Here is a 243,793-nt window from a genome sequence, read left to right as displayed (position 1 = left end):
GTGGTCAGAGAACCTGAAAGCAATGCAAGACTAATGAGTGAAAACATTGTGCATAGAGTGCCAGGAACCTCAGCAGATAAACCTCAGGAACACAGAAAACCAAGCGCAGAGAAAGGAAAAGGAAGGAGGAAGAATGCCCCAGATGAGCTATTGGTTTGTTTTTCTGTCCCACTAACAGCCCTCAAGGAAAGGTGAGAAGTTCTTCATATAAAAGTGAAGAGAATTAGTTCCTTTGTTTTAATTGTGGTGCAGAATCAGCTCCCTTGTTGGTCACTTGTGCTGCCTGTGAGTTCATGTCCTCCACAGTTCATTCACTGACTTTAAATCTTCCACGTCACTTTAAATCACTTGTGAACAGAAAGGTTCCTTACTTACTTGTCACCACCAGACATGGGAGGGACTCTAGCAAAAACCACCATGATGCCACTGTTTCTGCTCATCTGCACTGATCTAGTGCTTTCAAATGGTTAATTATTTATGGTGACAATTTTAGGCCTAGTGTAAAATACGTTGTTCTTTTTGAAAAATCAAGCCACACTATATTAAGCGTTAATTTTAAGGAATTTTTTATATTGTTAGCTCTTGATACATACTAGGAAATGCACTTTGCAACAGTCCTTGCAATCTTTAGTGTCAATTTTTTATTAATGCTTTCCCTGTAATTCTGCATTTGTTTCTAATGTAGGTTGGGAATAAAATGGGAGCTCTCCAGTGACTAATATAACATTTTTGAAGTTTCATGGCTGTTAACTAAAGACAGTGAATAAAAGTCACTTACTAAATTATAAATGACACTAAGATAATATCCCATGTAGATGTTTTAAAATTAAAAAATATTTACTAAAAGATTGTGATTTTCTGTAAGATGGTATTTAAAAAAAACTTTTAGCAGTCCATGAATCAAAATGGCTAGTGCATGATCAGCTGCCATTCTGCTATTTGATTTGCTCTAAATCTCTGTGCTTTGGCAGTGCTGACAAACTCTTGTCACGGGGCCCTTGGTGTGTGGCATTCAGCTTTCTGTCTCCTCAGAGGCATTCACTAAGGGACATTCGAAAGTCCCAGCTGCAGGGCTTGGGGTGCACATTGATGAGAGGTCCTTCCTCTTGTCCACCAGATGCCTTGCAATAACTGGGCTTCTAGGAATGCAAGTGTCCTGGGCAAAAGAATGAGTAAAGACAGCACAGCTCAGCTCTAGGCTATGGCACTCAGCTGGGAGGAGAGATGGCTTTTTAAAATCAGACTAAAAAGAAGCATAGGGAAAAGGAAAAGGTGGGGATGGGACCAGAAATGTGCAGGAGGTAATGGCTGTGCACTTACTTCCTGGGCAAGTAAAGAAGGAAACAGAGAAGGGTCTTGCATTCCAGTCTTCTCCATCCCACAAGAGCACTGAGACATGCCACTGCAACACAGCTCAGCTGTGTACAGCTTCTATTTAGGTGAGTAATTCTAGATCATCCCAAGGAGCCCTTGAAATCAAACATTCCCTTGATTCATTACTGCTGTTACTGCTCTCTGAAAATTTACAGTGTTGAAGCAAACATTTCAGAAAAAATTCTCTAGTTCTATTCATTTCTTCAGGCTAAACATTTTCTGATATATACCTTACAAATTCAGGTCATGATAAATGGAGTTCTTTAAAGACAGGCTTTGGTTTGACATATTATGTCATTGTCCTATATCAAAAACATTGCCAGTTCTAACAACACACATCATCCAGTGAGCTTATGTATTTATTTTCTTTAAATACATTGAAAAAAACATTTGCTGCTTTAATGAGGTACATATGTGAAATTATAGCATAGGCCTAGTAGGAAAGCAATATAGATTTGAGGAATTACTACTGTACTGTAGAGATAAACATGCAAGTGATTAAGAAGAAGAAATAGTATTCAGAGTTCAAAAGAAGTTTTGCCCCAGAATAAATGTAAATGAGCTTTTTGCTGTTTCAGGGTTTTGGGTTTTTTCTGGGTTTGAAGTTATTATTCTGACCATAAAGGAGGGAAATTGTATGCAACCGTACAAATAGGATCAAAAATTTATTCCATTTGAACTTCGGCCTGTGAACTAAATAGGATGTGAATTAACTCAGGCCACATAACTAAGCAGAGGTAGGAAATGTCAGCTATATTAATGAGCAAGCAGACATTTATCAGGGAACCACTGTGAAAGTAATCTTCTTGCTAAGCCACTGAAGATAAGCCAACAGGTTGCATCTGTAACTAGGGGTCCCAAGGCACACAACTGGACCAACTGCACCCTCGCTTTTCACAGCCGGGGTGTTCCAGTCACTTGTCTGCAAGTCCTTCTTGTTCCTCGAGTAATTTTTTGCATCGCTGGCCCTAATTGTGCACTCTTTGAAAAGCTGCCCCACGTCAAATGGATCCTTTCCTTTGGGACACTTCAAGAGACACAGACAGCGCCTTCCTGACATTACCAACCCAAGTTTCCTCTTGGAAATCAGAATATATTTAAGACACATTTGACTTACTTTCTTTTTGCCTCAGTCAAACAAAATAGGCCAGATTTATTTCTAGTTGTCATAATTTTCAGGTTTATATATATTTATAGCCTCTTTGAACTTCATCCCGATGGAGAAGGTGATGGAAGGCCACATCTGCACTGTGCCAGATATGATGTGTAAGTGCTCCAACCATACTGAAAACCATGGGTTGATAGCACGTTGTAATGCTAGGTTTAGTTTAGCAGGCTGCAGCTTTCCTGAGAGCTCAGCGGGGCTGCTTAGGGCAGTGCAACCATGGTCACACTGCCGTAGTCCATTTCAGATGGCCCCACGATTTTGCTCTGGTCAGCTATCAGCCTTACAACACAGTGATGGCGAAGGAGGTGAGAAGGGTCTCTCCATAAGGGTTTCAGAGGACTTCAATCTCACAGCTTGTCCTTGTGACCCCCAGAAGCAGAGAGACCTCGTGATTCAGGCACAGGGGGTTTTGTCAGATTGCAGGGGCAGTACCTGGGCAGAGTTGGGGTACAGGAATCAATAGGGAGAGCCTGAGGGAGTGGCCAGGGATAGGGCAAGGGCGGGGCGGGGGATAGGAAAAAGCAATGGGTAAACGGATCGCCACAATAGCACTCTTTCATTTAGCATGTGAATAAATATTTCAGGGCCTGAGTCTGTGAGAGACTGAATGTCTTCCACCAGAGGACTGCACGTGATCCACAAGGTTGCAAAAGACAGTGTAAATCTAACCCCCTGTGGGGGAGGTACCTGGATGTTCCCACATACACCTGAATGGATATTAACCCATTGAACTCCATGTTTCATGGGACTCCCACCACCAAGAAGACCAGAGACCAGAGAGAACCAACAGGACACCTAGTGCATCTACAGGTGGTGATATCTTCCTACTTAATCTGTCTCTGTCACTGTCCTTCTCCCCACCCCCTGCTTTTTTCCTATTTCTTTCTATCTCCACCTCACACTTACTATTAAATAAAATCCTTATTATAGACTTCAGCATATGGTCTGTTTCCACCTTAATTTGGGCAGAGGTGCCTCTCTAATAAACAAAATAATCAGATCTTAACACAGGTCCTAAGATGAGGGAAAATCTCCACAGACTTCTCTGGGTCTTGGATCGACTCCCTGGTGTCTGTTTGGTGTCCCCTTGGCCAGAGGCCACTGCCCCTCAAGACAGCAAACTACCAGTTGCCAGCATCTGTGCCAACTCTCCTTTTGCTGCCCAGTCTCCATGGCAGGAGGCTCCTGTCAGAACTACATGCTTTTGACCCAAACCAATACAAAGGATGTGGCTACACAACCAGGAGCAATGACCACCTCCTGAAGACCTAGAGCCATAGTGCAGGAGATGTGGTGTGCCTGCCCCATACCCACTGTAAGGAGGCCTGCAGAGCAGTCAGCTGTGCCTGGACAAAGAAGGGACAGCAGCATCCCTAAACTGGTCCTGCACCTGACCACGTGTTCAGGTACCTTTAATCAGTTGTGCAACATGTCTAAAGCTCAGCACCAGGAGTTTTTCAGTCAAAGACACTTTTTTACCCTGAGAAAGTTTTTTAACCCCTGACCAATACCTGCACTATTCAGTCAGTGCCATCTCAAGATTTTCTGGTGTAGACTAGTACAGCACTCAGTAAATACACTATAAATTCACCTCTGTGTTTTTCCCTGATCTTGCTCTCAAACTCCAGCAAAAAATTTATTACCTAATTCACTTGAAACCATTCCATATATTTATTTTTGAACATGAAAAGTATTCTGGTGACAGTGAAATCTCTGCTTCTCTATTTTCTTACAAATGTCCACGTGTCTTAAGTTTTGATTCACAGCAGGCAGGCAATGGCTGCAATTGACCTTGTACTGATTGATTGTTCAGAATCCAGGTTTATACTTACAAAGTAGATTAATGCAAACCTGCTGGAACACAGCTGAAGAACACTATAAAACACAGAAACCATTTCAAATGCTAGATCAAACACAGTTTTGCCTTCACTATTATGTGTGTTGGGCCAAATTAATCTCTCTGTGGCATTTTCTTTTGCTGACCAGGTGTATATACTTCAGGAATAGCTTCTGTATATGAACCTTAAATTCTAATAGCTAAAAAAATTCAAGTTCAACAGCTGAGAAGCTTTATGTGCAAAAGGATATTACCCACAAGAAACAATTCAAATACCTGAAGCTTGCAAAAATCACTTGAAAGCTACACAAATGAAAAAAACTTGCTATATAAGAAACAAAAAGATCACTTAAATGGGCCATATAAATGTCTGATTATCTATAGCTTCCCTATCTATATCTATAGGGAAGTGATGAAGCATTTTAAATTTTGGTATAAGATGATTCAAGAAATTAGACCTGTGATTGTGAGGGTGCAAACTGGCCTTCTGGGCTGCAGATTTTGGAAGCTGCTTCTATTAAAAAAACCCAGAAGTGGATTCTTGGTTTGTTTTAATCCTCATTCAAAAAGAAAACAAAGTTAATTATAATTTCAGCAACCACTTACTCAGTTTGGTTCAATTTCCAGAGCAATAGAAAACACAGATGAATCTGAAGTGTGAAAACCAGGACTAAAGTAAGAATTTGACTCCAATATTTATCCGAATTCAATGACCTTAATTATACAGTGTATTAGGAACATATAAAATGCACAGTAGGAATCTATATACTTTAGTTTTTGTAAAGAGATGGTTAACACTGGCTAAAACCTCCAAACCAACATGAGCAATCCCTAGCCCAAGGAGTGATAAATTCCATGTAAGAAAGTTTGAAAATGTGGGAGAATAAAATCACGTGTTTTGAGAACCATGCTGAGAGAGGCCAATGCTGAAAGTGATCTGCCAGGTACTGATACTGGCCGCCACAGAGGTGATGAGGGTGGGAACAGCACATCATTTCCATTATTGTGACACGGATATTAAAAGAAAGTGCTCCTGCTTCTGCGGCTGGAGGCTGCCCAGAGCTGGCAGTCAGCGTCGCTCACACTGGTCAGTGTGCAATGTGTGTTTCTGCTGAGTTGTGGTGGGGTCACTGGCTCTGTGGGTTGCATTTCTCTTTCCTTTGAAGGTAACAGCAGCTGAACAGCCTCTCAAGTTAACCAAGTGAGGGAAGAATAATTTCTTCCTCACCTGCTGTGTTCTTCAAAGGAGCATCAGGGCCCATCAAAGGTAATTCTTACCCAATGGAAATTTAAAATTAAAAAAGAGACTAATTTTTAAAAGATCATTTAGGTAATGTCAGTATTACCCCCTCAGCTTGTCACAAGCAGTGTCTGCAAGGCCAAATTTTAACTCCGTTAACTGGAATTTGACATCCATCTGTCTTCAGCCTGACCCATCTGGGCAGGAGAAGAGGAGCTGCCCAGTCCAGGCCATGCAAGCACCAGCTGCAAAGCTGCATCCACAGGCATGTCCCCAAAGAGGTCCTGTGGAGGGGAAGCTGCCCATGGCATGGGGCTAAAGCCCTCAATGGACTGGGGTAACTCCTGCGGAGCTGTATGATCATTAAACAGCAAAGCAGTGAGCAGCCTGCACTTTGAGGCGTGTTTGTGAGCACTCACACAGTTTGCCCAGCGTGAATGAGGTGAACACAAGCTTTTTGCCTGGGAAAGCAACTACAGGGCCTGGTTTCTTGCCAGACACCAAGGACTTTTTCTTCCTGACCCGAAGGCAGTCCTTACCTTTCCTGCGCTGTGGGTTGCTTATGTTGGGGTGACGCAGGAGCTCTTGGGACAGCACCAATCCCACCCCTGCATCTCTTTACACTGACAAAACATGTGACTTGCAAAATCCACATATGGCAGCCAAAAGGGGAGGCTTTGCCTTGCAATGTTAAAGGGGAACCCATTTGAGCTGGGTCATTCTGGTCACAACCCAACTACAGGAGCCACCCAACAAGGAGCACCCAACTACACATAGCTGATAAAAATAGCAGAATTGCACACAGAGACACCTTTAGGTAGGGTGGTGCTCCCCCCACCCTGGCTGACTGGTGCCTACAGCTAGCTTGGGGCAGGATGCTCCAGCTGTGATACAGTGCTGCTTCAAAGGGGGCCAGACACATCCTGAGTTGGCCTTCTGAGGCATTTTTCACGTTTCTACCAAAGGCACGAAGAAAATAAACAGGAAAAGGCTGTGGTTCAGTCAGTCAGATGAAATATTCAAAAGCATCATCAGCTACGGAGCTTCTTGTAAAAACGAAGGTAACCATGCAAAAGGCTGCACCCCTCTTCTTGTTCAGACAAGCAGTCATTAAAAGAGGACAGAACCAAGTTAACATCAGTGGGATAGTTTTTTTTGTTCTGTTCCCCTCTCTCCTCCATGAAATTTCCCTCCCCACCACAAAATCGCACTGGAGTCTACTTTGTTTCTGTTGATCAATATACTTAGATGGATGCTCTCTACCTGTAGTGATGCAATTCTAGTTATTTTGGTTTTCAGATATATGACTCAGTCCTAAAATAAGCCCTTAAACAATCCTAATTCCATGCTATACTGCTGATACATAAATGACATACTGAGAGTTACATTTGAAGTCTTAAATGGTAACATGAGATTACTGAAAAAACAAATTTTAAGATGAAGCATAGTTATTGAGTTTGGCTATCTTGCAGATGAAGTATTATGTGATCAATAGATTGTTATGGTCTGTAGTAGCTAAAGTTGGAAGTTATAGAAATAATCTATGAAAAGATTAGTAGGATATAGAGTTGCAAATCTCCTGCTATAGTAAACAATGCCTGCTTGGTATTTTACAGACAATAAGAAAATACTGATTAGTGCAGACCTAGATGAGTAATTGACTTCAACAGTTGATTTTTTATTTTTATCATTTTGCATTAGCATCTTACTGACAAAAAGAAAAAGAGTGAAATACATTGACAGGCTAGCAGCCATTCACAAGGCTGATAAACAGCCACAGAGAGATAGAAAACAGTTTTTAACAATGCCTTTTTCTTTTTAGGACGTCTCTAAAATGCTTCTCCTTACTCAAAATTCCATTGGTACAGTTTGTCTTTTCTCCCAGGACAGAGGTTTGGCCACTATGCTAAAGCAACAAGTTTTTAATTTTTAATTGAAGAACAGGAGACACAGCCAGGATTGTGACTTAGTGAATATGACTGTGACGTGGGTAGAAGACACAACTGCAGTGAGCTTTTAACCAGTGCACTGAAGAGACACAGGCCACCCACTCAGGAGCTGCCAGAGCTGCTCTAGCCTTCTTGCATGACTCTGAAACATTTTCTTTATAGGGTTGGCAAAAGCTAGCTAGTGACTTTTAGCTTAAATTATTAACTGCTTTGGGGACAAGTTAAACCGCATTTGCCTGTGAGTAAGTCACACTATTAAAAAATAACTAGCAGAGCCCTACTTTAAAGCTACTGCTATTTTTATCTGTGAAGCCAAAGGAGTTCCCTCCTGTTGAGAGAGCATGTGAGCTCAGCACTGCCATTTGCTGCACCACTTTGGAGAATCTGTGGAGGGGGGGATCCTACTCCATACACATCCTGCACTGGAAACCAGCTCAAATGTGGCTCAAGAGATTGTGCCTCTCTGAGGTGACCCAGGATGAACCTGCTGTAGGCAGTGGAGTTAATGGCAAGATCCTGGAAATGAAGGAGGGTGCTTTTACAGCCCTCCCTCCACTTTTACAGTGTAAACACACACTTTCAGGCATCCTATAAAAATGCAATGGCTAGTATTGCCCCCAGTAAACTCATGAGTACCAGAGATTCACAAGTGCACTGTTAGGTCCTTTTTCAATAGTCTTACAATGCTGCTACACCATAGCATTGAATTCAGCATTGTAACTGAAGACATCTCTGCCATTGTATCTGTAGATCTATTAACTTAGGGCAATTACTCTGCAGAGAGGTGACTATTCCTTTATGGAAATTATTGAATTTTTGTACTGCAAACACTGTGTCAATAACAAAATGCCAGTAAGAGAGCACAATGTACCTGCATCATTCAGAAGTGTATTTTTTTTTTATGACTATATTGTCTACCAGATAATTAAGGTTTGGAAATTAGACATCAATTTTTCATCATATTTAAATTTAGTCTTCAAGGAAAATTAAAAACACGAGCTAGTAATTACTGGCTGGGCTGAACAGGAGGGAGATGGGGAAGAGGAGGTGAAAAGGAATGTAAATGAGGGTCACCGATATGTCTTCTTGGAGTTTGCTGACCTTTAGAAGAACTCCCAACTGATTAGTAACCTTAAACATTGATAAATTAGACAATATTCACTGAACCCATTCTCATTTTTTATTTAGTAGAGACTTCCAGCTTTGTTCAGTAGTATGACTTCTGCTCTTTACATACACGTAACACTGAGTGTCTCTCCAAGGATCAGATTCAAGTTCTAGCTATTACCTTATGTCTCAATTTTTGGCTTTTTAGCCTGTTAGTGTACTGCATTGTGCTTCACAAACCTACAATAGTAGAAAGCTCCTCCAACACTCAGGTCAGGGTAGGCAACAAAAGAAAATGGATGTTTGTTTTTCATCTACGCACCATTTCAGTTTTGATTAAAAGCTGATATTAAACACCAGTATTACTCTATCAGAGAAAGGATTGAGAAAAAATTTTGGGCATCATTTTCGTTACAGTTCCTGTATTTGTCATAGCTCTGAAACAAAAGTCAGAGGATGTCCAGAACCTGATTAAGGACAGAGACACTTGCCTCACCTGCAACTTTTACATCCACTGCCAAAATAGGGATGGCTTACAATGTTACAATGCTCTGTAGATATCTGCTCTACCAGCTCCACTGGTTTTCTTCAGAGCTTTGTACAGCCTTTGCCACAGCTCAAGGATTCTGCCCTTGAAAAATGTTCATTCTTTACAAAAGAGAACTCTGGTCTTCCTGCATTTTCTATGTCTATCTTTTACCATTCTTGAAGGAAATTGAAGTGCAGTTCTTAGAGAGCACATAGCTTCTGCTAAACCTCTCAGAAACAGGCATGCAACTGCTCATGAAATCCACTGGAGATATGTCTCAGAGTCTGAGGGGAAAACATGACCTCCTGACAATTACTAGCAGGCAAGAAACCATTGCAGAGAAAGCAACTTGTTTTTTGGGGAGCTAACTCTCTCCTTTAAAAATGGTGACTACAGCTTGCCAGGAATAGGCCAAAACACACAAAAACCCCTTGAGTACCTATTATTTATGGACTAGATGAGGAAAAGTTTTCATTTGGTCTGAAAATCTTCATAACTTTAATGGTTCAATGTAAAATATCCATTTGAATCTCCTTTTTTCCAGATTTTTAGTTTCTTGGGCTTGTTGATACTATTAGCATTTGGCAGCCTAGCATCTCTTGTTATCCCCTAATCCAAAAACATCCAGTCCTCAGTAAACACTAGGGTTCAAGGGAATGCCTACTGGATACATGTGGTTGCATGAGTTTCCTTTGATCTCCTGCAGTATGTGAAACTGAAGTAGCACCTGTTTGCAGGAAATAATTCTGTTTCGTAAAACCCTGTACATGGACTTCCCTTGTAACTTCATATCACACAGGAGCAATAATAATGGAAGTTTGCCTGTCCAGGTTTCATAACAATCTACTGAACTTGTAAGAGAGATGCTGAAGAGCAGAAAGGCACTTTGGAAAGAATACGAGTACTAAAGCAGTATCTGAAGAATGCTGTCACCTTGGGCATCTTCCTCCTTGCCTGTTTTGCCTCCACTGCTCATGATGCATTCTTTACAAATTCAGCCTTTTCAGCCCACTATTTGTAAGCACTGCTTTAGTCTTTACTTCTCTTTGAGAATAACATAGCTTTGGTCATGTAGCCTCCTTCATTTATTGTCCCAACAGTAGTGGCAATAGGATTTGCATATTGAAGTAATCCCCATGCATTAAGATACTTCACACAAACAGCAAAAACAGCTGCAGAGCTTAAGGAAGACAAACCAACCCTTGGCAGCTGGAGAGAAGAGGAATTTGGAGAAGATCCCCTGTAAATCTGAACAGATCCAAGTCACACACAAATGATCTGTACTGACTCTGCATGACAACATCCCACTGGCACATAGGATCTGATATTTAAGCATGTGAATTTGCTGTTTAATCCACTGTAATGACAAATTACTTATGTGTATCTTAACAAAGACATGATAGGCATAACGCTGTGCTGGGCATAAGCTTCCACATGTAGAGGAGCTAGACAGGCAATACTTCACTGTATTGTCCAGATGCCCAGGAATGCTTGCAAAGAAGTAACAGCACACATAAAAATGACATCCTGGAAGAGGAAAGATGGCACAAACAGAAACTTAAGGTAAGAGAAATATTTATTTAAATTTGCACAATTACGAGCTTATACCGAACAAAGTCAATCAAGAAATAATAGTAAGTGCAGTAAAACAAGGAAATATTGATGACTTTTCCCATCAGAAAACATTAAGAAGCCATGCCTGTGCATCACGGGTTTTCTTTTTTGTTTGGTTTTTTTTTTTTTTTTGGTTTTTTCTTGTTTTGTTTTTTGTTTTTTACAATAACTTTATCTTTTTTTTTTTTTCAGCGCACATACTGTACATATCACATCTTAGCTGCTAGGTTCATTATTCCTGAAGGCTTCATCCTTTTACTCAAACATCTGCTAAGTTCTGCAGTAAGCAATCAAACACATTTGTGCAGTTCCAAATATGATTAGGTAAATCTGCTGCATCTGGTCAAGCGTTGGACTCTCAAAGCTTCGGAAGACCCTGTAAGAACTCCTAGTTGATTTTAGATCTTGACATCATTATGTACAGCATTACAATGTGTCACTTTACACTAACCTAAACATTCTGCACAAGGATGCCAGACAGACAAATAGCCAGAAGATTTGGACCTAACCTCATACAAAGGTTTACACATCTGAGCTTGTCTTGAGTCCCATAAATTTCACTCTGATTCAGGTAACTGAGTTCATCACATATCTGCACTTCAGATAGACAAAAACAACCTAATTTTAGTTTTAATTTTGAACAATTTTTGGTCTAAAGGTCTATTTCTGTGTAGGAAAATTCTTTATCCAGAAACTGCTTGTGAGAGATAGCTGTTGGTGTCACAGTTCCTGAAGGCACTGTGGATCCACTGAGCAACAGACATGGCCATTCTAAAGGATGAAAAAACAGAAAGAGGAATTGAAACAATTTGCATTTTGTACAAAACAAGTAAATTTAACAAGTTCAGCTGTTTGCAAATACCCATCAGATTTGAACGTACACACTTGTAAAACACAAAACATGTACAGACTTGGATCAGATTCATGACATTGTGCTCATGTCCTTATGTTGCCCAAAGGAACAGGCTATTATGATTCCTCTAATTGCTTGGCTTGTTGAGGTCTGTGTCCCAGAGCTACAACAGTCAAACTGAAAGAAACTGGGATCAGTGGAGGGAATGCTCCCAACATAAAGGTATCGGGCATCTGCTCAAATACATAAAGCTGTTGAACAAGACAGGGCACTAGGGAGTTTCATTCAGATCAGGCAGAAGGGACTCTGGGTTTTATTTAGCCCTGAAAGCTTCAACTTCATGCATCCTGGCTGTAACACCAGCAAACATTAATCCATGAACTTTTTCCAAATAGTCCAGACATTCTTATGAGGATACTAAGGGCACTTAAGGGAACAGATTGCCTATGGACATCATTAAAACACTGGAGAAATAATTTCTGCATCTCTACTACTTATTTTCTTAAGTCTGATTCTTACAATGCAAATAAAAACTGAGTATTATTTATAAATTAGTCCAAATACATTAAACTGACTAAACTGACAGGACTTATTAAAGACCAAGGTCTGAATAATTCAAGCATTTTCTTTCACTCCTTCTGTTACAGGAGGTTACGATCCTACTCTCCCCCTTCTTTACTTGTGATTAGAAATGCTTTTGTGGCTCAGTCTGCTTTAGCTGATACCCAGGTTTCTAAATTCTTTAAGGATTTGTGTAAACCTATTTTGCTATCGCTTGTTTAGAGAGGCTTAGACTAGAGTTTTGACCTTCCATGAGATGCTTTACAAGAGAAGAGAGGGGTGACACAGGATGAATGAGAAGGAGCACTATACAAACTGGGCACACCACTACCCTGATCCAGAGGGAGCGGGCTGCTTGCATGCAGAACTGCAATATTAAAATGCTGGCAATATGATCAGATAGCGTATTTCAAAATGAACACTGCTCTGTAAAGAGAATTGAGTAAGATTTGGCTTGCTTAGGGATGAAGTGGTACCTCTACTTTGCTAGGCAGAGTCACACCTGAGTCATTAAAATTATGGAGTTTGGCAGAGTATGTGTTTTAATCCTCACTATGTTCACAAGGCAGCAATGGATTTGGTTAGTCTGTGTACGTGTTTGCACTAAATACCAATTAGTCAACCCTTAAGGTTCAGTCTTTGCTTAACACAAAAGGCCAGATGGGAGCAGCACTTAGGTGGCCACGATCAGAACTGATACATGCCTTCTGCATTGCCACTGATTAGCAGTACAGCAAGAGCATATTTCCCACCACTGAGTCTCAAAGGTGCTTTAGGGAAGAACCACACAAAAAGATTGTTTTTACAGATGGGGAACCAGATGCATAAGAACTGTAGCAAAAAGTCACTTCTAGCATTGGAGCTGGTATATACCACCAGCTACAGACCCCAGAAGTACAGGTTTCTGCCTGTAAGCCTGCTTCAACATCCTCTGGGCAGCAGATGGCTTTCTAACCATTAGCTAGTCTGTCAGACTACAGCATTTTCTTCTAACCACTGACCCATTCTGACATCAAGACAAATGCTGACACTTACTTGGTGCATACCACTGCCCTTGAGAAAGGACTCTGCCTCGACAGCAGCACCTGTTGCACACAGTATTGCATCAGGCAAAGTGGAGGAAGGAAGTGATGCTTGACAGCTTCTGCTGCCTGATCACACAGAATTCTCACAGAAGGAGGTGCTGAAGATAGACTATTTTTTATGAGCACCTTTTCAAAGTAGTTAATTGTACCATGTATTGGAGTCTGGGAAGCATCTTGCTTGGGAAAAATATAGAATGAAGTCCAAAATCAACTGTGAATTTCAGTAATAATTAAAGAACTCTGCATGAATCCTGCTATCTCTCTCTCCTTGGCTACTGTGTTAACACATATTGTCACTCTTCAGTACCGGATGGCAGAAAACATAATTCACTTTATGGTCTTATTTTGAATAGAAACACTTACGTTAAGCCCTTTTTTCTTTTCATTCTCAAAAAGAGATGCCAGAGTTCACATATGCCCAGAGCTATTAATTTTTCTCCTCAGACAATAATTTCTTTGACTACAAAACCAGTAAATGTTCTAAACACGTTGATTAATTTTAAAGTACAAAAGCTATGTAACCATATAACTAGTCCTTTTATTCTGAAAACAATTACTATTCTCAAAAAGCAATTCAAGCAGTTCCACTAACACTATAGGATCACACTGAACAAATTTCTTGTGTGAAGGCTAGGCTTACATAGCCATATTTGCATGTTTCCAAGATAGCATGGAGCTTGGAGCTCCATGTTTAAACATGAATTCAGCTATCCTGGTGGAAAAGCGAAGTCCAGTACCGTGCCCACAGCACTCTGCAGCGTGGGCTGTTGTCCTGTTTCTGACCTGCTCGCACATCACACCATGCTTCTACCACATGCAAGAGTACAGTTAACTAAGCTGAACACTTTTACTGTCATCTCTGCTGCTTTAAAACAAGTGTAGACACCAACTGTTCACTGACTGGACTTAGTACATTAATATTTATGTGCCACAGAACAAGCTGGGAAGAAGCATCTCAGCTTCATCTTTATAACCTCTATTACCTTGCACTGGCAGAGGGTGCACTCTGTGCCATGCTTAATCCAAGAAGATCCAGTGAAGCGAATGACATCGGTTTCATCCAGACATGTTTTAGTGATGTCATTGCGAATGGTGTCTGCTTGGCAGGGGTCAGTGACACAGCGTGGGCAGCACTCATTCTCGGGGAGGACACTGAATTCACAGTCCACCTCTGGGCATGGCAAGGGCCAGCAGTCAACTTCTCCTTGCTGTTTTCAGAAAGAGCAAGATATTATTATTAGCTCTTATTTTGTTTCTCACCCATTCCTCTGAATCAGCACCATGTTTTCTAGCTGGCTATTTTTTCCCAACTGGTCCTGTTCAGAATTCAGCACAGAAAACACTGATATTCACTGACTGCGGGACACACAGCAGATCAGGTGTTTTTTTCTGCATGCCATTCAGGAAGTATATTAGATTTAACTTATATCAGTACACTCTCCATCAAGCTGCAGCTGAAAATTCTCCATAGAAGTTATGTAACACAGGATATAGGCCTGTCCTTGTGACACCCTACTTCTGCAAGTGACAGAAGTTGTAACATGACTCCACAAAAGTGTGCCAAAATCTTCAGTTTCACCCAGTTCTTACTCGCAATTTGAACTGTTGGCTTGCCATAGAAAGCCCTCAAATTTATCTTTGCCATGGTTACAAATGTATTGGCTGGATTAAGGATGTTGAGCTACCAGCAGCCCAATGTAACAGGGAATACCAGCACATTTGCAGTGAGAGGACCTCCAACCACTCACCATCCACTTAGGATATTATGCAGAATACCTGAAGTTCCAAACTTTATCACACCTTCTGCATGGTGGGTGTAGTACAGTCAGGGTAAGAAAAGGTCCGAGCAGAGATTTGTGTTAGGCCAGCATATCCTTAGGGGAAGTTACTGTATGCCTGAACACAAATCTCAAGATGTTTAATGAATCGTATCAGTTACTAGAAGCTGGAATCACCCTCCCTTCACTCTGGACAAGGGCCAATGTTGCAGATCTACTGGCCAAAGAAAAGACTTCACAGAAGTTATTAATGCACTTTTTTTTTTTTTTTTGGAGCAGCTCCATCTCTGATCCCCAATTTATTCAGCTAATTTGAGCACAGATTGAATAGTTTGGACTTAAGGGAGGGCAAAAAGCACAGCATTTGGTCCTAGGAAATCAGTTTACTCATGAAAAATGTACCTAAGACTTTGAGAATGAGGAGTTCACTATCTCCAGAGCAGAAGCTGAAAAAAAAATCACAGACACTTGTCATAGCTCCAAATTTCCTTCACTTGTTGCAGAAAGTATTGTGAAGTTAGTCTTTTAAAAAACTCTCATCTGGGTCAATTTTCTTCTTTTTGAATTGCAGGATGGTAAGAATTAAAGTAATCTTTTAACCCAGTCACTGATCTTGATACTTCAATCTATTTTTTGCATTGATGGACAGTACAAGGAGTAGACAATACTTTGTCACCCAAAAAAATCCATGACCACTGAAAGAAAGCAGGCTTTTGATACAGAAGTAGGATCTTGAAAAAAAAAAGAAACATCTATTGATGTGATCTCATGATCTTTTGAAATCTGAAGTTGTAGGTTGGGTTTTTTTCATTTTTAAGACATTTAATAAAGCACATGGTAATCTATTCCATTGGATTTTAGCACTGAAAGCACAGTCTACAGAAATGAGTTTCTGGCTGTTACTCATGATACACTGACAAGCCAAAGCTGCTACATGGACTAGCCTTTATATTTTGAGATAATCTGTGATAAAAGCTAGTTGTTTTATCTTGGGATTTTCTCCGTCACAGAAACTTCCTGAGCAGCATTATGCAGAATAGTTTTTGCTTAGACTCCGAAATACATGCCTAGGAAAAAGATGACAAGCGTTAACAGATGTGGGTTTTTTTCAAATCTCATTTCACTGTTTAGAAAAATGCACAAAGTCTTATTATTTTTCTGTTACTCAAAATGTCTGAATGAATAAATAAGTTTTAGTTTACCAGCATCCTTGAAATTATCAGCTGTGATAATAAATACATATTTAGAATTTCCCTATAGAGCTTCATCAGTCTCTGAATAAGTGAACACGAGTGTTGCTGTGTAGGTGCCATATCCAAATGACCTCCACTCTGCTGAAACCACCTTCATGATTAAATAATTTATATGATGTCTATTGCATCAAAACACATTTTTGACAGGAACTTGACAATACTGACAAAAATCCACGAAAACCCGATTTTGATTATACAGGTTCTTCAGGGGAAATTCGGTGGATGCTAATGCATGAAAATGAAACTATTCAGAGATCAGAATATCTCATACCGATTTTCCCTCCTGTCTCTGCTGCTGTAATCAGGAACCTTACCAGACAGCGGCACTGCTGACAGTTCTGTATCCAGGAATCACCACTGTTATAGGAAAGCTCCCCACTCTGATGTAAACATTGACTGCTGAGCCTCGGGTCACACTCAGGACAGCAAAAGAGGTCAACGGTGGGATTTTGGCAGTCACAGACCATTCGCCGGCACATCACATATCCATTCTATTTTTAGAAGAGAGACATACAGCAGTGGCAGAAATTTGCACAACTACAGCCATATTCCAGCCAAAATTTTATTTTTTACCATGATTCTAAGCCATTAGCAGCTCACAAGTTTTCCACTACACAGTATCTTTGTCAAAATACAATTCAAACCAAGCCAGAAACTCCAATACACACTCAGTAACTACCATAAAGTTCCCCTACTTCTACATCCTTCATTCAACCAATTTCCAGGCAGCTCTCCCCTGAGGTGGTGAAACCCAAAAGGTGTTCTTCCCAAGGGTTAGATTTTAATGGATTGCACTAAGTTTGTAATTCTCATATAGATGCTTGATGAATCTTGCTTTAAACTTCATTGAACATCCCAGTTTCATAGACTGGAGAGTGTCAAGGAAGACCATCCCCTCTGTTCTCTAATTATTCGCATAGGAAGATGATAGGTGATCTGAAACTAAACGAAGTACGCGACAGTCGAGCTGCTGAAATGTTCAGGATACCGTCAGCAGTGTTTTGGGCCTTCATTCCCCATCAGCATTTAGCTTGGGACCAAACTTCCCACAGCAAACATTTGAGAAAGTTAAACTGAATTATTCTGCAGACAGAGAAACTACTTCTATTTATAGCCATCTGCTAGAGATACTGGTCTCAGTCTCCAACCCCAATAGATGTCTAGACAGTTTATTTGCATGAAAATGCTGTTACTCCCACCCAGAGACCACAGGTGGCATCTCTGCTAACAAAACAGTACTATCATCCTTCTCCCAGTACCATATAATAAACTTCCAACGAATGTTCTGCTCATGCAGGTTGGAGAGAGAAGCTATCTCCAATGTAATATAATGTAATATCTCTCCCATGTAATATATGATTTTATTTCTGTAGTTCCACACATGCACCTGAGAAGGCAGCTAAACCAGGAATCTCACTTGAATCCTGACACTCTGCCCTTTATCCCTACCACCACCTTGCAGAAGCAGCTACTTCCATTTGTACTGACCTGGCAAGAGCAGACAGAGCATCGGTCATTCTCCAGCACCCAAATCTGACCATTGTGCTTGATTTTGCCTTCATGGATACAGTCTCCTGTGCAGTTCTTGCCATGGGGACATCGACAGTCATACCCACCATCCAAGTTAAAGCAAACAGTGTCATTGGCACAGCTATGCCTTCCAGTTCCACATTCATCAATGTCTGAAAAAACATGCCATGTAATGCTTTTAGACCACATTCAATTAACAAAAATCTTCTTGTGGCAGTCAATATAAATGATTCCTGGCCATTAAGGCCTTCAGCTGAAAATTAATTTGTACTTCACCAGCATGGGGAGAAATAACTCAAAAATTCACAAAAAATATTTTACAAATCACATCAGCTTTTTTAGGTCATGTTTTAACCTGATATTTTGAGATTTTCTATACATATTTCTAAGTGAATGCTTTTGAGTACGGTAGATAGAATGAAGAAACCACAAGAAACATGAGAGCAAGAATAATTCTCAGCTCCCCTAAAGAGCCTTAGTTTGCAACAACCATTCATGAGACATGTTCTGTGAAACAAGAGCAACTTCAGAATCTTGTTCTTAAAATATTTTGCTGACTCTGTCTAGCACATTTGAGTTCACTTGATGAGAATTTAATGAAAAAGGTGATGTCTGACCTGCAAGCTCATTTAAGCAAGCGCACCATGCTTTAAATTTCATCCTTTATTAGAATGTGAAAACTAGAATATTTTAAATATTGAAGTTGCAGTGTCAGCTATAGCCCTTGTGTCTAGAATAGAAAATAAAGAAAAAAAATTCACATCTCCATTGAATAAAAATAAATTACTTCAAAACAGTTATATCTCAAAGAATTAAAAAGTATTTTTAAGGCCTACCTCATCAAGGTACATACAATTATTTTGCAAAGGCAAGCTAGCAGCACACACTACCTTCTACCCAAATAGTCTTTATTTAGCTTTTTCAGCTGTTCAGATGGAGAAAAATTATCGTGGAAAGAAGCTTCAAAGGGGAATGAAGTAAATGGATATATGCAATAAAAAGCAGAAAACAGAGTAAAAACTAGAACTATGGTGATTGTAAATATCGATATATTGAGTTCAACTCTAAATACAATTTATCAACAGTACAGCCCAAGTTCTTGATTAAAGTTCATTAAAAAGTAATGTTGTTATAATTAAATGTCCACCAGAGGAGTGAGATAAAATAAGCAATATGGTCATGAATATATCTTTCACCACCAGCACAAAAACCTAATAAGTAAAACACTCAGCTTTGGGTTCAACAATGGAAATGAAACCTCCAATCCACCTCAAGCACATTCAGTTTAAAGCAAAATAATTCAATTATCATTTCAATTTCAAGTGTGGCTACGGTCAAAAACCCAAAAAAGTAAACAAGTTGCTAACATGAATATGAATTGGGATGAAAAAGAGCAGGGAAATGATTAGAATTCCATTGTACAAATCAGAAGCATTGTGTGTTTCCTTCAAATACTGTGTGCAATAACAGTGGCATCATCTTAATAAGAATTGCAAAATTACTAGAGCTTATGGGAAGATTGAGGGAAATATCATTTGAGAAGAAATGAAAAAAATGGATTCCTCATCCTAAAATAACATCAGCAAGAAGGGATATAACCAAAAAAATAATGAATACTCCAAATAAGACATGTTGAGAGCTTTTTTCTCCATATTGCCTAACACACAAGACAGGGGACAGTCAGTGGAACTGAAAGACAACAAATTCAAGCCTGATAAAAGGAAATAACTTTCCATACAATGCATAAACAAACTATGACACTCACTGCTGCAGAATCCTAAGAGGCAAAAAACAATCACATAGCCAAAAGCATATAAAGTTAGCAAGAATATTCAATTTGCAATGCTAACAGATTTTGGGAGAGAGATTACATTTCATGCATTAGGGCCCATGGTAGGCTTATTTACATATCAGATAATCCAGAACAGGAGAATCATCTCAGATCTCTACATCTTCTACCTCACTGCCTTCTGAAGCATCTGGAGGCAGTCACTGTTGTAACAGGGCAGAGGATAACTGGGACCATGAACCAAATTCAGTGTGGCTGTTTGCATGGACCTGAACAGCTGAAACATCACAGGCACATCAGACAGGGAAACCCACCCCAACAGTCAGGATACATAACCAGTGGAACAGATGGCTCTGCAGAGGCTGTCCAGACTCTAAACTTGAAGGTTTGTAGAGGAGTAGCTAACAGGAGTGGTTTGAGTGACTCCAGTTTGGGCAGAGCAGAGGGATGGAAGAGCTGCTCTCTCCTTCCTACATTTTCTCTTAAATCAAACCTGAAAGTAATAGAATCTGGCAATTTAAAATTAAGGTATAGCTGGTTTTAAGTTATGCAATAACAAGAACAGACACAAATCGTATTTAAATGTAATGATTTGGGTTAACAGCAGGATTCTCTTTATTAACAAAGTAATTTTTAATAAATTACTTTCTGAAACTTGTATTCATTTGTTTAGAACATTCTTTTGTACAAAACTTTTACACAGCTCTTATAAATTAATAATGTCACTTCTCAGCAACCTGGATACTTAAGAGAAGGCAGACATAATTAATGAGATAACTGGACAAAGTTCAGCTGTCATGTAAATAAGAAAGGTTTCCTTTAAACAACAAATGTTGATCCTATAAACATTGACTCTGCATTCGGCACATATATACAAGCCTATTTCACAATTTTCCCATGAGAAAGAGGCTTCTGAGGTTTATTTTTCAACACAGTCCCAGTAACTGAAAATAATGGAGGTTTCATCATTGACTCTGGTATTGAGCCGAGCTTATTTGGCATTAAAAACTTCTGGAAATTCCCAACCTTGTTTTTTTCAGTTGTTTGATTCATGAAAATAAATGTTCTGGATAGGGCAATTTAAATATTCCTAGTCACAGCAGGAACTATTTACATTTTGATTCTAACCTAATCAGAAACAGCAGTGTGTTTATGATGCAGCAAGAGAAACACCAGCTTTTCATGCATGGAACTCTCATCTGCATTATTCATCCACATCAAACTTCAGGCATTATCAGCAAAGAACTTGCACACCAATCATCCCTACCAAGCAAAACTTCGTCTGTTTTTTTTTTACTTTAGACTTTTAATCGATGGTGCATTATGTTACAGAAATTGTGTTTACAGCCATAACCAGCTATGGACAAGGGATACTGGGCCCTGCATCTTTTGTGTTTGAAAGGGAAGATGGTAGGATTACAGGTTGCATACTCCAGTACATACAGCCACAAAGCCATTTTATTACTGCTCCCATATAGTTAGCAAAACACACAAATAAACAACCCCCACACCCTCCCAAATAAAACAAAACAAAAAAACCCCAGAAGAGCCCCCCGCATACCATGCAAAAACAAATAGTTCACTTCAGGCTATTTACAACACACTGCTTAAGAACCAAGCAGCTTGAATATTATGACATTAGAACATTATTCCCAAAAGACTTGGAAGTTTGCCTCAATAAAAAAACCAGAAATGAAATGTAACTAGTTATCTAGTGCTAAACTGAGAATTAGCTCTTATTTATCTAACCTACATGAAAAATTACTGCAGCTTTGATCTGTCACATTTTTAAGGATTTTGCTTTTCTTACCATCATCTCTAGGTACAACTGAATGTTGCAATAACAAAGGAATACCATGGGAAAGAAGTAGTGATACATGTTACAGAAAACGAGGAGTTAATTTTATCTCAAATAATTTCCTGCCTACACTAGAAAAATACCCGACTAAAGCCATACAATAGGGTGACAGTAGTCAGAATTACTAAACTCCATTTGCAGTATTTGCAAGACTGCAGAGACAGAAAACTCCATAAAAATGGGAATTTCAATTGCTCCAGGTTGCGACCCAAAGTTGTATTTAAGAGATTTTGGAAGAGGTAGTCAAAGAAACCTAGAGGGACAAAGCACCATTTCACTTGGCCCTAAGCAGCAAGCAGCCTCTGATTCAGAATGTCTCTACAGAGCAACTACCCTGCATTGGTGACCAACAGCGACCACAAGTTCAATATCCTTGAAGGAATTTAAAAGGCTGCAAAAAAACCTCCTCTGTGGTAGTGCTTAGATTCAAAGAGGCTATTATGTTAAAATGATGGAGATTTAAATATGAACTAAAACTAGCAATCAAAAGGATAACATTTTCAGATAGAAAGAGGATTGTTTAAAGATACCATATCACAGATTCATATTCAAAGTATACTATACTAATAAAAAATATTTTTAAAAGGGATAGATTTCATATACTCTTAATACTTTTATTCATGACCTTCCTTGCTCAATACATGCTCTTACAAGAACTATGTGCCATGGAAGAAAAGTGGTCATTGACTCACAGATTAAAAAGAATTATATTCATTAATAAATAATTATTTATCCCTGTAATGAAAGGGATAAAAGGGGATAATTATTGTGAAATAAAGGGCAGTAAAAATGGTCAGGTTGTCACAATGGAGAGTTGTCCCATGGAAGTTCTGCAAGAATCTGTGCCAGAATGTGATCTGCCCAATAACTTAGTCACGTGGAGAAATGGATGAACAGTGTGATGATAAGGCTGTTGATAATAAAGTATAAAACCCAGATATTAAAAGTGAAATATAGAAGCACTCTGTGATGTTGACTGAGCAAACAATAATATGTCAGATGAGATTCATTTGAAAAGTGCGTGGGGAAGTAGCCATTGAAAAATCAAATCAGTCTTTTGGATGTATTCTGGAAAAAGATCTTGGAACTACTATGGATAGCTCTAAGAAAGAAAGCTGAATTGTACAGACAAAAACCTCACAAATAGCAGATGCAAAAAATCACAATGAACTCACAAGGAAAATAAACAAGGCACAATTAGAAAACAAAAGAATTGTGCACACCTTGCTAGGAAGTGACAAAAGGCTCAGAGACCCACTGATACAGCTGATGGAAAGTTGCAGCTATCTGTCCTCTGATGAACTATCCAGACTTACATGCAGGAGATTATCATAAAGCCCTAAAGGGTCTGCCTGAGACCAGAATCATTCTGATATTGGTTAGACTCTCATTTTTGTAAAGAAAAGATGAACATTTGTATCACTGAGAAATACTGGCAGAGATGGTTTGGGAGGGTAGACAGTTCCTTTGCTCTGAAGTTTCTCCCTTACCTTTGCTCTGAGGAATAGCATTAGCTCAGCAAGGTGAAAGTACCAGGATACCTGAGTACTTTTTGCTTAAGGCAAAAAATGAAGGAGTGCATTTGCTAGGGAGCCCAGGCTCATCTGAGCAGAAAGTTTTATTTCTGTTATTTTCTGTCCTGAGTAAATCTATTGACTGGTGTAACTATTCTTCAAAGAGCAAGTGAATTGTGACTAATTTATTTGTGAGTTCATGTAAGCCACCTGTGAGAGTGCTTACCAGATGTGGAAGATGAAGAGCTGAGACTTCAGATGTTGGTAACATCAGCTTGACAGAAATGTTGTCTCCCTATACAGTAAATGTGTTCAAATTGCTGTCTTATAAAATACAGTGGTCAAGTTTCTGTTTTATCAGTCCTTTTATAAAAGATGAGAAACTCTGAAAATTTTGTATTCTTGCCACACTTCAGAATATTTAAATATTAATGTGTCTCCATATCTGCCTTCTGTTTGGTGATGCTTAAGTTGGGTTCCCAAATTCAGTATTGAAGGCTTAATGCCTATAGCTCTACTTGGGACAGATAGAAGGAAAAAAGAAAGAAGTCACTTTATTTGCTGACCTTTAACGATCATGAATAAGAGCAAAAGGATTTTGATGGAGTTTTGTGAGTGCTACTAAGGTTTCCTGCTGAAGAGCAGTGATTTCGTATTTCCTGTTTCCCTTAAGTGCTATCAAAAACAAAGCTTCTGAGAAACCTAAGTGTAGGACTCCAAACTGACAGCGGTTTTTCAACTGCAAGAAATTTAATATACTAGTTAAAATACTGAACGTACTGTGAGATAAATTGAGATACCCTGACAGCCAGCAATTCCTCTACCTTCCAGACCCAGAGCAATGGATGCTGGAGTGACTGTTCTGGACTTTGCTCAGTCAGGAAGGCTGGGGAGCATATTGAGGCTTGTAATATGCCTCCATCCCTCACTATCCTGGATTGTTGAAAACAGTGCTCGAGTAGAGCTTCAGCCTCTGTGCTGTCAGGCAGGCTGCTCTGTCACACACAGAAGAAAGTGATTCTAATTCTGGAGGCAGGATGGCAGAAGAAAAATACAAAATACTTCAGAACAGAAAACCCAAATGGAAGTTCATATATGGATAAACCCTTACAACCAAAAACTATTCTTTTATGAATTGGGCATTCTGGATTGATCTATCCAAACCTTTCATTTGCATCTGTCTCATTTAAAGAATGTAGTACCTGCTGAGAGTGAAGATACATTGATCTCATATTCTATACTAACAACAGCTGGTACCTGACAGATTCTCTTGGTAAGTCCTAAGGGGCTGCCTTAATTAGGTGAGCTATTCTTTGAATGTGGATGTGTGCCAAATGTCCAACAAATGATGAGGTATAACCTGCACTGTTCTGGTATGAACCAATACAGCCTCCCTCTACCACTGATTATGGAAGCTTTTAGACTTTGCAAAGGACAAATTCAAAGGAATCAGGATGTTACACAGAACTGCAGGGCAAACATTAATGGGGCCTGAACTTTCTTATTTTAGGATTTTGCCCTCAGTTGTTCTAGTTTTTTTACTGCAGTGAAGCCTGAGGATGCAATATCTACTCCCTTAGCCCAGCTCGCTTTATGAAATGGTACGTAAGAGACAACCTTCAGCACCAATAAGACTGTTTAAAGAAACTATAAAGAAAAGCTGTCAGGGGGCAAAGAGGAAGATACCAGTTAATATACCATGCTGAATGCTATATTTACATATATAAAATTTAAGACTTCCCAAAGCCATACAATTCTCAAGGACTACATGGCTGATATTTCCCTTTTCTGGAAATACAATGAGGCAGAACATAATTCTACTTCCAAGGGAAAAACAGCAAGTGCTGCTAAGAGGTTGAAGCCCTACAGCTGCATTTCCCACAATTTCTGTCAGTAATTTTTATAGACACCACAGGTCTACCTAGGGGTATAATGTGAATCAAAACTATTAGCAAAGGAATCTCTAGGTCTTCCATTGCCTGTAGGTACAATAAAATGGGATTATGAATTTTTGCATTCAAGTACATTAGTCAAAATACTCAATAGTCTCAGTTGTGCCAAAGAAGCAGTAGTAGCCAAGGTCAATAGATGTGTAAAATAGGCAATTCAGTAACTATTATTTCATTATCAAGCACTGAAAAAGTCTGGTGCTACCAAGGAGCCCACCTCTAGCTAGGAATATTTAGTATTATGTCCTAAAGGGACTTTTCCTGCAAAAGGGGTAGGTGCAGTTTTGGAATTCTGTTGAAATAAGGTTTTTAAGGACATGCTCCTGTGCCTCTGTGATTTTAACAGAGGTGTTTCCACATGGATTTTTAAAATTGGAGGCTTTGCTGAAGGAAACAAAGAACTGATTACACTGATCACTGAAATGCTCTGTGTAGTACTATCAGCACATGTCCAGGGGACACAAACAGACCCAGATTTGAGGAAGACCAAGTAGAACAATCAAGAAAGAAAATTTAAATCCACACTTCCTTGTCTTTTACAGGTGTTTTCAACTGAAAGAAGGAACTTACTTCAAAGCAACTAAAACTTACAAAAGATGAGTCAAGTCAAGCCTATTATGTACTCTATATAAGACACTACTTTGAAGTAGTTTGCACTGTTCCTTCTACAGCTCTGCAAGCTGAAGCACTTGTACAAGCCAGAAAGTTTCAGAGGATAGAGTTGAAAGTGAGAATTGGAGAACTGTGATTTGAAATTTGAGATTAGTATAGCCTGGAAGCTGCTGCTCCATTAAAGTGACTGTCTAAAAGACCATCCACCAACAGCTCAATCTAATCACATCTAACCAGGGGTTACTGAAGAACTGTCACAAGCAATCCATTTTCTTTTGTCTTTAAACTCAGTAGGGAAATGTCTTACAGTGGAAAGGTCTGACAGCAGAGAAGATTGCTTCTGCAATCATCTTCTTGCTTCTGCACTACTGTATTGTGCTACTGCAAGTTCAACTTTCCACACTGCAATGGATTTTAGGTTGTCTCTCCACACCCTTTCTGGTTTTATTTTTATCTGAGACAACATGTCACAAGCTTCCATCCAATAAAAAGTGATGTAGTAAGACTAACCAAATACCTAGCCTTCCTCCCCATCCAGGCCAGGCTGGATGGGGTCCTGAGCAACCTCGTCTAGGGGGATGTGTCCCTGCCCAAGGGGGTTGGAACTACGTGATCTTTAAGGTATCTTCCAATCCAAGCCATTCTATGATTCTACGACCTCAGGTTGCTAAGGATTCCAAAGTTTGGAGCTGGAATCAATCAAACTGAAAGTGTTCCACTGTTAGTGACTAGGGCTATCAGCAGTGAAGATAGTTTCCCGGCACTTGTGATTTAATTCTAATTACTTGTTATCCTCTGAGTATGTTTAATAAAGAGCTGCTGGTTCTTTGCAGAAAAGGTCAAAACAGTCTAATAATTGCCACTTCTATATACATATAGCAATCCCCATATTTCTTTTCCCTTGGCTTTTCACTTGTTTAGAAATTGCTGCTTAATTGCTACTTGTTTCCACACATCTTAACACAGACACTTTTGTATCATGTATCTCTCTTGAGACAGCATGTGCCAAACCATGGTCTTCAACCCCGAGATAAGTGTTACACTGACACTGAAGATAAAACTTGGGATACTGAGAGTATTTCCATAAATGCCTGGCTGTAGTATTTATTACCCATGCCATGAGCGACAGAAGTGCAATGTTATAATCAGAGGGATCACGACTTATTCTTTGCACCTTCCTCTCCTAACTCCTGGCCAGCTAACACTGACATTCAGTCAGTTCTTGACAAAGAAAGCTCGACTTACGAAAGCAGGGTTGCCTCAAATTGCTGATTCCTCCTGGGAATACAGGCTTTCAGCTGTGATGAAAATGTGTTGAAATAAAGTATTGATGATGGGTATACCAGAAAGGTCATTCTCACTCCTGGAGAACTGTCTGTGTGTCTGCCTTAGAGAAATTAATTCAATTGCTTCCCTTTGGGACCGATGCAGCCCACCAAGGTGAGTTTAAACAGCAATAAGAAAGCTTACACTGTGAGCACTGAATATTTCAGCACTCAGAGAAAGAAGGGAGAACGGGTGATAATTTTGCCCTGAGAAGTCCATGGCAAAAAAAGACTGGGTTATTCTGTTATTTAAGAGCAGCAGCATGAAATACCATTAAGAGCTAAATAACATTCATTACTGAGAGATCTGCTTCAGAAAATAACTGTGTTCTTATTAATCTGCTGTTCTCTCTAACATCATTCATAAACACAGAAAACCTTTCCATCTCCTTGTCCCCCTTTTCACTCTCTTGTCCCCTACACCTTGCCGCAGCCCTACGTCCACTGAGCTTCCTAGTTTGTAATGTATGTCTGCAAACTACAGCCTTCTAGAAGCAATTAGCCATTATACAGGAGAAACACCACAGTATTAACCAAGGTAAAGGCAGGGGTCTCAGGGATGTATAATCATTTTTTTCAATGGGAAATATTTTTATCATGAACTATTTCAGTGTACGAGGAAAACCAAATGGAGGAAATGAGGTCTGGATTGAGGCCCATTTCTATATACAAAGAATCTGACATATAAACAGGTTACCCTGGAGTGACAGATTACTGTGCATGCTATCAGCCCATGGGAAATCACCTATGCAAGGGACAAGCACAGAAGCAGATGTAGGGCCAGAGAAACTGCATTTTAATCAACATGTCTGATTTTACATATTATGTTAGTGAAACACAGAAATGCTCCACTAATGCTCCACATTATAGGTATATTCGTACTTTATATTCTTCTGCCTTTGTTGATGATGCTTATTTAGACTACAATTCTTTTGGATCAAGGTTTAAATTTCACTGCAGTGTTCAAGACAATGCATGACCAGTACAATCTGAAACACTAGATATTTTCTAGACATTTTCATGTGAGCCATAACAATACCCCACCTTTTTTAGACACTGACCTTCACAGGACTCTCCACTTGGTGAAAACATCCCATTGTCATGGTAGCCATCTCTGCACTCGCAGTGGTACCAACCAGGCAGGTTAATGCAGTTAGCACGGCTGTCGCACTGAACAAAGCCATCTGAGCACTCATCAATGTCTGTTTATTTAGAACAACAAAATAGAAGAAAATTCACACAGAGGAAATTGCTATATTCATCCAATGAAAGAACAATGTCTCTGGTATTGCTGGGTTTCACAGAATTATTTGCATTACTGACACTTGAATTTGCAGAATTACTTGCAGTGAAGTTTTGAACTGTTTCCATGAAAGTACCTGGCTAATGATTTTAGGCCTAACAGCAGCAGAGGTTCTGCTAATCCCAATTCGCTGCCTACATAGTAACAACTCATTTTGTCACAATACATGACAGGTAATCTGACATCTGTGGTAGGCTGCCCGTAATATGAAGAAAAGAATTAGGTCCCAATTCATATAATAAGATGTTAACTCTTTGAGTAGTGCAGGCTGCCTGTTAAAACAAAGATTTTTTTTTTCTAGGGGTATATCAAAACATTAAATACGCACTCTGGACCTTGCTTATGCTCTTGGGGACACCAATTTTAGGTTAGAAGGGCTGCCCTATCCCGTGGAGTTCCTGTTGACTTATACCAGCACCTCTGACTCTCAATGGAACTGACTGCAGGCTCCTCTCTAACCAGCAAAGAAAACAACTGGGTTTCCAAACAAATGCTTAAATCACGAGGTAGAAACACAACACATGCTCCTTCTCTTGGAAATTCCTTTGGGAAGTGTGTCTCTTAAATGAACAACATGCACTGACTAAACTTTACAATAACAATGGATTTTTTTGACACACTCATTAGATCCAAAATCCACCAAAGCAGGTTCTAAAGAGACCTGAACTCAGGGACTTAGCAGAGATGCAGAGAACTTTGTGACATGTTCATTTCCAGTGCCTTCAGGTACACAGTAAGCTGTACTAAAGAATAGGTCCCAGAGTATGAGTGCTGTTAACAGTTAGGGAATACCAGGAGTATGGAGCTAAACAGGGGTAAAACTGAGCTCTTCCCTATCAGATTCACTGCCTTATCACGGTGTTTTACACCAGAAGTAGCATACATATCTGAGCATCAAGCTGACAGAGAGGTGCCTATAGAACCAGCACAAAGGGAGGCACAAAATGTGCAAACTGCCTTCAGACACAAAAAGCTCTAATCACCCTCCTCCATGGGTTTGAACAACTAATAAACTCTCAGTGTACTGGCCACTTCGGCCAAAGCAAGGATTTAACCTTTCTTTAAAGGTTGAATCTTCAAAACTAAGAACTGTAACAAATTAGGACTCAAACTCCTAAAGTACGTCAGCAGTTGATCTAGTATCCTCTGGGACGCAGATATGAAGAAGAGGTGTGATGTGACCACTGAGATACATGTGAAATATGTCAAAATTCTGCCCACAGTCCCTGTTACCTCCCATTTATGCCATTTGCTATTTTCATAGGAGAAAGTGTAAACTGGCTAAAAAAATAAATTGTGAGCTACAATAAGGTAACAAATCTCTTTTCTGAGAATAATGTGTGCCTAGATAGACATACTCTTATCTAGTATTTTGTAAAACCTATTCAAACACAAACTTTAAAAAACCTGAGACTTCCTCGTCCATTGAGAACACTTTGTTTTACATATGAAGTAATAAAAATATTAGTATGTGGGGAACACCTGCATAAACTACGAGGTATAGCACAGTCACCCACATTTGGTTTTGAGTTGTGTTTTTCTTATACATGAAAGGGGGATGTGCTCTGGGTATTTTATTTACATGACAAATAGATTTTTTTGTAATTTCTTTAGAATTACTGTACAACTGTATCATGAGTGTTTTGGTTTTTAAAAGCTTTACAGATTCTTGACAAAATCTCATTAGAAATTTTTACTATGATGCATCAGTCTGATTTTCTATCAACAGTCTCTCTAAACAGGCACACCTGATGTACATTACCAGTATTTACAATGATAAAAATTACCAATACTGGAGTATTGCAGCAAGCGTACATTTTGTGGCTTTGTGCACCACAAATTAAGTCGTAAGTCTCTATTGGTTTAAAACAGAATTTTCAACTCCACTGTGAATTCCAAGATAATCATCTCAGTAGTCATGCTGCAGGACTGAGAAATGCCAAACCTTTACAATCTTCCACTGCTCAGTGTGTTTCTTTCTAAATCAGTATAAACTCTGGCCTTTTTCTTGTGAGCAGCCAGGAGCCAGTGGGACCTCAGAGCTGTTTGAGAGATCAGAGGAAGATCAATGAAAATTATGTTACAGTAGTGAGAAAAGATTGGCTTGCAGTCCGTGTCTTATCTACTGCTATTCACTCAGAAAGTCACAGATTACTCAAGAAAAAGGAAAAGAAAAGAAGAAAGGACTGCAGGCTGGAAGTTCCCTAACCACTGGGGAATATGCTGCCTGGCAGCCAGCTCACCAGGCAGAAGTGACCGCACTAAGTGCTTGGGATCACCTGGTTAGTACTACATAACTTGTTGGGGTTGGCGAAAGCTACGTATCCCAGAGAACCAATAGTGCATGTAAACCCAGAGGCTGAGAGAGAAGAGCTGTTGTTAAGACTTGATATTAATCTTCATACTGGCTACTTAATAACATTGCATTAAGACACTGGATAGCACATACTTCTTTGGGAAAGGGGAATGTATTTATTGGTGATGAGCTGGAGAAATAAGTGTTATTTAGGTCAAAGTAACAGACATGAATTAAAGAAAGCCTGTGTTCCTCTCTCCAGAAAAAATTATTAGTTAATCTGTACGCCTTATAAGTGTAAGTGCAGTATCACAGGCACAAGTGGAATGCATTCAGATGAACTCATTGATTATTCAGGAAAAACAAGCCGTGAATGTCACATCAGTATTGGTAAAGTGACAACAAAAGCAGCCTCTCTCTATTTGTAAACTAGCTTATGAATCTATAACACAGAAAGTATTACTTGGGATGAAATGCTTTATCCAATGTTAATAAACAAAGAAATACATTCTTCTGGACAAGCATGTATGGAAGCATGCTGCAGGTCTTGAAGAATGTCCTACTCCCTACAGGTTGTTTGCCATTGCATTGGAACCATTGCTGCATCCATGCAGAATAACCAATCACTCCTTTCAGGATTTTGCAGCAAACAAAAGAAATCCAAAACAATTCTCCTCACCACTAACTTTTTAGATCAATGATATCTTAAGCGCATGCCAGTGGGTTTCAGAATATAGATGTTCTTTATGCACAGAATTTTGTTCTCATTCTCACAGCTAATGCTAATCAGTAATGCTAGTAATGTGCTCTGTAATGGGACAAAATATGACTGTCCCAACTCTGTTAAACAAGAAAATGCAGCAGAAATGTGTCTTACAGAGCAAAAACACTGATTTCATGGAAAAATTTCCTGACATTTGGATAAAAAGACTTCTGTTTTCAAAGAGGCATAGCATGGCTCAGGAAGGGCTGCAAAAGTATCTACAACTGAAATTATCTTATTAGTATGGGTAAAGAAGTCAGAAATAATTTTCCCCTGTCCTATGGTGAAACCTTCTCTGATGAATCATCTTGCAGCTGCTCAGTCAGAGGTGTGAGCTGACAAGAGAAGAAAAACTGATTGAAGTTTTGCTTGGCCAGTGGCTATGGTATATCAGTGGGCTATATGAAATACTACCAGTGATAATGAAGTCCTGTTTGATGGAAAAGCATGGAAAATGAAATATTACTCTATAGAAGAAAGTTAGCAAAGGGCTTTATATTTTCACTTACGAAAAAAATTTAAACAAAATGTTTAAGTACTAGATAAGGAAGGATGTCTATTTTCCAATAGCAAGTGATGACTTTTTTAAGCAGAACAGAAGAGACACCTTATTCTGACTCTTCAAGTTCTGGTCTTTAACTGGTTATAAAGAGGTGTGGAAGAGTGAAGGGAAAGAATTAAAAAATAAAGGCAACATCCCCAGCTTCCATAGGAGGTAAAACAGCATCCTATTCCATGTGTGATAGGCCAGAGGAAATGGTCTCATCCTGGTCCTGCCCTTACTTATGACAGGACTACCAGTGGCTACCACAGACGTAGCCTTCTCCCCTGTTTTTCCTTTTCAAATAAAGAGCACAATTGCACATATCAAATCTGCCATCCCACTGATGCAAGTCACCAGGTTTGAAACAGAAGTCATTGGAAGTAACCTTCATCCCAAACTGGAGACCAGCTACACAGTTGTACCACAGCACTTCATTACTACCTGCTCTGGCTGTGCTTCCACCCTATGACATTTTGCACAGCAGCAGATTTGTGATTCGGGCTTTTGAAACACTGCAGCTGGAGAAAACACACACACCTGTGAGACTGGTGAGCCCACAGAACACCACGAACACGTGAACTCTCTCTACCGTATGTAATTCATGCACACACTCCTGGCAATACTGCACATACCCGCTTGCCACAAAACAGGGTAACTGATTATTACATGATTACGTTGCACTTGATTTGGTTTTCAAATACTCAGGTTTTCTCCTGTGCATTTGTCTTAAACTCAAACCAGTCAGCCTTCTTATTTCCGTATTTTGTTACCCATTTTTCAACTCAATTTTTTTTCTTTTTTTTTTGCTGAGGCCTCACTCTAATAAAGTAGACACACAATCAGAGGCATTTTGAAAGTAAGAGCTGTGTACGCCTAGCTTCCCTTGACATGAAAAAACCACGCTCTCCCAAATACCTTCTTTATACCTCAGAATCCCTCATTTCCTTAACCGTGGCAACAATTTTAGCTATTATACCCCTTTCTCTCGGGAACATAGAGAAAACTCTTCTCCCTGAAGAGTAAAATAAGATCATTAACAAATTACCCACTGGTGCAAAAGAAAAAAAAGGAGAATTAGCTGTCTGATTCATATTATTAGAGAATTTCTGTATAATAAGAATTTTTGAAGACTGAAAGTGGTATAAAACTGCCCATTAGAAAGATAGCAGCTCTCTTTCATCCAGCAACAGGACCAAGCTCTCATGTAGTCAAGCTGCACTCAACAAAGAACCATAGTGTGGGGGAGGGGAGGGGGATTGCTACCACTTTATTATTCACTTCAAGACTTAAATTTTAATCACCAAATCCTCCTCTCAGAAAAGCCTGCATTCACAAATATACAGAGAGACTGAGCACAACACAGCCCGTAAGTATTTTCTGTCATAAACTGCTTTATCCAGGTCAATACAAACCAAAGCCCTTGCTTGTTAAGAAGTCAACACCACAGATTGGGAGCTGTGAATACTTAGAATTTAGTTATCTCCATACTGGAAGTTTTTCTGTGACAGAATAATACATGGCACATAGCTAAGACTGCCAATTAACAGAGACTCCCAATTGCAATAATCTGTCCCAGCGTTAATTGGGTTTTATCACTGGTTGGTTATAGATATATGGATATGGTTATAGAGATTAATGAGCAGCCAACACCTTCCATAGTGTTCAGTCACTACTGACTCAGGCTAAATTTGAGATCTCATTTCAATGGCAACAGCCTTTCCAGCCTAATGCTGACCTCCCGAGTCACCCACATCCCAGCCCCATATACAGTACAAATAAAGTACAAACTGAAAGAAAAATAATTTCAGCAACAGATCACTGAAGAATTGGTTTAGGAGATTTTGAAGCTGCTTAAACAGATAAAGCTTCCATGTTTGGTTTTTTTTCATGGGTACATTTGGAACAGTCAGACTCTGATATACCTTTGCATATGCCAATACAATATCAAGGATATTATGTCTGGCTTGTACATAGAAGATCACATTTCAACTATTCAGATTTATGCTCAGATAACAGAATATACAGTAGGATTAAGATGATGTCTGGGTTATCTAATTTTAGTAAATACGTACGGAAGGAGGAAAACGCCTTATTCAGTAGGACCAAATGGAAGTTCACTGTACTACATGAGGTATTTGCTATGGCTCAGTTTTCTGGAGTAGCCTTGGAAAGGGTTCATTATCTCTACTGCAAATTCTAGAGTCCCATCTCTTGCATTTAACAACCAAAAAGTGTGTGTGTTGGTTTTCATGTGACCATGTATTTCTAATATGATGATACTTGAGAAGACCCTCCTGTTCAACCAGACCTTTGATTTGAGATCTTATGCAAAAAACAGGTCCAGGCGGAGAAATGTAAGATCCTGAAAAGTAGTTCAGTATACCAGAGCTATATTACTGCTAAAACAAAAGATCAGCTTTTGGGATTTCCATCCCACTACATTCTCCTATACCACATGCATATAAATATAATAAAGAGGAATAAAACCCTCAAGAATATAGTGGCTAAGAATGCTGACATAATCCAGGAAGATATCAGTTATGCCAAAAAACCTAAATTGTTTGGAATGACTTTTAAATCTATTTTGCAAAGTTTAATCAGCTCCTTTTTTTCTAACACTGCACCTGACTCCAAAAAGAACTTTCTTCCTTTGTCAATCACAGCCCTAGAGCCTGATTTCATTTATAGTCTCACTCTGATTTGTCATCTTTAAGGAACTATTTAAAGATATAATATCATATATTGAGTACTAGGGCACTCTTTTCACTGTATGAGTTCTCACATCAAAGGTGTCATTAAACCATAGAATATTCTTGATTTTAATTACAATTTCATCCCAACATTTTATTCAGTTACAAGTTTGAACCATAAAGGGCAAGATTACAGATGGCCCATGGGACACAGCAAGGAGAGGAGTCACCCACAATTCTATCCTACCATAACACAGTTGCATGAGCAAAAGAACTTTCTCTACACATCACTAGAAACACCAGGTATCTCAGATACAGCCTTCAGAGAAGGGTGAAAACCATGGCCCTTCCTCTCCCTCCTCCCTGGATAATGAATTAGGCCCATCTTGGGGAAAAAAAAGCATTTGTAAGGTCTTTGGAGTTGCTGTTTCTATCTCAACACCTCCCTGAAGTAGTAGAATTTCTGGTTAAATCATCTTAAAATTGCTTTGACTGGTGGAGTCAGTGCTGCAGATGATATGTTCTTCACTCTAAAAATTTCCAACTGTCATGTTGCATGAAAAAATAGCTACTATTATAACAGGTCTTTTTTTTTTTTTTAATCCCAACAAGACCATGATTGCAGTTTATAAAGTACCCTGTCCATGGAAAACTAATTTAGTTACATTAATGAAAAGGAAGCAAAATGTGATTGAGAATGTAATACAGAATTATAGTTCATTAATTCTTCAAGTATGCAATTTTCCAGACTCCTGATCCCCCATTGATTTCTGCACACCCCCATAGGTCCTGCTAAATGCCAGCAAAAAGAAATTCAATCGTGTTGGTATTTCATGTGTGGCAGTGGTGGTGCTCCAAAATTAGATAGAAATGTTATCAAAAGGAATTTTCCACTGACTGCTTCACCATGTGGCCCTGTTAACAATTCTTTGTTGTGGAAAATTGATCAATCACAGATCACACCAATAACTGAAACTATGCCTCTCATTGCACACCCAATATAATCAAAGGAAGTCGTATTTGTAGCAACTGAAATTCAGAGCACCTAATTGGCCATGACGAACTAGGTGCATCCAGGAAACTGTAATATAAAAATAATATATTTTTCAGCTCTATTGTGTGCCACTGATTATGCCAATTCTCATTAGAAAGACTAATTAAGAGGAATTGGACCTCTATTTGTAGTTGTTGACAAAGAGGTGGTTTTGCTTTCACTTTGTTCATCATTCTCAGTACAGCATCTCATGTTAACTAACACATGCTTCTGTTTCCTCATTAGCCTTATCTTGAAAAAGAAAAGTACTTCTTTTCTCCCAGACAGCAAAAACACGTTTATACCTTGAAATACATTGACATACCTATTTTAGATACCTACTACCATCTGAAAGTTACACAGCTACATCATAACCATGAGATGTTTACACATATGAATGACTGATGCAACCAGCATTTTCTCAGCCTTGCAAAAGGTTTTTTCAGATCAGCTCTGTTCATAATTACACTAAATTTCCAAGTACTTAGTTCAGAGGCAATTTATGGAAAACAAACAAAAGAGGCCTCAAAGCAGCTCAACGTTTGAGGAACTAGGAATTATTTTGACACTGTGATTTGAACTTGGTCTCCTGCTGTAGTCCTCTACTCTTTGGTCAGGGTATTGCACATACTATATGTGTGCTAAAGTCTAAAACACTCTTACCTACATTTTCTTAGCAGTGGCTTCTTATCACAACTCTCAGTCCATAGACCAGTGACAACTAATTTGCATTGCTACTCCTGAACTCTCAAATCATGTAGAGATTGTATAAAATTGCTGAAGCACAAAAAAGGAAAAAAACCACACACATTTTCTTTCATGCTACAGTTGATAACAACTCACCAAGAAAACAATAAATATTCTCAATACAAACATGAAAAAGCTGTAGAAGCACCTTAAAACTAAATCACTCTTCCTTTGCTTGGGCTATAAACACATCATTGGCATGATATGTGCAGAGACTGCAGACGTCCTCATGCTGACAGCAAAAGGAAGAGCTCCATAGGGATATAGGACAATGATTGGCAGTGTTATAGATTTTAATTCCACTAATAGTCGAATGACTCATAATTCATGAGAGAGCTTACAGTGAGTGATGAAGGTCATCCCTATCTCTCTTATATAGCAGAAGGAAATTCTATTACAATGCTGCCCAGTTGCACTATTCACATTCTATTTATAGCCCACTGTATCTTAAGAATGTAGCTGAAATTTTAGTTTTCATGTTTAATAAAGGCCTTTTTTCCCCATAGCAAATAATAGATAAGTAGTGGATGCATTTTGATGTTTTTCACAAATAACAAGAAAATCCTGTCTCCTTAGAGCTCTTTTGTAGTTTTTTTTCTTCCCTGGTTTCTTTCTCCCCCTTTTTTTTTTCTCTTAAGCTGCTACATATAGGATTGTAGTGTTGCAACAAGCTAAAGAAAGACATAAATAGATAAGTACCAGTATGTGACCTTTCAGCAAAGAAAAAAATCTTTTGTGATTTAAAACTGGTGACTCTGACGGAGGAAAAGAAATTATATGCACCCAAGAAACTGTGTCAGGCAAGGAAAATGGAGAAAAAGATACAGAAGGATGAAGCAGCAAGGCATTTTAAGCTATAAAACTGAAAGGATGAGGTAAGTAGGGTTCATGCCTAAATCCAGAATGCACATTAAATTCAACCCAGGCATTTTTTGTTTAAAGTCTGTCAAAGATTTTCTTGGTGAACAATTTCAAGTAAAAATGTAAAGTAAAGCAAGTAAACATTCCAAGCTTCTGAAGTCACCAGCCCTTGTCTCACTGCTCATTTTGAGCTTACTTTTCTTATCTGAAAAAAAATCAGATGAGAACAGGGAGAGTGACCTCCCTTTCAAACACTGCAGCCAAGTAAAAAGCATCTGATCTGCAGAACCCGGGCTTTCCTCTTTGCTTGCTGCAGATCTCATTTGTTTACTCTCACAGACAACTTTTAAAGCTTTTTTTCCTTTATAATGAGATAGCCATTTTTGAATATGTCCTCCTTGAAGGTCAAAGGGTTTTTTTAGGTTTTACAAATTCACTGTACTTCCCACTCACAGACAATATGCTATAAATCCTACCATGTTTTCTCTCAGAGATTACCATATTTAACAGACGTGCAAGGGGAGGAGAAATGAGACGACCCACATCTTACTTGGACTTCTGCTACTGTATTCTTATGCAAACTTTGTCACCTACTCAAATTTCCTTGTGTGGTTTGATTCCAAATCTGTAAAATGGGGAGAAAGTGCTTCCACCATCTACCCCTTTCCCTTTCTCTCACACTTGCTTTATTTGGTAGTACAGATAGATCGCAGAGGTCACAAGGACACTTACTGATAGTGATGGTCCATATTGGGGCCATTGTTACTTAATATCTTCATTAATGACAGGGATGAAGGGATCAAGTGCACCCTCAGCAAGTTTGCAGATGACACCGAGCTGAGTGGTGCAGTTGACACACCTGATGGATGGGATGCCATCCAGAGGGACCTGGACAAGCTGGAGCAGTGGGCCCATGGGAATCTCATGTGGTTTGACAAGGCCAAGTGCAAGGTGCTGCACCTGGGTCAGGGCAACCCCTGGTATCAACACAGGCTGGGGATGAACAGATCAGAGCAGCCCTGCTGAGAAGGACTCGGGGGTGCTGGTGGAGGAGAGGCTGGACATGACCCAGAAAGCCAAAGCTGGACGTGGCCCAGAAAGCTAAACGTATCCTAGGCTGCATCAAAAGAGACATGATTAGACAGTCAAGGGAGCTGATTCAGCCTCTACTCTGCCCCTCTACTCCACTCTGGAGAGACCTCACCTGCAGTGCTGTATCCAGCTCTGGGGCCCCCAGCACATGGAGGACATTGACCTGCTGGAGCGAGTCCAGAGGAGGGTCACAAAGATGATCAGAGAGATGAAGCACCTCTCCTATGAGGAAAGGCTGAGAGAATTGGGATTGTTCAGCCAGGAAAAGAGAAGACTTCAGGATAATCTAATTGCAGCCTTCCAGTACCTGAAAGGAACTTACAGGAAAGACTGGACAAGACTATTTACAAGGGCATGTAGTGACAGGACAAAGGGGAAGGGCTTGAAAACTGAGAGTAGGTTTAGATTAGATGTTAGGAAGAAATTATATACTATGAGGGTGGTGAAGCTCTGGAAGAGGTTGCCCAGAGAAGTTGTGGATGCCCATTCCTGGAGGTGTTCAAGGCCAGGCTGGACACAGGCCTGAGCAATCTGGTCTAGGGAAAAGTGTCCCTGCCAATGGAAGGGGGGCTGGAACTGGATGGTCTTAAAGGTCCCTTCTTATCTAAATCATTCTATGTTTTTGTGATACTATGATTGAAGTCCTGCATTATTTGTTTCAGACAGGTCTCATAATGTAGACCACAAGTGTTTTTTGTAAAAGTATAGTTGTCCCTGTGCAGTTCTGCTGCCCTCTAGGATGTTTAATTTTTATGGATACTTGAAAGACTAGCTTGATATAGCACCAGCAGCAGTGCTATTAACTTCATATTATTATACATTTTCAGGGAAAATATTCAGAGAAAGGGAAGAGCAGGAAGTTGTTTTGTACACAAACATGATGAGTTTCAGAATCTCACAAACAGCTTATCTATATCATTTATGTCAAGTTTTCAACCCATCCATTGGCTGCACATGTTTATTTTTCCATAGCCTGAATTAACACTTGGAACATTGTTAACATAGAGCATTCCTTGTAGGAAAGGGACATTCTCCAGGGGTTAGCTGAACAGTTTCTGAGATTGCTAATCATGTTTTCTTTTTCTGTTTTGAACTTTCTCTTAATAGTAAATATAAAGACTTGGCTTTTACTGAAACATAATTTGCTAAAGTTTGCTGAAATTATTAATTATAATAACAACTGAAATGACAATAATTAATTATTTCTAGATTTTTATCATTATTGAGGAATAAGCAGTATTATTTCTCTTTTCAGCAACAGTCCTTTCTGAATCTATACCTGGACTGTAAACATTGCAGACTCAGGTTTCTATGCTTATTTCTGACTAAAACCCTTCAAATCTCTTAATTTTTTCCATGACCAAAAAACCTCATGCAGAGGTTCTTGGAGAAGGGTTTCAGCAAAAACTCTGTGCTGCAGTTTCTGGTGCTCTCTGTAAAAGATCTTCCAAATTCTTTTGAGCTGAAGAATAAACTTTAGCCACTTCATGCCCTTCACACTAATGAATGGAGAATGCTCAGGCAAGACAAAGGGAACACAGATGCTATGTTGGGTTTGCATGGGCAGGTTTTGTAGGCAGGGATGCTACAGCAGTGGCTGCTGTGAGAAGCTGCCAGAAGCTTCCCCCACGTCTGATAGAGCCAATGCCAGCCAGCTCCAAGACAGACCTGGCACTGGCCAAGCCCGAGCTGGGATAGTGTATGTAAGAAGGGGGAAAAGTGACTGCACAGTAACTAATGTATAGCTTGTCAACAGAACAGAAGCTATGAAGATGATGACTCCTAACCTCATGATTTGTGTAAGGCTTATCAAGAGGAGTACAGAAACAAAAATATAGGAATCAAAAGCCCTTTCTGCTCTAGAGCAGCCAAAGGAGATTTTTCAGAAACTTCCTAGGAATATCAGATTTGACAGTACAAATTAAGCCTGTCTGCCTAGAACAGTCACCCTCCATGAGTGAGGCTATTTCTCCCTATTAATCTCCAGTCAGGAACAGATACAATATACTGTGCCCTACACAGTACATCAGGAAACTACATTAACCAGAAACATGTAAGCAGTGCAGAAGTCCAAATTCCTAGAATTAGTGTTCTGAGAAACTATTTCTTTGTAACAGAGGTAAGTCAAAACAAAAAAAAATTTTTCCAAGTCCTGAATGGACTTGGTGACACCACCAAGGTATTGGATGAGACAGTTTATGGGATCACAGTTCAGTATTTGAGACACTGCTTTTATGCACAGACAAGGCCTAAACAGCTACTACCTACGGTAGCTCAGAAGGTAAAATTTAATAGTTTTCACCCTGGACAACACAAAAATTATAGTAAATCGACTGTGCAAATTACTGTGATAATTTTAGCCTACTCCTTACTAGTTTTTGTTTAAATTTCAAAAGTCACCTTATATTTTGAAAGCATTAAAAGTTTTGCAACCACAAGGAAAGCAGTTATGCTATCAATCAGATGACTGATACATTGGTATGGCTTTGTAAGGAAATACCTCATATAGTCATATCCTGCTAACCTCTCCTCAAGTCACCAAAAAAATTCTACCTGAGGATGAGTTTCACATTGTGTAACTATAGTTCAGTGATAGGACTGCAGAACACAAATTATATATTCAAAATTCCTTATTAGGGTTCTACTTACTGGAAATTTATCATAGGGACATATTAGTCTAAGTTAGAGCTAGTTGCTATGCTTAAAGAAGACACAGAAGTTGATGTTATAGGATTCTTCCAGTAAGTTTGCCCATGATTCTACTATCTGCTTTTCCTACAGGCAACACTAAACACACCAGTTAGATGTATTACCTCAGTAAACCAAGGCTAGCTCAAACACTGTCCTTACTTCTGAAATAAGCAGCTGACATGCAACATAGCATGTTGCATGTTCTCCCTTTGAGAGAGCTGCCTTCATGTTTATTCCACTTCTCTTTATTTGTTTATTTGCTGCCTTCATGTTTATTCCACTTCTCTTGCTCCCTTCTTTTGCTTCTTCCTTCACTAAACCCACCAGCAACCCCTTAAGGATTTCAGAGAAAGAAAATATTAACCCTAAAATCCTTTCTGCTCAGAGTTTTTTGTTACACTCATCTATCCCAGGTCACAACTGGCTTCCCCTCCTAGACTATGAAGGGCACACCTCTTACTCTAGCTTTGTGCAGGACCTTGTATACTTATACCACAAATTTGAGCCTTTTGGTATTACTGCTAGAAGTTCCAATCTGCTATCAGTAATTTAATTCTTTATTTTAACAATAAAACTGAGCAAATGGGAGATTCCTGAGTGTTGGAACCCTGAGTTCAGAGAATTTCAGTCTTTCAGTGCTGACAGGCAATGATCAAAAGCACACTGTGTTTGACCTGAGGCCTTGGGAAAGGCTTCCCAAACTGTGTGATAACACTGAGGTTGTTGCTGTGTAATTAAAGTTATATCACTGGGTGGAATATGTAGAGATGTAGAAAATTTAGGTTTCTGGGATATATGTAACGAGATGGAGGATTTGGGGTGTGGATTAGTTCTTCTTCTTTCCTCCTTCTTCTTCATAGATCTGGGTGTTCAGGTATTGTTCTGGTATTGGTTCAAAAAACCCACAGTGTGGATCATGAATAGTTAGTTATTGGATTATAAGTAAAAATAAATTAGTTGGCATTCCATAATTGGGTAGGCTGGACTTTAAAAGGCCTTGGAAGTTATAACTCGAAGCCATTTTCACCTTGTTAACTCAGAGGCACATTCTGTGAAGCTGTATAGATAAGAAATAATAAACATTTGAGTCTGAAGATAAACCCTGTGTCTCCTGCATTTCAATCCTAACTTGGAGTAAAAGAACTCACTAAACAGAGGCAAAGAAGAAAAGAAACAAAACAGAGAAAATGAATACCTGAGTTGCTCAGAAAGTTTTGACTGTGATACTCTCACATCTTACTGATAGTGTAGCCAAGAATTCTTAAGAATTCTGCCAAAAGTAATTTTGCTTCTTAAAGCCTTTATTCAACACTCTGTAGGCTTCAAATACCATTTGTGTCACAGCTTTACCTTCAGAGCCTACCTGGCCACAAGATGATTGTGGTTGTTTTAACTGAACACAAGGGATCAAGACCTTAAATGGATGCAGTTTTCTTGTCATGCTAAAAATACTAAAACACTTCATTTTTGCAAACTGCGCTAAGTTAACAAGCTTTCTGGTTACTTTGACAAAGTCTTCTTTTTCTATACCAATAAAATATTTTTTCTAATAACTGGGAAATCATAATGAGAAGACTTTTTCAAGCTTTCTTTGGAATAGGAATAACAATAGCCTTTAATAACCTGAAGTCTGCTATTATTATGGTCAGTGCACATGAACAAATTAATTTGGACTTGCTGAAATGAGCAATAGTCATTCATGCTAATTATTTAGCTTATATAGAAAGTAGCACAAAACTGACAAGATCTGATCTATAATAATTATTTAGCAAAATCATTTGTCTGAGTTGTATTTCAGTATTTTGAACTACAAATGTTGCAAGAATTTGATTAAGCAACATCCCGTGAGGGGAAGTTTACCATATGTGGAGAACAAAAAATTAAAAATGCAGAGAAGATCCAAATAATGTATTTTCCTTGGCACTGACTGTTTCTGATAAGAGCTCAGGTAAGACAGGGTCATCTCATCATCATCCATCACTCACCATTTTTTTCCATAAACTCAGTTAGATCTTTAATTAAGCCAAATGTTGGTAATAACGTATGGTTGAATTAATGGAGAATCTGTAAGCTAAAATTTTTTTCAGTTGTTGCTTTCAAAGGTACACAGCTTTGTCTGCCAGTTTATTTTCAGCAGTTTTAACATGGATTGTTTGGTAACAGGTGGACATGATTCCTGCAATAACCAAGGACAATTCATTAGCAGGAAATTCAAACAGCAGCAAACCATCCAAAAACTTGCAGCCAACCTGTTAACAAAAACTACATCAAAACACTACCAAGTAGCAAAACTCTACTTTTGGATCTAATGCATAATTAAAAGCTGTCCGAAATACTCAAAGCACAAATCAAGTGTGGAAACTCAGAAAAAGAAGCTGACAAGCCGCAAAAATGCAGTAATCTTGTATGCATACACTAGCAGATATGCATATATAGTAGGAGAAGAAATCCACTCTTAAAGCTCTGTTACTGAATTAAAGGAGAGTTGAAGTAACATCAAGAAAATCTAACAAAGCCATCCGGTTCTGAATTCTAAAATATAACATTCTTCAAATACAATTTAAGACAGCATTTAAAAATGCCAATTGAAGAATTCGTAATATTGCAATTAAACAAGACAGTATTAAGTCAAGTATTTTGAAAAAGTTTACCAGGCACAAATACTTTTAGATTTGCTTTGTAGTCTCATCTCTACACTGCAGAAAGCTGCTCTACTTGGTGAACGCTGGTGTGCCTTTTAAGACTTCAAAAATTTTTAATATATAAACCCCACCTCCCTAAGCCAATGAATGCATCCCCGCCATTAATAAGGTCTCGACCCATATCCTTTGGGAGGAGACATAGAAACTCTCCCACTCATTTTTGTGACTTGATGAGTTTTAGTCTAATTTTTATGGCTTCATACCAATTTTTTAAAAAGGTGGTGTAGGTCGATATATCTGCACATGATTCTTCCATCTGCTGCCACATTCCACTGGTCCATTTCCACATGGCACAGGCCATGATTAATCTAGAAGGCTCCCAACAGATCATTTGCAGGTGTTGTAACAGCTCTGGGCTTTGTTAACTGCAAGACACTCCACAGTAAATACATCACACTGAAACAGCCGACCAGCAATAACAGTTGATTCTTCCTCTTATGTTTCCAACAGAGATGTGGCTCCTAATGACACCCCACAAGCACCATTTTGGAAGCAAAAAATTTTATGAAACCATCATTACTTACACAGGACTTCTCTTTGCAAAAGCTGCACTGAGTTTAGGCTGCATAGGCAGGACCTAAGCATGGACAGCATCATCCCTCTCAGGCTTTGGGAGAAATATAGATACTGATTGAGTAAACAAAGATGGGTTTTGGAAAGGAAATTCAAAACAGTGAGGTACTCAATGCCTTCTTCACTTTGGTCTTTATAGGTAAGATTTCAGGTGTCCCACATCACCAAGACCAGTGGAAAATCTACCCATGGTGGAGAAGGATCAATATCTAAATAAATTGGAAAAAACCACAGGTCAATCAAACCTGATTGGATGCACCCAGGAATGTTGAGGAAACTGGCTGATGTCACTTGAGGCCAACCTCAATTGTCTTTGAAAGGTCATGGTGACTGAAAGAAGCTCCTCAGAAATTGAAGAAAGCAAATGTCCCTCCAATCTTCAGAAAAGGCAAGGATCCAGGGAACAACAGATTAGTCAGCCTCACCTCCACCCCTGGGAAGATGATGGTATCCTCCAAACAGATTAAGGACAAGAAAATAATTTGAAACAGTCAGCACCCATTTATGAAGAGGTAATCATGCCTGACCAACCTGATAGCCTTCTAAAGTAAGATGACTAGGTTTGGTGAATGGGAGAAGAGCAGTACACGTGTTGGTTATCTTAGTAAGGTTTTTGATACTCGCATAACATCCTGAGACAAGCTAAAATGTGCAGGGTAAATAAATGGGCCGTGAGATGGACTGAAAACCTTCTGAGTGCCTAGTGTCAGAGAGCTCTGATCAGCTGTATGACATCCATTTGGAGACTAGTCACTTATCAACACACACCTGGGTAAACATCAGGTACTGAGCCAGGACTGCTTAACATCTGGACAGTAAGGCAGAGACCACCCTCATCATGTTTTCAGATGACACGAAATTTGGAGAAGTTGCTACATAAGGCAGTTTTACTGACATTCAGTAGGACCTCAACAGGCTGGAGAAATGGGCCACTGGGAATATCACCAAGTTCAGAGGGAAATGCAACAACTATTAAGAATCCTACAACTATTAAGAAACAACCTCAGGCACCAGTAGGACAGTGGAAAAGTTACTTGACAGAAAACAACCTGGAGATGCTGGTGGACATGAGATGAACATGAGGCAGCATTATGCACTTGTAGCAAAGGTGGCCAACAGCCTCCCGAGTTGCAATAGGAAGAGTATTGCCAGCAGGTCAAGGGACATGATCCTGCCCCCCTATTCCATGCTGCTGGGATCCTATCTGGAGTGCTGGATCTTGTTCTGTATTCCCTAGTACATGGAGCAAATCCAGTGCAGTGCTGTGAAGATGATTAACAGAGCAGAGCATCTGTCATGCCAGGAGAGGCTAACAGAGCTGAGATGTTCAGCCTGGAAATGAAAAGGCTGAGGGGAAACTTATCAATGTGTATAAATACCTAACGGTGTTGAAGGAAGCTAGAAACTCCCAGTCATGTCCAGCAAAGGGACTAGGGGCATGGAAAATTTCATGTGAACATAATGAAAATAAATTTTTTTGTACTCTGAGGGTGATTGAACACTGGAATTGGCTGCCCTGAGAATTTGTGGAGCCTCCAACCCTGAAAACACTCCAAATCCAACTGGGCACAGTCCTGAGAAGCCAGCTGTATTTGACCCTGCTCTGAGCAGGGGGATTAGACAAGATGATCTCCAGAGGTCCCTTCCAACCTTGTCCTTTCTCTTCTATGATTCTGAGAAATTATTTAAACAGAACTCTTAAACCACCTTTGACAGAAGGAAACAGTAAGAACTGATAATTGCATTTTCTAGGTTATTGCTGGGGTGTGGATTCAATCTCCTGTAATTAATTCATAGGTTCAGCAGCTGCTTACAATGTCTACATAACCGTAGACATTTTATTTTAAATTAAAAATGCCAAGATTCTTCAATAAGCAGTTTTTAAATATGTGTAGCATAAACAGAAATAAGAAATGTGCAATTTTAAAATAGATTTGGCACCTTTACATCAATTGCCCTCCTTCTCTGTATGTGATAGCAACAGAAGATATCTGCCTAGAGAAGATTGCATCACCTTTGTAGATACAGAGACTGTTCAAAGGGAAGCTTCCAGCATAAATTATTTGTAGTACGAACATCTTGAAACATTTCAAGCCTAATGAGAAGCAAACTCTGCTGCATTCACTACAAGTGAATGTGTACTGTTTGAAGCTCCAGTTTTCTTTAATGGCTGTATACAGCACCATTTTTCTGACAGCGCAGTCTCAGAAAAAATCAGCTATTACTCTTTACCAACCAGATAGTTCTTCCATGTGCCACTCTGACAGTATTTCAGACTGTACGTTTCAAAGCCACGCAGAAGTAGATGACAATCCTTCTCTGCATATTAGTATCCACATGAGGTGACCAGACCTGTACTCCTGTGGCTGACCTCTAGCATTATTTATTTCTACAATAGGAAAAAAATATCATGTTCAACAGAAGTTAAACAGGACAGCTGGTCTTCCCCTCAGAAAACTGACCTATGAAATTGGTTTGGGGCTGGCACATTGGCTCCAAATCATAACACTATCACCAGCTATGTGTTATCAGGTCACCACCATGCTAACCTTATGTTAAACATTGAGATCAGGTATACAGAAAAGCGTAAGATGTAGTCCAAGGCTCTGCCTACCTCTCTATATGTTTCCTGAAGGGCAGGAAGGATGGGAAGTCAGAACAGCAGCTCAGACTCTTTTGAAGGACACTTGGGGCTGAATGCAGTTAATCTGACTTAAGTTATCTTAAGGTACTTGAATTTACTGGATTGGGGACTGAGTGTCCCTGGGTTGTCTGTCCTATAAAGAAGGGAGCACACACAGGACTTCCAGGATCAATTCTGAAAAGCCAGTAAGGTCTCTCTTTGATAGTGGCTATTAATATTGACTATAGGAGACTAAAGCAAATATGCTTCTAGTCTACACACTTCAGATAGGAGTGTAAAACTGCAAAAGACGATTACACACTTTAAAACTATCCATGTTATATTTAGTTGAGAACAGGAGAGTGGTTCGAGGAGCATATAAGACAACTGCTACTAAAATAAATTAACTGTTTTAATACTTGAGCATTATCTTAGCATACAATTTGTTCCAAGCAGTGTTACAAAGCAGAGACCTTGGTATCCTGTAGTATGGTATTTGCAGTCTGTGAAAGAGTGAGCAGTATTTGAAAACTTGCTCTTTTAACATTTTTTAAGAAATAGATGAGCAATTAGGATGCTGCTTTTCACACAGCATCCCTCATGGACTCTGTGGTAATACTTGCTCAAATACAGAAGAATGAAAACAACCACATTTCTCACCTCTCAAACAGACCAGATAATACAGAATTCAGACTGGTCTGTGTTTTTCATTAAACTGGATATGTTTACAAGTCAGATGAAAGCAATACTTGCTCAAATGACCTCCTTTCCACTCCTTGGAAGATTTATTGAAGGCAATATAGAACAGCAACAATAGTCAATCATAGGTGGCAGACTGCCCTTTTATTAGGCGTACAGAAGCCAATTAATCTAAGCGAGCTTTCTCCCTTTACCTCCTGGAGGCAAGTATGCTTAGAATGCATTTAAAAATTCTGCAGCAGTAACTAAAGGTGCTGAAGCTATTCATTTGAACTTTGAAAAATTATTTACAGGCACTTGAGATGCTAAGAATTAACGCTCTACATACTCTGCTGGGCAATATAATTTGATTAGATCCAAGACTTAAAAAATAAAGTTCTAAAACAAAGCCTTGTGGTACTGCCATCCTCAGGGGTAGTAGGGAGAGATAAAGGAATGCTTGAGAAAGGAGGTAAAAGCAGTAGGAACACTGAAACCTGCCCTAACACTGAGTTAAGTAAGCTGGGTTATTCACAGGTCTTCAAATAAGGTTGTAAATGAAGGTGGGTTACTGGACCAGGAACACATACACAGCACAGAAGTAATCAGTTACTTGAATTTATTTCCAGATGTCAGATTATCTGTTATTTATATGAGACACCAAAGGTCATTTGAGGTGAAAAGCAAGTCCATAATAATCTTATTAATTATGAAACATCAAAACCCAAGATGTCTTAATTCATGTTCTAATTTTTGCAGTCCATGTGCTTCTAATTAGAATTGCTGTAATATATTCTCTTGGGAAGCATATAAGAAAAGTGAGTAAGTTTTAGTGGCAGCTTCCTCTTTCAGGGCACAAACTTAAATACTTCTTTATTCTTGGATTACTTCAAACATCCTTCTTGGATTATTTTCATCGTAAATTAAGTTATAATCTTACCAGTCTCACAGCTGGGCCCAGTGAAGCCTTGTGGGCAGGCACACACATTGGAAGCAATACAGGCTCCTCCGTTCCTACACCCATCTTTGCAAAATGCTGCAAAATGCAAAATCACAATATATGGGTACAAGAATTACACTTGGCAATCCCGCAGATGGACGCAGTCCGCTAGCAGGCTGGCACAGAATGCCGTCCGTGCAGCACTGAGTGCAGAGACTGCCTTCTCCTAAGGATAGAGCTCACAAAGAGATGGTTTATGGCCCCCCTGCCTCACTGGCCAGATGGGCTGACAAGCTACAGAAGGAGATTAGAGTAAATCATCTGAAGACAACAGGTCCCATATGTGCTCCTTTGCATGCACTGGGAAGAAGTGAAAGACAACATTTTCCCTTGGAACAGAATCTTCCTAGGGCAGTGCTGGTCTGTTCTGCTTCCCAAAGGCCTGAGCATAACAGGCACAACTGAATATTAAACTGTCTGGCTACCTCAGCCCTTTATTAAGTAATTTAATAGAAACAATAAAAATACTAATTTTGTCTCAAGGGATCCTGAAGAACTTCAAAACTTTTAGCATTTACAACTTAAAGTCAGTCCTTGGGTTTGCTCTTTGGCACGCTGCAGTCTGAGAATCTGCGCTTACATATTTTGGTGCAGCCTTCTCCACGAGTGTACGCTTTAAAGAGCCATTTCTGTGGACCCAGAAATGCAACCAGCTCTGATTGAAAACCAGTAGCTGTTAGCTGCTCTAACTGCATCTGCAATATAGAATTGGAAATGCTCTGGCCAGAAGAAACTGTAGGTGAAACTAGGCAGATCGAAGTTATAACCAACACAAAGAGTTGTTTCAGGGCACTGGCCTAGCCCTGCACTTGTAACCAGCCAGAGATGCCAGGCTTTGGTTTGCAGCTGCTCTGTGTAACAGCAACACTGATGAGGTCTTATGGCTCATCTGAGAGAAAACTGTCACAGATTTGAGCTATCCAGCTCTCAGTTTTGAGACACCAGCCTTGTGGTGTGAGACCATTGTCACTGAGACATCCAAGTTTCCTGATCCAGGAGTACACGGTGCACAGGAGTGCAGCTGGCAGCGCAGTGCATGAAAAGCTGCCAAAGGCACAGGGGCAAGAGGCGTATCTAGCTGTCTTTGAAGGATACTGGCACCCAAGCCAGGACTGCAGAGAAGTGCATTTCTCAGATTTGAATACACAGGCTTAGAGCCTTCTCCTGCATACTGTCTTCTCAGTATTGAGGAGGGAGGGAGGGAGGGGATGCACTTTTCTTTCACAGTGGAGCCAGGTGCCCTCTGAAATGTCAGATCTGCAGTCAGAGCTCTTATTCAGAAGAGATGAACACAGTGCTGTAGGGTTATGCACCTTCTCTTTGACCCAAAGAAACCTCAATCACCTCTTTGTAGCTGACTCACCTCCAGTAGATGATTTTGGGACTACTCCCAAGCACAGAAAAGGACTGAGCTGTGCAGACAGAGCTCTCTTCTGACAGGAGATGCTTTGGGTTTGAACCTCATCAGGATAAGACTTTCTTCTCATTCCCCAGAGAAGAGAGCCCAACAAAAAAGGACATATTTGCTGACATGTCTCCCTCTACCTATGCGTTTGACTGGAAGAGAACCAGGCTGCCATGTTTTACAAAGAACTTGTCTTTGGAATACATAGAAAAATTGTATTGTTAATCAGGTGATGGAATAACTAGTGCTAAGACATTAATCGGACTTAGCAATTAAAGAAATTCTGTGTTACTTAGATTTGGCAACACACAGCAGCAGAAGGCATCTATGTGACATTATCAGTGTTAACTCTGGACCCTTAGATTCTGACATCTCAGAGATCAAGAGCACCGAGGCACAACTTCAAGAAAGATTGGGTATGATATTTCTGCATCTGTCCCACTTCTCACATCTGAGCTCATTCCCCCACAGCTACACTGCTTTTATTTTCAAGCACTCTCTAAATCCAGTGCTCAGAGCTTGAGAACTTCCAAGAATTTGGGCCCAACTACCAAGTATCATTTCTTTTGATGCGAAATGCAACAGAAATAAAAGCAGCATTGTACCTGTGGGAAAACATCTTTCTAAGACTAGAAATTTAAGTTCTAATGTTTAGCATTGAATCAGAGTATTAGAAAACATGACACCTCACTTGTGGTGAAAGTTTTGTGTGTCCATGTCTATTGCTTTTCTCACTCACGATAAAAAGACATACCAAACAATTTTTAGTTCAATCCAAGTAAAATAGCAGGTCATTGATCATGGACAACATAAATCTGACAATATTTTCACAGACATAACTTTGTTGGTAACTGTAAGCTTCCTTGAATGGTATAGCATATATAGAAACTGCTGACACAAAAACCAAAACATAACAACTGCGAATTTTAGAGCCTACTATCTATGTATGCATCATCCTCAAATTACTGCAAACTGCCAAATGTAAAGTCAGTGTATATATGCCTGTGCAGATCATATAGGTGCAGGACTCAAGTGTGTAGCCTGGCTTTTTGTCTGTCTTGTTCAAGGCACATGACCAGAATTGCATCAGCTGTGACAGAGCATCTCATTCAGGTTTCCAGCAGCTTACCTTTGCAGATGGTACCATTTCCCGTGTAACCCGGCTTGCAGACGCAGTTGTGCCCACCCACAGTGTTGAAACAGAGTGCATTTTCATCACAGTTGTGCTGGTTTGTTACACATTCGTCATGCTCTGAAAAGGGAAACAAGAATGGGATGGTCCTGAATTTTTAAAACCACAACAAAATAAGAGCTTCGCATAGGTTTCCATACTAAAAAGAGAGAAACACAGTAGTATTTACTGGCAATAGGGCTGGCTATGTGAACATGTAACCATGGGATAGCCAGGGTATCTATTTTTAGCACATACTAGTATGTGATAACTGCACTGCAGCATAATTCCACTTTCATTAACAGAGAGCCACCATCATTACACTTTCAATGTGGGCTACAGTGTTCTCATAAACATTTGCCAAAAAGCTGGCTAGCACGCTGAAAATCCATATGCTACTTCTACAGTATAATTTATTCATGCGGGTTTATTTTATGCGGGATTCTTAGAGTTTCCTTCGGAAAGCTGACTAATGGTGCGAGACGCACGCTCCAAACTGCAAAAGACAAGGTTAGCAGAAGGCAGGTCTTCAAAGTGCAGCCCGTGTTTTCCCTCCCTTCAGCCCATACAAAGCGCTTTATTTAGATGAAATAAATAACCTGAACACAGAGGTTTGCCTGCTTTTCAAGGGACTTTTTATCATGGCATTTCCTAGCACTGGAGTGTGATGGATGAGACTCCTCAGTCTGGTGACTAGGACATACTAGGAAATATCCCTTTTGGGAATAAATTAACAGTCTGCAAAATGTGATTTTGTGCTGACTTGAAATGCACTACTTAATCTGAAAAAAAAAAAAAGGCATTGCTTAAGTGTTTAGTCTACAGAACATTTTAATGTTTTAGTTTGTGATTTTTAAGAAATGGTAAATGAATCTTAAAATACGATGCCCTAAAGTATAATTTCAAAACACATGAAAAGCTCTATTATTTGCAAAATGCAATATCTTAGTCTGTAGGTGTCAAAATAAAATGCTTCCATCTTCTGGAAATATTCCTTGCATTTTTGTTAAATCAACAGTATTCGTCTATCCATATATAATTTCAGAGCCCTGAAATTTAAATTTCAGGAAAACCAGCTGTCTCGGGAACATAAAGACATTGAATTTTAATCAGCACACATGGACTAACCTGCATGTGAGGTTTTCACAGTTATCATTCTGCCCAGGTTTTAGCGAATTTTATTAGTGCAGCTTAGGTCAGTTCTGGCTATTTAGCACAAGTCTTAAATCTGGAATCAGATGCTCTTTCTTCCCCCATTTTGAGGGGAAAGACTGCTCTTTATAAATAATGTCTGCACATACCCCACAGAGTTGTCGAGAAAATTAATTTCTTAACATTTGCAAATCACTATGGAAATGTTCAACTTGCTGTTTCAATAGTGGCCATAAACTGTAGGAGTATAAACCTGGCAGAACGGCACATATCCAATCCATCAGTAGAGGTAAATTTTCCTCTAGTAATGGCAGGGACTTGTTTTAAATGGGGAAATATTCACCTCAATGTAGCTAATAAATTTTAAATGCTACACAATTTAGTTTTATTTTGGTGGGTTTGCTGTTTGTTCGGGATTTTAATAATATTAACCTCATATCCCTCTTCTAAACAAAGACTTATGTGTCTCTTGTATGACCAATCATGCTCTCCTCAACCCTCATTGGATGCAGTAGAGCACAGGCTGCAGGCCTCTGCCCTCCAGCATGAGATTTAATTACTTTGTTCTCAGCATGAATAACTAAAATTGTTATTGTTCACCAAATGATCCAGCCCCTCTAAAATCCATTTAATATTTGACTCTGACCTCCTAACATAGGGAAATCTCTTATGCTGGCTGAAACAATATTTATGTGAAACCACTCCATAATAGAAAAATAAAGACCATGCAAATTAGGTTAAAAAGTATAATCTGTATTGTAACAGTATCCTGGCTTTCTTATTTTGTGTTAATATTATGATACTAGTTAAATATGTTTTTTATTAAAATGTTAATTATATATTATCTTGTAATTTTTAAAAAACACACAAGAGGAAAATAACTATGGAAATGTGTGAAACATATTCAGCAGGCTAAAATATCTTGCAAAGCCGTTATCTTGGTTTCTCAGAAGGAAGGGTCCCTACAACAATACATCACACTGGTAAACTCAGCTTAAATAACTGAATTTGACAAATGAAGTATTATCCTCAAAGAGAAAGCATAGTCATCCATCCTATGCCCTAGGAATGCAGAAGCATCCCTGGCATGTACAGCAGCTCTTATCGAAGAAAAAGAATGTATTAGAGGACAGCAGGTGATCACAGACTGCCACAGCAAGAGGAAGGGCTCAGTGTGTGTGTCTGGAGCAGCTCTGAAAGCCCACTAAGGTTTGCAAGCCCAGAGCCTTGAAGACCATCTGCACAGATGTACGTCCTTTGTATAAAAAGATGACTGCCACACTTGAGTGTGCCTTCCTAACATTTACTTTTCTGGGGGTAAGAAAAACTACTGAGTCTTTCAAGATGGATTTTTTCTTAAAGCATGCAGTATCAGTAAAATTAACTTTCCATCAGCTAAATAACAGGACTTGGGTGCAAAGGCAATATGCCTGGTATTGCACTCTATGTAAGCTTTGGGGTTTCTTATCCTCCTGTAAGAAAGTTCATGGAGATGCTTCTCTAGAAACAGCCATCACTACTTCTTCTGTGGTTATATGCTCAAACTTTAGGTCTACTTTTATTGAAATCATGTATTAGTGACTCATGAAAAATTCATGGTCTCATAAATGATTCTTGAAGTTTACTTGTCGTTTTTAGGAGGAAAACGTTTCAGAGTTAGGAGGAAATTTGTGATTCAATTAAAGGAGAAGAGATTTTTAAATTATAGGAATGCAAAAAAAACCAGCAAAAAAATGGATCAGTGTGTTTTACAATCCATCTAGATTTGTTTCTCTGTATCATCTGATCTTAGCTTCAATAACACAATTAAAACCATTTAAACATAGTGTTTCTTCATATTGCTTCTTAGAGTGACACCTAACAGAGCAGACAGCTTACACTTCTTTCATGGACTGATTACATGGTAATCTACATGTGAAAAAATCCTGTACCTAAACCATGTCACTACATCTACTCTTTCAGCACTTGGCACACTATCCACACCAATTTAAAGAGACCATCAGAAACAGGTTTTTCACTAGTAATAACAAGATAGACTGTTCAGCTTTATTAAAACAGAAATACTTCTTATTAATAAAAAGGGTGGTGTTCTGTTCACAATTCTTCATTAACTCATGCTTATCATTTTGGTTTCTTTTTTTAATCAAACACTTGGAAAGTCACCTTAAAAGAAAATGGAGAAAATTGCAGAACCTGAGTTGATCAATCTTAAACAACAAATCAGAAACTGCAGAAGCAGACAGGACCATGCATTACAAAAAAGCAAAAAAGCAATTTATAAAAGAATCATTGAAAGAGAACCTGCAATATGGTTTTTAAGTTCAAAAACCAGTTTAGAAACATTATTTGCTAATGGCAAAACTTTATTTCTCAAGGCCATATATTTCAAATATCTTTAAAAATCATGTGACACATTTAATGGAAGTTCTATACTTATTTCACTGCACACCAAAATGAAGATGGGAACAGGCCAGGTACAATAGTATTACAGAGGCAAAGAAATAAAAATTATTTTTGCTTAGAAATTTTAATGATTAACCAACCTGAAATTGCATAAACATCTTGTAGAAAGACCAAATGCACTGGTTTCAATGATGACTTCTAAAGCTTTATTATCTGATATATCTAAATTCCATTTTGCACTGTTCAGGACTTATGCTCAACAGTGTTAAAATTCATAAAATCTGTGTTCTGGGAACCAAATTAAGTTTTAAATACTCTATTTATATTGACTAAACTATCTCTGGAATGAGATCTTTCTAGATAGAGAAAAAATTTTAACTCCAGAATTTGCTATTGCTCCATGGTAATAACAACAGTAACTGTAAGTGCATATGAATGTCTCGTTAAGTAGTTCTTTTGCCAGAGACAACGTAAAAAGGCAAAAATTACGTGATGATGCAACTGATTTACTTAAGCATGTTTGCGTGTGCAAATACATAATATAATACACACAAATATATATATATAAAAATATATATATACAAATACATACATACAAATATATATATAAATATATATATACAAATACATATATACATACATACCTATATATAGGCACATACAGTAAAGGTGAAGAACTTTATTTTATTTTGGTTAATTTTGAAATACTATAGAATATTCCATATTGCTTGCTGGGGAAAAACTTTACTTCAGGAGGGTACCTAGGGTGAAGTACTGCACCCTACGAGGTGAGACTGATGGCATAAACTGATCAGGACCCACTAGATGCTGTAATGTATCTCAATGCAATGACAGCTGGGGATCTGTCTTACTAAATTTGTTATCTGTGCAGAGATTCTTGCTGAACTTAGTAAAATTTAACATGCTGACCACAAGGTGTGGCAGCTGCCTCCTCATTAGCACTTTGCAACGTAAGTCCCTGTCCTTCCTACTGTCTATTCTGTGATTAAAAATAAATGTATCGCATTTCCCACATGCATACTGCAAGCTTTCCCAGTATTTTCCTTGTATATGCAAATTCTTCAAAGGTCTAAGAAAAAAAGTAAATAATCATAATCCAATCCAATAGCAAATAGGAATGATGACTGAGTTGCATCACTTACTTAGGGATAAAAATATTATGCTGGCAGTTTTCCTGAACCATCATTACCAACACTGGAAAATAAGAGCTGAGATCATGTTTAAGGTGCAGAAATGCATAAAACTTCCCAAAAATATAAATAAGATACATTCGTGCAATTGTAATCTTGTAACATGATGCAACAGCTATTCACTGCTGAGTGAAGAACTTGTGAACCAGGATGAAATTAAAATAATTTAAATAAAGAGAATGTATTACGTAATTTTCCCTTTTGATCCCTCTGCATTCAAGAATTGAAATTACTTTGGCCTTCTGTCTCCTTCCCATTGATTCGGTACAGAACTACAGAACCATGGTGACCAGCTGACCATCTGATGTGGCAGTGAAAACAAATACGAGTTACTTGAATTATCAATGCCAACATACTTAAATGCCCACTTACAGTTGATCTTGACTACAAGGGGTTTTTTCCCCCACCTACAGTTCATGTACGAGACAAAAATTAGTAGCAATTACATGTGTAATATGGAAGACTTATTCCATTAAGATCATTGAGAAATGACAGATGGTTAATTTCTTTAAGACTTCACATTAACTCATTTAAACTCTAATTGGCAGTTAATTTAAGTCTCAGTATATGCACACTATTTTTAAAGAGCAAATGCTGTAAATTTATTGAACTATTTGCTGGAAGGTGTCCAAAGAAGGGCATTGAAACTGCTGAAGGGACCAGAGAACAAGTCTTATGAGGAGTGTCTGAGGGAATTGGAATTGTTTAGCCTGGAGAAAAGGAGGCCTGGGGAGGACCTTCTCTACAATTACCTGACAGGAGGTTGTAGACAGGTGAGGCCTCAGTCTCATCTCCAAAGTAACAGGCAATAGGAGAAGAGAAACTGACCTCAAGTTGTACCATGGGAGGTTTAGATTAGATATTAGGAAAATATTCCTCACTGTAAGGGCTGTCAAGCACTGGAACAGGCTGCCCAGTGAAGTGTTTGAGTAACCATCCCTGGAGGTATTTAAAAGACATGCACGTATATGTGGCATGTAGGGACATAGTTCAGTGGTGGACTTGGCAGTGCTGGGTTGGACTTGATGATCTTAAAGGTCTTTTCCAACCTAAAGGAGTCTATGATTTTATATTTTCCATGTATTTATGTTAAAATTTTTGATTGATATTCCCGAATTTATTTTTTTCTATAGCTATTTCTTAATTTAAAAGCAAACAGAACCTGTGTTTTAATTACTCATAGAGTTACCATAACACTGTTTACTCTGAGTTAATGCTCAAGTCATTAATTATTAATGACCACCAGCATCTGTCTTCAGTTCAAAGCTGGGGACACCAAAAGCCAGGTCTACAAGAGTTTGTTCCCTGCTAGTCCTGTTACTTGATTAATTTTTATCTTCATCCACTCCCATATATCCATGCTGTTCTTGGTCCTCATTTTCTAATTCTTTCTTCAGTGCAGTCATAAATGACAATTTCTGTAAAGCAGCTGCTTGCTCCCTCCCCCAGCAGGATCAGGGAGAGAATCAGAAGGGCAAAAGCCCAAAACTCATGGTTTGAGATAAAGACAGTTTAATAGGGAAAGCAAAGGCTACACACACAAGCAGAGCAAAACAAAGAATTAATTCACTGCTTTGCAATGCCAAGCAGGTGTTCAGCCAGCTCCAGGAGAGCAGGGGCCCATTACATGTAGTGGCTACTGGAGAAGTCAAACTCCATCACTCCAAATGTCCCCCTCCCTCCTCCTTCCCCCACCGTATATACAGAGCATGATGTCACATGGTCTGGAATCTCCCTTTGGTCAGTTTGGGTCACCTGTCCAGGCTGTGGCTCCTCCCAACCTCCCAGGCACCCCCAGTCTCCTCCCCAGTGTGTCAGTAAGAAAGCAGGACGGCCATGGCTCTGTGTAAGCCCTGCTCAGCAAGAACAGAAACATCTCTGTATTATCAACCCTGTGTTCAGCACAAATCCAAAACACAGCCACTTACTAGCACTGTGAAGACAATTAACTCGGCCGCAGCCAAACCCAGCACACCTATGTTCAGAACTTTCCTACTTTTTTCTTTTAATTATGTAGAAAATAAAAATAGCTCTGGCATGTGCATATTCTATTCTCAAGGTCTGTTTTAGAGATCATCCTGCTTTCTGAGATGCTGTTTCTGTTGGCAATAGCTTAGTCCATTGTTGTTCTTCAGGGAGAACAGCTGCCATTAACTCATCCAGATCTCTTTTCTCTCTTCCAGCTATTAGCTTATATACTTATTCTGTATTTGGTCTTAATATAATAAAAAAGGAAAAATAATGCAACTGTAAGGAAACCTTAGGAAGAAAATCCACTTGGGGATACATCCAAAATCCAGTGTTCCTTTTCACATCCATATGAAAAAACAAAGCTCCAGAACTGCATCCTAGTTATACTACTAGGAAGACATAAAAGGGAATCTATATTACTGGTGATTACTGATGTAGGATTAAAAGTAACTGAAAAAACAAGCAGTCACTCTCCTCACATCTGCCTGTGAGGCCAGGAGGGTTCTGGAGAAAGCTCCAAGTTGGCTGCAGCTCTGACAAGACTCAAACAGATGCAGACTGAGCTGAACTTTTGGAACTGGTGTAATTTGTTTCACAAAAGAAACAAATCATGACACTGTATGTGAGGATGAAATCCATCCCTAAAATACCTCACATTTCCAATCATGACTTTTTTTTTTCTTTCTAGGAGAGCCAAAACTCTTAATGTGTGCATGCTCTTTACTAAGGCAGGTAACGCAAGAAAGATACTGGGACCAAAAGTATGTAGAGGAATACTGCATGTTTATATGCAAATATAACTTCCAAAAATATAAGACATTCTAATTCTAGTTAATGCTAGTTTTTCAAAAACTTACTCTAAAAAGATCTTCCTCTACAGCTCTTCATCAAATCATTTAAACTTTGTTAAACTAAGATTCATTATCCTCAAAATGTGTTTTATAATTTCTGATTTCATGGAATAATACATATTTTTACAAAATAACTCCTCTCATGGAGGCTTCTATTGCAACATTAACCAGTGTTAATTCATGCAACATCCTGTGAATTTTTATACTTTTCAACCAGTTAGGCAGAGTAAATATATTGAAGAATATTTTGCCTGACAGCTGAAGTTAAAAAAGCTTTCATTTATCTCCCCTTTCTGTCACGTCTGCCATTTTCTATACTCCCTCTTGAATAGAAAATTTTAAGGGAAGGATTTTCTAAACCATTTAGCAGAGACCTAACTGTTTTTCCTGAAGGAACATCTGTAACTCCCACCAATTTCAATGGCAGGACTGTAGCATAAATGCAAAATTACTTTGAAAATCCCACCTTAGATTTCAGTCTAGACCTTGACAAGGACTCATCACCCACTTATTTTTTGCCTTAATTCAAACTGATCTCTTAATATCTTTTACCAGGGACACTTTAAAATGAGGTTTCTTTCTTTTAAAAGGTATTTCATTGTGTACACTTTCTAGACTTTCTCCACAGAGTCATCTGGTTTTTTATCTCTTTTTTTTTTTTTTTTTAATCTAGCCAGATGCACTATTTATTCCTAGGTAAATCTTACTTAATTCCAACTTTTATTGTATACAAAGCCTCCCAGACACTTACGATAAACTGATGCTTTCAAAATCTTCTATTATGTTGTCAAAAGTGATAGTGATAGCAAATTCTGCATCTTTAGTGGTGCTCCCTACTTCACTGCTAGTAGAATAGCCAGACTAGAGCTGCAAATATGTTTTCCTCAGCCAACTGAAAAATGTTTATTTTAGTTCTTCTCCTAATTCCAACCCTTTTTATTTACCGTTTCCTTACTAAAAGGCTCCATGTTATAACAAGTCTGCCACCAGCAACAGATACCCATTGGGTGTTTGGCCTCCCTCCCATGCATATTTCTGTTACACAAATAAAAGCTGTGAAGTAACCTGACTGCTGTTGAGGCTGGTAACTTGCTGCCTGTTCTCATATTGCACTAGTAACAACTTAGAGATTACCCACATGACCAAAAGGCTCCCTAAAAACACCTCTGAAGACTTTCTCAGCACAAAGTTAACAGAAGGTGGATAAGCACAACATGATAGAAGAAAGATGTCTCAGCAACCAAAACTGCCAGAGAACAGTAATGTTCTCAAAGCTCTCTGGAAACAGCTGGTGCTGCTTCTGTTCTTTTTGGAATAGCATTGTGACCAGGGTTTGTCAACACATTTCAGGGGCTCCTGGAAAATCAGTTACAACCTTACAGCACCATTATCAAAGTCAGCACTTGTCTGGCAAAGAAAATGAGAGGCACCACAGTGGTGGATGAAATGCTGCTGTTGCTTTGATCCTGCTCTTGTCTGCAGGAATCTGGAGCAACTTACCTAACCATAAATGTTAGGAAACAAATGAGGTTTTTTTCCTGTTTTCTCATGCAGCAGAGAGATTTCTTAATGCATGAAGTAGTTCCTCTCATTTCCCTGGCAGTGCTGTGACTCAGACACTCAGATCACTCACTGTGTATTACGGACAGCACTATTTTTGACAAGACAAGATGCTTGAGCTCTCTAGGGGGAGGAGGCCTTCTTTAAGTGTTGCTCACCTGATTTCGAAGAGGGTTCTCTACTCGAAAACGGGGACAAAGTTATACTTCAGTGGTGGTAAGGCAAAGCAATATTGCTGCTTTTCCCTTTGGCCAGCCTTGGTGCCATCTCCAGTGACACACCCAATTTTCCCCAGCATTCATCCTCCCTGATAGTTTACAAAGGCACACCAAAACAGCACAGCAAGCATATCCTTCACGAACACTGCATGTCAGCTGCCTTCCTTGGACACAAAAGCACCTGGGGAGAATGGTACAGCCAGTCCTCACTGCTGTGCAGTATCAGGGAAGAGCTAACACACACAGCTGGCTTGGAAAGCCATGAAGTACTCCTGGCTTCTGCAGTTCAGATAGAGCCCTTGATGCCAGGAGATAACCTGCAGAGCTGTCTGAACTGATTCTAACAAAAAACTGCACAGCACAGTAAAGGAGGTGCAACAAAATGCGCTTCTACCTTCCTTCCCCCACCCCTGTAATGATATGAAACTTGACACTGGCTAACTTGTTGCATGGGTACATTTTCCAGACCACATCATGTTTTTGTTGCCACAGTTCAATTGCTAGTGTCTATCAAGCTTACAGATAATTATTTCTGTACTTACATATATCAAAGAATCATTAAGGTTGGAATACTTTTAAGATATTTATGTGTATTTTATATTGATAAATAAGTATTTGCATAAGCACACTTCAGCAAACTCTACATATCTGAAAAATTCTGCCATCAAATTTGCTGTGTTGTTTAAGAGCACCATGAATTGTTCTAAGAAGCAGAACCACAGATATGAAGTCTACAGTATTGTTCAGGTCTCAAAAACTCAAAATATGAATTTATAATCAATGAAGTTAAGAAGAAAGTAAACTTTGACCAGATATTCAATTTTGCTACTATTACTGTCAGCCCAGAATGACTTCACCTCTGTAATCTTACTTCCTTCACAAGTCTGCTCTTTGGAAAAGTTAGGATTTAAGCAGAAATGCTGTGAACAACTCCAGAGGACTTCAAACTAAGATGAAGCCCACCCTATGGACGGTGTACTAACATAAACCCAGGGTATTCAAAACAGACTGGAATATCTGTTCAGACTACCACCACCACCAAATTTTATTTACCTCTCAGGCATTAAAATGACGCAGACAGAATTTAAGTCCATCCAGTTTCACCTTCTGAAGGGTTAGGAACAAGGTGACAAATTTTTCTAAGTATTTTCACACTCCAAAATTTTAAAAACACTGAAACAAATGAAAACAGATACTCTTGATGAATCCTCCCCTTTCTAGAAATCAATCTTATCTTGAATAGGACCGGCCATTTATCTCTGCTTTGAACAGTGTGAAACCTTTAGCTTTGTTTCTTTAAATGCACTGTCATTAGAAGACTCTATTACAGGTTTCCAAATCCTAAACATCAAAGTTAATGCTGTGTGACAGCTGGTATGTTCCAAGCTCATCACATTTACTCATCTGTAACAGGGTAAATGACACAATTACCTGCTGTAATTACTGTTGCTGACAATATATTTTTCCTGGTGATTGGTCTGTGTGACTCAGAGCTGCTTATCTTTTGTCAGTCCAGTCCAAATCTCCATTTCCATGTGACTTGGACATTAAATTACAAAGTATTTACAAATTAGTTCCAATATCTGCCAAGACAGATATTTAGGATAGTATAAATTTATCTTTTATTGCATGATTAAGCAGTCTACCACTCTAATATTATTTTGCATTAGAAAATAACTATTCACGATTAAATTCTGTGCCCCATTCAAATTAAATGCACCTTTACTAGTATATTGGGAGACACACTCAAACAGGTGAATATAATGAAGGAATAAAATGCAAATAAATAAGGACATTGATATTTTAAAAAACTGCTCATTCCTAAAGCAAAACATGAATAATTAAAAAGAAAGGTTAAAACATTAAGATACTTAATTCTAATTGCCTTCATGTGACAATTGTAAAGAACAGCTACAGACAACAACAGTGACTTTTGATTCTGAGCAGTGTGAGTTACGGGCTAATCAAGCTAGCTCACTGCATGTGTTTTCCATGGAATACCTTTGACTTTTAAAATATGAAATAGATACGATTCCTTGCACCATTTCTCCAAAGAACACATTTCAGAGGATGCGAAAAGACTGCAGCATATAACGACAGAAAGAAGCAGATACAGTCTTTCTGAGATTATTTGGAAGCTTGTCAGAATGAAAAAATACTCCTACAAAAACTCCTACAAACCATTTAGTTAGAGCAGCTTCCCATTTTATTGCTAAGCTTGTTGACAGAGCTCTTGGTGCTTGATAGAAACATCAAGATTTTCAAAGGTTTTTTTGTTATTTGTTGCGGAGTGAAGGGGAACATCAATTTTTGCACAACTGACTATATGAACTGTAAAGGGGATGGTTTCAAGGTAGTAAATTGATTACCATTCCTGAAATAATTTAGATTTTCTGTTTTCTAGTTCAGTCTTGAAGATGCCACAAACCCACTAGCATTTTCTTATTAAAAAAAAAAAAAAAAAGACAAGACAGAACAGTTCTGTGAGTTCTGTATATTGAGAATGTCCTCGGGAAAAATATCCAGTATCTTTTATAGACACAGTACTTTCAAAAATATTACCTTACAAAATGCAACTTCACTAACAAAAGTGAAATTTCACCCAAACCCCTTAGGATTATATTGTACAGCAGCATGACCTAGACAGCAATGTTTCTCTTTGTATCAATGTGACTTTTCAAATTACTGATGATGATTTCACCAGTCTTCCTTGGGGCATTAGCAGATCACAACCCTAAGGATGGGTTCCAACATATTCTCTCAGTAGGTAGTATTTGTTCCTTCTCGTTGATCCACTGTCTTTGACTGCTGTTGAGAGGTCTTGCCAAAGACTCTGTCACCTTTATTCATTTAGATGAGCTGGCAAACACTGACAGAGCAAATTCAGGAACTGAAACTAGTTTTAGAAAAAATTAGAAGGGCAGCAGAAGTGAGAGTTTAACTTGCACGCTATGCATTCGTGCATGACCAGCCACAGCCTGACTGCAGAACCATCAGCACATTTCAGTGTGAATCAGAAGTTACATGCAAAACTAAAAATATAAGCCTTTATTTGGGACTGCACATAGGAACACAGACACTGGGTGAGTCAGTGAAGTGGATAAGTCCAATATGTTTACTTCGTGCATTTCAAGGTAGATTTCAGCATAATTCTATGTGCAAAGAAGGACTAGGAAGGATGCAACTCCTGCTGTGGTCAAGGGGTATGTATCACAAGAAAGCAGTTTGATATGGTGAAGTATAAGGTTTTGTAAGTCGATAATCATCAGTCCAAAAGACTGACAAAAGATAGCAATATTGATAGAGAGTTATTGCAGAGACAAACTGTCAAAGAAGATGACATACTAAATTATAATGACTGACAGTATAAAACATGAGTTAAGGAAACAGTCTTCCATTTAGCATAAAGCAGATTAATCTCTTATAAACATTTAATGAAAAAACAAAGGACACTTCTAAGTTGTTTCAGGAGTCAGTGATTGTAAGATATGCCATGTGGCATGCAGTAGGAATCCAATTGCAAAGAATTAAAGGTTTCCATGCCCACAGATTGTCTGAGCAGAAATAATTCAGAAATTCCTATCTATCCAAACAGGAATCTTCCATATTCATTCAAAGAAAAAACTTGCAACTATAATATTAATAGAAAAGGCTTCTGAAGCCCTGGACAATATTAAAAAATATTATGTCTCTCCTTACCAGTCGTGGAATTTAGCTTTCTTACCCTCTGTCTTTTCTTAAAACTGTGTTATCTTAGATTAGAAATGTTTTCCAACAGTAGAATGCCAAAAGACAGACATGATACCCATATACTGCCAGCAGTATCCACTACCCTTAAACCCCAGCTAATTGGTATCATGGCTACAGATATCTTATTTTACTGTGAACGTGTAGAAAACCACTGACTTCAATGCAGCATAATCACATAACCTTAAATAACTCCACTGTTCCTTTTTTTAAAAACTGTCTTGCTTCATACAGTAGCTCCAGTCTCTCACTGACCTTGGCTGGAGTCCCTCTGAGAACAGGCAACACTCTCCCAGCATGAGGCAATCACCAGCTGGCTCAGACATGATAGATCTGAGCCATCCAACTTCCCTCACTTCTGGCTCGCTCAGTGAGACAGCAGCAGATTCCCATCTCCTGAGCCAGAAAGATCCTTATGACTTCAAACAAACTGTCCTCAAGGCTGCCTACTGTGTTTCCTGATCTTTACAGGCTATCTGTCATAGCCTCTGATCATCCACAGAAGGACAGGCCAGGGGAGGTCCAGCTGTGAAGAGATGTCATGTTGCAACGAATCAATACCAGCCATCCCCTTGTTACCATCATCCTAATCCTTACAGACCACCCCTAACACTGCATTTCAGGATGAATAGATGAAGCTTCAACCAGACCACAGCCTATGTATTCTTCAGTCTCTTGGACTTAAACTCTTCGCAGAAAAAACAGCAGATCTTTGGTTGCTGGTAATCCTGGGTGCAGTGCAGCCCCAGATTTAAGTACCTAATATTTATGTGTGTGTTTCTGGGCAGGATTCCACAGCATAAACACATGCCTAGCTAACAGGTCACATCCAGCATGACACCTCATGGATATCCAAGACATCAGTAAAGGCTGTTAATGCAAGGCTCTACAGAAAGACTGTAATAGCAGTTGGAGTGCAAGTAAGACATATCACAGCATCTAAAAAGTTGCTAGAACTATAACTGGGCAACCAGATCTGGCTATAGACATCTAAGTTCCCCTTTTCAGACAGTGTTACCTAAAGAACTGAGGAAGTGCAAAATAGGTACCTAATATGGGATTGATCCGGCCACAGGCAACACAAACACTTGGAAAGAGCTAACTTACTCTGTATCCAGCAGAACTCAAAAAGCACAAGCCCTATAAACTCTTGAGTGGAATCTGCTAATCCTATCATGACGATTGCCTCGAACCTGTAAATAGACAACTCAGTTGGGTCCAGCTGAATCCTTGACCTCTGCTGATCACAACGTGGGCTTAGACAAAGAGATTGGGGTGTCTTAATTGCAAACTGAATTCCACCTCCTGTGCCAATGTCAGTAAAATTCTGACATACAAAGTCAATGTAATTACCTTAGGAATTAATAATTCATGTACAATTTGTTAGATTTTCTATTTTTACAATAAACTGTTAATTTTGCTATACCCCTACAATTCTGCTTTCCAATCGGATTGTACTGACACAGCACATAACTGCACTGTGGAAGCTGGCAGGGGATGCTGGCTGATTGAAAGCTGCAGAGGACTTCAGAACACCAAGAAACAGGAGGTACACTGGATGTCTGTCATAATGCTGCGATATAAATATCAAGCAATGTTAATGCTTGGAAATATTGCAATTTCAAATTTTTTACATAAAAAAAAAGGTTTCACTCTTTTCTGAGTTAGTTGTAAACTGAGTATATTCTCAAGTTGATATCTAGAACTCCATTAATATATTTAAAAATTCCTCATTGCACAAAAGAATGCAAAATATATTCCTTGTAGAACAAAATAATCAATTCTGATGTCTCCTTCCGCAGAAAGAAACATTTTAAACACAATACCAAAATTATAGAAATGCAAAATAGAGCCGGATAATACCTTTTACCAACCTTTGTTCCGAAGGCCAATAGCAAATCCAGTTCTATAATGCATTAATAGATATATAGATAAACACAAACAAGCACGCACACATATACCAAATATATATATATTTGGTTAAAGAATAATTTCCATTAAAAAATTAAGCATTTAATACTGAAAATCATACATTCACATCTTGATGTCAAGGGAACACATTTTCTGTTTAACAACTCAAATCATGTTCTACCAAGGACCCTTTAAAAATGCTTTGGATTTTGATCAGCTGAGAAATCCATCCTGCTATAATTGCATAGCCAGATGAACAGTTGTCATGAACTGGGTCAGTAACCAAGGAGAAAATGGGACCTAAAAGGTATCCTCTAAGAAAAAAAAAGTTCTCATTCCAAGCTGAAACAGACTCCAAACTAAGTTGCCAAGGATAACCTGACTGAATCCAAATAAAGCATAATTGAGTTCAGTTGTATAAGATACAGCAGTTATATAAAAATTACTTGTGTTGTTATCTTAGTAATGTGGTTGCATAGCAACAAGCTCAGTCTGAGCGATCATTCCTTTATTAGCTTTGTGAATTATCGTACAGCTAGAAAGTGGATATGGGAGAGAATTTATCCTGAAAGAAGATTGAGAGCTTCGTGTAGGCTGACGTACTATAAAGCAGAATAGAAACTGGGCCAAGTAATAGAAACCAGAATCAAACAGGCTTTGAGTTAAAAATCCTCCATGCACACAAGCCGACTTCTACAGTGCTTATTACTAATAGCAACCCTGGCAGGATAGCTGGACACCATCGCCCCTGCGGAGTTTGCACTGCTCTGTGGGATAATGCATGTACACGTTACTTCTAATGTAACTGGGGTAGGGGTGGGGGTGTAACCAAAATTGGAGATGGAGAGGCAGACAGTTCATCTTGCCCACATCATTATGTTCTCCAGTGAGACTGGAGAACTGTTTTGCTGACTAAAACATTTCCTTATTCAAGCTGTGGTATGTCACTACATACAGTGATGTGACAACCAGCCCCTGTCAGTACGCTTGTATATTGCTCTGTCCCTTGCACCATACTGAGCAATTATTCTGCTTTTATTTAAGCACAGCCAATGAACTCAGCTGCTCTATAAGCTGCAGAACTTGAGGAAAACTTGAATGTTGCTGAATTCATCAAAAGTAAGTCAAGGGAAATAAACAGGAAGAAATTAGGGTTTTTTATTGTTACCATGTCTCACATTATGGCATTTTCATGTAGCCAGGCTGGGACACTATAAGCCTATGACTCCCCTGAGGTCATATTCTATTTTTTTAACTTCTTTGCAGCAGTGGAGGGTAAAGGGCATACAGCAGCGCTGAATAAAGTTGCATCTTGAGGCCACATTTAGTCACTTATTAAAATGTGGCCTCATTTACCAATGTACTAAGCACTATCAGTTCTTATTACCTTCAGGACAACTTGTGGATACACTTGTGCATCTGAAAAAGCAGGCAAATTTTATACTTCAATTAACTGAGGACAAGCATGCAGCTTTAAACAGAAGATGGATGACTTCATTCAACTCTGGATTACATCACTCTTACAGTAGCTTTTGTCCATGGAAACTCAGATAACTACACTACTCTTAGAAGAGGTTAGTGTTGATGCTAAAACACAGCCCACATGCCTCACATGTAAGCTAGATTTTATTTATCCTTTTAAATACAGAAAGGTATTCTTCTTCAGTTCTCAGAACTCATTTGTGGGATCTGAAATGTTCAGTTGGAAAAAAAAAATAACTAGTAATACATGATACTGGAAAATACCCACACTGCACAGCTAGCTGAAATCCTACCAATGTACACTGTACAAAACCATTTGCCACCCCACATCAGAACCCAGAAATGTACTTTTCCTGAACATGTGAATTGGTCTGCGTTCTAGGGAATAAAGATGGATTTTACCTTCAGCATTCTCACAAGAAATTCAACAAAACTTTTTCTCAAATATCCCTGCCCTTAAATATTACTTCTACTGCACAGTATAGAAAAAAGTACGAGATTTCTCAGACTGTTGATGTCCCAAGCAATTGACAGATTTATAAGTCAAAAATAAACCAATGAAATCTGAACAGAAGCCGACAGGAAGATGCACTTTTATGAACTTGAGTTTCTAGATGCCAAGAGGAATCATTCATCCAAAGTGTGTCAGAGTACTATGTTAATAAAAAACCCCATGTGACAGGGACTGTAGTTCCCCTCAAAAATAAATGTAGCTTGCAAGAAACAGAGGATAACAACTGGGAAAAAAGCTAAAGTCTTGATAATCTGGGGATCTGAATTACAAATTGTATGAGCTGTAATTCCAACAAAATTACAGGTCCTTATAACTGGCATTTTAAAGTCCTTCCAGATACCAGACTGCTGGTTCCCAAAGTGGAGGCATCTGTGCTTGGGGGATACGGATGGGATGCACTTGCACTTTCTCGTAAGCATCCTCAGAGGATTTCTATTGTAAACAAAGCATTCATGAAGGAAAAGGAGACAAGACCTAAACTTTGGCTACACACTATATGAAAAAAAGGAGCAAAATGCTAAACCAAAAGGTATCCTTCTCAAGCAGGGACATGACTAGTGGCATTAGCTGAAATCCAAGCAGATATGTAGGTTGTTTATAAGTCACAGATAGGTAGAAGAATAGAGCCAAACAGGAGAGCTTAGGAAAGACACAGTTTTGACTGCTATGGGCAAAGCAAATGTAAAATAAATCCCAATGATGTAGCCAGTTGGAAAACATTAATGGCTGCATAGGAAAAAAAGGCACAAAGATGGACAAAAGAGTATCAGATGCATGAGGGCTGAATGGGCTAAGTGTGGCAATCAGTTCTCTATGCATTACATTGAGGTAAATTTTTTCAGTCATCCCACAATATCATTAGAGAGTAAAGAATATGGGTCAGACGTGAAAGACTTATGTCAAAAGGTATTGGCCATGCATCTGCAGGCTGGCACTTTCCCCTATATTTTCCTCTTACTATTGAAACCTCCCCAGTAATTATTAATTAGTATTACTGTTTCCATAATTCCTACTTTTTTGCACATTCATCATCATTATGCAACTAAATGTGTAGTTTTCTCCTTAAATCTTTTCCATATGTCAAATCAATCTCCCCAGACTCTTAATTGTTTTAATGTTGATACTGGAATTCCTTCCAATTTGCAACAGATTTGTGATTTAATTTGATTTGCAAAATATGCAGAGCTGCCAGTATTCCCAAAAATTAACATTTCAGGTGTCACTCAACTTGCTACCACCATGTTTCTTGGTAATTTATGTGAAAACTATTATTAGACTTCAGTTTACTGTGAGAGGCTATCACAGATAAAAATTAAATGATGCTGAATGCATTGACACCATATTCAGAAACATGTTGTTAGGAAAATCTCTGAGACTCACAAAGACACATAAGCTGAGGCAGAGGAGGAGGGAGGTCTAGCAAGGTCCAGATGGATACAGCTAGTTAATGCCTGGTGGATTCAACATATTCCTCATTGCTCTGAGTAAGTTTTTCCATATGGCCAAGTCAAAAAGACCAAAGCCGTGGGCTTTGAGCAACCTGATCTAGTGGAAAGTGTCCCTTCCCATGGCAGGGGGGTAGTCAGATGGTAGTCAAAGTCTCTTCCAACCCAAACCATTCTATGATTCCATGATTCTAAAGAACTACTTCATCCCTTCTGTCTATTTTGATTCTGAAGAACAAACCCTCCAAATGTTCCCAACATAGTGATGAGATATTACATAAAAATCCTTCACCATTTTCTTCAGAAGTCAGAAAATAAATCCTGGAGCACAAACGTGATGGTACTGGGCCATAAAGCCCAATAACATCCTCACAGATTTATAATCTCCACTTGGTTTGCCACCTCCTTTGGCTTCTAAGTTACTATTTTCTAAAAGCAGTAGCAAAAAATCAGCATGACTTGGCTAAAGTGAAAATGAAAATAAAAGACAAAATAATCTGGAATAGATTGATAAAAACAGTTATGAAAATATTACATGGTCTTCAGACACTTGAAACATGTATATGAGAGCCCAGTTCCACGTGTGGCAGTGGTCCCACACAGCTCAGATGGACATCGTTGCTAATGCAGCCAGAGCATGCTTGGAAGTAGTCAACAACTTGCAACGTGCCTGGTATGCTTTTAATAATTAATCAGTTAAGAATCCACATGTATTTTCTGCCCAAGTACAGCACAATTCACCAGTCTCACTGGTGTCCGGGTACAAAGTTGTAAATTACTCACTTCTCTCAAAAAACCCCAAAACCAAATCCTAATAAACCATAAAACACAAACAGAAAAAAACCCCAAGAAATATGTAATACATTACATTTCATAAACCCCAGGTGACAGCAGGTACAAACATTAATTCAAAGATTCTGGCTTATATACTAATACTTCATATGTCCTTCAGTCATTTATCATCTTGTGCCCAGAGCATAGGCACAGGGAGAGTCAACTGAATACACTGTCCTAGGGTACTCCTGGAGAGCACCAACACCTGCCTCACCAGTACCACTAAATGTGAAACATGAAACAGCCCCTGGGGAGGAAGTCTCTGGGACGGTAACATAAGCTGCTTTACCTCCCCTACATCATCTCAGTGACGCCAAACCACAGGAAAGGCAGGGCACACCACCAGCACTTCCATCAGAGCCACTTCCCCTTTTTATGCCAAATGGAAAGCAAAAAAATAAATAAAAGGTGGCCCGTGATTTTGCACAGAAACAGAGCCTTGAAAGTCATCTGGGGCTCAGAAAAAAAATGGCTTCTCCAGATAAAGGAATATACCTTCCTCTGCCTTAATACAATCTAAGGAGGATGCACTAAATCTCACAGGGTCTTGTATCTTTTGTTCCATTCTTGTTGGGTTACTCAGGTGAGTGGTCCCTGTGCAGAAAACTGAAGACAATTGTTGAGACTAAATACGATTAACCATTCACTGTGGCTAGTATGAGCTCTTTATTGTTAGAGCCAAGTGTGAAGAAGAGAGCTCTCATCTCTCATTTCCTAACTTCTCCCATAATAAATGGTGGAGGAAAAGACATCCACTATGGTGTTCAGAGAAATGCTACCAGCTGTGAATTACACAGCAGCCTGAAAGACTGGAGGTGACATTTGGTCCTTCCTTGTTTCCTGAAGGAAAACTTCCTTTTTTCCAGCCAAGAAAACAGCCTGTGCATTTCTGTAATCCCATGCAAAGTAAAGACACAAATGTTATTATGTCAGAAAATAACTTATTACCGCAGGCCTGGTTCCTACAGTATATCACCGTGTCCCGCAGCCATAGGGAGGAGGAGAGAAGATCCAGCAGGCAGGAATTGTGCAGCAAGATTGATTTATTTAATTATTTTACAAACTCTTTCATAGATTTTTTTTTTTTCATAGTCTAATTGGACAAAGGATCAGCCACCCCTTGGGGGTGATTGGCTAAAATCCTAAAACATCCATTGTCAAAATATTTTTCTACTATACCATAAACAAGACTTTTCAAGGTTGCAGGTGGCTTGGTTGTTTACATTCCCTGCTACCTCTTCTGCGTGAGAGAAAAGTCTCTCACGGATGTAGAAAATAGCAAGAAAATCCTTGCTAGCAGCATTTTTGTATGTACAATAACTAAACATTCCGATTTGATCCCAGCTAACAGTGATGGTGCAGCAGCATACTTCTGCACATATAAAACCACCTCAGCAGAGACTCATGCCATTTTCTACCTTCCTTCCCCCAGCACATCATCATTACACTCCAAGTTCTGGAAAGCAAAGTAGAAGGGGAATGAGACAACATCATTGAGAATATCAAAGTATGGTAGCCCAGGGCATATTTTTATGCCTTTAATTTGCAGTTTGTGCACCCATTTGGCATATGGGTGCAACTTAGAAGTCATCTCTCCTTCTCATAGCTATGATTGATTTCTGAACATAAAAATCAGTCATGAACAACAGATTTCTGTGTAAATATGGTTGTGACTAATGCAATCTAACCCTGAGAATCTTGGTTCCAATATGAATACAAATAACAGTATCTGAAATTGATGTCTTCATTACATCCTTTGTTGTGAAAATAAAAATGTAATTCAGATCTATTGTAAAACTTGCAATAAACATGCCAGGACAAAAGAAACTGGAGCTGTTTTGGAAGCAGCTATAGGCTGTCTAAATCAGTCTTTTGTGTGCACGACTCTGACAGAGATGGATAGCACAGATTTCTTTTCGAATGTCTTGTACAGGAGAAAAACTCTTCAATGTCACTGATTTTGTGTCTCTTTTCTATTTTGATCAATGACTGCTAAATTATATGTATGTTCATAGGATGGAACAATAAGGTATGTTAGTCTGCCAGCAAGTTGTGGACATCACTTACATCATAACCTGCCTAATCAAGGTTCACATATGATTTTTCAACATCTTCCTGGGCTTCAGCTATCCTGTGCAAACAATGACATATTTGTGCCAAGCTACAGTACATTTTTTTCCTGGTTAGTAATATTCCCAAGGATGTGCCCCCATAGCTGCTTCTCCAGTTTAGAGTGTCAGGTATTTTATGCACAACTACAGTTTCAAAACTGGATTCGATTACACAGCATTACAAGAAATTGTGACCTGAAATATATTTTAAAAATTTAACACTTAGTAACACAAAGGGTCAATTGTTGCTTGTTTGCCCCATTCTTGTTATTCCTGAACTGGATTAAAAAAACAGCCTCTTCTTCAGTTTCCTCGATATTTCAGCTGGCAAGTTAAACCCAGAATTGCCAACAAGGCAAACAGAAACTTGGTAAGAACTTTAAACTCTGCAGAGGGGAAGAGAGGGCTGAATGACTACATTTTTGCAGACATTGACAAAATTCAAAGTGCACTGGACTCTACATGAGCACTGAGAGATTTGGACAACTGCATACTATACAACCCCACCAACATAGTCCTGGATACATATTAACTTAATTAGCCAGTGCCTCCACTGGAGGTGCTCACACAATAGTTGTGGAAACAGAAAAATAACACATTTATTTGTGACATATATACTTAATGATGTTAGGTTGCCATTCATTGAAATTCTATCATCCAGCGGGGACTGTGTCCTCATGGTTGCCTGTCAGTATCCAAAATTCACTAAAATGTAACTCCAGAAAAACTCTGTATCTCATAACAGCATGCTTCAGCAAGTATGAATAATGCAATGTGTGGAATCTCAAGAACTACCTTTATTACATTTACAGGCATCCAATGCCCCTGCAAAGTTGGTGATGTTTTACCATTTGCAAAGTTCAATCAGAACAGCAAGTTAACGGAAGCCAAGTGGAAAAAGTATCACACGGATTTAGATACAGTCAGCCCTAAAATAATCCCAATATTCACACTCAGGAGGTAGTGAAACAATTTCTTTACTCAGCTGAGAGTGTGGAAAACGTAAGAGAATCATCAGAAACATAGTGGTTGCTTCAGAAAGGACCTGCTGTGGGCAGTCTTTGTAACTTGGGCCTTCAAGAAGTGGGCTCACTGCAGTAAAACAGTGCTTGCCAATGTATGAGAGGAATGACAAGTACAGATAAGACAAAGCATTCACAAAAATCACATGGTATGTGATTTGAAATCCATGTCCCTGAGTGTTGTGCATGTTTGGCCAAGGAAATCATCCAGTTTATGAAGCTGTTTCTGTACCAAGACATATCATTGATGCTAAAAATGCCAAGACACAATGGACAGAACAAAATTAGAAATGAACTTCACAGTGCTGCCTCCACATTCTGAATACTCTCATCCATTTATAGCCAATTTCTATTAGATAATTCAAGAAAGCTTTACTGAAAAAATATAGCCTTTTATAGAGAGAGCTAATTTGTTACCCTGTGCACACAAAATAGTGATACTGTTTTGTTCACTGAGAAAACATGCCACATCATTGATTCATTTTTTCTTTATCTATGTTGTAGGAAAACACACAGGAACACTTAAGAGTCAGCCTGGCTCTGACTCTGATACCAAAGGCTGTTTTAAATGTCCAGAGTTCATTCCATAACCCTAAATTACCTTGCAATAAAAGAAGAGCAGAAGACAGAAAGTCAGCATGAACCAAACACGTCCACTGGCAGTAGAGCAAAAAGGGAAGATACAGATATAAGACTGACCATCATGTTGTCCAGTGGTTCGAGGCAAGCAGAACTCCTGCCCTCTGAACTCAGTATTCACCTGGGAAACCTGACTGAGGATGGAGAGCTCCAAATGAGGACACAGCCACTTTTAATATGTAGCAAATTTAACTCCATCCAAAGTTTGCAGAAGAGTCACTATGCTCCAAGAGAAGCTGTACTGGTATGGAACATGGAAACCAAGTAAAACAACACTATTTCTGCTTGCTTATTTTCCTCTTCAGTCTCCTCTTTTTAATCAGCACCCAAGACCATGCATACCCATGAGACAACCCAGCCTACCTCACAATTTCAGGCAAACAGTATGACCTACATATACTCTGTAAAATGCATTAGCTTTTCTGCACTGGATTTTGGTGTTTATTCTGTTTAACATTTCATTTAGATGCCTTGTGACTCAAATAAAGATTAACTTTAGGAGAATCATATCAGTACTCCTATACACCACCATTCTGTTGTTTCACTCCAGAAATACAGAGCTCTTACCTGTACATGAATAATCATCAATGCGTATGTATCCTGTTTTGCAGACACACATAAAGGATCCTGGTGTATTTACACACATGGTGTTCTCACGACAGTAGTGCCGTCCTTCAGCACACTCATCAATATCTGTGAACAAGGCAAAGAGGAACACAAGTCAAATTCAGCAGTATTTTTTGTATCTCTCGCTACACTGCTGTTCACTTCCAGCAGTAGTGAGCCCGACTAAAGAGTTACACCGCATTTTGGAAAGCTTTTTGGCTTTCTGCTTTTAAAAAAAACTGCTTGAAATATTCAAACAAGAGAAGCACCCTGAGTTTCTGTGAACAGCTGTTAGTGGAGTTACAAAGAAGATTACATTGGCTTACATCTTTCCTTTTGAAGCGCCTCTAATGTTATTCCTATGATTTAAATAGGAAGAGGAAAAAAAAAAAAAAAACAGGGTCCCAAACAACTGAGCAATGGCCTCAGCACTGCAATGGCATCCATCACTGCACCCTGTGCAGTCCTCTCAGTCATCAGGACACAAACACACAGCTATATGCACACTATCTGCCTTTGATCTAACAGGAACTACTGTTTAGGAAGAAGCTTTAAGGAACATGGCAAGATCTGAAAGGACCCTGGAACTCAGTATAAATTTCTCTTAGAACTATCAAGTAGTCAATCAGATTTTTAATATATATATAAACACATATATCTATATCTGCAAATATCTACATACATATGTATATATACCCACTGTACCTGTAAGAATCTCATTCATATAAAGATCTGCTCTGACAGAAAAAAATACAACTTGCTAAAATACTTGTTGGGCCAGAACACCCTTTGCAGTGTAAAGTCTCAGAGCAAACTCCCAATATAAATGACTGTAGCCACAAAATTCACAACAAAATTTTAAAAATTGTTTTTTTACTCTCCTGGGCTTCAAAATTAGACATGTTTCTTTTAGCAGGTTATACTTCAATGGTAAGACAGAGAGAGCACTACAAATGACAAAAAAACCTTCTGCATAGTATTATTATACTGCAAAGAAGAAAAGCTATGCTTATTTAGAAGTGCTCAGTAGCACACTGTTCCTGTAATACTAATGATAAAGACATCATTACTGAGATGCTCAGTACACCTATTTATATTGTCATGCAATGTGTCACTGAACCTTGCTACCAAAGTATGCTCAAAATCAAAAAGGCGGATTGTTGACTTGGTTTTTTTCCTGCTCATCAGTTTTGACTTCCTCCTTGTTTTCAGTGATGTTTACAGCTGTCAGTGTTGAAAATAAAATCTCTGGATGGAAAACCATCTTGTTGCAGAGTCTAATGAGAGTTCAAGACAATAGACTGTATATATAAACTCAAACCAGGGTTGATTTCTTAATACTGCGATGCTAAATGTCAACGTTACTAACTCCTGTACTTTGCTCCTGCTTATCCCTCAATTCTTCTGATCTTCCCTGTGTCTTTAAATCAACAGGAATTTACCAACTGCACTCATTGACCGCTCTTTTTTTCCCCCCTTTTGCATTCTTAGAAGATAATTTGCCTTCCTGTACAAAACAGTGTGACACACTGAATATTAGTGATTCTGTAGTAAGTTTGGAAAAAAAAAATTTCCACAGTTCCTCTGCCCACTGGATTCTGCTGGAGAAGCTGGGCACAGTTGGCTACAAAACATGAAGGTGTCCACTGCAAAAGAATTTCATGACAGGTACTTTGGCTGGTTTATTTCCCTTTTCCTTGTAAAATCTGCAGGCATGAAAGAATCATAGGTCTATTAAGGCACTTGTTTGGAAAAGCTAATCTTGCAATTTTTATGTACATGCATACTTGCACAAATGAACGTGTATTTACAGTGAGCACATGAGCACACTAGGGTTCCAAACACATTTTGTGAACTTCATCTAAGAGCACCACAAAAAAAGTGAAGCTATCATAAGACTACCACAGCTGGTTTTGCACAGAGTGTGGAACAGGGCACAGATCTCCTGACTCACAGATGTTCTGCAGAAACACAAGTACGCAGTTCACAAAAGCAGCCAGCAGTTACAACATATGCCTTAGCCTCTACAACAAATGATGCAACTTGTGTTTTTCATAATTCCAGTTCACAACTCCATATTAAATTAATTGTGTTGATTTGTATTTAAGTAACAACATCAGTCCTCGAGTAATTAGAGGCCTTATGTTCTCAGCATCAACAGACTGCCTAGAAGCCAGTGCTGGCGCCCTCAGAAAATTCTACTTAAAAATCCAAAGCCTCTGAAGCATTAAATAGAACTTTCTGAAAACTATACTAATGATTGCTTTGGCAGGTAAATAGCCACAGGAGACCCAAAATGTCAACAGTTTTTATTCTGCAGGGAAAAACTTGAAGTCAAAGCTCCTTTGATTCAAACCTCCTAATTTAGAAATGTTCTGAATAAAAGCTTTCATTTTGCCAACATACCACATATTGAGATTTTGAAAAATGTTTTATTTATAATCGTCTTTTTTTCCCAAACCTTGCTTGTTCAACTGATACAAAAAAAAAAAAAAATTAAAAAAAGAAAACCCAGCCCGCAACTGTTCAGGTTAACTTTGTTCATTTGGACAAATCTAATGTATTGTTTTTTTCAAACTGATTTGCAGAGATATTATTCACATTCTTTAAATGATCACTGGAAATCAAAACTCCCACCCAACTCTCTGTTATTGCTACTATCACAAGATCTTGTTATATTGGCTCCTAAAGGCTCTCTACACCATGGACCCACAGCAGGTAAGAAGATGTTTTTACAAACAATTTGCAACTTTAATACTAAGTAAAGATAATTAATATAAAAAACGGTAAAGTAACAGTCAAATGACAACTAGTCACACAGAGATTGACCACACTAAAAGCCTGCAATTCCATTCCCATTTTGGCACTTCCCATGCAAACTTCAAATACATGAGGTTAAGGTATTACAGATCAAGGAGGACTGAACTAGGGCAGGTAATGAGCCCAACATCTGTTCTCTTTCAAAGGTACCAAAATAAAAGCCTTTTCATCCTTTTCACTGGTTGAAAACACTGGTGTAGCCTTTTGTTCACCTGTCATGGTATAAGCTCAGGTGGCAGCCAAGCCCCAGGCAGCCACTTGCTCACTCCCCAACCAGTGGGATCAGGGAAAGAATAAGAAGGATAAAAGGTAGAAAACTTGTGGATTGAAATAAAGACAGCTTAATAGGGAAAGCAAAGGCAGTAGACACAAGCAAAGCAAAACAAAGGACTGATTCACTGCTTTGCAATGCCAGGCAGGTGTTCAGCCAGCTCCAGGAGAGCAGGGGCCCATCACATGTAGTGGCTACTGGGGAAAACAAAACACCATCACTCCAAACATCCCTCCTTCATCCTTTTTCCCCCACTGTATCTACATGCACGATGTCACATGGTGTGGAATCTCCTTCTGGTCAGTTTGGGTCACCGGTCCAGGCTGTGGCTCCTCCCAACCTCCCAGGCACCTCCAGTCTCCTTGCAGAGTGCTAATACAAAAGGCAGGAAGGCCTTGGCTCTGTGTAAGCCCTGTTCAGCAATAACAAAAACATCTCTGTATTATCAACCCTCTGTTCAGCACAAATCCAAAACACAGGCCTGTACTAGCCACTGTGATAAAATTAACTCGACCCCAGCCAAAACAAGCATGTCACCTTTAGATATAAATGCACAACAGAAAACCTTATGCATTTCCATATCTAAGAAATCCTACAACATTTATCTTGATTTCCTCCTGCCAAAAAGCCTAGTTAGCATATTAATGCATATTCAGGTCTTACTGTTCAGCCAGTAAGATGCTGAAGTCAGTTCAATAGGATGAATGCACCACTCCAATGGCTCTACACATTCAACAATAAAGACTTGTGTGCTTGAAGTCTGATGTGATACTGAGCCACCAGCTGTGATGTACCAACAACAGTGTAGTCATGGAGATCATCAACCTGCTCTGTTCCCAGTGGAACAGATAAAAGAGGCACCTCTGGGAAAACTGGTTAGTGCAAAACTGTTCAGAATCTGCACTTCAGCGATTTATTTATACTTGCAAAAACATCAAAAGCAGAAAAAAAACCCAAACAAAATAAAAATACCCACATGCCTTTCTTTATTCCCCCAAGCACTCAAACAAAATTTATGCAAAATATATAACCGAAGAAAAGTTTCCCTGTATCCCTTCCTCCTGTACCCTAATGAGTTTGCTGCCCCAGAGTCAAATTCCCAGTTATGTTTTACAATCCAATTAATAAGAAGAGAACTTGACCTGAAATCTATAAATCATTGTTGACCAAAGCCTCACACTAACAAACAAAGCCTTTCCTTAGGCCTCCCTATATATCACTGCCTTTATCCACCACAAAAGCCTGCCAGAACAAATGAGTCTGGTACTAAGTCAGTAATTATGAACTGTTATGAGAAGAGGCTACTCCCAGAATTGAGGATCCTTTATGGATATTGTCCTGCCTCCAGCTACTTCCCTTAAAACTCAGTAGTGATTTCCCTGGCTACTGTATACCTCTCTACTTCCCTGTGACCAGGGAAGTGCTAAAACTCTTGCAGGATTTTTGCAACAAATAACATTAATTACCCAGGAAGAGAGGGAACAGGAACATGAAAAGCTTTATTTGTAAAAGAAATTATTTCATAAACACATTAAAAATCACCCTAAATACAAGAGCAGAGTAGACAGACCTACAACTTAAAACAAAACAAATAAAATCCCCCAAGGGTTTTATGTTAATAAAACAACATGTCTTCACAGCCTATAAATATCAAGCACCACATTTACCTGCTCAAGAGGCTAATGTTTTTCCACCTCTCACACACAACTTCATTAACACACCTCCATCCTGATCTGACGGCTCCGCTGTGAATCTTGGGCCTCACTGCTGAGAATCCCAAGGATGGATACCAGTAACAATGATCACAGCATACGGCTCTCAGGCCTTTAGCTTTATCACTACCAACCTGACTCATACAGAGAGACAAGCAGTGAAAGATTGAGACTCTCCTCTGGTCCCTGACCTAGAAAAAGGGCATCACAAAATCAGCAGATGCTACTCAGCAATTAAGGGACTGTGAAAATGAACAGTGACTGATCACAGCAATCAATACCATTAAAAAGGTAAATGAGGATTTAAAACCTTTAGAACAAATATAACCTGTTCTGCACCTGGAACAGGATCACAAAGAAAAGAAGTCCCTTTACTTTGTCATCCCTCCACCAACAAGTCCTATTTTTCTCACTTTCTACCTCTGACATGAAGCTTCTCTGCTGTTTTCCTCTTCCAATAACCTTCTACGTAACTTTAGTCCCATCTTCAGATCTAGCTCACTTTGTCTCTCCTCCTGTACTCAGCTCATCCCTTCACCCACCAGCAGCTCTTACTCCTTAAAAGGAAAAGAACAGAGCATAACTTTGAAGCAAGATCCCACCAGCTTACCCATCTGTGAAAGTATTGGGCTTTTTTATTTCCACCACCAAACACACTACCTTCCCAACTGCTCAAATGTTTAGTACACTAAAACTTCCTGGCTCAACTGCTCTAATAAAAATATTCCCAGTACGGTCTCTCACACTTCCTTGACTGTATTTCTAAGCTCCTATTCTCTTCAGCTTCCCTTCATTTTCACCTACAGTCTGGTTTCAATATCTTTTTTGTGTTTTGGTTTCCATAACACTATCTTCTATGTGTCTGTTCTTGTGTAAACCCTTTCTCACTTGCTGTCTAAGATGACAAAATATCCTGGGGCTCTGGCACAGCTCTTGATCCTCCTCCTCCCACTACTATTTCTAGACTCTCCATCACCTGTCAAACCTATGGTTTAACTACTGCTGTTACCTCCAGTCAGTCACAAAACCACCACTGCACTTTTGTTTTGCTTTGCTCTATCACATCCACTGCACCAATTTTTCCAACTGACATATTCCACAAAGGATCTAACCAGCAACTTCAATCAAAATTGTGTATTTTTTCACAGTGTTCCATATTATTTATTCCAGTTTACAACACCACCATAGTTGTTATCACTCCTACCCTCTACAGATAATTTTCAATTTTTTCTTCTCTTTACACCCTGTTCCTTTGGTGCTACCAACAGCCAGTAAAAAGTCTGTCTCTAACAGCAAAATTATCAAGAAGATGTATACAATCTACATCCAAATTAATTTGTGCTTTTGGGGGCTTTTATTACTTTTATTTTTGCCTACCTTTCTAGACCTGTGTGTCTCTCCTCTCCCAAAGAGAAAAGCACTACAACCTAAGGAATCACAATTAATCTAGCCCTGTGAATCAATTATAGGAACATACCCCACATACTGAGTTAAAGCATACAAAAATAACCTCAAGTACACACAAAGACCAAGAAGAGTAAAATAACCTTCCATTATCCCCACCATGCTGCTCCCAAAACAGAATCTGGTCATTAACAACTCCTGTAGCAATGCATAGGGAGTGTAAGAAGAATTGGGCAGTTACTAGTGTATATTGATTTTTACTGAATTATTAATAGAGTTGTAGAGAAACTGGGCGAGTTGGATTATAAGTGTTAGCACTGTTGCAATTAAACTAATAAGAGACTTATATTTTGACTAGACTGATAAAGCATCAATTAGACTAAAATTAAATTCTAACTATTGGTTCTTCACACAAAGGCATGTTCTTTCCTAGCCCATAACTAAACTGCACAGATAACACATATACATATTGTATACACCTTGGTGCTTTTCCCTTCATGCTATTTTAGATCTCTGATCTTTGCTTAAGTTCACGATTTCTCTGTGCATCTCCTGTGAGGAGACCATCAGGAAAAAAAATACTTTAAATAAAAGGACTCAAAGTCTAAATTCCTTGACAGAAGTTCTATATAGCTTTGCAATACAAAATATAACATTACAGCATTCAGAAATATCATTTTTAACAGTAAAAAGAGTTGTTTTTATTTCAACTTCCCCCAGTTTTTGGAAAGGAAGACAGACTGTTGAGATAAAACTGTCCTTGTTAAAACATGCAGTAGGAGATATTGCTCAACAGCTACTCGTGAATGTGAGATTCTTGGAAGAAATTAAAGCCTTCATCTCAGTCTTGTGAAAACATCACTGGACTCCACACACATCATGTAGTTTTAAAAATGAGTATCACAGGAATATTTTGAAAACAAATATTGTCCACCATCATGTAGTATTTTACTTGGCAAACTGCATCTTACTATTTAATATCTTATAATTAATTCATATAGTAGTGTATACGTGATGAAACAAGTAATTATACATAGTTATTTGTCAGACATGAAAGCATCCTGGGGGGCCTTTCCTTAGGCTCCAAGTAACTAGTCTGATACAGTTGCATACTGAGAATAAAAAGGATGTTGTACACGATTAATTAGAGAATTCCAAAAATCAGAACAACTTACTGACGCACCAGCTCATGATCCAACCCCCTTCCGCACTGCACTTAGTTAGAAATAGGTCTGTAAATCTGAATTGCAAAATAGTATTTTTCTTTTCTTATTTAAGTATGACAACTTCTCATCATTTTGAACTGTGAATGTCAAGAATTTCAAAATACTTGCCACTCTTCATGTTTTTGTTTCCCCCTATTTCAAAATGGTAATAAGGAACATCAATATTTTTATACAGAAATTACAAATATGTATCAGGTTCTTCTCAGGAAGACACAGCACAGATTGTATTGCACCAATGTATTTTAAAACTCCCTACTGGCAGACAGTAAAGACAGTACCTGTAAGCAGTGGTAAGGCCCCTGTGTGTGGGTTAGACTGTATTTGGGGTTTGGGTAGGGTCTAAATCATGCAGCATATTCTTGTCAGCTCCCTGGTAGATTACTGCCCGTGTTACAGAAAAGCGCCGATATCACAACTCAGCTGTCTCTCAAACTGTGCCAAACTAGTTATGAGTACCATAACAGATACAAATACTGTGGCTGCTATTGCTCTGCACTCTCCATGAAAGAATATCTATTTTAAATTCAGTTTGCCTTAATGCAAGGCATTTCTGTGTCTTTGTTAAAACCCTTGGGGATCCAGCCTTTATGTATTGTTAAGATGCGTCACACATTTAGACTGAGGTTTTAAGTTACAAAAGAAATCCAACCATTTGGCTGTGGGTACTTTTCACACACTGAAAGCACCTAATTTTTTCAGTAGTCCCAGCTAACAGTGAAAACTGGGCCAAAAGTAAAATAAGAACAAAACTAAGACTTTATTTTCTTCTCTCTTTTGCTTGGAGGTTGCAGGTCTACTTAATTTGTATGGAAACCTTCACCTTAATTTCTCATTTGAAGCCAAAATACATCATATTTTTTTATTGCTAGTGGAAAAGGGCTGCTCTAAGTACAATAAAACCTCTCCTTACCAGATACTAGTAGCAAGGTTTTAAAGTTTTCGAGAAGCTCCCTATATATGATTAGTTTCAGCTGTTTGGTTTTTTTAATTGTAGTAACGTCATTGTCAGTCCTGGCTATGGCTGGATGATAGAAAGATTCTGAACATAATTACTGCAGAAAGCAAATAAAATCAAATAACACAATCACATCCTGCAATTTGTACACATACAAACTATCCCACTGCTACAAGTGGTGGAGCTATCTGTAACTCAGAAGGCACCACACTTTATAAACTGGTGTCAGGGATACTGCTTGTGCACTTTAAGTTGGGAATAAGCTTTATTGTTTTCCTCAACTGAAGCAATGGCAGACAAAAAGGATTGGTCCCGCTCTGACACACTGACACATTAAAACTGCTTTTATAATTCTTCATATTAAGATTTCTCAGTAACATAATGATGGAAATAAGATGACAGTGCTTTTGATGAAAAAAATATTAATAATTAGTAACATATTAATAGTATTTAATATTAATGTTTCATTTTAATATTAATACCATTTAATTCCTTTTTAATAGAGATTTGGAAATAACATTCTGCCCTCCTGGAGTGAAAGGTTTTCCTTCTGCTTGACTGGTTTTCCAACCCAACTCCAAATGACTAGGTACTGACTCAAATACTGCCAGCTGATGGAGGTGGAAATCTTTATTTCTTAGCTATATGTGATACCATTGACACTTCTCACTTCCAAAAAATAATTTTTCTATGAAGAGGGCAGTGGGAGTAGCCTTCCCAGGTTCACAAAGCTGACAGTACTGTAGAGCTTTTAAGTAGGACTCTTACTGAAGAAAAATGGTGCATACCACAAAGACAGCAAAGCTAGCAAATAGCCCAATACTGTCTGTTAAAGACCCAGAGGACTTAACAGAATATATTCTAATAATCTGAGGTTTATCTCCATTATGGAAGTCTCTTACTTGCACTCTTCCCAATATTACACTTATTTTAAGAGAAAATATATTGTTGATAACTGTACTTGGCCAATACGATGCAACGGTGTATCCCACTGCAATTTGACTATAACTATTTATCCTTTACAAGATTTCTTCTATTCACTAAAACCTGTGAAATTCAGATTAATTTTGAAAATTTAATTTGTTTTTTTAAGATTAAACAAGAAGATAAACAACAGACTGTACTAATTAGGTAACTGAAGAAGTGCAAATTCATATTGTTGGGGAAGATGGTTAAATAATGCATAACTATTTTTAAGCATACACAGGCATAAATCAGTAAACCTTTCCAAACAGAATCATAACATACAACTTTGAGCTAGGGGACACCTGATAAGGTCTAACCAAGAGGCATTTCTGATGTGCTCCAGAAATCTCTGTAAAGAGACAATTTCTCCTCTAAGGCTGCTAACTTCCCTCCACTGAAAATGATTCGAATCAAGCCAGCTTATTCAAAAGCAGATTTCTCAACTGAAAACCTTCTCCCCTCGAGGGACAATCATCAGTGAAGCTGATGTAATTCTCAAATCTAGACAAAGTCATTCAGTCTTTGGTCTAATTTCATCTGCTACACTTGAAACTGGGACAAACATGACAAGAGCAGAGAAACTATAAGAGTTACTGAGGAAAAGGATAAATTAGAATATAAATGGAAAATTGTTTCACAAAAAATTGTTTAATAATTCTAAATTATGCCAGATTGTTAAGTTAGCTGTGTTGTGTACAGTGCAATTAGTCCAACTAAGTTTCCGAATATCAAAAAATAAACATTATGGTCCACACACCCATAATGTAAATTTGTGATGTGTAGAGGGCTGACCCTGGTCAGCAATTTAGTGCCCAGCTCCCTTCTTGCTCGACTCTTCAATGGGATGGAGGAATTAACGAAAAGAGCAAAAGTGAGAAAAAACTCATGAGCTGATATAAAGACCATTTAATAAGTGAAGGGGGACAGGAAAAAAAGTGACTCAAAGGTAACAACACTCTAGCTCCCACCAGCAGACTGATGTCCAACCAACCCCTGAAAAACAGCCACACTCTACGCCTGTTTTCACTACTGACAATGACATCATAAACCTAAACCACAGCACCAGCCACAGGCTGCTATGAAGAAATTTAACTCTATCACAGCCAAGATAGATATGTGACCTTAAACAGCCTCTGCATTACGCAAAATCCCCTTGATCAAGAAGTAAATAACCCAGTTCTCTCAAGTCATGTTCTGTCTTGGTCTCCACAAAAATTACTGTATTCCCCTGTCTTCTTTCTTGAGCTTCCTTTCTCTGTTTAATCAGCAATCCTTGGCAGCACTTCTGAACTGAAATCAGATTTTGCACAGAGATAGTTGAAATATGCTCCTCTACATGCATCAGATTATCTTCATAGCCAAGAGTCACAACCTTTATCCTGAAAAGCCTTTTCAGCATAACTCTACCATCATAAAGCAGCAGGTATTGAACACTATTTGAAATATATTCCAGAGGGTGATCTTGAATTTGAGAGTACTGCAGATGTTGCTTTGGGAAAAACTAATTACGCTTCACCAGAACACCTGTTTTAGTAAAATGTTGATGTTAGGCAGGATGCTGTATTTAAAAGCACCTATGCCTGGGCAGCACAGCATAATCCATAGACGGCCTGCCCACAAAGTATCTCAAACTGCATAATAGCCTCAGCCAGAAAATAGATTGAAAAGTATTTGTAATAAGGCTTACAGCATGTAAATGAAGAAATACCAATTCTTTAAATATTGCTTTACGCAGTACTCTGAGGGAAAGCTAAATGTGATGTAAATATTAACAAATATTATAAACCAGAAAGTTATAAAAGTATCCAGAAATCACACAGCTTTGGAAAAGCACTGGTTCATTCCAGGACAGAAGCCAAACTCTTCCATCATTCAGCTAAAATTTATGCAGCTTTTCCAGACCCACACTGAAACCAGCTTTGAGTGTTTTTATTTTTGTTCTTCTCCTTAAGGGGAAGTTTTGCCAGTGGGAGCATCACTATTTCTGTTTATTCTTTCAATTTTGACAGGGCTGGAGAACAAATCAGGATTGTATTTAGTGAAACGTGGCTCTAACACAGAACCAATGACATCCTATTTTGCAGTATATATGAAGTTTGTGCAGTGCAAACACAGAAACAGCTCTCATATCTATGGGCTCTAGCCATTACAAAAAGCCTTCTCTGAATGGCTTTGTGTTAACTCGACATTTCTATACCTGGCATTGCTTGCAATTAAAGACCAAATAATGGCAGAGTGAAGGAAGGGCATCCACTGAGAAAGGGAGGTTGGGACCATTTCAGCCTTTCAAGACGAGGCATAGGATTCTGAAAAGACTTGGTGTTACACTGTTGCTATTGTGCCATTTGCTGTTAGTTAGTTTAGTATATAAGGTAAGAGTCCCTTTCCAGAAATAAAGAAAACCTCTGCTCAAAGAGACATTTGAACTGGGAAAGGGCTACAGTAATAAAAGCACAACACTGGAGAAACATGGGTATTTCAGTCCCCTGCCCCTTATCTTCCACAAAAACAATCAAACTTTCAATTTGTAACCTTCCCTACCATCCTTCCAGCACATGGCCCTCGCAGTCAGTCAGGGATGGACAGTCAAGGACAGGTCTGGACCCATGTACCAACTGTGCATAGCTCAAGTGTGGTGCCAACACTGCAGCTGGGGCACGGAACCAGCAGCAAAGCCAGGCTGGTTTGCCTGTTGAGGCAGCTTCACTCCTGGCAAGGAGAACCTTTTGGGAAGTGACCCAGCCTCCTGAGCTTTGCTCATGTGGGCACATTTTCCTAGTGTAACTTATTCCCATTACCTTCAACGTGAACAAGTGTTCCTGGATCAAGAACATTTTTAAGTGACAATTTAATGCCTTCAAACATAATATGCAAAATTAGTACTTTTATGTAATGTGTCCCAATCTTTTATTCACTTATGCATGTTCTCTGAAAGCAGTTAAGCAGATTCATAATTACCACGCAGAACCAATGTCATTTGCCCATACAGGAACAATTGGGCCAAGAAATCTCAAAAAATCATCATATTGAAATCAGGTACCGCACAAACTGGTAAATCCTCTTATTATAAGAATGTATCAGCCTCACATATGATAATCTACTGTGTCCTCATCAAACATTTCACCCTCAATGCTGATAAAAGTTTCTTTTCTTTTTATTGCTTATGGCATGCTTGGCAAGTTCCACACAAAGCCACACACTCTAATGTGAGAGACTTGGAGATCACAAAGAAGGTGGAATTTGTTTTTTGCTTTCATTCAGCAGAGTGACAACAGAGCTGCAGGAAAAAAATCTCTTAAAACCCCTAACTTCACTGTAACTCCATTGCTCCAGTGACTCTCTCAAATAGGGAAAGGCTGATGAGTTCCTGGAAACACAGATCCATAGCCTAAGCCACAGGATAGTCTCCAGAGACTATGGGATAAAAAGTGGTTGATGCTACAAGTTACACAGCAGGTCCTGATGTCAGATGCCTCCTGGAACATGATGAGGGCAAGGGATTTGTTTCTGTATGATTTTTAGCTCTGCTTCTCAAAACTGGCTTACATCAGAAGGCTTACCATAAAATTAAGGAGAGATGTATATGAAGCTGAATTAATTACATGCTCTTTTCCTGAAAACAGCCACAAATTCTCAAACCTAAATCTACAGATGAGCATTTCCATTGACGTTAATGCAGCTACTAATTCAAGCAAGCTGCAGGCATTAACTTCGGCAGAGTTCAGCCAAAGGAACAGTCTTAAAAGGCCTTGATTTATCCCATATATTGTGCATCACCAGAGAATAATGCAGGTATTAGGAGGGACTGCAGAGCACCTTAAACTACATCTACTCACAGATGCTTGACTTTCAATTCAATCTGAACAGAACTACTTATTAGTCAAAGCCCATCCTGCTGCCAACACTTAAGCTTTTTGGTAAGAATGGCCTGACAGCACACTGGTATTACGTGTGTACAGACTCAGGGTTTTCATGAGGAACAGTAACAGTTAGCCCAAACACCGGAGACTGTGCAGAGGACTTTGGTTTCCACTGCTGGAGTGGTGATTGGTTCCTTTCACCTGATTATGCTACATTGTATAGATGATTCTCTTCTGATTAAGTAGATTGTTGCTCCCTGATACCAATAGAGACACTCAAACAATGACTCTTTACTCAGTATGATTAACAGTACCAGAATCTAGTCTATATCATTTCTTACTTCCTGGGGAGAGAGAAGAGGAACAGGCAGCAGTGAAAAGAGAAACTGAATGTTACACTGACTTGTTTTTCAAATGGTTGAATTTAGGCTGCCTAAGTATCTGAATACCAAGAAAAAAAAAAAATACAGGAAAATTTCCCTCTGGAAGCATGTTTCCAATTCAAGACCTCAGCCATATTAACTGGTCACCTCCATGCTGATCAGATTTTTAAATTTTTTTCTTTAATTACTTTATCAGAGAAATTATTTTAATTGATCAACATGCTGCACATCTAATTCATCGCACTGAATATGTCTATCCCTTTGACAACTTATGAAGCAATACATTCATCCCACAGTAATTTACACAACAGTGCTAAGCATGTGTACAAGGTATCACCTTCACAGTAGGCATTGTCCTCTCGAAGGGCTCGGAAGCCATCTCGGCAGCTACAGACAGCTCTGTCCTCTAGGTTTCGGCAGACAGAATGCTCCATACAGTTATGTCCTTCCGTGCAAAAGTCATGACCTGTACAGAAACAAGCATGACTGAGGGTTAAAAAGAATCCAGGGATTACAAAACATACCTGTCAAAGACAGTCCTATCTTCTTCTCAGTTAGGTCAAAGAATACCTTTCTATTGTCTGTGAGATACAGAAAAATAAATTGTACCAAGCATGAAATGGATGAGAGGAGTAGTAAAGGCCACGAGAACAGACTGTCTCTAGGTCTTCAATTCAATTTCAGGTTATAGCACTGATCTGAAGCAGCTGGATAGGAGGCTTGCTTAAATCCCCTTACTGTCTCCTTGTCATTGTTAATTACTTTTACAGGACATGTCTTAATTATATATTTCTTGTCACTTTCATTTTTTTATTTGTTTATTTGCACATATATAAAAGAGCTTAACAGCTTAGACACTCAGCATCTCATTTACCAGTGATATTACTTTTTTTTCTAGCACTTTTAGTTCCCAGGTGTATTTATAAAATCCTTCTGTATTTAACGGAAAGTCTTTGATAAACATTGACTTGTTTTGCTTTACTCTCCCCTTATCTCTTCCCTTCCTCCACTAACTGAATACTCTTTCCTTATTGCATCGTTCTTTCCATTACAGAGAATTTTATTTTCAAAATCTTACCTGTTAGCCACCCCTATTTCCTATTTTCCTATTTTCTCTTTTCCATTTTTCCTGAATGTGGCCATTTTACACTGCACCTTAACTACAAATTTTTAAGATTGTGAAGTTCTTTTTGAGGCTGGAAAATTTAGATTGAACCTTTCAACTCAGTAGGTTTCTTTTTAAATTTCTTCTGTTTGCTCTCATGAAATTTAATGATTTAATGTTGCTGAACAGCATTAAATCATCCTTTTTTATGCTGAAATCAAGCTGGTTCTAGAAACTGACTTGAAGCTTCTACAGTTTCCAGATCTGTATATAAAGGTGTGGAGCTTGTCTCCTTCCCTGTTTTCTCATTAATTTTATTTGTTTCAAGTTTCCTTCTTTCACTGAAGCATTAATTGATCAAGCAGCAGTACTGTTTTCCAATAATTACTTTCTTCTCTCAAAACCACAGGAGACCTTGGGAATGTGGATCAAGCTCAGGGGACCAGGACTGGTGTAACAGCAACAGCTCCAGAATGCAACCTGGCATCAGGCTGCAACACAAGCCTCTTGCAAAATAGCAAACTTATTTTTTGGCAGTAAAGATTATTACTTTTATCATTCCACCTGGTTTCTGCTTCATATTTTTCTGTGAAAGAGCTTCTAACCCCTAACCTCACAGAAGCTTAGCTAAACAAGGACCCCAAGCAGGACAGTGGCAGCAGAGATGCTTGGAGGTCAGGTCAAAGAAATCTTTTTGCACTTGGACAGCTCAGGAACCAGTGTGAAGCAGCAGGAATGAAGCAAAAGAAGAAAAGGAAGCAGAAGATCCCATAAAGGCAAAATGTTTTACTATTGAGACCCAGTGATGTGGTTATGACAGAAACATCACAGACCTCTTGTGAAATGAAAGGCTGATGTTTTTCTTTCTCCTTCTGTGGGCTGTCTCTCTAACCTAGAGGTATGCTTAGGTAATGTTACTTAAATATTATCATTCACCACAGCTACCACAGTGCTGGCATCTAACATAGGACATTAAGGAGCAAAATACTCTACACTTTCACTGTGCTAGAGGGTCTCCAATACTCCCTGACGACAACAGAAACATGTGCATCAAGAGCAACCTCTGGCCATGGCAACATCTACTCCTTGGCTTTTTGCTGCCCTCCTCACTGAATCCTGAGTTCATGGCAAAGCAAGAGTCTTATTTCTGGGTTTCCTTGCCTGTATTGGATTGTATCAGAATTTGACATTAACTAAGAAGACACATGTCATCCAGAAAGGATGAGGGCTTTCATACTGATTTATTATTATTATTATTAAGATTCTCAATACTTAAACAGCAGTTGTATTAATAAACAAAATACATGCTACTGAATAACAGCCTGCCACAGCTTCTTGTTTATCGAATAAGCTCTTCTCCCCATCAGAAGTCAAGCTAGCATAGTTCAGGAAGGCTTGAAAATATTCAGAAAGCACTCAACCAACATGCATAAAAATTTTTTAACTATAGAAAGGCACAAGAAACATAGAATCCTTTTCTCTCAGCTACTGCAGAGTTAATAAAAAATTATCATTAAAAAATCCTTTTTGACTGTGACAGACTTGAAGACCTGTCTTCTCTTAAGTTCTTTTCTTCTACTTTCTTATCCCTCTGCTTGATGCCATTAATCATATCACTCAAGTTTGTGCTGAGTAGCACAGAAACAGCTATAGCTGCACTCATCACTGAAGTATACCTAAAATCAGCCCAAGAGTCTAACACCTTCCTTCATGCCAGGTATCAATTTATCTTATTTAGCTATAGAAGAAACAGATGTAGCTACTTGAAGATGCAATTGCTCAAAGCTTTGAAGGCACTGGTGTTAGTCCAGATCAAAAGGGTGGGCCAAGGACTCAGAGCACTTGCTACACCTCTCTTCTTTGGTAGGGATCACACTGGGTGTAGCACACAAAGGTGCACAGCATACCAAAATATTCCCCAAAGTTTGTGCTCATAGATGCAGACAACAACCCCAGAGAGGTAAGCGAGTTACTCCAGGTACTTGAACAACTGCATAGCACAAACAGTTCTCTGAAAGAGATACCTCAAAGCACCTCAGAAAGATGCTGGCAAACGTGAGTATTTCTCCAATCTATTTAATTTGGACACTGGAGTGGGTGAAGGGGAGAAAAACTGCTAGTTATGTATATGATTTCTTAGACTTTCCACCCATTTTTGGCTGGAATAAAACACAAAAACATGTTTCAAAGAATTCACATTACTAAACATTTTACAAACAATTTTCAGATGTCACAGTGAAGTTCTTACCTATTCAGTTTCTCAAGACCTACAGTGACCATCATGCATAGGAGTGTCCTATTCAAAATTATCAGAAAAAAAGTCTATTTGTAATCTGTAAGAATGAAAAATTACACTGAGCTTATATATATCCTGCTATTGCCTTACCTTTACAGATTTTGCAGCAACTGTGAGATAAGGGGATCTGTTGAGATTCTGGGCAGTTCAAAACTGTACAGCTATCTTTCGGAATACGCTGCATTTTGTGGTCCTGTTAAATTGAGGTAATTGATTAATACTGTGAGACAGGAAATAAAGAAAGTTATAACTTTAGTGGAGTTTCAGCATTATAATGCACAAAAAAAACCAGCCCAGGCCAAACTCCAGGTACCTTCAAAAACCATTTGAGAGGACAAAATAGCACGATAAAAGCATCAGGAATTCCCCTATACTCAAACTTTTTCAAGCAAGCAAAGGTGATGCAACAACTCTCATGCTTCTCCTTTCTTAGCTGTCAAGTAACTTGCCTCAGAAGTTTCTCTTAGCATCACGCCTGAAAGAGTAACAATTATTTCTAAAAATCTGAAGCAGCAGATTCCAGAGACAAGGGTCCCCATAAAGAATACTCTAAAGAAGCTTCTTATTTATACAGCAAGTAAAATCAAACTTGAACATCTCTGATCTCACTGCTATGGCAGTAACACTGAAGGAAACTAGCACTGAGTCCCTATTAGGAAAGAGAGAGTTTCTCAGCTAAGTTTGGATCAGGCATCTGGAAGTGCAGAATGCCACAAGATGGTATCTAGTATCTTCAGGCACTCAGTGCAGGTCACATGAAATCACTGCAGTATGGCCACACAAAACGCTTGCCTTAGCAACCTGGCTACCATGGGTGTACCACCTTTAGGCTCCCTCAGGCCATAAATAATGTGTCTTACAATGCTCTAATCATGATAGGGCAAAGAAAGAAAACAAGGCAAACAACAACATGCTCCTCAGAGGCATCTGCCTTACAATAAGCAATGTGGTTAAAATAAGACTTCAATGTTCTCAAGACCCTGCATTTCTTCATGCAAGAAAAGCATCTAAAATAATGCATATGCCACTGTATGTATGTGTGTGCTATTATTATTATTATTGGTCTAGCATTTAATTTTAAATCCTCTTTAACTGTGAAATATAAAGATGAACATGAACACAATGGCCAATATCAAAATTACTGCTCAAACTTTACCTTAGACAATCTTGACAGAGAAGCCAACCCTAATCTGATAATACAGTTAAGCAAACCAGCCACAGATGTGCTGTACACCAGAACAAACAAAACCCGTCAATCCCATAAGATAAATTAACCTTTGATAGAAATAACATCAATCAGGGTAGTCTGGATTTCATTTAATTCCTTTGTAAATTCTAATCTGGAAGATAATTTTTCATTCACTTATTTATTCAAACAGAAATATTACTCAAACAGAAAAGTGCATGCCTACAGCACACACAACTTCAGCAGCCAATAAAAACAAAACATGATGGTTCTAATTGCATCCAGACAAAAAGAAAAAATTCCATACATTACCTTGATAACATCATTATAAGCCTTCAAGCTTGAAACCAGTACTTGTGCCAATCCTACTAATACCTCTTGACCTGAAGTCATTAATTATATCCTTTTATGAAAGCTCTGGTAGTAATAAAATAATGCCCATCTATGAATTCCTAAATGACCAACGAAGTTTACAGTACATGGATTTTCTGCTCTGAATTATCATTCACAAGGCTGTTCAGTCCTTGAAAAACCAACATTTCAATCAGCCAAAGCTGCTGCTTACTATTTCTACCGAGACAGTGAGACAACCTATGAGAAAACAAGTCTAATCAACAAAACACAGACTAGCCCAGCCAACAGAGGCATTTTTTTCATACAGTATCGCAACTGCCAGCTGCAAGAAACACAAGGCAATGTCACATCACTTTTGATGGTTCTTAATTATATCCATTGACTAATCATAGAATTCATGTCCTGGGTGTCATGTTGAAAATATGAGCTTCAGAGCCCTAAAAAGCCTACAGCTGAATCCAAAATTATTTCGGGTCAGCTTCTCCTTGCCGCTCTCAAAAGGGTTTCAAGCACCTACTGCAGGAATTAAGCTCATAAAGATTAAAATCAACAGTAGTTAGACAAGAGTTTCCAGTTCTTCTTTGTAAAATACACCTTTTAACAACTGTATGAAAATGTTTGTGATTCCAGAAACTGATCCGATGGACAGCTCCATGGCAAGAGGAGTTGCTTGCCTCTTTTTCTCTGCCCTAGAAATGTGCATTCAGGTTTTCAATTCCACCCCGCAGCATGCAGCTCTCTAACCAGACAGGATTCTTCCCCATCCTCCCCAGACAGACAACACAAGACTCACTGCAGCAGTTTGTGTAATTCTCAACCCACAACTGTCCCTGGGGTATATTTTGCCATTAAAGTGTACTTGTGCCCTGAAGAGCAGCTCTGTTCAGGCAGCAGGGCAAGACTCAGCATCAGGTATGTTCTGTTTACAAACAAAAACCCCACCCCTACTCCATTTCCATTGCTAGAAATACCAGATACCTGGTGTACCAGCTCTTTTTCTTCCTTTTCCTCTAGCTTTTCCTCTAATATTGATCCTGAATTCCAAACTATGCCCCCATCACATTCGTGTATCTCTTACACCTGAGCATATAATTTTGAACAATAACACTGCAAATGGAATCATAAGGTAGTCTGCTGCTGTTTTATTACTGATGATGGGGATGATACCTAGGGAAGAAAGAATGCTGTTTGACTGTCAAGCTGTATCATCAAAGTAAAGTAATGCAAAGTAAAGCTATGCAAAGTAAATTGATTTGCAAAAATTTGATGTGGAACTCAGACAAAATAAACACAGGACCTATTAGATGCCTTTTCTGTCACTTCCCAAGGTATATCTGTCTGTATTCCAAAAGTTTCTTTCAGTGGGACTTTGATATTTCTAACATGCAAGAATTTTTATTCCATCATCAAGCGTATTCTTACCTTGCACTCAAACAGAACACAGTCTCCTGAGCTTGAATACACAGTTTCTCTTTGCCCTTCAAAGTAGGTTCTGCCTTCAAATACACACACCGCTTCAGAGGAAAAAAACAAAACAAAACAAAACAACACAATGATTTTGTATAAATATGTTGGCACTCTGCTTATAGAACTGATACATTGTCTTAAAGATAACTGCATTTCAAAATGAAAAGACTGATTCAGCTGCAAGAATATTCTAAACCCATCTACAGGACTCTTGGATATCATAAGAAAAAAAATTAGAGGAGAAAAAAACCCCACGAACTACTCAGAAAAGCAGACGTAAGTAGAAAGGTGAAGGATGTTGAAGCAATAGGGAGTACAGATAGCTACTGAGACAGCAGAAGAGACGTGTCTCGGGTCACACCAAGGAAGGTGACTGCCTGCAACACAGCTCGGGTGCACACGAAACTGGAGCTGTGAGAGCAGTGCCAGTGGCATTAATACGTAATTAGTTTCTGGAAGAGGAATGTTGCATGATGAAGGGTGATCACTGAAGCCACATGTTTATTTGTTATCACAGTCCTTTGAAGTTTCATCAACCCACACGGTTATTTAAACATTATGGATTTGTATCTTGATTATCCCAGTTCTTTATCATTACTGCTGAGGCATATTACAGTATATGAATTTTATTGCACAGTAACTGACTTTTTGTGACTTTTTTTTATCCCCCAACAAAAAAAGGATCAAATCTCCAATGGTCAAATGACAGATGGATGTCACTAGGATTGGTGTTTGTTATACCATGGCCTGGTGCTGTTCCTGTGCCCTGGCACATACAACAGCATGCTGACACAGCTCATACTGGATTGCTCACCAAAATTCCTATTCAATATTTAAGACTTCCATAAAACATCCTCACAGCAAACAGTCTTGCTTTTTTGTTTTTTTAATGGGTCCATTACTGTAATTACATTATGCAAAATATAAAGGCTGAGTAACATAACTGCTAGGTACAGAAAATCAGATGTCTGTCTCTGTTGCTTAGGACACAGTCAAGGCTCATCAAGTAAGCATAATCATGAAATAACAGGAGTAGGTTACAACTTTTAAGTTCTAGATTACATGTTAGAGGTCTAATTTGCTAATCATTGATTTGGAGATGCAAATCAATTATACCTTCACAGAGAGATTTATCTATACTGTTTAAATAGACTGTGATTGGCAGACAAAAATATCTAAAAGTGCAAGACTTTTTATTGGTTTATTTATTCTTTTTAATTTTGAATATTTTTTTTAATTTTGAGTCACCTCTGGATTTACTTTTTTTACCTTTGAATTACAGCATTACTCCTGTTATTTTCTTTTCTACTTTATTTTTCTTTTTTAACTTGCAGCTCCTTCTTATTACTTTGTCAGCATGTAAAGTTTTGGAACTGATAATGAAAAAGAAGTGATGGGTACAGCAACAAAAATGGGTTTTTTGAAACTGAAAAATTTGAGTTATAATATCTTATAAAATATAAAGTATCTTGTGTGACTTAAGCATCCAAAACATTTTCAAGAATTGGTATCACAGCATGTTGCAACACTATAAATCCCATGAACTGCAGAATTTGCCATCAGACTTAAGAAAGTACGGAAAAGAGCCATAGGTCAGAGGGGTAACAGAAAGTTTGTACAACATCCACAAAGAAAGGTGTATTGCGTTTGCATGGCCAAGCTTTGGTAGCAGAAGTGCTACAGGGGTGGCTTCTGTGAGAACCTGCAGAAGCTTACTCCATATCCAGCAGAGCCAATCCCTGGTGGCTCCAAAAATGGACATGCTGCTGGCCAAGGCTGGGCCAGTCAGAAATGGTGGCAACGCCTCTATGATAACAGATTTAAGAGGAAGAAAACCAAAAAGTTATTACACAGTTGTAATTGTGGCCAGAGAAGAGGAGAGTGAGAATATGTGAAGGGAACAACTCTGCAGACACCAAGGCCAGTGAAGAAGGAGAGGGAGGAGGTGCTCCAGGTATCAGAGATGAATTTCCCCCACAGACCATGGTGCAGACCATGGTGAAGCAGCTGTACCCCTAACAGTCCATGGAGGTCCATGGGGGTGCAGAGATCTACCTGCAGCCTGTGGAGGAGCCCCAGCCCAGAGCAGGTGGATGCCTGAGAGGAGGCTGTGAGAGAGAAGCCCATACCAAAGCAGCCTGTCTTTGAAGAACTGCACCCTGTGGAAGAGTGACCATGATGGTGTTTGGTGAGCAATCTCTCCCAGTCCTTATCTCGACTCACTAATCCTTTGTTACATTTTCTCTCCTCTGTACAGCTGTGGAGGGGAGTGAGAGAGCAGCTTTTGGGGGGTGCCTGGAGTCCAGCCAGGGTCAACCCACTGCACACAAAGTGTGTGACTCACAAGAGTCATAAAAGCTCAATACTGTGTCTCATTCCTCTCCCCGAAACAAGCTCTTCTAGAAGGAAGTAGATGAAAAAATTCTATATAAATCTTTCCAGGGACTAGCAGATCTTGAATCCCAGAAAGACAAGACAATTGTCCAGTCATACTTATCACCTCCTATGCATTATAGGCCATGACGCTAAACTGAAGTAGTCAAATATTAAGCCCTTTCCCTTGACCCATACATTTCAAGTTTCTAAGAACAACTACATGTGACAGGAAAAAATACAGTACAGCAGTGCCTGAGGATCACACAATGGCAATGAACTGTTAACACGTCCTCATGTTCCCAACAGGCAGACTATGACTGTTCACAGAAAAGGCAAAAGACATCAAAATCACTGTCATTCTATCTTAGAAGAAAATATGCTCCTGAAGCCAAAATATTCTCAACATATGAGGGAGACTACCCAGGTATCTTTAAAAAAACAAAAAAAACAAAGCAACAAACTACCTCAAGCATAGTCCACTGAATCTAGTCTTCTTACTAATAGCAACAAACCTGATTCTTCAAAGAAAAATAGAAAATAATATACACAGAAGAACTATGAAAAGAACACATCCAGCCTAGTGTGAAATAATAAAGCTATTTTTTTATTTCACCAACAGGCTTTGGAAGTCTTCACATATGAAACCATTCTAACGTAGTAATGCAGTATCACAAACGCTTTCGGGAAGAAAATCAGGTCTTCTCCATAAAGTCTTGGAAACAAGAAAAACTTAGAAATTCTGGGTCTGTGAGAGATGGCTCTGCCCAGACAGCCCTTAACCCTTTCCCACATATCTTCATGCACCCAAAGATTGTTTCTCAAAGGTTAAAACATGGCAGCAGAGTGCATGTTTCAAGACATTTGCCTGTGTGGGTGCCAGAAATTTCAAGCAGAGCTCACGCACCCACCTCCACAACCACAACACTTGGCCGTCATGCAGCTAAGAAAGTTATATCTCACCCACTGAACTGCCCTAAATAAACCATCCAAGCATTTTGGTGTGGCTTTGTCAGCAAGGTTGAAGTCTCCAGGTATCAGGGACCTGTCTGTATAGAGTGACCAAACCATGCTTGAGAAAAGAGAGAAAACCCAACAAACAATAAATGCCAAATTAAAAAGAATTGTTGAAACTGAACTGAAAACCTGTTAAGCTGAATAATCTAAGCACAAGCTTAACCATGTCTTCTTACAGACTGCTGCTCTCACTGACAACGTTCAAAAGGGGTATTTCTTCTTAAAGGCATCAAAATCAACACAACCTGCTACTTCTTTCCTACTAGTGTTCTCTAAAACATGAATGATTCCATCATATTTGGGTAGTTCTTTCCATTAAAAAGCAGCAAGAACTAAGGTATGTGCTGAAGCTTTAATTTGGAGCACTATCACTTGTTTTTTTTCTTCTCAACCATGCCAAAAACACACAGGCACTTCATCTACACCAGTACCACTGGCTCCATGTTTATTTATCATGACAGACTCCAGTGGGTTTAGCAATGGTGTAAGTTTGCCAATGCACACTGTCTTTTCTTCTCCCAATACTGTCACAAATGCCTCTGTCTTTTTCCCGCTCTCTTGGCAGCCCACTCCTCTGCCACTGCCCACTGAGGAGGCATCCTGACAAACAGAAAATTTCCTGACAAACGGTAAAGGGCAGATTTGCATCAAGCTACCTGGAGGCTTCTAAAAACTTTTAAGATTGTCTGGTTAGGTGACTATTAAGCACACATGGAAAGATTTCTAGAAAGACAAATCTACTAACTTTTTTCTGCACCACTTTCATCCTAAGACATTGGCACCCATGTCCCAGGCAGGGTGGAACAGAATGTTCCTCCTGCCTCTTGACAGCAACTGTCACAGCCAGGAAACATCCCATGATGGTGGTATTTCCCGTCTTTATTTTCCTTCAGAAATAAAGATGGTTCAGCAACATGAGCATCAGGACTAGCACTAGTTGGAAAAGTCCAGTGAAGATTTAATTTCTGCTTGGCTAGATGCTTCCCAGGATTACTTTGATTAGTTAGTGATTTGTATCTCTCTGGGGAAGCATATCATCCTTCATCTTCCTTTCATTCAATAGACTGAGTCACAGTCAAGACATTACCTGATGGTTAGTTGTTCCAGATCTTGATAGTTATTGCCTACGTAGGACTTCAGCTACAGCTGAATTACATCAACCATTTCCTCTTGCCATCAAATTTCCATATTCCCCCAGTACCTAAAATAATATACATTATTCAAAGCACAGGTTTCTAGGAAGATGAAACAGGAAGCCTACAAAACCTGCTTAGAAGTTTGACTACTCTTGATCTATTTGTATGCAGAAAGTGATCAAATATTACATTGGTAAGCATCTGTGTACACGGTCTAAGAAATTATTAGCAAGGTCTCCTTATATTTATGCAGATATAGTAATAATACAACTATCCTTTAGTATTATTTAACACATGATAATGACATGGAATCTTCTCCATGTTCTTCTTTCAGGAGCCCACTTGCTGTTGGGTTTGTTGAATGAATTATCAACAGTTTGTTAAACCATCCCTTCTCTTCCACAACCCTTTCTTCTTCCCACTGGCCTCCAAATGACATTTTCCTTTTGCATTATTTTAAATGTCCATGCAAAATCCATGGCCCAGCAAACTCCTGCCTTCTGTTCACTGAGTTCTCAGGATGTCACATAGTACATTTTCTCATTTCTGCATTTATCACCTTCACTGTTTAGATTGTGTATGCCTTCCCCTGAGGAATGCATACACAATGGTGGTATCTCAGCTGGTTTGGATTCAGACTTACCACCAATGGAAAGCAGAAAGTTTAGCCCATTGGTCAACTCCTCAAACCACTTCAATTTCTTGTATTCACAACTGCCCAATGAGTGGCAGATGGGACTTGCAGTTTTGAGAAATCTGTTGGTAATTATAAACGGACAACTTAACTCTGGAAATTAAGTCTATGTTGCTTCAGTCTTTGAGCACTTTTGTTGGTTGGTTGGCAGGGAGGAAACTCACACAAAATTATCTCACAGAAAAGCCCCCAAACCTGTCTCATTCCCTTAATGTTCCAACCTCCTCCTTGGAATCTCTTTGATTACATTTTCCACTGCTCAGAGACGAAGGCTTAGGCATTGTGTAAGTCCCATTAATCCTACTTTGCAAGCTTACATAGCGCAAAACCACAGTGTGGCTTTATCCTTAGAAGTACACACAGACATAATCGTCACCTTTCCTGAATTTCTTTCTCTTGATAGCCACACCATTACTAGGCACGTCTCTCACCCCTTGCTCATTTATCTTTGCAGGGAGTTGGGCATTATTTCTTTTTTGTTCATTTTCTGGAAAGCACAAATTCCTCTGTTACTGCAGTCACTGAGGATGCAGACTTACTTTATTTCATACCATCTCCCTCAACAATTCAAAATTATTCCAAATTTCAAGCTGAAAAATATATTGTGAATTTTTCCAGTCAATCACTGCTGAAAAGCTGCATATATCTGCTTCTGCTTCCTTAGCTGAAAAATTTATTTGAAATTTTATCATGACAAGGAACCAATTACTATTCGTGTCTTATTTCTCATTAGCTGGAAAAGCTAAACGTTCCTATTACATTTAAAACACAAAGTCATTGTTCTACATTAGTCTTAGAACCACTGAAGAGTATCTATGGTGCGACACACCTCCAACAACACAAACAGGCTGTTTAGTCACATTGACACGGAGTCAATCTGAAAGCCTAAATCCCCTCCCCTACCTCTCATATTTCCTGTATTTCCATCAACTGCTACCAGGAAATTACATAATTCATCTGTTCTACGTGTTGCTGTTGAGAAGTCTTCTATAGAATTCATATGAATCCCAGAATGCAGCTCCTTGAGTCATCCTTAAAGACTAAAAAGTAATCTGAGCACTGAAAAAGCACATGAAAACACAACTAAAAACTCTATTGATAGAAGTTCAGCTGAGGAAAATAGACCTAACAGATGAGTAAAACTTCCAAAGTAGGCTGTCAGACAGGGAGTCTGGGAAAGAGGCTGCAGCCATTCAAAGCCAATGGACACTAATTGCACAAAGGGAGGTGTCTCTTGGTAAGCAAAGATCCAATCTGGACAATGTGTTTCATGTCAGCTTCTCTTAAAAAGGGCATTACTGCAATCCACATTGCAACTTTAGCTTGGTTAAACAGAGCAGCCAAAACAGTTCTACAGATAGACATGCAAAACTTGGGCTTTAGTGCAATGGACCATATTCTGCTTGTTAAAGAGAACTGGAGTATTTTGGACTATAAACATAGGATTTTAAAAACTTGAACATGACTAACGTGATCAAAATGCCCACCCATTTTATGGCAATTTCACTATGTTGACCATCCAATACTCAAGTAACTTTCACAGCAAAATGTCAAACTATAAAATCAAACACCAAGACAAAAGCCTTAGAGGGTGTCAGGAGAAGAAAAGCAATTGAGTTAATATTAATTAAATGACAACCGTATTACAATTATATTAAAGGTTTAAAAATAGCACAACAGTCTGACAGACCAAGAGAACTCCAGTGCAAATATTACAGGCCTACATAATCCCCATAAAGGTGGGATTAGACATTATCTGATAGATTCCTTATGTCAGCTATCCGCAACAGCCGTGACATAGCTGTATTAAGTGAAGGTGCAAACAGATATTTTATCAACTGCTGACAGCTACTAATAACAGAGAAATTTCTACTTTGTTCCACCTTCTCTCAGCTGGACTGCTGGGCTAGTTGTAAAAGATACTTTTCCAAAAACTTTGTTAAGAGAAAAATAGCGGAGTTTAGAAAACTAGACACCTCCCTAGAGCACTTTATACTTCAAGACATGCTTAAACTCACCCATACACCCATCAGAATGCCTCAAGTCACAGGCATCCATATGCAAGATGAAATTAACTGATTAGGACTGAGTATTGAGAATTTATGAAATTAATGAAAAACTGCTATAGACTTGAACACTTTTGAGTCAGTATTTTGAAATCTATGAGAGCTAAACAGATTATCACCAACCAGCATTACTTTACTACATAAAAAGAAGGTTGTGTTGTCCACTGCCATAAGTTAAAACCATCCATGGACATGACACGGGAAGATACACATTTGCTCCTGCAGCTGCTCTTACAGGGTGTTACTGGTAATCCACTCCACAGAGACTTCAAACAGATGGTGGAAGGGAAATAAAATAATACATTTTATTCATTAGGATATTTTGCTCAGATTTGCCACGAAAATAAAAGAGAGTGCACCAATTATGCATAATTTTAAAAGACACATTTTTGCATGTGACTACTGAGATGGTGACTTTCTGCAGCTTTGTGGACACAAATCAAGTGAACAATGTTCAGTAAAAGGCAAGCGCCTCTGAGCAGCAGCATTTTCCCAGATTTTGACAGTACTAAAAATGATCCTAAGCAAACTACAAAACTACAAGCTCCACCTCAATATAGTAAAACTGGCATTTATTAGGGTGAAAAAAACTTGGAAGTGATATTTCCACGCTCCCAAGTCAAAGGTTCTACACAGCTTCTGCTCCAAAAATTTATAGCTACTTCCAACAGTTATGTGGGTTTTTGGTCAACAGCTTGCTGTATTATTTAAGTACTCACAGGCTACACCCATATTTAAGCAACTATCAGGGACGCTACAGATGCTTCCATTCTCAGACTCTCCTTGGTCCAGAACAGTTTCCACAGATGTTTTAGCTAGAAATTCTGCACTGTGACTTTGCTGCACACACCTCCCTAGTGAAGGCACAGCATCGTGTGACCTGGCATCCATCTCACTGTATTTATTTTCCTCTCAGATCCAAGTGCTTTCACTTCTACAAACGGCAACCCCTGGTTAAGTTGGCTGTTACAGCAATACTCACGTTTGCCTTCTTGGCACAGGCCAGTCTAATGTACTTAGACATTCTCAGGAGTGGAGCACCACATCTATTGCTGTTGTTAAACCTCACTTCTTTCAAAGGACCTGCATCTAGCTCTGTACAATAACTGACAAAGTTTCATGCTCCCAACTCCTCTTCCATCCACTTCTGTTACCACATAAGGAATCTACCAATCCTTCCACCCCCTCCCTTCAGCCAGAACGACAGGATTAGTTGGCATAATCACAAACACTCCAGAGAACTGTATTTAACATTCTTAAGCTAAGTCCTTAGCACTAGTGCAGCAAAACGTTTTTAACACAGCAGTGTAAACACATTTTTGGAAATCGTGATTAAAACTGGTTATGTGAATTGGCTTTCTAAATTTTTTATATACTCAGTCTCAACATTCATTATCAAATAACATTTAACCAAAAACTAACATTAAAAAAAATCAGGTATTACCAATAGTTTTGGAAATTTTCAAAAGTCAACTTTAAAAAGAAACCTATGTACATCTAACATGCTGTTTCTCAAGGCTCCTAGAAGTTACTATTACCCATTGTGCATTCCCAAACGATACAATACTTCATGTCTAAAGTCAGTTCAGAATTTGAAATAATTAAAAATTTAAAAGTAGCTGGAGCAGATGTTCACAGATTCTGCTATGTCACAGCTAATTTCTCCCAAATGCATCTGTTCATACGCTGATGCATCATGGAAAAACCATAAGCTGGAGTTCATAGCAACTGTTAATGTAACTACTACTTTTTTTCTTTGGGAACTACATCAGTGAAAGAAAGCCTTACAGTCGCTAATAATTAAAAAAAAAATCATATTTGTTAATACTCCTATTGTCCTTAGGAGGACCTTTCCAGACACGCTTCACACCCAGTGCTACTAGGTACGTTTATCTATATGGAGCTTATTCAACTCCAACTGAGCTTTGGCTGCAGCAATTTTCTCCCAACAGTGGCAAACAGCATCTCTGTACTCCTCCCATGTCACCTGACCTTGCTTCCACTGGGCATATACCTTCCTTTTTTGCCTTAGCTCCAAAAGAAGATCCCTTTTCAGCCAAGCCAACCTTTTGCCTCATCATGCTTGACTTCCAACATTCTGGAATTGCTCCTGTGCTCTTAAAAGAGGGTGTTTAAAAAGTGACTAGCACTGATAGAACCAGTGATTCCCCAAGGATGAGATTCCTTTAGTGATTTATATGTCTATTTTAATTTTCTACTTCTAAAATGCATTCATGTCCTCCCATGTTTCTTCACAGCAACTCACCAACAGAATACTGCAAAATTAGTAAAATGAAAAATGGGTGGTTAGGCGCTTACGTCGTACTACCAACTCTATTCCTCCAGAGTCACAGAAGACAATGGACAACATTTAAGCATTCTGAAGTCATATGCTACTACTATTAAGAATTCTGTCTGAGAAATTCACAACAACCATATGCAAGACTTATCTCTTCTATGCTATACTCAGATTTGATTTCTCATTTAGCTGCCTTGAGGATCTACAAAGGTTTCTAGATAAAAGCATGATGAAAACATCTACAAAACAAAGTCCCCCTTTACATGCCTGTAAAATTTGCCGAGAGAGAAATAATGCACTTTAGTCAATATGAATATAACCTAAAGAAACATCTTAGGGAAATAATATCTGAATTTACATGTCTTTGTCGAAGTAATAACAACATAGGGAGAAGCATGCCTGTTCATCTTCCCTACCTTCAAAGGATTTGAAGTGCTCACTCACTAGAAAAAACAGATATGTGCTATTTTCCAGATGAGTAAAGCATATTTACTTGCTTTGATTTCAAGATGCGGGAAAAAAAAATCTTACAACTGAAACCAGGTGTTTTCTGTCCCACTTTACTGCATCAAACAATAATGTCACTGTAATTCTAACACTACTATATATGTATACACTAGACATCAGAAAAAAAGCAAGCCTAATAATATCTTCAAATTTTATTCATCTTTAAGAAAAAAATTTCTAGATGTAAAATAATGTTAAGAGATTTTAACCAAATGTCACAAGTTAAATGAAATCTGGGAAGACAGTCAAAATTATACTTGAAAATAATTTAAAACAAGAAGAGGAGGACCAGAATTTTCATCTGCAATCAGAAACTTACGCAAATAATTTCAGCAAGTAGAAGGTGAAAATACACTAGTCAGCTACCCTGTAGAGAAAGGCTTAGGATGGTCAACCACCCTTCCAAATAAATTACCAGGGCTTTCTTCTTTGTGGAAACTGGTACCAAATAAAAACCCCCCGAAACTGCAAAAATTAGTAAAAATTCTCTGTATCAGCAGAGAGGCGGAACAGAGATAAAGAAACACCACAGACACAGTCCTGTGACTGGTACAGTGACAAAAGCAAATTGCAGAAACTCTTCAAATAAAGAGGACTGCAATGATGTTTTTGAAGGCAACAGATGAGGAAAGCAGGATAAAGGTCTGTTACACCATATCTGCCAAGATTTTCATTTTAAAGTTGTGTCTCACATGGAACTAAGTGACCATTATTTGAAGCTGAACATATTTTATGAGCTGACAGATGTAGAAACAGTGATCAATAACAGCCTGGAGGTCTATACATCCCACTTCAGATAGCTGCAAGCAGTGGTTAAGAGAAGTAAACCAAGCAACAGATGGTTTAATTCCCTACATGTTTCCACTGAAAAAATGTCAAATTTCTGCAGTCCAAAAGACTGAAAGCCACTGGTTTAAATCATTATCTTCACAAAAAGACAAATAAAGGGTAACAGTATACATCATTTTATATTAATCTCACTGAATCAACTTCATTCATATTTTACCATCCCTTCCAGGGGAAATAAGATCACATTATTGACAGTTTTGTGGTGGGTTTTCTTCCAATAATTTATTTATTGAGTTCCAGCCTTCACAACCTTCCCATTTGTTGGGGTTTTAGTTTAGTCTGTTTTTTTCTCTGTTAAAGGAATTTTCTCCCATATGCATGTTGCTAGGGGACAAATAGCTGTACTTAAGAAAGACAAAAGGGGAGTGGGGCGGACCTGGCTACTCCTTTGTCTACACCTGGGTGTGAGTTCAGTTCGCTCTGAGCGTCCGGAGAGAGAAACTGCAGAGAAAGGAGCTGCTGCTTCTTTCTTTTTGGCCGTTCTTTCTTCCTGCTGGAAACAACGCCGGGACCCCAAAAGCCGCTTTCCCTGCCCTGCTGGAGACCGAGCTGTGGCTGCCCTGCTCCGCTGCTGCTTCGAGCTTTCGCTACGCTGTAGCCCTGCTCGCCCTGCCTGCCTGGGCCTCCGTGGGTTTTTCCCATCTGGATACATCTCGTCTGCCACCCGGGATTTGCGTTTGTCCCTGCCGTTTCCAGCCTGCTGTTCCTGAGAGCCCGGGATCAACTGCCCAGCGGTTTGTGAAGCCTTTGCTCCATCCCTTCCCGGGATCCCAGGGCACCGGTGCCGCGTGTGTCCCGAGCTCGCTCCGGAGCGCCCCCTGCAGCCGCGGGGGAACCATCGCACCTGCCCTGCTCACCGGGAGCCGCCAGCGCCCCTGCCGGCTGCGAGCGGAACTGCACCCGAGGGGAAATAGCCTGACAGCCGAGAAGGCTGGCACTGGGTTTGTGATTGCTGTTACTGCCATAGTTGTTGTTGTTTTGTTTGACTGGTTATATACATATATATATATATAGTAAAGAACTGTTATTCCTATTTCCCACATCTTCGCCTAAAGGCTCTTGATTTCAAAATATAATAACTTGGAGGGAAAAGGGGTTATATCTGCCACTTCAAGGGGGGCCTCTGCCTTCCTTAGCAGACACCTGTCTTTCAAAACCGAGACAGATCTTGGCGCCCAACGTGGGGCCTAAGGGCATTAAGAGATAGAGGTGAAAAAGGAATAACAGTTCCTGGATAACTTTATTTTGTGTGCTGGATATTGGAACCTTGTTAGGCAGCACTATGTGGTCTAGTTTACCCTGGTTCGGGTGGCATGTGGCCGTGGCTATATTCTTCCCCTTTGCAGCTCCTTACTTGAATATGGGTCCTCTGACTAAGGCTACCATTGCTGTTATCCAGCTTGCGTTATGGGTCGAGAAGGTGAGGAATTCATGGGTTTTTAACTTCCTCCGGAATGTGGGCACATGGATAAACAGCTATCACACACTGAGCACATGTTTTTGGGGTTATGTTAACAATGGTACCTTCTGTGAGGAAATGACACCAGGGGAAGTTTTCCCCCAACCCCTCAACCAGTTCTTTGGGCCCACCCCATCAATTTTCGAAGGGTTTAAATTCCCTCTGAATACTAACCATCTGCTGCTGATAGGCCTACTCTATTTAGCATTCAAGGATAAGTTGAGATTGGCTTGGATATCTACCCGGACACCAGCCCCAGAGACTAGAGATCCTACCCCAGAGCCTGATCCTGCCCCAGAACCTGACATGGCCCCAGAGAGTAGAGTTCCTACCCCAGAGCCTGATCCTGCCCCAGAGCCTGACACGGCCCCAGACACTAGAGATCCTACCCCAGAGCCAGAGCCTGCCACAGCCCCAGACACTAGAGATCCCGCCCCACAGACTGATACTGCCCAACAGTCCACCTCAGAAATGGACTACCCAAACTGGGTGGGGGTACTGGCAAAAGGGATGCAGGAGATGTGCCAAGAGATGGGTCAGGTGCGCCAGGGGATATGCCAGGAGATGGGCCAGGTGCGCAAGGAGATGTGCCAGGAGATGGGCCAGGTGCGCCAGGAGATATGCCAATTGCTAAGGGAATACACCTCCTCAGCTAGTGAAAAACCCTCTCCCTGCCCCAAAGAGGGTGAGTCCGATGGTGCAGCAGTGGAACCCACGGATGTTACAACCATCCAGGCTTCAGCTGAACCACAAGGACAACCACAGCCAGCAGCAGTCGCCCCTGTGCAAAGGAGGAAGTATAAGACCAAATCAGTACGACCAGTCAATGATGATGGGCAACCAGGGCCCTCACAACCAGCAGGAGAGCCAGAGCCAGAAGTCATCACTGAGTCCCTGTCGCACGACAGTCTCCGTGCTATGCGAAACGACATTGTGCGAAGGGGGCGTGAGCCTTATACCACCTGGCTGCTTCGGGTTTGGGACCTTATGGGCACAAGTGTGCAACTGGATAGTGGTGAGGCAAGGTATCTGGGATCGTTGACCCAGGACCCAGGTGTGGACCAGATATTTGTGAGGGAGCCAGGGCCTCTCTCTCTTTGGGAGCGGCTCTTAATGAGTGTGAGAGAAAGGTTCATTCACAAAGAAAGAATGCAGGAGTATCATCATAGAATGCAGTGGAAGACACTCGAGCAAGGGATCCAACAGCTAAGAGAGGTGGCAATATTAGAGGTACTCTTTGGGAAGGATGGACAGCATGATAATGACCCCGATAAGGTCAGGTGCACAGGACAGATGATGTGGAACCTGGCAAGGCTAGGGCCATCACAATACACCACCTTCATTGCAACGATTGATGCTGACAATACCCGAGAAACAGTGGGCTCTGTTGCCAACAGGCTCAGGCATTATGACAGCATGATCAATGGCCCGCTAAAAGCTCATGTCTCTGCTGTGGTCCAGGACCTCAAAGAGGAGATGAAGGAGATGAGGGAGGAGATGAGGGAGGAGATGAGGGAGGAGATGAGGAGGGTCAGCGTGGCACCAGTGCGAGTCACAGGCCCCCAAGTCAGAGCCCGTCGTCCCCCTGCGAGAGAGAGAGGGTACACCCCACGAGCTGAGCTGTGGTTTTTCCTGTGTGAGCATGGGGAAGACATGAGAAGGTGGGATGGGAAACCCACCTCTGCCCTGGCAGCGCGGGTGCGTGAACTCAAGGAGGGAGGCACTAACCGAGGGGGTTCCGCTAAGGTGAAAGTAGCCTCAGCCTCCCGTGACCGAGCTGCCAGGCATTACAGAAGGGAGGATGATATGTCGGATCCCCTTGAAGGTACCTCGAGCATGTACGCCCAGGGAAAGAATGATAACCAGGGCTAGAGGGGCCCTGCCTCTAGCCAGGAAGAGGCACGGGAGAACCGAGTTTTCTGGACGGTGTGGATCCGATGGCCTGGCACATCAGAGCCACAAAAATATGATGCATTGGTTGATACTGGAGCACAGTGTACTTTAATGCCATCGGGACATGTGGGGGCAGAACCTGTATCCATTGCTGGGGTGACCGGGGGATCACAGCAGTTGACCCTTTTGGAAGCTGAGGTGAGCCTGACTGGGAAGGAGTGGCAAAAGCATCCGATTGTGACCGGCCCAGAGGCCCCGTGTATTCTGGGCATAGACTTCCTCCGGAATGGCTACTACAAAGACCCAAAAGGACTCAGGTGGGCATTTGGGATTGCTGCTGTGGAGGCAGAGGGCATTAGGCAATTGAACACCCTGCCTGGACTATCTGAGAATCCTTCTGCAGTTGGGCTCCTGAAAGTGGAAGAGCAACGAGTGCCAATTGCCACCTCGACAGTGCACCGCCGGCAGTATCGGACAAATCGAGATGCTGTGATCCCCATCCACAAGATGATCCGTGAGCTGGAGAGTCAAGGGGTGGTCAGCAAGACCCACTCACCCTTCAACAGCCCCATCTGGCCTGTGCGCAAGTCTGACGGGGAATGGAGATTGACTGTGGACTATCGTGCCTTGAATGAAGTGACTCCACCGTTGAGCGCTGCCGTGCCAGACATGTTGGAGCTCCAGTACGAGCTGGAGTCCAAAGCAGCAAAGTGGTACGCCACTATTGACATTGCCAATGCATTTTTCTCCATTCCTCTGGCAGCAGAGTGCAGGCCTCAGTTTGCCTTCACCTGGAGGGGCGTGCAGTACACCTGGAATCGACTGCCCCAGGGGTGGAAGCACAGTCCCACCATCTGTCATGGACTGATCCAGACTGCACTAGAAAAGGGTGAGGCTCCAGAACATCTGCAGTACATTGATGACATCATTGTGTGGGGGAACACCGCAACCGAAGTGTTTGAGAAAGGAGAGAGAATAATTCAAATTCTCCTGCAAGCTGGTTTTGCCATCAAGAAGAGCAAGGTCAAGGGACCTGCCCGAGAGATCCAGTTCCTGGGAGTAAAGTGGCAAGATGGACGACGTCAGATTCCCATTGAGGTCATCAATAAGATCACAGCAATGTCTCCGCCGACCAACAAGAAGGAAACACAAGCTTTCCTAGGTGCTATAGGTTTCTGGAGGATGCACATTCCCGAGTACAGCCAGATCGTGAGTCCTCTCTACCTGGTTACCCGCAAGAAGAATGATTTCCACTGGGGCCCTGAACAGCAGCAGGCCTTCGCCCAGATCAAACAGGAAATTGCTCACGCCGTAGCCCTTGGCCCAGTCAGGACAGGACCAGAGGTGAAGAACGTGCTCTACTCTGCAGCCGGGAACAAGGGTCTGTCCTGGAGCCTCTGGCAGAAGGTGCCTGGTGAGACTCGGGGCCGACCACTGGGATTCTGGAGCCGAAGCTACAGAGGATCTGAAGCCAACTACACTCCCACAGAGAAGGAAATCCTGGCAGCTTATGAAGGAGTCCAGGCTGCCTCAGAAGTAATCGGCACAGAGGCACAACTCCTCCTGGCACCCCGACTACCGGTGCTGGGGTGGATGTTCAAAGGAAAGATTCCCTCCACGCATCACGCCACCGACGCTACTTGGAGCAAATGGATTGCCCTCATCACGCAGCGCGCCCGAATTGGAAACCCAAGTCGCCCTGGGATCTTGGAAATAATTACGAACTGGCCGGAAGGTGAGACTTTTGGGTTATCTTCTGAAGAAGAAGAGGAGCAGGTGACACGTGCCGAAGAAGCCCCACCATATAACGAGCTACCAGAGAGTGAAAGACAATACGCCCTCTTCACTGATGGTTCCTGCCGAATTGTAGGCGCTAGCCGGAAATGGAAAGCCGCTGTATGGAGCCCCACACGACAAGTTGCACAGGCTACTGAAGGAGAAGGTGGATCGAGCCAATTTGCTGAGCTCAAAGCTGTCCAATTAGCTCTGGACATAGCTGAAAGAGAGAAGTGGCCAAAGCTCTACCTCTACACTGATTCATGGATGGTAGCCAATGCTCTGTGGGGTTGGCTGGAAAGGTGGAATAAGGCAAACTGGCAGCGCAGAGGAAAACCAATCTGGGCTGCTGAAGAGTGGAAAGACATTGCCACTCGGGTAGAGAAGCTATCCGTGAAGGTCCGTCATGTAGATGCTCACATCCCCAAGAGCCGGGCTAATGAAGAACATCGTAACAACAGACAGGTAGATCAGGCTGCGAAAATAGAGGTGTCCCAGATAGACTTGGATTGGCAACATAAAGGAGAACTGTTCCTAGCTCGATGGGCCCATGATGCCTCAGGTCATCAGGGCAGAGATGCCACCTATAAGTGGGCACGAGACCGAGGGGTGGATCTAACCATGGACAGTATCTCCCAGGTTATCCATGATTGTGAGACATGCGCTGCGATCAAGCAGGCCAAGCGGGTGAAGCCTCTGTGGTATGGCGGGCGATGGTCCAAATACAAGTATGGGGAGGCCTGGCAGATTGATTACATCACACTGCCTCAAACCCGCCAAGGCAAGCGCTATGTGCTCACAATGGTAGAAGCCACCACTGGGTGGCTGGAGACCTACCCTGTGCCTCATGCTACTGCCCGGAACACCATCCTGGGCCTGGAAAAGCAAGTCCTTTGGAGGCATGGCACCCCTGAGAGAATCGAGTCTGACAATGGGACTCATTTCAAGAACAGCCTTATAAACACCTGGGCTAGAGAACATGGCATAGAGTGGGTGTACCACATCCCTTACCATGCACCAGCAGCTGGGAAGGTTGAGCGGTGTAATGGACTGCTTAAAACCACCTTGAAGGCACTGGGTGGGGGGACTTTCAAAAACTGGGAGATGCATTTAGCAAGAGCCACCTGGTTAGTTAACACTCGAGGTTCCACCAGCCGAGCAGGCCCTGCCCAATCTGAACCCCTACAAACAACAGACGGGGATAAGGTTCCAGTGGTGCACATGAGAGGTATGCTTGGAAAAACTGTTTGGGTAAAGTCTGCCTTGAGCAAAGACAAACCCATCCGTGGGGTTGTTTTTGCTCAGGGACCAGGTTGCACCTGGTGGGTGATGCAAAAGGATGGAGAGACCCGATGCTTACCTCAAGGGGACCTTGTTTTAGGGTGAACTACCCATGGCTCTGTACTTGTATCAGTATCAGCATGTATATTTGTATATAATTTGGGTAATGCATAGATTTATATGGTTAAAAAAGTTAAGTTTCATGTAACATGTTAGTATGGGAAAAAATTCGGGGTGGATAATGTTGGGGTTTTAGTTTAGTCTGTTTTTTTCTCTGTTAAAGGAATTTTCTCCCATATGCATGTTGCTAGGGGACAAATAGCTGTACTTAAGAAAGACAAAAGGGGAGTGGGGCGGACCTGGCTACTCCTTTGTCTACACCTGGGTGTGAGTTCAGTTCGCTCTGAGCGTCCGGAGAGAGAAACTGCAGAGAAAGGAGCTGCTGCTTCTTTCTTTTTGGCCGTTCTTTCTTCCTGCTGGAAACAACGCCGGGACCCCAAAAGCCGCTTTCCCTGCCCTGCTGGAGACCGAGCTGTGGCTGCCCTGCTCCGCTGCTGCTTCGAGCTTTCGCTACGCTGTAGCCCTGCTCGCCCTGCCTGCCTGGGCCTCCGTGGGTTTTTCCCATCTGGATACATCTCGTCTGCCACCCGGGATTTGCGTTTGTCCCTGCCGTTTCCAGCCTGCTGTTCCTGAGAGCCCGGGATCAACTGCCCAGCGGTTTGTGAAGCCTTTGCTCCATCCCTTCCCGGGATCCCAGGGCACCGGTGCCGCGTGTGTCCCGAGCTCGCTCCGGAGCGCCCCCTGCAGCCGCGGGGGAACCATCGCACCTGCCCTGCTCACCGGGAGCCGCCAGCGCCCCTGCCGGCTGCGAGCGGAACTGCACCCGAGGGGAAATAGCCTGACAGCCGAGAAGGCTGGCACTGGGTTTGTGATTGCTGTTACTGCCATAGTTGTTGTTGTTTTGTTTGACTGGTTATATACATATATATATATATAGTAAAGAACTGTTATTCCTATTTCCCACATCTTCGCCTAAAGGCTCTTGATTTCAAAATATAATAACTTGGAGGGAAAAGGGGTTATATCTGCCACTTCAAGGGGGGCCTCTGCCTTCCTTAGCAGACACCTGTCTTTCAAAACCGAGACACCATTTTTCCATTTCACAGACACAGGCAACGTCAAAAAACTGTATGCACGCCTTCTTGTACACTCCCATATCTCCTACCAGTGTCTCCCCTAGCACAGCTTTCCATCCAAACAATCCTTGTCAATCCTGTTCTGAATAAGAGTCTGTCAGGTGCAAACTGGTCTTTGCAAAACTGTACAGGCCAAGAATCTCATTTGCTTGGTTGGCTGGGTTTTGCAGAGCCTTTACTCTATCCAGCTCCATCAGTACTCTCTCCCTCCACCTGGTTACTTTTCTGTGACTTTGTCTAAAACCTGCAGTTCTGGGGTTTTCAGCTAAGGCAAACTTCTCTTTTTTTCACAGCACATACCCATTGAAGATGTTTGCTACTGATACTATAGGTATTTCCACGATCTACATAATAAAAGGTCCAGGCAAAAACTAGAACATCAGCTACAAGCTGCTGCTTTGGCAATGTACTTCTGGTTGTGGGACAAAAAAAAAAAAAACAAAAAAAACCAAAAAACCACCAGCAACTCCCCTCACCATAACCCTAAAACAAAGCAATAAAAAACCCCACCATGACTCCCCCCAAAAAAACAAAACAAATAAAAAAAGAGCCCCATAGACCAATGATGCATGTATAGAGTGACATAAGCACATTACTAGTGAGAACAAACATATTGAAATCAACACCCAGGCATGCGAATGCTCACACATCTTAGATGATTTCTGTAATTATAAATAGAACCAGGATTTTTTTAATTATTATTTCATACTGACCTAAGTGAATTCTGGTGAAATCAGCATTACTAAAGTTAGGGTACCAACTTATTAGAAACTGGAACGCTGCCAATCTGTCCACTCCCATCTGTCTGAAAGCAAATATATTCATATCTAGCATATGTTAATGTTTTATTTGCACTGAAAATAAACTAAAATAATAATATGCTGCAGGTGTTTTGTATTTTATTAACTCCCTGGTAAGAATATAATGAAAAAGGAATGGAAAAGATCAGCTCTTTTTCCACAAGAACTCAACAAAAACAGGTTATAAGGAGTGCAGAGCATGGCCTACAGCAAAATTCTCCATGTAAAAAAATATTTTTAATTCTCTACCAATAAAATTACCAATATTATGTTTCCAATTTCTTCTTTAGTGCAGATTGCTACATATCCAGTATCATGCATTTTAATGAATAAGGATTTTCTTAAGCATACTTTATTTTATTATTCACTCCTCAGGCACAAAGTAAGACTAACACAAGATGACTTTACCATTAACTGGAGTTCTCCTCATATACTGATACATTGCCTCCAGATCTAGAGTCTTCTAGTGGAGTTCCACAATGCATGGGGTCCAGAATAGCTAAAAGGCTGCTCACCTAGGAGGGTGCCACACTTTGAGGCATGTAAAGTCTGAGGCAAGCAAAGGCACTGACTCCCCAAATCCTCCTTTGCTAACAAGGAACAATGAAATTCAAAGGACATGGGGAAGGGGGAAAGGAAGCATAGGAGCAAAATATTCTGAGAGCTGTAAGCTCTATTTCAATTTACTGTAAGCTATATTTCAATTTATAGAGAACAACAGACACACAGGGAATGGGTTTCCTTCTCAGAGGGGAATTGCAAGTCAAAAGACTCCCTGTTTTCCTTCCGATGAGGAATACTGCCCAGCTTACAAAGAACAAAGGTCACCTGAGACTACATGCTCAGCAGCAAAAATCCCCTAACAATTCTGTCATTGGCTATTAACAGATATAAACCAAATATTGCTATGGTATACGAGTAGTTTGAAAGTTTCTACAGCTTTACAATGGAAAATATAGCAGAGATTGAGAACCTTGGGTCAAGGGTTAGACTGGCCCTGCCTACCAAAGCCAAGGGGATTCTTCCATTTTCTTCAGCTGGCTTTCAGCATAGGAAAGCCCCCCAAACATTCTTAAAGAGTCTCCGTTTCTTGAGATGTTAGACATCCCAGAGAAGTGAAGGCCCTGAGGAGATCTTCCCAAAGTGTGTAAACTCCTGATGGAAGGGAATGAAGAAGACAGGCTGCTCTCAGTGGTGCCCAGCAACAGGACAAGGGGCAATGGGCACAAATCAGAACACATAAAAATCCATTTGGACTCAAGAAAATACTTTGTTACTGTGACCGAGCACTGGCACAGGTTGCCCAGGGAGGTTGTGGAGTCTCCATCTGTGTAGATATTCAAAAGCTGCAGTTCTGGGCAGCCTGCTTGAGATGGCCCTGCTTGAGCAAAAGGGTTGGACCAGGAGACCTCCAGAGGTCCCTTCCTACCTCAGCCCTTTTGTGAGACTCTGACATTGTAGGAGCTATGCTGGATTCACAAATGACACGTGCATCAAGTAGGCTTTTCTATTATAGCTCTGTAAATCTAAAACATCTCCTGATTTTATCAGCCTACATGAGTTCAAGGACATGGTTTTTTCTCTTGTAGAAGTACTTAATTAGAAAAATTATTTGTGTCCTATTTCTAAATGAATATGAATACTGACTCTCTTTTGAAGTCACAACAAGTAATAAAATGGTTTAAGCAGTCAGTAAAGTACAATGTAATTCATCTCAGTAGTACAAGTGGGTATATAATACTTTTTATCTGTCATTCCAATGTGGTACTATCATCATACGTTATTCAAAAGCCTAAAAAATAAGGTTGATGTGAATTATTTCCGCATAGAAAATCCAGAAAGTAGAGGCTGAATGGACACTGTTCTGCTAAATAACATTCAGAAGTTCTGCATGCTGACTACAGGAGGTTATAGCAAATAACACAGCTCTAAACAATCCAGTGCTGGCTATAGTTCAAGTATCTTCTAATACTATTCTGAAGTAGGCTAATTTATCTGAATTTTCATATTAAAAAGAAACCTCAATAGAATGGAATTTATGCTCTTATGTTCTTTAAAAAGCCACATATAAATATTTAAAATCAAAAAGCAACTATTTTTTGTATTAACCAGAAAGTTGCTTCTCCTTTATATTCTAAAGTGCGCATTTTTTAAAAAACTATGATAAATGAGAAATCATTGTTTGACTGCTGAAAACTGCCTCTTCTTCCTCCAGTATTGATGCCTGCTGGCCGCCCACAGCCCTCAGACTCATGGCATGTTCCAGACAGCCTGCTGGAGATGCTGGAGATGCTCTTCCATTTCCCTTCCCATTTACTGCAAGAATAAGATGACCTGTTCAGTTAGCGACTAATCCTGTCATTCAATCACTTCTCCAAGCTGCAGCCTCTTCTCTGTGCCACAATGAATGCAGAAGCTTCTCCTGCACAGCCAGGCAGGGGCTGGCATCCCACTTTGCTACTGATGGAGTCACCTAGGGCTAGAGGATGAAAGCCCATACAAAAAAGTGGCAATTTTGTAAAAAGATGGAACTCAGTAAACAACACAGGCTTAAGTCCACAATGCTCCTTCAAACCACCTGAATAAATTATGAATTTCAGAGTAAGTTTAACCAATATTCCTTAAGTTTCTAGATAAAAATTTTGCACTCTTGCTGGTCAATTGCTACTGCAAAGGAGAAGCAAATGGGCTTTCACAGCTCCTTCTCTGTGTCAGTAGGCTACAAGTGCTGGAGCTGGCAGAAGAGTGTCTAGCTTTGGGGGAAAAATGAGTGCATTATGAAGAACAAGAGGGGAAATGCCTTTAATTTTAATCATAAAATTAAAAGTTTCTGCAAGATAGCAAGACAGTTCACTGCATCAGAAATCCATGCATGTTATTAAGAGCTACAATGTCCATATTTGTGTTTTAATTATTTTGTTAAAAAATCCTTCCCGAGTTATAGAACCCCTTTACACACTCTCTCTCCACACCTGCTACCACCAGAACTGTGAGCTGATCCAGTACAACCCTATGCTTCTCACAGTTGCTTAAAATACTTGTTTGTGGATTTGGCTACAATGCACCAGAAACCTATCAAATATCCAGTCTCAGAAAAAAACCAAACAAACAGGTATATGGAAAAATCACAGCCTGCAGATTTGAGCATAATGGCTCAGATTTTAACCTCTACTGGAATCTGTTGGGATGGATTTAAATAGTTTGTGATTAGTATCTGCAGTGTCACTGTGAGGAGGAGAGTGATGAGGAGAGAGCAATTTATTCCTGGAAATCAGTCTTTATTACTGCACCAGATACTGGCACAAATATCACTTCTGGTCTTATAAAAACAAAACCCAGCTAGTTTGTTAAAAACACACTAGTTCCATTTAAAAAAGAATGCATATAGCTTTTAGAGGTGATGCCTTAGTGTTAACACACTATCTAATAATAACATTACCATAATAAGATCTGCTGACCAAGCACCAATTGTCTCAGCTGCTAAGATATTGGCAGTCCTTCCACAATTCACTTAAAATAAATGAACCCATCCTTGTACTTCTCAAGCCAAGTCTGTGGTCTAAAGCAATATTTATAGGGTCAGTAGTGAAGCTTAATCTCTCCACAATTTGTATTGGGGCCTATCACCACACAAAGCATTTGTCTCTGCAGAGGAGAAAAAAATTTAATGATTTGCACATACCTTCTCAGAATGCTTTAAAATTGCAATGAGCATAGAAAAAGTAGTCTCTGCCTTCCAGCTCCAAACAATTCTCCACAGGAAGCTCCCAATGAACTAAGATGTATGCTATGGTAGCTGGACCGAATTTTACATTGTCTGCAGCTGAAACATATATCCAACACACTGGCCCATTCACCTGCCCTGGAAGATTGCTGCTTCTTTTAACCCATTACAGCTAATAGAAAACACAGTGATAATTTGCATGCATTGCCATTCCTCATGCTACCAGCATCGACCTTCACACAAGACAAAACAGTACAAGTTGTCTGAATGGCCTCAAACAAAGGTATGGAGTTAGGAGAGAAGGTCAGGGTTTGGTTTTTTGTTTGTTTTGTGGCTTTCTTCTTTTGGCTCACAAAAAGAAACAAAGTCAAAGCAATATTGGTTTAAAAAACAAAATCTAAACCATTCCTTACTAAGTGTTCTTCCCTGAACTAAACATTTAAGAAAAACATGAAGAGTCAGTTGTGCTGAAATTTCCAAAGTGTTGAAAATGTCATCAAACAAGACATAACAAAGCTTCATTGTCCAAAATGTAAATGCTGGATTGGGCTGAAATTTAATCCCTAGGATTTGGCAGTGTGGGAAAATCTCTTAGCATAACAGTTTAATGCCAGAACCAGGCTTGAAAATCCAGCACTTTACATTCCTATTTTACACACCTGATATACATCACAGTAACTGATGTAAGATAAGTCTCACAACTTCAGCTGTCTAAAAGTTCAGTATATAATCTAATCACCTGGGCTCTGTATCCAACCTATGGAAGGAGATGCCCACTTCCAGAAAGTAATTAATTCCATCCCTTCCAGCCCCTCAAAGCACCAAGTGCCTTCTGGAGGTGCCAGTCTCTTCAGCTGGTTATCAAGAGAGCCAAATTGGTGATGTCCACAACTAGTAAATGAAACACAACAGGTAAACGAAACAGCAAATGACAACAGGCTTGAAAACACTTGGTTATGGCATGTAACTCTCCCTGCAGGTTGAGTGTTAGCACACATCACGGCACCATGTCAGCCTGTACCAGCCAAGCTGCTCTGAAGCAGTGCCAGGGACAAGCTGGGGGTACAGCCCTGATCAGAGGCCATTCCCAGTCAACCATCTGGATGCAGATAATCTGCTGGGGGTGGGAAAGGAAAAGAGAGCCACAAGTGCCACAAGTGCCACAAATTTTATTTGCTAGTATATGTGAAGCAACTTCAGATTGTATTCCCAAATTCTACATGCCTAAAGCCATGCAGAATGACTCCATCCTCAGTCACTGAGGGGTAATAAAATTTTTTTAAAAACCAAACAAAATAAAACAAAAATTCCAGAAAGCCTGATTGCTGGTCACTGAAAGAGCCTGAAGTGCTGTCTTCTTAACTCTTCTCTGCCAGCTGTCACTAAATCCAATCTCACTCTTGATTTTTAGTGACTTTGTTTTAACACCACCAAAAGAAAGGAAGAAGTGTGGAAGGAAGCACACAGCCCTGGGGGAGCGAGACTCAGCCACAAGGCTCCAGCAGCTGTCACTGCCTGGGCACCACTCAAACAACAGTCTGGCAGAAACAACCCATCATCTGGTATGAGATAACATAAATACCAGGAAGGAAACATCAATATCCATACATGTTCTGTCTTGAAACAAATACAAAATCCAGCTAAAGAACAGTCTATCAAGCATTATTTTTTCTCAGCAGTTATGATTGCTTGTCCAAACCCAAGGATATGGCTCCATGAGCAACACCCCCTAATTAGCTGTTTTCCCAATTATAAGCCATCTGTGTTCACTCTATATTATCTAGTCTGAAGCTACATCCTTTGCTGTTGTTCTAAGCATTGAAAACAATTAAGTTATTCTCAGAACCTGTCCAAATGGAGCAACACAGCTTTGATGCCTCTAGCAAGAACCAACTTCACCGAGCACGCTGACCTCCACCAGCTCAGACCCTGACCTGAAGACACCAAGACAGAATACAGCTGGCACATGTATATGAACTCAGAGACAACTTAGCATTTCCACCAAAATGGCCTGGAGAATAAGTGAGAGTCTTGCAGCCTCCATTGCCTCTAACTTCCACTTTCACTGGAATTAACTACCTTGTCAGTGCGACTCCAATTTACATTCTCTGTCCTTTGGTTCCCAGAATTGAGCCACTTTAAAAATTCTGTGATTTATTTTAAAAGTCACTTTAAATAACCTAGATGAAATTAGGAAAAAATTTTCAAAAGCCATTTTTATTTATATTTTCTCATCTAATTATTTTTCTGGTAGTTTGTCAAGAAAGTAGTATGTGTGCATGTTAGTTCTAAATTTAATTATGTACTGGCATCAAATTAGCAACGCTGAAAGCTAAGACACTGATAATATTAAGAATATCAAACAGGAAATACTAGAGTAAACATCAGTGTGCTGTACCAGAACTGCATCTTAATTCGAAGAAGTATCAATGCTCTATAACAAGGTCTGTGTCCATATGCTCATTCACATTTCTTGACTTTTGTCGAGACTCCCAATAAAAACAACTTTGGAAGAAGTCATATGATGTGAGTGCTTCCCCATTAACATCTGGATGGAGAATTCCCAACTCAATGGACAGGCAGTACATTACAAAAACATACTTCAGAGGATCAGGTTTTCAAATTCTGCCACCACAGTCAGTGATTCAAACAGCCTGAAATAGAGCCCGGAATGTCACACTTCTCACCTCCCTGAATTACGAGCTCCCTGAGTCATCTAATATGCATGGAAATTCTGTGTAGTTGGTTAAAAAAAAGTATTTGAATTCTTATTTCCTCTTAATTAGAATTAATCTACTTGAGTAAGTTAATAAGGTTTCATAAAAAAGGATGGTTTGTGTAACTTCTACCACAATTAAATATTAATAAACTCCCGTGGGAGCTAGATCAATGGAGTACAAAACGTCTTCCAGAATTTTATCTTACAACATGTCATTTTAACCAGTTATGCATTTCTCTATACTCCGTAAGAAGTTTTATACAGCAGTAGAACAGTGATGAAACCACAGAGAAAAATCTCAACATTTACAGAATAAAGAAGTGTGTGCATCTCATGCTCAATTTCAAAAATGGATTCTACCGTAGTCTGAAATAACTAACCATAACATACAGAATATACATACATAATCAATCTGAAATACTATATATAGTCCATCTAGATTGTGATTAACCTAAAATACCCCTTCTCTGGCCCTCTTTGCAACAAAATTGAAATGCTATAAAACGTAATCATGTATCCAATCCTAAATGACAATATTAAATCACCTTTTTCCATTTTTCCTTTAATTCTTTTACGACCTTTTCTAGGTGTCTGGGTTTTGCTGGGTTCTTCTTTTCTCTTCTCTTAACTACAGAAAAGAATTCTTCTTTTCTCTTCTCTTAACTACAGAAGAAGAATCATAAATCTGAACCTCCATTTCTAAGCTCTATAACATAAGGTTGGTAGTACACTCTTCTTGTGATAAAGGTGTTGGAGACAGTGGTCAAAAAACACACCAGGCAATTGTTCTTGAATTTCTAGCAGTTTGGTCTAAAACATAGATAATGAAAGCCTACAGAAAGCTTTATAAGTGACTTTTTTTTCTTTATAAATTTTGATAATAAATATCTGTGCTAAATAAAAATAACATAACTAAAATGAAACTAAAATGTCCCCACATTAAATATTAAAACCTTCTGGTTATCAATTTCCCAGAACACTTCAGAGAAGTCTAAGCTCCCCAGTTCCACAACCCAGCTATTTAATGACCAGTTCTTCCACTGACATATTTACAGAAAGGTTCATATTCTTTAAGATTTCAAAGCACTCATTAGCAAGAGGCACAACAGTAAAACTTACATTGGCATTCCTTGCAGCACTTGCCATCCACATAGGCCAGGGCAGATTTAAGTGGACAGTCAGCAAGGGGGCAAATCAAAGCCTCGCACTGCACAGTACCGTTCTAGGAGAATAAAAGGTGCTTAACTGGTAGTTTTATTTAGCAATAGCAGAGATGTTCTCAAACACAGGAACTTGAAAATCTATTTTTAAATGCAATGAACTTTCTAACAACATCCAAAAAAGACAGTTTAACGTGGGTCTTTTAATAACTACAAGAACAGAAAGCATTTCTTCAGAATGTCACACACACAATCTTTTTAAATGAATGATGTTCTCTTTGAGATGATAATGATCAATTTTTTTTTAGAGGCAAATCTATTTGGAGGCAAAACATTCTGCCAATCAGCAAAAAACTGACAGATTACTGTGAAATAACAACGGCACAGAACAATACTCTGCTTTCTGATTTTATGGCAGAGACAATATATTTCTAAAAGGTAGTAATATTATAGCTGTGAGAAAAATCCAGGTCAAAAATATGTAATGAATTTAACACTAAATTCAAAGAATTTTAGACATTTATCAGCCAGATTTTATACAATAAAATACTAAAAGCAAAATGAATATCCCTTCAGAAATATAAAGGTCAAAAAAATACTAAGCTTAAAGAGACCCTTTTAGCAAATTACAGATAGCAACAAATCAATCCAAGGTGCAGTACAGACAACAAAAGCCCTTTCACCAATTTCTAATGGCCTTTGGATTAAGCATTTAATGAGTTCAAATGGAATGAAAGAGTTTTTTTACATGAATGGACAATAATACAGATGCCCTAGTTTGGTACCTGAAAGGATACTTGAAATCACATCTGGAGATGTGCTACCTTTGGGAATCTTCCATCCACTAAATCTTTTTCATTTGTAATATAACAAAGCTTGCACATGACCCTGACATTTTACTTTTTATTACTTATTGAGATGTAACCAAAGGCAACCAAAGGAAATCAGACACAAGGGATCTATTAAATCATTTGCTATGAAAAAGGCTGTGTTTATAGTGACAAAAGGCAAGGAATTAGAATTCCAGAGAAACTGTTTGCAACTCGGTGCAAGGGAATAACATGATAGCTAAGTATATTGCCTAGCACCTGCATAAGGTGACATGAAATACAGGAGCTACACATGCTAGCAATGCTGAAAACATAGGAAAATACATCTATTAATACTATTCCTTAGATTTAGAACAGATGTTAAAGCTCTTTGTTGTTAGTACCTAGCATACATCTGAAAGTTCTCATTTTTTGCCTCAATAAAACTAATCAGAGGAAACACTGGAGTTCCTGACTCTCCACTCAAACCATAGCCATACCATGCAAGTGCAGTTCTTACAGCCATCCGTCCAGGATTCAAACTCTCTGTAGGTTGTGCCTTTCATTGTGCAGGTTCTTTCACAGTAGCACTGATCCAACTTGTTCATCCTCTGCTCAGCTTGAGACAACTGTATTTACAGTTCACAAAAATGTTTTGAATTTTTAAGTGGCTTCCACATTAGTAAAAACACAATTCAAACTTTTCCCCCTTATCATCAAGTACACAGATGAGAGAATACATTCAGGAAAATGCAGTCAGAGACAATAAAACTACTATTGTTAAATACAACATGATTAAACCACCATTCAGAGACAGAAATTAAGAAGTAAGATACAATGCAGTTCATCTTTCTCATCATCATGACATCAGGGACGTCATGAAACAAAATGAGCAGGTCAAGATGGGTACAGCTCCTGATTTCTCATCTTTGTTTTGTGAACTGATCAAGAATCTTGCTCTACATAAAGTACTTGCAGATAGAGCAGCCAAATGAAAATAAAACTCAGAACCGACACTAGCAGTTTTTTCTGCATTTCAGCCAAGCATTTTTAACGTTAGTGTATCAAAGCATCTAGATAACAGCATTCCTGCAGATATCTAAAGAACTGACATTTAAAATCAGAGTACTCTATTTTCACCAGCAGACATGAATGCTTTTGGTGTAATATTCTACAGGAAAGAAAGAAGAAAGTCCTGGTTTGGATTCTTAGTTCCTCGTCTTGCATATATACTGTCTGAATGTGCCTTTGGCAGCTCAGGTCTTGAAAAGTCTTAGTAAGTCTTGCTGTAATAAGCACTACAAGCACAGTTACCTATTTCATTCTAGGTTTCTTGATTTATTAGCCTAATAGGTAGTGTTTGAATATCTGTGAGCCCTTTCCTTACTCTTGGATTTGGATGCTGTTTACTACTAAAATACATGATTCTGTAAAAATATTAAAACACAAGAAAACTCTCTGAACTGAGAATTTTTATGTATAAACATTAGGCACAGGTATATAAAGATGTAAACATACCATGAAGGAATGTTCTGCACACAGCCATGTGCACAACCCCATACAAGCATGAATAATCTAAAAAGACAGTCCTCACTTCTCCTATGACTTGAGTCCTAGTAAACATTACCTTAGCTGAGGTTTTTGCTAAAATGTCCTGCAGTTCCATAATTTTCTGCACAAGTCCATGGAAGTCATTACAAGTTGGGCAGGCTAGAATAATAAAATATGTGTGTTAACAAATTAATTCACAGTAGGCTGAAATCATGCCAAAGTTGACAAACAATACACTTAAATTCAAGGTTTTAAGAAAGCTTGCAGGACAGAAAGAAGGTAAAAAGCACACCTTTCATTTTACGATATAAGAATTAATAGACTTACTGCGGTTAAGATCTGGGCACTGAGAAATAAATCCTTGAGGCATGACAAGTAATTGCACATCTTGCATTATGCCCTATGTGTAAGTGGAGAGAAAACAAAAGGATAAATTATTTTTACCTGTCAAAATTATGTTTTTTATTCACCATGTAAAACATTAAAGCCCACACAGAAAAACTATACTTATGAATAAACAGCTTCTTGTCTGGACCCAATTCAGTGATAAAAGAATAAACAGAAATTAAATTAAATAGATGTACAGGCATAATGAATAATTTTTAAAGACATAAGATTAAATTTCAAGATATAATTATGTGGCAAGAGTTTGGTGGTTTTGAATTCATTGTTATTTTTAGTTAGTCACTGCAGAAAAGCTTGCAAATGACCTTTAAAAAGTAATTTGAAAACAGCTGCAGTTTCAGTTACTTAGAAATACTCTTTTAAATAATATGCAAATTTTTTTACAAGCTATAACTCTTAAATAGATTTGAAGATTAAAGAAACTAGAGTCAAGAAAAATACATTAATGCAAACCCTTAATGAGTTTGTGCTGGTTTTGGCTGGAGTAGAGTTAATTTTCTTCACAGAAAAGTAGCTGGTATGGGGCTGTGTTTTGGATTTGTGCTGGAAACAGTGCTGATAACACAGGGATGTTGCATAAATTACACAGCAACAAGGCCGTTTCTGCTCCTCCTACCACCCCACCAGCGAGGAGGCTGGCGGTGCACAAGGAGTTGGGAGAGACACAGCCAGGACAACTGACCCCAAATGACCAAAGAAGGGGTCATATCCAAGACCACAGGGCATCATGCACAGCATTTAAAGCTGGGGCAAGAAGAAGGAAGCAGGGAACGTTTGGAGTGGTGGCATTTGTCTTCCCAAGTAACCATTACTGGTGATAGAGCCCTGCTTTCCTCCGGATGGCTGAACACCTGCTTGCCCATGGGAAGTGGTGAATTAATTCCTTGCTTTGCTTTGCTTGTGTGGCTTTGCTTTACCTATTAAACTATCTCAAACCATGAGTTTTCTAGCCTTTACCCTTCCAATTCTCCCTGCATCCCACCAGGGTGGGGAGTGAGCAAGTGGCTAGGTGGTGCCAGCTGGGGTTAAACCACAACAAATTTTGGGGATCCTTCCATAAAGCTTGCAAAATTATGAGAAACTACATTTCTGCTACACAGCTGCAGAGCTGCATGTCGTTAAGAACTTAGGGAGATTTCAGCATGAAATTCAACAACGATATCTGGAAAGGGATGGTTTCACCCAGAAGAACAGATCCCATACTTGCAGGCAGACTTTACATGCCATGCTTAGTTAAGATACAATTAGTAGCTAGTCTGCTGCTCTCCAATAGCAAATTTCAAAGTAATCCAAGATCTGTGTTATAATTACAGAAACATAAATTGGTTGAGGTTTGGAGGCATCTCCTGAGATTATCTACTGCAACTTCCCTTTTCATGCAGGACCAGCCAGAGCAGGTTGCTCAGGACTGTGTCCAAACAGCTTTTGAATATCTCCATAGTAATTTATCTTTGACAAATCTCACAGTAGAACTGTTTTCTTTTGTTCAGATGGAATTTCAGGAGTTTCACGTTTTGCCCATTGCTTCTTGGCCTTACAGTGAGCATTAGCAAGAAAAGTCTGGATCACTCATCTTCATTCCCCTCACAAATTCAGGTGTTTATACACATTGACGAGATCCTCCCGATACCTCCTGAGCCTTCTCTTCTCCAGGCTGAGCAATTCCAAATCTCTCAGTCTCTCATCATATGAAAGATGTTTCAATCCCTGAATCATTTTACTTAAGTTCACTGTTTATCTTCCAGGGAATGCATACCTTAAAATAACCATGTGCAGTATTCCTCTGTCCCAGCCAAAAGGTTGTACCCAAAGGTAAGTCCATGAAAGGCTTCTCCACAACTCTCTCATAAATTCTGAAAAGGAAGTGGAAATTAGAACCCCAAGTTGTCTCATTTAGTTTACTCAGAGCTCAAACATTCCAGATGTGACAACTTCTTATAAAACAACACTCTTTACTTACTTATTGCAGTCCACGTGTAAAATCAAGTGAGAGGCACTGATTGCTAAGGAAAGTCTGTGCCATTTATCATCTGCCAGAATGTATGGGAATACTTCTGTGTGGGAGCGATGACTGCCTGAACGATAATGCAACCTGATTTCATTTCGATGACCGCTGCTTTCCAGCTCCAGGTACCTGTACCATAAATGTATCATCATGTCATGAACCATTCTCATCAGCACAGCAACATTTACATAAGACATCTTCCCATCATCATGCAGGAACTATTTAAAAGAGGAAGAAAAACAAGCAGATACAGAGGCAAAAGTAGACCCTTTTCAGATTTCCACTGCATCTCTTCTCAGTGACAAATAATAGCAGGTTCAAACTTTCATGTCACTACACAAGATTCCAAGCCAAATATGTTTTCCTCCAACAAAACCATTTTCCATAACATGATCTAAATTACACTATTATAAATAATTGCCTCATACAAAGAAAGCACAATAGAGATACTCTGAAGGCATGAATGCACAGAAGACAACCCCAAGTTTTGCAACAAGGACATCATTAGTAATTACCAAGGGAAGTAAGGACTGAGACTGAACACTCCTTTGTTTGCTTTTATATGTACTGTTACATCATCTTTCCTTTTCTGTAATGAAGTTTCTCCAAAGATACACAAAATCAAGAAATGCTAAGGCTTCAGAACAATTTATATATGTGTACGTATTTGCTTTGTTAAATAAGTATGTGTATTTGTGGGGTGGGTGTACACATATATATATACACATCTATATATGTATGCACATCTATATATGCAAATACGTATACATATAGCAAAAACTCAGCATTGCAGCTGTGCTAAGTGAACCTAGCAGATTGCAAACACAAGCTTTGATGGTGAAATTCCAGCCGTTCAATTTAAAAAGCACTCCATAACCAAACTCAGTTCTTAGGCTGTCTCTCGCATGTTGGACATCTGGGAAAAAGCGTGACTAACCATTTGTTTTTTAAAGTACTAAGTTTCTCATTTTAAAATTCCCCAAGAAAATTATTTTTACACAGGAATTTTCATGGCTACATCTGAATCAGACATGACAGTGGCTTGTAACCGGAGTGCACATGTGTTCCAGGATGACATCATTTACTTTAACAGGCTATGTACATTAAGGAATAGAAAAGACAGTGATTGTGGTTTTGAAGAGTAAAAATGAGACCAAATCAAAACTATCCTGTACAATCATTATCGCTAGGAGAAGGCTTGCTGCACATCCCTGCTTCCTTCAGGGTGTTCTACAGGTGGAACACAACTAGCAACAGCACAAAAACCACTAGTTTTTTGCAAAACCAGCAAAGGACAATTTCTTCTTCCTCCCCAGTATTAAGAAAGCAGTTAACTAGAGTCAGATATAAATTTTATAATCAATTTACCTCCTCATGGCCCAAAAATAATTTTTGCATTGGCAAGAAGTGGAAACTAATTGAAGGCCTGGCTGGAAAAATTGCACCATAGTGGCAGACCATCAGTCAACTTAATAAGTTATCCTTCAGAACTGAAGCTTCAAGGATAAAAATAAGGCTACTCTCAACCCAAAAGAGAAGGGGAACATTAGAGACCTGGACTTCTCCAGCAACTTTAAAGCATCTCCACCTAGCAGCAGAAAATAAATGGAAAACGAATAGCATGGATATGTTGAAACATTATCTCCTGGTAGAACTAGGAGCTCTCCTTCATTCCAAGTCAATAGCAGAACTGATGCCAGCACACGAAATTCCAGACAGGCAGGCAACAACTACACTAGTAGACATACAGTCAGTACAGAAGGTATAAAACAAACACTTGTGTTGCCCTTATGCATGTAAGATAATGAAACCTCTGCAGATGAATCATGGGTTTGCCAATAAAAAGAAGACGTTGCTGTACAAATTTCATGAATTAAGAACTGCTGAGAGAGGATGCTGACAATCGATGATGCTGCAATAAGCAAGGAAATTTTCCTACACAAAGCTGGGCAGAAACTGTGGACACTTGCGGTTTTGTTTTAATGGTGATTAACACACTGCTTTCACATTCACAGACGATACGTTTTGTTCTTCCATTTGGTAAACTAACAAATATAACTACCTTTGAAATGAGAAAACATGCATCAAAATGAAAAAGAAAATAATAGCCATTAGAAGAATTATTAGGAGAATAATTTATGGTTATTAATAATCTGTACAGGCAGCAGCAAAACACAATTAGAAAAGCAAGTGAAATGACAGCCAAAGCAATACTGCTTTCAGCTTGAACAAATGCCATGATGCTGAAACACAGAGAAGTGAAAATGAATCATTTCCACTCCATTTTTTACAAAATGCTGTGCTTGCTATTCTCCTTTTCTACATTTGTTTAACTGCCTGGACTTACATGGCTCTATCTCAGCCTCATGAGTTTCAGGAGATGGGATGAGACTTAGCACTGACAAACATACATGGGTGATAATGAAAAGTCTGCCCACAGTGAGGCTTCTTGTTCCATCTTTGAGGCTGCAACACTTGGGTGTGTGGTTTTCAAAGGTTTGGAAAAGTCTTTGAGAAAATACGCTAAGCATTAATAGACCTGGATTTTAGAAATTCATTTCTGGTGACAAAAACACTCTGCACTTCTCTGTACACTCAGGCTTACTAATCATTTGAGAGAGAAAGGAGGGTGCTTTTAATGCCTGAAGGACATGCTCCCAAAGGAAAGAGTAACTGCATTGTACTGCAGTCTTCTCTAGCCAAGAATCTCATTACTGAAAAGCTTCACAGGAACCTCATCAGCTGAGTCACCAGCTTCTTGTCCACACCAGCCTAGCCCAGCCCACTCATTGCAGGGAGAGCAGCAGCCCAAGACATCCCATTTTAAACATCACTGATGCTTCTCCCAACAGCTCCAAGGTGTTCTTCTATGCTGCAGAAGGCAAACGACTCTTGGAGTGAAAAATAAGCCACAATGAGAAAACCAAAACAACAGCAGAACCCACACCTCTCTTTCTACAATTCATAATCTCTCCTGTTGTTTAATCAGTACCAGCCTACTTGATTTTAGCTCCTCAAAAAAACCACACCCGCCTTGGATTAACCTTGGATTTAACTTCACAGGGAGATGATACATGCTTAGGTTTTTCTATGTTCGACACACAGAGAAGAAAGTGCCAACCTAGAAAAAAAGGTTGCTACATCTCTGTAGATCGCTCTGTGCGTGCACAATCATTGCAAAGGCAACAGCCAAGGCCACGGTAGCAGTCAGCCACTCTGCTTGGAAAGTGGCCAGACAGCGATCCCTAACGTACTGACTAAGGATAAGCCTGTCTTGGTAAGAGGAAGAAATTTGTTTCAAATGCCCCGGAGGAATTTGAGACAGAAAACAGTGATGATTTCTCTGCTGCCCAGCACTGATCTACTGTAACTTCTAGGTAAGAGCTGGCAGTCAGCGAATCTGCTCAGCTGTGGAGCTCTAATGACCATCCTGGCAAAGGGCATGTGGTCACACCAGCCCAGGCAGGACCTGCTCTTTGGGAGGTGGCGGACTAGTACAAGGAAGACTGTGGAAGTAAAAGTCAGGATGTACAGCAAAACTTAGAGATTTAGGAGGTGAAACACCAGATGGTCCTGGTGCACAGAGTAGCAGTCTTTGAGAAGAGGGAGGTATGGCCATGCCAGCTAACAGGCAGTGTTGGCAACGCCAGGTCTTAGATGGCTCACTTGTTCATTTGGCATCCCTTCTCACAAAACAAATGCACATACCTGTTGCGATAAGGAGCGACACAGAGTCCCCAGTCAGGTGCAAAGGAGAGCCCTTTATTGCAAAAACCCAGCCTTCTTAAGCAGTTAGCCGGTTATCAGTTTACATAGTTTTAAGGCATAACAAACATAATTCAACCAACCACCATACACCACGATGTGAGCACACGACAGCACACAGCAGCATGTTTTTCTACCCCTAATTCAGCTGTGTCTCCTTCCCACAGTAAAGCCTTCCCTTTACAAAGCTTTACTTCTCTGTAACACATACTTACTCCAGGCAGCTAGTAATTTCAACTTCAATCTACAGCACGTAGACAAGTATTTCAGAAGCTAAAGGCAAAATATCACGTCTGCTTATGAATTTTTTACAGGGTGGTGGGTTTTCTTAACTTTTTCTACTCACATTTATAGGTACCATATTAAAATATTTCTTCATGGCTCTTTGATCTACACTGAAAAAAAAGGCAAATCACTAAAATTAAAGAGCAATATGTACTTAATAAAAACTAAAATCCTTATCTCCATTACTTATAAAAAATCTTTATCTGAAGATTTTTGCTATCAAAGCTCTGCCTTTTTTGTTAGGTATAATTACATAAAACATTAAAAAAAAAGGGAGATCCTACTCAGTAGACCCTATTCATTGCACAACAGCAGCAAGCAATTCTGCGAGGTGTAGATTATGAAGATATAAAAGCAACTCATGCAGCACCACTACCAAATTCAGCAATGTGTTATTTGCTATTTTCTGCGGTATCATGACTGGGCAGTCAGGAGCATGAGCTCATTTTACTATGTTTCAGAACATTTAATTTGGAAGCAACACTAAGTGCTCTGAAATATTAACTATCAGTTTTTACTGCTTGGTGCATCCCCTAGAACAACATGGCATCAAAATATCCCCAGATAGGTTATCATTTTTTCAACCAAACCTTCTATATGAAAAGTCAAGTGGTAGCTTCCTTTAACCTGTAAGAATCTAGTTCCCACCTCTCACACTACTGCTTGACCTTACTGGTTTTACCCTTTTCAATCTAGAGCTCCACCTAGAGAAGACTAGCATTTTTATCAGGGAATGGTTAATTAAAAAATGGTCTTTGCTTTTCTGGATAAGTTGTAGCCCTTAGTTCAAGTGCACAATGGGCAGAAAAGCCACCAATTCTGTTTCTGTCACTTCCTTTTGCTGAATACAGTTTTAAAGCCAGACTGCAATTTTCTGATTTAGGGTATTTCTGTTCAAGAACGTTGATCCATTCATTAAAACCAAATCTTTTGGCAGAAACAAACATTCTCACAGCAAAGCCTGTGGGGTCTAGGGTGATATGCTGGCTATAATGGGAGAGAGACAGAGAGCAAATCTAAGATTCTCTGAAAGACTTTCTCAAATATCTTTAATGCCATGATTATTACTGATATGAAAGCAGAGATCCCAAGTGAAGAGAGCTCAAAATTAGAAGAGGGTATTACCCATATCGACACAAAGTGTATAAACAACAGGACAGCAAAACCAGCCTCTCAAGTTTTGTATTATAAACTAGTGCTCCACTCCAACTCATATCCATCTTGGTGATCTCTCACACCTTTTCCCTGAAACTGGTGGGCTTTTTCACACCGACTGGTAGGAACAGGCCTTGGCCAATGCTGCTTCACAGACTGCCCTGACATCCTCTGCAAGGGTACTAACTGCAGGAGACAAAAGCATGTCAAGGACGATGCTAACAATTATGCAAAATGGACAACAGCAGGCCAATGCTCCAGCCTGGGCACTGTTTGGTTTACTAGCACAGCCCTTGCCAGGCACTGCCAACAAATCTGCATCAGCACTGTATCAAGTGGAGAAAAAAAAAAAAAAAAGATAATGACATTCCACAGGGTACTTGTCTCAGGTGGAAAAAAAACCACGTTCAAGTTCCTGCTCCAAATCAGGCAGAGTAGAGATTAACCGTGTGAGGAAAATGCCTCTGAAGCACCCCAGCCAGACAGCTGCTGATCATCCTGGCATTTACATATCTCTTGTTTATTTTCTTCCACCACAAAAACAGTCAACCACTTCATCTTTGTTTCACCACAGCACTGCTGCTTGCACTGGATACCTATAGAGAACAGCTGTGGAGGAGGAAGGTGCATTCCTGATGTGCTCAGGTGATGGAGCCCAGTGCTGGGACATGCATGGAAGAACACTCTTCTTGTTGGGATGTTCATGGGACAGAACAGGCAGGCCAGAGATAACTGGCAGAGCAGAGAGGCATCATCCGCACACACTCACCTGCACAAACTACTACTGCACAGCACTGCAGCTTCCCTCCAGACAGAAAGAAGCCACAGCACAAGGTAGTGGCTAGGAAAGTGAGGTTGCAATACCCTGATGTGCAAGTGGAGGTTAGGAAACAAACATGTGAGGCTGTTCACATCCTTTCCATCACTGTGCCCCTCAGTGTCTGTACCCGATTCAAACTAATAAAGCATGCAGGAAAAAAAATTCTGTCAATAAGATATTGTTTTTATCAACCCCTTGCAGCCCCCCATCTGATTTCAGTGGCACTGCTGTGGCCTGGAAGCCTTTGCTGGCTTTGAATCAAGAATTTGCCTCTCACATGAGACATCTCTCTGCTGACCTCCCAAAACCTGAGGTCAACTAAATCAGGGAGGCAAAATCTCACCTTATCCCTACTGCAGATTCTACATAGCTTCTGCTGGGTTTAGTGCTATGATCCAAGAGCAAGACACTCCAGACCTTCCAATGTTACTGCTGATGACAAGGCAAGGCTCGCAGTCAGCCTTTCCACAACACATAGGAAGGAGCCAGAAGCAGGAACTGAGGCCCCACCAAGCTCTTCAAAGCACTCCAAAAAAAGCTATTCCTGCAAAAGGTGTTGGCTTGGTCTTGGAAAAATTCAACCCCAGTATTCCAGCACGTTGTCCATGCCATCCCTATTTGAGCCATGGATATGAAATCAAATTTCCAAAAGAAAAAATAATTTTGAAACACTACTTCTTGTCCTTGAGCAATTGCTCTCATTCCTCTCATCTCTCTCACTAACCCCATTTATCAGTGTATTTATTTCTGGTTTATTTTCACTAACACATAGTCCCAGGAATATCAATCTTGCCTATCTGAAGCTTCCTCTTCTACTAAAAATCAACAAGGGAAGAACTTTCTCAACTCAAACACTGTAAAAACAAATGGCATAAACCATGCCTCCCATTTCTTGATAAAGTTTCTCCATGGACTGCAATACAATAAATATTCTAGGACTGCAAATACAATAAACAATTTTCTAATAGATGTATTAGTAAAAGAGAAAGGCAGTTTCAACATAACTCCTCCCATTTCCTACCCCAAAAGAATACAGATTTGTTTGTTTGTTTGTTCATAGAAAGCCTTATAAACAACATCAGAAGAAAAACAAGATCTGTCAAAACTCACGTTTCAGCTATTTCAGTGGGGGTTTTCAATGTCATAGGAAAGAACAAATCTTCTGTCTTTTATTCATAAGGCCTGTCACTAGTCTTAATTCAAGTAATACGTTCCAGGGGCATATAAGCATTCTGTAAGATGTTCTCAAACAATTCACCCTGGATTAGTTGGCACTGCAATGATTTACACCGGACAGGCTGGCCTCACTTGATTTAACAAAAGTTATAGAACAGTAAGGTGCATGAACTACAGGAATTTACATCCTACTGCCTTTTTTTTTTTGCCTTTTTTTTTTTTTTGGTCACAGAGTATAAACTAAACTGAAGCAAAAATACCCCAAATCCAAGCAACAACGACACGGCATCAATCAATTTTATAATAATCTTTATAGCCAGCACTTAAATAAACAGGTCGTTCCTAACACCATGAAGGCATTAAACAGAGTATAACACAAAATGACTGCTTTACAAATACTTCCATCCAACCCATACTCAGGGATAGAAATTACATCTCCCAAACCAACACAAATAAGGAACATTTTTCTTTTGGGATAAAGAGCCTGGTCAAGCTGTCAGTGTCCACACAGAGAATCCTTTGTCCCACAGAATATTCTCATGCACTGGAAAAGCAGTGAATGAATGAAAGAAAATACTTTTTTTTGACACCTTTGATGAAACATGCAAACTGCATCAAAAGAATAGAAGACTGACACGGAGAAATTTAAAATCACTAGAAGAATTCCAAAGCAATTGACTGTTACGAACAAATTCCAGAGGGTTCATAATTATTATCAGACCAGTAAGAAACAGAAACTAAGATTTAATACCAAAAAACTAAAATACAGAACACCACAACCCTCCACTCTTCCAACAAAGATCACGGGGTGTTCTAAAAAGAAGAAAGAAGCTATTATCTCTTTTGGCATAGGAAACAGCCATACCCAACTTTAATGTTTGAAAATTAATCCCATATTAGTCTTATCTAACATCTGCTCTGCAATTATTGGCTCGGTGAATATTGGCTTAAGTGGTAAATACTGAAAGCTTTTCTCACTGTAAGAGGTTTGCAGCAGATTTTGTGGTATCAGAGAGGACACTTGACACTGCAGTCCAGAAATACTGACACTCATACATCAAAAGCAGGGAACGTACAGTTCTGCCTCTATTTCAATACAGTGGTCAAATGAGAGAACAAAATTCATGCATCGGGAATTCACCTCTGACAACTTATCTCCTTGCAGCATAAATCAGTACGAGAGAAAATGTCACAGGTAAGTTCCTCCTACGTACTGAAAGAGGTCTGAAACCATTGCACAGCACAGCCCATTCGACAGCAGATAATCAAAAGAGACCAACCGCTGTAAAAACAAATGCTAAGGAAGGCAGAAAATGAATGAATTAGTACAGATACAAATTAAGCGTAGGGAATGCCTGTCCATTATATTCCATTGATTTCAGTTCTCGGTTCCAGGATATAAAAAGCACTAACCAAAGGAAAGAACGGTTAAACTACAACCCAGCAGTTTCATCCTTTAAGGGCCTAATATGAAGTATCTCAAGAGATACAAATACAAGATTAGTTACATAAAGCCATCTAACCACAAAAGGAGCAAAAAGCTTTATTATATCTCTCCACTGCTGATGATTAAATAAAAATATATGATGGAAAAGCAAGACCAAACATATATTACAACCCCATCACCGAGTAAAATCATCTCTCTGCAAACTATTTTATCAAGAAGAAGGTGAGATAAATTCAGAAGTGAAGTGAGGAGAATACAGCTTAAACTGAAAGATGAAACACTGAGCAATCAGTGTTTAACAGGGTTTCTACTCAGACTTAAGGTATCCCTTCATTAACAGAATTAAAGATATTTATCTTCTTAATGTGAAGTACATCACATTTTAGGCAGGGTACTGTCTGTGGTCAAGGTAAAGCTCTCAAGTTAAGAACACATTTAGAACTTCTATCTTTCAGACATATGCCATACATAATTCTGCCATATATAAAAGATGCATTCAGCTGCTTGAAATTCTGAATGATTACTGATGTGTAATTTGAATTCCCTGACACCACAAGAATTTTTTCTGAAATTATCACCTCCACACTGTGCCCAAAACTACTACTGCCTGAGCTCCTTGGCTTTTCACCACTCTAATCAGTGGGGAAAAAAGCAGTGTCTGCGGAAATGTATGAGCAAGTTAGAAAAGGACAGTTACAGGCATTGTTTCAGATTCTTTCACTTTAATTTTAAAATATTTTAATACATTAAATACTACAGAAAAGCATAATCATAAAAGGGGAAGCCAGCTTTGATACCCAACTAGGAAAAGAGAAAAGCATTTAAATAAGTATGAAAAGATTACTATAACTTCAGAAGATGATTTCAGGAGCATCTTTTTATGGTGGCAGCAACAGCCCAGCCTCAGCAAATGCCCACGCCTGAGACTTACATGGGTAACTTCTGTATCTCTCTGACAGCCCAAGGACAGCACTCAGCACATGACATTAGAGCGGAAACTTTGTGTGGTAGACCAGCCCTGTCAACTTCTTAAGACCCAAAGTCTTAAATAGTTGCATGATCATATCTCAGTGGAAGTATTCATTTTTGATGATTCTCAAAAGGGAGCCAGCAAAAAGGAACAAAAACAACAATTACATAAAACTAGACAACACAGACTGAATCAGTAAACTCTGAATCATGAAAACTATTTTAAGTTTATAAACAAAATTATAAATTTTTTAAAACCCTACAATTTAGGAAATGCCCTCAATTGCTGTAAATTCACATATTTGCACCATTGTCCCTAGACCCATGCAAAGAGAGGACGAGTTTTTACTCTGACTTGTTTTCAAAAACACAAAGTAGTTCCCTAGCCTTTGAATAAATGCATATTTTTCCACTTTTTAAACATTTTAATTTTCTTGTACCATAGAAATTCTTTTACCCTAGAACCATTAGTTGCCATGAAAGCTCTGTAAAATAAAGCACATGAAAAGGTACTTGTGTGATAACTATTACATCCTGCAGTTGCTGCCACCTTCAGCCTACCTCTCCACCATTCAACTCCTCACTGCAGAAACGTAAGAGCTAGTACTGACCTCTGTAAATTAGAAATATAGCTGCAAGGCAGCAGTTCAATGCTAGCACAACTTTTTTTGACATCAGAGTGATAAAAGGCTAAAGCTAGTGCAAAGGAGTGGACTGAGGTCTGGTATTGCTATTTTCCCACTATGATGACTGCTGTGACAAAGACTTCACAAGAAGTTAAGAACTAAAGGACTGTTACAGCCAAGTCCCTGGTCAGAGGTGGGCAAGGGCAGAGATGGAGATCCAGCACTGAAGAAGCAGCTATTTAATACAAGCCATCCAAATGCTTCCTTTTAACATCTACATTTTCTTGTCTTTATTGTCATTCATCATAAAAGAACATAAAACCATAACAGAAACTACAGGAGACTCAAGAGATGCTTGTCTGGTTCCAGTATTATCCACACCTAGGTCAGCCCTCATTTTAGGACAGTTAAACTGAACAAACACCACTATGGCACAGAGATATATTTTTGTACATCCTAGCACAGAAGAGACCTGAATGTGTCTATTAAAAGCCTAAGGGCACAACTAATGCCATCCAGGAGACATTCAACTTCTCCTTTACAAGTTGGAAAATGCTTTTATAAACTTGGTATAATGATCCTTTGGAATGTTCTCCTTCTTCTTGTTTGTTTTGTGGTTTGTGTTTTGGTTGGTCTTTTTGTTTGTTTTTTACACATAGCTAAAGTGCAGAAGATGGGGCCTCTGAGAAATAGAATAGAAATTGACTTGGAGTATCTTCCAGCACAAAATAATTGTCACCATGCTTGCTAATGAAAACTTGTACACTCATGTAAAAGAAACAGACACTTTGCTGCACTTAAACATGTCTTTACTTTTTTTTTTTTTTTGCTATTTTGTAGTGAGACTGTCAAGAAAGAATTATGGGATTGTACACAAGGAAACAAAAATAACTAGGAACCTAAAGCACAGCTCACCTGTTTCTCATGCTAATGACTGTTTAGAAAGTGCACATTTGAAAACTCCTTTTTATTCTGCCAGAGAATCATAGGGCAATTATCTTTAATAGCTATTACTCAGACAGATATATAAAAAATATCCTATTTCTCTAGCAGTCTTTATTCTATCAAAAGGATAATCCTTAAATGCTATCTGTCATTCACTTCAGTTTTTTAAGGCTGACAACATTTTGAAGAAAGTGCTCTGCCATTCCTGGGAAGATGTAAACCCATAACTGGAGGATTTTTTTTTCCTTCTTGCTTGCAATTTTAAAAACTGGTGAAGAGGTGCCCTTACAGGGCCAGGCTTTGTCAACCAGTGTAGCTATAGTGACATGACAGTTTTAAACCAGTTGAAAACCTGGTCCTTGTGGTTATGAACAACAACAGAGAACTGGCTTTTCATGCCCTTGGTGGCAAGGGACATGTAAAGAAAAACCCCTCTTCCCCTTCCCTTGGCGGATTTGGAACTGTGACTTTTTATGAATATGCACAATGTGCCTATCCAAGCACTATAAATATTTACAAATCATCTGCTACACAACAATTTTTCTCTAATTTATGTTCAATTTTTTAATGCACGAATACATATAGTTTCATTAGCCAGCATACGGGTATCAGTACTTACCTGTGATCTAAATGATGGATAGAGAGAATAACCCCTGAATTCAAATGGGATTGTTTTAAGGTCACCAGGATTGTGAATTCACATTTATTTCTTAACTTCTGAAAAAATATTTCAGCTGTTTCTGGAGATGCCTTCACACTTCTTGAAGTATCTAAAACATAAGAGGAAAAACACTCAGTATAAAATCTTATGTTACTTTATATCCTCATTCAAATAGCTTACAAAATAACAGGCTATTTCTGAGAAGCACAGTTGAACAGACAGGCAAAAAGCAGGGACCAAAGTATTTAATACATTTGTTTTGCTTGCAATGGGAGCCATTTCAATGAAAGAGAACACATTTTCTAGGACACCTACTCTGTTCTGGGGAAGGGAGGTATTTTGTTTTGATCCAGGGTCTTAACTCTCATTTTCTTCATGGATGGCTGGACGGTACCTTTAATATCTCATCCAAAATTTGGGCTCACTAGCAGTGAAGCACAGTGACAACACTAGACATGAGCCTAAACCCTGACACGTGACCTGAGCAAATTTTTAATGACTTCTACAAAACTGCTATGCCTAATAGCATAAGTACATAAATAAATAAACTAATTTAAAAAAACCCAAAACAACAAAACAACAAAACAATTTATTCAGCTTTAAGTAATAGTTTAAAAATCCACCAAATTTCAAAAATATTTTATCACTAATTAATTGCTCTACACTCCAGCTGAGTGGCATTTTCCTGCTGCTTCCTGCACAGGAAGTCATGAATGTTTGTTAGAGTAATGGCACACATACAATAAAGATTTTACTTTTAAAAACCCACACACAACCTAGACTGATGAAATATTTCTGCTGAATTTGCACATAACATGTATAGAAAATAAAAAGGCCCAAGCTTAAAACCTCTAGAGAGATAATTTATAAAATAAGATGTCAAATTCTAGAAAAATAATTCTCAATCTCCATAATACATTATACCAGAAAAAAATTAATACACATTTTTAATGCACAAAATCAATTCATTAGCATGTGTAATCAACTGTGTAAGAAATAAATCAATTCACAAGCTTCTTGTCACAGCAATTTGACCATTCTGCCCTACTTGGGGACACTAACCCAGGAACAGCAGTAGAGAGCTAACAGCAATAGAACTGGTGATTTTCTTTCAGCAGCACTGGAGCTGAGCTCTCAAGTATACCACTCTCAGCTTACACCACTGTTCCTATAATGGTTTATTCTTTAAGTTGGACCTATGAAGATGCTGCTGTCCATTAACAGAAACAGTAAATCTTGGTTTATGGATCAGTAATATTTTTAATATCCGTTAAGAAATGCAACAACCTATGCAAGTCCTAGCCAAGCTCCTGCACAGTGTCACACCAGGTTGATTTCCATTTGTTTTTCACAATGGGGAATCAAAAAGAAAAAAAAAGGAAAAAATTAATTTCTACCACAATTCTATGATATTCTCATAAGCAACTAATGAAAGAAAGTATATGCTTAACATCCCTACACTTAAAGAAGGCCAGCTCATACATTTGTAATTATCCCCTCCTTCTACAGGCCCTTTTATTTTAACTGGAGTTTTTGGGATGCAAACACCGCACTACAGACGGCCTGTGCTTTAGAAAGGAAACAAACCCTCACCATCACACTGAGCTCTCCAGAGACTCCCGAGTCCTCATTGCTGTGTGAGAGGCAGGGGAAACACAGAGCTGTCACAACACCCACAAGACAGGAATCAGTTTTAGGTCTCTTCATGTCACCCTGAATCATTACCTGATCACTACTCTGGGTGAGAATTTCCCATCCTTTATTCTATGAAACCTTACCTGAGTACGCTATAACCCTTCACTGTGGCCTTAGATAACCTTCTTGTATACAGACGATAGCATCAAGACATGATTACACCATGCTGGCAGCCTATATACTAAGATTACCATCACACTGACTGCTGGAGTGCTACATTGCCAAAACACATGGCCACTCAGTTTTGGTATTGCAAATAGGTCAGTTCATACTTGCTGCTCAAAAAACCTACACAGCCTTTTGAATTATTACTACTTTTATGAAGCACAACACTCTTTGCTCAGGGCAGGCACCAGGTGGATTTCTTAAAAGCAAGATGACTGAAAGGTCCTTGATCTGTCAGATCCATTCTATTCACACTAACAGAAGAGTGTGAATCCCTCCTTCCAATTGCCTTTGAACACTATCAGTAGGTGCTTGATAGATCACCAGCTGTGCTCAATAAATATTGCTTCAGGCTTCTTCTTGATATTTGGCTGCTAGTAATCAGTTTAAGACCCAACAAAAATACTTTACTGGAACTGGACTTCTTCCATGGCTTGGAAAAATCAAACTGGTATATCTCAGACAATAATTTGCAGTTTCTCAATAGTTACATAAAAACCTCATACTGTGAACATTTCTAATACACAAAACAAAAGGCATAAATCTTTTCAACTTGGAGTGCAAAAATAAGGAGAGACTCAATAATTTGAATGAGAAATTTGTCTCTAGCCATGATACATACATTTTGGATTTATTTTCCTAGAAAATTGCGTGTGTATGGTTTGACCACACCACAACAACTCACAAATCCATAGTGTCATCACTCCATCTTTAAGTTATAGAAACATGAAAGTGACAAAGACACAAAAATCCAAACTCAAAGTATGTCTCACTCCTTGTTCAGGCTAGATCTTTTAAGATCTAACATTGCAAAGCAGTCTGAAAGCCCAGCAAAGGAAACCACTGACCATGAGATCTGCAGGAACTCAGCCCTTCAGAAGACAAGCTTAGAAGCTGCCTGTGCTCACAAAAGCCCTCATTATTAGGACACATTTTCCTCTCTCAGAGACAACCTGCAGTCAGAGTTCTGCAGCAAACACCAAGATCACACCAGTGTTTCCTGAAGGTGTCAAGAGCAGACACTGTCATTTCAGTCATGTTCATGAGATAATAATTACTGCACTGTAACAAAGACAGCAAGTAACTTTCACCAGGACTCACTCCACAAGTCCAAAGGACTTCCACCAGTCCAAATGGGTATTGGAGAAAGCAATTTTATCCTTTGTGGTCACCAACCTTTAACTGCTCTCATCATCCCTGTGGTGACAACTGCATTCATAAAAACATATGACGGACTATTACAGGCAACTGATCCAGTCTTAACTAGTCCAGCCGTGCCTCCCCAACAGACAAAAAAAAAAGGTGCTGCAAGCAGCCACGAACAAGTTACAGGAGGTAAGAAGGAAAATTTCCATACACAGCACCAGCAGCATACTGTTGCAGTGGCTGCACCTGTGGCAGGGGCAGCCTGTGGGCCAGGGGGCCCAGGGATGGTGGGACAGCCCCAAAGTTTGAATCAACCCCCTTGGGTAAGCCTTAAGGCAGGGTGACCGGAAGGGCCTCTCCCAAGATGCTCTGTCCTTTATGTTAATGTACCCCAGTTCTGTTACCCCAACTGGTTTGGTAACTCTCCACCCCCTGGACCCCTTATAAGTTCATGCCCTTAGAATGTTCTCCCTTCCCCGCTTTCCCATTAGCTCTTAGACCTTGGCTCCCCCCTCCATGTTTCCCCATTGGGTTGTGTACCCTGGCCCTGTCCATGTTCCTCCCCTCAGCTCTTTCTCCATTGGTCCCTGGCCCTTTCTCCTCCCCTTGTCACCCTCGTACTTATACCCTGGACACTCCTGTACTCCTGGCCCTTTGCCCCTGGAGCCCTTCACGTGTTCAGCAATAAACTCCTGTGGAACTCTATGTGAAGGCCCCATCCCGCCTCTTTATTCAACTTTCCAGTGGCGTACGTGTGCGTGGCTTCTGTGGGCATAGCCCAGCTCTGTGGCTCATCTGGGACACTTTCTGGGAGGACGCAGCAGCCTCCAACCACGATGGGCTGGAAGCATCAGCATACTGAATCACACAGTTGAAAGACTTAGGACAAGCCATTCATTACCATTCATTTCCAGTCCACAATAAGAGAAAACAGTTATTAAATGGAATGAGCAACTTGTCCTCGCAAAGGGTATGCTCTCAAATTTCTGAAGAGCACCTAAAGTAACCATACAGTATGAACTGAATTATAGAACAAATTCCTGCAGAATAGTCTTTGAAGGAAGCATTCTAACTAAGTGAGCTCCACAGTTTGTTTCATGTGCACATAATCAGCTTTTAATAGCAGCATCTATAAATCAATTCTGCATCTGAACTGTCTGCTGAACTATCCAAATTAAATTCTAGTGGTTTGTGAGAAAAAGGAGGGCTGTGGGCTAAAATGAGGATGAAAAAATATAACTGGTGCAATTTTATTTCAATTTCCTACACTAGGAGGGATGAGTGTCACAAGCATATATTCACATCCTGTCACTTTCCCGTATTCACATTTTTTGATTAATATTTTCTTAACTAGGGATTTCATACAGCCTACAAAGGGCAACTTTATATTGGGTTTTTTATACCCTTTATAAAGGCTTTACTTTATATTGTTCTTTTATTTAAGTAACAAATATAGATTAAGCTGCACCCAGCCAGCAGGGCAGCATGCAAAGCCAATCCAAAAGCAGAATCTTTCCAAGGCTGACAGAGTACAGCAGGATTTTAAGTGGAGCACAGTGCATTCAAAATCAGGAGTTGCATTCCTGTAATGAAAAATGAAGATAAAAAGAACTAAAACAACCTTTATTAGACCAAAACCTTGCTAGACATGATATGCATTACATCCTTCAGTAGAAAGGCTGGTTGTTTTGCTACTTGAACTGATAACATAAGTTCAGCTTATGTTATGTTAAAATAAAACATTTTGAGCTGCTTTACCTATAAATTTGTCCATTCCCTTCTCACAAATTCCCGGTTGTTTCAGAGAGAATAGCAAAACAAGTAGCTGTAGTTTACCAAACCCATGTGAACCTGAGTTGGTTTCTCCAAGGCTGTAGGAAAGAGCTCTGCAAGAATCTGGGTGGAGGTGTTGCAGTTCTACCTGAAGTTTAAAAGACTACAAGATAGAGGATAAACATTAACCCTGTAAGACTCCCACTGGGGCAATTCCCAAAGGGTGCGCTTAAGCTGCAGGGCCCAGGAGCACTGCCCCATTCACAAGCCTGGTAAACTCTAGGACTACAATTGGAACGTACGTCAGGATACAACCGGGTACGTCCAGACCTCTGTGCGCCCAAGTGCCCCTCAAACTGGATCCAAACAGGTCTCCCCAGAACAGAAACTCACAAATGCCAGGAAAAAGGACTCCAGTAATTAATTTTTCAACTGGCATGATCAGGACCTTGGCATACCCCACAGACTGTTTAGGGACATAGCCCACAGACTGCCCTTGTAGTTTAGACACCACCATGGTGTGGGTGTGTCTGCCTTCTGATTTCCACTGAAGAACTGCTTCAGCAAGGATGTCTGCAGACAGAAATGCAGTGGATGGGAAGGAGAAAAGGAAGAGGGCAAAATGCTTTTCAGCTGAAACTAAGCAATTGAAACAAAAACTGACTTGAAGCCAAAGCAATAAAAAAACACAGGGAGAAATGTCACAGTTTGTTCTTGCAGCATTTGGGGAGGTTCCAACTGCCTTTGCTTTGTAGCTTCCTCTGTTCTGAATGTCAGCTACAGCTTTGGTGTGTCATCCAGCAAGGGCTTTCCTCCAGCTCAAACCATATGCAAAGTCACAATGGACTGACACAAAAGACTAGAAGACCTGTTTCTGAACACATTTTTCCCCAATTATATTGGCTTTTCACACTTACAGCCTTAAACAACTGTAGTCATATCACTTCTGGCCAAAACTCTGGCTCACCTACATGCTACATACTTTGATGTTTAAAGTCATTTTGGCATAGCTGAGAACACAAACCCACTGTGGGACAAGAGGAGGGAAAGGTACTGAGAGCCTGGGCAACTAGGCTTGAAGGCAGTTGTTGCCGATCTGAAACAACCAAGCCATTATTATGGACCTAATCTCACTTGTTTAATCAGGAGTAGTTGGTGCATTTGTCTAAATGATCGTGACTTCATTTAAAGTGCTTCACTTGAAATGTTTTCTTCTCCATGGTCAAAGTCCTCAGAGAATTTTTGCTTGGTTTATTAAGCTTGATTGCTCTCTCTTTTTTTTTTTTTAATGCTAGAGGAACATTAATAATTGTCAACTATTAAAAAAAAAAATAGAACATATTTGATACGGGGGGAACCTTCTACCTGTTATGGTAGATAGAGATAACTGAGCAGTAGCAAACCCTCAGCTATTTTTGCCTGCTCCTGGCACTTACTTGGATGACTCTTTAGGACAGACTTCGCAAATCCATGACTGTCTGTGGAAAATGACAGCTGTAATATAATTCATAATCCCTGTGAACAGACAATAATACCACTGAAATCTGCCTAGAAGCATTCTGCAAGAGAGGATACAAAACTAGTTTGGGGGTGATTATACTAGTGGCTGGGTTAAGCCTCTGAGCTTATATACCAACTGGCTGCTTCTAGAAACCAAGGCAAGGTTCATTCTGCAATGGGTTAGGTACCACAGCTCTGTCAATCTCAGGCTTAACCTACCAGAGCACAGTCCTAAGACACTTAGACGTCTTTCATCTTCCCTTGGGCTGTCGTCCCTTTGGCAAAAAAGGAATTTGCACCAGGATTACAAGTGGGAATAATTTCCTGTAATGTAAAGCAGCCCAGTTGCACCACAAAAAGTCAGGCGTGCTCTTCCAAAAATGTCAGGTCCATGAACAAGGGTTTCATGACTTTTGGACTCAGTAGGCAAAAAGTAAATAAAAGATAAATAGTTACACAAAAGATTCTAGTGACTGTATCTGCCATAGCATATTTCTGACAATTTTTCCAACCTTTTGCAAGGATAAGAAACCTAATCGCAGGCAAACCTGAACTTTGAATGTGTAGGACTCCAGAATAGAAGTCTGTATTCTCAGCACAGGAGGCTGAAACAGCTGATTTGCTAACAAGCAGTACAGATCCTGCCACACTAGATTGTTAATAAAACAACTCCTACCAAGCTGCCACAGAAAATGAGATTGTGCTCTCCTGAACATTTCTGAAATGAATTTTAGAAATGTATAGATCAACCCACAAAGAAGCACCACACATACAAAAGTACTATCAGGAATTTTTAAAGGCATACATGATACAGAAAACTTCTATTCCTTGTATACTAGAAATACCATCCCTTTCAGAGAAACTATGTCATCATGCTAGATACTATCACCAGGAGAGTGCACCCCTATAATGGGTGCTATATACCCATTATATGACAGCAAAATAATGAAGATAAAAGACTTTTGATCTTGTTACTGAAATTCCACTCCTGGGAAACTAAAATATGTGCTGCATGGTATGCTCTGCACCATGTATTTATTACTGAAATACTTTCTGGTGATTTATAGGTTCCAGGTTATCAGTTATATAACGCAATAGCTTTTTTTCATGACCAGTTTTTCCTAGCCTATACTCACAACACTATTCTTAAATCCCTTTTAAGTTTTGAAGATGCTTTGTATGTGCTCCCTCATAGGCAGAATCAAGTACTGCTACTTAGAATTACGTTGTTTAGGTTTTTCACAGCCACTACCACTATAAAACCTACTATGTTTGAACAAGGACACTGATAGCATAGAGTGGGATTTCTTTTGTTTCTTCATTTCAGTGGAGGTTCCAGTTGTATTTAAAAGGTTACAGCTACTATAGCTTTATAAATATATATGTGTATATAAACATGCACACAGAACTCCCTTTAGGCACAAAGCATCCTTCTAGAAGCTGCTTTGAGAACACCTTGAAACCTGTGGAGAAAACCAAGCCTGCCTTGTTTTCCTTGCAGCTGCCATCTGGCATATGCACCTAGTTATGCTTGGCTGCATACTGTCACATTAGCACTTTGTGTCAAACTGACCTAACAACGAACAAAAATATCACACCAAGAAATGCTGTTAACACTGGGACACTGAAGAGCAGAAGAAAAACAATGCATCATCTTGCAGCCCTACTGGTACTGTAATAAGGGCATGACACACATGAGAACTGCTAAAAGACTGATTTTATTTTCAGTCCCTCATTGTATAGCATGGCCAGGATTTTAACAGTTATTCAAGTCACGTCAAGGGGGAGGACAGGAGGAGGAGGAGGTAGTGTTGCCAGCCTTTTCCAAATGAAAATGCAGGCTACCAAACATAAACAAAGCCTAATCAATTAAAAACAATAAAGTACAAACTTGATTGCAATAATAAATCATGCAAGCAGATTATGCTAGATGTAGATCAAGCTGCATTACATGCCCTACTCGTCTCTCTGAAGATACGACACAACTCGAATTTTCAAATATATCATATTCCAGTGGTGAACTATCATACAATGACAGACTGTATAAGATCAGCACCTACCATGGCACCTCTGAACTAGGATCATGCTTGGTGTAGGCACTCCAATACCCTCTCTGCAACACACCACGTCTCCCTCGTAGGCACTCCAATACCCTCTCAGCAACACACCATGTCTCCCTCTCACTTGGTTCTCACTGTGCAAGTGTCAGTAAGACTTACTCATGCTCTCTGTTCAGTCATTTTCTCTCAAAACCTCCTTTTGTTGTGACCAGTATGCTGCTCTTGAGGACCTAACTCCTACAGCCTGTGTTTCACAGACTCATTTAGGCTGGGAAGGACCTCCTGAGACCATCTAGCCCAACTGTAATCATTTGTGGATGACCTAGAAGGTTTACCTTTTTTCTCCATGAATAATCTGTTTCTCCCTCTTGGTAGTGATTTGGATCTCTCATCCTAGTTTTCCTTCATCTCTGGCTTTCTAGGGTATAACTCTTTTTGCCCACATTAGGCTTAATTGCCTTCAGCTCACCAAAACTCTATGTGTTAAGAATTTAAGTGCTGATTTATTTTCACACAACACAATGGTGAGCTTAGAAAAGCATTAATATGAGATTATTTTGCAGAAAACCACAACCATGCAGTCTGCATGAAAGATTAGCTTCTGACACAGGAGAATGGCCAACAGTCAGTGACAGACAGAAAGCTCCACAAAACTTAAACCTGTATCCTAACAGCAAAAATAGAGCAGGGCAGGGGGAGGGAGGCCACCATTGGAAAAAAAAAACCAGTATCTGAAGCACGCCAGACACATCCAACATCTCTGTTGTTAGTCACAGGTCTCCAGCAGCAGACTGAGCAAACAGCAGCAGATGGGGGGAGAACGTAGGAGAGTGAACTCTAAAGAGAATTCAAGCACCAGCAGAAACAGGAAGTGGCAGAGAGACCACACCTGAGAGCAGAGGAAGGACACCAATGCCACCAACCATACTGGAGTATCTGGAAAAATCTCTACTCACAAGCTATCTGTTTTGATGGCAGGAAAAGGAAAGGTTAGAAGGTTTTGAATTGGGAACATCAAAGAGGAGAGATACCAAGGAGTACCATGTACACAGCTCAGCTGTGAGCAGGGCAGACAGGTAGAAAATACATGGAAGACTCAAGCCAACCATTACCAGAGATTTCAAGAAAGCTGAGAAAAAGACCAGTGTTCAAATTGTCCAGAAGTTTTCATTTAAGTCAGGTATTAATGGAGTCCATGCTTCTGTGAATGTGCCCACGAGCCCTGATGAACCAGCTACAAGTTTAAACTCATGCCAAATTTATAAGCTTGAGTAAGTTAAAATTATAAGATGTTTCCAAACCCTAATTTGCTCTTGTAGGCTTATTTTACTCAGGCATCATCAAAATATACTTAAGTGCACCAAAGAACAAGTTTCAGGAGAGTACAAAGGCACTGGTTTTAATTGTGTATCAGGTGTTTGATGCTACCTTGTATCTTTGAAAAACTCTCCCTATACTAGATCAATTTCACCCCCGATCTCCAGAGTACAGAAAGACTTAAAGGGTCATCCACCCATTCCTCAGCCTATTACCTGAATGTAACACGACTACAACAAAGCTAATGTTTCCTAGATATTTTATTTCATGCTATCTTCTAAAAAATCAAAAGTATGGAGATTTCCACCATTTCTTTTCAGCAGCTATTCCACAATCTAAACTAGTTCACTGTGAAAGTCTCCTTTTATCTTAAATCCCCTCCATTTGTAGTACCATTACTCTTACCTCTAGCTCTTTGAATACTAAATAATTCCTTCGTTTTAAACCTCTAAGAATCTTCTAATGCTAGACACTTATCATACAACACTTTTGTCATTTCTTGGACAAGCTGTACATACTCAAGTTCTTTCAAAAGCTTTCTTACTAAGCTAGTGCTTTTGTTACTGTATAATCAGATGTGCTGTTTTTCTCTTCAGTCCCTGCAATTCATTGATATTTTTTGGAAATGCAGAAACCCAGAGCGAATGCAATAACCCAGACACAATTTTTTTTAAATAATTCAACCTCCCAGATCTCTTACTCCCATATGCTTTCCTTATGTTAATGGTGTATGCAGGGATCCTTAATAAGAGCAATACTGAACAGGGTACACAAGGTTTTTCTTCAAGTCTACCCTCTTCCTGGAATGAGAGCTGAGCAAATCTCGGGACTATTTCAAGTTCGGGGCATATTAGTTAATGTTACAGAAAATCTTAAGAGTGTCTTTGGAACAGCCAGGGCACAATATGCAAATGCATGCTTAGGGAGCTATTAAAACACAGATTATTGACCTCAAAACTAGAAAAGATCCTTTGGAACCCTTCTGGATCATTACACAGCTGTATCTAGAGATTGATGGACTTCCAGGCAGAGTCAAGGCTGGTACATGTCTTCTCTTTTAGGATAAACACTGCGGATCTTATACCATCATCTAATTATACTTAAATAAGCATTTATGCTGGGGAAATTGTATAAATATTGCTTTAACAGAGTGAGCATCTCTACAATTGGAGGTCTTTTTCTTACTATATTCCATGTTTTCAGAGAAGGAAATAGCCACTCAAATTCCACTAAAAGACTTCTCAGTTATGGATCGCTAGCGATATTGATTGTAATGGCTCCCTTGGAAACATTACAGTCTATCATAGCAATGTTGGTGCTGCAGCAAATATGTTAATCTGCTAAAAGCCTTTTGAACATTGTGTCTTCAGAAGTCTCTTTTAGTCTGCTGGTCCCTTTAGACCATGCCCATTGCTTTAGCACCTTACAACAGCCCAGAGCTGCAAGCAGCAACTCATGGGATGACTCAACCTAAAGGTCAGGTTTCTTAACTTGCACATATCTCAAGTTATCAGCATCACATACCCCCCCCAAAAAAAGCATGCACCAAAAAAGAAAAGTAAATAAAATGTTAACAAATACGAAGAATTTTTTGCTGTAAAATTCTTCCATGTTGAAAATGGCTACAGAAATTCTTTTCTATCTGAAATATCTGAGTGAACATTCATAATAGGTATTTATTGTGGAAAACATGTCCAGGCAAAAAAATTAAAAACTAAAGTACCCTTTCTTATACTTCTTGGATTTTCCTGAGAAGAAACCATTTGACAATGTCAAGATGGAAAAAAATAGCATTTCTTGAACATATATACACAAAATATAGAAGAATTTGGACAAAAAAGAGGGACAGAAAAAAGAACCAAACACTGAAAAATCCTTTTTCACCCCTTATTCAGCTGTACCTCAGCAGTACAGGTAGGAGAATACAACTGCTCAGTGGATCTGCACCTTGGCACAAAACCAAATGGGACAAAATACAGGGAAGAGTCACTACACAGAAGTACAGTTTTCCATGACAGCTATATAAAATTTCCAGCTCTTATCCAACAGTTTTAAATAACTTATGAACTCAGTCCTGTACCTCCCTTAAGACTCAGTGGAAACAGTGAAGTTAACCATACTTGGAGTTATTTTTCCAAGCCAGCACCTGTATACCCTGGAGGATACAGACTAGAACGTAAGCTGGGGAGGAGGGGAGAGTAGAAAACCTATTTCCCACATCGTATAAGCAAAAGGTAGGGGAAAAACAGATATTGTGATTGATCTAAAAGGGATGTGTAAGAAATGCTGCTGTCCTTTGTGAAATCTCACTGGAGAATGAGCCATGCTGCTGTGGGGGGGAGAAACCATTAAAAAAAAGATTAACCTAGCCAAGTCTCAGGCACACTTTGTGACTACAGAACTATGCCACAGCAAAAGCAATTACGTAAGGGTAGCAAGACCTCATTTTCCCCCATCACTACCACTTGCTAATACAATCCTTCCCCAGCAATATGGAAAGATGCACTTGAGAGCTACCTAGAAGGGTCACTGTCCTCTCTCTCGGGGCACACGTGCTGCATCTACTGGGTTCTCTCGGGCATGCAGGATAGATGCTGTCCTGCTGTCAGCATCACATCTTTTAACTTCAGCCAACACCACTGTCCCCTGCCATGCTGCCAGGAGAGGCTGCCAGGTGAGCAGCCATCTGCACCTGCCTGCTCTTGATGGGGACATTGACATGGAGAGAGGCTCTCTGGCCCCACTCCTCTGACTATCAGGTCCCTTCTCATGGCCAACCAGGGCTCTGCTCCACATCACCACACTGACACCGTCTTAATGTATTCCCCTTTCATACATGCCCTAGAGCTGTACATCATACTCATCTTCAGCTTTCCAACAAAAATGCCAGGTGGAGCCCTGAGATAATATAAGCCTTAACAAGGATTTTGTACTTGAATATTTTAGAAGAGGCTTCATTGTAAAGGCAGGAAGAAGCAAATGCAACTCTGTCTGCCATTCTTCAGTATGAAATGTTTGAGGCAATACTGAATGTATAAACAATACATGGTTATTTGCATTAACCTGAACAACCAGACACTCATTTAAAAAAAAGTTTTAGAGATTCATGATTGTCCCAACAGAAAACAGACCCCCAGGGATGTCAATTTATTGCAGGTATCAGATGCAACCTGGCTGTGAAAAGCACAGGCTCAAGTCCACAAGAACACAATAAAACATAACATTGCTTTAAATAGAGTCACACCCTGCTGATAAATAAATGCAGGTATTAATTCACTCCAAAGACTGAAGTATCAGAGACTGGAGATGTTAGCTGTCCTACCAAGCCCAGGCAAAGCCACCAAAGTCATGCTGGAATTTAACAGACTGAAAGGTGACAAGAGCCCCTATCAAGACACATAGAAAGAGATGTGAGTAGGAAACAACCAACCAACCAACCAACAAAAAAAAAAATAAAAGCAACCCTAAAGGCTATGGAGGGAACATTTAATCTCTGAGATTATTTTCCTTCCCTCCCCAGAAAAAGCCCACTGCAGAAAATCAAAAGAACAAAACAAAACAAAGGACAACAAAATAACACTTTGTGTAAAATACCTTTCCTTGGGATGAATAATGACAATTTTTAGAGCTGAACTTAAAACAACTTCGTGCTTAACATTTATACTTCTGTGATAGTAAGGCCTAATACACACTCTCAGCAACAGTATTTACTTGAAACTTTCAGCGTAAAACAGTTGCAATCCCCAAATGCCACAGGCCAAGTTTTGTGTCATTGCTTAACATTATTTTGTGTCAACTCTGCACTAATGACTACGTTCAGGGATTACAAGCTTTTCTTCTCTGAGTTTCTGTATCTGCCGTACATTAGATCCTCATTAGCTTTCCATTTCTCAGCCCTACCCTCTGCTGTACCATTACAAGCATCAATCAGAAGCCCATGATATTTATGTCTTTCTTCCATAACTTTTTCCCCTTTATTTAAGGGATAAACCTTAAGGTTAGCACACACCACCATCTCCAGTATTTGGCATATTAATGACTATTCAGCAGGGCTAAGTGCGTCATAGTTCTCTATGCATTAAAATTCATGGTTTAGGATGGAAAATGGATCTTCACATGCTACCTCCTTTTTTGAGCAGGGTCTTGAAGCAACAGACATTTCACAAACATCTCCTCTTGCTACCACTACTCCTCCTTCCCAGAGGAGGATGCTGAATATTAAGTTCTTTTGGAGCAAGGGGATGTCTCAAAGGAGCAGTGAGACCAGCAGGCTCCAGAAAAAGCAGCCCAGCTTTTCAGGGCTCTCCTTCAGCACCCAGCCTGGCACGCCAGCAGCATCAATCACAATCCTGGCAGTGCTCTACCACAATGGTTCCTGTTTGCACAGGTGCAGAGGTGACTTTAGAAAGTTCCAGAAGTAGAAGGCAGCAAAGGAAAGCTTAGGCTGTTATTCCAGATACACCAAAACCTTTCTGGCTACCACATTGTCATAGAGCAATTGCTTACATTAGGCATTTCTAACATCAAAAAACATGCCAGTGCCTACGGAAATTAAACTTTGATTAAAACTTTTGCTATCTACAGATGATCTCTGTGCTGGAGGTCCCACAATTTGAGGATTCAGTGTTTCTGAGGGAAAGCAGTTTGCGTGCAAGACAAAAAAATGCTGCAGATGGGTATTCACTCTGCAGTCAGCTAAGCCAGTTGGCAACATTAACATCCTCTTTCTCAGCTGTCTGTTACCACTCCTCTGGGAGATGGGTACAGCTGGAGAAAGGGGATTTTACGGGACTCTCTAATCCATGTCACTGCAGTCAGCCAGGGTCACTCCTGAAGCTGGCTGATTTTGCCATCCGCAGACATGGGAACACTCATATAATCTCTTGCTTTGGAAAAGTTGTGTGGACAGTAACCTCTAGCTTCTGGGCAGTGACAAGCAGCTGGGAACAGTAGTATTTTCAGCAGGCTCAGCTGGAATCTGGAGAAAGCATCTGTCCATAGTTTCAATGACAGGTGGCAAGGAAAAAGCTGTGTGTGTGAAGTGCATAGGCAATGTAAATCCTGTTTCTGTGAAAGTTTACTCACCTCTGCTTTTAAGGCTTTATTTTTAGCTCCTTCATTTAGTAAATGTTCAGAGATGACATCATGAGACAAAATAGAGTGAACTTTCCAAAGGGATATAACATAGAGTAATATTGTCTTCCTAGTATTTTAACATAATGTGCTAATGATCCAGTCATACAATAACAGGTAACAAATCACTTTTACCAAGAGGCCTATTTTAGGGGGCTTTTTTCTGCCAGCAGTTTGTGCTGGCCAGCACCAATTCAAAGAACAGTACTGCTGAGCCCTTTCATTCATCCCACTGACATATTAAATTATTTTCTGGTGTTTTATAGCACATATTGAACCTAATCAGAATATACCATATTTTGCCTCTAAATTTGTCCTTCCTCATTGGAAATATCAAAATATTATTTATAACCATATTATGAGTTACATACCCTAGCTGGCACAGGAAAAAAAAAAAAAAAACCAAACAAGAAAACAACCTCTGAATAAATTCCAAATTCTGCATTCAGATACACAAGCTCTCACATTTTCATGACTGGCATGTCCTTTTTATCTTTTCCTTAAATACACATTCCTGTGTTTGTAACCATCTGACTGCACTCTTCTGTCCACCTTTTAGCCTTCTCTTTGAAGAGAATATACACCTTTTGATGGGCATACACTGTCCTTACACATCACCTGGCTTTCATTTTTATTGCCTCTCATCACTTGATTTACAGTGTACCTTCCACCACTCTCCACTGGTGCTGGAGGCAACTGGAAGGTGTCTCCATTACTACACATACACACACACTCTCTTTGGACAAAGGTAGTCTGACGCATAGTATCTGCTCTCAACAAGAAAGACCCAGAAAGACTATCAAAATACTCTATCTATAAAATACATATAATGCAGAATTTAAAGGGAGGGTGACAAAAATCTATTGCCTAATGAAATCCCAGAGGAGACCAAGTTACTCTTGCATCCCTTCTTTAGATTGTCACACTTCAGAACACCATTTCCTACTGCCAGTTGAAATTTTTAGCTTCACTGGGACCTTGCATGTGCTTAAGGCTGTATCCCCTGGCACAGACTTGAGTCATTCATCCAAAACCCTCATCATCCTTCAGCCTCTGTTGTGATTTTGTCTACCTCTTCAAATTTCCCTGCAGTTACATATGCAACAAGTGCTCTTGTAGAAATATGACTTCCATATTTGCATAGGAAAATAGCTACACTGGACTTCCATCTTCACCTATCTCCTCAAATCATATTAATGCAGTATAATCACAAAAAAAGAACTATGAGAATGACAATTTGTATTTCTCCAAAAGCCTGCTTTAACTACATTAATTACACTTCAGTCCACCCATCTGGTTTGGGCTTTACCCAAGTGTCATCCTTGTTTTGCAAAGAGAAGAACAAAGGTGTTGAAAATTTCACTGACTTATGTAAACACTTGCCAACAGAGAGACATTTGTGTCATACATATTCTGACTTCTTTTCTGCTGCTCTGACCAGCAGAGGAATAATTTTCCTCTCAACATATTTTGACATAGTAATATCTGCTGTTGGCTAGAAAGTGCTGGCAGATGTTCACATACAGCAACACTAACATTTTTGAAGACTTCCTCCTGTTTTCTATTCATAATTGTATCTTCCCACAAGCTATACTGGAACGTTTTACAATTACTTTGCAAATCACATTTCCAGAAAAAGAAGTCCCTGCAGCTAACTAGAGCCAGATTACAGCAGCATTCTGTTGCTACCATCCATGACAACTAAGGAGCATCAAACACCTAAAAAGCTTTAGAATCCAGCACCTAAATCTACTGAAGTCCAGTACACACACACACAAAAAGTCCAAGTAACAGCAAATTTCAAATGGCTAAAATTATTTCTAAATCAGGAACTGTATGAGGAGCAACCTAAATTATCCTGACTGGACAGTCACAGACTAAAACCATCTTTAGAGAGTAACTGCTCACTGTTTTATATGGCCTAGAAATACAAGTACCTTTGAAAAGTCAATTACACAAGGGAGAATTTGTCAGAACAGCCAATTAGATGCTAAACCCCTATACTGAAAATTGATGTTACAGCTAATTAAGCAGTCAAAACTGACTTTTTTCCTAGAAGTAAAGAGACTATTCTGCTGTAACTATATGTATAATTATCCCATCATATATCTTTAATTGTCTATTACCTGTTGGCAGTTCAACATGCCACATTTATAATTTCCTTCTAAAATATAGAACAGCATTTAGGACTTCTGAATGATTTAAGCTTATGTAAAGTAAGGCTTTACATCAGTTGAGAATGTGGTCTATCAAAAAGACAACATACTAAAGTGTCATAAATACGTATATGATACGAGAAAAGATTCGCTATCTGAAGAAACCAAGAGGCAAAGGATCACAAGTTAGAGCTTCCAGAGTAAGTTCACAAATCATTTAAAGTCATTTGCGTCCTTCTCACAAAATCTTTTCTATCTAGGACTAAGGCTTTAGCTGAAATAAGGAAAAACCCACACAGACAAACCAAATTTCAAGTCGACACATACATGTATTTGAAATTCACACACTGCAAGTACATACATTAAGAGGCATATATTGCAGCAGTGTTCCTAAAGTGCAAGTTCTAAGAACAGAACAAAAATTACTAAGTGGACCCAGTGGTCTGGTAAAGGAAGGAAGTTTCTCTATTTCTAAATGCAAGTTCAAAAATGAAAATATCTCTGCTCAGTAAAGACCACATTTACTATAACAAAATCAGCAGTCATCTTATGCAGTAGCAGGGAAAATCATCTCCAGTCCTGCAGGGCATTAAAGACTTCCTAAGGGACCCTTAGTGACTTCAACCACCATTTAGACATAAGTGTTTTCATCCTTGTTATTCCCCTGATTGTTCTCAACAAAATAAAAAGGTTGCTGTGAAAATTTAAAACTCCTGCCTTCTTTTGCTACAAATAAACTGCTAACCCATTTGGGAACTATGTACACTTGTAATTGCAAAGACAGAGGGAAAAACTTGAAAAAAAAATTCTTTAGTAACCCAGTAATTTTTTGTGCTGACACTGGGAAAATACACAAGAAACTCTTATGCTTCCAAACCTCTAATCCTATTACCACTGAAGACAAAGTGAGTTTTAACTTCCCCCCACTCCCTCAGCCCAATCTATTATAGCACAATGGGGCTTCAACGCAGAACCATACCTTAAAAACTACACCTATTTTAGGACACAAATCCCACACACACAAATGCATTGCCATTCTAAGCAGTCACCCCCTCCACAGAGGGTTCCGCTCTGCAGCCACAAGCCCATCACAGATGTTTAAAGCCAGCATGTGCCAGTGTTTCTGAACGCATGTGCCCATGTGTCTCCACATTCATGTCCATAGTGACACATGCTGGCTGTTCCGGGGAAGAACACCGCTAGAGAGGTCACCTTAAAAAAAAAAAAAAAAAAAAAAAAAAAAAAAAAAAAAGCCTTTGGCAACTATTAGCTTCTGATAAATTACCTCATTAATGCAAACATGAAAAAGAAATTCCCTTTCCAGATCTTATCTCCCTTGACTAATAGCTCTTCTGTAGGTGAAACACAGCCTCTTGCCTGTTGCACCAGAAATCTGTTCAGATCCAGCTGAAACTCCTCCCGTGACACAATCAAGTTCCCCTATCTTAAAAGTGCAAGCTTATGTGGAGATTTGCTTGTTCTTCATCAGATGTTGAGCCATATTCCTTGTTCTTGTTTAGTCATAGATTATAAGGAGCATTTAATCATCTTTCAGAGAAGAGACTTGCCTCTAAAGGACAGGTTTAGGCTTTTTTTTTTTTTTTAATTAAGATAGAGATGGTTTTTTTCCTGAAAATGTTGTTGGCTCCAGCTTCATTTAAGATATCAGTATATTATTGAAGTGTAATTCAAAAACACACTGATAATGAGCAAGTGTATGGAATGTAACCAATGCCAATATATTCAACGAGATATTAACAGTTATTTACAGTCTTTTATGAATTACAATATAAGAAAGTTTAATAATTTTTAATAAAACTCCTAAATGTATTTTTGAAAGATGGAAGACTACTATTTTATTTATATTCCCAATATTAACAAAGAAACAATCAAAAGCACTAAAAGAGACCAAAACTCATTCTTTGTTTCACAGGAGGGGTACGTCATGGAAGCTCCAAAGGGCCACTTTATCTTGACAAAAAAAAAAAAAAAAAAAAAGGGTGTTCTTATTGCCAGCCATCTGCCTCCCTCCTCCGGGGCACTTCATTTCAGCAATTTGCTCGATTCACATAAAACTTTCAGTGAGGTTTTCCTTAGCTGGAACTGGGGTATGTTTAGCGTTTCCCAAGTAAAGCAGTAGAGTGGGTGGTGCTATTATTCATCACCGCACCCCACGACTCACAAAACATGCCATCTGCCATCCCCGTTCCTGCTGTACTTTAATTAAGCGTCTACCAGTCAAAGAAAAAAAAATGGGGTGAGAGAAAAAAAAAGATTTTAAAAGAATGGGAGGGGAGCTGTAAAGAAGAGTGGAAGAAAAGCGAGCGGGAAGGGAAGGGACGGGATACGGATGTCTCAAAGCGAGCAAACCTCTCGCGTTTTGGGGACTTGGGGGGGCGCGCCACGTGCGCGGCGCCGGGGCCCGACGGCCACGGCCGGAGTTGCGGGGCAGGGCGGGCCGGGGCGGCCGTACCTAGGAAGAGGAAGGCTTTGCTCCCGTTGTGTAGCCCCGGCACCTGGCGCACGCCCTCCGTGGAGCCTCCCAGCTGTAGCTCGGACAGCACGTCGATCTGCAGCGAGGGGTCCACGCCAAAGCCTGAAACTGACCCAAAAAGTGCCGTTACCCACCCGCCGACACCGCAACTTCCCGAGCCGCCCCAGCCCCGCCGCCGCCCTCCGCACCTGCGGCTGCCCAGGAGCCAGAGCATCGCCGCTGCGAAGCTCCGGCAGCCCCGTGCCCGGGTACTCTCCCGGCGGGTCCAGCATCCGCCTACCTGGCCCCAGGCAGAGGAGAAGGCAGAGCGTGCTCAAGCGGATGCCCGACTCCATGGTACAGCGATGCGCTCAGTCCATAGTCCCCCTCCTCCGGCTGCTGCGGGCGAAAAGCCTCCGGGGCACAGGCTGGGTCCCTCCCCGCCTCTCACCGAGCGGCGCGCATCCCGCGCCGCCCCGCAGCGCGCATCACGGCGGGCGCCGCGCCGCCCCGCCGCCGGCCGGAGCACACAAAGGCGAGGGTGGGGGGCGTGCGGGCAGCGCAGCCCTCCGCCCGCGGGCAGACAATGGGGAAGCCCGGCGGAGCCTCCCGCCGCTGCCGCCGCGCGAGTGAGGCCGCGGCAGCCGGAGGCGGCGCGCCCGTGCCCCGCAGCTCCCGCCCCGCCGCCGCCAGGCGCAGCCCCTCCGCTGGAGAGCGGCCGCCGCAGCCTCCGCCCGAATCGCAGGGCAGCGCTGCTCTCCTCCCCGCCGTCCAGCGGGGACAGCGGCACCGGCGGGAGGGGCCGCCCGTTTATGCCACGGCCACAGGAGCCGCCCACCGCCTCCGCCGGGCCGGGCAGGGCTGGGCTGGGCAGGGCCGGGGGAGGCGGCGCCGCGCCGCCCCGTCCTCCGGGGGAGCGGCGGGGAGTGGGACCCGCTGTGCGGGGGCTCCGCTGGGAACTTTGAGGACACCCGGCGGGGAGGGCCGGTGTGCCCCCGGAGGCCGCGGCTGGCAGCGCCCGATCGGCGCTGGCGGTGACCCTCGGGGCGCTCTCCTGCCTGCCGGCGGTTCTCGTCTGCCTGTGCTGAAGTCACCGCTTGGTTCCCGTCCCGAGGTGGTGCCGTCCAGGGTCTGGCGAAGCCTCCGCCTGATCTTTGAGCACGAATAAAAATAATTTGGGAAAGGCGGGGGGTGGGGGGGGGAGTGGAGGAAGGGAAGAAATCAGGACGTTCGCCGTAGCTGACTGAGGTGGGAATGTGAAGAGCTGGCGCGGGGCTGACAGCCGCAGGTTCGCTTGCCCTGTCGTAAAGGACGATTCTACACAGCGGTCCTGTCCTCTTTAACAAACCCTCCTCCTGCCCCAGCAAGTGACATTTCTGTGCCGTACTTTGTGTGCCTATAAAGGGGGCTAAGAATAGCCTTTTTCTTCCCTTTCCTTTCATAGACTCCCAATGTGCAGGGCAGAAATGTCTTGTTGCCAGTTCGTCAAATTCTGCAGGATAAAGGATTGGGGGGTTAATTTTTTTTTTTCCCTAGTTTCACATGCATGTCAGTAAGACCCTGGCGTCACCTGGTGATTCCAGTATTGTTTATTGACCTCCCCCAAGTTCATCTTCTATAGTCTTTGCAAATAATAAAATCTTTACAAGTAACCTTTCACATCTTTCTCAACAATAACTGAAGGCTGAAAGGGAAAGTGATTCTTTCCCTTGCTTTTTTGTTTTTTTGGGGATTTTTTTCCCAAGACGACCATGGGAGTCAATGGTAAATCTCCTTTCCAGACTAAATTAACCAATTGAGATACTAAGCACCATACAAAGCAAACATCCTCTTTCTTATAAGAAAGGAAAAAAAAGAGAGCAGAGTGCTATACATGAGAGTGGGAAATGCAATGCATCCCTTAACCCAAATCCAGAGCATGGGAGTTAGAGTTCAGTTCTGGTGTGCCCAACATGCATGTCACCCTCAGGAGAGCTACAGGCTTCTTCTCCAGTTGATGGAGCCAGTACAGCCACTTCACATTGCAACTGTGTGAAAACAAACAAATAAAAAAAGAAAAGGAACCCTGCTGCTGGTACCACCCATGTAACTGATCACACAGCATCCCTGATGTTGTATCTTGCATAGTCATAGTTGTCAGTGACATCCCACCCCCATCCCAATCAGCCTAGCACCTCTTCTGCACCGAAGTTTTGTCTCCAGCCTGTTGGTGACATGGAACTGTGCTTCCGAACTCATGAAATCCACTGGCTGCCAAAGCAGTCTTAACAAATGATGGGTTTCCTTGGGAGAGTTAACAGGCAACAGCCACGAATCAGTGATTGTTTTCATGCTATTTCAATCATGTTGGTTGCAGATAAATCAGCCAGAAGCAATTAATTTGAGAAGAAATATGTTCAAAATCTAGAACAATAATGGCACATAATGAGCCCCTCTGCCAGTTAAGTCAGGCATACAAGTGAACAAACCAAAAGAGGCAAACTTCTGCCTTAAGTCCTTTGCAGCTGCCAGCAGACAGTGACATTTTCTATTAGCCGAGGCTGCCAAAGCAACATAAGCATGTAAATCAGGGGGTCCATCCCTTTAATAATCTACTTCTCTCTCAGAAGATCTCCAAGGAGTGGCCACTCATATTCACATACATGAAAAATCACTCAAAACACCATCCAACCTGCTTTATGTATTCCTCCAGACCTATGTGAAGCCCAGGACATACACATTACATGGAGCTGTTTCTGCTATGTGAAATGTCAATAGTGACAGTATTCAGCTAACCAAGAAGTAAGTCAACAGCAAAATGAGAATTTCTACCAACACAAGGAATATTATATTGATGATTAAATCTTTCAAATAGTTGTCTAACCATGGAATCACTTTCAGATCACTCTAAAAACAAACAGTTTCACAGTATTTTGGGCATGTCTCTTCTTAAATTTTAACATTCTGGAAATACCTGAAAGAAAATGGTTTTTATACCTTCAGATGGCTGGAATGCTGTTCCTTTTGATGGAAACGATGTCTTTTAGCCAAGAGAACAACAAACACTTCATACTGAGGCTCACCATAATCTACTCCACACATGAAAAGGGGGACAGACCTAAGAAAATGGTGCAGCATATACATATCTCTACTAACCATGCATCAGTGAAAGTGTTTTCTGTGTTAAGCAAGGTTTCTGTCTAAAGAAGACCATTTCAGATACTAATCTTTACATGTCTCGGCAATTTTCAAGACTCTCCAGAGACTAGATGTCTCAGAGGTAGTTTGGGGTTTGTTTGGCTTGGGCAGATTTGTGGTTGGTTGATGGGGGTTTTTTGAGTTGGTTTGGGTTTTTTTGTTGGTTTGGTTGGTTTGGTTTTTGATGAGTTAAGAGTTTGTACCCCTACAAATGCTAGAGATGAGATTACTCAAGGAAACATCTGTAGAAGACAAGACTAATCTTTTGCACTTTCTATGGAACTTCTCTTTGAAATGCCACCTGGTCACAGTACATCTATAGTAGCATGACTTTCTCTTTACAAGACCTCTTGGATGAAATGGCATCCTGTAATCCCACAGCGATGGACATGTCAACAATAACACACAAACAATTTTTCCAAGTATAAGCAAAAAGGCTTCTGGAGGAGACAGCCCTGGAATCAGTCACCAGATCAAATATTCAGAACAATTTTCATATCAAATGAAGAATTAAGGGATGTGTTACAAGCCTCAAATTCATGAATTACTTCATTGCAGAGGGAATCTCATATTTATTATGCACATATTAATTACACTCATATTAATTACACTCATATTAATTACACTCATATTAATTATATGGTAATAAACTGAACCAAGTAGAGCTCTTAAAGCATGCAGAAGACAATCCTGCACCAGGAAAGCATTACCTCTCTTACTGCATCTTATGTGGGTCTATTTATTTTTAAAGAAAAACATGAATGTTTTATTTACAGTAGTTTTATCCATGTATTTCTATGCTGGAATCTGGAGAGTCCATGTGAATTTAAGAAATACGTAAGAAATTGTCACTGACCTACTTACAAAAACACTGATGCAACTTTTTTTTTGAGAGTATAATGCAAAACACACAGAGTTGTTTACTCAACACTATAAAAGCGCTTTAGTGCAGCATTTATACAAAAAAATACTTGTAAAACATGATGTTGCATAATTTTTAAGTGGAACAAGAAGAATAGTCTGTTGTCATAGAGAAGCAGCTTTTTAATTTGAGTAAATTTGATACTGCTGGGGATGAGGGCTTTTTATTAGCTACAGTCAGGGAAAAAGCAAGAGGCAAATTATGTTGCACCACTTCCTGTTAATACTCTTCAATGTAGACTTCTCTCTTCACCATTATGTCATTATGATCCACATTTTCTGTTGATGAAAACAGTCATATGTAAAAACTGTACAGTTGTTGTGTGATGTGTAAAATGCCATGAGGGACTTAAGTGAGACCACCATACCCATTTTCACTCGTTTTCTAAGTGATGGCTTCAGCAGTGAAGAGCAAAGCTCAGATGTTGGTTTTGAATAAACCCCAGCTGTTTATCAGATAGTTTTTTCTTGCCATCTTGCTGACCAGATCTGCGATCTTCTTTTGGTATACTCTCTCCCTTCAGCACATATGCCCCTCTATTTTTATCTGCAAAGCACAGAAGACTGTGCACAATCTTCTTTTCCCAATTTCCCAGATGCCTTCTGCCCTTTAGCAAAGTCCTCTCACACAGGTACTCTCTCTTTCCCTCCTTCTCACACAAACTTGCGTGCACAGCAGCTCCTTTGCTCATCTTCTACTTGCAATTTGTTAGTCTTGCAGCCTCCCTGAGGTGAGAGCTGGTACCAGTATTAGCATCCTGCACACTGCAGGCTGTACTCTGCCTTTCTGACCAGGAGATCTTGGGATTTAAATCCAGCACTTGGCAAAGCCCCAGCAAAGACTGACAAACTGAGTAAGCTACACACCCAACCATGACAGTACGAGCCCTGTTAAAAAGCCTTGGCATCAAAGACATCCCTCTCAAGCATGCGTCAGCTGAGGAGACATCACCCAATTTTAGCTACAGTTATGAATGTTTCATACTGATTTGATATCACTCCACTTGTAATTGCAAAATTTACTTGCTATCAGAAAATAGAGCTGTGAAACAAAGGCTATAGCTATTTAAGGAACACACCTTAAGTCTCTGAATGTTTCATGTCTTCCTGGGGTTTTATACCATCTTCACTTGATTATGCTTCACACCTTGAGCCTAAGGTTGCAGCTGTGGCAAGTGTACTGGTGCAGTCAGCAGTGGAGAAGCATCACTAGGAGTGGTGGAAATCATAAGGTTGTTGTGCAGCCACATTCTTCTGAGTGCAGAAAGAGAAATGGAGGCAATTACGTTAATGAGAGGTAGAGATGAAAGTATTTTTCAGAAGTTTTCCCAAAGATTCTTGTTTGATTCAAGGACAAGTAAGAAAGGCTGAAAGTGCCAGTTGTGCTCTCTTTTTCCCAAATTTGAACTTAGTTGCAAGGTCCCCACATTAACTGTCCTTGCTAAAGTCTTGTTTTTTATACTAGATTTATTTTCTTCCTCCAAGGGAGTGCACATCCCTTTGATGTAAGGTAGAAGATAGACTGCCCTGCTGGCAGCCTTCACACATTTTGATGCCTAAAAATGTCTTTTCACAGAAAATGTCAGCTAGGATTGCTGGCATTGTATTTGGCACATGGAACTATATAAAGTAAGAAGAGGATAGTTCATGATCAAGATTTAATTATCTCAGTTCTGTCAGTCCAGATCACAATAACAATTAGGCAAGATTAGAGTTAAATTACCTTGACCTAACTGTGCTCTCTGTTTTGATCATTTTCTCATCTGAAGTATTATCCCCTATTAAAAAATGAATCAGCATATCCATCAGAGATATTTATGATAACAAAGCTGGCATGAAAAGACTTTAATCTTGTATGTTTTACTCTTGTAATAGAGAAAAAAATCTATGCAGTCCTCACTACGGTCAGACACTGGTTGGAGTACGAGTCCCTAAAAGAAGGTGGGTGTAATTTTATTCCACCACCTAATATAATAATTCCATCTGCAAGAACTAAAATGGAGAGAGAATTCCTGGTAGTAGAAGACTTTCTGTAGAAACAAAAGGGAAAATACCATCTAGTATCTGAGAATCAAATTAGAACAAACTCATACTTGCCATTAAAAGATTCCATTTTAGACAATACAGGTTTGGGTTTGACACACACACACACAGGGGGAATTTTTACACCTTTAAGTCATGGTCAGAGTCAGTGGAGAGATTTCAGGCAACTTTGGATCAGGGACCAAATCCAGACCCTGTCCCCAGACCTCAACCCCATCGTCAGACCCCTCTCACTCAGAAAGAGCAACAGACACTTGTGATGCTGGACTCTCCTTTCCTTTCCATGTGTTCAAGCTGCCATATCAACAAATTTGCCAAATCCAACACTCATAGTTTAAAAAAAAAAATCCAGTCTGCCTGGTGTGTCCTGAGTGGGACTGGCATGGAACAGTCATGATCCATTTAATTTTCAGTTGAGCTAAGCCAGATTTTGGCTCTTGCATTGTAGAGAGAGGAAAAAAATAGTTTAAAACATGGTCATGACCTCAAAGGTACAAATTATACATCTCCTAGTACAGTGTAATTGCTTCTGCAATATCAGGAGAGAAAATATCACAGGATCTCTTACACTGCCTGACAAACAATAGGCTTTTCACACTTGATCTGTACACTTTTCACACCCAAAGTTATATATAGTAAGCAAATGGGAATAGTTTCAATGATTCTACCACTCTATCAAATAATTGAGAAGGCCTTCAAATGGTGTAGTATTGTGTAGTAGCATTAACATATTATCAAACTTCAGTTCTTAAAGGACTTTGGATTTCTCCTGCCTAAAGAGAAAAATGTAGAGGAGAGGGAACAACCTGGGTAGTGAGGGATCTGTTTACACTCTGGTGCAGACACACCTGGGCCACATCTGGCGCTCCTGCTAGGAGATCTCTACAACCATGTTAGCTCAGGTACTGCAGTGCTGGGACATGCTGGGTGGGTGCCAGACACCAGGAGGTGTGTTAGAAGAGCACTGCACTCTGGCAGAGCAGTGCTTGGAGATTTCTGAACACTGCAGAGACTAAACATGCCCAGCCTCAGTCTCACCAAATCTCCCTGCGCCCAAAGGGAACCCTGACTTGCATCATCAGGAAGAAGAAATGTACGCAGTACCTCAGCCCACACTTCCTGCATTAGTCTTACGGGGGTAAAAGAAACCCCAATTCCAAAGAGCCAGAAAGTCTGGTAATGAATTTAATACAAAATTCTAGAGTATAAATGTTACATTATTTTGGCATTGCTTTTTAAGCCACAAAATTTGAATTCTTAATTTGTAAAGCTAAATCAGTACTGGATATGATACTAAATAAATTCTATTATTTAATTTTTTGACCAAACAAAAGGAAAAGAAAGATTTTTGCCTGTATGTTCTTAAAAATAATCATCCATAGACATATATGTTAGATCCCACTCCTTGTCCCCTTAATAGCAAAAATGCATGTAAGGCTAAGATGACCACATTCAAGTACCTGCTTCGCCTGATTACAACATCTGCTTCATCCTGGCTTGTCTGTATTGCTAGTGAGCACCTAACTCTTCAGTTATTTCTAGCTGAAAATTATTTCACCATAAAATGCTTGATTAGTCCTGATCTAAGTGGTCTGTTTTTCAAAAGTCTGAGCACTAGGCATTTCTCATGAACACCACTTGTGTTTTACTCATTACTTATTCAAGCACATAGAAATCTAGAGGTTGTGGATTTTAACAGGCTTGGGTATGGGAGGTAGACTGTTAATCAAGACATGTGGTGGTCAATGTCTTCAGTACATAACCACTGATGGAAAAAACAACTTTAGAAGCTGGGAATTCCTTGTCTTCTTGGGTTTGAGTTCTAATAACAGTGTAATTTTGAGAAATAAATTAGACATCTAAAATAACATCTTCTTGGATGAGGGGAGGAGGATTCATCACAGCTGCATAAATAACAAGAAGGTACAGAGATACAGAAGGAGAGGGTTACTGATGGTTAAGAAACCAGTACTAAGTTGGGAAGAAATTAAGCAACTGTGAATAAGAAACTCTTATTAGAAGGAAATATCAAAAGATGTTTAATGATTAGTTTGTTTAGAGGAAGATAAAGGCAAGAGTTAAATTGTGCTACCTAGACCACTGAACAGAACTGAGTGTGTGTAGGAGAAACTGACTCTTAGCACACAAATTCTAGGTCTGAGAAAAACAAATCCAGTGCTGTAAACACAGCATATACTGTGAATCAAAATGATTAAGCATGAAGAAATACTATGTGTAATGGAGTTCATTAAGTACTGGATTTGTTTCAGGGAGTATGGTCCCAAGTACAGTAATTATAATGAGAATAATTATGATTGATTTACATGAATACCTTGAAGCTGATAGAATTACAAGTCTGGGTGAATAGACTCATATTCAAGCTCAATAACTTGAGCAAAATATCAGCATTTTAAGATAAAATATCAGCATTTAAATCAGGTTTTTTTCTCCCAGAGAAATAATTATTTTTAAAAAATGTTATTTATAACTTTAGAGTGGAAGCTATTTATAACCTGTGCTTTAGCAGATCTCCACAGTTCAGAACAAAGAAATGAGGGAAGGCATAGGATAATTAAATGGTAAAATTCCAGTGTTAGTTTTTGTTCCCAAAGCATCTTTCAGGAAAGGATACTCAGTTATAGCCTAGCAAATAAAATGGAAGATTTGACAGGCAAGATACAACTCATACAGGCAGTTGAACCTCAGGAAGTACACAAAACCAGTCAAAGGCATGATGACAAAGAAGCAGTGCAAGTAAATCACATATGGAAAGCTGCGTAGGTTTACTAGACTGCTAAGTGTAAAGAATTAAATCACATGGTGAGGAAAGATTGCAATGAAGGTAAATGATTCATCTGAGTGTCAGAAAAGAAGGGCTGAGAGTGAATCTTTGCTCTGAAGTTACATGTAATGGTGTGAAAGCCCTGTTGGGTAAAAGATGTTAAAAATTATCAGTGGTATAACCACTTCAGAAATATATGTTCCAATAACTCATAGTACCAAATGGAATTTATCAGACACTCTGAGAAAATCTTAAGAATGGAGCACAATTTCATCCTACCATAATTTATCATTAAAGATATTTAATTTATCATTAAAACAGCCACTCTTCTGGGTAACTGGAAAATGGCCAACACTGTAGCAATCTTTAAAATAGCTCTTAAGAATGACCCTCAGAACAGAAATATAAAGAACCTTAATTCATTAATGGGCAAAATAGTTGAGACAACCACTTAAAATACATATAAAACACCTACAGGTGATACGTAGGAGAGAGAAAAAAAATCAGAATGAATAAATTGCAAGTCAGCACTGATCAGCAGCGATAAATTGATATACTTAGCAGTGAGGATAAACTGTGCTTTTCTAACCTGTTCAACTGTTACAAAGAGGTAGCAAAATACTGACTAAAAAAGAATCACAAGATATGCATTTAGAGAGGCATTTGATAGTATCATTCATACGAGGGAAACTCAGTAACCCTGGGGTAGGAGATAAGGTTTTGTTATGGGTTAAAAGGGAGAGAAAAGAATGGGGATAAATGACAGATGACTGGGATGAAAAAGTGGTAAGTGTGTGATGCCACAGAGACTCTGCCAGAGGATCACTGCTGGGATTAATTCCACTCTTTCTCTGGCCCCATCTATTTATTAATGACTAGGAAGAGAGGGAATACAATGAGATGGCAAAACTGCTGACAACACAAAGCTGTTAAATTAGATAAAATTAAGGTGTCTGTAAATAACTCTTGTGACTTGTTGCAAAGCTAGCAACAGGAAAGGAAATTATGTTCAGCATAAGCAACTGCAGAGATATGGCCATTAAACGAACTGCTTAAACTCATTACTCATTAATGGGGTCTGAACGAATTATGGGAGAGCCTTGCTGAATTGCATGTAGGACAGAACTACTGTATTTTCTTGCTTACGTGCAACTACAGGGACTACTTTAAAATAGCAAATAATACCAAATATCTCCTCTTTGTCTATTTAAATAGTTTGGATTTCATTTTATCTGAATCTTTCCTACTATCTGAGTGGTACTCCATACTCACAGTGACATACCACCGCTGAGAAGGGCAGTGTCTGCCTCTCTCTTCGTAGCTGAGAAAACTTGGCAAGCAGATGGTTCTGAACAGTGGGGCCAGCTAAGCAGTCTGTCGTAGCCTCCTTCCATCACCCAGTCTCAGAGCCAGAGGACTCCTGCTGTGGGAGCTTTTATATCTCTTCATAAAAAAGACCGACGACATGCTAAAGATAGCCTCTGCTTACGTGGGGCAAGCCAAACTCTGCACAGAGGGAAAAAAATGAACAGCCTTTCCATATGGCAAGATATTTTTCACAGATTACGGTGCTGTTGGAAGGGGCTTTGTTGGAAGCTCCCCTTGGCCAATCCACTGAAGAATTTCCTTCCCTTTTCCTGACCCCGAGTGACTCCAGAAAACATGAAAGGCAGAAGAAAGAGGAGGAAAATTCCAGAGGTGCACTGAAAACCTTATGCTGGGTTTGAGCCTGTTTTTTCCTTGCACTAATGTAAATGTGGAGTCAATGCCACAAAGTCCAGCAGAGACGCTCAGCAATAGGGCTGGGAGAGAGAGCAGCATGTAGAAGGACTGGCACTTGGGTCCCGAGCTGTCACTGCCAGCACCCCGCCCCACAACACGGGTGCTGCTGGCATGTCCATCTCTCCTGCTCAGCCCTGTTCAATCCTGAGCAGAAAGAGGATACAGCTGACAGGCATGGACTTATTTCACAGGATTATGAGAAGACTCTACATTCTTGCCTTAATATCCTACTGTTGCCATGCTTCAATAAATGAAATAAAGGTAAACATTTTCTCACCCCCATCATGAAGTTATACATCAGTGGAAAAGGGAACTCACTTCTTCACCTGTTGACTGAACTATTCCTTAGGGGATGGGAAAAACTCAATAAGGAAAACATTAACCCAGAGCAGCAAACCTTTTATGAAAACTTGGGGGGAGGGAGGAGAATAAAGGGCACACAACAGAGAAATGGTAATCACTGCTATCCCATCTGACCTTTCCTGCTTGTACATACCTGCATTTCCCTACATTTATTACAGTTTAAAGTATCTTTTGAACACAGATTAGCAGAAATACATATTACCTGAGCTCAATACCTTTTACCCTGATACTAATTCCTTCACAACTCTGCTGCACATTCTCACTGGGTACATTTTGGAGCATCATCTTCAGCTGTTTTCACAGCCATAAGGCATGGGGGAGCTTATGGCCATCCTATGGTCAATCAGCTTGTTCATCTCTGCCTCCTCCAGTTCATGAACCCCTTTCCCACAGCAGAAGTTCTGGTGATTAGTCTTCAAGGGCATGATTTTGCACTTTGGATTATTAAATTTCATGCTGTTTCTGTTCTGCTGTTCCACAAGGTCATCTAATTTTTCCTGCATAATAATCAAGTCTTCCACTGGACGGTATTAGCTGTACATACCAGCTTTGTGCCATCGGCATATTTTGTAAGCACACATTAGTTCTTACACCAAGGTCATGAAGGAAAACAATAAGCCAGACTAGGCCCAAGGCTGCCCTCACAAGGAACATAACTATTGCTCTGCACTCCTGTTATCCAGGAGCCTCCTCCGTTCTACAAGGTCAGAATTAATCCCCTGTCACTTCTTACTCAAATATTAGTTCCTGTGAAGCACACCCATTCTCAATGCTTTCCTTAAGGCTAGAGAGATTCACGCCACTTTTTATTTGCTTTTATCTTCCATATTTTTTCCCTAAGATCTTCTCTGGGGCTCAAATAGGATTTGTGATTATCTCCCTCCACTATTCCTTTCTTTTTTCTTTTGCTTTTGTCATGAAGCAGCATGTTTCTCTCTAGAGATGGTGCCAGCAGAGGACAAGAACTCTGCCACCATCTCCTGAGGAGAAAAGAAGCTACTGATCAGGTAAAGTGTCAGGACAGATAGAAGTAATGTTTGGGTCATCACTCAGCCCCACTTTTGTGTTGTTTTTTTTCTTTTTCACTAAATATTTAATAGGTTTAACAAACATGCAGGTTCAATATTATTGGGGGCATTTCTTTCAAAGAACCTGAGACACTCTTACTGAAGGAAAAGAGCATTCAGGGAAAGCTCCCTGCACTGGCAAGAACTCCCTATAGATCCTTGCAGCTTTTCCAAAATGAAAGAATGGTGGGGCATAGAGGGGAGGATGCTTGGGAAAGGCAGGGCTGAAGGCCAAGCCATGCTGAAAGCAGGGTGAAACTGCAGCCTGACAACTTAGAGAACAGAGAGGGAAGAGAGAACAGGACTCCTGAGCAATGACAACAGATATGCTCATCCACCAGAAAATGAACAGGAGAAGCTCAAAGGGACCAGCTGCCACATCCACTGGCTCCTCAGCCAGATGTGGGAGTCAATTGGGTTGCCTTTCAGATACACATGCAGGGCTCTGACAGCTCAGGACTTGTTGAGTTTTTTATATATGCATAGCTGCCTTCGTTTTTATACATCAGAGCAGCATCAACTCTCTGAGCCTCTCACTGCCCCAATGTAAGTATCAACCCGGCACCCAGCAAGCACTTCTCACCTCACCCAAGAGGCACAGCAGTGGAGGAGAAGATGTAGTCAGGATTAGTGCCAGCAAATGATTTTAAATGTTTGCCCTTCCCGTGGCAGATTGCCCAGGTTTCCCCTCTTTTGTATGTTCAAACCCTGTAATAGAATTTCTGTTTGCTCAAGGCCATCTGCCTAACTTACAGTTTGGGGCTGGGGAAGTGTCATCTGCTGCTTGCCCAGGCTGGAACTAAGTTTCCCACATTTCCAAGTGGGTGGTGAAGTCAGCCTTACTTCAGGTTTTCACTAAAGATGGCTCAAAATTGGATGGAGCCTCTCTAGCTGCCAGGCAGCGCTGGGTGGAGGGGCTGCATGAGAGCAAGGTTTATTTTTCTGCAGCCACACTGGTGCAGCCCAGCAGAGCCCCCATCACAGCTGCCTTCCACCTGGCCAAGCCACAGCAGCAGCAGAGCTGCTTCTCACCTGACAGCAGCATATTGTGTGAATGTACCCTCTGTTTGCTTTGCCTCGGGAAGGGGTGACTTCCATCACCCTGCCATCCTCATTCACATCCCAGTACTATCTCCATCCCAGATCCTGAGAATGGGATTATTTTATTATTTGGCCATACCTGGATTAACCTTTCCTTTCTATCTGTCAGCCAGCAGCTCTTCTTATTCTCTTCTTATTTCACAAGATACAGTATCTCCTGCTATTTTTTTCTTCAGTTTTCTTCATGAGGTGCAGTTCAGCGAGGCTTTTGAATGTTTTTGGTTTATCTCTGCATTTTCTCACCTTTGAGACCTAGCTATCCCAGCTTTAAGTTCCTTTTCCATTAGACACAGGTTTCTTCCCTTAAACACTTTTGGTGGGTGCTTATTTTTGCCAGGTGGGTCAACTTTCCTTTCCTACCATTTTCCCCTTGTGCCTGCAATCTACAAGAAAACTCTTAAATAATACACTGACTTAAATTAACTCCAAGCCTTCACATTAAAATTTTTGAGCTCTTAACTTATTGAACTCTTAACCTTATTTCACATGCACACAAAAATTGCCATTCTGAATCCAAAACCTTAGTTGCCAACCTGTTTCAACTGATTTACAATTGCCTCATCAAAGATGATTTTTTACAGCCAGTTCCTTTGTAACTCTGTAAGATTCTGAGTATAAAGCAGGATCACTTCTGGTTGATATACCGACCTTCTAGCAGAACATGCAGACCTTCTCATTCAAAAATACCAGGACTTTACAATTTCTGGTAGCATAACTTCCCAGACTACATGTACAAGTTAAAAACTCCTACCAACAGATAATTCTTCCGTCATCTTACAGAGATCTCCACCATACCCACAGCTGAGCCTGGGGACATCCACAACAGATGGCTCTGACAGAAACATATTTTCTTCTCTGTGCCTTCTGTTCATCACAAAGCTTCTGTTCCTGTACCTCTTATACCCACCATAAAGCCCTGTACCTTTTCTTGCCCTTCATGATTATACAGTTTCTCCATAAAAAAAAAAAAAAAACAACCACTTAAAAAGTAGAGATGCTTTGATGGCTATCTCAGCAGCACTCATATTTTACTTTGACTCTTGGGATGTTTCCTGTTTTTCTGAAGGCCACGGCTAACAGCAAGCAATTGCATGAGACTATCAGCTTTCATTAAAGAAAAAATTTTTAAAAAGAAACAAGAAAAGTGTTTGTCACTTATATTTGTAGATAAAAGCTTGAAAGTATGACTCAGATGCACCTGAATACTCTGAAGAAAGAAATGAAATGAGGAGATACCTGAAATTATTTTTTTTTAAAGGCCAGCAGAGGCAATGTAAAGAGGTTTGGAGTCTGAGCCATGGTTTTAGAGAATTGAAGCTGGGGGCATGTTACGATCTGGTTTAAACTCAGAGAAGCAAAGCAAGCTAAGGCTCTGTGCATAAAATGGAAGGAACTCAGAAGGTTCAAAATATCCCCAGAAACGAGATTAAAACCAAATGAGGTTAGATGTTGTTGCCAAAAAATGGATGCATTTTATTTAATAGTAGAGAGGCAAAGAGAAGGGAAGAGAAAAGAAAGAGCAAAATAGAAAGAAGAAGTGTGCGTGGGGGTGGGGGAACAGGGAGAGGTGACAGGGGTTAGGTGGAAGCAGATCACCCATCCGAGGGTCCCAATGACATCTCGTTGCTCCCCTCCATCCAGTCTGCTGGTGGTCAGGGTCCCCTGTCACTGCCATGGCCACACCACCACACGCCGCCACACCACACACCAGACTACAGGACTCTGTGGATTACCATACACTGTGGGCCAGGTGGGAACGCCCACGTGTCTCCCCTTGCCAGGGGCCAACTTGACACTGTCCCCTGCAACACTGAGGGTCTGTTGCATCATCTCTGGTGCAGGGTCGGGGGACCCCTTTGAGGGGGGCCACTTTGATGGGCCATGTCACCCCTTCTGCTGTGGATAAGCTTCCCCCCACCACGGTGAGGAGCCCTCAGCTGGGCTCCTCTGCACAGTTGGAGGATGGGCAGTCCTGCAACTGCACCTTTGACCAGAGGCTTTTCCAAGATACCCAAAGCCTCTCCTCCCTCCACCCCTTGGTGTGAGGGTCTCTTCAAGCCTGGCAGCTGATAGCCCAGGGGCTGTGGTCTCCACCTTGGAGGTGTTAAGCTTGTGCTCCGTGAATGTCCCCAGCCCTGAGTTGTTACTTTATCTTATCTTCATCAGCAAGCGGTGTAAGGCCTCAGTCAGGGCCCCATTCAGGGTGTGGGAGTCTTCTCTGCAGCTTTTGGAATACAGTTGTAAAAGTCCTTCAAGAAAATGTTTAAGTCATGGACTATAATATTTCTGTCTCTGACAGGGCAATACCACGATAAATGGAGGGAGAGACAACTGAAGCCAGCTCAATGCCTGTGTGCACTGTGGAAAAGGAGAGGTGAACCTGTGCACAGAAGTGACCTGCAGGATCACAATCCTTGTATTACAATCACAAATTATCTTCTATCATTAGCACCAGGAATCATGAGGTGAAGCAGATTTCATGACCTGAAAGTCTTTTCAAGAAGCCAAGAAAGTTTCACATGTTCTTTATAATAGACTTTGAAATATTTTATTACAGGTGCAGGGATGTAGAAAATGGTTTAATCAACTACTGTGTGCTCCTTATCTAGGGAAAGTTTACCATACTGGTAGGATACTTCAAATATGCAACATGGATCATGTCATCCTAATAGTGAAAATGCTGCAACATTCCAACAGATTTCTTCCCTTGATCTCAAAGCTCTCTGTGATACACTGTGCTTGGAGCCAGTAAAGGCAATACAAATTTTGCAGTGTTTATTTTTGTGTGTATTAAATAACTGAATAAAATCAATTGGAAAAACACATTAGCATACACTAGGTGTTCAAGAGAAGTGTGTAAACTTCTGACAATTACATTAATTACACAACTACTAGATTTTAAACCTGGGCAACTAAGAAGGAGCTCATCCAAAAACATAGTAATAAGAGTCTTCCTTTAATTTTTGACCTAAAATATACTTTCTCTTCTTTTGTCCTACTTTTTATTGTTTTTCCCATCCTTGGATGTTAATAATACACTTGTGTCATTTTTCAGCTGGATGTAGAGACCATGTGGATGCCATCTTACCTTAATGTTCACAAGGTTATCGTAAATAAAAGAACACAGAACATTAATAAGGAGCAGAATAACATATAATGCCATTTTGAAGAATTCACACTACTGTTATTCATCTTCTGTGACCATTTAATAGAGGAAGTGTCTGAAAGGACAGATGGGAATTGAAAGCAATGCGCTTGGAAGAAAATGGAGATTACAACTCTGCCTCCAATAATTTGAAACTGATTCTCAAGCTTCTTCAAAAATAAATGCAGAGCTCAAGGTCAGAAAACACATTACTTAGAATCAACCATTAGAATGTAGAACAGCCCCACAGAAGATTTTGGTGTCTGCAGATATCCTACATTTGTCTTCATCAGCAGTGAAGTATCCAAGTTACTGCAAGTGTCTTGGAGTACTGGGATCAAGTAGTTTATTGATTGCAATATACGAGTAGCGATTCAGTGGTAGCAAAACTGCAGATACTCAGCTAGACCCCAAAGTCACAGACTAAATGAACTCAAACTCTAACAGGGATTGTCTGTTCCTATGGGAATATTGTCTGTGTGTAAATACATATGCATGTGTATGTGCGAATATATATATATATATATAAATAAATATATATGTATGTATCTCTCAAAGGACTGGAAGCGTGATGATGGTTAGCCCTGATGTACTGGAAAGCCTGGGACCTGGCATAACAAAAACTGTATGGAGTAACAGCTGGATACTGGTCTGCTTTTGGCTGGGATAGAGTTAATTTTCTCCTGAGTAGCTGGAACAGTGCTGTGATTTGGATTCAGCATGAGAATAATGTTGATAGCACATTGATGTTTTAATTTTTCCTAAGTAGTGCTTAGCCTAAGTCACAGACTTTTCTGTTTTCCATGCTCTGCAGTGAGGAGCTGCACAAGAAGCCATGAGGGAGCATGGCCAGGACCCAAACTAGCCAAAGGAATACTCCATACCATAGTCTGTAAACTGGGGGGAGTTGGCTGGTAGCTGCCAATTGCTGCTTGGGGACAGGCTGGGCACTGGTCACTGGGTGGTGAGCACTTATATTATGCATCACTTGTTTTTCTTGGGTTTTATTCCCTCCTCTCTCTCTCTCTCTTTCCCCCTGCCTCTTTTCATTACTGATATTATTTTTGGTTTTATTATATTATTTTACTTTATATATTTATTTATTTATTTATTATAAAACTGTTTTTATCTCAACCCACAAGTTTTAAGTTTTTCCAGTTCTCTCCATTGCACCAGTTTGGGGAGCTGTGGATGGTACCTAGTTGCATGGTACCTAGTCGCTGTCTGGGGTTAAACCATGACACTGGGTCACACGTGCCAGTGCTGATGGATTCTGCCACTATTTGGTAAGCCACATCTGTCAGTGCTGGGCAACAATACAGTGGAGAAATGTTTCCATGACAATAAGTATCACTTCTTTCTCTCCCCTCCACTCCTACTTCTTCTTACCTCCTCCTGACTTGCATTCATAATTGCTCTGCAAAAAGTCAGTAGCTTGCTGTAGATGCTTTTGGATACCAGCCTATGAGAAATGGTAACTCTGCTGTCCGGGTGATGTGCTGCAGAGGAGGTAGGTGACATGGAGAATCTCTGGTCCTGTTGGAGCAGATAGACAAGATGAAGCTACTGTAATGACTGTAATGACTGAGCTCAGAAAAGTGAGGAATGAACTTCCAGCTCTCCAACTCATAATTATCCCATACTTCAATAACATTCAAAATACAATTTTTGAACAGCTTACTGCGCAGTCTTGGTTTCTTCAGAATCATTACTGCAATCTGGGTTTAGGAGAGAAATTTGCCTTCTTTTGCATTGCTTAGCACATTTCTATCTTGTACGGGTCTGTCTCCTGTGGTTTTGACCTGCAATAGTCTCTTTCTTACAGCTCTGCAGAAGCAGATGGCAGATCTAAAGTTTTAGCTGCCCTCAAATTGTATTGCTTCCTGTGGGAGAGGTATAGACTGGGAGAGGATTTGCATTCCCACTGCTGTTGGTTTTACAAAGCTAACAGCAGCTTCCTTAGTGGAGGGTCTCGCCTAGCAGTGAGACAACCTGACACTGAATGCAGAAATGGAGATAGTCAGCAACAGCAGCTTTTCTAGCCCTATTTCTGTCTTTTAACAAGATGCAACACTGTGTGTTGACCAGATGCATTAGGAAAAGGCAAAAGTCAGGGATGCATTTTGCTCAGTGTAAGTCTCTCCCCGCACACTCCGGACAAGCTGTGCTGAATCCCCCTCTTCTCCCTCCCCTGCTGTGTCACTGCCTTGCAGCCCAGTCCAGATGCTGTTGATTGTGCTGGAGATACAGGGAGGCAGCATCAGTACTGGGACACTTAGCACAGCAGCTCCAGTAAAATGCAAAGGGAAGGGAAGGAGAGAAAGCATTGGGAGACTGATTACACCCTTTGTCTCCAGCAAGGAGAAGAAGACAGACCCTGTATGGGCTCCTTAAGTAAATCAGAGAACCACTCCTCTGTGATTAAACAAAGCAACCAGATGGGATGCCAGGACTCTGCTGTTGCTTGATCCAGAGTACTTCTCTGCCCTGTCTCAGCCTTCTCTCATGCTCTGGGCAGTAGCTGCCTTTATTATTTACTATACTAGGGTTTTGAAAGGAAAGGTGGCCAGATTTAATTTCAAGCATGTCAGTTCTTCCAGTGCTGCTGCTCACAATCACATCTTGACTGCAGTGGCCTGCTGAGCCACCAAGGTGCAGGAGAACCTCTAGATTAGTAGAGTAGACATACAGTTTGGGCTCCAATAAAAAGACCGCAAGAGGTGAGGTCTTGAGGATCCCAAGATGCTACAGGAGCATTTAAATCATTTTATGGCTCTAGTCCCAGCTTTCTTTTGGGTATTCATGGATTCACTTCCCGCACTGCAGTGGGATGAGCACCAAAGGATGCAACTGAGCTCCAGCTCTGTTGTGGGTCTCCAACTCCAGCCGATGTGCAGCAGCTTCTCTGAATGTGAAGGATTTTTCTTCCTTTTCTTCTTTGTCTTCCTCTTCTTATTTTGCTGCTTCTTGGTCATATTCAATCACCTTCTGAATGAGCTTTAAAATTTCAGTCTTGATTCCCCGGTACTTCATCGGAGTAGCTCTATCAATCATATGTCTTTCCAAATGCGAGCCACTGCGAGACCTCTAGAAAGCAGTCAAACTAGAACAGGCAAGTAAAAGTCAAAAAAAAAAAAAGAGAGCCCCAGAAGGTACTGAGCAGAATAGCAGCAGACCATAATACCAAGGAAAATAAATACTGAGTTGGGTTTGGAAGACATGCCTAACTTACACATTTCTTACAACTTTACTAAATAGTTTGTTATATGAGAAAACAAAAATCAAGTTTTTTGATTTCTAGAAACAATTGGGTGTGAGGAGCAGACCCCTACCGTCATTTGGTGTAGCAGTTACACTGAAGAAATCCGTTAGTGAAATAAATATGGGGCCACATCCTGCTACTCTTATTTATTTTGGCAGTCTCGTGAAAGTTGGTGGTTCATGTGAATAAATGAAAAGGATTTAGCTTGAGGTGACAGCAGGTGAGCCCTCAAGCAATGAGGGAATGGAAGTGAGACTGTCCAAGATTAGAAATCTAATGCTCTCCCTAGATTAATTTAATAGGGAAGACTGAAGCTGTGTGGTGTTCAGCCTACTGTACAGCAATCCATCATTAAAAATGGAAGAGGCGGAGAAGAAAAATGAGAAAAAAGTAAGATTTCTCTGCAGATAGTTTTCTAAAAGGTACACCTCTGTAAAAAAAAAAGACTGCAAGGGTTTTTATTTGCATATTTAATCATTGCTTTTTAAAGATCACTTCTTTGAAATTTCAAAGCATAAGGAATTTATTAGTAAAATGACATTTTGTATTGAATTTGAATATAACTTAGATGATAACCTTTATACAACAAGAAATATTTTTTTTATGTCGTCTCATTTAAAATTGATAGATATACATTCTGTGCTGCCAAATGTTTTATTTGCTACAAGTACTGCCACCATTTTTATTTCTTGTAAAAGGTCTTTAGAACTATGCAGACACAGCATGGCCACCTTTGTTAATCTTTTCATAAACAAGCAGTCTTCTTTCATGTAAATTTGTTAAAGGAAATTTGGTTTTGTGCTGTGAGTGTTTGAGGGAAGAGACGGAACCCCGAAAAGCCTTGAATTCACTGGTCCAGAGCAGTACTTTTATAATACATGTGAAAATCTGTAAAGAGACGTGATTTTCCTGTAATCAGTTCACCACATTACAAGTACAATATTTAGGGATGCTGTTCTATAAAAGGCATAGGAACTAGTTTTAGATACCTTCTGGTACCTTTACATGAGCCACCTTGTAGCCTGTCAGGTTCATTTCAAATGTGCATAGTGTAAATCATACATTTCCCTTTTGCACTCCATTCCCTGTAGTTACAGCAGGAACAGCTTGCACCAAAACTGTCAGTTTTATAGCAAAAATCTCTCAACATGCAATGCATATTCAGTGCAAAAATGTCAGGGTGCATTTTCCTGATGTGCATGTCATGCATTGTTTTCATCAATCTTTTAGGAGAGCAGGAAAAAAAGCTGTATTTTCCTTTGCAGATGAGAAAAAAAAGAGAAAGAAGAATAATTTAGTTAACTTTCCACATGACTTCTATTTTCTCGGGAAGACAGAGCTGTATTTCATCTTCTAGTATATATTCTACATGCTGCACACTTGTTTCTAAAAATATTAAGAAAACCACATCACGGTATCAACTGAACGTCCAGAGTTTTGCATCTTAGATCTCCTGTCTGACAGCTAAGTGTGAAAAGAGAGTAAGTGCGTGCCTTGGAACATGACACAGAACTGATTAAAAACCAGGGGGGAAAGTTAGCTTTTTGTTGAAAATTATAATATTTCATATCAGATTATAATCACTGCATGCATTGGGGTGTTAGGTAGTGGAGTGCCACAGTGGGACATTTTGGAAGCTGAGACAGGTAGATTGACACTTCATTTGTATGAGTTTGGGATGAATAGGTTACGTGTAAAGGCAAGTGGGTGACAGACTGTGCCTTCCCCAAAAGAAATATTTCCCCCATTGCAATTGATGAATAGCACACCACGTTTTTATACCAGCTCTCGTTTGGATTGACTTTCCATTGATGAGAGTAAAGCAGGTATGGATTTATTAGATGGAAAGAAGAGAAAGTTCAGAGGGGATGTAACCACCCTACTTCACCATCAGCATGACCTGCTACAGCACATATGCCTCTCATCTCAGGACATAAGATCTTGTGACATAACACAACCTTCCTGTTTGCATTTGATTGGGTTGCAGCTTTATCTTTCTGTGGGGGAAAGCATTCAAATTTTTTTTCAATATTTCTCTTGTCACAGAAGAACTGATAAAGAGAATAATTTTTGGTTAATATGGCTCGACATTAAGAATGCAGCAAAACATTGTTCAAGATAAACTGTATCACGATCCTTGTAGAAAATAATTTGATGTAACTGAGATTTGAGCACTCTAGGGAATTAAGATCTTATTTGCAACCATCAGTCTCAAATAGACAGTCTAGGAAACATGGCCCAATAGAACCAAAGAAATTAGAAAGAAATGAAGGATTGAATTCTAGAGAAAACTTCTCAGTCTTCTACAGGACAACAGAGGAAAGAAAGGTAGATAGGTATATTCATTTCACCTAACCTGAAACATTTGCAATACAAGTGCTTCCATCTGAGCTTAGCACACTAAACTCCCTTCATCTGAAGGAGGCACTTCTAGGTTTTGAGTCATCTGACCCACTTCAGATGTTGGCTTCAGGGTGAGATGGTAATAGCACAGAAGACCCAATTTCTCTCTATAAAGGAAGTCTAGATGACCAGCTGTGCTGGTTTTGGCTGGGGTAGAATGAATTGTCTTCACAGTGCTAGTAAGTGGCTGTGTTTTGGATTTGTGCTGAACACAGGGTTGATAATACAGAGATGTTTCTGTTCTTGCTGAGCAGGGCTTACACAGAGCCATGGCCGTCCTGCTTTCTTACTGACACACTGGGGAGGAGACTGGGGGTGCCTGGGAGGTTGGGAGGAGCCACAGCCTGGACAGGTGACCCAAACTGACCAAAGGGAGATTCCAGACCATGTGACATCATGCTCTGTATATACGGTGGGGGAAAGGAGGAGGAAGCAGGGACTTTTGGACTGATGGGAGTTTATCTTCCCCCTTAACTATTACATGTGATGGGGCCCTGGTCTCCTGGAGATGACTGAACCCCTGCCTGCCCATGGGAAGCAGTGAATTAATCCCTTGGGGTTTTTTGCTTATGTGCACTTTTGCTTTTCCTATTCTTTATCTCAACCCATGAGTTTCTAGCTTTTACTCTTCCAGTTCTCTCCCCAGTCCTGCTGGTGGGGAAGTGAGCAAGCAGCTGTGTGGGGCTTGGCTACTGGCTGGGGTTAAACCATGACACCAGCTCAGACCAGGATGTGTACCAATCCCTCATCAGGCAGAGCAAGTTTTTACAGCATAAAGCAAGTTATAAAATGGATCCAAGTTCTACCACCACCTTTGCCTTATGCAATGAGACATCTGTACTTGCCAGAGATGTATGGCTCTGAAAGACTGAGTCATTTTAAAGGTCTTAACTGGAGCTGTTATCAACCACACTGCATTATCTTAAGAAATGTTGTCTCCTTAAACTGAGGTGAACAAGAAGTATATACTACTAAGTCCAGTTTCCAAGTATCAACTTTGGCTTTCTCTCTGGAGTTCAAGTAAAAAGTGATAGTTCAAAAAGATATTGTCAGAAAACTTAGTTCAGTTTTGCCCCATGATCTGGGCAGTCAACTTCTGCAGCCCAATTACCTTGGTGAAATCATTCTCTCTTTCTTACGATAAAATTTCCCAAGTTTTCCAGGCAAACTAAAGGATTAGAGTCCTTGAAGCTCTAGAGAAGATAAAGCGAAACTAGATTTCTCTTACTTGACACTGATGAATCTCCAAGAGCTCAACTTTTCCAAAGAAGTCCACTTAGAAGTAAATAAGAAATTGTAGCTGGTGAAAGGTGTGTCAGAGATGAAATGGTAGCAGAGGAGGTGAGAAAATTGAATGTTGAGTGCCCTCAAGATTCACACCACATTTTAAAGAAAGGCCATTTGGACACCTCGCTTTCCTCCAACCCAGCCTGCTGAAGCCTCAGCCAGAGCCTACAGCTTTTTTTAGTCCCAGATGGTGATTCACTGATGAGCCTTTTGGGCCATAGACCAACAGGGAGGTTGTGCACTCTGCTGCTGACAGGGAAGGTTTGCTAAAGCTTCTTTTAATGTGATTTATAAACAACCTCCCACAAACTGTTTGCTTTTTTGGAGGCTGCACAGCATATGTTCACCTTGGAAGGAGGTTGCTGCTGCAGAGAGAGCAACTTCTCCAACAGTCCTTCAGGCTTACACCCACTAGCCCCTGCTTTTTGCCATTCTCCATGATCCCTTCCCCCACACCAGCTATTTTTATTCTAGTGAAAATATCAGCTGTGAACTAACTAAACCTATTTTCAGATCTTCTTCCCCTTAGAAATGGTAACAAATACTGTACCCAAACACTTACAATTCATGCTATGAAGGGCTCTCAGCTGCAATGGTAAAATGTCCCAAATGACAAATCACACGTCAGCTGAATTCATGTCATAATTTGTAATATGCTCTTCGAATTTTTTCCTTATGGTGTATTTACTTTGACTGTTTTGTCCTCTTGCAGCTGCCTTTTCTTTCCGTACTTGTGCTCATTTCAGTCATTTTGTGTTATATGGGGGTTTTTTATTTCTTTCCCAATATAACCCAAATGGAGATGAAGGAAGAGAGTGGTTGAAGAAAAGAAACAGTGAAGTGGTACAGAAAAGGAAAAGTGAAGTGATAAGCTTTTGGCTTATGGTTAACCATGAGCCTAGTTTTGTTCTGCTGCCCTGATGCAAGGGGAGGGCTCATAGATTTGGAGGTTGTTTTTTTTTTTTTTCAACTGGCTTCAGCAAAAGCAGAGCAGAATTTAGTATGTGTTTCTCCATTATGCTGGTGAATATGATCAGTACACCTTCTTTACAGTTCCTTCCTATTAAAAAAAAAATACTGTATAATCAACAGGGATTTTGTGGCTTTGTTTTCCAGGCTTTTATTAGCATGAGAGACTACAGCCAGTGCAGCAGTAGCATAATTACTCTCATTCAGAAAGCAAAAATGCAATTCCTTGGAATTTAATTGGCTACGCTGAATTAATGACCTTCCTGGTCCTAATCAGAAACAAGGAGAAATTAAAGCAAGAATTATCCATTTCCTGCAAAATCTCTCCAAATTATGTCAATGCAGCCATTAATTGCTGAAGCCATTTTATGACTGGACACACAATAAAACAATCTAGCATTTTAGAAACTTTACTAATCTCTCTGCATGTTTATATCATAGCATCAGAAGTTCCTGCAAAAAAGTTCATCAACTAGTGTGGAACATGCTCACAGGTGAGAGAAACCATAACAACCTAAGTCACTAAATGGGAATTTTTAGCCTCTAGACATAATAACCTTGTTTATTGTAGGCTTAGGATTTAGAAATTATGGGTTGGGGTTTTTTAAGTAGAGATTGACAAGAAACAAAATGGAATGAGATCTTTGCAGATGTCTCCTAACCTGCATGGCTTGGGTGGCACAGAGCCTTTTTGAAAGAGGATGTTTTTTGGCATCAGACTGGGCTGGCCAGTGAAGGAGAGGACAAAAGCCCAGTACTGAAGATCTTTGTTGTCAGTTTTAGGGTTCTCTTTCCAGCACAGAGGGATATGTGATCTTCCTTGACCATTTCTTCCAAACTTGCCTCTGACTTGTTGCTTATTTGTCCTTATCCTGAGGATATTTCGTCTCCAGCTCTTGACTAAGAGGCGCAAGTGTTTTTGCTACTTCTTTAGCTCTAATTTTCTTTCAACTTTGTCAGTCTCTTTCCTCTCCATTCAGTACAATTGTGTTTTCTTTTACAGAAAATCTGTATTTCCATATCTCAAGTTTATCTCAGTGCTAATTTTCCTTACAGAAGAATGTATTCCTCTCTTCAATCTCTCTCTAGTCTGTCTCTTCCTGCCAAGAAATACCCAGTCTCAGCATTCATATTAGAATCATCCAAACTTTTCATCATGTCCTTGCTTACTCCCTAGTCTCTGATCTCCTTCCCTATGCTGGTGGGCAAAACAATCTCTTTCTCAGTGAATGGCTAGGCTGCTTTAGCCAAAACTGTTAAAATAATTTGCTGAGAGGCTATAATCTCAGGATGCAGAATTTCAAACAAAACAGACTTTAACTTGGTCATAAAAATTGGTTAAAATGGTCTTTTATAATTGGACAGGTTTTGTGCTACAGGCCCCAGGTATACTGACAAGTCAGTTCCGTAAGATTACTGAAGCAAAGTAATCTATTGAAAGTGATATACTGCACTAGATACACTTATTCCAATTTATAAAACAGAAAGTTTCATGGCCAATATTAATTTTCTTTTGCTGCACTACATGGTTTTATTTCATGCTTCATTAACAAGTGTAGGTGTTCTTGACACTAACTCAGCTCTTTCTAATTAGGTCTCATGCATTCATGCTCTTCCTCCTACAGAACAAAACAGGGGGACAAGGTGTTTTTAAGAAAAAAGGGACATCACTTATTACTCATAGGCCCAAGAACTTTTAGGTTCTATTTACAAACTATTCCCAGCTTGGCAATTTCCTTAAGATGGAGGTAGTCAGCCTGAAACCAACCAACCAACCCACCAACCAACCCAGCATGTCCAGCGCTGTCGTGGTTACAGGAGAAAGAGTACCAATATGGGAGATGTCTTCTACATCCATCTACATTATTCCTGGTGAACTGTTAATGGGGGGCCGTTTGCAACAGCTGTCCATTGCACAGCCCACCCCTCAGGCTACCAGTTGTGTGTTGCGTGAGATAAGGAAAAAGAGGCAACCCTGCAAGGCAGGGTAATGTTTCTTTTTCTTGACACCAATGACTCAGCCCTGATAATTCCCTCCGGGGAAGCAACAGCACAGCCTCACCCATCCTGAGGGTGTTGTCTCTGCTGATGGCCATCATGAACTCAACGGCATCAGCAGAAAAGAGGGCTGCAACGACCATCAAGGACTCCAAAAGTATCCTGTGTCTCACAGGACTACATCATCCCATTGTGAAACTCCCTGCCCGGGGCAAGGTATGGAACATTCCTGCCTGGACTTGAGAATGTATCATCTGAGGGTTTGGGGACTGGGACCACCACCACCACTGGACATCCAGAGGAGGACATGAACTTCCACAGGAGGACCAGATCTTCCACAGGACCACCGCTTTTGACAAGACTGCAACCACCACTTTAACAAGACTGCAAACACTGCTTAATCGGACTGTGACCACCACCCTGATCAACAGGGGCCAGAATGTACCCTGACTTTGTGGGTTCAAGTCAGTTTTTCTGTATTGTTGCTTTTATTGCAATCTTTCTATTAAATTGTAATTTCTGACTCGATATCTCTCGCAAAGTATTTGTGTGGGGTTAATTTCTCCTGCTGGTTTGCTTTCAAACCAGCACAAGTACTCACATACCTCCTTCTTCCAGAGCTTCCTTGAATGCTCCCCAACAGCTGTCCCAGAGTAAACACCTCATTCTGAGGTGGCACTGGGTCACTGTCTCTCCTGAAGCTTGGCTGCTCCATATCTTGTCCATCTCCTGTTGTGGCATGGGGTCCCCAGGAAGGCACAGCTGAACCATCCCATGGCCCTAACCTGCCCAAACCAGTAGACTGGGGAAGGCTGGGAAAGGAACTCTGGGATTATTTTGTACCTGATAGGCCACTACTGTCTGCCTCTTTCATCAGGATCAGCCTCATGGCAGCAGCTAGGGTTTATCTGCACACACCCACAGGGGATCCAGGAGCAGGGAATGCTGCACAGAACAGCTGTAGATTGTCCTGTAGAAGGTGACTCTTAGTGCTATGGTCTAGTTGACAAGGTGGTGATCAGTCAAAGGCTGGAGTCAGTGATCTGGGAGGCCTTTTCCAGCCTAAATGAACCTGTACGTCAAGGAGCTGGAGGCAGACCATAGGGCAGGGACTGTGGTATCTGGCCCTTGCCAGCCATTAAAGGAAGCTTTGTGGCCTGCTTGCCTAGAAAGGTTTAAACTAGAAAATAAAAGTGGCCCTCATGCATCAAGAGTGTGTTGTTTTTATGGACAAGGATAAAGTTCATGGTAGCAATTCCCAAAAGCTGAACTGTTTTATCAATTGTAGAGCATGTAGTAGACTGTAATCCTCCGTGCATGTCAGTGTACCTCCTGTTAACCTCACTTACACCTGTCCTGACTGTCGATAGTAATTCAGCTAAATAAGAGGCCTGTTTGTACCATTTTATACTGCCAGAAAAATGTGCTGTTGTTAGAAGAAAATGGCGAACTGAAGTATTCTGAGAGGAAAAAATATCCCCATATCAGCAAGCACCTAAGTAAGTACAATGTACAACACCAAACTAGTATAATAAATCCATGAGAAAATGTCTTCTCTAACACAAGAGTGCCAAGTCACATCCAAGTTCAATTCTTGCAATGATAGTGCATTTAATTACAGCGTTAGCAGTATCGTCATACTGCTGGAAGATGCAATTTAGCTGAGTTAATTTTGCAAAAGTACAGAAGCGATAGCATTTAAAGCACTTACGTTCAAAATAGGTGAGATACCTAGATGAGAAAGTAGGGATGAATTGTAATTCTCCTTTCAGAGATGAGGACTGAGACACCGAGAGAAGAACCGCTCTCCCTGTTTTTCTCTTCATCTCCTTGACACCAAGGTCGCACAGAATTATGGCAGTGAGCAGAATTGAGCTTGGCTGCTTCAGAGTGCCAAGCCCAGGCTTCATGCCCTACCTAAAGAAGCTTTTGCAAATCAACGCAACAACAAAATTAGACATTTTGACATACCTTATTATACTTAATTAGATAGAATTGTGTCTCCTTAATTGCCTTTATTATATGCTGATTATATGCTGATGACAGGCATTGTGTTTTAAATTCTTAACAAGAAAGGTTTTTAAGCTCAGCTTTCAAACGCTCTTTATTGCCTTTGGCTGTATGTAAAAAGTATGGAAAGCTCCTTCAAGGAACTTTAAATTCATACAGCTTACCACTGCTCTATGAAGGAAGCATTTGAAGGAGTGCACTGTGGTCCTGGACTCATTTTTTTTACCTTGCTGCTTTTGGATCTTTTCCTGAGCTGTGATTCTTCATTTTTTCACAGAGCTGATCCCAGCTGGTATCTAGATGGAAACTTCTGGGCCATTGACAAAAGAAAAATAAAACCCAACAATGCTCTTGCAGTTATTTTTACACTACAGCAGGGAGGTTGAGGAAGCTAAGGAAGTGACAGATGTCAAGCTATAAAGTGGTCTCATATCTTGATTCCACAAAGCAGTTAGGCACACTCTGAGATTCAACTTTCTTCCAAGCAGCAGGAGATTGCATTTAGGTACATGCAAAAGAAATGCACTATAATAAGCCATCCATATATTGCAACCATCTGGGATGCATATAAAGTGTATCACCACAAAAACCCCCTTTTGCTCTACGAATCTATTTAATGGATCCAGTTTTATGTGTCCAATAATTAAACAGCAGTTGTGCATGTTCAGCCATCAGGTGAATTATTTTGGCCAGAATTATGAATGACAAAAGTTAAAACAACTATCATGCCCTTTTCCCTTAAAGTATAAAATCTCCTGGAAACAGTCTCTTTTCAAAGTATTGTTTTGTTCTAAAAGTTTGTCTCTAGAGAATGAAGTTTGCCGCCCTCCCGTGTTGTTATCTAAAGGATTGCACTGCCATCTTGTGGCAAGAAAAGCCATTTAAAATGGGGTACTGATTGTGGCTGAGGCGGAAATTAAGCAAAAAGCCTAAAAAAACTTAAACGTAGGAAATGAACCAAGGAATAAATATCCTATGATAAAGGTTTTATAAAAAATGGGTAGAAGATAATAATTTTCTTCACTCTTCATCACATTTCCTCCAAGGGTTTCCCAAGTGGTTAGAGATGGTGTCTTCTTGGCAAGAGTTTCTTCCATTGAGTTGTGACTTCAAACCCATCAAATAAAGGTCATCAATACTTCAAACAGTGGAAACACACAAACTTCTTGACAATATCGGCAGCTTGAGGTACCATCATCTAAACAGATTGTCCCAGCTTCACATCTTCAGGGTGCTTTTGCCATCCACCGCACTCTCAGAAAGCCTGCCTACTTTCAGAGACCCATAAGCACACAACATATGTGTCCAGTGCTTAATACCTGTCCTTCACATCAGCACAAAAACTCCACAGCATCCTTTTCTGTGTGATGATCCTGACACCATCTTGTCTTCACACCTTGACCCCATCCTTTCCACATCTTTCTTTCTCAGACAGATGCAGATACATGCAATGGTTTCACAGACTCACAGAACATGCTGAGTTGAAAAGGACCCACAAGGATCATTGAGTCCAACTCCTGTCCCTGCACAGGACACCCCAAGAGTCACACTATGTCTCTGACAGCATTGTCCAAATTCTGGAACTGTCAGACTGGGTGCTGTGACCACCTCCCTGGGGAGCCTGTTCCAGTGCCCAACCACCCTCTGATACCAGATAACAAAATGGAAAAAAAGGAAGAAGAAAAGAAGCAGAGGTAGAAAATGTGCAAAATGTGCAAATTAAATGTAACATTACAGGACTAGAGTAATGTGGATTGGGAGAGAGGATAAAATTGCGGATACCTTACAACAGTTATAACCATTTACTTGGGAGACATAGTATATATCATTTGGTCATGGAATAGAAGTACACTGGTATTAATGAAAGCCTTGAGTACATCAGAATTTAAAGATCAGCAATCCACAAAACCTATTAAAGACAAAAGAGTTCTAGAAAGAAAAAAGAAAGAAAAAAAAGGAGTAAAACTGAATTTTTTTGAAAAAACAGGTGCATAAACAAAGTAATAACAAAGTTGAGTCTCTCCTGAGAAGCTTTCTTTCACTGTACATTTTGTCATAACCAATGCTTGTCTAAAGAATCATGCTTTTATATCCAGTGGGTCCAACAGAAATCAAAGACAATGAGTAAAGCTCCAGTCATTCAATATTTATGTATATCCCTAATACTTTGTGTGATTCAAGGAGACAGCTATCAGACCAAAGTAAATAAAACTGAATGTCTCAATGGAAATACAACTTATTTGAGGAGAAAAAAAAACCCCTCTGCTCTAAATTTTCTGGAGGTTTTGTCCAAATTAAAAAAAAAAATAACCTGTCTCCTTTTTTTTTTTTTTTTAAGAGGAAGGAGAGAAAAGGGGAAATGAAGTTCATGCTCTTCAGTACCAATCCTGGCAAAGAAAAAAGATGCAACATTATTTTTTAAAAAGTGTTTTCCTGTTCGGGAGATTGGGATTTTTTTTTCTTTACTCTGAGTTACATTGTACTTTTGCCAATCCTCTGTTAACTATCTACTTGTATTTACAGGCAGGAGGCATAAATTTGCAGTGAAGCAAGTCCTGGAGCCATGACCCTTTTCCCATCAACCATTTTGCTTTAACTGCTGTAGCTAGGTCTGAATCTCAATTTCTCCTTCGCCTTTCTGTCTTTAAAAATCTATTATCAGTAACACGCTAGACACGTAGGTCAATATCTGAAGAGCCGTCACCAGGACCTCTGAATTCACGTCTGAATAAAAAGCAGTATGCTGACATTTAGCTCCTTGATTGCAAACACAAGTGTTGCCTGTGACCACAGTGCAGAGTTAGATATCAAAACACTCTTTGCCATTTGGCTGAAAGGAAACAAGACCCTTGAACTGTTTAAGAATTTTTTTTCTCTAGAAACATTTCACACAATTTGCAGCTTCTAATAACAATGTCTACAAAAGCTTTAATGTGTTTCTTTTTATTTTCCCTACTGCATACACTGCTGGAAAAGCTGCCCCCCAAAACCTAACATTTTCCAGTAAATGACAAATGATGTAATTGAGAAGGGAAGAAAGTGTGGACTTTGGTGAAGTTTTTAGGAAGCTCCAAAATGTCTTTTTCAGTTATGGCCTTATGGCTGTAAATATGATCTTATATATTTTTTTAATAATCGAATAAATGCTAAACTCCTCTAGCAATGGAAATGTTTGTTAAGAAGTAATTCTTCCCCTTCTTACCTTTTACATTTCTGTGTAAGAAAAGGGAATATATATACACATTAAATCAAAACATCTCAAAGTATCATGGAGCCTTGGCATGTTTGCATTCAAATGAGGAAACATTGAATGGCTTTTTGCTTTGGCCAGATGAATATTTGGTTGTGTAGAAGTCATACTGACTGATCCTTTCCTTTGCCCCTGGAAACTACCACTTTTATTTGAGTTTGATTTATTCCTCCCAGAAGGAATGAAAAATGAATCTGCTTTTAGCTGTGGAATTCCATGTAATTTCAGCTACCTTTTCACTTGTTGCTAAAATGTTATGCAACTTTTAATCAAAGCAGGTGGCCTACTGACTTCAGCAAGCCAAAGCAAACATTATCTGTCCATCCCTAGTAATTCTGCCACCCCCAGTGACCCACTCTGCTCATAAGTGAGCCAACCCTGCACTTTTCTTCTCCATTAATAGTGCTCTTCTCTCCAGCTTGGTCAACAAATATCCTCATAAATTGACCGAATGGCCTCATCTTTCCCCTTTGGGTTTCCATTGTATTGTGTCAGTTCCATCTGCTTCCCAGAGACCCAGCTGAGGGTATCTGTACTCCTGTTCTGTGTCAGGGTATCCTTGTAGCTGACAATGCCGCGGGGCAGACAGTCACACTGTTCCTCAAGGCTGCTTATACTTTTCTATCTCCCCTTCCCTACTACAGTTTTCTGCATCTCTTTATTCTTGTTCCTCTTGATGCTGTGTTTCATCAGCTTCAGTGTCACTGTATTCATTATGTTGCTCAATACTAGTTCCTGATTGACCAGAGACACTATGCCATCACCTCCAGACTTGACATCCTGATCACTGATCCTCCTTAAGGTCTCCAAACTGAGTGTAAAATGCTGTGCCATCACTCTTTGACTCGAGTCAAGGGCTGACTAGGGCATGGGTAAAGGTGGTCGTAAAGGATCACTGCTAAAGATTAGCTGCTATCTTATACTCAAGAAGCCTTGCTCTGCTTCTGCTGTCCAGCACCCAGCTCTCAGTTTGCTGGTCTCCTCAATTTTCTCTCTTCAGAAATGTTTTGGAGTAGTCATCTGCAGGAGAAAGAAAGAAACTCTAATCCACAAGGCAAATTATCAAGTTTTCCTGTCAGAGTTGGAAGATGCACTGCTGTTAAGCAAACACAGCCTCATAGAGGTTGGTGGTGCTATGTCAAATTACAGGGATAAAAACTGGACAGTAAAGGCAACACATACCATGTGCAATAGTTAAGAAACATGTTGGCTGTTGGAAAAAAAATCTAATTACAAAATAAACCACTACTAATATACCATCTTTGGATTATTGCTTATGATTGACTTGAGTTTAGTGGCCTTTGGTAGCCTTTAGTTCATACCAACTTCACTTCATCATGAACTGACAAATACCACAAATTACAACAAAAACAGTGAGGCCAATATCCAATGACAAAGTATGACTGAAAATTAATTAAGTATAAAACCAAAATTCCCTATTGCCTAACTAGAGGCTGCTTCTGCAGGTCAGAATTAAGGTAAATTTATAGAATAATGGATTAAAACCTGTGCTGTGACTTTCTTCCCTTCAAGACAGTATAAACTCTGGTCAAGATCATCCTTATTTAACCTTGCATTATGAAGTGACTCATTCAATGTCTCCTAATCTTGAAAATCTACCACATGATAAGGACACCAGACAAAAATTAGTTCCACACGTGCTCATGCTTGAAGCACACTTTTAATGATTTGAAGTGTATGAGTCAAATATTTGCTAATGGGCAAAGACAAAATATTAACTTGTTAAACAATAGACTGAGCTTCTCAGACAATATTTATACATTACCTAAAAATAATTGAAGAGAACATTTTCAAAGACCCTGATTTGAGCTCCCACTGACTTTCCCATCTCTTTGCTGTTCTCTTTTTTTGTCCCTTTGAAAAATCGTCTGATAAATGTCAGACTACTTACTCCAAAGCAGTTCTCTCCCATTAAATGATGTACAATGCACATTACAGAGAAAATAAAAAAACAACCTATTCACTATCACTACAGACTTTAAAAATCCTCATTCTAGTTTATATCCTTTGTCACATCACTGGTATTATTAATAGTCTTTATTTCAAATTAAGAATTTGTTTAAAATCTTGCCTGGAGTTAGTTTTGTGTTAGCGCTGGATGTGAACAAGAATCCCAAGTACAATGGAAAATCTCAACTGTGCGTATTTTGTTTCAGCTTCCAAAATATCAGAGGTGGTTCTGCAGGACTTCCTTGCTACTGTTAGTCCCTCACACCACCCTGCTGGGCCTGGATTCTCCACAGCTGCAGAAGGTCTTATCTGGATATAGCTCTTAAGATTTCCGGCTTCCGCTCCAAAAGATGCTCAGGAGTAACTTTAAGTAATCCTGCAGCTGTCAGACTTATCAGTCCAACCAGCAGATATTCATAGCCACACATATATTTTCATATTCTGCAGAGCCGATGTCTTTATATTCATTTTCTTTGACAGTATTTCCTTCCTAAAGACATACTCTGCCACTGACAAAGAAACAGACAACCATGCCATTTTAATTACATTATTTCAGGCTTATATTGCTATTCAAGCAATATAACGTCATACTTAGTGACTTGTATATTTACATACATTTACACGATAGACTTGACAGTGGGAGACAGAGAGGAAAATATTACTGTCACGTTAGGAGAGAAGAATGAGGAAATAGTTATAGTTCAAAATCTATACACCTTAAAAAACCCACCAGAACTGTTCTTGCTAAGCCTTAGATTTGTAGTATGATGATTAATGGCCCCAAATAAATAAGAAAGATGGTGTGACAACATAGTTCCCTATAAAAACATCACAGTCTTTGGTTCAGTAATTCTAAATCAAATACATTCTTGGCAATTAAGTTTCACTGTCAACATATTCTGTCTGTAGTTTAAAGAAATGAGCATTTGCTAATGAGTCTGCCTGTGACGGTTCCTTCAGCGTTCACATGTTCCACTACAAAGTCTAGGACAATTTTTCACTGATAGAAATTGTCATTTCCTAAAGATCATTGATAGCTGGTGACACACAATTATAATTTATTTCTTAATGCCAGGTACAGTTTTCCATTTGACCATGTGGTGGTTCATTCATTTTTGTACAAACATTAACTAAAACGTCTGCGCACCTAAGAACAACTGAAAAGTCCAATAACACATCCATCAGATAACACCGAGAAAAGCCCACTGTTAGATTTTCTTATCTTTTTATTTCCTACAGATTTTTTTTCAACTGACATTCAAAAAAAAAAAAAAAAAAAAACCAACCCCCCACATTATTAACAGTCTACTTGTCAAGTAAATGGGAAACTTAAATCAGAAGGGATGGGAACATGAAGCTTTCTCTAGCCTATGTGAGAGGTGAAGAAAGGTTTGCTCATTCTTCTCACTTGTTGAGTGACAGACTAGTCTGGGTAGTGAGCTTGAAATGATGAACATTTTGGGCCACCTGGGGTCTTCCTCCTTTCACCAGGTTTTCTAGCCTCAAGCTTGCTTCCCTTCGTATTTGTCCCATTGTTTCCACGCTTCACATTTTAATTGGTGATTGCAGGGAAAAGCAATTAGATACATTTTTGCAGGAATGGCTGTTAGTTCCTTCCAGCTGGGCTTATGTTTTTTGTAACACTGTTTACTTTTTCTGTCTCAGATTTTCTCTTAGCACAAGCCAATTTTTTTCCAGACATTTTCTTCTACTTTTTTTCATTTTTTCAATACTATAGACTTTACCTTTTTGGATTCACCAACAAGAAAAGAGCTGAATGTTACTTGGATATGTCTTAGGGCTACTGAACAGCCAGTCACCTACACCTTAGACAGATTTATGAACCCCTGAGAAAGGGATGCAGCTGAATGGGGCAGTTCGATCTCATGCCACACCACAAGACTGGTTAGGTTTGGAATCTTAAAACATCATGGATTTAACCAGAAACACAAACCCTTTTGCTCCATAGCGGGCCTTTCCATGGTCCCTTTGCTCATGTTTTTTCTTCTATTCCATCTTGTGGTCAGGGAGATCAGACAGGAGCCAGGGGGAGCAGAAGTCTCTGTAACAGCATTGCACTTGGTTGTGGTCTGCTTGAAGCTTCAATTTTCCTTTCTTCTGACAGGTTCTACTCTGCCTACTTGCAGCTGTAACAACCCATCCGTGGCAGCAGTTACATACTAAGAGGTGATAGGGTGTCTGTATATAAATCAGGAACATCAGCAGGCATTTTCAGAAACATTTTCAGGGTAAGAACTTTTCCCATCACTTCTGATTTAAACTGTGAAATTCAAATAGCGCTGTCTCCTGCCAGGACTGAGAACACTTGTATGCACAGAGCCACAGCACCCATGGTGCATGAGGACCAGCAGATGAGGGCCAGTGCACAAGAACGAGCAGTACTTGGCCTCCAGCTCCCCTTGCTCCTGGGCTTGGCTGGAGCAAGAAGGGCTGCTCCCAAGAGCGGTGGAGATCTTGGCAAGTGACACACTTGTCCCTGCAGCGCAGTCCAGAAAAACCCCGCAGTCACACAGGTCCTACAGTTCCAGGATGGAGTGTAGTAAAGATGATTACTCCTCTCAGAAAGACAAGATGAGGAGAGCACACTGGAAGGGTCTTGTACTCCTGGCTGGTTATGCCTGGTTCAGGGTAGGAGGATTTTTATTTCTCTGCACTTCTTTCACACAAAGGTCAGTTAGAACAAGTACACAGGGGAAAGTAAATTTTAATTTGCATGCCTGCTTCTCCCTTTTGAAAGGATATTCTGTCCATCCATTTTAAATAACTCCTGTCCTGGGAACAATAAGGATTATTAGGAAATGCTGGAATGAAGCCTTAATTTACATTACAGTAATTTGCTATTTAATTATTTCCTTTCACAAAGTTAGATGTCAACATATGAGCATGATAATTATATATATATACACATTACTCATTCCAACTACTTTTATTAGAAGTATGTCATATTTCATCCTTGTCAACTACAACACACAACAGGACCAGTGGGTTCTTAACATTTGGTAGTAAGTTTATTTTTCCAAGGAGTTTGAGAGAGACACGTGAAAGACGGACACACATTCCATGTGACAGTAAACAAATTTAGAGACAGCAGCCTCTATAAATAATCTATGTTCATCATCTTACGTAAGAAAGTGGAAGGTTAGGCACTTATTCCAATCTATTAAATGGTTTGGAGCAGTTTAGTAAGAAAACCTGCAGGCTTTCTCGCTATTGCTATGCTGTCACATGGCTGCAGTCAGGAGATGACACAAGAATAAAGTCCATAAGCATGTGAATATAAATGGTAGTACAAGTCAGTGATTTGGAAAGACACACACACACAAAAAAAACCTCTAGGGAACAAGAAGGAGCAATTTTTCTTTTCTGATTCTGGATAATTTATCACTTTATACAATATTTATTGTAATATAAATGTCAAAAGCACGTGCACTAGTCTTTTCTCAGCATGGAGCACCTAGTCTGTCCAGAGAAGGATTCCTGAGGTTAGAGCACAGGAACTGAAAGGCATGGGGGTTATTGCTAGCCAGGAGAACTCCTTGCACCATCTTGGAAGAGTGACTTTTCCTTTCAGTGTTTCTTTCATCTGTAAATGATCGAAACACACCTCCTAACCTGTAAGTGGGATAGCGCATACTGTTAGTACTTTCTAGGAGTATGAGATCTGGTTTGCTGCTCCCCACAACCCCTGAGTACTGCTGGTGGGGTGAGCAGGGACTAGAAAAGTCTTTAAGTTAAAAGGGAACAGAATTTGTGGCACAGAAGCCATGTACAGGTCAACTGTAAACTGTAAGCTCAGATAGGTATTTTTTATTCTTGTGCAAATTCACCCTCTTATGGTCAACTTGTAACCTTTGGAAAAGAAAACACTCTGTATACATGCAATATAACCTTCTTGGTATTAGCCACAAACTTTCTAAGCAACCCCACCTCCACTCAACATCCTTCATCCCAGAGATGATGCAACTCTAAACTACCAGGGGATAAAAGATCTTGGCCATGACACTTAATTCAGAGTATGCATAATCTCGTCTGCATTGCCTCTGCTGCCATGCTGTGCTCTGAAACCCTGAAAGAAGAATTTGCAGATTCAGAGAGGATGTGTACTAGTCCCATGTAGAGCAGTTTGGGAAGCCCAGGTAGAGGACAGCAGGACCTGAATTTGTCCTTCCAAGCTTCAGGTGCGTTCTGTCAAGCTTCAGGCCTGACCAGTGAGAAAGCAAATAGAATGGGGCAAAAAGTCTGGTGCAAGGAAGGGAATGAAGATTAGGTATTGATGAGGCAGACAGGATAACTAGAAGCTAAGTCTGAGGAGAAAGACTACTAAAAGACGTAGGAAAAAGTATGCAACAGGTTGAATAGGTATCTCAAAACAAGAAGGCATGGGAGATCTGGAGAAAATATCCATATAATAGGAATATTTGGTGAAGGGAATACTTACATGTGTCGATGTCTCAGTACTGGAGACAAGACTGACAGTTTTGTCTAACTACAGTACAGCCCCTTTACAGCTTGAGATGGAACAAAATGTTCCCAGATCTCACTTAGTGCCACCTTAGTGTCAGCAAATATCTTTACCCTTTCCCCAAAGATGAATAATAACTTACTACTGCTATCAACTTCTTACCTTAAAAGAAAAATGCCTGAAAACAGACCTCAGGGTTCCAAGCAGAGCTGGGTGAAACTACCTATTTTTCCCCTGTGGTTGTGGTGAGGGAAGTATCTTCAGAAGAGCAGAGCTGGGACCTAAACAAAAGACTTTTATATCTGAGTTCATTAAAGATATTACTTACATATAAAGCTTTTCGTAATCTGATGTGAGGCTCTTTCTCAAGTACTATTCATATCCTTTGAATGGCAAATTGACTATCCAAATGAGTACATAATTTCACTGTGCCTCTTCACTTTTCTACAAAATGGGCATGATAGCATCCCTCCACCTCAGGAATATGCTGGGATAATAAATTAATTAATGTGCATGAACGGACATATATTCAAGAGCACTAGAGAGATTCTAAAAGGAAAATGATTATGTATTCAGAATGGGCTGGAACAGTGGGTAGTAAATAAGGCATGAGAGCACACAGTGAACAACAGGAGAAAACCACAATTCAGTAGCCACTTATTCAGTTGAATAGGCCAAAGTAGAATCTATGAGAAAAAACACCATTCAGTCATGTCATTAAAAGTATTAGCTTTCATGCACAAAGAGAGCAAAGGAAGATTCCATAGCATAGTTAGTATTTCCAACTTCAGCAAGGAGCAATTTATAATAACAAATGCCTTGATAATATCTGAGAATATGAAAAGAATGTAGCAGAAATTACAAAATTTTTTTTTAATGGAGGACCTATATATTTATGTCATTTTTCTTGTGAGTCCTGCTATGAAAAAACCAAAACTTGAGATATTGCCAGCTACTCTATGCTGTAAAATATTATTATATCAATGGGGAATGCATATCTTGGCAACACCTGACACTAGCCAGATATTTGATGAACTAAAGTTAGGTTATGTTCATACTACACTCATGAAAACTTGGACCTTCGGTACCTCTGACAAGATTCTGTTCTACAGTGATGACTTCAATATGGTGGCAGATGGGAAGTTACAATTTAAATGAAGCATAATTTCAAATCTGTGGATAGTCCTAGTGTCTTCTTCCCTACTTCACTAAATGCTCTAAATAATTTGATTTCCTAAACAGAGGACATAGCATGTATTCTTTCCAGATGAATACTACAGAATTAACCCTGGAGTTAATTCAGTTCATATTCAACTGCAAATGTTTATCAATAATATAGACTCAGGACCCAAACCTCATCTTTGTGACATCAGTGAACCAAAAGTAAATTCACCAAAGTTAGTGGAGCTACACCAGCATGATGGCCTAACCCAGTGTTTATTGAAGTCAGCCAAAGCCGATTAGAGATTTGAGTGGGCACAGGGACATTGCCTTGAAATTGCCACCTGTGTGTGACAGAGATTTCCTTAAAATTCTCAGAACTGAGGTAATGACTTTGCCTGAAATTTATCTCCAGGCAATTTCTGATCATGAGCTAAAGAAAGCATTTTTGCTTGATGTACTTACAAATATTAAATACATAATTTCATTTTTCTCTACAAAAATATTGTTACTACTGATCCTGTTGACACAGCAATGACACACTTCGTATCAGGGAAAATATAACTAAGCTTGAAATACTTAGTATTATTACAGCACATCAGAGGCAGGATATTGACTGTCCTATATGGGCACTGTAAGAAGTAGAAAGGATGATGATGCACCTTTATAGCTAGGGTGCAGCTTCTTTTGAGAAGACTGGTTTCCTTTGTAGTGATTTAGAGGAAAATGAAGTTCCATTGTAGGATTTCCCAAAATCTGCAGCTCACCCCTCTCCGTAATGTTAAGATAGTAAGAACATCTGTAAATATTCAAATAGTAGGATTCAACCATGCCTTTCTCTTTTTAAAAACTATTTTTATATTTTAGAAATATTTTGCATTTGTAAGTAAGGGCATTCTTCAATGGAATTGAACATCCCAGAATGCAGAACTGATTTTCTCCTAAAGTTTCATTGTCTAAAAAGCATTAAATATTTTAATTATAGATTCTACCATTCATGCTCAAATCCAGTTTGTTTCTCCAGGCTACATTCAAGACCAATTGCAGAACTGAAATAAACAAAATCTTATATAAAATATATAATGCAAATCTGAAGTAATTATATTTAACAAACAAAAATTTGTGTAGGAAAGGACCTAAAATTTCAAGTTAAAATTTCATACTGTGTATTACCCTTTCAAGTTTCAGTGAAGATCAGTTTTCACAGAACCTATTTTTCCCTGTGATTGGATCTGTCCTTCCAAATCAATATTAAGTAAATCTTCTATCAGATAGAACCAAATTCACACATATAAGCAAGCCCACTGAAGCCAACAGAGATGAGAACAGAAATGTTCTCCTCTTAAAAAATAAACTGAAACAATATCCTAAAAAAAAATCACTTCATAAATAAAACATTAAGACATTGATTTTCCCACTTGACTTGTATGATGCTTAGTAGGTGAAAATCATTGATTTACAGCAATATCTGTTTAGCATGGCAGTATTTTGCTCAGGCACTCCACATAGACCACAATCTGTCCTTACACAATTGATTCTACCTCTTTAGCAGGATGTAAAATACTACATAATAATAACAATAATGAAGGGTTTCAGAATTTAAAGTACCTGAATTTGTAACTGGCTCTATATCTTCAGTTTTACTTAATCTTTATGTGCATACAGGTCTTGCCTAAAATAGCACAGAAGTTCATTCTCATGAGTAGTCAGCACACCAGCTAAGGAATTAATCTTCTCCAGAGGGTTGGAATAGAGCAGATGTTTCAAAGCCATGTTTCTCTCTACTTGTGTGCTACAATCACAGTCACAAATAGTACACATCTCTGTAGCCCCAAAGAAGACAAAAATGCAGCTTCTGTAAGAGGCTGTCCAGCAGAGAAGTAGAAAAAGAAGCAGCACACCTGCTCCATTTTGATGTGTCAAGCACATGTTCCATCGGCTCCTGGACTACATTTGCAAGCAGAAAATGAGATTTCTCTGCCCTAGCTCAGTCTACACTCATGACCCTGAGCTCACCTGACAATCAAAAGGCAAAACTATGTGCCACCAGAGATTAGTGAATTAGTAGATGGAAGCAACTTCTCAGTGAGTGAAGCTATTTAATGAGATGGAGGAAGGGGAATGATTTTGCCCAGAGTGACAACTGGAGTCAAGAACCAGTTCCCTTAAGACAGGGGGACTAAAGAATGTTTATACTGTGAAGAGTGAGAGGAAGGAGAAGAAGAAGATATAAAGGGAAGAAATATACAGCCCAGAGCAAGATGAGGTTTGCAAACAATTCATTTTTAAAAAACAGATACTTGGTCAAGCAGACAGTTTTTCAGATTCACTCTGAAAAAGCTCATGTTGCTCAGAAACGTTGTTTCCATTTTTCCAGATATATCAATAGATCTAATGAAAAATACTGTGTGTTTTTACTGACCTTGTATTGTCTATGTCTTTGGATTCTCAAGATTGCAGCAATCCAGAGCAACACAAACAAAGACAAAATCGACAAGTTTAGTGATTGCTATATGAAAGCAGGAATTGGACAGCTGTTTCCACAGAGAAGAGAGAGAAGAGCAGAGAAGTAAGAAGAGAAAAGTCAAACACGTCTATATGAAGTGATTTTGTTTACAGAACTCAGGAAAAAAACCACAGATCTGAGATCCAGCCTTCAGAAAGTGGTTGACTCCTTTAAGAGGGTAGCCAACTCTTTCTTCATTTCCCTTTTAAGATCCAGGTTACATAATTTTCATCCTGTTTTATTCAAGAGCTCGTGTTATAAACTTTCAGAGCAGAAGTGTGTGACGTGTCCCTTCTTGAGCTGTAAAATGTGCCTGCTGTTGTGTTATAGGAAAAGGTCAAATCGACAGTGGACAGTATTTGGTTGAAACAAACTTTTTCATTCCAGCTTTTATTCCTTTGTGATGTAAATTTAAGAGTGATTCTTGAATACATAATGAACTCCAGTTGATCTTGCACTATAAATCTTTGGCAGGCTGGAAGGGGCAGAGTTGCTGTTCAAGTAATTTACATTTTCCACGGTTAAAGTTCATTGCTTCTTCAAAACTTAAAAATTTAATATTTTAAGGAACCTTTTTAAGATTTGCATATATCAGGATTTCTCAAAGATACATGAAAAATAAGAGAAAATGGCTATTGGCCAATAAAAATAAGTCATTGATCTATGTGCTTCCCATGTGCAGACAACCAATGGTTCTCAGATCCTGTCATATGCAGACAAAAAAGACTGCCTCTTTTTTGATAATTATTAGAATTAATACTAATATTCCAAGCCTTCAAGTGGACCACAAGCCATTAAGTATTTCATCATCTACCAAAGAGCTCGGAGCTATTGCCAAGGCTGGCTGTATGGTCTCCACTAAATGGCTCAGCAGCACTAAATGCTGAAATTAACTGCACTGTTTATTCATTAGAGACACTGCAGAGGTAAGAAAATGAGAAACTGCTGGATAGTGTAGATCATTAGGCACATCTTAAAAAACTTTTTAAAATTAATTTTATAAATTCTAAAAAATAAGGGGTTAAAAGTATCTTATAGACCCATTGTGCTATCAACCTTTCAAAATGTGAATCCTTTGGAAATGACTCTTGACTTCAGGCAGAAGCAGTGGCAGACAATTACTTTTAAGATCTGGCTAGAGAAGTAGCTACCTCTACTTGTTTTCTACCATTTTATTTAGTATCCACACAGAGTATAGGTGAGAGAGTTCCATTTCACCTTGGTCAGGAACTAGTCAAACTCATGTCTTCTACCTCCAGAATGAGTCTAGTCACCCAGCTGCCCTTAAAACGTGGGGAGAGGGATGATCTTCATCATTCTGGCAGAGGTATATTCCTTCCATTTTCCATAAATGAAATCAGGATTCAGGGGCTAGAAAACAGATACGTAACTCCAGCATAATGGTGGTGTATCCTCATTTCTAAGCAGACTTCTCCCTTGGCAGTGAAAAACCCCAGTAAGAAGGGCAGAGTCAACTAATTTTCCTTATGACCAGCATCTCAAATTTTGTTACATGTCCTGAGGGTTGCTCAGGATCTCATGCCCCAAAATAGAGAACACCAACCATGTCCATAGGACTTGCACCCCTTTAGGGATCCTGATCTAAGTCCTTTGCTGTGCTACTGCCTGAACATTTAGCCACCAACCATCCTCAGGTACATTTGCACCACCAAACATGCAGTCACTAGCTATTACATCTTCAGCAGTCTTACCTCGGATCACCTGCAATGGAGCAGGAAAAGCAGCTCTGATATCAACACTGTGATTTGAAAAGATGGCTAAGAGATGAATGCCATCAGACCAGGCTTCTCTCCCACCCCTCATTTTGCCCATTGCTGTCCTTTTATAAACCCCGTCACCACGGACACGAGCAGTTCCTTTGCCTCGTCTCCTTTCTCCCACCGTTACCCCCTTCGACGGCCGTGGGCGCTCTGGGACGGACCTGACTACGCCACTTCAGTGCGTGGAGCCGCCCCCCACTCTGCCCACGGGAGGGCTGTGACGGGCGGGCGGCTGTGGCGGTCGGTAGCAGCCCCACCACTGAGCCCGGGAGACCCATTTGTGTCGGGTCCGGTGGGTCGCCGAGGGCAGTCGGTCCCGTCGGTGCGAGGGATGCTCCCGTCCGCCCACCAAGCCGTGAGCCCCGCTCCGGGCGGGCTGCCTCACGGTGGCCGCGGGCTGCGCACGTCAGGGGAGAGACCCGTCATCACCGGGAGATCACAGCATATATAGGAGATGCGGGGGTATCGCCGGCCGATCGCAGCCGCTGCGCGCCGGGCACGGGCTCCGCAGCGCCACGGCCATGGCCCTCGCCCGGGCGGCGGGGCGAGCAGGTGAGGGCGGCGGGCGGGCGGCGGGGCCGGGCCGGGCGGGGGCACACCGCGACACTCCACGCCCCGACGCCGCCGCCCTCTCCGCAGGTGCGGCTGCGGCGCTGGTGCTGCTGTGGCTGCTGCTCTGCGCTCCGGGGGACGCCGGCTGCCACCCCCTGACCGTGGCCGATCTCTTCGACCGGGTGATCCGGCACTCGGGCAGGATCCACAGCCTCTCCACGGCGCTCTATGCCGAGCTGGTGAGTGCCGGGCTGGCCCCGCCGCCGCGGAGCGGGGCTGCACCGCCCTGGGAGCGGGGCTGCACCGCCCTGGGAGAGGCTGCCGACGGGCGGGATAGGGAAAAAGGCGGCGGGATGGAGGGTGGTGGTGGTGCTCTCGGTGTACGTTTAGGTGTTCTTCCTCCGTAGGAAAAGCACTTTCCTCCCCGTGACAACGAGCTGGGAAGGCCCGCTCGGAAGTGCCACACGTCGGGGATGCTGACCCCCAATGGCAAAGAATACGCCCAAAAAATCCCGGTAAGGGGCAACGGCGGCGACGGCGGGCAGAGACAGGGAAGAAAGTGGTACCCTGAGGCCTGGGGGGTTGGAAGCGGACTCCGTGGGTCACACCGACTTCTTTCTCCTCCCCGTGGAGAAAGGAGAAAATACCTCCCGTCCCGTCAGAGCACCGAAATGTCTCATTCATTATGCTGTGATGGTCCCCCACTCCAGTCGGGCTGGAGATAGGCAGAGATGTTTTTATGCTTCTGGAGCTTCATCAACAACCTGAATGGAAGAAGCTGCTAAGTTTTGACCCCAAACCGGTGCACATCACAGAGGTATTGCATATGAATCATAAATTAGTTGAATTTTAAATCTCTATGTTTTTACCTATGCTCGGATCATATACACTAGTTATAATAAGGATATTGCAGTAGTACTTCATCAGAATGACTGACAGACATCCTTTGATTTTGTTGTGGCAAACTCTGTGGAACAGAAACTTAGAAACCTGTGTGGCAGAGAAGTTAAGCTAATCAGGATCACTGCAAAGTACAAAAAGCAATCAGGAGAAAGAAATAAGTCATTATCTCTGAATCGGTAGTTAGGTAAGGGGAATAGAACAGCAAATTGATTTGCATCACAGTTGTGATGGCAAAGAGAAAAAAATCATTATTAGTTCAGAGAAGAGTAGGAAGAGTTTGTTCATACAGAGAAAAAGCAAGTTGTGAAGTTGGGGATACACCAAAGGGAGAAACTTTTGCCTCTAGGAGACAGACAAAGACAACATTTTGTTGTTTGGTTGTGATGGAGTGAGGAGCTTGCCCCAAGACATTCTTCTAGAAGGCCACCTGGAAGGGCAATGGGAGATGAGGCCCTGCTTGTATTAGCTGAAAACACGACAAATACAACTTTTGGGTGTTACAGAGACAGAGTGGTGTTTAAGTGCTGAATTGCAGATATAAGTCTTAATCCCACTGAGGTTTCACAATGAGACTAAGAGTAGTCATATGATCTGCTGCAAAGTAACAGAGACATTCTCCCTTGTTCTAATTTATAAGAGAGAAGAACTAACTCACCTGATACTGAAACTCTTGCAAGCCTGGAAAGAACCACTTTCCCACTTTAACCAGCATATTGAGCACCATCAAGAGCTACCTGATGACAGCCTTAGCAAAGCTAAGCAAATCAGCAATATGGTACATGAGCTGCAGACTGGAGTTGAGAAAGTAACAGAAAAGGCAAGATTTTTGATGTAGCTTTTATTTATACCAGTTATGTGGCATGAGTGACTTTGGGGAGGGGGCAATGTCTGCTCCCACTTGGGCTTGGAGGCTCTTATTCAGCAAAATGCAGGACTTTGTTACAGATACAGTCATCTTTCTGTCAAAGGATGTGACTTAGTTTATAGATTGGCAGATATGTAGATGGCATTATAGGAGTCCTTATCTTTGAGGCAGTATTTTAAAATGAATAGAGCCTTTTGTAGCTTCATATATGATCCAGTAATGACTTGAGTTTTCTAGGCCAGTAGAAAAGATGTGGGTAGACCATGATAAATGCTTAATAATTGTGTTAAGTTTTATTTGGATTTACGTTCTAAGTAAGTCAAGTATCACTGCTGTCTGATGCAAAGAGCTCCTTCCTAAGGCGATAATTTTATGCTGGGATAAGTTCTACAAGACAACAGTGGCATTGCTTAAGTCTGATGTCAGTCACAAAACAATTTCAAAACTCTGTTCTGAATTATGGCAGATCATATATAAATCATTGGATAACATTTTTTGTTATTTCCATTTCTCTCTTCTCATTACTAGCTAGAAGTCCTGACTGTTGCAATTTTTGTGCATTTATATCTAAAACTAACTGTCGTTTTGGCTGAACAAATGAAATCTGTGGGCCTATTCTCTAAAATGGCCACACTGCCAAGGTGTCTGTTTCAATAAAAAAAGTGATTAATAAACTAGTATCTTACACTAGTAGATCAACTTTCAGCTTCATGAACACAGGTGGGAAATACAAGTTTTAAAATGGTAAGCAGCTCATCACTAGAATAGGCTGAACTGTACCCTGCTCTAAAATGCAGCCTTGGTTTGGGTGACTCAGAGCTACACACAGAAACTCCATCATCCAAATGCAGCCGTGGTTTTGGGTTAAAATGGCCCTGAAGTTCAGAAAGAAGTGTTCAACCTCAAAGCTTGACCTTTGCTTCAAGCAAATTCTAAACTAGATACACCCTTTTGGTATATTTATCTGCTTTATTTTTCCTAACACCTTTGAAGGTATTACTAAGAGGGATCTCTTTGAAGTATTGACCTCCCTGTACTATGGATATACCACAGGGTAGAAATACCATTACAAAAATTAATGCATTTCATATTTTGCATCTGTGTTTTTCTGTTAAGACAGAAAAATTCTAAATTTGCTTTTGTTGTGAAGCACCTACTCCGACAGGTGATCACAATTGGCAGAATTCACCAGGTTAAATAAACAGCACTGGTGGATGCTCATGTTAGAAGCTTCCCTTCACAAAAAGCATTAAAATAAATGGCTAAAAAGTCTCAAGACTGATTTGCTATAATACTTCAAGAGGAAATAAAGATTTCCAAACAGGGGTTCCTCAAACTCAGATGGAGCATTCATTACTAGTGTATCAAATCATTTCAGTCTAGTCCAAAAATTGCAGAGATACCATAAGGATAAAAAGACAATGTTATTCTATGTAAGGACCTTTAAATATATATTCAATTAGTATGTGAAAGACCTGGAGTAGTACAGCCCAACATAGTGACACCTCCCTTGACTTCTGCAGTAGTATTTTTAAGATTTGTTGTATGCATAGTTACAAGCTGTACTTCTTTTCCTATTTTCAATACAGATGCAGTCAATGGGCATCATCAGCAATTCATTAAATGGAATGGCATCATCTGAAGGCACTGCTTTATCAATTAGTAATGAAGCAAACATGATGAGTGACTCTGACTTCATTCACTGTTTTAGGAGAGATTCCAATAAAGTACAAAGCTACTTAAAAATTCTCAAATGTAGGATTATGCCAGAAAATAGTTGCTAAATTGTAATCCCTTGACAAGTAGTCTTCAGCATGTTGCTTATAAAGATTAAATAAAATAGAACTTCTAAATTATCACTTTTAGAGTAATTTTAATAGGGAATTGGTTTTGAAATCCTTTGGCAGCTACCTGACACAGTTGACCAATGCAGATGAAATACTAAATAAAGCATCATGTGTGTATGTTGGTTAATGCACCAATAAAAAGGAGTACTATAGCATTAGATAAATAAATGTTCTTGCACATTATACTGTGACAGACTATATTATGGCTGATTCACACATGTTAGATATATACACAGAATTACAGAATGGCTTGGGTTGAAAGGGACCTTAATGATCCCCGAGTTCCACCCCCCATTCCACCATTGGCAGGGATGTCATCCACTAGATCACCGTTGGTCAGGGCCCCACCCAAGCTGTCCTTGAAGACTTCCAGTGATGGGCCATCCACAACTTCTCTGGGCAATGTATTCCAGTGCCTCACCACTCTCTTCAATAAAGAACTTCTTCCTAACATCTAATCTAAATCTCTCCTATTTTAGTTTAAAACCATTCCCCCTTATCCTGTGACTCTCTACCCATCTACAAAGCTGCTCTCCCTCTTTTTTATGAGCCATCTTTTAAGTCCTGCAAGGCAGCAATGACATTTCCCTGGAGCCTTCTCTTCTATAGGCTGAACAATGCCAACTCTCTCAGGCTGTCTTCATGAGTTTCTTGTGGGCCCACTTCTTAAGCTTGTCCAGGTTCCCCTGGGTAGCATCCCCTCCTCTGCTGCATTGCTCAGCTTCGTATCTGCAGACTTACTAAGGGTGCACTCCATGCCACTCTCTGTGTCATTGAAGAAGATACTGAAGAGCACCAGTCCCAAGACAGAGCCTTGAGGGACACCACTTGTCACTGGCCTCCACCTGGACATAAGAACCACTGTCCAAAATTCTCTGGCTGCAACCAACCAGCCAATTCTTAACCACCAAATGGTACAGCCTTCAAACCCATGTCTCTCTAATTTGGAGATACGGGTATGAAATGGGACCCTGTGGAAAGCCTTACAGAAGCTGAAACATAGTTGAAAGTAAGGTTCAATTTGTTAAACCTTGGTACATCTATATACTAACAATAAAGTATATTTTTACACAAAGAAAATGTTTCCCCCCATTTCTACGTACATACCTACCTGCAGAATATTGCTTAACACTGAAGAGTGGCATTGATGTTGATCAGTTCATTTAACTGCAGGGCCTATGTCAGACTTTTATGTTCACATCATACTTCTTACTGATTTCTGTGGGCTTTCATACGTGTCCCATAAAATCTAGTATTTTTATTCATTTTGAATGCTCTTTTATATCTGTAATGGCTTCACTGATTTCAGTAGAAACTCCTAAAGAAAAAGTTTCTCTGTGAAAAATAAGTCAGAATTCTCATCCCAATAGCATTTCAGTCCAAGGGCTGAGCAGGGAGTAGCAATAAGTCTCCTTCCCATTCCAGATGCTGACACAGACCTTGGGTTTTACAGTAATGATGACAAACTCTGTAGCAAATAAAAATATGAAAGCTGTCAGATATTTTATGGAAATCACATTTTCCTAGCAGCAGAGTGGTGCTGCTGGCTGTGCATAGAACAAAACTTCTTTGCATTCAGAGCCTAACTGAGCCATTTGAACAAGCAGTTATAATCAACATGGATTTATCTTTAAGATTCTTGAGTATTTTATCACTGAATGCTCTTTTCTGGCCTTATGTGATCTTGATGGTTGCTGACAGTAGCAGGAGCTCAGGCAGTCAAGAATGAGGAGTAAAATGCTGATTATTTAATAATGATACTGAATTTGGGCTTGAGAAACCTAGCAGGGAAAGCTCTCAAAGAAGCATTTATGCAGACCAGAGAAACAATTTTCAGTTACATGCCTGTAACTGCCGATATCCTCAGATATCTCCTATCTGGTGGATGGCTGATGTACTTTTGCAGCTAGAAGCTGTGAGTGTTCACAATTCGTGTCTGGTCCCTGCTGTGACAGGTATAGTAGAGAGGCAATGGGTCACATCGTGCCTGCCCTGAAGAAGTTACTAGCTGCAGTTGCTTGAGCAGTAAGATACCACAAACAGATAATGAAATAGGCAGCATTCATGGGCAGATTTTGAGGAAATTCTGGAAACAAAACACAGCTCCAAAGAGAGCAAAGGAAGTCTCCTCTGAGCAAACGGACAGAACCAGAGGGGGATGCCCACACTGCCTGCATCTACCTGTGATCACAGAAGATGTAGTAGCAATTAATAGCTGTAGCATTAATGCGGCCACCTGGTGTAGCCGCAGTGCCGGAGTACAGCAGCCCGCTGGCGGTGTGTGCCTCCCATGCCAGCGAGGGGTCACTGCTGGCTCCCAAACGCTGCAGTGGGGCAACCGCGCCTTCGCTGGGGAGACAAGCGGTGCCGGGGTAAGGCCGCCGCGTACCGGCAGAGACACGACAGCCACCCTGCGTCAGAAGCGAGAGGTGACAGACACGGGAGGGGTCACTGCGTCGAAGAGGCTGACGGCAGGAAGCTCCCTCCGGACCGGCAGTGTCCCGCCCCGCTCCCCGCCATGGGAGGCGGGCGCGACCCCTATTGACCTGCCTGGTGGCAAGTAATTGCAAGCGAATTGCAAGGTGACTCAGAAATCAGCCGTACCCGCAGCTGGCAGGGCCTCCCAAGGGGTGCAGCTGAGGGTCAGCTGGAAAACGTCGCAAACGGAGCAGGTCATACAAAAAACTCTCATCTCCTCCGAAGTGCTAAACCCTGGGAACGTTTTGCTGTACAGAAATGTGAAAGCAGAGAGAATGAGATAGTGGGTGGCACACGAGGAACAACAGTGCACCGAAGTATTATCCACAGTCATTCATCCTCATTAGTGCTGTATTTCAGTTTTGCCTTTGGCTGAAGCGAGGCATGTTGGTAAAACAAAAGCCTTCCTATATTGCTAGCATTGCCTTGCTTCCTCTTGCGATTGAGGAAACAACCGAGCAGTGAGCTGAAAAGGGCATGTTTTTCTCTGTGGCCACCGATGCCTCAAACAGAAATACCAGTGACGGTTGCTTTTGCACAGGGGAATACTTCATCTCCTGCATTATTTCCTCTAAGACAGCAGCGTAACTGGTTAAGAGAATTTGATAATGTAAAATCGTGTGCTACTATCAAATGCTTTGGAGTTTGAGAATCCATCACTTTTATATCAGAATATTAATTTAGGAGAAACAATTCTGTAAATTAATGGAAAATCAGAAAATCAGGATTGGTTTCCAGTTAAGCAGTGGCATCATGTGCAACAAAATAGGCAAGTCATGATATAATTTCCATTTGTGAAACAATCTGTTTCCATTAAACTTTCTTGTCAACCAAATAAATTTAAGAATTAGAAATATCTCCGTTGTTCTTCAGACCTTATTCCATGAAACACTGCACGATAATCCCAGAATGTTGACATTTTTGTACAGTCTAATTAATTTGTTTCAATATTAGAACTGGCTTCTGCACATCAGAGATTTCCTCATCATAATGTTTCCATTTTTTTCAGAATGAGAAAGGATACAACAGAGACACTCCCAGTGACTGAAAACTCATTTCACTCCTTTTTTTGATAGTGTATCTTAAATTTAGACTGAATCTCATATGTGCTGATGTCTGGATGGTAGATTAAGTGGCTAATGTCACTTGTACTTTAGCTCTTATCTAAACCCACATGATAGCAAAACAGAAACAAATTGAAACAGTCTTCTTTGCATAATATACATTCATGTTCAGCTACCCACATTCAAATATTGACCTGTAATTAAAAATTACTTGGAAATACAGAAAAATGCCTCAAGGGTTGGATGCTTATAAAAAGTGGCATTTCTGTGTGCTTTAGCAAGCACTAGAAGATCACTATAGAGATGTTACCTTCTGACATCCCGGTCCACCATGCCCAGCTTCAGTGCTCAGAATTCCAACCAATATAAAAACAAGGAGTTGCCATTTTCTTGCCATGAATTTTGATGCAAGTCTGCATGGGGAGCATTTCAGATCCAGGTTTAACTATCCCAGTTTATCTTACACAGCAGCAGTCACCATAACATATCTTAGAACCATGCTCATTTAAAGACTTCCACAGTCCATGACAATTTCGTCCACTGTGAACCTTTCTCTGCAGGGACTTTTTGGTCTCCCTGTGGTTCAAAGTGGAGTCTCAAGTTAATTGGATCCTAATTCCTCTCTGGTCCTTTCTAAAGGCACTGGATTTACAGCTATCATAATGAAATTGGTTTGTCTTTCCTTCTAGTATGTGAAAATCAGTAACAGTCTAGTTGGTAAGAGGTGCTTGAAGCATGTGAATGTACTTAATTTATGTCAGTCTTTTGACTGCAGAAATATTTGTCAGAGGAGCTGTGTGGCTACAGTGATGGTAACTGCTATTTAAAATGCAGTACTAGTAAATCACAGCAGATAAAACAAATCTGATGTATTACTGCAGCTCAGGAGTGACATTTGACCATTGTACTACTGTTCTGACGCTGAAGTTAGTAATGCAGTTTCGGGCCTTAAAGCAGCCCTGTTCTCCTCAGCAGATCATAACAATTATTTTCTGTTTGGCAAAGGATCAATAAAAACAAAATAACTTTCAAAATAATTTTATATCGTAAATCTGTACAACCAAAGTTTAAGTGCTGACACTGCTGTGATCAGCAAATTCAGTTTTTAAAGATATTATATGAGGTCCATGGAGGAGCTAGCTGGCCTCTCATGTTCACAGTCTCAGTGTCATTCACACGCAGTAAAACATGACTGGCTGTGGCTGATACAGGCTACAAAAGTCTGCATCATGATACATTTTAAAAGTCCAAGAGCCAGACCTGCAGGGAAATCAGCAGCCTCTTCTCAGGTATCAGGGAAGCTCCTCTGCCTGGCTTTAAGAACATACTTTCAAGATCCACATTCAGATCCATCTGGAGGATCTTCAATAGGTGGGATGAGAAAAGCCTCTCCTGTTCCTGAGGCTGCTGGGTTGGCCAGTGAGATCCCTGTGTCAGCAGCACAGCCTGAGAGCATGGAAGTCTGCAGCACAGTTAACAAAGCAAGTACTGAGTCTCAGCCCTTTCTCCCTTTCCTTGTTGTATTCTGTATTACATTAGCATTGGTAAGTTGCCAGAACAAACAGAGAGGTGCCCAGCAAGTATAAGTATCTCCTTTGTTTGCAGCCTCTGAAGAGTTTTTTAACTGTGGTTTGCAGTTTGAGGAACTCTCCCCAGTCCCAGGATCCCAATAAATGTCCTTCATAATACTCCACAGCCTGTAACTATAGTCTCAAAATGCTACACATAGGAAATACCTCAGACACCCTACACTTCCTAGATAATACAATGTAACAAGGGGAATAGTGAATCGCCTACCAAAAAGTAAAAAATTAAATAACAATTTACTCCACAACAATTGCATGGCTTTTTGGAATATGTACAATATAGTTCGAAAGATTTGGAGCCCAAGGCAAGAATAATCAGAAACATTCAAGGCGTATATGATGAGAAAAGCCAGACTAGACTATCATAATCTTTTGCCTATAATATATATGAATGCCAGAAAGAAAACAGTCCCTATAAAACCATAATGTTCTCCAAAAGGTTTTGCCTGTAACATAAAATATCTTTAGTCTCTCTTCTCAACAAAGGCTTCCATAAATGCATGAAAAAGAAAATGAATGTTATGTTCCCATCTTGAGCCATAAAGATTTGCAAATAAAACAAAGAAAGATACACTTAAATTCATAGACGGATCTCCTTAAATTTGATTAAGCAAGCAAATAATTTTAAGTAGCTTTAATAATATTCAAGGCTACTTGTATTACACAGAATACTGTCCTGTCTTTGATAGAGACATATGCTAATGTGTCTGGCACCAGTTTAAACAGGAGTAAGTCAGGACTAAGGCATGTCATCTCCTAAGTACTTTTCTGAAATCGCTGTAGTAGCAATTTTTCCAGTTATGGGTCTGTTGCTTAGTGCATTTTGGCTACAATTCTGCATACTGTCATGACAGTTTTGAAATACAAAAGATTCTACCAACAGCCAAAAAAAAGACACTGCCATTCAGAGTTAAGAATGCTGGAAGATTCATGCATGGGTGAAAAGACAGAGGTCAGTGAACTGCACTTCCCAGTACACACTCTCATCAAAGTTACTTAAACATGGAATATTTTATAGAGTAGGTTGGTTGCCTTTTAAAATTGCATAGTTTACCGGGGTTATCAGCTGCCCTGTGACCATATTCTTTAAAGCTAATTGAATACTGACATAGGTGAGGACAGATGGAGAAAACACACCAAAAATGCCTATGTTTGTCCACGTGAATGTATTGTGTTATTTCATTATTGGGAATTATTAAAGGATCAGGGACATGGATCACTCATAGAATTATGGGATCAATAAAAGAACTGTAGCAAGAGCCTGCAAGCAGAAGGCCTGTGTGTGAGAAGAACTCTCCATGAGTAAAATCTCTGTGAGAACCAAGCTGGGAACAAGACGGGAGTTTTGAGAAGGTACAGCTGTGTAGATAAGACTGAGAGAGAAGGGAGATAAACTCTGAATTCTTTTAATCATAACATAACTGTAGAAGCTCGCCAATGTAAGTCCAATTATGTAGAAGTAGAAATGTGCTTTGATAAGCTTTAAGCCACTTAAGAGTTAACAAGCTGGTATACTATATAAGTGCCTCTGGATTGCTAATAAACGGAGTCTTGCTCTTATCAACCATATTGGTTTGGACTGCAAGTTTCCTCCCCCCACCGGAGTCCCCGGGCATCTCTTCTTTTTACAATTCCAACATTTGGCGCCCGAACAGGGACTCAGACTCCAACTCAGAGCTAGGAACTCGAACTCAGACTGGCACTTCGTTCCTCTCGACCCAGCGGAGTCCCCAGGCTTCTCTTCTTTTTACAATTCCAACATTTCATGAATTTCAAAAAGAACCCAAACCCATCTACTGTCTTGAGAGAAACAAAGTTCTTCTTATCTCATGCACAGAAGAAATTAATTGGTATGACTAGAATGAGAGATAAAAGTGATTCTCTATTAAGTGTGTTTTTAATGAGCTTCACATACAGTGCAGTTGTATAAATCAGAGCACAAATTCAGCTTCATGCTCTTCTCTTCATTTTACTTACCATCAGTTCCTATTTTACTTTTAAGGTCAGTACCAGACTGGAAAAGACACAAGAAAAGACTGAGTATTGAAGAATAATTCTGAAGTCATTAGTTGTTTGTAATTTTAATGGTGTTAGACTTTACATATTTTTGAAGCATAAACTAGTTAGCTTTACAATGTTCAAATATTGTTAATCTTAAAAGACTGCTCATCTGAAGCCTGCACTCTCCTGCTCAATTTACAAACTTCCCCTACTCCCTTACACTTAATGATGCCTTGGTTGCAGTGTCTTGGTCAGGATACAAATAGAGTGGGCTCTGCGATGAATTTGCCCTTGGAGGTGGTTGTGTACTAGTCAGTCTTTCAGAACTTCCTGGAGAATTCTCCCTCCACCTTGGACTTGCCTGATCTTCAGACACTTCCCACACAGATGGGCATGGGGAGGTAAAATTCATGGTGGATCGTGAGAGGTAGTTCTCCTGAAGACCTTCTTCTTGGAGGCACCTGTTAGAAAGCACTTCTTTTTCTTTGGAGTTTCGCCATTTCATCCTTCGATTCTGAAACCAAATTTTCACCTGTTTGCAAGTTAATGAGAGTTTATTATCATTCTTTGCTTTAAACAACTTTGCCCTAACAAGTATTTTTTTTTTTCCATCCTCTCAGTTTCACATTCCTTCCTTATTTGTTGTTACTGTAGAGATCCAGTGAAGCCAGCTGACTGACATCTGAGGATTTTTCCATCACTATTTACTACACCTGGACCAAATATTCTCCTTGAATTTCACCACCTACAACAGGTGATTATTTGGCTTAGGCTAGAAAATGGACAGCCCAATAACTAGGGATATAAGAGTTTCCTACAGCAACATCCTTCTAGACAGAAGAGAATTCCCAGAGAAAATTAGTATCGTCATTAAGAAAACTAAGTGATGTAACTGTAATATTAAGAATTTGACTACATTTTGTGAAATTTTTTAGGCAGCACACTGGTGAATACAAATGCACACTTCCATTGAAATAGTTTTCCTGCAGAGATCACAGTACTGTACATCACACTGAGAAACACCACACTCTGCTTGTTTTTGTTTATTGTTGCAGTGCTTGCAATGGTGTCAGAGTCATCAGGTTGCAAGGAACCAGACCACCAGATCCAACCTCCTATGCAAACTGGAGCCAACTGCAAAGTTAGATCAAATTGTTGAGAGCCTTTTCAAGTTCTGAAAATCTCCAAGATAAAGATGATGAGAGCTCCCATCACCATCCCCAGGCTTTTCTGCCCCCCAGTCAGCTTCTGCGCACATATCTTAAGCACTTTCAGTCCTGCTGCATGCAAAGAAACAAAATTGTACTGTTACTCTTTCAGTATTTCAGCTGCAATCTAGAGGGCTGCATCTACTCCAGCACCTTCAGAATCCCACCTGTCAGCAACTACCACGTTCATTTTCTGCTGTTACATGCCCTCACAAACTTTTTTTTCCAGATTCTTTCATGTTTTGTGCTCTTCAAGACAGGCACTTTTCCTTTGTTTTTATCTGCAGATAGGTGATGCCCCCAAGGTTCCAGATTGGACTACTGCTGCTCAGCACCACTCTTAATGCAGCTGTTCAGTCATAACAGTTCACTGGATGCATTAGACCTTTAGCTAAACTCTAAAATCCTGCAGTAGACAAACTCAGACTCATGCAAAAAATCCCATGAAATGTGAATTGGTAAGTGGGAGTGTTTTAGAATGTCACCCTGCAAAGTTTTTCTTCCTATGGCATCTCTCAGCTCTGAAAATCTCTTTCCTTGTGCAGTCAAGTGTCTTTCCATAGGAATGGTTGCCTGTTTCTTGGGACAGAACAGTTCCAGAGGAAGTGCTGTTGACTGCCTTGTCCCTAGCTGTTCATCTGTGAGTGCAAAGAGAACGAAGGAATGATCTATGCTCGGATGTTTTTTCCTGCCTAGATCACTGCCTTTCAAGCAGTGGGATAGAGCATAGTTCCCTACCACAAAGCTTCTGAGGGGGCTCTGTCAGCCAGCAAAAAAAGGGAGTTGGAAATGAAATGCAGAGGTCACGTTTCCTTGTGAAAATGGAGTGATCAATTTTTGAATGCATACATACAGGAAATACACCAGGAAACTGTTCAAGTATTCCCTGGTTTAAACTGCCATTGATTTACTGAGGTCTTTGCAGGTAAAAGAGCTCAGGGCTGCCCCTGCATTGTTCAATTTTCTTCCTTCAAAGCCATTTTAAAGATTTTTCCCCAAAAGGACATTCCTTACCTGAGACTCCTTTAGACCCAGGTTAAGGGCCAGTTTCTTCCTGTCTGTTTTACTAATATACTTCTGCTTCTGGAACATTTTCTCCAAAGCTTTCCTCTGGTCTTCAGAAAAGACAGCTCTTCTTAATATGCCTCTCCGGGATTTGGAGTTGGACTCCTGGCTCAGAAGAGGCAGTACACTTTCCTCCCCTAGTGGAAATAGATGAGAGTTTCCCATAACATCTAGCACATATCAGAGAAATATTAAGTGCTGTTCATTATCATGCTTGCAGATTCTTGTCCCACTTTTGATTTGTGTGTGTTGTAATGTGTGTTGTAATGCTTCAGTCATGAAGTGTGTTGTAATGCTTCAGTCATGTTCATCAAGGATTAAATCCTCACTTGGATCTAGAGGTGTTGTCAGTAGTCAAAAGTCTCCCCCTGACATGGTACAAAGTAAATCAGGTGAGTCCATAGAGGAATATTAGGACAGAGCCCATGATACTGCAAAATTCAAATACAGTCAGGGAGAAACTTCACTTTTCTTCGCCTGTCGTCACCACTAAATAAACTGCAACATGTTTATCTGGGAGTTTATTTACCCCTTGTGCAGAATGTAAAACCAGATAAAAGTGGTCTGTAATACTGATTCAAAGAAACTAAGTAGGCTTTCCTCTATTATTTTTTTTTTTTAATAATGAAAGGCTTTCAGCGTGAACTGTTTCTCAGAAAATCCCTGGTCATTCACTTAGTTATTCTGGAAACTGCAGCAATTTCTTTATTAGAGGATTTGGAGAGTACTTGGACTTACTCCTTTCAGCGTGGTTTCTAATCCTTTGACGTCTCATAGCAAGTCCTGGGAGGGCAGTTTCCAATGAATCCAATCACATCCCCTTGATACATGCCTAGAGGGAGCCCTGCCCTGGAAAACAGACTCAAAGCTGCGGGACAGAGCTGCAGTGGAGAAGTGGAAGTGTTCGCACAAGCAGCACAGAAACCTCAAGATAAATCTCTTGTGTTCCTCACACCCAATAAAACTTAAAGCCATAGTGCTTTCCCATGGTCCCTCTCCCCTAGAAGGATATGGTGTATGAGAAGCAGTCCTTGGTGAGAGGCTTCATATGCCCTCCAGTGCTCCCAGCTTCCTCAAATACTCACAGAGGGAGCAGGAGCCAGTTGAATAGGGCCCATCATCAAGCATAGCATGTGATAATTGGGGCAGATGCAAGCAGGCCAGGAAACAGCTGCACTTTGGCTCAGAAACCTGTTCGATGGCTGTACAGCCACTGACACCTACAATCTTTCTGTTGGAGTGGCAATTCAGATGCAAGCTGCCCTCTTGTTGTCCACCTTCTCACATCCATGGGCCTAGATTGCCCTCCCAGCTTACAGTTACAGCAGCTGCAAAGGTGTGTTGCTGCTCAATTCCTACCAAGGATCTGATAATTTTCATATTGAAGCCAATGGCGAATTCCCCCTGAAAAGCTAATTCTTTAAAATACTGAACATTTTTTTGTGAAAAAGTCTATTCTAGTCAGCTGTAATGGGGTGGGGGGAAATTAAACACATTTTTTCAATTGATATAGTGCTCTTGAAAATACTAATGAAATCCAGATGCAACTTCAACAAACTGTTCCTTGGGACTACACCACATTTCAACTTCTGCATATTATACATAAATGCACACGGGTATATGTATCTTTAAACACCCACAGAAAAACAAACACACATATACTGAGGATATTGTAGTATAATGATGAGAAACTGAAGTGTGTATGTGTATGTCTTGCAAAGTTAACTAAATACTTTTGAAGTCATGTGTTACTGGTTTGATATTACATACACTACCCCTGCATCCTGCTTCCAGCTCGGACTAGTAGAGGAGGCATATCAGAAGCTGAGCAAGTGTACAATGATTATTCCCTAAAATAACACTACCACTCTGAAACATTACTGATTTGGAGACCATTGCATTCTGTCAATTCTTTTCCTGAACTTTTCTACATGTCGAGAAATAAAGATCTTTATATTTGTCTCTCATAACAGCCTGTGGTAAAAAATAATGATTATGATTTATAATGTTACGGTATAAATAATCCTTAATTTATACAGATGCATTTCAATTTTCAAAATTATATCTAAGACCAGATACAAAAATCACAATCAACTGATTAATGTCCTGATATTTATTACACTGTGATACACAGTCAGACTTCATGCAAACCGAAATAAACAATCTGCAGAACAAAAGTCAAATACCGCAATGGAGGTTTCCACAAAGAGCAAGCCAGGTTGATATTTCTCTGGGGAGTGCAGAGCCCCTTCACAACCCCCACTGCATGCTCCAATCATGCCTACAAAACTGGGGGCAAGCTGGGAGCCTTCCTTCCTCAAGCATGTTTTCTCTCTTTCTTGCTCAAACTTAGTGAATTTAGGTACCTTTTTCCAGGTAGCATCTGAGTAGTTTCTGCTGAATTGTCAGCCATTCTCAGGTCTACTGGAAGGTACAGTCTGGCAGCAGCAGAACTGGTACCTTCTCTTCTCCCTACTGTGTGATGAGAGACACCAGCAAGGAAAGAGGGCTGGTCCTTGCCGCCCGGCCTCCATTCCACAATGGAGTTGTCAGCCAAGGACAGAGGACGCCAAATTATGTGACCCCTTAAAATTTGTCTTGCCTGGCTGGTTGTTAACAGTCAATCAGCAAGGAAACAACCTCCTGCTGGAGCCTCGAGGCACCAATTAATTCCTGTACAGGCAGCATGTAGGGTCCAGGTTAACACCTGTATTAGACTAACTTAATAGTGAGGCCTCTTTACACTCTAAGGCACAGTATGTGCTGGATTTTAAAAGATTACCTAAACAAAATTTAATGAAGAGCAGAATGTTCAGAAACATTAGCAAACAGCCACTGGGTCAAAAAATCTGAAACCCACCCCCAACAGAGTAGCCTAGAGAACTTCTTTAAAAATAAGCCATATTCTAAAAGGTACTCCAACTGTTACATAAAAACTAAATTTCAGTTTGTGGATCATAGGATTTTTCATTGCAGTGGGATAGGCAGTCACTTATACATTTCAACAATTCCAGCAAAATTAAATATGTCAGTTTGCAGCTTGTCACTCTGAACATGCAGCAAAAGGTTGAGTGTTCTGCTGACATAAATGTGACCAACTATTTCCTCTGTGACTGGTTTGATTTTTGTTTTTCTTTGGTTTTTTTTAAGTCTTTCCTTTGTATCCTAATATATAGTGATAAATGTCCTCTTAATCTGTGGAACAATCTTCATTTGCCTTCATGGCAGAGACCACCTTGAAGGAGCAAGTAAAAGCTTTAGTCATGGTTTCCATTTTTTCATTAGAATTCAATACATTCTAGTTAAATGGACAATTAATAGGTCACTTCCAAAATAGTAGTGTATCAGTCCTGGTTAATAAACAATCCCCACAGTTGATAATGGGCCTATGTATTCAGCAAGTCCCTGTATACACTCAGCTCATCCACTAAATCCCTTTTCAGGTAGACAGGGTTATATGGGAAGATGAGCTAGAATGAGTCTATAAAAGTCAGTTTCATTCACTGCTTTATTTTTCAGTCAAGTGCTTTAAATGGTGTCCAGAAAATCTCTTGGAATGTGAGACAGGAGAAAAGACTGGCACACAGAGTATTGCTTTATGGTCATACAAAAGGGCAACTGACCCTTGCCCAGGCCTTTTCAATGTGAAATGGTTCCTAAAGTTCATCTGCACAGTGAAAAATTGTGGTGAGGTCGCGTGTGGATGAGTAAAGTGAAAGTGGTGATTGGTCATGGTGCTGTCAGCCATTGTGGGAGAGCCGAGGCCATGTAAAACGCTCTGTGGGAAAGTGTCAGCCCCCTAAAGAGGTGCTCAGAAACTTGCAGCTCATTAAACTGCCAGCATTTGCTGCCTCACTTGTCAAGAATCATTCAACTTAGCAACTGCCCTTCTGAAACATTCATAAAAAGCATGCACTTAGCCAGGAATGGTTTGAATGCAACTGTGATAAAAAAGTATATGCCAGAGCACATATAAGCTCCAATTTTCATTTGGATTTGACATGCAATTTGTGCTTTTTTTCTGTTTTGAAGAAAAAGGAAATGCTCCTTCTGTTTGCATTCCTGAGCCATAAACACAAAATCATGACTGTCCATTCTTACACTATGGCATGCAATCTTCCCAATAAAGGTTAAATCTAGTTTTGGATTAAATGGAAGTGTGTTCTAGTTCTTAATCCTGAAAGGATAGTGTATACTGGCCAAAATTCTCTTCAACATACTTCTTCAATTTTTTACATTATTATTAAAAAAGAGAAACAAATTAAACGTGTGCACACATTTGACTGCTATAAAAAGAATGACTGTTGTATTTAAATAATGCTAAGGCTTCCTGAATCATAATTTCCCCCTAAAGAACATTAAAATGCAGCATGCACTTTACGATCCTCTAGCTCTTTTCTTATTTGCAAATGTTTACTGACACTGATTTTTAAAAGAGTTACTGATTTTAAAGAATTGTTTCTAGCAAACTGAAAACAAGACACTTTCCTAGGTTAGCTCTGTCTGGGTGTCTCAATGCCATTAGAAACCTCTCACAATTGCTCAGTGTACTTAAGTTTGATAAATCTTTGGAAACCCTCTGAATAGGATTGCTGTGATTTTACTAAGGAATTAGCTGCTGCCATTGCATCACCAATTAGTTTTCCAGAACACATTAAATCCTGCTGCTTTGGTTTACAGAATAACTCAAGCATTACTGATGAAGCATAAAAACTTACTTGGAAAAGCAGTGGGGGATGCAGGGTGCTGACAGGACCCACCGCAGCACGCTGAGTAGAATGGCGGGGCTCGGAGAAAAAAGTGTTTGGAAAGAGCTGCAAAGAAAGCATAGATCTAATTGATTATCCATTGAGCTTAGGTGATATTCATAACAACAGTCCTCCAAAAAGTCAGTGTGTAAAATCCTGCCCCACAAGTTCTTTTTCTTTTTTTCAAGATGGTGATATTTTTAAGGCAAACAATGATAAACCAAGTAATTGTTCTTTAATTTAGCAAGGTTATTTTACATGTGTAGCTTAGCTATAATATGCAAAATTCTCCCTATAAGAATTAAGCTCTGCAGACTAGAAATTTGCTTCTGTAATTGCTGTAATTGTAGGGGTTTTCCTAAATGTTGGCATTGAACACATTTTTTCAATAATACGTTGTTGAAATAATGAGTATAATGAATCTGAAAAACTTACTTAAAATAACTCTAGGAAGCATGACATCCTAGAAAAAACAATCAGCTTGTACTCCAATGCTGTTAATAGTACTCAAACCAGTAACGTCCTCAACGAGAAACCTTTATGAATAAAATTTATAAAATGCCATGAGATGAAACAGCTGAGCTCTATAGGCACAAACTACAGAGCCTGATTCTGTTATCTTGACTGTCAACTTAGTCTTGCTGGAAAAGTGCTCTAAATTTAAATAAACCACTTGCTGAAAGCTCTGCTTGATACAACAAAAAATATTGCAAAATCAACTCACAGTATTAGGCAATATTTGGTAAACTTTTAATGGAATTTTTTTAGTCAAAGTCTCTCATATCTAAAAAGTGCTTCCAAATCATGGAAAGGTCTTCATTATCTATTTATCCCTTAGTTATTTTCTATAAGGCTCATGGGCTTTTCCATTAATACTAATTACCTTTCAATTTCTGCTTGTACTAGTCAACTATGAAACCTGGAATATTTTTTTATTTCAGAAAAAGATACATCATGCTAGAACTGTACACTTGTAAAATGTGATCAGCATCAAAACATCTATGTCACTTTCTTCTTTTGGTTTAGGCAGAAAATAAGTGGCTCTAGAGCCTGTACTGTAGTTGTCCAAATCTCCAGAAAAAAAAAAATTAAGTAAAAAAAAACAACCACATAACTGCACACTTAGGTAAAAAAAAATTAAGAAATCAACAACCAGAAAGAAAGATAAATAAGTAAATGTTTCTAGGCCATGCTGCTAATTTTTAAAGGTTTTTCAACTGGAATTAAAAATAAAGGTCACTCAAAATTAGGTTTCTGAGTACGTATTAAGGCCTCAAAATAAGTTTTCTGACCCTAAAATGTGCTGTTATCCCGGAGCAAAAAAACTATTTCTGTCAAAGTCTAACTCTAAACATTTTTGAAAGTATTAACTTGCAATTGCTGATTGATAAGCATTTTGCCAGTACAGCTTTTTATTGAAAGTTTGCTGCTTCTAATGAAATACAAATATATTTCAAGAGAAATTAATTGTCTGGTTTTGAGGTGTATGCTTGCAAAACATTTACTAAAAAGAATTATTTACACCAGGCATTAGTATTCTAAAGCTTCTTTTCCACACAAGACCATCAAATGTGGAACCATGTCCTTAGAAACTTAAAGTAGTCAAGATCATGCAGCCAAGTATTACCTATCCCATGTATCCAAAGGGCTTCAATGCAACTGGTGGAGTGTGTAAGTTGAAAAGGATTTGAGTAACTCAAGAAGCACAGGAGCTGTAGAAGATAAATATCAGCCATCCTCCTGGACATGAGAGCTCCTTATTGACAGTATCTTTTATCTGCTGCAATTCCCGAACTCCGAGGTGAAGAGCTTTTCCTCCCTTCCTTGGGAGGCACATTCCTCATGCTTGTAACAAATTTCCCTTCCAGTCAGGTAAAACTCTCCGCTTCTAAAAATGCAGATTAGAATACAGAAGATGCCACACTCTACTCCTTTACTTTCTTTTTAAATGTCTTGGATATTCCTTGGCTGCCATAATGTCCCATTCCCTCCAATCACTGCTCCAGCACTTTGTTCATGCCACACAACTTTTGTCAGACATGTTGTCCTGTCCTTGATATTCCCTGCTGTGGTTTCTTAACTCTGTCCAGTTCCTTGCTCTGTTTTGGTAATGTGAGGCTCATAATGGTATGTGATAAAACCAGAACACAGCTGGATAAATCAGAATTGAACAAGCTATTGATTCCGATAGCATGCTCCTGCAAATAACGACAGGAATAGGAAAGGACAGTTTCCTACATTCACTAAATATCTCAACAAGTTAGCTGCAAGCATAAAGGTCTGAAGATGGATCAGAGTAAAAACTTAAGCAAACTCTTTGCTTAAGCAAATTCCAAACAAGCAATGTATTTCCATGGAAGTTGCTGACTGATTTAATGCACTAGCACAGTACAACGATGCAAACAGCAGATATCTTGACCCTAATTCTGCTCAAGTTGATGGAAATCACGACTCTGGTTTTCTTGGGCATTTTACTTAATTCTTTCAACCAACTGCTGCTTTTTCTGCCTGCAGGGCACATATCTCCTTGAAGCAGAATACTTGCTTAAGAAATAAGATGCAGGTGATATCCACACATAACTCTGAACAAAGAGGTTCCTGAGCCCACTTCTCAAGACTAATTCAGTCTAGATCCTGGGGAATAAACAATGCCGTGATGTCTCTGTAAGCCTATAGCTAACACGTATCTCTAGTTCATAGACTTTTTTAATGTGCTGCAGCTGTACTGATGGACAAGTGAATTCTACATTATGTACACGAAATGACATCCCTACATCTACTGAAACTGTTGCACTCAAACCAATGTGCAGCAGTTATGCAGAGTTACATCAGTAAAAAAATCTGACATGATACAGGGATAGTCAACTCTATCGTGGGAGTTCTACGTAAGAGAAAAATGTTAATGCTTCAACATAATATATCCAATTATATTTTTTATCTTTGATAAAAACAACACAGTTCATCACATTAAATGGCTTCCACTACCTGTGTGAAACTGCATTAACAGAATTTAAATTGTTCCGAGAAAAATCATATCTTTGATATATATGTATTTCAGAATTATACTGAAATTGTACCAGTAGAAGTTACATAATACCTATCAGTTTTGAGAACAATATAGAAAAAGCATTACCTATTATTTTCTTTTCACATAGATCACAGCAACTCTATCAATATCTGTTGGTCAAGAGATGTAAAGCAAACACTCTTTGCTGTTCACATAAGGCTGAAAATTGCAGAGATGTCAGAATATTAATTCTGACATTTTTTGGCCAGAGTGAGGTAAACAATAACCAAAAGGCAGCTGTTGCTCCCAAACATGTATAGGAACTTAAAGCAGGAGACAAATCCTAAAAATTTGTATTCAGGACACTTAAGTCTTCTCCTGCTTTACATCTCCATTTCATAAAAACTGAGACTGAAAAATGGCTATTGAGGGAAAGTGAACTGATGGTAAACTTCTGCTATTATCCATACTGGCTCCTTCACTGCACATGCTGCTAGTCTGTTGGGGATTTTTAAAGATAACTGATAAAAATGTGGTACCAACCCGTGAAGAGAACTGGAACACCTCCAAAAAATTATTCAGAAAACTGCCTAGAACCAGCTAACAAAACTAAGAACAGGACCAGAGAGATCTCAAGCTGCATGAAGACTTTAATTCTCCGAGTATTGCTCAGTCCACATGAACTGCTTTCCACAGTGATGCCTCAGCTCCAGCCCTGGCATAAAAATTAAATATATTACCAGAAAAATCACAGCATTTCATCTGAAAATCTTGGATGGTTTGTGCCCATAACATGGGCACAACTGCAATTTCCTACCTACATCCATTCCTGGCAATGATTAAAGCAGGCTTTTGCAAAGCTGCAGGGAAGAGCTCCCTGAAAGTAGTCCAGCAGTAGCTCTGCCAGCTTAGTGATCCAGCTGAGCCACATTTCTGCTCCTGAACCACAAGCCCTGGACTTCATGATGAGTCATGGCTCTTTCCCTAGCAGTTACTGTCTTTAGAGTGCAATGTTCCGGCAGAAGGTGTGCACCCCCAAAGCATTTCAACCAGCTGAAGAGGAGCCTCCATCTGTGAGAATGAAGCAGCAGCCACTGCGATATCCCACCCAAAAGCAACTGCCATCACATGGAACTGGAAAAACTTACTGCAAGTGCCTGTGGTGCAAGACCCCTCAGAACTGGATTTCCTGCACTCCCAAAGTTACTGTTTGCTTCCTATTTATTCCTGTAAAACATCATACGAATGCTCAAAGGAAGTCAAGCCAAAAGGGCAGAGCAGAGCAGAATACGCAGAGTTTCAAGAAACTTGCAAACACTCATAGAAAGGGTTTTAAAGTTCTAATATATATATTGTTAAATACTACACAAAAGGTGGATGCAAGAAGCTTGCATTTTTATGTTGGGTCTTGGTGGGGCTTTCAAAAATTGGCAGAGCAGCCCCCAAGAAGGGCTTGAAACATGCTAACAGCATAATCATCATTTACACCTACAGCAATGTAATGGCCAAGAGCATCATGCTGTAGATTATCTGAAACCACATCAATCACTGTCAGTTTTCAGAAGTATCATCCACATGCCTTATTATTACATTGTAATCTGTTGTACATGTTTTTCATCGCCTGAGGAAATACACCAGCCTGAGGCTGGTGACAATACATGGTCAGATCTCACCTCTACAACCCAAAGCAACAACCAAACTCCACAATGTTTGCCAAAGACTCCATGGGTCCCCTGATGTCAGCAGTAAAAGTGGCTTCTACCCTCTCCATGCCTCGTACACAGCCTGGCTATTGAAACAATGGGAATCTACCTGAGGATTTACCAGCTTTTTTTCTGGCTTTGTCCTTCCTCAGGATGCCCACGTACTAGTGTGCCTCAGCAGTTTATGATTACCAGTTCTTGTCAAAAGGGGCATCACTGTCAGTTCTCTGTCTAAAAGTTAAGTATCTTGCCCGAGTTCCTTGTCTGGGCCTCCTGTACAACCATGAGAAGAGATAAGAATCTCTACATAACAATTCATCCCCTTAAAACAGACACATAAGGTGTGTCATGCTGTGGAGGCATCTCTCAGTATTGACTATAGATTAGACACGACGCATACTTCTTATTAGACAGCTGAATTACTATGACATTCTTCTTATCCTTCATAGGTAACATCAAAAGAATACTAACATCTGTACAGCCATAAAGACTCTAAAATTCAATTCAAATTTTCTTTGATTTTCAACATACTACAATTTGTAGAAATTATTTCCTCAAGCATGACAAAATTAGGGTCAGATGCTGCAAGAGGACAATTCACTGGTTCTTCACTGTTGCAGCTCTAATTCAAAATCTTACATTAGGCCAAAATGCACCATTTATTCCAGTGGTATGCACTGATTAGCCAAAATTTTCTACCTGGACCAGTCTTGTTGCAGTATTGCTAGCTCCAAACAGACAAAAGTCTCAAGACAATATAAGCAATGTTAGAATGAAAAAATAACACATGGTGAATTCTATTTTTTTTTTTTTAACATGAGGGGTTCAGTATTTTTATATTTGAACAAGGAAATACTTTTTCAAGTTGAAATTTGAGATATTCACATAGTCATAAGGAGGTAAAATTCTGAACACACGTTCAGAATAACTCATAGAATTATGTGCTACAACTGCAGACAAAAGTAGGCTCTCAAGAAAAATTTTCATAAGCTTTTCAGCACAAAGCAAAGGCCACTTCTCCAAAGTGACAACTCACCTCAAAGAAATACAGTCCAGGTTACTGAAAATATTTAGATGCATAATTTTATAAATATCAGGGTCTACATATCTGACATTTGAAACAGTCTCCTACTGTTTTATATGCCTGCAGTTGTTTTAATTTTGAAAAAAATTCCTTTTCTACAAACTCCACCATTTGTCTTCCTAGTGCAGCTCTGAGATCTTCTGGCAGTACCTAAATCTTGCTAAGGACCAAACTCAGGATCCTCTTCCTTCTAAGAGATGGCACAGCGAGAGTAGCCAAAGGAAGGAGCAGTGTCCAGCCAATGCTCATATTCCTCACTGAGCACAGACTGCCAGACTAGTGGCTGGGTTGAAGAGTAGCTGGCACTAGTCTCGCTCTGGCAACCTCACAATGAGGACAACTGTTTGTCCTTTAAAAGCCATTTTGCAGCCACTCTTAAGATATGCTGGGCATTCTAGACCAATTCTATTAAATGGCTCATGAAGTTAACTGGAAACAGGAAACGTGCTGGACAGAGTCTGTGATTTCTAATACTTACAAAAACTTCTTTGCTTCCAAAGACAAACTTTTAAAACAATGACAGTGTCTCAGTGCTCCTGGCAATCAGGGAATAAGAAAAGAAGCCAAACAGATCTCCCCACCTCAAAGAAGTTTTTTCCAGAAAACACCAACAAAACAAGAAAACCCTAAGACTTGTCAGTCAACTTGTTGCCTGAGTTAGAGGGAGTCAAGATAAAACACTGGGCTCTTTCCTGTCTTTTATTTTACTGAAAGCTAGTGTGACATGTTGCTTGAGGACACACCCTGGCTGCCAGTTGCCTTGAAATCAATAATTAATAAGCATTAATTCACTAAGAAGAGGTCCAAAATGAAAGGAAAAAAAATCACTTAAATTTCAGTAATTTAATTATCTCCTGGTTGTCATAAAGAAACACTAGACACTTTATTAAATATGGGAAATAAGATATGTTTGATTCACTAAGTATTACAGTATAGAACAGTTGTCATCACCTGAAAAGGAAAAAACTGACATTTTCCGGAGACTTCGCCTGCAGAAGACTTGGTTTAATCTCCTTGCAATGCTACCAGTTTTCTGTAATATCTTAAGTAAATCACCTAATTTCTTTTTGCTCCAGCTCCTCCTCTACACAGTAGAAATCTCTCCTATCTCACTGGCACATTGTGATGATAAAATGCATCAAAATGTAAATACCCAAATGTTACAGAAAGAAAAGATACACCTATAGCACAGATGAATCTGGATATGTATAAAGTACATCTATGGATGTTTACTATAAGTCCAATTTATATTTACTATACAGTTCTTCTAACTGATTTCTTTTGTGTTATATGTGTGCTGTCCTTCATTCTGCTCTATTGTATTCTGATGCTTTAAGTGAAAATCCCCAGATAAAATTTTCAGCAGGTTTTACAATGGAATTATTTCACTGTTACATTTGTTTTGTTGCATTTTTCAATTCCCTTTCTCTGTTAATCTATCAAAATGCCAAAATTAAAGCAGAAAGCCAGATTCTTTCCACATGACCCTATTCAGGTTGTAAAGCACTTACTGCCAACCTCCTCCAGGGAAAATTACTTGAGAAGAGCAGAGATATTCAGAAAAATTATTTCAGGTAGCAGGTAACTTCGCATTTCCCAAGGAGGTCATCTCTGCTCTGGTGCCAGCCAATACTTCTGGAAACTAAGTCATGAAGAAATATGTGGAGTGGACCTCTTTACAGCACCTGTCTACAACACACAGCATCTCAGCATCCTCTGGACAATTTTTATGTCTCAGAAAACACTAAAGAAAACTGTCAGGTCTTCTAATTTATCGAGAAGATAACAATAGGCTTGGAGTGCAAGGGACTAAAACCCAGATTAGCAAGCAGAAATTGAGAACAGCACAGAGCAAAGAGGCTTCAAGCAAAGTGCAAGAAAGCCTGTGGGAATCCCAAGCCAGTATAAATTGGCATACCACTGCAGAAGGCTCACGACTTTATTGTATAGCAGTAATGCTCCTTCTGCTTTTCCTGCCTAAGTTTTATGTAACATGCTCTTTGTTCATGTTCTTCTTAAATTAAACCAAACTAATTTCAAGCACCTATGATGATTGTATCTAATTTTTAAAAATGTGTGTAATGATGGAAAGTGATTATTTTAATTTTTACAGACAACAAATATATTTATTTCGAACACGTTCATTAGATGATGCAATATTTAGGATGTGACACTTTCTGAATACTTGTTCAGTTTTTTATTCACAATTATTTTGTAGGAGATACACATAAAATACACATGCAGATAAGCACTTGAAATAGTCCAACTAAATACTTTGAAACCTGTAAATTATGGAAATGGAAACTTGCTGATACAATTCAGTTGCTGAGGAGTTACAAAAGGAAAAATTACCACGACCAGATAGTCCAGATGAAGAATGCCATCCCACCTGGTCTCCTTTGCCACCATGGATAAGTGTTTTCCAATTTACAGAAAGAATACAGGATTTACATTCTTTAGGACTTTCACAGAGTGTTAAAAGGTACCCTAAAATGGAGTGCTTTCTTTATGCCTTTCCTTTGTTGGTACTGTGGATACATGTAAAAAGGTTCAGCTTATTCAGTTCAGTCCCTGGTGTGATTTTACATTTCCTTCTTTTTGAGAACTTTTGGTGACCTCACCAGAATTTGGGACTACATGAATAATACAGATAACTCTTTCCAAAAAGTCTGGTACTTTTTCAATTCTCTTTATTTTTTTTATTAAAACCTCTAGGTTATGCCAAGCTAGTTTATTAGGGGACTTTTAGTTCCTGCATGATCTATAAAGCACTTGGTAGCTTAGAAAGATTTTTTTTTTAATTGCTTTATCATTTTCAATAGTCTTATTAAAGACTTAGACAAAGATTTTCCAAAATGCCATGTGATTTGGGGGGTCAAAATATGAGTTTATTCCTCAAAAAAAACAAACAAACAAAAAATCATAAACATCACTAAATTTAAAAACCCTACCTAGCACAAATTTCTTAGTTAAAATATCTTCAGTAGTCCCTGAAGGCTAAAATTTTTGTTTTGCCAAAATGCTCCTTTGCCCTGTCACTGTATAAACAAGAAACATTATACACAGCCTGATGACCCCAGCCCTACTCACAAATGCAGTGTCTGGTCTGAACAGTTTCCTCAGTATACGCCTACACTAGAGACAAGAGACTCCTTAGAAACCACAAACTGGCTCAGCAAGCAAGTTCCAATCTAATTCAAATTTATGAATGTTGGGACAACTAAGTGTCCTTCCTTATCACTTTAAGACATACAAACCAGATCAGAATCAACAGATCCCTGTTAGAAAACAAAAGTCATTGTTGCAAGTGTACAGTCACAGGAGAATTTTTTTCTGGGTGTACAATGAACGAGGAAACCCTAGTATTTCTCCCTCCTCAAATCTAAGAGCCTGGTGCTTTTGCTGAGATCCGTGGGAGCTGTGGAATCAGAAGAAACATAGGACTGGACTCCAAATCACTAGGCAGACCTACCACACTAAAATCACAACTACTACTAGGTCGATCAAAAAAATAATTAATCCCGGAAGCAAGCATTTGAAAAACTTGACATTCTGGAACTTCTGTAGTAATTAACCTATATCTTTTTAAAACAAACAAACCACCACCACCACAAAAAAACAACTTTACCTCTAGCAAAGAGCGCTGGGGCACCTGCTATCTCTCTTTTTACAAATAAATGTAGCATTTTCTCTAGAACATTTTTTTCAGGGGAAGGGCAAAGGGAAGGCAGGGGAAGAAGGGATAATATTCACTTAATTGCAGGAAGATGATAGTCGTCCTGTTCCCTGGCCTAGCCTATAGTTAGTTAAAACAAACACGTTTAAGTAACTGATATGCTTAAGATAACACTTACCTGAGAGGTCTGGAACATTCAGAAATGTTAATGGACACTTTGACTCTCTCCTGCCTACCTTTAAAGTACGTAATGCTAAAGGATCGTACTGCTTTGGATTTTGAAGAACAGTTTGCAGGATTTAATTGAAATAAAAATATGTTTGAAAAGAAAACAATTACTTCTGTTTCCAAAACAAGCTTTTTGGTTTCACATCTCAAAAACTTAATTCAGTAAATACAATTCTGCTTGTCTGATTTTCATTTTAAATGCACTTAAAGCCGCTTTACCATAAATAAAAATTCTTAAAACATCACATAATATTGGAACAAATTTACGTATTGTAACAGAAAAGAAAAATACAGTATAGATGGTGAGTCTAATACCGAATTTCATGAATTAACATTGACTACAACTTCAGTCAGTTCCCTAACCAACAGAAGTGCACATTTCTTAAAATACGTTGCTCATGCCCAGACAAAATGTATTTATACAGAAATCGGCACATTCAAGAAACAGAATGGGTTTTGTAAACCTGTTTGTTTCCAATTCCATGGCACCGGTTCCTGCGGGCACCCTGCGGCTGCGAGCTGGTCCCCACCGCCCTGCAGAGTGCTGGCTCTCTGTGAGACACCGGGCCGAAAGGCTGATGACGCACCTTTACACGGCTTTGAAACTTTTCCCCCCCCCGTCCCTAGTTTTCTCAAAACTTCCAGAAAATTGCCTGTTCTACATGGCTTAATTCTCCTCTAGGCAGGAGGAGCCCGGACCTTCACGCCTTACTGTCCTCTAAGGCAGGGCATGTGGAGAAGGCGCTGCTGCCTTCCCCCCCCCCCCCCCCCCAGCTGTCGCTACTTAGGAGGATGGGACCGCTCGCCTTTCTACCAAAAGCTGGAATCTCAGACTTTCCCGGAGCGCCTGTTGGCGGCGAAGCTTCTACCATCCCTTGAAGCTGAGGGACGTCAAGGCCTGAAAGAACTGCGATTAGGGGCATTTAACAGCATCCGACGTGGCCATCACAGGGCTCTGCCGCGCCCTCTGCACCCTCAGGTGCGCCGGCCGGCCGCACGCGAAAGCCACCGCCCGGCTTCACGCACCACCGGCCCCCGCCCGCTCCTCGGCGTCCCGTCGCCAGCGGTAGGGCGAGACCCTCGGCCGGAGCCCCGGGGGCAGCCCCCGCCGTGCCCCAGCGGCACGGCACCTAACGGGGCCGGGCATCCCGCCGCCGCCTCGGGGCTCTCCGGAGCGGCCGCGCCTCTCCTGCCGCCGTCTCCGCCGTGCGGAGCGCGGGGCCGAGCCCTCGGGAAGCCCCCGGTCCCGTCTCCCCGGCGGCGGGACGCGGGAAGGGGCCGGCGCTCACCTGTGGCTGCCGGCGGGAAGACGCCGCCTCTCTCCGCCGCCGCGGCCCGCGCTGGCGGGCGGCCGCCGTCCGCCGCGGAGGGGTTTAGCACTTGGAAAGCCCATCTTGCCGGGAAGGGACCCCCTGAGGGGCTGATTTGTTCCGCCGCGGGGCACAGCTTGAGGGGCACGGGGTTGGCGGGGAGGGGACGGAGCTGGGCAGGGCTCGGCGGCGCCCCAGCCCGTAGCAAGTTCTCGATGAGGAAACTTTTGCCCAGGTTGCCAAAGCCCGGTGCCGCCGGCAGGTTGAGGAGGGCCGAGGAGCCCACCAGGTCCCAGTAAAGGGCGCTGGGCAGCATAGCGAGGGCTTCTACCCTCCTCGCTCTGCCCTGCCCAGCCCGGCCCGGCCGCCGCGGCCCCTCACTGGGCTGGGACGGGGCGCCGGGCTATGGGGCCGGGCGGGCTGGCGGGGCGCTTCTCCGAGGGCTGTGGGGAGCGGAGCGGAGAGCTCGGCGAGGCTGTCCGTGGAGACGCGGCGCCTCTCCGCCGGGCTGGAAGGTGTGTCCAAGCGTATTCATTATGTCAGCCGGGGACGAGGAGTGATGGACGCGGCCAACAATGCCGGCTTGCCCAGCAGCCCCCCGGGGAGGGGGCAGGGCGGCGAGCCGAGGTGCCTGTCCCGCCGTGCCCGCCCCGACATGGCGGCGGGTCGCGCCTCTGCCGAGGGGTGCACCTGTGCGAGGGGACGGCAGGGGAGGGGAAAGGCCGCTGGCCTCCGTCCCGGCGGGGAAGTGGCTCCCGTGCTGGCCGCGGAGAGATCATGTCGACCTAATGATCCCATGAGGTAATGGGAAGATAGTCATTAGCTCACTCCCTCTGGGCATTTTTATCTGGCCTTTTTTTTTTTTTTTCTTTAGTTGCCCACGCACGCCATACAAGCTGGATTTTCAACATTTGTCTTAATAAATCTGATTAAGATCAGCACGCTGCTGTTAATCATGTTTTCCTTGAGATGTGGGACAATGCTTTTTGTGGGCATAAACATTCTTTGTCCGGAATAGCTTAGTCCATTTCTACTTCCTTGCATGCACTCTTCTTTATTTGTTTACAAATCACGTAATGTGGCAAAGATGTCTCATTTTGCAGTTCAAACATGCATGCAGAAAGTTAAAATTGGATGCTGTTCCAAAATCCTGAAAGCACCTCCCTGTTTTGCAGAGAAATCCTTTTATTTCAAAGCAGCTCTTCACCAGTCTAATCTTGAGGATATTCCCTGCAAAGTCCTCTGGAGGAGGTGCATCCCTTGTTTTTGTACAGCAGCAGAGGCATAACCCCTGGACATCAGGGTAGTTCAAAGCTAAAACCAGCTGGATTAGTGGAATCACCTGTGCCCTCAGATGAGAAATCGGAAGGATGTCTTAACTGCTGTGGTACTAAGTAATACCTTGAGGACTATAAATCAGATGCTCACATCTGAAGCTTTCCTTTACATCTTCGGGTAGGTTGGCACTGCTAGAGTTTTGGCACTTACTCCATTGGTACTAAGATAATGGTGAATGGGAGCCTAAGAGTTGATAAGGCTGTTTCATGCCAGGGACCCATGAAGTCTGACCTTCTGTCTTGTAACAGTGGCTGTAAGCAGGAAGAAGAGTTAAGTCCAAGATCAGTCTGATAGTTTTGCCCTGATACATTCCCATTCTCTAGCTGGTCTCAGCTTAAACAATTTCCACAGCTTGAGCACTTGTATTTGCAAATCTTAAGGTCTTCATCTCAGGATATTAATGCAAGTATTTTACTTGTGAGCATTTTGAGACTCTTGCTTCTTGCTGTAGAATGGAATCTAGGCTGTTGTATCCTAGACTACATCTGAAGCTACTGTGTATTGTCATAGTACAAAGTGCAGAAATTATGTTTCTAAGTGAAAGAAACAAGTCTTCCCAGGAGGACACCCGCTTCTGAGCATTGCAAGTAGCTGCCTTTTCAATTACCCCTCATAAATTTATTCACACTTAAGGATTTATTTTGTCTTTCATTTCACTGATCAAATTCTCACAGAGTTCCCAAGGGCCTGAGACACTGAAAACCATAATTCAACACTTGGGAAGTGCAGTTAGTCCATCCAGCTGTGCTGCATGAATTAAAGGTATTCACCAAGGAAATGCTGGTTGTCAAAGACCATAGCCTTCAAAGACAGGCTTGAGGTTTGGTTTCCTCCAAGGCTATTTTCGATGCCAAAGTCCTACTAATGTGTTAAGCTCAGCTGTGAAGTTTGGTAAAGTATGATTAGCAAATTGCACATTTCTGTGAAATATAGGCACAACACACAGAATCACAGAATATTCTGAGTTGGAAGGGACCCACAAGGTTCATTGACACATGTAGCATTTGACTGCATGGAAGAGAGTGATCGACCACATGATGAGTTAACAATTCATGTCAGGTTGCATCTCTAGTTCCAGGGTTAAACCCATGCATTGCAATGTGTGTTTAAGCAGTCTCTTTCTTCTCTCTGATATTCATCTATCAGTGGCCTCTAACCCATGTTCTGACTCTGCTGTCATAGCTGTACTAAAAAACCACTGTGAACCAGACGACAGGACTCAGGTTTTAAATAAGACAGGAAATATTATTTTTCAAGAGATTCCTAATGAAGACCTCAAACTGGTTGTGTTGTGTTAAGGAAGGCTGATAGAGCAGAATAGCCAAATGAACTCATTAAACCAGAGCAGCCTCTAAGCCCTTGGTCTCTGGGGCACTTCTGCAGCTCTGCTGAACAGTAGCTACCAAATTCTGTCTATCCTCTGGGCATGTGGTAATTGAGCACAGTCAGGCCCAAGAGCTGTTACCTGTCAAAAGCTGGAGAGCACAGCATATGCAAATACAGATTCCTTGTTCAGATCTGGAGTATGGAGTGATTTGAGAGTAAAACAAGTGGCATAGCTAAAATCCAGATCCTTTCTGGTGAACGCAGCCTGGAATTGCATGATCCTTAGCCGTGGATTAGACTCTGAAAAGTTGTTGGATGTGTATTACCCACGTACATTCAGAAAGTAGATATGATATTCACATGGTGAGTAGCTCTCATTTCTTTTTATTTGATAATGCAAACTTGGAAAGTACTTGCTCTGCATTTGGATTTTGTCCATTTATTAATTTACCCTAATCAGAATAAAGGAGAAGAAAATTTGCCTTCACTGGGTATCTTGGCTTGTATCAGATGTTTGGAAAACATGAAGATACACTTCTCAGGCTGCAAAACTTAAAAAATGGGGTACATGAAACATACATGAAATTCTCAGCACTCAGGTAAGCCTTCCCTGCTCGGAGTCCAGAGTACAGTCTTACTGACAGGGCAGACAATTTATGTAACATACCAAGCACAAGATCTGTGCGACTACATCAAAGTCTCCCTAATGATCCCTCTTCTACATCAGGTCTGCCCTTTCTCAGATGGCATTTCCATCCTTAAGCCAGGGACTTTCTCCCTTGCAACTCCTTCCCTGGAGCAATTCGTGTGACGCTGAATCCTGCCATTACTTCAAACTTTTCTTGTAAACCTTTCTGATGCTTAATGGGAAGCATGCATATTAGCAGCGTCTAGATTTTTTTGCCAGATTTACATATATGTGATTTTTCTGCAAGCTCTTTTTTTTTTTTTTTTTTTTTTTTTTAAGGTTTGGACAGCTAACACTTAGGTCTGCACTCCAGTAAATCCCCATCTGTGGCCTTTGTCCTCATGGTGGACTTCAGCTTATCAGATGTCTACTGGAAATGCAAAGCAGCACAGAGGAAACAGTCAAGGAGGTTCCTGGACTGTGTGGAAGAAAACTTTCCCACAAATCTGGTGTGTGCACCAGCTGGGGAAGCTGCCCTGCTGGACCTGCTGTTTGTGAGCAGGGGAGGACTCTGGGTGATGTGATGGTCAGCAGCTTTCATGGGTACAGCAGTCATTAAATGACAGAGTTTTCTACTCTTGGAAAACTAAGGAGGGGGCTCAGCAGACTTGCTGTTCTGGACTTCCAAATGGCAGGCTTTGTCCTGTTTCGGAGCTTTGTTCGTAGAGTCCCTTGGGAGGCAGACCTGAAGGGCAAGGGATTCCAGGAAAGCTGGATGTTCTTCAAGAAGGGACTTTTAAATACACTGGAGTAGGCTGTCTCCATGTGGCAAAAGACTGGTGTGGCTGAACAGAGAGCTTTTGCTGGAACTCAGGAAAGAAAAGGAGAGTTGATGACCTTTGGAAGAAGGGCCAGGCAGTTCAGCAGGACTACAAGGATGTTGTGAGGTTACGCAGGGAGGAAATTGGAAGGACCAAAGCCCAGATAGAACTTAACCTGGCTACTGCATAAAAGACAATAAAAAATGTTTTAATAAATACCTTTGTGACAAACAAAGGGCCATCATTTGTTGGATGGGAGGGGAAACACAGAAACAGAGACTGTAGAGAAGGCTGAGGTACTCAATGCCTTCTTTGCCTCAGTCTTTAGGAGTAAGAGCAGGTGTTCTCTGAGTACCCTGAGCTGGGAGACAGGGGCAGGGAGCAGAATGAAGCCCTCATAATCCAAGGGGAAATGGTCAGTGACCTGCTACACCTCTTAGACAGACACAGATCTCTGGGGCTGTATGGGATTCACCCAAAGGTGCTGAGCTGCTTGTGGCTTGGACAGGTGCACTGTTAGCAGGACAAGTTGGCTGGATGGTTGGGCCCAGAGAATGGTGTTTTAATGGAGGCCAACTGGTGGCCAGTCACTGGTGGGGTTTCCCAGGGTTCAGCATTGGGGCCAGTACTGTTTAATATCTTTATCAATGATCTGTACAAGGAAATCTAGTGCACCCTCAGTCATATTCCAGGTGACATCAAGTTGGGTGGAAGTGTTGGTCTGCTGGAAGGCAAGAAGGCTCTGCAAAGGGATCTAGACAGGTTGCATCGGTAGGCCAAAGTCAATTGTATGAAGCTCAATGAGGCACAGAGTGCTGGGTCTTGCATTACAGTCACAACAAGCACATGCAGCACTACATGCTTGGGGGAAGAGTAGCTGGGAAGCTGCCTGGCAGAAAAGGACTTGGGGGTGCTGTTCAACAGCCTGATAAACACGAGCCAGCAGTGTGCCCTGATGGCCAACAAGGCCAGTGGCATCCTGGCCAGCATCAGCAAGAGTGTGACCAGCAGGGCCAGGGCAGTGATTGTCCCCCTGTACTGGGCACCAGTACAGGGGCCAGTCCAGTTCTGGGCCCCTCACTACAACAAGGACATTGAGGTGCTGGAGCATGTCCAGAGAAGGGCAACGGAGCTGGTGAAGGGCCTGGAACACAAGTCTTACGAGGAGTGGCTGAGGGAGCTGGGGTTGTTCAGCCTGGAGAAAAGGAGGCTCAGGGGAGACCTTGAGCTCTACAACTCAACTGCAACTGCCTGGAAGGAGGTTGTAGCAAGGTGTGGTTCAGTCTCTTCTTCTAAGTAGCAAGGAATAGGACAAGAGAAATTGGCCTGAAGTTGTGCCAGGGGAGGTTTAGATTGGGTATTAGAAAAAAGTTTTTCAGTGGAAGGGTTGTTGAGTATTGTAACAGGCTGCCCAGGGAAGTGGGTGAGTCAACCAACCCTGGAGGTATTTAAAAGACGTGCAGATATGGTGCTTAGGGACATGGTTTAGTGGTGAAGTGGGAAGTGCTGGGTTAATGGTGGAACTCAATGATATCACAGCTCTTTTTGCAACCTCAATGATTCTGTGATTCAATGACATTCCTCCAAGGGATCCAAAGCATAATGGAGAGGCTCCTTTATTTTACTGCATAAGCTGTGTTGGAAACTGGTGTCTCCTGGAAACATAGGTATCTCAGGAGAAGATGTATTTTCCAGGACCTTGTGACAGCAGCAGCTGAAAAGCCTTGTAATTCAAAAGAAGCATGTAAATAGGGAGAAAGTCCTACCTAGCCCAGGGCAAATTCACACTCTGTTTTTCCTGACTACAAGTTTTCCCAAAGGCACCTCCAATCAACATGGATAAAATGCATAAAATTTGTTTAAGAAGAGAAATCGATCATTTAAATGCCCTTTACATTCTATTAAAATCAGATATGCAAAAAACTTCAGCACACCTGCCATTTCCCTTGTGAAGACCTGACATGGTGTGAGCCATATGCCTCCATGCTTCCACACAATGTTCCTTTCTGACAGCCTGAGATGCTCAAACTTTATGGAAGCCATATAGCTTCCATAAAGCCAAGAACAAGGATCTTGATACAGAAACGGATGCACACTTGCAGGGGACAGAAATGAGGTAATTAAATACAGGTCTTCTCTAAGGCTGTCTTTGCTTAGATGTGCTAAAGGCAGCTCTCCCCAGTCATAATTTTACTGAACTCTGTATGACACTTTGGAAACATCTGTTTGAACTCACTTATTAATTATTTCCAACTTCTCTTTTCCAGCAAAATACCATGCTCTCTACATTTCTGCTTGTAAGCTTTGGAGTGACATATTCTAGCCAATGAAATTATACATGAATCCTATCAAAGTATTTTTTGAGATTGATCCTGAATTTCTCTGGCAAAAAAATGCTTTGGACATACACATCAGAATGTATTTGTAATAACATAGCTATCTGCCATTTTCTAAGTTAGATGGATTTTCCACACCCTTGGAGATAATTGCCTCACACTGTTTTGTCTAACCTGAGCATGATAGACACAAGTCTTTAAAGTATGCTCTTCAAAGTATTACCAAGCTTGGCAAGCTGAGCCTGGGTTATGTCATTACTGCAGAGCTGCTGTAGAGTTTTAGGCAGATTTTGCACCAAATTTACTCACTCAAAAAATGCTCCCTTGACATTTTGTTGATGATCATTTGGTGGGTGTCCTGGTCTAAGAAAGTAACTCACTGTCAGATTATGCTAACCTGGATGCAAACCACTCTGGTTAGCTCCAACTCAGAGATACCTCAGAACGGCAATGGTAGAAATAACACTTAGCAAACTAGGAGCAAAACTCCAGCTATTCAGGAGGGATTTAAGTTTTGGCTACATGTTTAATTTCTACATTTTTGTACCATCCCCAAAGTATTCTGGCTCACACCTGCTGCTTTGTTTACCATGAAGCTTAGGGCACAGTTCAAATAAAAGGCACGACACCTGCCTGATGTGGGGCATGAACCTGTTCTAAGCTGACTTCTTAAGCACAGCTTGCACCAAAAAATGTTGTGGTGACTCGCACTGTGCAGACTTTTCATGTACAAATGTTACCTGCACCACTTTAAGACTGGGTGTACCACAGGTGGCCTGGGGAAACCTTTGGTCTATCTTTCAAGGAAAAGGAAGGATGTGAAAAGAGAGCAAAATTAAGTTTGTGCACTCTGGCCAGGCACGGGTCCTGTCACAGCTCAGTACTTTCGCCATTTGTCTCATAAGTATTTTCTGTGCATTAGGAGATGTAATCCGTGTTCAGAAAGCAGAGTAGGAAATGACACTGCTGTCTTTCTCTGCATGCAGCAGCAAGGGACAGCCTCAAGGAGAGCCTGGGTGGGCTTGTGCTGGATACTGGCTTCCACTGTAGCTGCCCACACAAGCCACTTGCAAGCCTCCCAGTCCTTGCAAGCCACAGCTGCCATATGAGGGAGGAGCAAAACTGGCATCCAGCCCACAACATCAGAAGATTTGGGGCACCCTGTTGTTGCCATTTTAATTTCTGAGGAGGCAGTTTGCTTCTCTTACTTACTTCTCTTCCTACCTCCCGCTGTTTCTTTTTTTACAGTCCTGACATCCTGAAAGCAATATAAACTCTGCCAGGTTAGTCAGGCTTTTGAGAAATCTAGATTTAGCTAAAAGCATTTCAGAGCACTCCCAGCTGAACTTAACCATTCACCAGGAAACTGCTGTGCTTAGGAGTCACCATCATTCTGAACAAACACAGATGGAATTAGCGTTCTTTCAATCCAGTTCCATAAAAAGCTTCAAGAGCTCAGTTTCAAATGACTGAAGTCATTTCCGTCAAATCTGGCTTGGCATTAGATCTCAGCAAGTTGCAAAAAAATACACAGAAGTGAAATACTGAAGTGTGAAAAGAAATGTCAAGCTATGTTGCAGATGTGCACAAAATCTTACTGCAGCATGCACCCTGACTTTTGTGCATGATTTTAACGCATGTTGAAAGCTAGTTATATGGATGTGACTAAACTTTTTTTACTCTGCTTCTTCCTGCAGAAACCACATATAGAATGCTTCAGTCCTACAGGATCTTATTTGGAAATTTCATTTTCATAGTTTGGAATTTTTTTTTCACCTTTGTGACATATCAGGAATAACACAAAGCATGTGAGAGAGCTTATAGAATGGAACTTGTAAATCACATTTAATTAGACAGTAACAGGATCTATTATTCCCACTCTGGTACAAAGGATTCAGAAAGAAGTATATAAAACATACAATTATTTCTCAGAAGATGACTTATATTCCTAAGAATAAGTCATGTTTACAACTCTGCTGATATGAAATGCAGAGCTTGTCCAATGGTCCATCCAGCACTATTTCCTGTACCTTAGTATGATTTACAGCAGTGTTGAAACTTCAGGCAGCTGGTGGTGTGAAAATCAGAGCAAGGTGTTTTCTGAGTGTCTTGGGTATTTCCCACAACTTCAGTTGTGTACCTTTGTCCTCTAGGGACAATGATGGTGTTAGAAACGTGTAATTGTTTTAGGGAAAGTTTTTTAAATTTGGATTAACCAACTGAAATCCACGTAGTGGTTGAAAGTATCAGCTACTTCTGTGATCAGAGCACGGTGGTCCTCTTTACATATCATAGTTTGAAGTTACATCTTTATCAAAGACTTAATTATTATATGTTCTTCTAACAATTTATAGATTTAAGTAGCTTAAAGAAGGTGAGAGGGTCACAGTTTTCTCTAATTCCTCTCCTTTTCCTGGCAGCTTCCTCTGTCCATTCTCTCATATGGCCCATCTACCCCATATTTTCTATTTTACAGCTGCTGACACAGTTTCCAAAGCTTTAACATCTTCAGGTCAGAGGGCACAGCATGCTTCTGCACCACTCCAGCACAGGTGTGTCTGTCTCAAAATAACTGGGACAGATGGACAGTATTTTTCTATTCCCTATATATGTTTCATTTACTGTACTAGTTTCTTAACTGCACCTAGAAGGGCCCTTCAATAAGGCACATGCAGATAAAGCTGTTAAGAAACAAATCAGTCACCATCATATTATCAGAGGGTGCATATTCTCTTCATGCTTTCTTTGAAAAGAAAAAATACAGTGATTTTTTAAACATTATCCTTAAACATTAGAAATAACTGTGTCCCAAAAAATAGCAGAGTTTCAAGTGCAGTTATATGTATGACAGAAAGAATATTTGCCCACTTTTTGACATAATTAAACTCTTTTAAACTTTGTAACATAATCCAAGGGAGCACATGAAGTGGGTTACTGCATTCAGAAGTATTTTGCTGAGGTGAAGGTTCATAATTCTGTTAGGTCCCAAATGGCTGCCTTGGGTGACTCTGGCACTTCCTAACTGAAGTGTTAGGTAGTATAATGAAATTTCAAGGCAAAGAGAAACACATATAACTTGTGCAGTTGTGAAAGAAGTAAAATCTTGACAGCTAGGTCTCAACCTAACAATTACAATTACAAGGTCCATTAGTCAAGTAAAAGTCCTGCTCAGGTAACACTGCGTGGAACATAGTGGACTGGTTTCCTGTGACAGTTTGTCTTTACTGCACACTGGCACAGAGTCATGGAGATTGTGTTTATTTCACCAAGGGAAGCAGAGCTGTTACTAGAATAACAAAAAAGAAATCTAAATTCAGGGTGAAGAGCCCAGCATGGTCGAGCTGGACATGGTTTGCAAGTGATGCAAAAGAAAGAGGTTTGGCCATAATTTGCCTAAGAACAAACAATGTAAAGAAACAGCATTATTGTTGAGTATAGTTATTCATTTATCAAAGGACAATATCTTTTTCTGCAGGTGAAATGCCTGTAACCTACTTTCAAAGGAAGAATGGTATAACTGCCAGTTTGATACCAGTATTTGAGCACTTTGCCTGCACAATTCAGGGACCATCTTTTGTGTAGGTCTAGCCAAAGTGTTACTGAAGAAAACAGTATTTCAGTGTGGTGTTCTTGAAAGGTTTGAGCCTTCTTGATCCAGATAGCTGAAAAGTTAGATTCCATTCTGATCGTGATAACTAAGCACCACTAAAGTCAAGATGATAATTTATATTAGTTAGGCTTATGGAACACTGAGCCTTATAATTTCCCAAAGCAAATCTTGCTATTTAGCTATCAGACTTTTGTTACATTGCGGCAGTTTTTCTGCTCACAAAGGAACCATTCATTATCATGGTAACAGTAACAGATTGAAGCAAGAGCCCCAAATATCCTGCTTCTTAGGAAACAAACATAGTAAGTACTACCCAAATAATCTGAGAGGTGGGGGAAGAGAAGAAAAGGTCTGCAAAGCAGCAGTAGGGGTTATGGTCCAGCGGGAGAGTAGGTGGGGAGTCTTGCACGGCTGCTGACTGCCAGACAAAGTTTTTATGGCTACGAGCAGCATCGGTACTAGGCAGCCTGACCAAGCACTCTGACCCGAAGGAAAGCAGGATTTCTTCAAGTAAAGAGAAATAGAGCCCAAATCTACCCACCCTCATTTCTCCTGGTGGCTTCACTGGGGCAAACTGACAGATCAAGACAAGGAACCTGCTAAGTAATCTCCAAAATTATATTTTGCATTTCAACAGTTGTTTCTGGGAAGCCCTATTGTAGTACAAGCCTTTTTTGTCTTTGTATTTTACTTTGCTTTTCCCAGACATTACTCTTTGACATATGTAGGGCACCATGCCATGTGTGTCACATCTTTCCTGCACATGATCTGTATGTTTATAAAATCCCCCTGTTTCCAGTGAAATCCAGGAAAAGCAGGATTGGAAAAACCTGTCAAGATTAAATACTCCTTTAATGAAAATTAAATAACTTCAGTCCTAGAAATTCTTTCTATTCTTGCAGTAGAGCTATCACAGAAAGCATTTATTAATGCAACCATTACTATTTATTGAAATTCTTTTGGAAATCTTTGGTTCACCAGACTATGCAAAAAGAATTCTTCTCTGGGTGTTTCTTATATGAAAAATCAAAAATTATCTGTTTACTTCTTCATAACAGCTTCTTGCTAACAGTGCTTTCCTCCATTGTTTCCAGAGCCCAAGACACCTGAATGTTTAAGGACTTATCTCTGTGACTTTTGCCTTGTCCCATGTAAACGTTTGCCAGGAAGGAACTGGGCTGTCAGCTTCATCCCATCAAAAAGCCTTCCAGTGCCATGAGCTGAAGGCAGGTTCCAATTGTTAAGTCATTCTGGCCCGAGCTGAATTTAAAGGCAGGCTCCTGTAGCTAACGGAAGTTGCTGGAGGCAACTACTCAGCAAAAGGCATTAAAATCATATGTCTCATAATTATTCTTTTGACTCAATTACCCATTTACTCTTTATTTTTATATCCAGTGGAACCTGAGGGCAACAAATACTGCGTAAGGGGAACAAATCCTGTATAATAGTTCTTGTTTTGGTACATTCACTTAGTGGTGATTTATTAAGGGCTGCTGAATAAGCCTGATTAAAATGCATAAACAGTTCTGAACAGTAAACAACCATGTCTGAGGATGAAAAAATGGGACCCACATGCTGTGCATGGAAATTGCCCTTAACAACATGGCCTATTGTTGAACAGATAGGAAGCCAAAGGTTGCTTGTAATCAAATTTGAAGTTTCCCATCACTTATAAAAGCAACACTTCCTTGTGTAAACCTTTCCATTTGTTGTTGTTGAAAACTGCTTCCTGACTTAATCCCTACAGGAACACACAAATTCTTTGATTGTCAGGTAGAAAGACAATTTTAGATAAAGTAACTTTTAGATTTAGACTAAAATAAATATGCTTTGCCTGAGCATTCCTGCAGCAGTGAAATCTGCATAGTTTCCTGAGATTAATTAGAAAAAAAGGACTCATTGCATCATTTTAATCTCTCCTGAAAATTTCTTCTGTTCTTGCAATTAAAATAATACCTAATAGCAGAGACACAGTACACAGTACAAACCCTCCTAACTTTGTACAGCAGTGAGAAGGTCCCTGCAGATTTTTTATTTTTCCCTTGATTAACAAGGTTAATTAATTACAGAAATTTTCATATTAAATATCTGATCTAATCTACCCTAAGTAAAGTAGTCTTTCTATTGTCAGGGGCTTTGAGTCATACTTGGAGCAAACACAGGTACCTTTCAAAAAATAAAAGTTGCTTTCAATTACTTTGACAAATACAGCTTCAGAGCAAGGAAACCCTAGCCTTAACTGAACTATAAATGCCAGTACATTTCCCTCTGGAGGCAACAGGAGCTTTGTCAGAGGCTTCCAGAGAGCCTAGATTTCACCCACTGCATTTGAGGTCTTTGAACAAAATGATGTCTTCCTTACATTGTTAAACCTTTTTTTTACTTCTGTAACAAATAGGACCAAATTACATTTAACTATGTCCTCATGTTTAAAACATGATTCTCTATTATCTGTTGTCTTTGGAAGGTCCTAGAGACTTAAAGGCCCCTAACAACTGGAGAAGGTCAAGAAAGGCAAGTGTTGCAGCCATCCCCCAAAAGAACAGTCTGGGAAACTACAAGAGCTAAGGGGACCTTGTGAGATTCAGCAAAGGAAAAGTTGCAGTGCTGTCCCCAGCAGCCTAGGCTGAGGAACAGCTCTGCAGGAATGGCCCACCCTGGGGGCCCAGTAGGCAGCTGTGTGCCCTGGCAGCAAGGATAGCCAGGCTGCCTCAGGTGTGAATAGGGATGCAGCCTTTGGGCTGTGGGAAGGGATTGTTCCCTATTCCTCCATACTTGTTAGACTACATCTAGGTACTGCACCCAGTTTTGAGCACACCAATGCAAGAAAGCGAATGATAAACAGGAGTGAGTTCAGCATTGTCTCCAAGATGATTGGGGTCTGAAGTACTTGCCCAGTGAGCAGAAACTGAAGGAACTGGGCTTGTCCAGCTTGAAACAGACGTAGCCTCAGGGGGCAACCAACAGCCCCTCAGTACCTGTGAGGAGGTTAGCATGAAGATAGAGTCAGGCTCTTCACAGCAGAGCACAGAGAGAGAACAGGAGGCAACAGACATTAATTGAAACAAGGAATTCAGACTGGATAGAAGGGAAAAAATTTCCCATAAGGGCAATTGGGCAGTGAAAGAAACTGCCTAGAGAGGTTGTGCAGTTTTCATCCCCAGAGACGTTTAAGACCTAAC

The 243,793-nt window shown here is 40.3% G+C and overlaps 3 protein-coding genes across 4 annotated transcripts; 1 reads left to right on the top strand and 2 right to left on the bottom strand.

Annotated features, from left to right (window-relative positions):
- Window positions 1-10,762: 10,762 nt before the first annotated feature.
- Window positions 10,763-158,344, bottom strand: NELL2 (neural EGFL like 2). Of its 2 annotated transcripts, XM_032106575.1 has the most exons (20): window positions 158,067-158,344; window positions 157,766-157,894; window positions 138,306-138,456; window positions 126,454-126,627; window positions 126,250-126,346; window positions 124,416-124,488; window positions 124,165-124,247; window positions 123,038-123,166; window positions 121,688-121,790; window positions 94,735-94,826; window positions 91,863-91,965; window positions 88,709-88,837; window positions 74,736-74,861; window positions 51,056-51,178; window positions 48,462-48,557; window positions 27,987-28,127; window positions 17,837-18,030; window positions 16,663-16,839; window positions 14,301-14,525; window positions 10,763-11,589 (listed from the first exon to the last, which is right to left on the bottom strand). In XM_032106575.1, the coding sequence occupies exons 1-20, from the start codon at window positions 158,119-158,121 to the stop codon at window positions 11,539-11,541; spliced, it is 2,451 nt and encodes an 816-aa protein (XP_031962466.1). In that variant the 5' UTR covers window positions 158,122-158,344; the 3' UTR covers window positions 10,763-11,538. The 2 variants fall into 2 exon arrangements, with proteins under 2 accessions (XP_031962466.1, XP_031962467.1); XM_032106576.1 differs by lacking the exon at window positions 27,987-28,127.
- Window positions 158,345-201,659: 43,315 nt separating this feature from the next.
- Window positions 201,660-205,852, top strand: LOC116443460 (prolactin-like). The gene is made up of 5 exons (XM_032107633.1): window positions 201,660-201,779; window positions 201,867-202,018; window positions 202,187-202,294; window positions 203,320-203,499; window positions 205,137-205,852. Exons 1-5 carry the CDS (start codon window positions 201,749-201,751, stop codon window positions 205,329-205,331), a joined length of 666 nt encoding a protein of 221 aa, XP_031963524.1. The 5' UTR covers window positions 201,660-201,748; the 3' UTR covers window positions 205,332-205,852.
- A 6,548-nt stretch (window positions 205,853-212,400) lies between these two features.
- DBX2 (developing brain homeobox 2) lies at window positions 212,401-230,967 on the bottom strand. The gene is made up of 4 exons (XM_032107544.1): window positions 230,532-230,967; window positions 219,515-219,610; window positions 214,746-214,933; window positions 212,401-213,055 (listed from the first exon to the last, which is right to left on the bottom strand). Exons 1-4 carry the CDS (start codon window positions 230,866-230,868, stop codon window positions 212,732-212,734), a joined length of 945 nt encoding a protein of 314 aa, XP_031963435.1. The 5' UTR covers window positions 230,869-230,967; the 3' UTR covers window positions 212,401-212,731.
- Between the last annotated feature and the right edge of the window lie 12,826 nt (window positions 230,968-243,793).

Source organism: Corvus moneduloides, chromosome 4 (assembly GCF_009650955.1).
Source record: "Corvus moneduloides isolate bCorMon1 chromosome 4, bCorMon1.pri, whole genome shotgun sequence".
In the NCBI taxonomy this organism is placed as follows: Eukaryota; Metazoa; Chordata; class Aves; order Passeriformes; family Corvidae; genus Corvus; species Corvus moneduloides.
Note: the sequence above shows the minus strand (reverse complement) of the source record. Positions and strands in the feature narration are given on the sequence as shown.

What these genes read in the sequence shown, in the direction of transcription:
- NELL2 (XM_032106575.1), bottom strand. Translation starts at nt 158,121, where the DNA reads ATGGAGTCGGGCATCCGCTTGAGCACGCTCTGCCTTCTCCTCTGCCTG. An exon ending in GGACAATGCCTACTGTGAAG is followed by an intron (nt 74,862 to 88,708) that starts GTGATACCTTGT and finishes CCTTGTTCACAG; the next exon opens with ATATTGATGAGTGTGCTGAA. An exon ending in GTCAGCAGTGCCGCTGTCTG is followed by an intron (nt 14,526 to 16,662) that starts GTAAGGTTCCTG and finishes TTCTGAAAACAG; the next exon opens with CAAGGAGAAGTTGACTGCTG.
- LOC116443460 (XM_032107633.1), top strand. Translation starts at nt 201,749, where the DNA reads ATGGCCCTCGCCCGGGCGGCGGGGCGAGCAG. An exon ending in CGGCGCTCTATGCCGAGCTG is followed by an intron (nt 202,019 to 202,186) that starts GTGAGTGCCGGG and finishes CTTCCTCCGTAG; the next exon opens with GAAAAGCACTTTCCTCCCCG. An exon ending in AATACGCCCAAAAAATCCCG is followed by an intron (nt 202,295 to 203,319) that starts GTAAGGGGCAAC and finishes CTAATTTATAAG; the next exon opens with AGAGAAGAACTAACTCACCT.
- DBX2 (XM_032107544.1), bottom strand. Translation starts at nt 230,868, where the DNA reads ATGCTGCCCAGCGCCCTTTACTGGGACCTGGTGGGCTCCTCGGCCCTC. An exon ending in ATCCCCCACTGCTTTTCCAA is followed by an intron (nt 214,934 to 219,514) that starts GTAAGTTTTTAT and finishes TATTTCCACTAG; the next exon opens with GGGAGGAAAGTGTACTGCCT. An exon ending in TGGGTCTAAAGGAGTCTCAG is followed by an intron (nt 213,056 to 214,745) that starts GTAAGGAATGTC and finishes ACTTGCAAACAG; the next exon opens with GTGAAAATTTGGTTTCAGAA.